The following is a 261,323-nucleotide window of genomic DNA, read 5'->3' on the forward strand; positions in this document are numbered from 1 at the left end:
CCTGGGCTGACCTGGATAAACAGGAGCAGCAGGCCTCAGCTGCGCCCAGGTCTCCTAAGGAATCTCTTGCTTAGTTTGGACACCTCCCCATATAGTGCCAAGCCACTGTTGTCCTTCCTAGCCACACACTTCCCATTTGCTGCAAATCCGGAGCTGGAGAAGGCACAGCTATATATCTGATGTGGATCTTCCTCGCCTGTACTTGAATTTCAGGATCAAAGAAGCTGGCGGTTGTATATGCCACTGAAGTAAAAATAACAAAACTGTTATCAAAGTGTCCTATTGGTGGATTAAACAACGATAATACCATACTACCCTACATAATATTGCACAGAGCAACTCCTGGCAAAACTGGGATTTTTCAGTGTCTAGTCCAAACCAACTTTTTCAAAAACTTGCTTCTGTCAGTAAAAACTTCAATATACAGGTGATTTCAAAACTATTTAATAACTTAGGGGCCGCTGGCCTTAGTGCTTACTTTCAGGCATTAACTATAATTGCTGGCTTATGGTGAGGTCCTAGGGAAATGAGGTGTTCAGAGATAACTTATGGGAGTTATTTCAGACTTTTTTTAATATAATTTTTAAAAATATTATTTTTAGTTTTTGATGGACCTTCATTTTATTCATTTATTTTTATTTATATGTGGTGCTGAGAATTGAACTCAATTCCTCAGCACATGCTAGGCAAGTGCTTTACCATTGAGCCACAAGCCAGCCCCTATTTTACTCTAAATTACCAACATAGGCCTTGGGTTCTCTTTGAATCATTTCCTTTACTCTACCTGGTCTTGTCTCTGACTGTTTGCATTCTAAATATAGGAGGAATGGGGCAGATTGCCTTAGAGCCCAGGCATTTGTGGTTACGCAATGTCAAGTGTTATATCTTACTGAAATTTCACTGCATCTCTCAGGCATTCATAAACACTCTTAAGACCCACCTTTATACTTTTATCGTGCCTGTGGTGCTGGGGATTGAACCCAGGGCCTTGTGTGTGCCAAGCTTACTCTACTGCTGAGACACCCACCCTGCTCTTATGCTCCGTAATACCTCATTATTTGCTATTTCACTAATTTAAATTTATTGAGTATCCACCATATAGTTGGGGATAAAACAGGAGAAGAGAAGCCTGCTACTGTGGCACACATCTATTATAGTGACTGAGGCAGGAGAATTGCAAGTTTGAGGCCAGCTTCAGCAACAGTGAGACCCTGTCTCAAAGTGGTAGTTCACCCCTCGGTTTAATCCCCAGCACTGTAAAAACTGAGTAAAGCAGACCTGGTCATGGTACCAGGGGTTTGGATTTTATACCCTGCACATCAGGAAGCTATTGGGAAACTTTAAGGAGAGTAATAAGATCTGATTTTTGCTTTAACCAAGTTGTTCTGACTGCAACATAGAAAATGAACCAGGATTGAGTGGGAGGGGAAGCACAGAGAGGGCAAGCAGGAAGGATAGTTGGAAAGCAATTGCATCAGCAATTAATCAAAACTGGTTTGGACTGGTCAGGTGCAGTGTTGGTGTCTGTGTTCCCAGTGACTCAGGAAGCTGAGGCAGGAGCATCCCAAGTTCAAGGCCAGCCTCAGCAATTTAGCAAGATTCTGTCTACAATAAAAAAAAAAAGGACTGGGGATGTGGCTTAGTGGGAGAGTGCCTCTGCTTCAATAACCAATACTAGCAAAACAAACATGTATATGTGTGTGTGTTTTTCTAAGCAAACTTTAAAAATGTAAAAGTCATTTTTAACTAGACTGCAAATATGGTCTGTCATAATCTGGACCAGAATATCAGAAATGGAAATGGGAAGTGGTCAGATTTGCAATTTAAGACTGAGCAATGCTGTTTTACCAAGGAAGAAGCTGAAACCCCAAAATCAATATTATTCAGCCAGCAAATTATAGAAGTGGACGTTCCAGAAAAGTTTTGAATCCAGCATCATATGACTAATGGGATACCTGAAGATAGAAAAGCATTTAGGACAAATGGATGAGGCTTTAAGTGGATTCCAGCTGGGCATGGTGGTACAAGTCTAAGATCCTGGTGACTCAGGAGGCTGAGGCAAAAGGATCACAATTTCAAGGCCACCCTTAGCAATTTAGCGAGGCCCTAAGCAACTTAGAACATGTCTCGAAAATAAAACTCAGTTGGTTGAGTGCTTGCCTAGCATGGACAAGGCCCTGGGTTCAATCCCAGCACCACACCTAAGTAAATAAATGTATAAATAATAAAAAGGAATCGGATGTAACAGTAGGAAAACACCATGGGTTAAATCCCTAGGATGATCAAAAGGGGGAAAAAAGGAAGTTCCAGTATTCCCAAAGCCAAGAGCAGAACCTGAGCTGGAGACTTAATCTGCCAAATGTTACTAAAATTTCCTTAACAGGTACTGTAATGAAGGCACTATAGATCAATATAGGTTCACCTATAGCAGAATTTATACTCTCAGGCCAACTGACTTGGGATCTCGTGTTCTTTTTCTCCCTCCACAAACCCAGATTTGTAGTAGTGAATGTAGTATAGTGACATGTACTTTTGTTGTTTTCTTAAAGATTCTGAATATATATGCATTGTGTGTGTGTGTGTGTGTGTGTGTGTGTGTGTGTGTGTGTTTATTTATTTATTTTCCAGTGCTAGGAATTGAACCTGGAGTTCTGCATATGCTAAACCCACACTGAGTTACACCCACCCAGGCACCTTTTGGTCTTTAATTCAGGTACTTTGTTTTATTCTGCTGGGGATTGAATCCTGAGACCTTGCAGGTGCAAGGCAAGCCCTGTAAAACTAAGCTGAATTCATTGCCCAGCAGACCTACTTTCAAAGGAAGGAGAAAGCTGTATTATCTAGAGCTGACTGGAACAGGATCATTAGAAATAGTCTGTTTGCCCAGTAAAAGAACTGTATTTGCTGGGCTGGAGGTATAGTTCAATGGTAGAGCACTTGTCTAGCATGTTCAAGGCCCTGAGTTCCATACTCAATATCCCTGCGTGCCCCCTCCCCCAACACACACACACACACACACACACACACACACACACACGAATGCTATCACCAGAAGTGGCCCTTTGAACCATGGGCCAAAATAAGCCTTTTTTTTTTTTAATATTTATTTTTTAGTTTTCAGCGGACACAACATCTTTGTTTGTATGTGGTGCTGAGGATGGAACCCAGGCCGCACGCATGCCAGGTGAGTGCGCTACCGCTTGAGCCACATCCCCAGCCCCAAAATAAGCCTTTTAAAAAATAATAATAATAATTTAAAAAGATGGTAGCCTCCAGAGAGGTCATGGGTGAGAGATGATTATCTTTTCACTGTATTTCCTTTTATAACTTGAATTTTGTGCCAGCTGTCAGTATTATCTGTTTATCCCAAACCAATGAGACTTTTTATTAAAGAAATTTTCAAATATACACAAAAGTAGAATAGGGTAAGTTCTTGGTTACCTATCTATCGCCTAACCAATCTTGTATGTATCTTCCCCCATCTCCCCTTCCTCTACCTTTAACCCTTAGGGAGGTTTCAGCACTTCTCTCCCTTCCAATTCTAGGGGTTTTCTGCCACTGACTATATCCCAAGCCCTTTTTACTTTTTAGTAAGTCAGGGTCTTAATACATTGCAGAGGCTGGTCTTGGACTTTTGATCTTCTTGCCAAGTCTTTGAAAGAATTTAAGAGTTCTGAGAAACTGCAAAAGTTGATTCTGACAAATTTTGCCATTGTTTTTGTTATTTTCAAGGATTAGAAGAATTTAGCTGTATTTTCTCAACCTTTCTTGCTGTTGTTGGTTGGAATCACTTAAAGCAGATGCCAGAGATCTTACATTACTTATGTATGCTAAGCCCACATTATCACTGAGTTACATGCCCCCCAGCTACCTTTGGGTCTTTAATTCAGGCACTTTAGTTGCTTTATTCTGCTGGGGATTAAACCCCAAGACCTTTCAGGTTCTAGGCAAGCCCTTCATAACATAACACATGTAAAGTCTTATCTGAGGGCTGGGATGTAGCCCAGTGTAGCATTCGCAAAGCCCTGTGTTCAACCCCCAGTTCCAAAAAAGACAAAAAAAAAAAAAAAAAAAAAAAAAAAAAAAGAACCCCACCCCCCCCCAAAAAAATTATAAAGTCTTATCTGAGCTACATTCCCTAACCCAGTGTATATATGTCTTGTTCATCAAATTGAAAACACTGCTTTAAATAAAATAAAACTTTATTTGAGCCAAATATGCAAACCAAGGCTGAGGAATATGAACTCAAGTTAACCTGAGTGACATACATTCTCTGAAGCAGAAAAGGCTGCATAAGTGATTGTTTACAGACAAAGAGCAAGAAGCCTGTAATCCCAGGTACTTGGGAGGCTGAGGTAAGATGGTTAAATTCAAGATCAGTCTGGGCAATTTGGGGGAATATGTCTCAAATCAATCATTTGTGTTCTATAACTGGGCTTGTTATCAATAAGATATGTAAAGTTCTATGTTACTTTTTACACTAAGATACAATCTAAATGTATTTTTTTAAAATAACATTTTTTTTAATATTTATTTTTTATTTATAGGCAGACACAACATCTTTGTTTGTACGTGGTGCTGAGAATCGAACCCGGGCTGCACGCACGCCAGGCGAGCGCGCTACCACTTGAGCCACATCCCCAGCCCCTAAATGTATTTTTAAGTTAATGAGATCCTAATCTGTGTGAAGGTTTTATTGCAAAAACACAAAAGTACTTTGCTACTTTTCTACAAAAGGTTAAAATCTTTCAGTCTTTCTTTAATTCGTGTTTTAGATGTGATATTGTATATGTTAGTTAATATTTTTGTAAACTTGAGCAACAATTTATGTAGGTTTTATAAAATAATGTCTAAAAAGCAAAGATCAGGGGCTGGGGATGTGGCTCAAGCGGTAGTGCGCTTGCCTGGCATGCGTGCGGCCTGGGTTCGATCCTCAGCACCACATACAAACAAAGATGTTGTGTCCGCCGATAAATAAAATAAATATTTAAGAAAAAATAAAAAAAATAAAAAGCAAAGATCAGCTTCAGAACTATAGTACTTAAGGTTTATGAAGAGCCCGAACTTACCTGAGAAAAGGTTCTGTGTCCCATCTCACTACATGTGAAAATGACTATGAAAGAAGTGGGCCAGATTTCAGTACATTTAAAGTTGTGTCCAAACGTTGGTTTTTGTCAAGATTACTTGGATCTCAAACAGGGGATATAATGTATAACTCTGCAAAAATTCAAGGTAGCTATTACATGAACTAAATATGTTTTTACTCTTGATAATTTTATTTTGTAGTTTTCTTATAAATGGTCTAAAGATTGCCTGTTAATGTTTTGCAGAGATTTAAGAACACTGATTTAAGAACACACAACCTGGGTTGATTTAAGATAATGAGTTATCACCTACAGGATAGAGAGATAAACATTAAAGCCCAGTACTCTTAATATAAGGCTGTTGAAATTTATTTGCTGGATGTTTAAGATTAGGTTTTAAAATTAAAAAGGGCCAAGAAAACCAATATTTGGCTCTTGCCCTCTGAGTCAGTCTGAATCCAGGGAGCAGGGGACTTCTCCAAAGAGCTTTGCAACTCTGGGCCACATAACCTCCCCATCAGGGAGATTAATGAGACCACTGGAGAACAGAAAGCCAATCAGTACATTTGCTATGAAGAGGAGGGTCATCAGAGAAGGGAGATATCCCTGATGCTTCCGAGGGAAGCCACATGGTCAAGCAAGACCTGGACCCACCCTAGCGCAAATGGCACTAGTAGAACTGAGAAGCCGCTCTCAAATTTCCCCAGGAATGACTCCCATTAAAAACTCAGCTGACTGTTAACAATAGATAGAAACAAAAGTCAGTTTGACTGCTTCATCTTAAACACTTAGCAAAGACAGTTAAAACCAAAACACAGCCATTCCTGGACATTTTAAATAATAATAATAATAATAATAATAATAATAATAATAATAATATTTTAAGGTATACACTTTATGTTAGCCTCCCAAAGTAAGTAAGACTGGAGGCTACAAAAAATGATTCTCAGACAGAAATGCCTGATAACTATCAAAAGGAACTGCCAGAGTAGTTTTTAGTTTAAGGCCTACAGGTATTTCTAACCTACACAGGTAGGCTTGGTGTTTGCTAGTATGATTATCCAGCCCTGAGTAACAAGATTAAAGGTTTCTCTATTAGACACAGATGTCATACTAGAAAAAAGATTTTGCAAGATCAGATGACATTAAATTATTAAACTGTATCTTAAGAAAAAGGACATCTATAACCCTAAAAGTTAAATGTTGTATTTACATCCCTGACAATTCTGGCAATGTGACAAATATCCTTAAAAATCTACATGCTCAGATAGAAGCCATGTCCTCACCAACTTTGTCATGGAAACAATATCTTAGCTCCTGGTTCTCTGTTACTTCCTGGTGGAAAACACTGTTAGTCTCTGTCTTTTGCATCATATTCATTGACATATTCCTGTGCTGTGGCATTTATTGCTGCATCAATCTGGTTCCAGTACTAATGAATTCTTGTTTCTCTTATAGATCACCCATCACTCAAATGGCCCTCCAGCCTATTACTTCTCAATCTGACTTCTATCATGGACCACTGGATAGACCCTATTTTTAAAGGGGACTCCAAACTGCTTGCCCAACATCATCCCCTTTCAGCCTGAAGAAGCCAGAACGATCTTCACCCCGTTTCCTTACAGCAGTAAGGAGTTCCCAAAATTAGAGGGGGGAATGAAGCCAGATTTAAAATTAGGCAGTCAGTGTAGTTAGGTCTAATATCAAGTGAAATCTAAAATGGAATCTAAAATGGAGGCCATGTTGAGAATGAAAAGTTGAGCAACTCTTGAAATGTTAATAAAGTCCCAAGAAAAGCCCTAGGCCCAAAGTCCATCCCAAAGAAATGTTAATGAACAGCCCCAGCAGATTTGAAGATAGCCCATCCCAAAGAAGTGTTAATGAAGTCCTTCCTGCCCAGATTACTTCTTTGGCCCACCTGTGTCCCACCCCTCGGCCTTCCAACCTACATTCCATCACTGAAAGAACTATAAAAAGGGGAAACACGGATTCCACCTCTTGGGTCCCCTTCTTCCTACAGGTGAAGTCTTTTCTGTTGTCCTTTATTAAACTTCTAATTTCTATTCTGACCTTGCCTCGGTGTGCTTCTCTGGTGTTATTCTTCAACATTGGGGAAGCAAGGACTTGTCACTGGTCAATAGCAGTAACAATGGGATTACAACATGTGCCACCATGCCCGTCTGTATTCTTTACTATAAAAATGAAATTATAAGGGCTGGGGATATAGCTTAGTTAAGAGTGCTTGCCTCGCATGCACAAGGCCTGGGTTCAATCCCCAGCACCACCACCAAAAACAAACAAAGAAATCATAAACCAGGCAGCGGGGGCTGGGGATATGGCTCAGTTGGTAGAGTGCTTGCCTAACATGCACAAGACCCTGGGTTTAATCCCCAGCCCCACAAAAAAAAAAAAAAAAAAAAAAAAGCAAACCCTGCTTTTGGGGCTGGGGATGTGGCTCAAGGGGTAGCGTGCTCGCCTGGCATGCGTGCAGCCCAGGTTCGATCCTCAGCACCACATACAAACAAAGATGTTGTGTCTGCCAAAAATTAAAAAATAAATATTAAAATATTAAAAAAATGAATAAATAAACCAGGCAGCGGCTCAGGAGGCTGAGGCAGTAGGATCCAGTTCAAAGCCAGCCTCAAGGGCTGGGGATGTGGCTCAAGTGGTAGCATGCTCACCTGGAATGTGTGCGGCCCAGGTTCCATCCTCAGCACCATACACAAACAAAGATGTTGTGTCTGACGAAAACTAAAAAAATAAATATTACAATTCTCTCTCTCTTTAAAAAAAAAAAAAAAAAAGCCAACCTCAGCAAACACAATGTGCTGAGCAACTCAGTGAGACCCTGTCTCTAAATTAAAAATACAAAATAGGGCTCAGCGGTTGAGTGCCTCTAAGTTCAATCCCTGGTACCAAAAGAAGAAAAAAAAAAAAAAAAAAAAAGAAAGAAAAAGAAATTACACAGGGTGTCTGAGTTAACAGTATCTCATGTTCATCAGCAATTCTTTCCTACTGACATCCAGAAATGTGCTGTAGGACTATACCACAATTTACCTATTCAACTATGCAAGGCAATTTGGGTTACCAGTTTACCTGTTTTTGTTCATTAGGAATTAAGGTGTTATAAACGTTCTTGAACATTCTTTGGTGGGTATATGCACTTTTACCTCTTAGAGTGGAATTTCTAGGTCGCAGGGTGAGCGTTCTTAGCTTTTTTTTCTGTTTTGTTTTTGAGAGAGAGAGAGAGAGAGAGAGAGAGAGAGAGAGAGAGAATTTTTTTAATATTTATTTTTTAGTTTTTGGCGGACACAACATCTTTGTTTGTATGTGGTGCTGAGGATGGAACCCAGGCCGCACACATGCCAGGCCAGCGCGCTACCAATTGAGCCACATCCCCAGCCCCCGTTCTTAGCTTTAATTAGAATGATGAAATAAGTTTTCCAAAGTGGTTGTACCATAAGGCTGTTTTTCTCATGTGGCCTCCAGAAGAAATACAGTAATCTGTAGCACAATTGGTATCGGGTAATGCATGAACACTAATCGTGTGCCTGATTCTGCTACATGTTTTCACGGTGAAACACAAGGACACAAAATTAGCAATTTTAAGCGCCTTGCCCATAATTTGACTCTTGGAAGGGCTGGCCAAATAGCTTAGGTATCCATCTCGGAACAAATATCATGTTCAATTTTTGGAAAACGGAGTGTTTTTGAAAGCATCCAGGCTGACTTACGACCTGAAACTTATCACTACTGTGAAGGGCCGTCCCCATCATTCGCCCTTCGGCAACCAGCTCGAACCTCTCAGCAGAACAAAGAAAGCTCGCACTAAGCCGCGTGGGTACTCAGCCAGGCCCTGCCCCTCACCTATGCACATGCGCAGCTCCAGCAGTACAGAGTCCGCGGCTCAGGCGCGCGTGACGTAGTGCCGTACGGTCGTGCGTGATGACGTGCGCTCGGTGGCTCATTGGGGAAGATGGCGGCTGCACTTTTGGAGGAGAGGGATTGAGAGGGGAGGAGGAAGGAGGCTGGAGAGTAGAGACGTTCCCAACTGTGAAGAAGAACGCTTCGCTCGCCGTTAGGAGCTCTGCTCAACGCCAGACGGTGAGTGCAGTGGTGGCGCGGGACCGCTCGCCTGCAGTAGGCGGCAGCACTCTCCGCCATTTTCAGGCTTGGCCGTTGCGTGCTTTGGGGGACTGGAGGGGCTCCCGGGGACAGGTTGGAGGAGCTGGGAGGACCAATATCGGGAGGGCTGATTGGGGCAAGTTTGAACCTTTGGGGCGGGGACTGGAGGCTTAAGGCCGGCGAGGAAAGGAGGGCATGGTGAAACTAAGGCCCTGCCTGGGGACCGGTGGCGATGGAGAAGACGTAGGTAAGGCGGGCATGAATAAGACGTGATGTTTGGAGGAGGGAAGCGCGTTTAAAGTGATATTTTGAACGGGACTGGAAGGAGATGGGCCGAGAGTTGAATGGAGTGTGGTTTGAGTCGTTGTTGATGAAGATTCAGGAGAAGTTAATGTGCAGACTATAAAACAGCCGAAGGTTTAGCCTTGATGTTATTGTGGCTTGGATTCGGTGTTTGGTACAGGGATAAGGGCCCCAGCTTGACAGGCAAAGCCCAGCTTCTTCAGAACGTTTATATTCGTGTTTGGTTTGCTTTAGAAAATGCATCCTACGTATGTCTTTTTGGTAACTCCCTCCCTGTCTCTAATTTTAAGTTGCTTTTTGGCAACTTATTTACCCTAATTTAAGATCTTAGAAAGCATTCCTGTTTTTGCATTGTTTTGCATTTGAGACAGGGTTTTTCCCTGTGAAGCCCAGGCTGGTCCCAAAACTCGCGATTCTTAGCATCCCGAGTAGCTGGATTATAAGGCGCCTCTGTACCGGCTAGCCTGTTTTAAACAAACAAGCAAACAAACAAAAAGAATACTAAAATAACTGTTGATACTTGGTTGTAACCCTTGTGGTTAGTGGCTCTTCTGGAATACGGAGAAGGTATGTTGATAGGGCATTCAGTGGTTATATCTGTTTAAATCAAATCAGAGGAGTAGAAAGCTTATGAAGCATGTTTTAAAGTAGTTTCTACACAGATGTCATTAAGCTAACTGTTCAGGAACTTTGGAAGACTGCATAGTAACAAAAAACTATGCTGAAAGTCACGCTTCTTGGAAGCATAGGTTTTACGTACACTCTGGAGTTCTATTTTATGTTTGTGAACGTGGTATTGTGGTAGATCTATTTAATTCAAGCAAAACTGCTATTGACCGTTAGTTGAAAGAAAACGTTCCCCTGATGGCATTTTTCTTTTTCAAATCTTAATTGCATTTGACACCCATCTTTCCCTTTTCTTCTGGCACTGGGGATTGAACGCAGGGGCACTTAACCACTGGGCTACTTCCGCAGCCCTTTTTACATTTTATTTTGCGACAGGGTATAGCTAAGTTGCTTTAAGGCCTCGCTAAGTTGCTGAGGATGTCTTTGAATTTGGGATCCTCCTGCCTCAGTTTCTGGAATGGCTGGGATTACCGGTGCACGCCATCTTGCCTGGCTGGACACCCATCTTTTAAAAGATACTTTTGCACTTTTAACTGGTCTCCTTACTCCATAGAAGATTTGAGTTTGTGCTAGGATTTAAAGTTCCTTATTTAGCCTGTTTTCTAGTAATTTAGGGGAAATTTTAATTTTCTATACTACTGGGAAGAATTTTGGTGGAAAGTTGGCTTAAAACAGTTGTTTTTTTTTTCTTTTTTTTTTTTTTCAGAGAGAGAGAGAGAGAGAGAGAGAGAGAGAATTTTTTTAATATTTATTTTTTAGTATTCGGCGGACACAAGCTGAGGATCGAACCTGGGCCAGACGCATGCCAGGCGAGCCTGCTACCGCTTGAGCCACATCCCCAGCCCCAAAACACAGTTTGTTAAGGAAAAATAAATCGTTATGTGTGAAACTAAAGGTCTAAATTATTTTCTTAAATATTTATCTTTATTTTTAGTTGTAGTTGGACATAATACCTTTGTTTTTAAAATTTATTTATTTTTATGTGGTGCTGAGGATCTAACCAAGGCCTCTCACTTGCTATACAAGCGCTGTACCTCTGAGCCACAATCCCAGCCCAGTTTTCTTCTTTAGTTCTGAAAAATACCAAGTTACCAATTTTGCCATTACAGATTTATCTTGAGCTAAACCTTCAACCATATATATATATACATTTAAAAAATCATTTTTGTAGTTGTAGATACGACATCATGCCATTATTTTTTAACACTGTGCTAAGGATCAAACTCAGTGCCTCAGATACATGCTAGGCAAGCACTTGCCTTTGAGCTGCAGCCCCAGCCCCTAACCATATTTTTATTAATGACTTAAGGTGCTTATTCAGAGCTCTCTTTGATTAGTAATAAGAAGTCCATGTTCTTTTTATGTTACTTTTGGAGGAAAATGTTACTTGATTATTGCCAAGCTCAAACTATTTTATATTTCAGAATAAGAAAGTAAAGTTGTAAATAAAGCTTTATAACTACAACAGATATTTTAAAAAGTTTTTCACTTATGAATGCATTTATCTAATCTTTTTGAGGTTACTTATAAAAATATTTGGAATGTTACAAATATTTTTAGGAAAGATAGTATTACTTAGTTGGGAGTCCCCATGTGAGCAATCTTCATTATAAAAATATTTAACTATCATAAATGTTATTTAAACAAGCATGGGTTCCAAACTTAGTTTTCTACAAAACTTTAAGAATTTCATATGTGTTGAAACTTGCTGATAAGAAATGTTTTGTTGAAACAGTTACAAGTTTCTTTGTTGCTGAAATATATTGTGTGACAAGTTGCCTGATGATAGTTTTAATACTTAGAAGTCTTGTCTTTGGCCAGGTGTGCAGGTGCTTGTCCTAATCCCAGAAGCTGGGGAGGCTGAGGCAGGAGGATTGCAAGTTCAAAGCCAGCCGAGGCCCTCAGCTACTTAAGTGAGACCCTGTCTCATAAATAAAAAGGGATGGGGATATGGCTCAGTATTTGAGTGTCCCTGTACCAAACCCGAAAAGTATTATCTTTTGTTATTTCAGTGGTTTAGATTTAAAAGTTTGCTCTTGAACATGTTTTTTCTTTGGTGACTTTTCTCTCCCCTTTACACACTATTTATACTAATTCTAGACATAGAAGCTCTTTAGCACTTGACCCATAGAACATGATTCTTCTAGCTCATAAGCATTTTAATAACTTTCTAGTAGAGTTAACTGATTTTATAAAGTTTTTGTTATGCCTTATTTTCATAATTTGATTGCTTGTAAATCCCCATTGCTGGGTAGCATTGAAGGAAAGCATCATGGGGGAGGGGTTGTGGCTCAGCGCCAGAGTGCTTGCCTCAAATGCTTAAGGCACTGGGTTCCAGCCTCAGCACCACATAAAAATAAATAAACAAAATAAAACTTTATAAAAAAAAAAAGAAAGAAAGAAAAATCTTTAAAAAAAAAGAAAAAAAGCATCATGGATTTCAGTAGCAGCCAACTACCTACTTTTTTCTGTTATTCCTATGGATCGAACCCAGGGCCTCACTCATGCTAAGTGTGAGATTCACTTGTTAAAATCATTTTCAATTTTTAAACATTAACACAAATATCTTTGAAAACTTATTGACAATTTCTTTAGGTAACATATTCCTTTCTCTGTGTTATGAAAGCCTTTTAAATGTATTTCTTTTTTTTGGGATGTATTTCTAATTAATGTGCTTAATGTGCTTTGACTCTGTTCTTAACTTTGTGAACTTTTTTTGGGGGGGATAGCCAGGGATTTAACCCAGGGGTGCTTTCCACTGAGCTATGTCCCCAACCTTTTTCTTATTTTTTTAAATTTTGACCAGGTTTTTGCTAAGATGGTTAGGGCCTTGCTAAATTGCTGAGGATGGCCTTGAACTTGGAATTCTCCTGCCTCAGCCTCTGAGTCACTGGGATTACAGACATTCGCCTCTGTGCCTGGCCTTCATGAACATTTTGAAGTCAGATATCATAGTGACTTTTATTCTTGTATTTTGTATTTTTTATTTTTAAGGAAGATTGCAGGCTCAGCAACTTAGCAAGTCCCTCAGCTACTTAAGTGAGACCCTGTCATTACAAAAATTGAAGGATGAATGAGTTTTCTATAAAAATTCCCCTTGTGATTCTACTGGGATCCATATTTCAAACTGACCTGGTTTATTTCTGATTTATTGCTGTACTTTGACTTTTGCTTAGGCTAATCCTTGTTAATTGTCTCTTTTCTTTCAGACAATTTATTTATATCCTTTTCATTCTTCAAAATCCAGCTAAATCTCAATGCATTTACTTTTCCTTTATTTTTAACTTGTCTCTTTAGTCTAAGGTCTGTGTAAATGCCTTCTGTAGATCTGTGTTCTTACCAGAGTACTTACCATTTTTAGCTGGTCCTTGAATGGGTTAAATGCAAAACTGTACCTCAGACTGAATTTGTTATTAAAGTCACCTCATCTCTTTTCTGTTTGCTGTCCCACTTAGTAGGATACTTTACTTACTTATTTATTTATTTATTATTGGTTGTTCAAAACATTACAAAGCTCATGAGGATACTTTGTTTTTTAAGACAGGGTCTCACTAAATTGCCCAGTTGTCCTTGAACTTGTGATCTTTTTGTGAGCCTCCAGAGTAGCTGGAGCTTCTCCAGAGTAGCATACACCACCATGCCCAGCCATCGTAAGATACTTTCTTTGGGGGGGGGGGGGGGGACGGACACCTGGGCATTCAACCACTGAGCCACATCCCTAGCCCTATTTCCTATTTTACTTAGAGACATGATCTCACCGAGTTGCTTAGTGCTTCCCCATTGTTGAGACTGGCTTTGAACTCTTGATCCTCCTGCCTTAGCCTCCCCAGCTGGGATTACAGGGGAGCACCACTGCGCCTGGCCTAGTAAGATACTTAAAAAAAAAATATTTATTTTAGTTGTAGTTGAACGTAATACCTTCATTTTATTTATTTATTTTTATGTGCTTCTGAGGATTGAACCCAGTGCCTCACACATGCTAGGTGAGCGTTCCATCGCTGAGCCTCAACTCCAGCCCTAGTAAGATACTTTTAAGAAGCAATTTCTTTTTCTTTTTTTGTATGTGAAATATTATGGTAACTTTCCAATTTTATGTTATGAAAAATTTCAAACATGTATAAAAATGGATGAATAGTACAATGAACACCCATTACCTTATGTTTATATTTAACTGTTAAAATTTAGCTCTTTTGCTTTAATTGTGTATACCACTCCACCCCCACCATTTGAAATTAAATTCAGATATGCTGATTCTTATTTTAATATCTTAGGAAACATTTCTTTGGGCTAATATTATTTCCTATACATTCATGTATTTTTATTTCAAACCACACTCAAACTAAGAACATACATAATCATAATGTCTTTATCAGGTCTGTGGCAATTAGCACTAAATCTGTAGCATCCCTTTTCAGGCTAGGGCTGCTGGGGATTGAACCCAGGGTCTCCAGTATGCTAATCAGGTGGTGATGTATCATTGAGCTACATCTCCAGCTCATATAGCAACATCTTTTTTTGTGTGTGTTTTTAGTTATGGGTCGACACAACTTTGTTTATATTTTTATGTGGTGCTGAGATTGAACCCAGTGCCTCACATGCTAACTGCAACCCCCATCTTTTAAAAATATGTTCCAACTGGGTATGGTGAGTGACACATGCCTTTAATCCTGGGGAATTGGGAGGCTGAGGCAGGAGGATTGCAAGTTTGAGGCAACTTAGTGAGATCTAGTCTCAAAATAAAAAAATAAAAGGGCTGGGGGTGTGGCCCAGTGGTTAAGCACCCCTTGGTTCAATCCCCAGTACCAAATAAAAATTTAAAAATGTTCCACATCAGTGGGGCAAGTGGAGTGCGCTTGTAGTCTCAGCTGCTCAAAAGCTAAGGTAGAATATGACTGAACCTAGGAATTTGTGGGCAGCGTGGTGTGACGATGTTTCTTTAAAAGGGGGGGGGAGGGAGGGGGAGAGGGTCTCTTGAATTTTCCTAGGCAGGCTTGGAACTTGTGATCCTCCTGCCTCAGCCTTATGAGTAGCTGAGATGATGATATAGAAAGGTTTGTTAAATTTAGCTCAGATGTTTTTAGCATTAAAAACTTACAGAGGATGAAGCTCAGTTTTAAAGTGTTTGACTAGCACGTATAAGGTCCTGGATTCAATGCCTAGTACCACAAAAACAAACAAACTTTCCACAAACAGTGAAAACCTTATAGGTAGCTAGATGTGGTGGCTCACACCCGTAATCTCAGCTACTCAGGCCTTTGGCTCAATGGTAGCATGTCCCTCTGTTCGATCCCCAATGCCACAACAAAGGAAAAAAACCTTCACAGGTGATGATATGCAATTTACATTGCATTATATCAGGAAAGATAGAATGTCAGGTTCAAGGTCTAGTGATCCCTTAAAAGGTGGCTAGGACTGCCAGTATTTATAGGGCTAAATTTACTTGGTTAGTGTGGTGGCCATGGCCACCAGTTTTCTTCATTGAACAGGTAGATTTTCCCCTTTGCAATTATACTTGATGTGTAGAGTGATAACAGTGGCATCATACGAATACCCTGTTCCTCACATTTTTAACCTAATGTCTGATGATTGTTGGTTGAGCCATTTATGTCATTGGGGGTTTTCTAATTCTGTTATTTGCATACACTTATTAGCAGGTCTTTTTTTTTTTTTTTTTTTGCAAAGTAGCTTTTGGGCCTGGGGGCATAACTCAGTTGTAGGCTGAAGTCTTAATGCAAAAAAAAGCAAAAACAAAAACACATGAAAGCGGGGAAAGTTTTCTTTTTCTTTGGCAGTGCTCTGGATTCAACTCAGTTCTGCATATACTAGGCAAGTGGTTTATTACTGAGCCATGTCCCCAGATCTCACTCTATATGTGTGTGTTTTTTGTTTTTATTTTATTTTTTGATACTGGATATTGAATCTAGGGGCGCTTTACAACTGAGCTACATCTGCAGTCCTGTTTTATTTTTATTTTTTTGGTACAGGGGATTGAACTCAGGGGTACTCCACCACAGAGCCACATCCCTGGCCCTACTTTGTATTTTATTTTGAGACAGGGTCTCACTGAATTGCTTAGGGCCTCAGAGTTCCTGAGGCTGGCTTTGAACTCCTGATCCTCCTACCTTAGCCTCCCAAGCTGCTCTGTTTTATTTTTTGAGACAGGATCATGCTAAGTTGCTTAGGCTGGCCTTGAAGTTATGATCCTCCTGTCACAGACCTCAAGTCTCTGGAACTACAAGTGTGCACTGCCATGCGTATATTCTTGATATGAAGCCCTTACCACATATATGATTTATGTATATTTTTTCCCATTTTGTAGGTTGCCTTTCACTATGTTGTGTCATTTGATGCACAAGCTTTTCTTTCTTTTTTGAGATTGGCTCTTACTATGTTTCCCAGGCTGGCCTGGAACTTCTGGACTCCAGTGATCCTTCTGACTTAGCCTTTTCAATAGCTGGGACTATAGCATGCACCACTACACCTTGGTGATGCACAGGTTTTTTAAGTTTGACATGCTCACATGTGTATGACCCTTGTTTTTTTAGCTTCATAATGTGTCAAGAAATCATTCCATATCAGTTTTGAACTCCTCCTCCTTTTTAAAAAAATTATAACAGCTTCACCTTTGAGGAACTCCATTTTATCAATGTAACATAGTCTGTCCCCTCAGCTCTTATAATGATTCAGATATAATGTATTTGAAGGTGAAAAGGAGACTTATTGTGCCAACAGGCATAAATGGGCATAAACTCATTTATGTTCTAGAGTTCTAGAGGCTGATCATATATATATAGCTCAGTGGTGGAGCAGGTACTTAGTATGCATGAGACCCAGGGTTCAGTTACTAGCATTTAAAAAGAAAAGTGTTCTTGAGCAAATTTATTTATTTATTATTTTTTTAATATTTATTTTTTAGTTATAGGTGGACACAATATCTGTATTTTATATTTATTTGGTGCTGAGGATTGAACCCAGTACCTCATGAATGCTAGGTGAGCACTGTATCTCTGTGCCACAACCCCAGCTCTTGAGCAGATTTAGACATAGTCACTCAACTATTAATGGAACTCCTCCTGTCTCCCCTGGAGATTTACCACTAGGCTATACTCCAGTCCTTCTTATTTTTGTCTTTTAAGACAGGGTCTTATAAGTTGCTGAGGTTGCCTCAACCTTTGGTTCAAGAACTTTTTTAAAGATTTTTAGGGCTAGGGTGTTTTCAGAGAAGGGGGGACTTCACTTAGGATAAGCAGGGTTCTTGGCATTCAAGATGGGAAAGAATTTCAATATATATCAGTAGAGTCACAGATATAATTTAAAAATCAAGTAATATGCATTCAGGGGAGAATGCAGACTACCTGGAGGGTGAGAGACATATTTGGGGTTCCTGGCATTTCTTTTAAAGTATACTTTATGAGGGCTGGACATGAGAAGGTATGTAGGGATGATATCAGTGTAGTGATCTCAGCATGACTTAACAGTTTTCAGAATCCATTATCTGGTAAGTAGATAACATTGGAAAGTTCTCTAAATTATAGGTATATCAAAATATTGTATCTCTTCTTTGCTTAATCTATTTATTGGTGGACTGATTAACATTGCAAAAGGTAATTAACGATGCTGAGAGCCACAGCCAAGTCGGAATGGCCCCTGACATTTTGCCAGAAGTAATGGTTGAGCGGTGAGTCATTAAGATGATGTTAATTGTTAAGCTGTGTCTAATTGCTGTGACTGGATGATGCTGGATTGAAACCAGCTGTGTATTCAATTGTATATAGACCCCTGCTGTCCACCTCACCTGCTACTTTGGAGTTCTCCCAGGGATTCCTGGGGAGTTCCTGTTCTTTGGTTGGTGAAGTTCCGTTGGAGGGATTTCTGGTTGGTGTGTGGTGTCCCTGAAAGGGCCGCATGGGTGGCTTTCGGGGATTTCAGAAATAAAGTTTGTTCCTGCGTGAGTGGCTCGTGATTTGTGCCCAGCCAGATTGCGGCATTTCTGTGGCATAACATAAGTCAGTGAATATATGGTAACATACATAATATATGGTGAATATATGGTAATATGTGAGTAACAAGCCTGGGAGAGAGACTGGCTTAGGAAATGATAGCCTTGGAAAAGTATGCTGAACTTTAAATTAAAATTGTATTTCCTGGGACTGGGGTTGTGACTCAGTGGAAGAACATTTGCTAGTATGTGCGAGGCACTGGGTTCAATTCTCAGTACCAAATATAAATAAAAGAATAAAATAAAGGTTCATCAACATCTAAAAAAATATTGTAAAAAAATTGTATTTCCTTGTGTTGTCTTTATGACTCCTTTCTACCTGGTTTTTATTTCTTCTATTCTACCTGAAGAGCATGTGCTTATGTAGGAGACCCTGGGTCAATCCCAGCGCCGAAAAAAATGTTACGGTAAAACACACATGCACGACAACTTCTGATCACTGTTCTTTTCAACATATAAAATACACCCCCGCCCCCGTTTTTGGGTACTGGGGATTGAATTTTGGGGCATTGAGCCACATCCCCAGCCCTATTTTGTATTTCATTTAGAGACAGGGTCTCACTGAGTTGCTTAGCACCTTGCTTTTGCTGAGGTTGGCTTTTAACTTATGATCCTCCTGTCTTAGCCTCCAGAGTCTGGGATTACAAGTATGTTGAAAGACCCTCCGACTCCCTGTCCAAGAAAGAACACACGAGACACTGGCTGCAAAAAACATGAGGCAATTTATTGATACACAGGCGCCTGCGGGTGCTCAGCAAAACCTTAGCCGGAGCTTTGGTGAACTGGCACACCGGGCTTTGGGGTACAGGTCTTTTATAGGATAAAGGGGCAGGTTTCGTGCGCGCAGTAAGCAACAGGTTTCTTATTGGTTATTTTGAACCCAGCATATAGATTACCTAAAGGGCAAAGTTGTTCTTCACTTTATGTTATCAGTTCCTATTTGCCTAAGAATGCCCTGGGACCTGGTTTTTTGTTCTTTCCCAACCATCCTGTTCTTTCACAACTGGCTACCCTTAACTGATTATCAGATAAACACCTCCGGTGTTTGTGTGGGTCTTTCAATGTGATACCGTGCCCACTCTTGAGTTCAAAGCCAGCCTCTGCAACTTAGTGAGGCATTAAGCAACTCAGTGAGACCCTGTTTCTAAATAAAATAAAAAATAGGGCTGGAGATGTGGCACAGTGGTTGAGTGCCCCTGGGTTTAATCCCTGGGGACCTCCCAAAAATTAGTAAAAAGAAACTTCTCATTTAAAAATTTTTACATAGTAGTATTTCATCGGTACAGATGTTAGTTGGGGGCTGGGGTTGTGGCTCAGTGGCAGAGCGTTTGCCTTGAATGTGTGAGGTACTGGGTTGGATTCTCAGCACCACATAAAAATAAATAAAGGTATTGTGTCAGGGCTGGGGGATATAGCTCAGTTGATAGAGTGCTTGCCTCACATGCACAAAGCCCTGGTTCAATTCCCAGCACCACACAAAACAAAACAAAAAAGAAAAAGGTATTTTGTCTATCTACAGCTTAAAAAAAAGTAAAAAAGAAAAAAGTTAGATATTGTCTAGGTGCCATGACACATGCCTGTGATCCCAACTACTTGGAAAGATGAGACAGGAGGATAGTAAAGTTGAGGCCAGCCTGGGCAACTTAGATCCTGTCTCAGAATAAGTAAGCCTGGCAATGTTGCTCAGTGGTAGAGCACCCCTGGGTTCAATCCTCATTATCCTGACCCACGGGGGAAAAAAAAACCCAAAGCAAAACCGCATTAGATATTGAAGGTTCTGATGGTTTTACTAAAGATCTTTAACCAGTTAATTGTGGAAATTCTCTGTACACAATCACAGTTATTTTTCAGTAGAAGGAGGAAATTTCTGTTAAGTAGGATGCTAAAAAGAGCTTTAACAAAATTTCAGTTTCATATACAACAGTAGACTCAAACTAATTTTACATCAGGTCAAATACAGTTTTAAAAAAATAAGCTTTATGAGTTCTTGAACTGAATTCAAGTAGTTTCACTGAGACATTTGATTTTTTCTTTTTTTCCCTTGTTTGCATTACTGGGGATTGAACCCAGGGGTGCTCTAGCACTGAGTTTTGTCCCCAGCCTTTTTGTTTTCATTTTTTGGTTTTTACCAATTAATGAATGCTGCTTTGAACACGAGTGTACAAGCTTTTATGTGGATATAATGCTTTTTATTCTCCTGAGAATATTTCTAGGAGTAAAATTGTTGAATCACATGGCAATTCTTTAACATTTGAAGAAATTTCATGCTGTTTTCCCAAGAGGCGGCACCATTTTGCATTCCTACCAGTCTTGTATGAGGGCTCCAATTTGTTTATAAAATCCTGGGTTGAAGGGATGCTCCTGCTTCATCCCCTTGAGTACCTGGGACTACAGATAAGTGTTCCAGTGCACCTGACTTTCATTATGGTTTGTTTGTTTATGTATATGGTTTAGAGATTGAACTTGAGGCTTCCTGCATGCTAGCACGTGTTTATATATGTCTATATGATGTCAAGCTGTACCTCAACATTCATGGTTTTGATTTGTGTTTTCCTGACAACTAATGGTGATGAACATCTTTTTCATATATTTATTGGCATTTGTTTATCTTTTTAGACAAGTAACTTCAGACCTTTTGCCCATTTAAAAAATTGGATTGTCTTGTAATTATTGAGTTGTAAGAGTTTATTCCATATTTTCAAGTCTCTTATCAAATATGATTTCAGATATATTCTGTCATTTATGGATTCTTTTTGCTTGCTTGCTTATTTTTCCTTTTTTTTTTCCGGTGTTGTGTAGTGTAATAAACCCAGGCCCTTGAGCATGCTAGAGTTTAAGCGCTAACACTGAGCTATACTTTTTTCACCTTTTTATTGGTCATTGAAGTATAAAATTATAATTTTTGTAATGTTTGTATTATCTATTTAAGAATTGTTGATTGTGCCTTTGGTGTCATGGAAGGCAGATTTGCTATATTTAATACAGTTTACAATTGATTACACAGTTGATTTTTGCAGTCAGGAATGTGGATTGTTGGTTATGGGTAAAAATACAAGTCCCCCCTCCCACTTTTTTTTCTGGCATTGGGAATCTAACCTAGGGCCTAATAATATAGGCCCATGCAAGGCAAGCACTCTACCATGGACCTATATCCTCAGCCCCTAAATATAAATGTGAATTTGACTTTTTGACTAGAAGGCTATAGTGAGTTTGATTTTGTGGTTAGAAAGCTGTAGGCTTTAGTTTTTGGCTCTAATGAAAGGAATTTTCAATAACCATACTAAACCCTAACTAAGGTCAAGTAAAAAGTAATGACATGATTTAATGGTGAGGTTTTGTTTTACGTTATTTAAAAATATTTGGTTGACATTGCATAAGCGTTTTTTTAAAATATTTTTTCAATTGTTAATGGACTTTATTTTGTTTATTTGTATGTGGTGCAGAGAAGCGAACCCAGTGCTTCACATGTGCTAGGCAAGCACTCTACCACTGAGCCACAATCCCAGCCTGCATTGTTCTTTTGATAGCAAGACAGATTTTTTTTTTTTGGTCACTAACTGGGATTGAACCCAGGGATGCAGTACCACTGAGCTATGTGTCTAGTCCTTTTTATTTTTGAGACAGGGTCTCAGTAAGTTGCTGAGGCTGGCCTCAAATTTGAGATCTGTCTAGTCTTAGCCTCCTGAGTACTTGGGATTATAGATGTGTCACTGTTCCCTTTTAAGACTGTTTTTTTGAAAATAAATAAATAACAGTAACTTCTACCTCAACGCCTGTCCTAAGGAGGGGGGGGTCAAGACCCTAGTCCTTGGAAAAACCCACAGAGCCTTTCCAGGCAGATAAGCCACCCTGCTGAGTTGTTTGTCTGAAAAAAGAAAAAAAAATAATCAAGCTGTGTGTTGGTGGTATTTGTCTGTAATCCCACAAATTTGCAAGACAGGCAGGAGGATTGGAGTTCCAGCCAACCTGGGCAATTTAGTGAGACCCTGTCTCAAAAAAAAAAAAAAAAAAAAAAAAAAAAGATCCAAACCACTCCTGGAACTAAAAGTGATTATAATGGTTTCAGAATACAAGGTAAATATATAAGTCAATTTCTTATATATCAGCAGCAGACAATTGTGGTTTAAAACACAGTACCATCTACATTGACATCAAAAAAGAAAATACTTAAGATGTAAATTTAACAAAATGTGTACAAGAAACTACACAAGAAGATCTAAATAAATGGATAATTTTTAATATACATGGATAGGAAGATTCAGTGTCAAAATGGTAGTGCTTCCTAACTTATCTGTAGATTTTCATCACAAACAGCATCCCTGTAAATTGTGTTGTAGATGTTGATAAACAAAGTTCCTTTATTTAGATAAGCATGGTCAATGCCTACTAAATAGTTAGATACTCACAGGATTCTTAGATATTATACAAATATATGAAGAGTTTTTAGACATAAAGTTGAATGAATAGTACAGTTAACATTATGTACTTTCCTCCTAGAGTCATCATTAGTTACAATTTTGCTGCATTTGCTTTTTCTCTGTATTAGTTAGAGCTGCTATAATGAAATAACACAAACTGAGTAGTTTAAATAAGGGACATTACAAGGAACATCTAGTACAATTTGTCTGATAGTGCTAGAGACTAGGTGTTTGAGGATGGCAGGGACATGTTTTCTCTGAAGGGAGAAAAGAAGGATTAGTTTTAGACTTGTCTAAAAGGATTAGTTTTTGTTAGTTCTTTGACTTGTGTTAGCTTAATTCTATTCTTTATATATATCCCTTTGTACACTGATGATTATGTTTCCCTTTGTACACTATGATTATGTTTCCCTTTGTACACTGATGATTAGGAGCCACCTTAACCTTGTATAACCCCATCTTTTTTCATTGTATTTCAAGGACTCTATTTACAGTTGAGGTTCTAGGAGTTAGTGTGGCAGTCTGGCTGGGCACAAAATAACTGAGACGCCTCAAGGCACTTGTAGATTCAAACAGGAACTCCTTTATTGCCGGAACTCCACTGGCACCACGTGCACTGCCCGGGAACTCCCTCACCCTTCACTGGGCTCCCCAGGAGCTCAATGGGAACTCAGGGAGAACTCCAAAGTAGCCTGTGCCCAAGGCAGCAGGAGCTGCCCTATTGCCAGAGCCGGACAGCAGGAGTCTATATACAATTGAATACACAGCCTGTTTCAATCCAGCATCATCCAGTCACAGCAATTTTACACAGCTTAACTTAATTATCATCATCTTAATGGCTTGCTGGCATCACCTCTCAACCATTACTTCTGGCAAAATGCCAGGGGCCATTCTGACTCAGCTGTGGCTCTCAACAAGTTAGGACTTCAGCATGTGAATTTTGATATGATAAAATTCAACCATAACAATCATTATAAAACTGTCTCTATGTACGCCCACAACCCAAACACACAATAATCTTTAACCATTTGAAATTAAATGCAGGGGCTGGCATTGTGGCTCAGTGGTAGAGCTCTCACCTAGCAAGCGTGAAGCCCTAGGTTTGATCCTCAGCACCATATACAAACAAATAAAGGTATTGTGTCCATATAACTAAAAAATACATATTTAAAAAAAATTAAATGCAAATATAGTGACACACAACCTTAATACTTCAGAATATAGTATCTTATCTAAAAATCTTAACAGTAATTCCTAAATATTATATAATATCTGGTTCACATTCAGAGGGTATTTGATAGTTGATTTATTCAAACCAGGATCTAATCAAAGTTCATGCGTTCATTTAGTTTTGTATTTTTGGTCTTCAATAACTTAGAACAATGTTTTATATATATATATATGTATACACACATATTTTTGAAGAGTTTCAACAATTTGTCTTGCAGATTATTCTTACATATTCTAGATATCCTCGATTGTTTTTAAGTTTTTAAAGTTTTTTTAGTTGTCCATGGACCTTTTATTTATTTATTTATATGCAATGCTGAGAATCAAACTCAGTGCTTCACACATGCTAAGCAAGCGGTCTACCAGTGAACCACAACCTCAGCCCTAAATTGTTCTTTTTAAGAAAAAAAATTTTTTTTAAATTTTATTTTTTTTATGGTGGTGCTGAGGATCAAACCCAGTGCCTCACGCGTGCTAGGCAAGTGCTCTACCACCGAGCCACAACCCCAACCCCCTGTTCTTTTGTCTTTTGTTTTCCCTATAAATTAAAGTTGGGAGACATTTATAGGAAAAAGAAAAGATAAAAGAACAATTTAGGGGCTGGTTGGGACTTTGAATCAGATAAAAATATTTTTGACAAGAATATATCATACCCGGGGACTAGTGGTGTAGCTTAGCATGTGTGAGTCCCTTGGTTTAGTTCCTGACAGCAAAAAATAATTAATTAAATAAGGAATATATGATAAATGATGTGAAGTTATTTGTAGTCTTTCATATCAGGAGGTATACAATGTCAAGTTTTTCCACTATTGATGACTCTTAAATTAGGTATGGTGGTAACAGCTTTCACCACTGTTTCCTTTTCAAATTAGCAAATTGAGGAGTAACTCTTTGAATCATTTGATAATCCTGTCTTGAGCTATCAATTATTTGGTAGGTATTGATGATCTGTTGGGTTTTATTTATTTTGTTTATTTTTGCCTTTCTCGGGTGTCGGAAGTGGTGGAGCACTGGGGGTTGAACAGAGGGGAATTTAGCTATATCCCCAGACAATTTTTTTTTTTTTTAAAGTTTTTGAAACAGGGTCTTGCCAGGTTGCTGAAACCGAACTTGATTTGGTAATCATCAGCCTCCCAATCCCTGGTATTACAAGTGTGTGTCACTGTGCCTGGCTCCCCAGCCCCTTTGTATTTTGAGAGAAGGTCTTGTGATATTGCCCAGTCTGGCATTAGCCTTACTAATAGCTGGGATTACCTTGTATACCATTGGGATCAGCTCAATTCAAAGGCTTTTTAATTCTGTAGTTAGTTTTCCACTAGTTCTAGGACTGTGACTCAAGTGATGCTACTGAAAATATACTCCATGGATATTAGTATCACCTTTGGAATATCTTAGGAATGTATCTTTTCAGGTCTTCCTTTAGATCTGTTAAATAAAGTCTTTAGAGATGAGGACCAGGAATCATAGCTTTAACTACCTCTCAGGTGATTCTTAAGTGCATTAGTTTGAGGTACACTAGTTTGAGAAGAACTGCAGAGATTCCTGCTCCGCCCCACTTTATTTAGTCCATTCTAAACTGGAAGTTTGCTATAAATAATTCACCAATTCCACTTTTGTTTTTAAGAGACCCTTTATTTTTTTATGTTAGTTAGATAATAGATCTTGTCTTTACATCTCTTCTGAGAACAGATTCTTAAAAGAACTTTGAAGATTTTGTTTTTCTTTTTATGTTTTTTCAGCTAGAGATTGAACCCAGCACTTTGTGTCTGTATGTACATGCTCTTCCATTGAGCTACACTGCCGTAGCTTCCTCCCCTTTCTTTAAATAAAAGATCTCTTGCACTTCTTAGTTTCATAGTTATAATATTCATTTTGCTGATGTATCTGGATTCAGAAGCAGAAGCATACCATTCTGTTTTCTGTTTAGTTTATCATTTAAGCCTATCCATCCAAATTCTGGGTATTGGATAATATTTAAATAAATGAATTACTATTGCTTTTCTTGTCTTGCATTTTTTAGACTTGCCCATTGGAGAAGTATTGCAAATAAGTCTTAGTGCTTCTTAGACCTGACTTGGGACTAGTTGAAACTGTCGTTTGCTGTTTTTATCCAACAGTGGTAAAACATAAGTCTTTTTTTTTTTTTTTTTAATTTTTGGATACTGGAGCTTGAAGTCAGGGATACTTCGACCATTGAGCCACATCCCCAGCCCTGGTTTGTATTTTATTTAGAGACAGGGTCTCTCTGAGTTACCTAGTGCCTCCCTTTTGCTGAGGCTGACTTTGAACTTGCTATCCTCCTCCCTCAGCCTCCCTAGTCTCCAGGATTACAGGCGTTTGCCACTGTGCCTGGCAAGTCATGTTTTTTTTTTTTTTGTTTGTTTCTTGAGATGGCATTGGCTGTGTTTTGCCTAGGCTGGTCTTGTACTTGTGGGTTCAAGTGTTCTTTCTGTTTCAGTCTCCCTGAGTAGTTGGGTCTCAGGCCTCCCCCCTCCCTCCCCCTCCCCCTTTCCCTCCCCCTCCTCCTTTCCCTCCCCCTCCCCCTTTCCCTCACCCTCCCCCACCTCTCTCTGTACTGGGGATTGAATTCGGGGGCACTCAACAACTGAGTCATACCTCCAGCCCTATTTTCTGTTTTATTTAGAGACAGAGTCTGACTGAGTTGTTTAGCACCTCTCTTTTGCTGAGGCTGGCTTTGAACTCTGTCTCAGCCTCCTGGAGCCACTGGGATTACAGCTCCTCTCTTGCTCTTGTTCTTACATTTTTTTTTTTTTTTGAGGTGTTGGGGGTCAAACCCAGGAGTGTGTGGTCCCACTGAACTACACACTCAGCCCCATGCCACATCTCCTTTTTTAAAATATTTTTTTAGTTGTAGATTGGCACAATACCTTTATTTATTTGTTCTTATTTACCTACTCAGTGCCTCAGGCCCCTGCATGTCACACCTCTTGATGGACTGATAAGTTTGTTTCACTAATTGTCTCTGTTATGTTTGTTCAAGAGTGTGAACTATATCTCACACATACTCTGTATTTTAATTAGATTATCCTGAAATACTCTTATTGATTTCGTTAAAACCCTTAGCTTATTCCTTGTCATGTAGAAGCACAAACATTATTGCTATTCTGTCAGCAAATATTGTGTCTGTTGGACTCTCCACCATATAATTACTGTTCTTTTCTTTGTAATTAAATTAATAAGTATTGTGGGGGAGTTACTTGGGAACTGTGTTCTTAAACTTTTGCCCACTTATTTTTTATTTTTTTGGTATGAGGGATTGAACCTAGGGACCCTTAGCCACTGAGCCACATCCCCAGCCGTTTTTTGTATTTTGTTTAGAGACAGTGTCTTACTGAGTTGCTTTGGGCCTCACTAAGTTGCTGAGGCTGCTTTTAAACTTGGGATCTTCCTGCCTCAGCCTATAGATGTACAGGCATGCACCATTGTGCTCAGCTGCCCTATAATCTTAACATTAATTGGATGAGCCTTCTTGCAGCAATTTTTCAGTATTCCAAGGATGATTTCTGTAAGCATATATTTTAAAACACGTTTGTAAAAATTTTAATGTATGCTAGGATCTGTGCGAGGCATGGGGAAATACAGATTCAAAACATTCAGTTTCTGCTGATAGGAATTTTATAGTTTCTACAAAAGTCATAGTTTTTACCAGTGTGATACTGCTTTGCTAGGATTTTACATGCTATAGTTAAGGCTTATTTGTAAGCAGTTTTACAAATACATATTTTGCAAAACTGCTTATAAATAAGCCTTAATTTACAAAAATAATTCGGAATTTCGTTATAAGGCTATTCCAACAAAGGGTAGTAGGGATATGTGACAAGGTTAGTTTTAGAAATTTTTTGGGTTTTGTTTTGCAATGCTAGGTATCCAACCCAGGGCCTCATGCATGTCAGTGAAGTGCTTTACAATTGAGTTACTACACCCCTACTCCTGAAAAAGTTCTATTTATTTATTTGGCATTGGGGGTTGAACCCAGGGGTGCTAAATCACTGAGCCACATCCCCAGGCCTTTTTCTTTGTTTTGATACTGGGTCTTGCTAGTTGCTTAGGGCCTCACTGAGTTGCTGAGGCTAGCCTTGGAATTTTTGATCCTCCTGCCTTAGCTTCCTGAGCCACTGGAATTTTAGGTATGTGCCACCATGCCTAGCTGGAAAAGCATTTTAAAAAACAGATGAACAATGGGATGCAGTGGTGTACAGCTATAATACCAAGTTTTTGGGAGGCGGAGGCTGGAGCATTGAAAATTGAGACCAGCCTGTGCAATTTAGTGAGGCACTGTATCAAGATAAAATAAAATTAAATGAAAAAGGGCTGGGGAATGTAGCTGAGTGGTAGGACACTTGCCTAGGATGCCTGAGTCCCTAGGATCAATCCCTGGTATCACACAAGAAAAAAATACAAAATGAAACAACCCAGAAAAATACCATATCCTAACTCACTATAAAAACAATCCATATTTATTGTGACAACTTGGGGAAAAAAGAGAGCAGAAAGATTTTGCCATAATTCTCCACTCTTAATTTTTCACTATATTCCTTTTAATTTTTTGATTTATGCAGACAAGTACACATTTCTTTTTATTTATTTATTTTCTTTTTTTAAAAAATTTTTTTTTAATATTTATTTTTTAGTTTTTGGCTGACACAACATCTTTGTTTGTATGTGGTGCTGAGGATCGAACCCGGGCCGCACGCATGTCAGGCGAGCGCGCTACGGCTTGAGCCACATCCCCAGCCCATATTTATTTATTTTCGATGATAAGATATGCCCACCATGCTGGGCATGGTGGCATATGTCTGTAATCCATATGTCTGTAATCTTGGGAGACTGAGGATCGCAAGTTCAAAGCCAGCCTCAACAATTTAGTGAGACCCTAAGCAACTCAGCAAGACCTGGTATCTAACCAAATATTAAAAAAAGGGTGGAGAATGTGCCTCAGTGGTAATGCATCCCTGGGTTCAATCTCTAGATACCAAAAAAGAAAAAGAAAAAAGAAAAAACAATAATTTATTTGGTATACTATATGAAAATGGAATTCTTCATTAGTGTACAAATGATGAATATTCATGAGAATGTAGAATAAGATACATGTTTGCATATTCTATTTCTAAGTTCCTTAGATTAAAAAATGAAGAAAAATTCATATATCCTTTAATACCAGATACTCAGGAGGCCGAGACAGAAGAATCACAGTTCCAGGCTGTGCCCTGTTTTAAAGAGGACCAGGAATGTAGCTCAGTAGTAGAGCACTTGGCTAGCATACATGAAGCCCAGGTTCTAGGTCTGGTACTGTCCTTCCCAGTTTCAGAGGTTTTAGTGCATAGATGGCCAACTCCTTCCTCAGGGCCTGAATAAGGTAGGACATCATGGCTGAAGAATGTGGTGAAGGAAAGTAGCGCTGGTCATGATACCAGGATACAGAGAGAAAAGAGTTTCTAATTTTTGTTTGTTTGTTTTTTTAAAAATATTTTTAGCTGTAGATGGATACAATATCTTTATTTATTTTTTTATGTGGTGCTGAGAATTGAACCCAGTCCCTCACTCGTGCCAGGCAAGTGCTCTGCCACCGAGCCACAACCCCACCACTAATTTGTAAATAGTTATTTTACAATCTGATTTTTTTCACTTACCATTGTTTAAAAATTTATAAGCATTTTTAATGATTATGTAAAATCAAAATACATAGTGATTTATGATATAGAAATACTGAAGTAATTTATTTATCAGTCTCCAGTGGTTGCTTATGCTCATGAACAGAACTCAAAGACCTTTTTACAAAACAGAAGTTTTTAGGTTGTCTCTGGATCTCTGCTCAGTCTTTGGATGGTTTTTGGTAAGTTTATACATAGGTTAAGGTACTTCTGGAAATCACAGCCAGTTGTAACATGGTATATAAATTTTTGCCATTTAGCAAAAATTTCTTGAATGTTAAATAAAAGATTTTAAGTCATTACCATTCTGTACTTGTGCTCTACAAATTTTAAATATTAAGCTATATTAAAGGTCCCAATCCTGTTCCCTCATTTTAGAGGTTGAGGAAACAAAGAACCAGAGTTGTCAAAAATTTTCTTCAGTGTGGCAGAGAACCAGAGCTTTGAGCTTTTAAGTAAAGCCTTAGATTCCCTCGTTTGCATTTCTTTGTACTCCAGTGATGTTAGGCTGTGTCCCCTTCTTTTGTTGCTTGGGGTTCTGTGGAGGAGTCAGGAGTAGTAAGTAGTAAAGAGTGGTCTAGCCATGTTCTCTATCTTGAACTTAATTCTAGGATAAGACTTGATGAAGGGGTTCTTCTGCTGAAGGAATTTTTTTTTAATATTTATTTTTTAGCTGTAGTTGGTACAGTACCTTTATGAAGGAGTTTTATTTATTTATTTATTTTTTTAAAAGAAAGTGAGAGAGGAGAGAGGGAGAGAGAATTATAATATTTATTTTTTAGTATTTGGCGGACACAACATCTTTGTCTGTATGTGGTGCTGAGGATCGAACCCGGGCCGCACACATGCCAGGCGAGCATGCCAGGCGAGCTTGCTACCGCTTGAGCCACATCCCCAGCCCTATGAAGGAGTTTTAAAAGAGAAAATTCTTGAAGATCTATCCAATTCTATTATTTTTACTTGTGGATAGGAAGTACTGTCAAATCCAGTTAATTCTTGTTATTCATAGCACTAAATTCTATAAGGTCACCATGAACAGTTTTTTTGTAGAAAGGGTTTCCATGTTGCCTACCGTGACCTTGGATTACTGCCCCGCCTCCCCAGTAGCTGGGACCACACAGTGCCACCATGCTTTCTTTTTCTTTCCCTCCCTCTCCCCCTCTCACTCTCCCTTCCTTCCCTTCTTTCTTTTCTTTCTTTCTTGGCCTTGAGCTAAAGGGCACTCAACCACTGAGCCATATCCCAACCCTATTGTGTATTTTATTTAGACACAGGGTCTTTCTGAGTTGCTTAGCTCTGTCGCAGTTGCTGAGGCGGAGACAAGATCCTCCTTTCTCAGCCTCCTGAGCTGCTGGGATTACAGGTGCCCAGCGTCCCCATGCTTTCTTAATGTGAACACTGAATTAGCAAATGTTTCCCTCTTAAGGAAAATAGAGGGTTAGATTGCTGCAAGCTTCTGGTAACAAGAATATATAACCTTGTTGGGCTGGGACTGTGGCTCAGTGGCATAGCGCTTGCCTAGCATGTGTGAGGCACTGGGTTTGATTCTCAGCACTGCATATCAATAAATAAAATAAAGGTTCATTGACAACTAAAAAATATTATAAAATACTACATTGTTTGTGTGTGCTTGTGTTTAAAGATACCTTATTTATTGTATGTTATTGATCCATTAATATCGAACTCATGCTTAACAGCACTTTAACTCATGCCTGAACCAAGCTTATCTAACACATATTTTCTCCATGAAGCACATCACAGCCTTGTTGCTCTTGGTGTAATACTAGACAGTATTTTAGCAGTAGCTGGGAGGGGCATTTTTAAAAGCAAAATCACCAAGAAAAAAAAGATACACATTAGACTGCAAAAAGTATACTTGTTTACAGAAAAAAGACCTGAAACAAGAAGGTGAAATGTTGTCTTGGTTGACCACTGAGTTAGGCTCTGAGCAGCTCAAAATTTTCACTGCTTTAGTAGATATTTGTGAACGTGTGCTTTGTGTGGCAAAATGACTGCTCAAAACCACTGTGAGTGTTGATCTTGGAGTGACAGTTCAATTTTACTAGCAAGTAAAAAAATCTGTGAATTTAGAATCTGTGAATACTTAGGATCCACTGTCACTTGATCATAGAGAAATAATAAGTAATTTTACTGTTAAACTTTTTAAAAATATTTGTTTATTTTTTAGTTGTAGTTGGACACAATACCTTTATTTATTTATTTTTATGTGGTGCTGATGATCAAACCCCGGGCCTTGCACGTGCTAGGCAAGCGCTCTACCGCTGAGCCACAATCCCAGCTCTAAACTTTTTTTTTTTTTAAACATGGAATTAAACAGATGCTTCATAAAATATACAGATGGACCAATAAACATGGAAAGGTGCTCAACCTCCTTTGGAATCAAAGATGTATAACTTATATCTTTAATTATTCTCTACAACAGCGTAACTAAAATTCAGGACTCATAATAGCAATAAAAACTAAAGGATTTTTAGCAGTATTATTTTCATTATTGTGAATGAGAATCACTCCAAAGTCCTTCAGACATAATAAAATATAAATAATGTTATATTCATTGAGGGAATATTATAGAGTGGTTAAAAAAACCTGTATCGGCATGCAATAACACTGGTAGGTCTAACCATTTTTGCTTTTGAACTTCAGGAGTATAAGAAGTGTGCTTTTAAAATTCAAAATCCAGACCTACTTTGAGCCTAATCAGATAAGAGACAAATGACAAAGACCTTATTTCAGATTGGTTCACCAAACCAGTGTACAAAAGAGGGCAGGGTTATACTAAGTGGTAAAACATGGAGCTCATGCTTAGCATGTGTGAGGCTCTGGGTGCACTTTCTATGTGGTTGCAATCTCTATCCCTCTCTCGCCCCCCCATCCCCCCGTCCCCCCCCCCACTCACACACGAACATGAGAAGACAGTGCATGTAGTGATAGGAGTAAAGTGATTAAAAAATGGAAAATAATAAACATTCAGTCTTCTTGGTAAATCAAGAAAACTAAGAAGCAAAAGAAGAGATAATATATGTATATGTTTTAACCTGATAACAATAGAGCAGATTCTTTGACTTTAGCAGTTCCTCTTATTTATGATGGAAACATGGTTTTTCAGAAAAAGCTTTATGTACATAGTTCTATTTGATATTTTAGTAGGATATGGTTGAAAACAATTCAAATGTTTAACAAGAGAATATTAAATATGTTAAATCTAATTTGTGGAATATTTAGGAAGCTGTTTAAAACATTGCAAAGATTTGTACAATATGGAAATTTCCTTAAGCTGTACAAATATACATATAATTCACCATTGCAGATACAGTTAGCTAGTTGTGGCACAATATATTTTTTCTTTTCTTTATTTTCCCTGATAACTTTGTCTTTTAAGTCAATAAACTCATGTTTACTTGCTAGCACTAAAACCTTACACAAAATACACTCAAGTGGCAAGCAGTTATAGTGCAAGGGCTTGTAGGGCAATCCAGATTTACTGAAATACTGATGCTGAGTTATCCAGAATTGCACAACTTTAATTAAAGCATTTAGTTTACATTTGGCCACCTCAAAGGTGTTGTAACATTGATTCATTAGTTTAAGTACTGTGGCTCCCTGTTGAGTAGATCCAGTCTTTACACCCAAACATTTAAGCATTTAAGCAACAATGCATTATTAAATAAATAGCAGTGGTTATTGCAAGTTAGATATTTTGATCAATTACATGATTAAAATTACTTTTTTTTTGTACCCAGGAATTGAACAGGGGCACTTAACCACTGAGCCACACATAGCCTCATTCCCTTTTATATTTTATTTAGAGATAGGTTCTCACTAAGTTGCTTAGGGCTTTGCTAAATTGCTGAGGCTGGTTTGGACTCCCAATCCTCCTGAGCTGTATTACAAGAGTGTGCTGCCATACCTGCCCTTCCATGATATTTCTAATGCTTAGAAAAACCTTTTAGAATGGAAATCTGTTATCTGCTTTATACTTATTGGTGTTATTTCAATAAGAAAGAAAAGAAAACCTGAATAGTCTTTTCCCTCCTTGAGATGATGTCTTTCTGTGTTGCCCAGGTGGCCTCTAAATCCTGTGCTCAAGTGATCCTAACAGAGAATTACAGAACCGTGACTTTTCATTTGATTTGGCAGCCACCCAGTAATGGCATAAGTGGCTTATACTGGAACTGCTGGCCACACCAGCAGCCTCCTAAGTAGCTGGGATAATAGGCATGTGCCACCATACCTGGCCTATGATAAAAATTCATAGGAACTAACAATAAAAGAGATTTTTTTTTTTTGGCCTGAAAAGAGCACTTAAAAAATTTGATAGCTATAAGCATACTAAATAGTGAAAAAAAATTTTTGATAGCTATTACCATACTAAATAGTGAAAGCAAATAAATACAAGAAAAGTTGCAAAAGAATGTGTGACTTTCTTAAGTCATCAGGGAAATACAAAATGAAACCATAATGAGATCATTACTTGGCATGGAATGCTTGCTCAGCATACATAAAGCCCTGGCTTCTATCCCCAGCATGCAAACAAAACAAAACAACAACAACAACAACTAGATACTTTCTTCCCTAAGACTTGGAACAATATAAAAACAAAACAAAACAAAAAAGAAATAAAATTGTCCCTGTTTACATATAATTGTCTTTGTAGAAAAATTGCAAGAAATCTGTAAGAAAGCTTCTAGAATTAATATGTGAGTTTAGCAAGTTGTAGTGAATATGGACAATATGTAAGAATTAATTGCAGCTGGGCATGGTGTTGCATATCTGTAATCCCAGTGATTAGGGAGGCTGAGGCAGGAGGATCACAAGTTCGAGACCAGCCTCAGCAACTTATTGAGGCCCTAAGCAACTTAGGCCCTGTCTTAAAAAATAAAAAGGATTGGGGGGTGTGATGTAGTTACTAAGCACCCCTGGATTCAGTCCCCACTACCGAAACAAAAACCAGAAAAAGAATCTTGAAGTAGTATTCTCTCGAAATAAAACATTTCTGGCTAATGAGTGGCATTTGTGGCCGATTCTTTAGGTATTAACATCATCTCATATGCAACCTGGTATTATTTAAAAAAAAAAAGAATTAATTCCATCTCTGTGTACTGGCAATGAACAGTGGACCTAGAAGTAAGAAAGAAAAAAAACAAAACAAAACAAAACAAAAAAAACGGAACTGCAGATATAGCTCAGTTGTAGAGTGCTTGCCTATATGTACGATGTCCTAGATTTGATTCCTAGTGCCACAAAACAGAAAACTTTAGGTATACATCTGACAAAATGTACAAAGGATTTAAAACATTGATGAAAGAAATAAGAGAAAGCCTAAATAATTGTATAAGTTGTTTCTAAAAATGATGTAATATGTCAGAAAAATGAAGATCACTGAGACACTGTTTTTTCTTTTTCTTTCTTTCTTTTTTTTTTTTGTGGTACCAGGGTTGAATCGAGGGGTGCTTTACCACTGAAACACGTACCAGCCTTTTTATTTCTTGTTTCTTTTTAAATTTTTGATATAGGGTCTCACTAAGTTGCTTAGGGCCTTGCTAAATTGCTGAGGCTGGCTTTGAACTTGGAAAATATCTTTTTAGCTTTGACTTCAACAAAGGTTTGTTTGTTTGTTTTTTAAAATGGTACCTGGGATTGAACCCAGGGATGCTAAATCACTGAGCCTCATCCCCAGCCCTTTTTATGTTTTATTTAGAGAAAGGGTCTCTCTGAGTTCCTTAGAACCTTGCTAAGTTGCTGAGTCTGTCTTTGAACACAAAATCCTCCTGCCTCAGCCTCCTGAGCCCCTGGGATTACAGGCGTGTTCCACTGGCTGAAGATTTTTTTTTTTTTAAAGAGGTAATTAAAAGCAAAAAATAACAAATTGATACATTGGAGTTCATCAAGATTAAAAATATCTGCTCTTCAGGGTTGGCATGGAATGCTTACTTAGTATACATAAAGCCCTGGCTTCTATCCCCAGCATGCAAACAAAACAAAACAAAACAAAACAACAACAACAACAACAAACCAAACCAAACCAAATTAAAAAACTCTCTGCTCTTTAAAAGATACCAAGAAGAAACTGGGCATGGTAGTATAGGCCTGTAAACCCAGCCACTCAAGAGACTTGAGGCAGGAGGATGGCAAGTTCCAGGCCAGTCTCAGCAGTTTAGTGAGACTGTTTCAAAATGAAAAATAAAAAAAGAAATTGGGGATGTGGCTCAGTGGTTAAGCACCCCTGTATTCAATCCTTCGTACATAAGTGGGGGAAGAAAAGATACCAAGAAGAGAATGAAAGAAGTGACAGACTGAGAGAAAATATTTGAAAATCACATACCCGACAAAGGGCAGATTACAGAAAGAAATTAAAAACTCAACGATAAGAAAATAACAGGCCAGTGGCTCATGCCTGTAATCTCAGTGGCTCAGGAGGCAGCGGCAGGAGGATCTCAAGTTCAAACTCAGCCTCAGCAAATTATTGAGGCCCTAAGCAACACAGTAAGACCTTGTCTCTAAAGTACAAAAAAGACTGAGGGTATGGCTTAGTGGTTGACTGCCCATGGGGGTTCCATTCCTGGTACAAAGAAAGCAACTCAGAAATTTGCAGAAGATTTTTGCCAAAAAACATATCCAGAAAGCAAATAAATACAAGAAAAGTTGCAAAAGAATGTGTGACTTTCTTTAGTCATCAGGGAAATACAAAATGAAACCGTAATGAGATCATTACTTGCCTATCAGAAGGCCAAGAAACAAACAATGGTCTCCTCCCCAGAACTGACAATACCAGTTATTAGGTAACTGGAATTTTCAATTCCAGCTTGGCAGATTTCTATAAGATTAAACATGGAATTTATATGACCTAACAGTTTGAATCCTAGATTTTTCCCTGAGAGATTTACCCCAAACATTACTAAGAGATGTACCCAATACATTTATACCAAAATTAATCTCTATGCATGTATGTATTTTGTTTTAAAAATATTTATTTTTCAATTGTAGTTGGACACAATACCTTTATTCAATAATTTAATTAATCAATTAATTATCTAGTTAATTTTTTAAAAATTTGTTTTTTAGTTGTAGATGAACACATGCCTTTATTTTATTTATTTTATATGGTGCTGAGAATTGAATCCAGTGCCTCACACATGCTAAGCAAGCTACAGCCCCAGCCCAATTAATTTATTTTGACTGGAGATTGAACGCAGGGGTGCTTTCCCACTGAGCTGCACCCCAGTTTGTTCTTTTTTTAAAATATTTTTTTAGTTGTAGATGGACACGGTACCTGCATTTAATATGTTTATTTTATGTGGTCCTGGGGATCGAACTCAGGGCTTCACACATGCCAGGCAAGTGTTCTACCACTGAGCCACAACCCCAGCCCCACCCCACCCCAGTTTTTTTTAAAAAAAATTTGAGACAGTACCTCACTAAGTTGCTGAGGCTAGCCTTGTACTTGGCAGTCCTGCCTCAAACTCCCGTGTTGCTGGGATTATAGGTGTGCATCACCATGGGCAGCACACACCAAAATCTATACACTAATGTTTATAGTAATTTTGTTGAAATTGCAAGACAGTGCAAATATTCTAAATGTCCCTGGTAAATAAATAATAAACTGTGATAGCTCCACAGAATTCAGCTATAAAAGAAGGGATTTTGGGGGCAGGGCTACTGGAGATTGAACCCAGATATGTTTTACCACTGATCTATAGCCCCTGCTTTTTTTTTTTTTTTTTTTTTTAATTTTAAAACAGGATCTCACTAAGTTGTGCTAACTTGTTAAAGCTGACATAGTACTTGCTATTCTCTTCCTCAGCCTCCTGAGCTGCTGGGATTACACGTATGTGTCAACCATCTGGCAAGAAAGGAATTATTATTAACAACATTATGCTAAATGAAAAATACGAATCTCAAAAGGCTACAGTATGCTGGGCTTGGTGGTGCATGCGTGTAATCCCAGCGGCTCGGGAGGCTGAGGCAGGAAAATAGAGAGAGTTCAGTGCCAGCCCTAGCAAAAGTGAGATGCTAAAAAACTTAACAATTCCCTGTCTCTAAATAAAATACAAAATAGGGCTGGGGGTGTGGCTCAATGGATGAATATCTCTTGAGTTGAATCCCCAGTGCCCAACAAAACAAAACAAAAGGATGCAGTATGTGATTTTATTTGTATAATATTTGATAAAAGCAAACTTGATGGTGGAGAACAGGTTAGTGGTTGTTAGAGTTTAGGAATAAGTGGTAGGAGATGAATAATGGGGATACTTTTCTGTTGAGTTATACCCCAGCCCTTTTTATTCATTTTTATTTATTTTTATGTATTTATTTATTTATTTATATTAGCTACACATGACATTACAATGATCTTGGCAATTCATACATTTGAATCATTGGGGTATAATTTCTCATTTTTCTGATTGTACAGATTGCAGAATCACACTGGTCATAGAGTCACCTATATACATACAGCGATTATAATGTCTATTCTATTCTGCTGCCCTTCCTGTCCTTTTTATTTTTTGAGAAAGTGTCTTGCCACATTGCTGAGGCTGGTATCAAACCTTGTGATGCTCCTGCCTGGCTTCCCAAGAGTTAAGATTACAGGTGTGTGTCACCACCCTTGGCTTCTGTTCTGTATCTTTATTGTGGTTGTTCCATGATACTGTACAATTATCAAAATATACATGCACCTAGACATGAACTTAAAAGTGAATTTATTACATATAACTTTAAATATTACTCAAGATTATGAACAGGCAAGCTATTATATGCAAGGAATGCTTATAAATAGTCAGGTGCAGGGCTGGGGATATAGCTCAGTTGATAGAATGCTTGCTTCACATGCACAGGGCCCTAGGTTCAATCCCCAGCACCACACACAAAAAAGTCAGATGCAGCTGGGAGGATTCTGAGTTCAAAGTCAGGAGGATCCTGAGTTCAAAGCCAGGCTCAGCAATGGTGAGGCACTTAGCAACTCAGTGAGACCCTGTCTCTAAATAAAATACAAAATGGGGTTGGGGATGTGGCTTGGTAGTTGAGTGCCCTGAGTTCAATTCTTGGTGCACTCCCTCCACCCCCACCCCCAAAAAGTCAGGTGCTATGGCACATAACTGTAAATCTAGCTAGCTACTCAGAAATGCTGAGGTAGGAGTTCACAAGTTCAAGGACAGTTTGACAGTTTACTGAGACAGACTCAAAATAAAAAGGGGTGGGGATGTAGATCAGTGGTAGAGTGTCCCTTGGTTTAAAATACAGGAAAGAAGCAAAGGAAAAAACTCTTTTGAAAAATAAGAAAACAAATGACAAATAATACATGCCTGTATTTCCAGCAACTCAGGAGGCTGAGGCAGGAGAACCACAAGTTCAAAGCTAGCCTTAGCTACTTAGCCAGGCCCTAAGCAACTTATCAGGACTCTGTCTCAAAAACAAACAAGCAGGGCTGGGGATGTGCCTCAAGTGGTAGCGCGCTCGCCTGGCATGTGTGCGGCCTGGGTTCAATCCTCAGCACCACATACAAAAAAAATTAAAGATGTTGTGTCCGCTGAAAAACAAAAAAATAAATATTAAAATCCTCTTTCTCTCTCTCTACCCCCCCTCTTAAAAAAAAACAACAAACAAGCAAACAAAAAACAAAAAAAGGGGGAGGGGCGTTAGGTATGGCTCAATGGCTAAACATATCTTGGTCCAGTTCTCAGTCGAAAAGAAAGAAAAAGAAAGCAAATAAGTTTGTTGTAAAATGGATAAAGATTGAGTAAACACTTTATTAAGAAGATGCACAATGTTACCTGAGCCCATGGAAAGATACCCAATATTGTATGTTTTTAGGGAATTGCAAAATGAAACAACAGGCATCTAAAAGCCTGTAAGGTTGACTAAAATCCGAAGTACTGGCCACACCAAATCCTGTCAGTTATAAAGAGCAACACAAACCTTTACTTACTGCTGGTGAAAATGTAAAATGGTACAGTCATTTTGAAATACAATTTGGCAGTTTTTTTTTTTTTAATTTGGGGGGGGGGACATAACTGAGCATACTCACCATACGGTAGTAACTGTGTTTTTGGTATTTACCTAAAGGAGTTGAAAATAGCCTTCATACAGAAACCAGCACATGAATGTTTATAGCAGCTTGATTCATAACTGCCAGAACTTAGAAATAACCAAAGACCTTTCAGAGCTGTGTGTGGTGCTGCACACCTGTAATACCAAGGTGGAAGGATGGCAAGTTTGAGGCCAGCATTGGCAGCTTATTGGCTCAAAGCAAACGGGCTGGGGTTGCTGCTCAGTGATCGAGTGCTTGCCTAGCATGCAAAAATTCTTTTGTTCAATCTGTGGTATTGCTGAAAAGAGAAAAAGTCCTTTACTAATTTAATGAATGAACAAATTCTGTCATATGCATAACATTGTAAAAGCCTAGAATCCTGGAGGAACCTTAAGAGCATGGGGCTAAGTGAAAGAAGCCAACCTGAAAAGGCTGCATACTGAATAGTTGTAATCCTATGGCTTTTTGGAAAGGGCAAAACTATGGAAACTGAAAAGTAGCCAGGGGTTTGGTGGAGGGAAGGAGGATAAATAGGTAGGGTGCACAGGATTTAGTCTCTCCTCCTCTGACACACAGAAGAATTCTCCGTGGTAGTTGCCTTCATTTTCATCATCATTATCTTCTTTGCCTCCTCTTCTTCCTTTTTTTTTTTTTTTTTCCTCCTTCTTCTTCTCCTTCTCTTCCTATTCCTCTGTGCTGGGGATGGAATCTAGGGCCTCACACACATTAGGCAGGAGGTCTCTCTCTGATCTATACCCCCAGCTCTTTTACACAGGATTTTTAGAGAAGTGAATCTATGATGTATGATATCTTGTATGATATAGTAGATATATAGCATTATATACTTGTTAAAACTCATAGAATGCACACCATGAGTGAACTGTAATGCACATTATGGACACTGGGTGATAAACAATATATCAGTGTTGGTTCATGGATGATAACATGCACTACACTCATGCAGGGATGTCTGTTTTTTTTGGGGAGAGTATATGGGAACTCTACTTTCTGCTCAGTTTTGCTATGAACCTAAAACTGCTCTAAAACATAGTCTTGTTAAAAAAAAAAAAGAAAGAAAAGAATGATAAATTATGTCATTCAGACCTGTTTGCATGACAGACATGTTTCTTGAAAATAAATGAAAGGATTCCATTGCTTCAAGGGAAATAACTGTCAGTATCAACTGTCAGCAGTTATAAAAAAGTGAATTTTCAAGATTAGAGTTTTGGAAAGCTTGTTTCTGTCATTGTAAAGTTGATATTCACAATAATTAATACATTTTATGATGAGACTAGTGGTGGCTTTAGTCAAGATGATCGTATTTTGTAAGAAATGTGCGTAGTGGCACACGACACACCTCTAATCGCAGTGGCTGGGGAGACTGAGGCAGAAGGATCACGAGTTCAAAGCCAGCTTCAGCTAAAGCGAGAGGCTAAATAACTCAGTAGATACTGTTTCTAAATGAAATACAAAATAGAGCTGGGGATGTGGCTCAATCCCAAGCTCAATCCCCAGTACCATAAATGAATGAATGAATGAATGAATAAGATGTGACCACAAGTGACCCCAAGCTCAATCCCTAGTACCATAAATGAATGAATGAATGAATAAGATGTGATCACAATTGAATGATAAGCATAATTCTCTGAAATTAGTAAATAATAAATGCATTATGTTACAAAATCATGAGTGGGTAAAAAATTTCTATTCAAATTATAAGATAAAGTAGTGTATTTTAATGTAACTATAAAAAGTTTATTAATAGGGCTGGGGATGTGGCTCAAGCTGTAGCGCACTTGCCTGGCATGCTTGTGGCCCGGGTTGGATCCTCAGCACCACATACAAACAAAGATGTTGTGTCCGCTGAAAACTAAAAAAAAATAAATATTAAAATTCTCTTTCTCTCTCTCTCTCTCTCTCAAAAAAAAAAAAGTTTATTAATAGAATTTCAGATGATATGATGTAGTTAATGTTTAGTAATTATCACTTGTCAAGTTTTTTTTGGAGTAGCAAAGAGTATCCACAATAACTTTACCACTGAGTCACATCCCTAGCCTTTTTTGTATTTTATGTCAGGACAGGGTCTCACTGAATTACTTAGGGCCTCAATAAGTTGATGAGGCTTGTTTGAACTAGCGATCTGAGCCACTGGGATTACAGGTGTGTACCACCATACCTGGCTTCGTATAGTTTCGTATGTGTCACAAATATTGCCAGTGGTGAAGCCAGTTGCGAGAAGGTAGCTGTTTTTAATTGAACTAGATTTTAAAACATTTCACAAAAATGTGAAAAATAATGCTGATTTAATTGTTTGTAGGGAAGGGAAGATAGTCACTATAAGATATTAAAATGGACTTACTATAAAAATTACAAAATGAATCAGTAACAGTTTTTTTTTTAAACCATTGTTTTTTGAACTCAGTGTCACTTTATCACTGAACTACATCCCCAGGTTTTTTTTTGGTACCGGGATTGAACTCAGGGGTACCCAACCACTGAGCCATATCCCTGGCTCTATTTTGTCTTTTATTTAGAGATGGGATCATGAGTTGGTTAGCACCTTGCTTTTGCTAAGGCTGGCTTTGAACTCTGAATCCTCCTGCCTCAGCTTCCCCAGCTGCTGGGATTACAAGCCTGAATTACTGAGGCTGACCTTGAATTTGAGTCTCTTGCCTGAACTTCCTGAGTCTCTGGGGGTTCCAGGTGTATTCCTCCATGCCCTGCTTATTACAATTTTAATTATTAATATGGCAAATATCTATAAATACCACAGTAAACAAAAATTCAGCAGGGATTTTCAATTTTTAAGGGTGAAGGGAGCCTGGCTAAATATATCTCAGTAGTAGAGCACTTGCCCACCTTTCTGGAGGCCCTGATTTCCAGGCCCCATCTTCACCCCCACTGGTGGGGGGGTGAAGAAAGGGGACCTAAGATGATACAAGTTTAATGACTTGCTCTCATAGGAAAACTCTTTCAGAAGTAACCTAAAGTACTTAATCCAGAGGTTCCCAAATTTTCTTGCACTTTAAAATCACTTGGGAAGTCTTATCTGCTGCCCAGTTCATACCCCTTGTCATTAAATCAGAATGAAAATGGCTTGCTTTATTTACTTATTTATTAGATTGTGATTTGATTGCAACTTGTAGCAAAATTTGGAGACTGCTGGTTTTGACTCAGACTCTCATGTTTGCATTCTTATTCCTGATTTTGGAGGTGACTTTATGGTTTAATTACCTTATTTAGAAAATATTACATAGTTTTTATCTGGTTTTTGCTGAGGCAGATTCAGAAATCCCTTGAGAATTAATTTGTCAGAATTAATTAAATTAATTAATTAATTTGTCAGAATTAATCTCTCAGCTACCTGTCCACCCTTCTTTGCCCAGTTTTTATTGGCTAAAACAGGTGTTAAAATACAATCCAGTTAAGAAAGATAGTGTAAAATGGAAAACCTCTTGCTTTGCATGCTAATGAAAGGGAATAAAACCATACCCAGTAATCCACTGAAAACTGTTGGTGGTACAGATTTCTCTATCACAGAATTGCACTTGAAATACTGAGTTGTTACTTATTTAAGAAGTCTGATTTATTATAAGTTGTGCTTTTGAAATGGCACATTAAAGTCATTGTTAAAGCCCAAGTTCAAAGTAACATGCAGAATATTGACAGTCATTTGATGTACATATTATACAGACTTCCTTCAGTTTTATTTGTACTCGCTTGTGTGTGTGCATATAGTTCTGTAGTTTTATCATATGGATTATATGTTCTGATATGTTTTACTGTATATTTGTGTATCTGTTACCATAGTCTAGTTTAACTGTTCATTACTACAAGAGATCTTCTTTGGTAACCACACCTGTGTACCATTTCTGACTCCTGGTGACCACTAGTCCTTTCCCCATTTCTGCCATTTCTTCATTTCATAAATGTCATATACATGAAAACATATAATATATGACTTTTGCATAGATTCATGTATCTACTGTCATAATCAAGATATAGAATTGTAAGAACTTTTAAATACTTAAACAGCTTCCCTGTTGTCATTTAAAAGACTAAATATTCTACTAATTTTTTCAGCCTCTATATTATTAAATGTTTGTAGTTTGAAGAGAAAAAATATTGATCATTTTGTTACTGGCCTAGTCCTAGTCATGTAGATCCCTCAATGTTCAGTGATATATTAGGCATCGGATTTCTTTTAGGAAAAAAAAATTTAAAAATCTCTTTTAGGTTAGATTCTCAGGCCAGAACCTAATGTACTGGAGATAATCTAAAACAGAGGTTCCCAGGCGGAGGTTCTAAAACTGGGGGCCAGGAATTTAATGTTAGTGTGAATCTCAAAACTTTCATCATTATTTTTTAAAAATATTATTTAGTTGTCAATGGATCTTTATTTTGTTTATTTATATGTGGTGCTGAAAATCGAACCCAGTGCCTCACATAGGCAAGTGCTGTACCACTGAGTGACACCTGCAGTCCAACTTTCATTGTTTTTAAGAGTACTACAGTAATTGTATTTGTTATCCTAGCAAGTTAATAAACTACTAATCTGGGCTGGGGTTGTGGTTCAGTGGCAGAGAGCTTGCCTCTCACATGTGAGGCACTGGGTTCGATCCTCAGCACCACATAAAAATTATATATGTATATAAAGATGTTGTCCTTGTATAACTAAAAAATACTAAAAAAATAAACTACGAATCTGCTTTCAGTTAAAACTCTGTTATCTTAGTTTCAGAAAACAAGCTTGCTTGTGTTGACCAGATGCTTTGATTAGTAGAAATTTTGGATTTGATAACTGGTGTCATAGTTACTATGGGCTAGGCACAGTGCCCATACTAGATAGAGGTTATATGTGGTTTTCTTTGGCTTATTGATGTACAGTGGTAGCAGAAATTAAGAACAGTTCTTTTCTTTCAAATGTGCACTATTCATATATTCTATTTTTTTTTTTTTTTTTATCTTCAAGGTTGCTTGTCAACCCTTTTAATTTCAAGAACCACCAATAAATTTTTGGTTTAAAGAAAAATTGCTACTTTATACTTCTGGCCTGTTTATGATCCTTCAGGGTAAAGGATTTTTGGCTTTGTTTTGTTTTTGAAGCCAGAGCCTCATCTCTAACCTCAGTTTACTTGAAAGCTCATTGTACTAAATTGTATGAAGCAGTTAGTAAGTTGATTTTGGATCACATTTGTGGATTTAGTTGATTTTTAGCTAGGGCATTTTACTATAAGAAATATATACCGTATTCCTGTTTTTAGTTGGAGTGTATTCTAGCTCTAGTATATTTTGAAGTCAGGTATTGTGATGCCTACAGCATTGCTTTGGCTTCTCTGGGTCTTTTATTCAAATAAATTTTAGGACTTTTTTTGGTTATAGTTCTGTAATAATGTCATTGGTATTTTGATGGGAATTACATTGAATCTCTATATTGCTTTTGGCAGTATGGCCATTTTAACAGCATTAATTCTGCCTGTCTGTCAACATGGAAGATCTTTTCATCTTCTTATGTCTTTTTATAGTTTGAATTATCTTTGTTAAGAATACTTTCCTGAGGCTGGGGATGTGGCTCAAGCGGTAGTGCGCTCGCCTGGCATGCGTGCGGCCCGGGTTCGATTCTCAGCACCACATACAAACAAAGATGCTGTGTCCGCCGATAACTAAAAAATAAATATTAAAAATTCTCTCTCCCTCTCTCCCTCTCTCACTCTCTCTTAAAAAAAAAAAAAAATACTTTCCTATTCAATCTACGTTATCCCCAAAGTTGAGGTTTTGTTAGTCCTTGTATGTAGTTTTTGTTACCTTAACTAGATGTTTAGGTTCTATAAATGAGTGAATTGTTTATTTATTTATTTATTTTTAAAGAGAGAGTAAGAGAGGAGAGAGAGAGAGAGAGAGAATTTTTTTTTTTAATATTTATTATTTAGTTATTGGCGGATACAACATCTTTGTTTGTATGTGGTGCTGAGGATCGAACCCAGGCCGCACGCATGCCAGGCGAGCGCGCTACCGCTTGAGCCACATCCCCAGCCCGAGTGAATTGTTTAAAATGTGAAAGTTGTCATGACGTTTTTTGAGGTGGCAGTGGTGCTGTTTTTTGATACTGGGAATTTAACCCAGGGGCACTTTTCCACTGAGCCATATCCCCAGCTCCCCACCCCCCCTTTTGAGATAGGGTCTTGCTAAGTTTCTAAGGCTGGTCTTGAACGTGTGATCCTTCTATCTTAGCTTCCTGAGTTGTTGGGATTACATGCGTGTGCCACTGTGCCTAGCTGTCCTAACTTTTCTTTTAAGAAAAGCATTTACATTTTTGCCTATCCAGTTTTATGTTCAACTGTAAATCATAATATATGACTAAGACTGTAAAAAGGAAAAAAAAAAAGGTACTTTGTGAGTAGTTGGGACTAGAAGCAAAATTATAATGCAGACGTGGACTTGAGCACACGATCATGGATAATTAAGTGTGTTTTCCAATTTGTTCAGTAGATTAGTCATTAGATTGGCAAAAGGAATAAGTATTTCATACAAAAAAGTCTCTGAGTGAAAAGAGTCCTTGAGGTTATCTACAGTAGCCTCAGTTTTACAAATTTGCCACATAACTTAATGGTTTGCATGATGTGGAGCTGAAGCATATAAAGCATATATGAAGCCTGATCACTGTATGGTGAGGTGGTTTGTTTTTGTTTAATTTAGGGGTGACTCTTCATTTGAAATGCAATTGTATTTTTTTCTTTTCTTCATGCCGAATCTATTTCTGGAATACAAGTAGTACTTGGGTATTTAAGGAAAAGTTTTTCTGTATGTTTATGTATTTATTTTTATGTGGTGCTCAGAATCTAACCCAGTGTCTCACACGAGCTAGGCAAGTGCTCTACCACTGAGCTATGATCCCAGCCCTCAAGAAAAAGTTAAAGGCCTTTTTTTCAGTACAGTTTTTTTGGTGGTGGTGGTGGGGTCTGTACTGGGGATTGAATCCAGGAGAACTGAGCCACATCCCCAGCCCTATTTCGTATTTTATATAGAGACAGGGTTTCACTGAGTTCTTAGTGCCTTGCCATCGCTGAAGCTGGCTTTGAACTCATGATCCTCCTGTCTCAGCCTCCTTAGTCACTGGGATTACAGGTGGGCACCACCTTGCCTGGCTCAATGCAAGTTTTACTCAACAAATTGTTTTGCATTTGACCTCAGTCAAATTTGACCTCAGTCAAATTCCTCATATTTGTACAGAAGAGGTTTTAATTGTATCTGTTTGTGTTTTATACCTAGTAACTGTTTTCAAATGTATAAGTGGTCTCTGCCACTCATTTCATATTTATTTTAAGTAGATTGATTGAAAAATAAAAATGATATATGTTATAAAAGGGGGAAAAGCATTAAAAAATGTGCATTTAAAAATGTTTTCATGGGCTGAGGATGTTGCTCAGTGGTAGTGCTTGCCTAACAAGTGCAAGGCCCTGGGTTTGATCCTTAGTACTTGCTGGAAGGAGATTGCTGATATTGAATGAAAGTACTTTTTTCCTGTCCTAGTGTACTAGAAGGAAAACATCACCATGGCCACAGAAATTGGTTCTCCTCCTCGTTTTTTCCACATGCCACGGTTCCAACACCAGGCACCTCGACAACTGTTTTATAAGCGACCTGACTTTGCACAGCAGCAAGCAATGCAGCAGCTTACCTTTGATGGAAAACGAATGAGAAAAGCTGTAAACCGAAAAACCATAGACTACAATCCATCCGTAATTAAGTATTTGGAGGTAAGATAACCAAATTTTGGTTTCTTGAAAGTTGCCCAAATGTAGAGAAGTAAGTATACTTGTATTGCTTGAATTAGTTGGGTGAACTGGAATTTCAGATGAAGCCACATAAAAAGGGCCCCAGTTTACCTCAATTCACTTTTTTAAAAATTGGTGCATGAGTAGTCTTTTGCAAAATTATTTAAGGTAGAACTTCACTTTAGAAATTGACTTTGTTCTTGGACTGGGGTTGTGGCCAAGTGGTAGAGTGTTTGCCTAGCATGCATGAGTCACTGGGTTGCATCCTCAGCACCACATAAATATAAAGATATAATCAATATTGAGTTTGTTCTCAAAGTTCATAACAGATCAAAATAAGGTACTTTAATATTCAGGCCAACCTTAAAGCATTTGTTAAACCTCCAGTGTATATGAAATAATAAGAGACTTCTAGTTGTAAAAAGGACTCTAATTAAGGTTGAGATCCTATTATAGGGTGGAAGCAACTCTGAGATGGTAAATAAAAGCAAGGTAGGGGTCAGGCTAAACTTCTATCAGCCCTACTTTTTTCTTATTAATTCTTTATTTTCCTTAACTTTCTAACATTACTGTTAATATTGATTGGTTTTTGGTCTGCTCTGGATTCTGTTTTAGAAAATAACTTATTTTTTTTTTGGTGGTTCTGGGATTGAACCCATGGCCTCATACATGCTAGGCACGCACTCTGCCACTGAGCTACACCCCCAGCCCTTAGAAAATAACATTTTTTGTTTTCTCCCCATTTAATATACCTTACATTTTGTTAATAATTAATTTCACATTGATAATGAGACCTATACTTATTAACTGATCTGTTTGTTTATTTTAACAGAATAGAATATGGCAAAGAGACCAGAGAGATATGAGGGCAATTCAGCCTGACGCAGGTTATTATAATGATGTAAGTATAAGATAGGTCATATAAGCTGAATAAAAATTTCTTTGCTTTGACATTTAAGCCTAAAAATAGGTGAATTCAAGTTCACAATGTTCTTTTCTTTCTACATTTTTATAATTATACTAAAAGGTTTCTGAAAGGGTAATGTAACACATTTGTATGAATCATGGATTATATTTTGTCTCTATTTAAATATTCCTTTTATTAAAAGACATGATGGATGAACTGTTGATTTGGGATGTAAAGCAGTGTTCAACAAAATATTGAACCAAAAGTCTTGTAATAGGAAAGTTAATTTAAAACTTGGAACTTAAAATTTTAAATTTAGAAATTTTAAACTTTAAACCCAGTGTGAACATGTTTAATGGAGTTGACTTTAAGAAGTAATCAAGAACATCTGATAATCTGTGATGGGATTTGTTTAATAATAACTGGTGTTTACCCCTCCCATATCTCACTTTTCTTCTTTTAATTAACACAAACTATTTATATTACAATGGTGGGTTTTTTTTGAGTACCAGGTATTGAGCTCAGGGGGTGCTCAACCACTGTGTAGCCACATCCCCAGTCCTTTTTTGAACTTTATTTAGAGACAAGGTCTCACTGAGTTGGTTAGTGCCTCCCATTTGCTGAGGCTGGCTTCAAACTCATAATCTTCCTTTTATTACAATAGTTTTTTTTAAAAGTCTTGTAGTCCTGAATTCATCCTTTCCCCTCCCCTCCCACCTCTCCTTTCCCAAAAGTGTTTTACCACTGAGCTGCACCCCCAACTCATTTTATTTTTTAAATTTTGAGACAGGGTCCCCCTAAGTTGCCCAGGCTGCCCTCAGATTTGTGATCCTTTTGCTTCTCGGGCAGTTGGAATTAAATGTGTTCGCCACCAAGCCTGCTCTGAATTTGTTTTTAGATGCTGAAATTACCTTGCCATGGCCTGGTTTCTGCCCTGAGTGTAATCAGGAGCTCTGAAAACACAGTTTTCTTGTTTTGCAGCTGGTTCCACCTATAGGAATGTTAAATAATCCTATGAATGCAGTAACAACAAAATTTGTTCGGACATCAACAAATAAAGTAAAGTGCCCAGTGTTTGTTGTCAGGGTAAGTATTCTGTTGGATATTTATTTATGTTTTGAAAAATTAATCCTGTGTTAGTCTGCGAATGTATTTGACAAAACAAAAATCAAACATTAACTTAAGTGTGGGTCTGGGATAATAATTAGTTTATTTTTCATAAATTTTATCTTGAAATACTTATTTACCCAAAGTGTCCACATTTAGTAAACTGACGTTTCAATTTCAATTGTTTTTCTTCATATTGCAGTTTCCTTAGATATAAAGTTACAGACTTATCCTTCAATAAGAATGCTTTTGTTATGAGAAAAGCAGCACCCCGAGTAAATGAAAAATCCCTAGTTGTTAATAGTTACAAGGAAGGAAAATGCATGAATGTAACTGAAGAATTGTGTGGTACATACTTGTCAGCTCCATGAAGGATTATAGTAGATGCTCAATACACTTTCACTGAAAAAAAAAATTTTTTTTTTTAAATTATTTTGTAGTTGTAGATGGACAGCATACTTTTATTTTATTTGTTTATTTTATGTGGTGCTGAGGATTGAACCCAGTGCCTCACAAGTACAAGGCAAGTGCTCTGCCACTGAGCTATAGCCCCAACAATGAAATTTTAAAATATAGTTTTACAGTCAGTCATGAATTCACAATGCTTAAAAATTTTAAATTTTGAGGGATTTGTAGTAAAACATTTTCTCATCCCCATTTTCCAGGCATTCAGTTAATATTCCTGTAGATGATAGCATAGTAATATTCTTTGTATTTTGATTATTCTATTTCCTAAAAATGTACTTGTTGATTAGCTGTGTTCAGAGTTGTATGATGATTAATAGTCAACATTGAGCAAACAACAATTAAAAAATGAAGTACGGCGGGGGGAGAAGAAAAATGAGTCATGGCAGACATTAATGGCAAATGAAGAGAATTTAAGAGGTGTGCAGATAGGAAGGGGACCTGGGAGGGACTGAAAGATGCTAGTTTGAGCTACATAGAAATTGTTGCAGTTGGTCTTAAGCCTCCTATTTGCTTTAGATACCTAAGGCAATAGAGATATCAGTAAAGAAACATTTTGTGTAAGTAGAACCAACTAGTATATAGTATATATTTTTTTTAATCAAGAGATTTGGTCAGTGGGTTGTACTGTACAGCTAATTTTAATATTCTTTTAAAAAGAAAACACAGAAAACCATTTTGAAATAAAATTCAAGCAGCCTAAAGATATTAAGAAATGAACACTGCAGTTTCTGTATCTAAAGTTTAGTTGTAAGCATTGTTGACTGATAGTAATGGGAAAGTAGGCAGATTTCATTCATAATAATCATAAGTCTTGATTTATGATTTATATAGATAAGCAATAAAACCTCAAATTGTCACATATTTGTGTAATTTACCAAATAATGTTCATTTTATGTATTTTGTCTTGCTATTTTTATAGGTTTACTTGTATTTTTCAAGTCTTTGACATACTTTTTGTTTTGGAAAATAGGATTGTTATTTTGAGATTTTATTTATTTACATTTTGTAAGGAAAATTAGTTTGTAATCCATTGTATAGACCGGGAAAAACAAAACAAAAAGAACACTGTAAATGTTTTGAGTTATGTAGCTCATCACAGATTTGGTTCAGTATGCATATTGTAAATTAAAATATTTGTAATATTAGTTGTGGTTTTAATGGTTTGAGAGTAGATAAGCATAAGACTTGGCACTGTGAATGGCAGAGAGCTTAACCTAATATTTTGAGTATGTTTATTTGCAGAAGACATTTGATACCCTTAACTTGGTACTTACTATTATCTTGTTATTTTAAAAAAATTTTTTTTAAATAAAACACTGATAACTTTCTGTCTGCATTAGTTGGGTAGCAGTTCTAAGACATCAACTCTTTTATTAGTTGTTGAATTTTTTTGGTGACCAACCACCTTATTTATGTTAATCTACTATGTAGCCTAGGAATATGGTGCATTTTATTTTGAAATGCTTTTTAGAGTGCATTGGTGCTTGTAATTTAGTGTGTATGTATGTTTCTTCATAATGTACTTTCCCCCGCATGGTGTTAATACAGGTTCTTTTCTGACAAAATACTTGCTATAAATGGAGCTCCACTAAGTGAAAGTATTGTCAACTTAATATTTTTTTTAATATTTTTTTATTTTTTAATGATTGGCGGACACAACATCTTTGTCTGTATGTGGTGCTGAGGATCGAACCCGGGCAGCACGCATGCCAGGCGAGCGCGCTACCGCTTGAGTCACATCCCCAGCCCCAAAGTCAACTTAATATTGACTACTTGATGTGTTTAAAAAAAAAAAAAAAAAAAAAAAAAAAAACCCTTTGTAAATTAAAAAAAAAATGAGTGAAGTTGCCCATGTGTAACCTGTCATTTTTTTCCTCCTCCACAGTGGACTCCAGAAGGAAGACGGTTGGTCACTGGAGCTTCTAGTGGAGAGTTCACATTGTGGAATGGACTCACTTTCAATTTTGAAACAATATTACAGGTAATACTAATCATCAGTTGGTAGCTCATGCTGTAAGGAATCTGAGATTGGCACTTATTCGCATTGTGAAAGTTTACAGTTGGATTATTTATTGCTGAGTTAATACATGCTCCTGTAAGCCTTTGATCATGTTATTTGAGATAGTATCTTACAGATATTTTCTTTTTTCCCAGGCTCATGATAGCCCAGTGAGGGCCATGACTTGGTCACATAATGACATGTGGATGTTGACAGCAGACCATGGAGGATATGTGAAATATTGGCAGTCGAACATGAACAACGTCAAGATGTTCCAGGCACATAAGGAGGCGATTAGAGAGGCCAGGTTTATACACAATATACCATTTTCTGTAGTCCCTATTGTCATGGTTAAATTATTCTCTAAGTGTATTCTGGGTGCAGAGATGCATGGGCTCTGTCAGATTCTGGGAATCTTTCTGCACCCTATAAACACAATATTTTTCCTTGTTTTCACACATTCACCATTTTGCTGGCACCTTTCTGAAGTAGTGTTGTCCTGGTATCAGCCTTTGCAATATGTTAGAGATGTATTGTCTGCCGCATTTTGCACTGGTTTTCTCTTTTCATTTATGGTTAATAATGTGTATACGTTATTCCTTTTTATTATCTACTGTGTAAGACAAGAATATTTCATTCCAAATAAAGAATTCAGTCTTTAATCATACAACTGAATAAAATCTAAAGCCTTCAGAAAACACCTTCAGAATTCACACAAATTACAAGAAAAAAAGGCTTAAGTGAAGACCTGGTTGGCTTGGCTATGCCATGACTTCAAAAGGAAAGTATAGGACTATAAACCCTCACAGATAACTCTCTGGATGTGGCAAACATTAATGGGTTAATGAATGGGTTCTTCAAGCTTTACAGTTCTAAGCAGACCTTTGTCAAGAAGACTCTAGGACCTTTTCTTCTGATTTCTCTGTTAACATCAGCTATACAAATGTATAATAAGTGGAGTTTAATATTTTCAGTGAGTTGTATGTTTTACATATCAATGAGATATGTATAGTAAAACTGGGGGAAAAAATTACAAAAAGAAGCCTGAAGAATTGCTGCAGCCTCAGAATAAAGTTAAGCAGCATTCTTTAAGGTTTTGCCACCTATGTGTGAGAGGAGGTTGACTCTATGGAAACACTATCCACTGCAGTCACTTGTTTCTATTTTCAGAATCACAAAAATTGTTGGATATATGTGCTTCTGCTTTATAGATTTGACCTTAGTGTCATGCCCATAATTCGAGTTTTCCCAGTTGGTCCTTTCTTTAAGATTCAGAAGTTCAAGGGAATTCTTAGAGTTGAGAAACTGGATGGTCTTTCACTACTGGGAAGTAAAACTGGCTTCCTCTTTTGCAACAGATTCTTTGCCTTTAAACATAAATTTGAATGTCCCTATTTTAAAGTTTTCCTCCAAGGGTACAACATTCATTTGCTAGCTTGGCAGGAAGATGTGAACATTTTTCCACAGCTCTTTTAAATAAACGAGAAACATTGTATGTAGGAATGTTTACAATTTGATCTTTAGTAGCTTGCTCTTAAGTTTATCATTCCACAAAGTGTCTGAGACAGAAACTGATGTGATTTTTTTGAACAGTATTCCTGTGTGATTTAAATGACCATATGCAGGAATATTGTACAAATATATTTGAGTTTCAACACTGAAAACAGCTCCCTTTGTTTTGCTGGTATGGTAGGAAATACGCTAAGAGGAGCATGGGTAGCATTAGGACAATACACTGCTAAAATTGTGTGAATATTGATGATTGAAAACTGAAACAACTACTCAGTTGAAGTCTTCTTTTGATGAGATGCGTGTGTTGTCAACATTCTCTTTAAGGGCTTCTTCACTGGATACTTCCTTTCCTTTTTATAATGCAGCACAGTGTTTTTATTTTTCCCTGTCTGAGAAGCACAGATAATCTGTTAAATGCTGACTTCTTTCCCCTGCTGTGTGTCTTCACGTAACAGTTTCTCACCCACGGATAATAAATTTGCTACATGCTCTGATGACGGCACTGTTAGAATCTGGGACTTTCTTCGTTGCCATGAGGAAAGAATTCTCCGAGGTATGTGTACTAACAGTACTGATTAGAATATTTAAATAGGGAAGGCATTTGTGGTTAAATCATCACAATACCACAATACCAGCTTATATCTCCATTCAAGTTTTTCACATGTACACCATCTTAGTCAGGCTCTTTAAAGAAACCCAAACTCACTTTCTCTACTTCACAAACATTTTATAGATTTTTACTACTAATATCTTTGAATTCTTTCAGCTTTAAATTAAATACAAGAGTCCCCTCTCTATCATTTCTACCATTACTTGCTTGGTTGTGTGTGTGTGTGTTTTTTTTTCCTCCCAGTACTGGAAATCGAATCCAAGGCCTTATACATGCTATTCAAGTATTTTACCATTGATATACATCCCCAGCCCTCCTTGCTTGACTTTATGCCTCTTTTAGGGCTGTATTCCTTTTCTTGTCTTGTACTCAAGATAACTTTCTCAACATACTCACACTGTAGTCTTGTTCTTTCTTTTTCCTTTTCCCTCAGTACTAAGAAGTTAACCCAGGGGCACTCATAGAACTGAACTGCATCCCTTAACCCTTTTTATTTTTTATGTAGCTGGAATTAAAGGCATGCACCACTGTACTTTCATCTCCTGGAAGTCTTCTTGCAAAAATAAATTAGCCCCCAAAAGAGAGGTCTCAACAACTACACTTCTCAGTGTTGATTTATTTAACGGAACATATTTGTATGACATTGCCCATATGTAGATTGGTAAGGATTGCTTATTTACATTTATCGATTCCATAATTACCATAAACCCATATGAATTGCTTTTACCCTATAAAAATATATCTTTTCATCTGGGCCATTTTTCATTACTGTGTTAGTTTATTGGACTTTATAAAGTGAGACTTAAAATATTAACAGTTTGCCAATGCCAAAATATTAGCATTTCATCAACATCATTTATATGAGTTCAGTAGTGTTAAAGTCAGGGAATTATCTGTTACATAAATGCAGTACAAACATCACAACAACAGTATTATCCTTCCAATTAAATCCTGTTAGTTTATTCTTTCCTAAAAAGATAGTATTTTCAATTGTTTAGTTTAAATCTATACTAGCCATATCCATGATTTCAGTGTGCCACAAAAGTAACATCTTCCTCTGATACATAATTGCAGAGTAGGAGAATAGGTGTTAAAGATACTGGGTGTTAGGAAATTCCTATTCAGAGATTTCCCTTTATGTTAAAAGAGGCAGCAGAGTTAGTTGTCTTGATGGATTTATAAGTTTTTTCTTTTTTTAAACAACTTTTCTGAGCTTTATTTGCAACATACGATAATGATTTCTAGATAAGAAAAGGACCTTAGTGATATTTTAGCCCATATTCTGAGCCAGTGTTTTTGATCCCATTTACCTTTACTTTCCTGGCTTTGCATATTTGTATAGATTCATCCACAGGACTGTGTTATTATAGCTAGCATAAGGATATGGAGCCTATCATATGCTCATGTGTATGATAGGTATGTGCCCATCACGTACTCAGCATGAATGTCATTTTATTGTATAACTTGAGAACAAGATGGATTATTTAAAGTCATCTCTTCTGAGTTATATTATGGATGAGCTCCATGACCCAGAAGGTTTAAAGTGACATGTTGATAGTAAAATAGGTTCAGATTCAGAGCTACAATCTTTTGTCACTTAATCCTATCTTAATGCCATACTAATGTATATTTTTTTTACTGTTACTTAACAGTAAGTCTTGGGATGTTATAAAGAAATAAGACAAACAACATTTTCTACGTTTTGAATGTCTTTAGAAGTATAGAGGTAATAATTCTATTTAATATAATTCTGAGGGATCAGAGCAGTTAATTTTATAATGGACTATACTGACAGGTCTGATCTGAAGGTCCTCTGCTTTTACCAAAGCAGAAAATCTATTATATGATAACATTTTTCAGTTCTTTATGCCAGTTAAAAGTTATTCAAATTTGCAGCTGTTTTAAAATAATGCTTAAGAATTTCCCCCTGAAATTTAGAGTATATTGGAAATATTAGCTAGTAATTAAATATTTTCAGATTTTATTTCAGGTAAATTTAGATACAAGTTAAGAGGATACTGAATGATTACCTATTAAAATATTTAGTGTAACTTAAAATATACTAATGTCTATATTAAACGAGTGTTGAGTTTTGTATATAAGGACCCTTCCTTCTTTCCTTCTTTTCTTATTTGGTGTTAGTAGGGATTGAACCCAGGGCCTTGTACATGCTAGGCAAGTTCCCTGGAGCTATTTTGCCAGCCAGCACCCATTTTTTCCTACATGCCTTTAAAAAAAAAATAATAATAATAATTTTTTAGTTGTTAATGGGCCTTTATTTGTTTATTTACCTACTTACTTACTTATTTTATTTATATGTGAGGCTGAGTACCCAGGGCCTCACACATGGTAGGCAAGTGCTATACCAGTGAGCTGCAATCCCAGCACCCCCGAAACCCCACACACATATGCCTTTTTTAGAAAATATCTTACTAAGGCCTTGAATTTGTAGTCCTTCAGCCTTTTGAGTCACAGAGGTTAGGTGTCTACCACCATGTCTGGCAAGGGCTTTTTATTTTAGGTTTTTACTATGGAAATTTCATACATGCAGGGTTTCTGTCCACAAAAAATTATAATGAATCTTTGTGTACTTTTAGGATTCATTTTTTGGCTTATTGATGTCTTGCTTCCTTGAACAAAATATTCTACTGGCTTTATAATCATAATTGTTTGTTGGTACCTCAAGGAGTGAGACAAATACTAAACTAAGTTGATTGTAACATCCAATAGTTCTGATACTAAGTCTGCTGTAGAAGAGTTAGTAGAGTCTAATTATCCATTTTCTTTCTTTCCTCCCATTTGTAAATTTTACAAATCTAAGAGATTTGCTGTCCTCCAATTGGTGGGTTGGGAATCAGAGGGATGGTAGATATATGGTTGTCTCAAGGATGGCATGAAACTATTCAAATAAAGTTAGAGGAAAACTCTACTTAACTTAGCTCTATTTGGATAAAGAAAATTGGATCAAAGTCAAATAGTGACTGGGTGTTCTAACTTTTTGAAGTGTTAGCTGTCCAATATTAAGGGCGATGCTTGTTGTCCACATAGATTTTAGCATCTGGCAGGCAAGCATATCCTTTGCATTGTTCATTTGTACATTAGGCCCTAACTTTTAGGGTTAAGTATTTTAAAAATTCAAGAACACTCAAAGGGAGTTTTGGATTTATATAGTACAACACTTTTTTATCACATATATATCTTTTCTGCATCATCCCTAAAAACCAGTCTTGTACTTAAAAAAAAAAAAAAAGAAACACACACAAAAAAACAATTTCAGTGACATAATATTCACAACCTCATACACCCCCCTCTTGGTTTTAGACAGCTCTGATTTTCAGAATGTTCTTCTCTTATATCAGAAATCAGCTTCTCACAACTTGTCTTGCCTTTGAAATACCCCCCCCAAAAAAAAAGAAAAAGAAAGAAAGAAAGAATGAATCACACAGTCTCTTTTACAAGGAGCAGTACATTAAGCATTTAAATATAGCAGTCATGTCTTCTGTGCTGTATTTCAGCTTTAAGCATACAGTGTTCTTGTATCAGAGCCATGGTTCCCATACTTTTGAGCTCAGTATTTACCATTGCTTTATAGTGTCATTTCTGAGATTGTTCTTACACTTTTTGGAAAAGGAGGAACTTATACAAGAGAGAAGTTATGTTTTCTAAGTTTTACAATGGACATAGTTGTATTGTTGAGAGATTTGCTATGCAAAAGGATTTGTTGGTTGATTTACAGGTTGAAAAAAATAGACATTTATGAAATTGAATACACTGCAGCATGAGAATACCATGTGTATGTCCAGCACTATAGACACATGTGTAAATCACCAGAGTTTGCACATACTTGTCCTTCTCTCCTCCCACCCCCCTCCCCCCATATAAATTAAGGCAGTCAGTTTGTGGACTGGGATTCAGAAACACCAGGAGAATATTAAGACTTTAACACTTTAGGTTACTGATATTTGTGCATTTGTAATAGCATCATTAGACTATATACTTTGAAATTATGAGCATATACTATATGCAAACTCTCTAGAAAGAAGATTTTTTTGTATGGTATGGACCCCCCCACACACACACACTTCTTAAAGTTTTGTAGGTAAAGTAAGAAATATCACTAAGTTTGAAGATGTTGGATAAACATGGGAGAAGAGTTATGTTAGAGGTACACTGTTGCCAACTTAGGGGGGAAGCAGATCACTTCCTGCTAGAAGGTTGAAAATATGGAATCAGAATACTGAAAGAATTTTTTTCCAACTTATTTATTTATTTATTTTTTTAAGAGAGAGAGGGAGGGAGGGAGGGAGGGAGAGAGAGAGAGAGAGAGAGAGAGAGAGAATTTTAATATTTATTTTTTAGTATTCGGCGGACACAACATCTCTGTTTGTATGTGGTGCTGAGGTTCGAACCCAGGCCGCACGCATGGCAGGCGAGCGCGCTACCGCTTGAGCCACATCCTCAGCCCCTTTTTTTTTCAATTTAAAATACTGTTGTATTTAAGGCATTGCATTTTCACTCAACTATAAAGTGCGGTGTTTTACTTCCTTTCTCTGTGCACATATTCCATATTCAAGTAGTGATAGGGCCCTGTAATTTACCATAGCAGCTCAACTTTAAAACTGCCACGGAATGAGAGGCATTATACTCTTAAGAGTTTATACTTTTACCCACTTCCTGTTTATGTGTTGGAATTGGGGGTGGGGGTTTGTTTTCAGTGCTGGGGATTGAACCCAGAGCCTTGCTCTTAGTGTGCTAGGCAAATGTTCTACCACTGACCTACATTCAGTGTTTTAAAAGGAATGTCAGCATGGATTTAGTGTCTCCCTGAGCTGTACTGACAGAATTATGAAGTAAAAATTTTAATGGGGAAGAGAAGGTATGGGGCAGAGGGAACTGATTAAGTCTTCCATTTAATAGTCTTCTATAAACCTGTCCATATAGGTTTAGAACACAGGACATACTTACTACAAAAACATTAAACCACAGTGAACTGTTCAAACTGCAAATGGCCTATAGGTATTTATTTGCTAGTTTATGTAAATACACTGAAGGACTTATTCAGGAGGTAAGGTTTGTTTTCATTTTTGAAATGTAGCACAGAGAAGAAACGAAGCCTGAGTACTCACTTCACAGCTTAAAAAGTCTCTCTGTGCCCCTTCCTGATTATACTTGACTGTGATTTTTACTAAATGGGATAAATTCTGCTACAGAGATCTTTTGGTTCAGCAGTATGTTTTTGAACTATGTAAAGTTACTTTCACACAACCTCCGTGTACTGAGAAACTGTGGTGCTTTTCATTGGAAATAATTTTTATTTATTGAAGTACTTATTTTTATAAGATCTTACAAAACATTCTCTTCAAGGTTAAAAAACAAAAATTCTCTGCTTCCATTAAAGTTTGGGTCATAGCAGAATAACTCCATCCACAGACACGTCGCTTTTTAATATTAAAAGCATTTCAGGTACATCTCATTTAATCATATAGACAACCATGTGGATCCATTTTACATATAGAGACCTGTTTTCTTATCTGTAGTTCCTTATTTTGAGGAAGAGTTTATGTGACTCTTTCTTCTCTGCTCTCCTGAAAAGATTGGATCATATTTGTGGTAGGTTCTCTTATGTAAATAATTACCTGGGTATGTTATCAGGAGAAAGACATAAAATAGCTTCTAAAACCATTTGAGGAAATTGGTGTAGTAGGGTCCTGAAATATTTTGTATGATACATTCATGTTTTTATAGGAATTGTTTTAAATGTTTATGTTGGGCTTTGTTTTTTCCATCTGTGGGCTTATTTAAAATCTGATATATAATATGCCAAAAATGTGTTGAAGAGAAATATGTGGTTTTCTTGGGAAGGCAGAGATGCCTGCTGCTACCATAGGATCCAGTGTTTTAATTAAGAGTTGGGAGCCAGTACCAGATACTGTTTTTTTTTTTTTAATTTATAAATTAGTTAATTTTAATTAGGTTTATATGACAGCAGAATGCATTTTAATTCATGTACACAATTGCAGCACAACTTTTCATTTCTCTGGTTGTACGTCATGTAATATACATATGTGCAGTCATACATTTACCTAGGATAATGATGTTCATTGAATGCCACCATCTTTCCTGCCCCCATGCACCTTCCCCTTTTCTTCCTTCCCTTTCCCCAATTCCTTCATTTTTCCCATGCCCCCCCCCATTTTGATATAAGGATCTTACTTTTGTGATAGCAACAAAATTCTGATTAATAATTGAAGCAGTTTTCAGCAAGAGCCTTTACGTGTTCACATCTATTAAATATCCTGTGGTCATCGTTTTCATTTTGACCAATTAGTTACCTTGTTATAGGTTCCTGATTGTTTTTAAAGTTAAAACTCTGACCTTTGGGAAGACTGATAAAATATATTAGATAATATATAATGTGTGCTGGCTTTTTCATTTTTAATGGGTATAGGAGCCTTTATAAAATATATAATTAGAATATAGTAGGGTAAAAATAAAGGTAAAAATAGAGGAAGTGAAGTAATAAAATGAATGCTGTTTTTTTATTCAGTCACATTTTTCCCTCACTTTAAAAAAAATATTTTTGGTGCCAGAGATTGCACATGCTAGGCTGGCACTCTGTCACTGAGCTACACTTCTAGCCCTTCATGGTTTTTAGTACTGTATCAAAACAAACAAAAATTCAGCAATGCCTAAAAAGTACTTACAGTATGTGGTACTTTCAAAAAAGATGTGCACACACATAAGCGCGTGTGTGCGCACACACACACAAAGACACACACAATAAAAAAGCTCTGAAGAAAATAATAGTCTTTCCATAATGCTCCCTAAGGCACATTAGTGCTTCCATTGAGATCCAGTGGTTTGAAGTAAGTCATGCTAAAGTAGTTCTGTTTTATGGGATAACTGGAGGTGTCAAGGATAAAGTAGCTTGACCATAGCCAATCTTAAACTAATGAATAGATCATGAGGGAGGAATGTGGTTTTGTAGCTGCATAAGTGAAGGGTCATTTCCAAAGTAAGTCTCCACTGGATGTTTCTTTCCTGTGAGGCAAGTATACAGAAAGTGTGGTAAGATTCTTTTCTTGACTATTGTGTGACATTTGTATAAATCTAAATGACTTGCTTTGCATATTTATAACAAGCAAAAATTTACTAGTTTTCAGGATTTGAGAAGATTTCTTAATATTAAATTTAATGAGTAGAAATTTAAAAACATAAAATGTAAAATTTAGGTATAAATGGGGAGTCCTGCATTTCAGTTTCTAACCACAATTTAAGTCTGTCTTATTAGAGAGCATATTAAAACAATACTGGGTTTTAGATAATTGTTGTGGGCTCTTTTCCCCATTTAGTAGAAATAGGTGTTCAGAATAGTAAGGTTCATTTTTGAGGTGAGTTGATGAGAATGGGGAAGGATCTGGAAACCATGAGGAACAGTAAAGGGAAGTTTAGTGTTCAATTTGGTCAAAATAGACTTAAGATTATTTTCAGATTTAAAGGGTTTGTATAGCTCTGGAACATGGAAGGATGCAGAAAATATAGGACATCATGCTTGGATGTAATTGTTTTCCTAGAGAATGAACTGTTTTGTGAGCTATTTGGTCTTCTCTTTGTTGAAATTGTGCCATGATTAGCTTATTGAAGTCATTACCTTTTTGGATGGGTAATTTGAATTAGGCTGTCTATTAACACTAGTTTTGTTTTAGGGACCACCAATACCTGAAAGTCAAGCATGTGGACACATTTATTACAATAGATTAAATGGATAAGATTAATCTCATAAGGAGTTGTGGCCACCTTCTCTTTGTTGAAATATAAGATAACATTTTTAACTCTTATTCTTCAAAATATAGTGAATGTGAGTCTCAAAATTCTAGTCTTTAAAAACTTTAAAATATTTATATTTTAATCATTTATCTTAAATTTATAGCATAATATATTTATACACATTTATATAGCTATCTAACCACCTCTAGAGAAGATGTAGAATATCTTAAGTAACCCAAAGATTCCTTCATGCCTTTTTCCCACTCTTAACATTTTATTAGGTAGTTTCCTTAGACTGAAAGATTTTTTTCATTAAAGTATGGGGCTGGGCTGTAACTCAGTGACATAGTGCTTGCCGTGAACGGGTGGCACTGGATCCAATCTGTAAACCACATAAAAAGAAATAAATGTATTCTGTCCACTACAAACAAGCTGTAAAAAAAATAATAACATTTTTTAGTTTAGTGATTTTTGAATTTAAATCCTGGTTCCTTCTTGAAGTCATATGGCATAGTATGCAGTTTTAAATATCTTTTTTGTAGACTGTGAATGTTAAGTAAGTACTTCAAAGGTTTGGTGTTATTAATACTTCATAATTTTTTTCTAATGGTGGAATCAGATCTTGGTTTTTTTTTTTTAGATGCGGTATTGAACTTGGGGATACTCGACCACTGAGTCACATCCCGAGCCCTATTTTGTATGTTATTTACAGATAGGGTCTCACTGAGTTGATTAGTGCCACTGGGATTAGAGGCGTGTGCCACCATGCCTGGCTAATCACATCATTTTGTTTTCAGAAATTTATATAGATTATATCATGTACTTTATTATTATTATTGTTATTATTTTTGGTACCAGGGATTGAACCTAGAGGTGCTTAACCAGTGAGCCACATCCCACGGATCTGGGATCCCTACAGATTGGATCCAGATTTTATTTAGAGACAGGGTCTCACTGAGTTACTTTAGCACCTTGCTAAGTTTGCTGAGGCTGGCTTTGAACTCATGATCCTCCTGCCTCAGCCTCTCAGCCCCTGGGATTACAGACATGTACCACCATGCCCAGCATGTACATCTTTTTTTCAAGTGTATTATCAGTCTGACTTTTGAGGGTATTATTAGTCTCACAGTTTGAATACTTTAAAAAATTTTTTTAATTTGTTATATATGACAGCAGAATGTATTACAATTCATATTACATATGTAGAGCACAATTTTTCATATCTCTGGTTGTACACAAAGTAGAGTCACACCATTTGTGTCTTCATACATGTACTTAGGGTAATGATATCCATCTCATTCTACCATTTTTCCTATCCCCATGCTTCCTCTCTTCCCCTCCCTCCACTTTGCCCTATCTAGAGTTCATCTAATTCTCCCATATCCCCGCACCCAATCCCATTATGAATTAGTATTTATTAGAGAAACATTCTGCATTTGGTTTTTTGGGATTGGCTAACTTCACTTAGCATGATATTCTCCAACTTCATTTACCTGCAAATGCCATGATTTTATTCTGTTTTAATGCTGGAAAATACTCCATTGTGTACATATACCACATTTTCTTTATTCATTCATCTAAAGGGCATCTGGGTTGGTTCCACAATTTAGCTATTGTGAATTGTGCTGCTATAAACATTGATGTGGCTGTGTCCCTGTAGTATGTCCTTTGGGTTTAGACCAAGGAATGGGATAGCTGGGTCAAAAGGTGGTTCCATTCCCAGTTTTCCAAGGATTACAGTTTGAATACTTTATTTTTCATGCGAATGTAAATTACCAAAGATCTTCTGCGTCAAGATGAAATATTTATTTAAACAGATTTAAGAATATTTATTAGGCATTTTATTTGGTTTATTCAGTTCTAGCAGAGGAATCACTAAGTCAGTTGTTACAAAAGACCTTAATGGAGTTGGACACAGTGGTGCACACTAGTCTCAAATATTTGGGAAGGAGAATTGTAAGTTTGAAGCCAGTCTGGGTGAACTTAGCAACACTCTGTCTCAAAATTTTAAAAAAGTAGCTCGGGTGTAGCTCAGTGATAAAGAATGTGCCTAGCATACATGAGTCTGTGGGTTTCATCCTTAGTACTGCAGAAAACAAGAAACCTTTTAAAATTGATTTGTGGGGTTTTGTGTTGTTTTGATACTGGGAATTGAACGTAGACTGCTTTATCACTAAGCCACATTCGCATCCCTTTTTATTTTATATTTTGAGACAGGTTCTTACTAAGTTGCCAAGGCTGCCTTGAACTTGCAGTCCTCCTGTCTCAGCCTCCTGAGGAGCTGGGATTACAGGCATGAGCCACTGTGTTCTGCCAGAATTGTTTTAAATAGAGTTTTAGATTTTTTTTTTGAGAGAGAGAGGATATTTATTTCTTAGTTTTCGGTGGACACAACATTGTTGTTTGTATGTGGTGCTGAGGATCGAACCCGGGCCGCACGCATGCCAGGCGAGCGCGCTACTGCTTGAGCCACATCCCCAGCCCCTTAAATAGGGTTTTAAAAACAATTAATTAATTAAATTTTTTGATGGGGGAAGTGGTACTGGGAATTAACCTCAGGGGCATTTGGCCACTGAGCCAAATCCCCAGCCCTATTTTGTATTTTTCTTAGAGACAGGGTCTCACTGAGTTGCTAGTGCCTTGCTTTTGCTGAGGCTGGGTTTGAACTTGCAATCCTGCACTGGGATTAGCGGCGTGTACCACCGTGCATGGTTTATTTAATTTTTATGTGGTGCTGAGGATTGAACCTAGTGCTTCCCACATACTGGGCAAGCATTCTACCACTGAGGCACATCACAGCCCTAAATGTAGTTTTTGACTTTTTGTCTTAGACTTTTAAACAGTGAGAAATAAGATTATACTTTAAAATTTTTTTTTCTCTTAGTTTTTGATAGATCTTTATTTTATTTTTATGTGGTGCTGAGAATTGAACTCAGTGCCTCACACATACCAGGCAAATGCGCTACTGCTGAGCCACAGTTCCAGCCCATGATTTTGTGTTTTTTATTTAGGAAGCATGTATTAGAAATTAAACCCAGTGAAATGGGAAGAATTTGAAAGACAGTGTGAAGGAGGAGAGTTGCACTCTTTGATAATAGAAGCAGGCTGAGAACTGTCATTGTTACAAATGGCAAAGTTTATCAGTTTTTTAAATTTAGTCTTTTTAAAAAATATTTTATTAGTTGTAGTTGGTCACAATACCTTTATTTTTATTTGTTTTTATTTTTATGTGGTGCTGAGGATCGAACCCAGCGCCTCACTCGTGCTAGGCGAATGCTCTACCGCTGAGCCACAACCTCATCCCCTAAATCTTGTCTGTAGGGAGAGAATATACGCACCATAATATTGTAGTGTCTCCATCATATATGTGTGAAATAATTCTACATTGCTAAATTTTAAAAATTGAGAGATTTACAGGTGAGATTGGATTTAGTAGAAGACTCGGCTTTCCTGTTAGGTTACTTGTAGTAGCTTAATGCAAGTACAGCTGAAAGAAAGAAACATTTTAAAATGGATCTTATGAATACTAGACCTTAATACCCTAAATTCACCATATAGGATAAGTGAGACCCACCACTTCCTTTTCGCATCGTGTGTTACACAGACGTTACTTGTATAAATATCTTTTGAACAAACTTGTAAACATTTTTTTTTTTCAACTGGTTTTCATTACATCAAAATCAGGGTTTTTTGAACTTAATGAAAGCATCAGAAGATGAGTTTAAATCATTTCTCCTTCTGCTTTTTTAAGTTACCAAGTTTTCATGATCCATAAAAATTTAGTGGTAATGGCAATCTTAACAAGAGACATCAGTTTGTAATATATGCAACTTCAATAAAGGGGAGTGAAGGTGACAGTTTTCTGTCTCAGCCCAAACTCCCATATGTGTCAGTTCTTCAGAAATGAAACGCTGAGGGCAGCATTTGGGATCTTAGACCTGAAGGTCCAAACTCATCTCTCTCAAGGCCTGGGAAGGAAGCATTAGGATCTTGGCGCAACAGGCTCATAATTTTTAACCAGTGCTCCCATACCCTCGGAGTGAAACCTTCCTGTTTTTTGAAAGGTAGGAAATGGTGATTTTTTTCTGTACCTCCACCCCTAGGCTTTTAAAAGCTCATCTTAGAGTTTGCAAAATGTGTTTTTGGCCTTTTTTTTTTTTTTTTTTCCAAGTAGAGAGGCCTTCTTTTGGATTACCCTTCCCTGAACTTCAAAACCTCGAGGGTTGTTTTTTTGTTTTTGTTGCTGGGGATTGAAACCAGATTGTCACTAAGCAAGTGCCCTCCCAGTGAGCTAAGTTCATAGCCCTAAACCTCTAGGTTCCCCCCTGCTGTGTGTGTATATGTGTGTGTGTGTATAAAACAAATAGTTATGAATTGAATATCTTTAAAATGCCTGTGTGTATGATTGATATATTTTTGTAGGAATCATCAAGAAGTATAGTTTATTAGTTTCCTGTGTGCTTGGCTTCATTGATATGAGCCTGTGTAATATCATCTGCTTGTTTGTTTATCTGTCTGTCTGCCTATCTATCTATCTATCTATTTATAAGATGGAATCTCACTGTGTTTCACAGCTGATTTTGAACTCCTAGGCTCAAGCACTCTTGCCTTAGCCTCCTCCAGAAACACAGCTCTGCTCCTAGGTCTAAAATGTGTATTTTTGGCCAAATGCTTGCTTAGTGTCTATAATAGACTAATTTGTATTATAGAAACTTGATATTTGGGCTAAGTTAGCATTTTGGTTTTTGTACCTCTGTCTAGATGTTATTGATACTTATAGAGGTAACATTGAGCCAGGTATACACTGTAATCCCGATGGCTGGGGAGACTGAGTCAGGAGGATTTTGAATTCAAGCAATTTAGCAAGGTCTTAAGCAACTCAGTGAGACCCTGTCTCTAAGTAAAATACGAAAAAGGGCTGGGGATGTGACTCCATGGTTAAACATCCCTGGGTTCAACCCCTGATACCAAAAAGAGAGAGAGAGAGAGAGAGAGAGAGAGAGAGAGGGAGGGAGGGAGGGAGAGAAAGAGAAAGAGAAATAACATTGAAGTGCAGAATGGGAGATTTTGCATGTTTAAAAAATTGGGGTGAGGGCTTAGGTTGTCGCTCAGTGGTGGAGCACTTGCCTCACATTTGAGGCACAGGATTCCATTCTTAGCACTCCATATAAATAAATGAATAAAATAAAGGTCCATCAACACTTTAAAAAAAAAAATCAGGGATTGGGGGTGTTCCTCAGTAATAGAGTGCTTATTTAGTATGTGCAAAGTCTTGTGTGTTTTAGTTCTTAGCAACAATAGCAACAATAAAAATCATTCAATGAAAGACTATCGATACTTCATTTTCTTCTCAAAGCTAACATATTATCCAAATATTTCAGTATTTAAGGTGAGCACTTTAATTTTTTGTCTTAACAATTTACCTTGTGGTTATCAGTAATACTTTTATGCTTCTTCTGAATGATTCATAATGTTTAGTATGGTATTGACATTAAAATCAAAATGGAAGATGAATAGTATATCAGAATCATCCAGATGGCTGGGGTTGAGTTAGAGCTCTCACTAGTACACATGAGGTACTGGGTTTGATCCTCAGCACCACATAAAATAAAGATTGTGTGTCCACCTATAACTAAAAACTGAATATTAAAAAATCATCTAGCGGGGCTGGAGATATGGCTCAAGCGATAGCGCGCTCACCTGGCATGCGTGCGGTCCGGGTTTGATCCTCAGCACCACATACAAACAAAGATGTTGTGTCCGCCGAAATCTAAAGAATAAATGTTAAAAAGACAAATTCTCTCTCTCTCTCTCTTAAAAAAAAAATCATCTAGCATTACCCTCCTTGTGAATTATGAGACGTATATTAATAAGCCATGTTTTTTAAAAACCATGTTTTAGAGTCATTTTGTAAGTCTACAATATGTAGTCTAACTTTATTCTACCATTAGTATTCACTAATGTCAATACCCTTTAGCAAAAGACGACCAGGAATACACTTGAAAAGGTTGATTTTATTACTCATTGCAGCAAATAACATAGACCATAGGAAACCACGGAGTGTTTGAATATTAGGGTTTATAAAGAATCTGTTATAGGATATGGGCTTTTAACTGGGTAATTTGGGGATGGCCTAAGGGAGTAGAGAGTTGGTATTGGGAGCTCTCAGAAAGCAGAGGCTCTATGATTGGGTATCAATAAGCCTTACAGGGTGAGGGCAGACTAGAGTTAGGATAAAGTTGTAATTGGTAAAGAACTAGCTGTTATTTGGTAATTGGAGAGTTCAAATTTTGTGGGTTGTGCGGTTACTTTAAAGTGTTTCTTTATCATGATCTCAGTATGACTACATTTGATTTCAGATGTTCAATGAGATTGTCCAACAGGAGAAAGTGATTAAACTGTAAATGTCAAATCAGTATGTAATAACTATGCGACTTGGCTGTGAACATAAGGTTGGTTTTAAGAGGTTGGAAGCTGTGTTTTTTTCCCTTCTCAAAAATAAATTCATTGGTCTCTTACTAAGTAGATTGGCTAAGATTAGTAGGAGTAACATGTTGGATATATATAGATTGGAATGAACTGCAACAATGCTGACAAAACTGTTCTTACAAAACAGTGAGGTGGCCTACATCCAGTGGAAGCCTTATTTCAGCTGGCTATGAGAAGTTTAGTTGTCAGAATATGAACATGTTCTTCTTAAAAAATAAGATGAATTAGTTTTCCTGCATTAACCTCTGTTCCTCCTAGTGTTTACCCCGCTAAGTTTAATGTCTAAGAATTAGTTTTTAGAGTTGTTTAGCATAAGCTGTAAAGAATTAGCTTTAAGAGTTGTTTCTTTCTTTCTCTCTCTCTATAATACACACACACACACACACACACACACATATATATATAAAATATATTTATATATATATTTTTTAGTTATAGGTGGATACAATATCTTTATTTTTATGTGGGTCTGAGGATCGAGCCCGGTGCCTCATGCATGCGAGGTGAGCGCTCTCCCTCTGAGCCACAATTCCAGCCCCAAGAGTTGTTTCTTTATAGTTGGGTAGAGTCACCTGTTCATTTTCTATGTGGTCTAAAGTAATATAAAATATTATTAAATATTAGAAAAATTTAAATGCCGTCAAGATATGAACTGGCAAATACCTTACAATAATAATTGTAAAATTCTTTATAAACTGTAAGGATAGATGTAGGCAAAGAAAGAAATATTTTCCCCCACTTCTTGGTGCTAGGAATTGTATTCAGGGCCTTCCTTAAATGCACATGCTGGGCGAGCATTCTACCACTGAGCTACACCCCTAACCTGAAAGAACCTTATTTTTACAATTTCATTCTTTATTAATTTATTTATTTGTAGTTGTAGATGGAAAGAATGCCTTGTTTTTGTTGTTACATAGTGCTAAGGATCGAAGTCAGTTCCTCACATGTGGTAGGCACATGCTCTGCTATTGAGCCACAACTCTTGCCTCTACAATTTCACTCCTAAGTTCACTTGTGTGCATCAAAGATCACAGAAGGGATTTTTATGTTTATTTTTATATTCAGATATTTTGTATGTCCTGTGCCCCACGAGTTGCCACTCTTAGGACTGGTGGGAGTGGAGTGGGATATCCATTCCATTCTTCATGAGCAGTGCAAATGACAACTGGAGATAGAAGTATTCAGATTATCACTTGTGTTAATTTCACACAACATGTATTCTAAAATATGCACTGCATAATTGTATTATAGGATAGAAAAGACTATCCCTATGATTAGTGAGATCATTTTGTTTTTGTGACTTTAAAAGTGGTAAATGGGCTAGAGGTTGTGGCTCAATGGTACTGTGCTTGCCTAAAATGTTCAAGACCATGGACTCAGTTCTCAACACTGCGAAGAATAAATTTATTAAAATAAATATGAAAAAGATAAATTTAAAAAGATCACGTATTTTTTTTTTTAAAGAGAGAGTGAGAGAGGAGAGAGAGAGAATTTTAATATTTATTTTTTAGTTATCGGCAGACACAACATCTTTGTTTGTACGTGGTGCTGAGAATCGAACCCGGGCCGCACGCATGCCAGGCGAGCGCGCTACCACTTGAGCCACATCCCCAGCCCAAAAGATCACGTATTTATTGAGCATTTGCTCATGTAAGTCTATTGAAGTCCTAAAACATAGAGTTCATAAGATGAGTTCATTGTCACACACCTGTCATCCCAGCAGCTTGGAAGGCTGAGGCAGGAGGAAGGTGAGTTCAAAGCCAGCTCAGCAACTTAGTGAGACGTTAACCAACTCAGACCCTGTCTCCAAATAAAACAAGGGCCAAGAATGAGGCTCAGTGGTTAAGTGCCTCTAGGTTCAATCCCTGGTACCAAAAACAAAACAAAACAAAAAACATGGATGTCTTTAAAACAAATTTGTTTTCTAGCAAATTTCCTGAGATAGGCTTCTTCCATTTAATCTTTACCTTGGATGATAGATTGGGGCTTTCTTTTTTTTTTTTTTTTTTAAGCACTGAATCCCTTTATGTATGAGAGAGAGAGTATTTATTTAAGTTGTAAGTGGATATAATACCTTTATTTTATTTTTATGTGGTGCTGTATCGAACCCAGTGCCTCACGTGGGCTAGGTGAACACTCTACGCCTCAGCCCCAGCCCCAAAAGCTGGGTAAGTTTTAGAACTAGAAAAGTTTGGTTTGTACGTAAGCATTAATCATGAGTTTTCATTAAAAGACTAGAACACATTTGGGTAGTGTCACATGATTAGGGTATTCAACGTATCTAGTTATGTTAGATGGGCAAGAAGTTAGGCTTCTTAGAGTTGTACCATAGTTTTGTTATTGATTTACAGAGTTTCCCCAAAGGAATAATATTGTTAATGGTTTGTCATTGAAATCCTCCCCACCCCTCCACCCCTGGGTACCAGGGATTGACTCAGGGCACTCAACCACTGAGCCGCATCCCCTGTCTTATTCTGTATTTTATTTAGAGACAGGGTCTCACTGAGTTGCTTAGAGCCTCACTTTTGCTGAGGTTGGCTTTAAACTCGTAATCCTCCTATCTCAGCCTCTCATTGAAATCTTAATAGTTTCTCTTACACTCTTTCTCTCTTTTCTCCTTTCTTATACTAGCAATTGAACCCAGAATTGTTTTACCACTGAGCTACATTCCCAGTCCTTTTTATTTTTTCTTTCGGTCTCCTGCCCCATACTCCTGAGGTGCTGGGTTTACAAGCAGCATGCACCATTGTGCCCAGCTTCATAGTTTCGTTCCTCTGCTCTCCTCTCCTTCTTTCTTAGTTTCTTTTTACAAGTAGTTTTAAAGCTTTTAACAATTTATTTAGAATATAAAAGATTTTAGATTATGAAAACTGCTTTCCTTTAATTCAAGCAGTATAACCTTAAAATAGTGTTGATTTGGAACGAAGTAAGAATGAAAACTTAGCAGATCAAGATTTTTCTCCTAATGACTATTCCACAGTGAAAAATGTGTTGATTTTAGGCTGTATTTTGTTTTTATCTTTTGTGGTATTGAGGTTGAGGCCTCACACATGCTAGACAAACACTCTACCTCTGAGCTACAATATCAGCTTGTTTTAGGCTGTAAACACTGTGTAATTATCACCTAAAGTTTATTTACTAAGCACAGTGCATAATTTTACATGGAAAAGGCATTAATGCATTCCAGACTTACTACAGATTTCAGGATTGGTAGGGAAATTATTACATGATCATTTTTGTCTGTGTCTAAATTACATGTGTTATCCAGAATATATCAGAATACTTTTTCATATAGTCCAGACACATAGGGGTGAGAATATAGTTCATTGATCAAGATCTTGAGTTTGATCCCCAGCACTGCAAAAACAAACAAAACTAAACAAGAAAGGAAAAAAAATAGGTACAAAGTTTTGTAGTATTTTCTTGGTTAAAGTGGGTTGATGATAACAGATTTTGTATTTTGAAGTGAAAACTGTTTGAGCAGAAACCCACTTTGATGACCCCACTGGTCCTATCATCTAGTATAGACTATACATTTACATTTATGTCTTTTTCTTCTCTTTTGTTACTAGATATTAAACCTAAAACCTGTGCATGCTAAGCATGCCCCCTACCACTGAGGTACTCCCACAATCCTTATGTGTTTTTTATATAACTCAACCAGTTTACTATATCTTTTCATAGTCAGAGATGAATGAAGTATATTCCTTCTGGCTTTTTCTTTGTGTACAAAGGGATGGATAAACTAACTGTTATGTTGTTACCATGTTGCTACCTTTAAAATTGAATATAGTGTAACTAATTAATGTTTTCAGTGGCGAAATGGCAAGGGAAAATATCTTAATATTGTGCTTTTATGTTCAAAATTCTAGGTACATAATTTCTGCTTGGCAATTTTTCTTCTTCCTCTGGGATACTTTAGCAGTACTCATCTGAAAGTCAACAGTTGGCTTTGAATCCTAGCTTTTTATTTTTATTTTATTTATTTATTTATTTATTTAAAGAGAGAGTGAGAGATGGAGGGAGAGAGAGGGAGATAATTTTTTTTTTTTTAAATATTTATTCTTTAGTTCTCGGCGGACACAACATCTTTGTTGGTATGTGGTGCTGAGGATCGAACCCGGGCCGCACGCATGCCAGGCGAGCGCGCTACCGCTTGAGCCACATCCCCAGCCCGAATCCTAGCTTTTTAACTGAGCAAATTTTCCGTTTGTCCTCTCATTTATAAAGTAGGCTAATGATACCTACTTTACAGAGCTGTTGTGAAGTTATAAACATGCACAGAAGACATTTACCACAGTGTAGAGTGAAGCAGGTGTGTTTTATATGTCAAGGAAAGGTACAAAAAAGGCAGGACCAATTAAGAAATATATTTATTAATTTAAGAGGAAGCTGGAATTATTAGGAAAAGTGCTGAATGTTTCATTTAAAGGAGGAGGTTATTGAACCAAGAGTTTAGATGACATATGATTATCCTATTTAGTAGTGATTATTAGGTTTACAAGTATCATCCAGAGCTGGCGGTTTGGCTCAGTGGTAGAGCACTTGCCTAGCATGTGCAAGGCCCTGGGTTCCAACCTCAGCACCGCCCAAAGGGGGGAAAAATAGAGATGTCATTGATAAAATTAATTGTATTGTAAGCCACACTTAAATAAATAACATTGTATTGAAATGAACTATGACTTATTTTTTTAATGTTCTTTACGTAAATTCTTATACAATCTCCACTATCATCTGAGAACCACAGGCTTACTGGAAAAATTTCACTCCTAACATTCTCCATGGATCTGTCCCAACGTTCGTTGCTTGCTCACTTGCTTATATATTTGAATTTTTTCTGGGAACCACTAGCTGCTTGTTTTGAGCTCTAGTTAAGTAAACTCACATTTGATGGATTTATTTTATACTGAGTTACACAATAGATTCATAGCACAATATTCTTACCATTGCTTCATTTTTATAGGTTTACAATGTCTTAAAAACATGAAGGCCAAAAATTTTGATATATCTTTGTGGTGTGAGTTGTTTATTTGAACATTTTTCATAGACATTGTAATTTTAAGTTGAATTAAAATCAAATACTCATTGTTACGAATATTTATAAAACTTTGGTTGCATTATATATCCTCATGTAGTCTATTTTTCTTTAGTCTTTGGTTTCCTCCTTTTATCCTTGCCGTTTCTAAAAATGTCTAGTGAAAGAAAAATCATTCTTGAAGCACATGAAAGGTGAGAAGCCTTCAATCTGCTGTAATGCTTTGATTTTATGTTCAGTGTGATGACTGAAGATGAGAAGTTCAGACCAGAAACTGGGAACATCGTGGCCCACATATGTCGACGTCACACTGTTCCCCAAAGCAGAGTGTCATTGCTGCTACATAATATGGTTAGCCAGCATTTTCTCATTGAGAAGAATTGATAGCATGACTATGTGATTCTTCTGTGCAGGCCTGGCTAAAGAAATGTTTACTCTGATCATAGGTATACACAAATGTGTTCTTCAGAATGCAACAACCATGCCATTAAAGTCCACCCTCAGTATGTATTTTACAAAAGTGTTCCCACTGCCTCAATAGATTTATTTTGATCTTTCCCTGTCTTGTTCTGTGATAGGGAAGATGACAGATGATGAATATAAAGTCAGGCTGACTGGAAAACAATTACTGACCTATATGGTGATCTTATTTACAACCTGGCTTCAAATAGCAGCATCATTCCTTGACCAACAAAGGTGAAGACCAGATGAAACACTCAGATGCATTTTTTCCATCAGTCACGCATGTCAACAGTATATTCTATGTGTAACATGGAAGTAAGAATTGGAGAGTTTTAAGGTGGATTCACACTATGTCATCCGAAAGGCTGTGATCAACATTGTTGGGGGATTGGAGGGGTGGAAAGGTAAGGAAAGGATTGGGTTGGACCAACATACAAGTTTTTTTCTTGAGAATTTCTGCTTTTTTTTTTTTTTTTTTTTTATTGGTTCTGGGGTTGAACCCAGGGGCACTCAACCACTGAACATACATCCCCAGCCCTGTTTTGTATTTTATTTAGAGACAGGGTCTCACTGAGTTGCTTAGTGCCTCACCAGTGCTGAGACTGGCTTTGAACTTGGGATCCTCCTGTCTTGGCCTCAAGAGCCACTGGGATTACAGGCTTGTGCCACCACGCCTGGCAGAATTTCTGCCTTTTAACAAAGGTAATTAACGTTGATTTAAAAGTTCACACAATTAAAATAAAAGTCAATATTTTCCCCACCCCTTTCCCAGTCTCACATCCAGAGGTAAGCATCATTCTACTAAGTTTTTTTGGTATCTTTCCAGAATTCCTATGTACATACAAAATTATTTTTAAAAATTATGACAAAAAGGGGATTATACTCACATGTTCTATTTGCTTTTTCTTATTACATGCTATATGTCATGGTCATCTTTTTGTATAATTACTCCCCAGCCTTTTTGATGGTTCAGTAACATTTCTTAGCACAATTTATTTAACCATTCCTCATTAATAGGTATTTAGGATTTGCAAGATATTTTTGCCAAGACCAAAGTTGTGCACTAAACTTCCTTGTAGCGTCGTATTTGTGTTCACATGTAAAATTTTCCTTTAGTGTAGACTTTTGACAATAAATTCAGTGAACCAAAGGGTCTGAACACTTAAAAATTTGGAAGATGAGTTGTTCTCACTGTTCCAGAAATATTAACAATGAAGTTTTAAGAAAAGTACTGTTTTATGGCAATTTTTTAACCTTTTAAAACTCTCATCCTAATTTTAAAAAAATTATAAATAAAAAACATTGTAAAGTCTTGTCTCTGACACCACAGAGGGGTGGAATTTGAAATGTAAAAAATCTGTCAATCCTTTATCTGTCAATTTCCTTATCTTTTATTGTGATTACCATCAGACCTGTAAATGATATACTTCCCTATTTTCTTGTTGCCTGGCATAGTATGTCTGTTTCTTGCTATGCAAGGTGAGGAGTTTAATGGCCTTATACCACCAGCCATGCTTGTAGTTGTTTCAATTTAGGGGGTCACCAATTTTAGGCAGTATTTCACCACTTACCATGAGGTTTCAGAAGGAAACCTGTGCCACTTAGCTTTTTACCACTTTTCTGCTTTATAACTGCCTTTACTTACATACATTGTCAAAGGTTTTAGGATATTTTTATTCTATTCTTCAACTATAATTATCTTATGTTCTTTTTTTATTTTTAAATTTTAATTTGTTATATATGACAGCAGAATGTATTACAATTCATATCACACAGAGCACAATTTTTCATATCTCTGGTTGTACACAAAATAGAGTCATCACCATTTGTATCTTTATACATATACTTAGGGTAACGATATCCATCTCATTCCACCACCTTTCTTACCCCCATGCCCCCTCCCTTTCCCTCCCTGCCCTTTTCCCTATCTAGAGTATGATCTCTCATGCCCCCTCCCCCAAACCACATGGTGAATCAGCATCCTTAAATCAGAAAACATTCAGCATTTGGTATCTTATGTTCTTGAAGAAACAAAAACCAAAAATAAAAGTTTTCTTCTATGAAGGATTCTTTAATCACTGAACAAAGAAGTACAATCAGGTCCTAGAGAGGGAATGATAATCCTGTGGCAGTTGAAACAAAGGTAAAGTCAAGATCAAGTAAGAGTCTGTTTTTCTTAAGTCTTGCTCTATCAGCTATTGAAGATGATGACACAATTTATTTTGATGTAGTTTTTTTTTTCACCTCAATTTCACTAAATCCTTTGTCCTAGAAGATTTTTAGATTTTTTAGATTTTGCAATTTGAATAATTGATTTTTTTTTTTCAAAGGCATCATCAAGTTCTCAAACTTATGGCTTTATTTTGGACTGTTTTCTATACTTCAGTCATTCTGGCATTTCTTGCCTTCCTCCAAGTCCACTCATTTTTGCAGTTCAGTTAAAAAACATTTTCAAAAAGTTTTCTCAAAACTGGTGCTTGGGAAGTCAATTTCAAAATTATTTTGTCTGGAAATGTCTTCAGTGTTTTGCCGTCAAACTTAAACTGGCCTCCTGGTTTCTCTGGGGAGTGAATTCTTGAGTTGAAGTCCTTTTTCCCTCAGAACTTGGAAGGCTTCTGATGGTCTTCCAGCAGTTTGACTGTCAAGAAGTCACATGTGGTCCTAATTTTCCTATGTGAATGTTTAAATGATCTCTTTGTTTCCATGGACAATGACTTTTTTTTTTAAGAGTAGGTCTTAGATGCAAATATTATAAAATATATTTTTCTTGGCATTGTTTAATCTGCAGTCACACCTTTGTTTCATTTTTTTTCATTCATTCTTTGTTTCCCATTTCTCTATGGAGCTCATGGATTCTCAACTAGATTGTTGGGTGTCTAGGTACTGTCTACCCTTTGTTACTTGTGTTACCTTTTCTTCCACATTCAAGAGATTTCTAATTTATCTTCCAGAATACTAATTTAGTTTTCAGTCATGCCCAATCTGTTATTTATCCCTTCTTATGAATTTTTTATATTATCAACTGCATGTTTAATTTCTAAGAACTAATGGTTCTTTGTTTTGTTTGTTTGTAGTAGCCTGTTCTTTTGTTAATGTGCCCCCTTCTGTAACCAGTCTGGCCTCAAAATTGTGATCTTCCTCCTTTAGCCTTTGGAGTAGCTGGGATTACAGTCATGAACAACACCTGGCTTTTTTTTTTTTTTTTTTTTATAATAAGTTTAGCCCTTAATTCTTTGCATAGTGACTTAAGAATGTAGCACAGTGGAAGAGCTCTTGCTTAGCATACATGAGGCCCTGGGTTTGATCTCTAGCACTGGACAGAGGAAGTAGGTAAATTGAAGTGTTTGTGTGTATATTGTTTGGTTTGATGTCCTGTTCCTATTTGTTTTTATCAAGGCAACTGTTTCTTTTTCCTGATCTTTCCCCTACTTGCTATTTTCTCAAATCTCCAGTGATCCAAATATTTGACTAGTAGTTTGTTTTGGTTAATATTTGCATTTATTTTGCAGTTATAGTTGAAAAGTCTACTTATATAAAAGTCTGCTCTTCTGGATGATACATCTCCCAGACACACACACACACACACACACACACACACACGTGTGTGTGTGTGTGTGTGTGTGTGTGTGTGTAGTGAGGATGGGGAAGGGCATCCTTGGAATAAATTGCCAAAGTAAGTGGGTTGTATTCTGAGGCAGAGTGCCCTAGTTTGTTCCAAACTGCATTCTCTTTCACCCTTCCCTTTCTCTCCTCTTCTCTCCTTTCTGTTTTCCTACTTTTTCTTTTTCCATCTTTCAGGGGTATAGTGTGGCATTCCTATAAGCTTCCCCCATCCCACTTATTTTTGCTTTGTTAATAAAGCAGTTGTCTGGCTGTAACTGAGGTCACTTGTTCTATATATAAATGGCTCTCATTTGAGTTGAAAGTTTTTTAAAATTAAAAAAAAAATTTTTTTGGTCAAGGTACATGAATTTTGGAAATAAGGCCATCCTCTGCAAACCTTTGAAAGCAAGAATGAGCCTGATTGTGACTTGATTCCAAAGCACAGTCCCTTTTCACATTTGTGACCTTGAAACACTTCCCTCCTGATGTTGTCTTTCCTTTATTTTTCCATTTCTGAAGAAAAAAATTTAATCATATACTTAAGTTTGAGGTAATCCATGGCATTGGAGTATTTGAAGGTAAGTCATTAACTGAAAGACAGTTTGCTAAACTTAGTACTTTCCTTTGAGGTTTTTTCCCCCTAGAAATGCATTTATATTCTTCAGAAATAGAGAAAATACAAAGAAAATTGTCAGATTTTCATATCCCAAATCAGAAGTATTGGAATCATGTTCTTAGTGGGGGATGGCATTTTAGTCCAGTAGAATCTAGCGTTACATCAAAAGTATTATTAGTCTTTATTTTACGTGTGTATGTATGTGTTTGTGGCACTGGGGATTGAAACCAGTGCCTTGTTCATGCTAGGCAAACCCTCTTTCAATGAACTGCATTGCCAGTGTCCTTCGTTAACTTATTTAAAATATAATAAAGATAACAGTGGCCTCTAATTTTAGGTTTTCCAGCTTTGAGATATAATGGACATTATATCAAGTCTAATGCTTAAGTTGGATGTTGGTAATTAGAACTCATTGTCTTTGATACAGGGGTCACGTTGAAAACTGAAAGTTAAGTCTTACAAAATCTTACTTTGTACAAGTTTTCTCAAGTTGAGCCATTTTCTGCCTGCCTTATTATATTCAAAGTGGTAGCAGTTATTGCTGCCTGGTGAGCTCTTTCAGGGCAGAGGTTAGATCAAAGTGGAAGGTTTTGTTTATCAATTGTTAAGAATGTATGCTGGAGCCAGGTGCAGTGGGGTGGCTTGGGGGTTACTATAGTCCCAGCTACTTAGTAGGCAGAGGTAGGAGGATCGCTTGAGCCCACTTTGAGACTAACTTGGACAACATAGCAAGACTCTGTCTTTAAAAAAAAAAAAAAAAAAAAAGGTACTAGGCATGATCCCAAATGCATCACATATTTCATCTAATTCCCGAAATAATCCAGTAATTGAGTAGTAATCTCCACTTTACACATAAAAGTATTAAAGGTTAGGTAAATTACATGAGAACCAGTAAGTGATACCTGGTTTATTAATAATTATTACATGAACTCTGAACCCTATATCAATTGGACTTAAATTATATTAACATGTTCTTTTCTAGATTCCAGTGGAACTAATTTGATTTGATACTGTACTTGCATTCCTATTGGACAAAGCTAATGTCATCTGGGTTATTCCCTTTCATAGTAGGTTGTGAATGCGAATCAGAATTTTCATGATTCATGTCCTTTTTTTCCCCCATTATTGGTGAGTGAACCCAGGCCTACCCTACCAGTGAGCTACTTTCCCAGCCCTTTTTATTTTTTATTCGAAACAGGATCTCATTAAGTTGCCAAGGGTGGCCTTGAATTTGCCATCCTACCGTCTTAGCCTCCCAAGTCACTGGGATTACACATATGCACTACCAAGTTTGCCTTGTTTACCAGAAGTTTTATCATATTTTGTCAGTTGGGGTTTTTCAGATGCTTTTCTCATGGTTAGACTTGGGTTATGGATCTTTGGGGCAGAAGGTAAAAATATCATTTTCAACACATTGTATCAAGGGTGTATACTACCAGCATGATTTGGTATTCACCTTCACCTGCTTGAGGTAGTGTTTGTCAGATTTCCCTAGCCTAACACTATTTTTCCTTCCTTCTCTGGACTGTACTTTTTGAAATGAAGTTATGATGCACAGCCCACACTTAGCAGGTTGAGAAATCTACCTCCCTCAGGGTATAGTAGTGACATTAAGCTGCATGGGATTTTTATGCATGGGAGATTTGACTCTTTACCCCCACTTATTTATGTAATTTTTTCTTTTTGGTACCAGGTATTGAAACCAGGGGCACTTTACCATAGAACCACATCCCTAGTGCGCTTTTTTTTTTTTTTTTTTTTTTTTTTTTTTACTTTTTTATTTTGAGACAGGGTCTTAGATGCTTAGGGTCTTGCTAAGTTGTTGAAGCTGGCTTTGAACTTGTGATCCTCCTACCTCAACCTCCTGAGCTGCTGGGATTATAGGTGTGTACCACCATGTCTGATTTATGCAGTTATTTAAATCAGTAGGACTTAAGTATGTAGTTATTTTGTTGAGATACACTATTGATATTAAGGAAATTAATTAATATAATCATCTCCCAGTTGAGGTTTTTCTCAGTTATCTGATTTCTTCTTTGAAACAGAAATGAGTGTATTTGTCAAAATTCTGTTAGAGGGTATCTCATCCCAGATTACTCATTTATAGACCCCCCCCCCCAAAAAAAAATCTAGTGATAGCTGTAAATTGCAGTCTCTTAGGAATCATGTGATAGACACTTGCCCCCAATCAAATTTAAGGATTCATGTAACCTTATTCTGATGTAGGTACATTTTTGTCACTGCCATTGTTACCTTTCTTTCAAGATGTGTGTAGCAGTATTAGGTGGAAAAGATTACAGGGAGTCACATTTACCAAAAATGTGCAAATATGCCCAAGAAGATTTTGGCAAAACAAATTCAAAGTACAGTGGATGCTATAAATGGCTATGATTGCCATGGGGTTAATTGAATATTTCTTCTTTGGCTAGGATTATTTGTTACTTTCATTTATATAAACTTTAAACTTAAATGTAGTCATTTTTTGACCAACTCAAAATGAACCTGTCCACCTTTTTAATTTGCTTTCAGGAGGAAGGTTTATCCCAGGAAGTTTTGGTATAGCATTTAAAATTTCCTTCTTGGTTCTGTTTTTTTCTTCCTTATTAGAGGATTCAGTCATGGTTTCTCTTGGCTCAGCTTATCCGCTGACATTAATAACTATTACTAATGTGGCATAGGTACAGTTCTTTCTGGTAATCTTATTGCCAGGCTTCTATCAATCTTATAAATATTTTTTCTTTGGGGTTTCATAATTGTTTAGTTTTTCAAATGGTGATTATATGCTTCTTTTCTTGACTCTGTATGTTATTACCGAGACGTGAGTCATGTCTATAAAAATGTTACTGGACAACATTTGATTATTGAATTATACACATGTGCACATACAAACTCAACCAGTGCATCTCCTTGTATCCTTCCTTCTAAAGAACTTTGTGCTTTTTCCTGAGTGCCTGTGTTTGGGACAAAAATATCTGCCATCTCAGACAAATGGCTGAGTGTCTTATGATATTAGTATTAACATCTAAGAATCAGAAGAGAACAACAGCAGTGAAGTTGACAATATTTATTACATTCCTTCCCTTTAAGCTGCTATCCAAATAGCCTTTAAAATTAAAATGATTTCCACTTTTAAACAACTAACACAGGAAAATTTGTTCTGGCACAAAACACTGCAAAATTGCTTCTTCTTGGTCATTGTAAGTGAAGAATACAGAGGACTGATACATTTTAAATACTGTTAGGCAGTGTTTTGGAAAAGTATTACAGATTTTCTTATTGTATCAATCTGATTGTATTTCTCCATAATCCTGAAGGTTTTTCTAAAAACGGTCTTTAAAATTTACTCAGATGGAAATTGTTCTTTTTCCTGTTTATACCTTCCCCCCATGTTATTGTATAAAGATCTAAGCAGTCCTTCATGTAAGTTTCAGCAACACTTATGCCTGTATGTTCCTTGACTCACATATGTATTTCAGCATACATTCATAAGAATTTGTTCACTTTGATGCTTAAAGTACTTAAATAGTTTTACGGCATTATCTTATGCTTTGTATGCTTAATTTCAGTTTCTAACCTACTTGACAGTTTGTTTAAGGCCAGCCCTTGTCAATTTTCCATGTACAAGGTACAAATCAACAAATCATTTTAACTTCTTATGCAAATTAAATGTGGAATTTAAGTAGGAATATTGGCAAGTTTATAATGCATCTATCTCTTTTTTTTCCATTGAGTTTTCAGTGTTACGTTTGCATATTGCTTGCTTTTCTGACATCTCAAGATTTTTACAACTTGGAAAACACTTCTGTGCTACCTACCCCTCATTTCTAATTTGTTTTCAAAGAAATACACATTACAAGTGTGGTTGAAGGCCCCTTGGTGTTTCTCTCCCTAGTCCCTTCTTTTCTCTTACTCAGAGGTGTCCAGTCCCTGAATTGAGGTTCACCATTGTCAAACATACAGAGCTAGTGTTTCACATTTGCCAAATCAGTCTCCTAATGAACATAGAAGTAATCTGAGAAATGATTAAATTCTCCCACAGAATTATAATATATATTGCAAGCATCAAAGGCTCTCAGACTTGGGGGGGATCAAACTCGTCCATTTAAAAAATTCAGCATTGACCAATCTACTTGATCACCAAAACCCTTCACCCACGATTCTGTGTGCTGTTGTTGCTTGGAACACTTTGAACACTGCCAGAGGTGTACCCATTCTGGAATTGATGTAGCATTGAATTTTGTAGTTTTTCACTAATATAACTTTCTAGATTGGAATGACAGAGATTCTAATAGTAGTCACTCACATTTGATGTTAATTATGAAATCATGATGAAAACCTTTGAAAGGTGAGATCTTTTCAAAAAAAGGTAAAATGCTCATATATCGCACATTTATTGATGGAATAACAAGTTACACTCCTTAATTTTTCAATTCTTGAGTTCTTTGATCTTCTAAACTGTCTTGCTATGGACCTTGGCTTTACTTACCCCTTTGCCTTAAATTTATCTGTTTATGTTTTTGTGGCCAAAAGTAGCCTGAGTTTGCTGTTAATGTTTAACACATTTTCTTAAGTGGCAGTTCTTAAACTGTTAATATTGTACAAGATGATACTTGAATTCTTTGTTTGCTTTTTCCTTCCTGTATTAGAACATCTTGGTGCTTTTTATGAGTTATGTATAAAAGAATTTTTTCTTAACATTTGTTCATATAATGACCTGATCCAGGAAAATAAAATGGGAAAATGGACACTATTTCTGACCTTCAAATAAAACTTATTTATTGGTTTTCAGACTTTTCACCGAGCCTTGGGTCATATGCATTGTCTTAGGGCAGAGTTGTGCCGTATGACAGGTCCTTTAGGATCTGATGAGGCTGTGGAAGAGGGGTGAAATCCTGGGAAAATGAACAGGGACACAGAATTTAAATAGTTTCACAAAAGCCAGGGAACCTCCTCCTCTAAAGGAAGCCTCACAAAACAGCTCTTTCCCTTACTCACCACACTCCACTTTGTGCTTCTGGGATAGGAAATAAAGAGCAGGAAATTTCCACTATCTACAAAAGTAAGTCTAGCACATCTGTTTACCAAAATGCCTAGAACATTTATTGTATTATTCTTATCATTTAAGGGTTAATTAAGGTGAGTGTGTTTTGTTTTCCTTAAATCTTTTAAGCACACAATGAATTTTTCATTAGTTGGGAAGATCATCTTGTTTATACTCTGCACTTCACTTATTTCAGGCATGATTTTGTAGCATATTTTAAAGTGGGGGAGGTTTCTATCTTGTGGAGCAGCCTCAAAAATTTACATTTAAAAAGTAAGTTTCAGTTTTAATTCAGAAAACTTTTAAATTATTAACTATCTTGGGAAAGTTAATGTTCCAGGGCCACATAATCCCACAGATGTTACCCCAGTGTTCAGTCCTTGTTATATTTGGTGACTACATTTCGGAGGTTGGCACTCATACAGGAGCCTAATAAATGTTGGTATCATGCACACTTATTTTGAATTAATGAATGAGTGGAGGAGTACATAAATGAATGTGTGAAAGAATGATTAAGTGGAATAAATGAAATCATTTACTTCCTATTTAACTGTAAACTTTAATGCACAGTTAGTGGCTGCTTTTGCAAGTGATTTGTTCAACACTATCTCTAGCCTGTTAGACACAGTTAATACCCAAACCTGTGTCACATGTCTCCAAGAGATACTAAATTGATAATTATGCTGGTAGGACCCTGAGTAAAAGTTTAGCTAGCTGACTTTCTACAAAAGAAATGGTACAGAATTCATGGACCTCAAGGCTTGACCCCTAAACATAACCCAGTGTGGTCAGATTAATCTAGTTTCTTTTGGTGGACTTAGGTAACAGACACTGGCCTTCATAATCAATCCAGTTACTCTCAGATATTTTAAAAGAAGTAATTCTTGCTTGTATATTTTTAGATTTTTATCCTTGACTAGCTTTGAGAGATGAGAACAAATGTCACACAGTCTCCTCAGTTACAGTTGAGCAAGTTGAAGTTGATTTAGAATTTCAACAACCAGTTGGAACTATTGTGCCACTTCATTTGGATATTACATTTAGTAAGGTGAAGAGAGGATTGAATCAGAAAGAAGAAAACACGTGCCAAATCCTACCACAGGTTAACCCTTCTAGGTTGCAGTGTTCTCATATATAAAAAATTGTAGGGGTGGGTAATTTTAGAAGTCTTTTCTAGATCTGGTATAATTAAAGATAACTTTTGTTGTTGCTAGTTTTCATCGTGTAGCTGAGATAGTGAATTAATATGACTTTGGAAACTTAAAGAGAAACTTTGATTAAGGCTGATAATTGTCTTAAGAGTCCTTTTTGTGAGGATGGGAATATTCTGTTACCTGATCTGTTCATTGTGCTAGCCACTAGTCACATGTAACTTGAGTACTTGACTAGTATGAGTGAGGAACTAAACTTTTAACTTTAAATAATTGCGTGTAGCTAAGAGCTACCACATTGGATCATGCAGGTTAAGTTCCTAAATATTTGTGTTCAAAGGGAATTCCACACATAGATTTATGTCAGTCTAGTTCTTTATATAATGATTGACAATTGGAATTTCTAAATTTAATAAATTTACAATTGTACTCTAGTCTAATCATTGGAATCTTTCTTCAAGGATATCCTCTGTTTACAGTTGCAGTCCAGAATTTATAAGGTGCTATGACCTTTCCCAATCATCCTGGATTCTTTACTTGGTAACCATGTGCCTATATTATTGGCTTCTTAAAAGTTCTGCCATCCTTTTGAGGATTGAGTGTGTACACTATGGCCTACTTGTAGATTATTGTCAGTCTCCTCTTGGGCCAGACTTTGTCCCTGTAATAGGCTTTGTAGTGCTAGAGCAAGTTTAGTGTTGTTCAGAGTCGGACCTTTATTTTATTTTTTACGTTTGATTCTGATAAGTTTTATTAAATTCCATTTTAAAAAATAATCCTTCGTTGGCGAGAAGTTTTTTGTCCTAAAAACTTAAACCATTAGCAAGATATTTTTAGTCTGAGACTGCTCTATCACTAAGCTATAAAAACAGTTACCATCTGAATGAATTCAGCATTGGATATACTCCATTCTTGGACTTTTCATGTTTGGGGTTCACAGTGAGCACTGTTCAAATTTTAGTGTTGAGGCATTCTTCAAGGGTGATGTTTGAAATTGATAGACCATGTATTTGGTACTCAGTCATTTTTTTCTATCAGATATTAACTTACATAAGATCATTTTTTATACGTGACTTGCCAGTTCACAAATATCTTCGAAACTTGATTCAGCTGTATTGACCTGAGGTCTGTCATTGAAAATTCTGCAGCCCTGCTGAGGATCTGAAGCACATCTTCCTGGGACTACAGGTGCTGATTAGCTCTGTATTGCAGAGCAAAGTCAATAATTGATTTTTGAGTAGAGGGAGACCAAAGGCAATTGTCATTAAATAAATAATAAAAGCATATGAAACATAAAGCAGCACAAAAATAGTAGTAAATGCCTTCTTACTCCCTTACTATTTCTTCTCTCTAGTATGTTATTACCATTTAAGTTTTCTGTTATACACATGGGATAAAAATACCTTGGTTTTCTGTCTGTATTATTTTTTTTTTTACAAGACAGGCTTATTGAGATATCATTTACTAAGATACAGAAAATTTCCAGCACCCCGGAAGGTACCTATTTCTGCCTCAGTTTTAATAACCGTATTATATTCATTATGTCAGTTTCCTTTAATTTTCCTTAGTAACCCCTCATTCATATTTAGATTATTTCCAGTCTTGGCGATTCAAACACAGTGCAATAAATATCTTTGAACATAAATTCTGGTATGCTTTTCAGTTACAGCATGAATTTCTACCAGACGACTTATAGGATTTAAGATTTTGGTAGCTACAGCCAAATGGCCTCCCCCCAAATATGTAGCAATTTACTTTCCAACCAGTTACAAATGAGAATACCTCTTACTCTCTCTAACACCAAGGGACACCACACATGATTTTTGGTAATTTGGTAGGGAAAGTACGAACTGGCAAAGTAACTTGCATTCAGTGGTGGTTTTTCTCATATTAAAAAACATACCAAAAGGTTCAGACACAAAACCTGACCTGTGTTATTTATTCTTAAAACCACAATATCACACTAGAGGAAATGTGAATAGAAACACTTTCATGTTTCCACTAGCCCAATATAATTTTCCCTTTTGTTTATCTGCATCTGCAATTTTGTAATCGTGTATTTTTATTACCATCCTCTCAACATATTAATCCATGTGTTGTTGTGCATGTGTTGTTCCATTTGTTTTTAGTGTACTTTTATTTTACTTTTAGTTTGCTTTTTAAAAGTATTTTGTTAGTTATTCATGGATCTTTATTTATTTATATGTGGTGCTGAGAATTGAACCCAGTGCCTCACACATGTTATAGGCAAGTGCTTTACCACTGAGCCACAACCCCAACTTTTAGTTGCTTTTATTTCATGGATTTTATGAGCCTTTTTCTTTGTTTTTCATTTTAATAGATTAATAATTAAATAATAGATTAATTATTTAATATTTGGGTTATGGCAAGTTTTATCTGTCTTTATACTTCCAAAATTTGTTGCCTAGTTTTCACTATTATAAACAAGGCTTCAGATACTATCATATGAAAGTTTTCCCTCCTCCATCCCTCCCTTTTCTGCCACCTCCTCTTTTTCCCTCCTCTTCTTCCTCTTTTTAATACATTTTTTTAGTTGTAGGTGGACACAGTAGCTTTATTTATTTATTTGTCAGTGGACCTTTATTTTATTTATTTTTATGTGGTGCTAAGGATCGAACCCAGTGCCTCACACATGTGAAGCAAGTGCTCTACTACTGAGCTGCAGCCCAGGCACACCCCCCCTTTTTTTTTTTAATAAAAGAGGCCTGATTTTGCTATTTCCTAAGCTGGTCTTGAACTGCTGGACTCAAATGATCTGTGTATCTCAGTCTCCCAAGTAGCTGCAAGTACAGGTGTGAGCCATTACACCTGCATGTATGCAAGTTTTTAAAATTATGTTCTTAGGATGTGTTTCCTACTAGTCTTACTTTTCTTGACCTAAATGTATGTATCAGCATTGGCATGGCATGGTAGCTTTTTATATTTGAAATAATTTTTGTCAGTGCAGAAGAAATTTGTTTCAATTTTTTCCTTCCTGAAGGAAACAGTTACATATCAATTTGCTTCTATGGTAGCTTTTAAACTACTTTTTTTTTTTTTAATTTTAAAAGTTTTTTTAAAAAAGTATAAAGCTTTGACACCTACTTTCCCAAGATAATTTCCTGTTAGTAATTCAGTTTTTGATTAAAATTTTCTCCCAGTAGGTTATGTGTTTTAAAATTTAAAACTTACAAAAATCCCTTATCTGAAATACTTATAAACAGAAGTGTTTCAAATTTCTTTTTCTTCCTTCCTTCCCCCCTCCCTCAAATTTTGGAATGTTTGCATATATATAATTAGATATATTGGGGATAGGTCCTAGGGCTAAACACAAAATTTATTTTTATTTTATACACACTTTATACATATAAGCCTGAAGTTATTTTTATACAATTTTTTTTTGTGTGTGTGTATACCAGGGATTGAACCCAGTGGTGCTCAACCATTGAGCCACATCCCCAGCCCCCCCCTTTTTTAAATTTTGAGACAGGGTCTTGCTAAATTGCTGAGGCTGGCCTTCTACTTGCAGTTGTCCTACCTCAGCCTTCCAAGTGGCTGGGATTACAGGCTTGCACCATCATGCCTGGCTGATTTTAATACTTTTAATAATTTCTCCACACTAAGTTTTGTAGTATGAAGTTTTATGCCTAAGGCATTGTTTGAGATTTTGAAGTTTGGATTAGGAATGTTCAATTTGTACAGTGAAATCTCTTTTCTTACTTTTTTCCCCCAAGCCTTCCTGTTTCCTTCTCTTGGAGGCAGTTAGTAGGAGATTCTTGTGCATACTTTAAGATACATTTTATGCATTTTCGAACAAGTGTTAGTTCTTTGTGTGGACGTGTGACCCTTTTGAAGCCACAAATCTTAGCATGTTGCACATATTTTCTTTCCTTTTTTAATATTTAATATTTTATTTTGTAGTTGGGCACAATACCTTTATTTTATTTATTTATTTTTATGTGGGGCTGAGGATCGAATCCAGGTCCTCACAAGTGCTAGGAGAACGCTCTACCGATGAGCCACAACCCCAACCCTGCACATATTTTCTTAGGTGACTTTATTTGTACTTAATTTTTAAAAATATAGATGATACAGGCACAAGGCTCAGAAATAAAACAGTGAATACAAAGGCTGAAGAATGAATAATCTCTATCCCAATTTTCTATCTGCTAAGTACCATTCTTTAGGAGTCTTTGTGCAGATAGAAGCAAATAGGAAAGTACATGTTGTTGTCATCCCTTTCCCCTTTTGCAACTCTGAAACTGACCTTTTTATGTCTGAAAAGTCAATTAGTCCTTAAGAGCAGAGGCTCTGGAACCTGCTCTCTACACTCAACTCCCTGAATTTATTTTGTAATACATTCAAAATATATTAGAAGATGTGCATATATCCTGAGTGCTTCCCTCTGCATGCAGATTTCTGCTCTGCTACCTATCACCTGTGTGATCAAGAGCCAGTTATTTCATCTGTGTTGTAAAGTATTCATTGTAAAACTATGAGTTAGCGTATTGAAGATTCTTCATTTAGTATAGCACCATATGTAAACATATGTTTTCTAGTATGATTTAAGAATAGTGACCAAAAGTAATATTTGAGAATCAATATGACTTATATCTATGATGTGGATGGGTGTGAGTATATTCAGGGCATTCTTTCCTTGTTTGAATTTTGCCCAAAAAAATTATAGAGAAATTCAGAAAACAAAGCAACCAAAATACATTTTATATGTTATATGTTTTTATAGTTGGATAGTGTCTTAATTTTTGCATATACTTTACACTAAGTAGGTATACTTTCTCTGTGTAATAAAGATATTCCAGAAAAGGCAAAGGTAGAATTGAGTCCTAATAATATATTTTTTACATAGTGCATCATCATTAGAAAGTGCTTTCTCTTGGGGCTGGGATGTGGCTCAAGCTGTAGCACGCAGGCCTGGCATGCGTGCAGCCCGGGTTTGATCCTCAGCATCACATACAAACAAAGATGTTGTGTACACCAAGAACTAAAATATAAATATTAAAAAATTCTCTCTCTCTCTCTTAAAAAAAAAAAAAAGAAAGTGTGTTCTCATACATTTGCCAGAAATTCCAATTTGTTTGGTTAAAATTCATATATAGTGCTGGGCACAGTAGTGGATGCCTATAATCCCAGTGGCTCAGAAGGCTGAGACAGGAGGATTGCGAATTTAAAGCCAGCCTCAGCAAAAGCAGGGTGCTAAGCAACTCAATGAGACCTTATCTCTAAATTTAAAAAAAAAGAGAGCTGGGGATCTAGCTCAGTAGTTGAGTGCCCCTGAGTTCAATCCCAGGTACCCCTTGCCAAAAAAAATGTGTACATAGCTATACACCTTATTCATAAAGTGGGCCATAAAGGTTTTTTTTGTTTTGTTTTGTTTTTATTTATTTATTTTTATGTGGTGCTGAGGATTGAACCCAGTGCCTCACACATGCTAAGGCAAGCTCTCTATCATTGAGCTACAACCCCAGCCCTGCCATAAAGGTTTTAAATTCCCCGATCACATCTTTTCAGTGTTAGATTGGTAATAATATTAAAGATTTTTAAGGCAAGGAAGGGGCCAGAAGGATTGAATTGTGTTTGTTTCAATTTTTCCATCTTTTGTTTTTAATAAAATATCAGGCAACAGCAATACCTGCCGTCCCTTTTCCCATCCTCAGCTTCACCCTCATGGCATGGGAGTTAGAAAATATGTTTCTTGAAGTAGAGCACTTGCCTAGCATTTGTGAGATACTGAGTTCAATCTTCAGCACCATAAGGGAAAAAGAAAAAGTTCATTGAAGAAAATCGAAAGACACAAGGAAAAGGAATCTCTATAATACCATGTTAACAACTGGGTATCTAGTCTTCTTGCTATTTTTCTCTGCACAGATATACACATGCAATCACTTATGTTGTTGAATTGTTTGCCTTTTACAGTAAGAATATACACTAATTTGTTGAAAAATAAATTTAGTATAATGGATTTTTTAATCACTTTATTAAATCATCCATAAGATCATTTGTAATAGGTACATCATATTCCTTAGAGTACATGTGCCATGCTGCAATTATTTCCTTGTAGAAAAATCCCTTTGGACATCCATTATTTCCTGACAATAGAATCTTCCAAACTGTTCTCCGTATGATTAGCCCACCCCTCCGTGCTTGCCAGTGTGGGCTATTGTGTTGGGATAAGCCTAGCCCTATGTGAGACGTGTTTCTCCTTTTCTGAACTGGTATAGATCGCTTCCACTTCCTGGAGACCATCTCTTCCTTCTTCTGTTTCCCTTTGTATCTTTTATTCAAAATTTTTTCCTTCCATCTAAAATTTTCTGAAGCTGTTTCATATGCGTTCTTACTTTTCACCTGCCTCCCGTCCATCTGCTTCATAAATCCCTACTCCCAACTTTTTTTTGGGGGGGGGTGTGTGTGTGTATGTGCACGTGCACATGCATGTGTGTATATGTTTTGCTAGGGATTGAACTTAGGTCTTGGTGTATGCAAGGCAAGTCTCTGCCACTGAGCTACATTTTTAATTTTCAGATAGGCTCTTGCTAAATTGCCCAGGCTGGCTTTGAACTTTTGATTCTCCTGCTTCAGCCTCCTGATTTATAAAATATTAAGACTATACTACACCACGTTTTTTTTTTTTAATAGTTATTTCTTTGTTAATCCTGATTTTCACATTTTATATTTATTTCACATAATATTTTAGTAATTCAATATATTGTGATTACATGTTAATCTACATATAAATTTGGCACAAATAATTTTTCTTCTGTATTTCAATAACTAAGTAAAAAGCTGGAATACTTTTTCCTCTCCTCATTCTATTTACCAAGGAGTTTTGAACTATAACAAATACCACAAAGTAGAAAAACCAAAGTTTGCTATTTGTGGGCTTGAGGGGTGCAACTTCCAAAAGGACTTGGCTCACCTGCCAGCAAGTAGGCTGGGAGATATACTTAGTTTCAGGAGGAGGGGACTGGTTTTTGTTCATCCTGGCATGAGAAGAAAGCTTGATGTATCTCTCAAAAGACTTCCAGACACAGACCAAAAGAGTCTTTTATAGAAAAATTTAGGTTGACTGAGCAATGAGATCAAGACATTTAATAGATTTCTCTACTTAGGTTAAATTACAATGAAGTCCTGCTTTAAATGCACAAGACTGAATAGGTTTTATCCTAACTTGTTTCAACAGGGCATGGTGCTGATGTGAAATGTGTAGACTGGCATCCAACCAAAGGGTTAGTTGTTTCAGGAAGTAAGGATAGTCAACAGCCAATCAAGTTCTGGGATCCCAAGACTGGACAGAGTCTTGCAACACTGTAAGTGATAGGAGCCCCACCTTATTCCCTGAACAGAGGGGAACAAAGCAGCCTATATTCTTTAACTTTTAGCTTTGTCTCCTTATATATTCCTGTAAACGTGGTTTAGATACCAGATGGAGTTGGATCTGTAGACTTTTTAATAATTATGTTTTGCCTCTATAAATCCCTAATGATATATGCTTGATATTTGTTCTGCCACATATGTCTGAATTTAATTTGGTGAGCTTAGCGGGGGAGCAGGAAGAGGAAATCGTTATTACCGTTTTTTTTCTCACTGTCCATCCTCATTAGCGTACCTTTTGGCACTGTATAAAGTTGATGTATGTGCCTCTTAGAGGTCATAGCTCAGCCTTCTCCATATAATCTATTTATACAGAAGGTCCTCCTTACCCCCCCCACCGCCCAATAAAATAAAAGAATAAGCTAACTTTTTGAGCTAACTTGCATTTTTTTTCCCTCTCATGCTTACAATGCAACTGCATAATACAATTTTTTTCTCTTTGAGTTCTTTGTAAATGTTCATAGTTCTATGAATATGTTCACCTTTTTGGCTGAACTCTGCATCCTGTTCCTTCATTTGGGAAGTAATCCACCCCCAAGTGAATTGGTTGGAGCAAGGCTGCCTTATTGCATATTCTAGTGGCAGTGACCAATGCTGCACCTTGTGACTGTTGTCCCTTCAAGTTGTACATTGCACAGGCCTTAAGGCATTGTCTTTAGTTCAAATTAACCTTCACATTATTCAGTGCCTATTTTTATGCTTTGTCTTAATAAGAAGAATGTCATTAACCTTTTAAAATTGAATGACCTTTACTGAATATTGGTTTATGTATTCCAAATGCTTTCCCTGATTCACAGATAAAACGTTTCTGTACAATTGAAGCTCTGCTGCTATTTTATCTGGGTAGTGAGAGCAACACTTTGGTAATGGATATTACTTCTGTTGACCTAATTCTTTCAAGTGTACTTTGATGTTATATTCTTATTACATTACCCCATAATGTTATATGCTTATTACTTCTAGGCCACACCTCTTGCTATCTTGATCCATGGTGCTTTCAACCAAAATGGTCATTATATTGATTGATGCTTGTTTTGAATTCTGACCATTATTTTCTTGGTGCTCTGTTTCTAGTCATGCCCATAAAAACACTGTAATGGAAGTGAAATTAAACCTCAATGGCAATTGGCTACTCACAGCATCACGTGATCATCTCTGTAAACTTTTTGACATCCGAAACCTGAAAGAAGAGCTTCAAGTCTTCCGTGGTCATAAGAAAGAAGCCACAGGTCCGTGACTGTTATGCTTGGTTTATTTATGACTGTTACCTGTAGCATTCACAGACCCAAACAATTTTGTCTTTTCCCTTGTTTCTGTTTACAGCTGTGGCCTGGCATCCTGTGCATGAAGGGCTTTTTGCCAGTGGAGGATCAGATGGTTCTTTGTTATTCTGGCATGTTGGGTGTGTAACATTTATGTATGTATGGAAGGGCTGGGGATGTAGTTCAGTGGTAGAGCTCATGCAGCACCGCAAAAGAAAGAAAAAGAGAGAAGTATCACACACAAAATTATTATATTTTTCATGGTATAAAAGTGGCATTTGGGGCTGGGGCTATAGCTTAGTGGCAGAACCTTTGTTTAGGATGCACAGGTCACTGGGTTCGATCCTCAGCACACATAAAAATAAACAAAATAAAGGTGTTCTGTCCATCGACAACTACAAAAACAATTTTTAGCAACAAAAGTGGCATTTTATTCTGAAGTCAGGGATTTGGTGGTTCAGGACTTTGGACAGGGCACAGCAGGGATGTTCCTCTGCTTCTTTGTGTTTGAAGCCCCAGCTGGGATGACATGAAGGCCGGGCTGTACTTGGGCACTGTGTACTAGAGTACATGGCCTCTCTGTGGTAGAGGCTTCTGGAAGTATGAGCTCTTGGAGAAAGAGTGTATTCAGAGACTCAGGTAGAAAGTGGGTGATCTTTTCTGGTCTCTGAATCATACAGTGTAAATTTTGCCACATTCTGTTGATTATCAGTAAGTCCAGGAAACAGTATATTTCTGTGAAGGAGAGCACTTGAATGTGTGTAAGCACGATAAAGTTTCCTGTTTTTTCTGAGTGTTAGTCTGTCTGCAGTTTTAAATTCTGTAAATCCAGCTTAGAATAAAAAATGTAGCACTTCTACTTTTGGCTGTGGAAGTTGTTAAGACTAAGCATTCTTAGTCTCTTATTGGTAAAATAATTTTGGAAGCATTTACCCCTCTGCTTCTTTTGTCTTTGAATAAAAGAAGGTATTTTTTGATAAGTCAGTACCTCTGAAACATCTAGAATTGACTAGATTTAAAGTAAGAGGCATTGATAGCTTTGTTTTAAGGCTAAAAGAAAATTAGCCTTTCTTCATTAACTTTTGTGAAAAGGACTTCTTTCTTTGTGCTGTTACAGAGTAGAGAAGGAAGTGGGTGGGATGGAGATGGCCCATGAAGGAATGATCTGGAGTCTGGCTTGGCATCCTCTTGGACATATTCTCTGCTCAGGCTCAAATGACCATACTAGGTAAGCTTTATAGAGAAAACAGCAAGGGATTATTGTACTTATAGAATAGTGAGAAATAAATATTACATGTTTATTTTCGTTTATTGATGGATGTACTAATTTGTATTTTAACTTGTTTTTAAAACATTTTTATAGTGTTTTATAAATATTTTTGTTGCAATATGGAGATTGTATATTGTACATGACTTTGATTGTTTGAATCAATTTTTTGCCTTCTTATTAAAGTTTTTGTTTTGCCTTCTTATTAAAAAATTTTTTTCCCATATTTTAAAGTTTGAGAAGGAAAGAATTGTAAAAAATCTGTTGTGTGTACCAAGGAACTGGTAAATACCACACTATTAATTTTCCATAACAACACTGAAACTATGTTCCTTCTTTCTTCCCATTACTTTTTTTTTTTTATTAATTTTTTGATTTGTTTTAGTTAGTTACACATGATAGTAGAATGCATTTATGCATTTTGATATACATAGATGGGATATAATTTCTCATTTTTCTGAGTGTACATGTTGGAGAATCATATTGGTCATGCAGTCATATATATACATAAAGTAATAGTGTCTGTTTCATTCTACTATCTTTCCTATCCCCACATCCCCTCCCTACCTACCCTCCCTTCACTTCCCTCTACCTAATCTAAGGTAACGCAATTTTTCTCTAATGTCCCCTGCCTTATTGTGAATTAATAGCCGCATATTAGAGAAAACATTCGGCCTTTGGTTTTTTGAGATTGGCTTATTTCAGTTATCATGATATTCTCCAACTCCATCCATTTACTGGTGAATGCCATAATTTCACTCTTCTTTAAAGCTGAGTAATATTTCATTGAGTATATATACCTCATTTTCTTTATTCATTTATCTATCGAAGGACACCTAAGTTCCAAAGTTTAGCTGTTGGGAATTGAGCTGCTATAAACATTGACGTGGCTGCATTACTGTAGTATGCTGATTTTAAGTCCTTTGGGCCATTACTTTTATTTTGACAGCAAATTCTGGACTCGAAACCGACCAGGTGATAAAATGCGAGATCGGTATAATCTAAACCTATTACCTGGAATGTCTGAAGATGGAGTAGAATATGGTGAGGCTTGTACATTCATGTTTGAAATGTTGATATTCTGTTATAACAGTGTTAGTATTGGCAATATTATGCAAAACTGACTTTAATAGTTTTATTTATTGGATTATAAATCACCAGAGGCATGATCTATTTTTATAAAGTATTAATTTTTATTGACCACTGCTTTCATACAATCTCTTTTTACAATGAGTATATTATTCTTTGTAGATGACCTTGAACCTAACAGCCTGGCAGTGATTCCAGGGATGGGAATACCAGAACAACTAAAATTAGCTATGGAACAGGAGCAGATGGGTAAGAGTAGTTATAGTAGTTGTGTTCATTTCTTATAAATTTTTTGTGGTCCTTTTTTCTTATCTTCATGACTATTTGTATTGAATGTCACATGATTTATGTTGAGAAATGCTGATAAAAGTGATGCAAACTGCATAGGATTTAAAATCTTCCAAAAATATGTTCATTGATCAGGTGGCCAATTACTTTCATTTAAGGGGCTAACTACTTATCTTTATGGTTATAGGGAAGGATGAATCGAACGAAATTGAAATGACAATTCCAGGTTTAGATTGGGGAATGGAGGAGGTGATGCAAAAGGATCAGAAAAAAGTACCTCAGAAGAAAGTTCCTTATGCAAAACCTATTCCTGCTCAGTTCCAGCAGGTAACTAACTAAAAATGACCCCTTCCTCATTGTGAAATTGTGGTTAGTTTGTTTAATTGACATTGAAAATTAGGTCTCTCTTGGATCATCTCATCTATGGAAGGTGTTTTGTGTACTGTGGACTCTTTTCTTTCACATATTCCTGTATTCCCAAACATAGTTCTCATCTGCTGCCTTGCAGATTTACTTTGTTTACCATGAATCTTCTCTCATTCTTTTTTCATCATCTACTTATTTTACTAAATTGTCAGGAAAAAGAGGTGTGGGTCAGAAAGTATATTGACTGTTTTCTCTATTGTCTGTTTTATCTGTCTTGTGCTTTGCAATGTGTCCTTTTGAAGAGAATGGCAAGCTTTTCTTTTTTGAGAACAGGTCTTGCTAGGTTGTCCAGGTTAGTCTTAAACTCTTGGGCTCAAGCAGTCCTCCTGCCTCAGCCCCCTGAGTGGTGGAACTACAGTTGCAGGCCACAGCACCTAGCTAAGCTTTTCATTCTTACTAACTGGGATCTTTCAGTTTTTATCATCTTGGTAATTTCCATCTAGTAATGCACTGGTCTTATTCCATTCCTGAATCACTAAGAATTTGCATTAGAAATAAGAACAGATTAGCAGGTTGGGTTGAGCAGATGACATCACAGAATGGTTTTCTCATCCTATTATAATTTTCATATTTGAGGTATATTTTAATGCTTCTTTTCCAAGGCCTGGATGCAAAATAAAGTTCCAATCCCTGCTCCAAATGAGGTGCTGAATGACAGAAAAGAGGACATTAAATTGGAAGAGAAGAAAAAAACACAAGCGGAAATTGAGCAAGAAATGGCCACGTTACAGTATACCAATCCACAGCTTTTGGAGGTGTGTGAAGCTATTTATTGGGGTGCTAGGTGATCTAAGAAAGCAGTGACAAATGTTTTTATTGATGTGCTCTTAAAGAAAGGGAAGGGTCTCAGGTGGGTCTGACAAGCTTCGTGATTTCTTACTGCTATATTAGGAAGCTAGTTTCTAAAAGAATCCTTTTTCTTAGACTTTTAAAACCATCAGTGGAGCAGCGAGTACACCCAAGTAAATACACCTTTTTAACAGAAAAGATAAGGCCAAGATGATTTTAATTTGGATTCTTTTATTTATTGTAGGTAAATGAATTTTTCCTTTTTTGTCAACTGGCAGTACAGATGGCTCGTTCTTACTTTCCCACCTATGACAGTTATCAGGATGACAAATAGTAATAAATTATTGGGCTTTTCCTGCTCAAGATAAATATTAATAATCCTAAAAGGAAGTAGTCTGAGGGAGACTGCAGCCTCAATACTGGATAATCATGAGTGGCCTCTTGACATTTGAGTGTTGCAGTAGACTCTGGTTACCACTGGGCCATTAAGAAGTTAAGAAGTTTGTATATTTTGAGGCTTCCTTGATGAAGTACTTGATAGCAGTATTGTCATCTTGGAGGGTTCTGGCTTAATTCTTTTTTCTTTCTTTCTTTCTAGCAACTTAAAATTGAAAGACTTGCGCAGAAACAGGCTGAGCAAATTCAGCCCCCTCCCTCATCTGGCACCCCTCTCCTTGGACCCCAGCCCTTTCCAGGACAAGGTCCAATGTCTCAGATTCCTCAAGGTTTTCAGCAGCCCCATCCATCTCAGCAGATGCCAATGAACATGGCTCAGATGGGGCCTCCAGGTCCACAGGGACAGTTTAGACCCCCTGGACCTCAGGGACAAATGGGACCACAAGGTCCTCCACTGCATCAGGGAGGTGGGGGGCCACAAGGATTCATGGGACCACAAGGGCCCCAGGGCCCACCCCAGGGGCTACCAAGGCCTCAGGACATGCATGGGCCCCAAGGAATGCAGAGGCACCCTGGACCTCATGGCCCTTTGGGACCTCAGGGGCCACCTGGACCACAGGGTAGTTCTGGTCCTCAAGGTCATATGGGTCCTCAGGGTCCACCAGGCCCACAGGGTCACATAGGACCTCAAGGTCCACCTGGTCCCCAGGGCCACTTAGGCCCACAGGGACCTCCTGGTACTCAAGGAATGCAGGGACCACCTGGTCCCAGAGGAATGCAAGGACCTCCGCATCCTCATGGGATACAAGGTGGGCCAGGGTCTCAAGGAATCCAAGGTCCTGTTTCTCAGGGGCCTCTGATGGGATTGAATCCAAGAGGAATGCAGGGGCCTCCAGGTCCCCGAGAGAATCAAGGTCCTGCTCCCCAAGGGATGATGATGGGCCATCCACCTCAAGAGATGAGAGGACCTCACCCTCCAAGTGGACTGCTGGGACATGGCCCTCAGGAAATGAGAGGTCCTCAGGAGATGAGAGGCATGCAGGGGCCTCCACCTCAAGGGTCAATGCTGGGCCCTCCCCAGGAACTTCGAGGTCCTCCAGGCTCACAAGGTCAGCAGGGGCCGCCCCAGGGCTCTTTGGGACCTCCACCCCAGGGTGGCATGCAAGGGCCCCCTGGACCTCAGGGACAGCAGAACCCGGCAAGAGGGCCACATCCATCTCAAGGGCCAATACCATTCCAGCAGCAGAAAACACCTCTGCTAGGTGATGGGCCTCGGGCCCCCTTCAATCAGGTACTATTTATTTCTAACTTGTAGGCATTAACAACACATTGGGGAAATATACTCTGCACTTGAAGCAGTATTGCTGAGAACAGTGAAAAGCAGTCAGAGCTAGGTGTAGCCATTTCTCTGCAAGTGATGGTGGTGTAAAATAATAGCATCCTGGCTAAAGAAGGAAGTAATGTCTGAAGAATTAGGTTATACTAGAGATTTTTAAGAAAAGATCAACTTTGAATTGAATACAGTTTATTGTCCCAGGGAACCCAGAACTATGGCTTTGAGGAAGAGACATGTTATGTTGTACATATCTCAGGTTGTCATGCTCTGCTTTTTGCATTCTTTACTTTGTAGCCCAGTGTTCCATGGGCCTGCAAGCAACCAACCCATGCCTGACCTGTCTTCTTGCTTTTCTTTTAAAGAGAGTGTGGGATATTTATATACTGTAGACTGTGTATTTCACTATTTTTATCTTAGTGAATGCTTTCATAGATCTACAGTTCAGAATGGACCATTCCAAAATGGTGACCCTTTGGATGAAATTCTGTTCAAGTTTTTTGCAGCTCTTTTTCTTATTTTTGGTACAGGGATTGAACCCGGGGCACTTAGTCACTGAACCATATCCCCAGCCCTTTTTTATATTTTATTTAGAGACAGGGTCTCCCTGAGTTTCTTAGGGCCTCACTAAGTTGCTGAGACTGCCTTGAACTCAGAATTCTTCTGCCTCAGCCTCTCGAGCCGCTGGCACCACTACACCCATCTGTTTTCAGCTTTCATATTAAAGTATTTGCAGGGAAGTGTATTTCTGTAAACATTTCCTTGGTCCATTTTCAAGAACTCTTATGTTTTGTTTTGCTTTTTTCTTTTTGGAATAGGGGATTGAACCCAAAGGTATGTTACCATTGAGTTACATGCCCAGCCCTTTTTGGTTTTTTTATTTTAAAACAAGGTTTCACTAAGTTACTGAGGGTGTCATTAAGTTACTGAGGCTGACCTTGAATTTGTGATCTTCCTGTCTCAGCTGGGATTACAAGCATGCACCACTGTGCCTGGCAAGGAGGACTGTTTTTGTCAACCGCATTTTTATTTCTCATTTGCTGATGAGAAATGAGGAGAGTTGTGAGGCGAGTTGCTTGGGGAATATTATAAATCTGCTTGGTGTGAATGGATTCAATACTGTTTGGCTATGTGGGTTCTGAAGCTCTTTGTCTGAAGGCATTATTTGGATACAGACAACTAGGTTTTGTCCCTGAAGTCAGATATGGGAAAAAACTGAGCAAGCTAATGTTGACTCCCTGACTTGTCATTGGAAGCCACTGAATTACCAGGGAGAGAGGATGTTACAGATACACCATGTAGGAAATGTGGCAATTTTTTTTTCTTCAAACATCACTGAGAATCTATAATCTAAAGGTAACCATCAGATTTATTGAACTAGGTAAATAAATAAATTATATGGTATTATTCAGATCTTCCAGAATTTAAAAATGTCATAGCAGGGAAGAATCTGTTGACACTTGAGTTTTTTTTCAGTTTTTTATTAGGCATTTTTCAGAATTTAGGATGAGTTCAATAAAAATCTAAGATTGTCATATGACCTAAATTGCCCTAAAACTTGATGTTTTTAAAATTCATTGAGTATTTGTGTGTGTGTGTGTGTATGTAACATTTACTTTCTAGGTTATTTTCCATTCTTTTTTTTTTTATGGTCAATTAACAGTTTTCATTTAGAAGGATTTTAAAAAATGAAATTTAACTAGTATATTATGACTGAAATTATCAACATGTCAGATTTAAGAGAATAGGCCCAAATTTCTGGAATAGTTCCGTAAGAGTTTTCATTGTCCATATATTAAGATTTTTATATCTGAAAAGCATGGCAATTCTAAAATTTTAGTTGACCTATAGAACTGGTAGAGTGAATCAGAAGATTTGACATTGGTGTAAGTATTTCAAATCTCAGAAGTTGCCTGATCAAAATCTTTGCTTATATTTTTCATATGCTGAAATCTGTTTTTCTTCACTTTGACTAGGCCAATCATTTAAACCAGTTGTTTCCATGGTCTAATTTAGTGGACTTGCTTTCAAGGCTTTTAAGTAGCATCATGAAAGATATTAATTAGAGCTGTCCTGGGCCAAAAGTGGGCAGGCAATGAAGCAGTATACTAATTACTGGCATTCCGTTACTGATGGCCTTTTTTTTTTTTGACAATGAATATTTTTTATTTGTTGATTTTAGATATACTTGACAGTAGAGTATATTTTGACCTATTATATGTACATGGAGTACAACCCATTCCAATTAGGATCCCATTCTTATGATTGTACATGATGTGGAGTTATACTGCTTGTGTATTCATATATGAGCAAAGAAAAGTTATGTCTGATTCATTTTCCTTTCCCTTCATTCCCCTTTATCTAATCCAATGAACAACTATTCTTCCCCTTTTCACCCTCCCTTGTTTGGGGTAAGCATTCACATATCAGAGAGAACATTTGGCTTTTGTTTTTTTAGGGGACTGGCTTATTTCACTTAGCATGATAGTCTCCAGCTCTATCCATTTACTTGCAAATGCCATAATTTCATTCTTTATGGCTGAGTAATATTCTATTGTATGTGTGTGTGTCACATTTTCTTTATCCATCCATCTGATGAAGGACACCTAGGTTGGTTCCATAGTTTAGCTATTGTGAATTGAGCTGCTATAAACATTGATGTGGCTGCATCACTGTAGTATGCTGATTTTAAGTTCTTTGGTATAAACGGAGGAGTGGGATAAATGGGCCAAATTATGGTTCCCTTTCGAGTTTTCTAAGGAATCTCTATACTGCTTTTCATAATGCAATTTACAATCCCACCAGCAATGTGTGAGTGAACCTTTTCCCCCACATCCTCGGCAACATTTATTGTTACTAGTATTTTTTTTTTTTTTTTTTTTTTTTTTGGTGGTGCTGGGGATTGAAGCCAGGGCTTTGTGCGTGCAAGACAGCTTTCTACCAGCTGAGCTATAAGCTATATCCCCAGCCTCTAATGGCCATTTTTAACTGCCAGTGATAGCCCTCCTAGTAGGGCTGCTAGTAGATTGGGACCTGAGAGCAATTTTGCTATTAGTTTTTTTGAAACTGTGCTTTCATAGTAGGTTCAGTCACTAAATGTGTGCTTTTTTTTTTTTTTTTTTAATAAGAAGGAATGACTAGGTGTATTTTTATTTACTTATGTATTTGTTTGTCAAGAGACTTGATCCATGGGGCTGGGGTTGTGGCTCAGTGGTAGAGTGCTTGCCTGGCACCTGTGAGGCACTGGGTTCGATCCTCAGCACCACATAAATTTAAATAAATAAATTGTGTCCATCTACAGCTAAAAAAAATTAAAAAGAGACTAGACCCAAGGTTATTGGGCTAGGCAATCAGATATGGCTAGATACAAATAGAGAATATTAGGACTAGGGACAAGGTGGGATTGAGCTCCAAATCATAAGCAATGAGACTATGAAAATAAGAGCTGCAAGTCTGTATCAAACAGAAGCTGGAGGAACCAAATGAATCCAGCATGATGGATGAAGGTGCTGTACCTAGCATGAGCAGTGGGTGTTGAGCAATGGGGTTGTTGGAGAGCAGAGATAAGAGGTAAGCAAAAGAGAAGCCAGGAAGAATGCCTTTCTAATCTGTGTACTCATAGGGTAGGAGAGCCCAGTCCTGATGTTACTTAGACATTCCTTACTTTCTGTTACGGGTAGGATTCATGGGTATCAAAGCAGAGTTTGGTTGTCCTGGCAGATTGGTAGACCTTTACTTTTGCCAGAAGTTAAGAAGACCTTTTCAGAGTGGTGTATTGTTTTCTAACTTTCCATTAAAGTTCTTACTTGGCCTTACAAATAACAAACAAACAAACAAACAAACAAAAACTGGCTCTAAATAAACCTGTTAGCAGGTTTAAAATACAAGTGCTTTCTTTTATTAAGGCATGAAAAGTATCTTCTTTCTCCCATTTTAGGGACAATTTTATTCTAGTGTCACTAAATATTTAGTGCTGCAGGCTTTGGGGCAACCTAGTATTTTATCTTGTTAAATGATAATGCATTTGAAGCACAAGTCTATGATTTCACACTCCCACTTTGAAAACATCTTTTCAGGAAGGACAAAGTACAGGCCCCCCGCCCCTCATACCAGGCTTAGGACAACAGGGAGCACAAGGTCGCATCCCCCCTCTGAACCCTGGACAAGGACCTGGCCCTAACAAAGGTAAATGTCTACTTGGCTGAATAAGAGATTGTTTTCTACATCCAGTATATACATTTTATAGTTAATAGACGTTTTTGTTTGTAAGTAATTAATAGAATGGTCTTTTGAACTGCTGGGGGAAATAAGGGTATGGCCATTTCAGATAATAGCTGTATCTTATGTTGTTTTTATATGTGTGTTTAGTTAGGCAACAATGCTGGCCAAAGGATCTGAGCTCCTCACCACCAGATGCTGGTGGTGTCACCACTGGACAGGTTTTGGCAGGAGCATGTGTGTTGCAGGCTGGCCTGTCCCCTGCCTGGAGTGGAAGTGGCTCCTGAGCTCATGAAATGCAAGTGCACATTCATCATCCTCAAGAGCTCAACTGTTTCTCTACTTAAATTTTTTTGTCAGGGTAAAGGAGTCAGGATTTTAACAGTGTTTATCACCCCAAATTATGTCTTATGGTGAATTCTTTAACTATTTTTATTGTCCTACACCATTTGAAAAGAAGAAAGCGATGTATTAATGTGTGGTGCCTCAGGTTGTTGATATATAAAGTGAAGGGATGAGAATTGTCAGCAATAGTTGTGGGGCTTATGAGCTGATCCCCAAAACTGAAAGAGGTATGCCAGCACCAATGGCCCTGGTTGGGCTGACCTACTGCATGTTGTACCCTCTCACCCCACCACCTCAGAGCTGGAGGGAAAAATGGGGCAGTGCTATTAAGAGAGTTGGGGTTGGGGATGATACTGAGGAGTGTGGACCAAGAGCAGTTAGCAGACAGAATTTTATCAGATTAAGAGAAGTCTTTGTTGGCATTTGTAGCCCTGGAACTTTGGAAATTTAGAGCTCAGCCTTGAGTTTATGTGAGATTCAGAGGTAGGAAAGGGTGAGGTCAAGGAATTGGAGAGTGTTTATTTCTAACTCATTACATGAAAGTGGTAGTGGAGGATATTCAGGAGAGAGGCGATTCATAGGGAGAGAATGAAAACACTGAGAGCCATCTCTGAGACTTGGGGACCCTAAGTCTAATCCCCCAAATACTGTCATCCACAAACTGAGAGCTGCTTCTCTTCCTTTCCCTACCCTGTGTCTGTCTCCACTTGTCTCCTTCTCCTTGCTCTCCCCTTTCTCTCTACTCTTCCCACCCCCACACCCCCTTTTCCTCCTCTTTCTCTTCCCAGGGACTAAAGGTTGAAGGGAGAGCTGAGAAAGTGGCCCTTCCATCCCCTACTGGATTAACCTCCATTGCCACCCATCGCCAGTGCCACATCCCTTCTTATTTGTAGTGGTGGGTTTCTTTTCTTGGAAGAGCAGGGTACTTTAAACAAGTAGAGGTAATGGGGGGATTAATAATCATAGGTAAGTCCAAATGGAACATTTGCAGCTTTCTCAGACCAGAGGAAGGCCATGTCTAATAAGTTGAGGTAACATCAAGTCAGAGAAGGCCTTAGCTGCAGGAACACACAGAATTGAGTGTCCTATATTCCAGAGGGAAGTGGATCAAAGATATTTGCAAACTGACTGAACAGAGAGCACCTTAGGAAGGGGCTTGCCTCAGCATGGAGAAGACAGCCAAGGGAAAAGAAGGGACAGACTGAGCTAAAGAGAGACTCTTTCTAATGGCATATTTGTATACTGAGATGTTTAAGCTTTTATTCATGTTGAACGGTGAGGAAGAATTGAAATGACCAAGAAAAAGTGAAACGGAGGGAGATTGCAAAGAATTGTGGCTGACTGTGTTACACTGAGAGGGTCATCTTATTGCCAGGGAACACCAGTAAAAAGCATGAGTTGGGCAAGTAGAAGGATTTCATTCTTAAACTTAAGGTTTGAATTGTTTTTCCTATACATATGTTTAAACCTGGGGCCTTATACATGCTAGGCAAGTGCTCAACCAGTAAACTACATCCCCACCTCATAAAAACTTAATTGTTTTAGCAGAGTGCTTGCCTGGCATGGATGAGGCCCTGTGTTTTCTTGCAGGCAAGGAAAAAAAAACACTCTTGTTTCAGAAGCAAGAATCTCTTTGCTACCTCCTTTTAAAAAATGTTTGATTTAAATTGTATGTTGGCAGAAAGTAGGTGTACATTTGCAGTGGCTACTGTAGTTAGCTCAATAGACAGAAAAACAGTTCCTTCAGAATCAGGAGATAGACTAATTTAACCAGTACATATTCATTTCATTGGACTTTCCCTTTTTTATTAAGCTCTGCTCCCCCACTCCTCCCTTGCTGGAAGTCAAACCCAGAGTCTCGCGTGTGCTAGGTAGGTGCTATCTTTAGTGGATTCCCAAACTCTGCCTTCAAAGAATGGTGCTAATATTGTAAATGAGGGACATCTTTGCTAAAATGGGGCGGAAAAGGTGTTCTTGTAAACTCAAACAAGCACAGCAGGGCTGTGTGGTCACCAGGCAGTTATTAGAGGTACCCATGGTTCCATGAACCTCAAAGAGCAATGTGTTGAGATTTCTCATATTAATGAAGGGATCAAATTAAATGAGTCAGGGGTTAAAGGGGTGGCATTTTGGGTGGTAGCAGTGTAGACCTGGAACCTTATAATGACCTTGGTAGCTTTCTGAAGTATAAAGGAAGATTGCTTTTCTCTGATGTGCCCCCTTGAGTGTGGAGCCAGTGACCCTAATGAAATCATTGAAAGAAAGAATAGGTATGGGGAAGGGAAGTTCATTCTCACGCTCCGGAGGCTCTCTCAGATGTTTTCTAGTATATACTAGGAGGTAGATACTGCTGGTCTCATTTGATATTAGTTGTTTGCCTGAGATCAGTCTACTTAGCTACTGAGAGGTGAAGCTGAATTCTGTACCCAAAGCCCATGGTCTTTCCATTATATGGTGCCTCGGGGATACTGTCTTCTAAGTATGCTGAGAACCCAGAGGGAAAACATTCTAATACATCCTGAAACGTCGAGATGCTGCAGGTCAGACCTGTGTTGCCAGGCTTTCTGGATGTCATGGTAATGGTCAGCTTTGTTTCCTTCAGGTGACTCCCGTGGCCCTCCAAACCATCACCTAGGCCCGATGTCAGAGAGGCGGCATGAGCAGAGTGGTGGCCCTGAGCATGGGCCTGAGAGAGGGCCTTTTCGGGGTGGCCAGGACTGCAGGGGTCCCCCTGACAGGCGTGGCCCTCACCCTGACTTCCCCGATGACTTCAGCAGACCTGACGACTTCCACCCTGACAAGCGCTTTGGCCACCGCTTACGTGAATTTGAGGGGCGAGGAGGACCTTTGCCACAGGAAGAGAAATGGAGGCGAGGGGGCCCTGGGCCTCCGTTTCCTCCTGATCACAGGGAATTCAGCGAGGGAGATGGCCGGGGTGCTGCCCGAGGCCCTCCAGGGGCATGGGAAGGCCGCAGACCTGGAGAGGAGCGCTTCCCTCGGGAACCCGAGGACCCACGTTTTCGAGGGCGCAGAGAAGAAAGGTGGGACACATACTGCGCAAGTCCACCGCCTCTTCCCTGGGGCCTTTTATCAGTTCTCTCCACAAAGGTCTCTTTCCTCTTTGACTGGGCGAGAGTACTACACTGGTTACTAACCCTGTCTTCTCTAGGTTTTGCATTTAGGCTTAAACAACATTATGCTTTGTGCTTTTGTTTTTTAAGTCTTTACAGTTTAGAGATCTTTCTCTTTATATATTTTTTAAAATTCTTGTTTAAAAAGAAATGGTGATCAGTATACTATGAGAGAGGGTCTTGGATCTGTATTAAAAATTTCCAGGTTCACATTGATTAAATGATGAAATGGAGCCAGACACCTAAATTGAGATTGTGAAATAGATGCAATTCTTATGTAATTGCCAAGTTAAATGGAACTGAAAAGTAAACTTCCTGTTAAACTTAGATCCGGCTTGAATAACCTTGTAGAACATAAAAGGAATAGAAAAAAAGCAAAACAAAACAAGAATTGGGATAATCTCAAGTAAGACTCAGAATAATCAGTGATGATGTTGAATTTTGCTCTGTGTCAGGCACTGTCACTTCATTTGATTGGTACATGGAATCCATGAGCTAGGTGTTACTTTGAGCATCCTAAACAAGGGATCAGACAGAATCAGGCAGGGCTAGACTTTCTGGGTCTTATAAGTGTGAGGGTTGAGAGTCAGACCCTGTGTCCAGCAATTCTGTCTCTACTGTCCTTCAGGCATTGTCCCTTGTCCTCTTACTCTGTGGCGTTTTGTTTTCTTTTTGTGCACAGTAGCCAGTGGTGCTCTTATCACTGAGCTATATCCCAAGTCCTTTTCATTTTATAAGTTTGAGATGGAGTCTCACTAAGTTGTCCAGGCTGGCCTCAAACTTTTTATCCTCCTTCCTCAGCCTTCTGAGTTGCTGGGATTATAAGTGTACACCACCTTCATGCTTTGGGGATATGTTAGAAAAGAATTACTGATAATAATTTGGCCAGGAAGGGTAAAATAGCAAGGGCTAAGGGAAACAGCTATAAGGTTAAAAAAAAAAAAAAAAATTTTGTGGTGGTGGAGGGTAGACCTGGGATTGAACTGAAGAGCACTTAACCACTGAGCCACATCCGCAGTCTTTTTTTGTATTTTATTTTGAGACAGGGTCTCACTGAGTTGCCTAGGCCCTCGCTAAATTGCTGAGGCTGGCTTTGAACTCGTGATTATACCTGTAATCCCAGTCTCCTGAGCCTCTGGGATTACAGGTGTGCACCACCGCATCTGGCCCTTTTTAAAAATAATATCTAGGTATTCTCTTTGAAATAAGAACTTGGCATCTGCATAACTTCCATGATTTCTTGACTTTCTGATCTTGGGCAGAATTTCACATTATTATTTTTTTGTCTCAATTTATGTCATATTTCCTCTGTCAGTGACAGACCCACAACCTATACCCTTGTGCTGTCACAGCTTTGTGCTGCTCTTCAAACATGCCAGATATGTTCCTACCCCCAGATTTCTCAACTCACTCTTTCCTATTCCAGGAACACACTTCAGATATTTGTGGTTCACTTCAGGTTTCTGCCCACCTTTATATTTCATTGTAACTCATGGCACTGCATGACATTAAGTCATACACACTTTGTCCTCCAATATCTGAGGGGTATTGGTTTCCCCATGCATGCCATTTATATCCTTCCAAATACTTTTAAATCATTTCTAGATTGCTTCTAATACCTAATACAATGTAAGTACTGTGTAAATAGTTGCTGTATATTTATTTAGGGATCAATGACAAGAAAAAGTGGTCTGTAGATATTTAGTATAGACACAATTTTAATTGCAGTATATGATTTGTTTAATCCCAGTTGTGGAATCAGAGGGTGGACTGTATTTCTTTATTGCATGTATCTCCTGTAAGCACACCAACTTCCCACTAAATCCTCAGCACCTAGAGCAGTAGTGGCAGCGTGATGTAGGTGCTCATTGATCATCTTCAATAAATGGACCTGTTTGTTAATCAGGAGAGTGATTTGAGAGGGGTCAGTCCATTAGAATGTATATTTTTCTGCTTTGACTACCATAACAAAATACCACGGGCTGCGTGGCTTACATGGCAGGAATTATTTTCTCACATTTCTGGAGCCTGGAAGTTTTAGATCAAGGTGCAGTAGGGTTGGTTTCTGGTTAGAGTCCTCTTCCTGACTTGGAATCTTACGTATCTTCACATTAGGGGGTTGGGGAGCTCTCACTTTTATCTCTCCTTATGAGGGTTCTATTCCCACTACCAGGGCTCCACACCCATCATTTGATACAAATGTAATTACTTCCAAATACCATCATGCTGGGGATGAGAGCTTCAGCATATGAATTTTCTGGGAACAAATATTTAATCCACAACAGGAGGTATTTTCTGGTAAGGGGAATTAGACCCTCTGGATCCCTTTGTAACTAGGGCAATGGTACAGCAGATGCCTACACATAAGAAGAATCCTACTGAATTTCAAGGAAACAATGCCCCTTACTGTGACTTGTTTTAGCCCACTTACCTCTCCTCATCTTGTCTAGTCACATCCTCACCCTGGTTTATTATCTTTGCCAGTGTCCTAGGCACACCTGCCTTGCTTCAGGAAGCATGATTTGGTAAAGTCAACTCAGGCCAAAAAGGTTATTAAAAACAAAGCTGGAGGGAAAGGTGGAGGGCAAGAGAAAGCTGCTCCCCCGCCTTTTATTTATTTATTTTTTAATTTGAGATGGAGGTGGATCTCAAAAGTTGCTGGGGCTGACCTTGAATTTATAATCCTCCTGCCTCAGCCTCTGGAGTCACTGGGATTATAGGCATGCGCCACAGTGCCTGGCTCTAGAGAAACCTCTTTTAAGCAGAGTGCCAGGGATCAACTGTAGGAGGAGTAATGGAATTAGAAAATCACCTCTGTTAGGAGCAATCAGTGTCATAACTGATATAAGCAAGAATCGGCATTGGGTGTCAAGACCTTTGGGGAAAAGATTGTGGGGAAGCAAGATCACCCCACAGATTACTTATCAATTGCAAAGGAGAAGATGTACCTTTGTAGCAACAAAATCTGGTTGCTACCACACCTTTGCATTATCAACAAGGAGACAAACTGGTATCCTGAGGTCTAAGCAGCCATTGCCAAAAGTGTGTAACCTGGATCTAGTCATGAGAAAATAATCAGCTAGATTCAGATTGTGGGGTGTTCTATAAAACATCTGGACAGACCCTCACAGACCCCTAGGTCATTAAATAGACAAGATATAGGAGACAAAATTAGAGGAGACCAAAGAGACATGACTACTAAAATAACAATGTGTAGTCATAACTGAATTCTACTGAGAAACAATTGGCTCTAATTGATGTTTTGGGGACAACTGGGGAAGTTACATTTGGACCGTATGTTAAATAATATCACATATTACTGAGAATGACAATGATATTATGGTTAGGCAGAAGGAAGTTTCTGCTCTTGAAAGAAATACTGAAGTATTTAGAGTTGAAGCATCATGTTGTTGGCCTCTGATTTTCAGACGGTTTAGAAAACACATTTGTAAGTAGATAATATAAAGCACCAATAGCAAAATGATGAATCTAGGTAAAGGGTCTATGGGTGTTCATTGTACTATTTCAACTTTACTGTTAGTATGGAAACTTTAATAAAAGCAAAAGATAACTGAATGGAAACTCAAGAAAGAGCAGAAGGCATGGTTGAAAGGAGGCCACACATAGGGAGGACAGCACATGCAGACAGGCCTGTGCCCAGCTCCTTCCAGCCCTTTCGGCAGTGACTGTGACCTCTCTTGGTATGCTTGCACACCTTTTTCTGGTTGCAGGTCACTTTCTCTGTTCTCCCCTAGGCTTCCTTATAACCTTTCTGCTTCAGCAGTATTCTCAGCCAACTTAGACTCCCAATTGCAAGGTTCCTGAGAGTAAAAGGAAAGTTGTCCACCCACTAGGGCACCAGATTGCTAGCCAACCAGTTCATGGGCCATCTGAAGGCCAGGTGCCCCCTGCATGCCAGTCAACAGTAGACTGGGGCCACTGGGACAACTCATGTCAGTTGGGCCTGCCCCAGGTGGAGGCTGTGGACAGGTTCCAGAGCACACACTGAACCATGTCCAGACAGTTGGCTAGCATAATCTGTACCCCCTTTTTCCTAATTATATAAGTAACACATGTTCATCATAAAAACACCGATGATCACTAGGCACAGTGGGAGGAGGCTGAGCCCAGGTGTTGGAGACCAACCTAGGCAACATAGTAAGACCCCGTCTCAAAAATGAAAAGCACTTGGGGGGCAATTAAAGAGAGCCCGGGCTGAGCATCCAGACTGTCTTGAATTCATATCATAGCCTTTATTTCCTGTGTGTCCCTAAATGACTTTAGTTCTCTGGGCCTCAGTATGCTCATCAGAAGAACAGAGCCAGAGGAGAGGTGCCGCAGTGGTTGTTGTCAGGAGGAACTGCAACCAAGTAATACGTGGAAGGCACTTGGCATGACATAGGCACCTACGAAGTGCGGATCACTCTTACTATTCCTAAAAGCAACCTGAAGTAACCCCCATTCTGCAGTGTTTTTTTCCTGTCTGCTTTGGCCTCTGATATTAGGATTTGTAAAATGAATATTTTAAAAAAATATGGTTGCAATTTGTTTTTCCTCCCCATTGATGTTGTATATAACACATCTCCAACATATGTAGAGATGGTTGTTCTGTTTTTTCTTTATAGCTTCAGAAGAGGAGCACCCCCAAGACATGAGGGTCGTGCCCCACCCAGAGGAAGGGATGGTTTTCCTGGTCCTGAAGACTTTGGTCCAGAGGAGAATTTTGATGCTTCTGATGAGGCAGCCAGAGCACGAGATCTCAGAGGCCGAGGTCGAGGTGCCCCACGAGGTGAGCAGTGTGGAGGACACCTGGTCTGGAGGGACAGGTGGTTGTGAGCACAGCTGGACAGTCTGTGAGCACAGTATTGTTTGCTCTGCTTTGTAGGAGGTAGGAAAGGTTTACTTCCCACCCCTGACGAGTTCCCTCGCTTTGAAGGAGGACGGAAGCCAGACTCCTGGGATGGAAACCGAGAGCCAGGTGGGGAAGAAGTGCTTGTTGAATGTCTCGAGCTTACACTAAACCAACAGTTCACAAAGTGGGGCCCAGGAGCCCTCCACATCCTGTCTTTTCCAACTTGCATCTCCATGCCTTCCTGTCTTTCCAACATGACATTTTATCTTAGTAGATAGAATGTAGAAGTATTGGGAGAATCCAGCCTTTTTTCTCTTAAGCCAAACAGGAAAGGGACTTGTCTAAATATAAAATAATACCACTCTTTTCACTGAGTTTTCTTGTTTTGGAGAATAAAGTTAAATGAATTGAAAATTGGTTTTAATTGCTAACACTGTAAATATTAGCAAATATAAGTCTTATTAAGGGAATCTGTTTGGGTCCCTCAACAGTTTTTAAGATTGTAGGATGTTCTGAGGCTAAAACATCTGAGAATCACTTACCTGAACTATATTTCCCTTCAGGTGCATTGATTTCTAATCTTGGCCTTTCTTATGTAGTTATGGTGTGACTTACACCTAGCCTATTAAGCATATGTTTCCTGTGTGAAACGAATGGTGGTTCTCAAGTTCCTCTGTGTCCTCCGTGGTATCATTTCCATCGGCTTTTGGTCATAGTTTACTGTAATGTCATTATCAGATTCTTAGCCTCATGGATCTATGTTCTTATTTCAGGACCAGGTCATGAACATTTCCGTGATGCTCCCCGCCCTGATCATCCCCCTCATGACGGTCATTCCCCAGCCAGCAGAGAGCGCTCTTCTTCTCTACAAGGCATGGACATGGCATCCCTGCCACCCCGAAAGCGCCCCTGGCATGATGGGCCAGGCACTTCTGAGCACAGAGAGATGGAGGCCCCAGGGGGCCCTTCTGAGGACCGAGGAGGCAAAGGTAAAGAGAGACTAGTGATTCCAGTTCATGAGTTGCAGTGGGAGGGAGGCCTGGTCTGTGCCTGTCCCATGTACCCCTACTAGGGTACCTTGGGTCTGTTCTCCATTCTGACCTCTGGGGCTAGGCTCTGAGGAGGCATATGCTCCCAAATGTGGTGCAGATGAAGGTTTGCTTGGGTTCACACCACAGATGGATGGAGCAGCCTCTGGTGACTGCAAATTCAATCCTGCAGTCTCTGGTTACTTCTGGGAATCTCTGGTTTGTCACGGTTTCCACTTCAGCTCTTTGCTGAAGGGTCTCCGCACTCTCCCTCTGCCAGACTTGCTTTCTGGAGACTCCTGATCTGATTGGCCTCCACTCATGCCTGCTTGGAGCCCTCATGTGTGTCCTCAGCAGAAGGGGATGAGTTATCCTCTTCCAGCTTCAGTGTTGCTTTTCAGCTTGAGCCAGAGAGGACATCGCTTACGCTCAAATCACAAGACTTGGAGGAACATGGCCTGCAGGAGGTGTTTCCAGGACGGCAACAGATTATCTTTACACCTCAAAACATTGAATCTTTATCTTAATGAAGGTGGTGCTATCTTAAGCCAGGAGCAGTAGTTACAAATGTTAACCACAAGTCTGGCTTCAGGTTGAGCTGGGCAGTGGCATATGTGGTGTGGTTTGGGAAAGACAGCTGCTTAGTGTCCTAACATCATGTGCTTCCTGCCCCAAGTTCACTTGCCTTATGTTTTCAGTCCCCCCATTACAAAGTTCTGCCTCCTTCCTTCCTTTCTTCCTTCCTTCCTCCCTCCCTCCCTCCCCCCCTTCCTTCCTTTCTTCCTCTATTTTTTGGTGCTGGGTTGAACCCAGTGACACTTAGTCTCTGAGCCACATTCCCAGACTTGTTTTGTATTTTATTTAGAGATGGGGTCTCGCTGATTTGTTTTAGCACCTTGCCAAATTGTTGAGGCCAGATTTGAACTTGTGATCCTCCTGCCTCAGCCTTTCGAGCTGCTGGGATTACAGGTGTGCGCCACTGTGTCTGGCTGCCTTTTGTTCTTGACAGTTTTTGGGTCTTCTCAGAGCAAAACTTCAGAAATTACTTATATAGCCAAGTGTAGTGGGGCATGCTGTTAATCCCAGCAGCTTGGGAGGCTGAGAAAGGAGGATCGCAAATTCAAATCCAGCCTCAGCAATTTAGTGAACTTAGTGGAGTCCTAAGCAACTCAGTAAGACCCTGTCTTTAAATAAAATACAAAAAAGGGCTAGGGATGTTCAGTGGTTAAGGCCCCTGGGTTCCACCCCTGGTAACCCCACCCCCACCCACCCAAAATAAAATGAGTCATATATCACCAGATCTTGCCCACTCAAATAGATATCTTGTTACTAGTCTTGGATGAATTCTTGGGCACTCAGGACATCTTTGCATGTTCCCTGACTAAGGACATGTAGCTGGTGTGGAAATGATGTACATGATGGCATCTCTGCCCAACTACCCTCCAGTCAGCCTGTGCTGCTTTGTGAGAAGAGAAGCCATAATATTTGGCCAGCTCCCTTGATCTTGCATCTCAGCTACATTCAGCTTCTATTCAAAATTTCAAGATAAAGTTGGCATTAGTGACCCGAGAGCACATTATGGGAGAGATGGGGACCAAATACTATCATTTCATAAGAAAAGTTTTTTTAAAGACAATTTTAGGGCTGGAGTTGTGGCTCATTGGTAGAGCGCTTATCTGGCATGCATGAATGAGGCCCTGGATTCTGCCTTCAGCACTGCATATAAATAAATAAATAAATAAATAATCCATTGACAACTTAAAAATATATTAAAAAAGAGAGAAAATTTTAATAATACCTAACATTTATGTGTCTGAGTCTGAAACAAACCCATCCCTAAGAGAAATAATTTTGAGAGGCAGTGTTTTCTTTTTGTTTTTCAAGAAATATTCTATTTTACAAACTGTGTAAAAAGAAGCCAAAGCACCAAATATTATGGGACAATCAGAGTCAACGCTGAGTCTAGCTGGAACCTTGTTATTAAGAGCAGCAGTAGTTTGTGTATTTTATTTGCTTCCAGAGTTTAGTCACTGCTTTTGAAACCTTTCCTCAAACACCCCAATGCACAAGAGAGTGAAGATACACTTCCCATAGTTTGGGCACATGGCCCAGTGTAATATAGATTTCACTGGGGTGCTCCACACTTATCTCTTGGCTTCCTGTCATCTGCAGCACAGCTTTCGGGGACCGTGGCCTCGAGCTAGGATGGGATGAAGTAGTGGTCAGGAAGAGGCAGAGTCATACCCATTAGACATTCCTGAAGTAGCCCACTGTCATTATACAGTGAAAGTTTGTGCTAGAGTTATTGATAAGCAATCTCTAATATAAAAAGTCACGTTTGATATCAATGTTTCATTTCAGGCCGAGGAGGCCCGGGACCTTCTCAGAGAGTGCCAAAATCTGGGCGTTCCAGCTCTTTGGATGGAGACCACCATGATGGATACCATAGAGATGAACCTTTTGGGGGTCCTCCAGGCAGTGGCACCCCTTCTCGAGGGGGCCGGAGTGGCAGTAACTGGGGTAGAGGGAGCAACATGAACTCTGGCCCACCAAGGCGAGGCGCTTCAAGGGGTGGTGGAAGGGGTCGGTAGAAGTGGGTACTAGGCCTCTCTGGACAGTATTTAAGAACTTGTGGACTTACCAAGTGAAACACACAAGGAAGCCCGCACTATTGTAGCCCTGAACTCTTCTGGGGTAGCTGAGTCCCAGGAGCCCCTCATGAGGTCTTCAAGATGAAGAGACTGCTGCCAGCTACCCAGAGTAGCTAGACTTGTTTTGTCCTGTCCACCCTCATTGCCCTAACTCCCAAGTTGTTTTTGTGAAGATAAAGCTGGAATCTTTTTTTTTTTTTTTTTTTTTTTTAAAGTGTCACGAGACATGGAACACCTCCACAACTTTAAGTTCATGTCCAATTGGAAATTTGTTTCTATATATGTACAGTTTGTCAGAGAAAAAAACATTAAGTTGTTTTTGTATGAATACAGAATGTGATTTACGCAAGAATTAACAGAAAACCAGTCGTGAAGTGCTTGCCTTAAGGAAATCTTTGGTTTCTATTGTATCTAGTCTGCTGAGGGTCGTACAGTTATTACTGATGTAAATGAGGAGACTTTGAGACTTGAGGGAACAGGTAGGTTATCTAATTTCATGTGTGAACTTGGTGCTTTTTAACATTCTCATCTGAATATTCTTTCATACTGTTTTTATTGTACAGTGAGGAATACTTTAATGTAGTTCAAAAGCCTCAGACATGCTCTGACAGATGGAAAATTATACTCAAGAAAAAAATCTGGCTGTCCAATTATGGGCTCTTGGGTACATCTCCCAGTAACCACACTTTAGATTTGAATTGCTTTGTTTTGATGAGGAAAAACCTGGGTTTAAGTTAGAGGTTAACTACATACATCCTTTTGAAAACTTTAAAGCCATTTCACACACTAAGCTGAAAAGGAAGGGACTGAAATATCTGTTTTGTAAAACCTCAATTCTTCTTCCATTACTAGCTTTGTGGAAATACCAGTGTTTAAAGGAGAGAATAGTTTTTAGAGTAAGCTAAAACGTTCTTGTCAATGGTGAATTCCTGTCATGTATTTAAGAAATGTTTGGTTTAATTTGGATTGAAAGTCAAAAATTCAGTTAGAGAGACCACTTGTTATGCTGGTGATTTTATAGTAAGCTTTTTATTACTAAAAGGGCAGTCTTAACATCATTATATTGCCAGCTTCAGTTTGGCAATGGAGACAGACAAGTGTACTTGGCAGGCTTAGTAGTGCTGGAGCCTCAGTGGTTGTTCAGGAAAGGGACACTGACATAGCTGGATAGCATACAGAAATAGGAACTGGCTGTATTAGTGGGAAAAATGATAAAGGCCAAGTTTTTTCTGTGGCGTGAGAAAAATGTCAAGTACCTACACTGATTTTTGGGTTATTACAACCTAAAGATTCCAAGTAAATAATTCTCATTTTACTTCAAAATTAAAAACATTTACCCTCACCCTACTATTAACACACTATTAGGGGAATCAGCATTGCTTTAGGTCTATGGATATTCTTTATTTGTCCTCCACTTGTATAGCATTAGTAAAAGAAATCATAATCAAATTCCAGGAAGCTAAAAGGATCCAGAGACCAAATCCTCATAGAAATTAGGTTCCCTTCCCTCATGTGGAATTATCAGCATTTAGAGTTTAACTTTATAACTGGTTCCTGGGAAAGCAGATACCCAGATCACATTTTGAGAATGAATTTAGAGAAAAACAGAAATCTCTACATTACACATTTATTAAAATACTCAGAAATATAGTATGTATGGCATTTTAAAACATCATTGTCCAAATAAATACAAGATAAGGTGCTTTGAAAACAAGATTTTCAATGAATTGAGAAAATGCTAGACATTTTCGGTTTTTTGCTGTACTAGGGATCCACCCAGGGTCTTGGGCATGCTGGGCAAGCTTTCTACCACTGAGCTACATCCCCAGTTCTTTTTATTTCATTTTGAGACAGGATTTAGCTAAGTTGTCTAGGCTGACCCTGAATTTGGGATTCTCCTGCCTCAGCCTCCCAAATAGCTGAGATTATAGGCATGTGTTACTGTGTCAGGCTGAAAACAGAATTTTTAAAATCCTGGCTTAAGAACTATAATGGCATCAATATAAAAATATGTCAAACACTAAAATCCTCAGCCATGCATATTCTAGAGAAATTTAAAACTAGAATAGAAATTTAACTAGGGGACTAGAAAGAGCAGTCAATGGCACAAGTCTTTCCCATTATAAAAATAACTTACTCCTGAAAACTTGAATGTACCTTTTTGAGGTAGATAACCCTATTTATTAATAGGGGAGGAGGCAGTATTAGCAAGTACTAAGCAGGGTGATAGCTCACAAGCCCACCTGTGGATGTTGGTCACTTCAGTCAGTATCATATCTTGGGGAAGGGCTCACATTATCAGGACAGAAAAATGTACATTTGGGGACTGGAGGAAGAAGTAGTGCTCTTCTGCTGCTTGACACAATATGTTAGGGCAACACTGGAATCCGGTCCTCCAAAAAACAATTATTTTCAAACTGCGCAAGCCAGGGCAACTTTTTGGTGCATTTGGTGGTTATCAACTTTGGCTGAAATGGAATCATCAGAGGAGCTTTAATGTCAATGCCTGATCCCACCTCCAGAGATTCTGAATGAATTTATTTAAAGTGTTGCTCTTCAAATAATTCTGATGTGCCAGTTAAGTGTAAGAACCATTGGCACAGAACTTTTAAATTCTAAATATATTTTACTAGTTTATAGTTAATGGTAAAACCTGTCGTTTTTCTGGACCCCTGCTTTCTGGCAATAAATTTAGTAGGAAAAAGTAACCACTGAACCTAAGACAAAGGGACTATAGTGATTATATATGAAAAGCATTTTTCACTGTGTTAGAATCACCATGGAAATTGTAAACTACAGACTAGGATTATAGCTCAGAGGTCCAGCACTTGCCTAGCACATGTGAGGCACTGGGTTCTATCCTCAGCACCACATAAAAATAAATAAAAGTACTGTGTACATATACAACTTAAAGGAAGAGACAAACTGTAAATTGCTTTAAAAATGAAATACAATTAGAAGTGATAGCCTGCAGAAATCCATAATTTCCAACAAATATGGGAATTCTGAAAGTAGAATTACCTTCCTGTTCCCAGGATTTGCTATCCCAGTTCTGCACTGAGACCTCTCCAAGGTTTACCGGCATCTTCCTGGATACCAGGCAACTTAGGGCAGAAAATGTCTCTTTTGTTCCCCTACTTTCATATCTAATTCAGGACCAATTTTCCTTTAATGTTACATAAGGCACCAAATTTACAATTTCTCTTAAGACAGTTTACCTCGGTTTTTTCCTTAATTACTTTTTAAAATCCAGTGGTTAAATGTAATGCTTAATCTGATACTCTTCTGAGATTCATTTACACTGAAGACCGAGGGAAAATAATTTCCAAGTCTTAGGTACTGTAGCTCAACATCTACCATTGAATTGAAAAAAAAAGTGACAAAATAAAAAGTTAAGCCTGAGAAAAACCACAAAAACAACTAATGCAAAGAGCCATTCCTTTTTTACTCAGCTCAATCTAAAATCACAGTGCAAAAAGAACTTCTAAGAGCAGCTTCACAGCACCAATTCCACGACAAAACTTCCTTTTCAGAGCACATGCTACCCAAGATAGCACGAAACGGTGAGATCAGGACCACCGGAAACAGCTGGTGTCGCAGTTTGAAACAGCTGCTCAAGGTTTACACTCGCCAGAACCGTCTGGACGACGCCTTCGCCCTGAGCGGCAGGTGTCATCAGGACGTTCTGCGGTGGTATAGTCCGGGAGTGGGCGGGTGCAGTCTTTGGCTCGGCAGGCGCCAGGTTCTGGGGAGGTTCCGCGTCGTTCCCTGACGGCGCAGGTCCAGGGCTCACACCGGCAGCGCGTTAGCTAGGCCTGCGCGGCGGCCCAAGCGACCAAGTGCCAGGCGCAGCGCGGTGCCACCGCCCCACGGCAGCAGGCTAGCCAACCAGGCCAGTAGAGCGGCCACCTGCGCGCAGGCGCCCAGCGCCGTGAGCAGCGTACTGCGCAGACCCATCGCCGCGTACAGCGTGGTTCCCAGCGCGGCCGCGTAGAAAAGCGCGGGCCTGGACGGCGTCTCCTCGCAGCGTAGCAGACGTCCGCACGCCGCCCCGCCTCGCAGTATCGCGCCGCCGGCGAGAGCCAGCACCGAGCCCAACGACCAGAGCAGCGCGAATTTGCGCGCGCGCAGCAGCAGCACTGGCGTGTAGAGTGCCGCCAGACCGAAGCAGAGCGCGGCCAGTAGCAAACAGGCTCCACCCGCAGCCAGCTGCTGCCCGCGCGTCACGCTCGGCAGGCACGCCTGGCTCGCCGCCGCCGGCTCCGTGTGACTTCGCGGCCACGTCCACCGCAGGCCAGCGCGTCCAAGCCACGCTCCCGTCGGTCCGACCCCTGCCGCAGGCTCTTCTGCAGTCTCCGAAGCGAGTAGCTGCTCCGCTTCCGCCGGCCTGCCCGCTTTGCTCTGCGACAGGTAGTCCTGCAGCTGGCGGTGGAGGTCTGCCATCTCCGACGGGACGGCGACGGAGAGGAGGGCTGTCACGCGCTTCCTGCTTTCCTCGTTTGCGGCAGCAGTGGCTTGGCCAGATGGCGGCGGTTGGTGGACTCGGCGGAAGGGGCGGGGCCTGTGGCGCGCGTGGCCGTGCAGGGCAGTCTCTGTGCAGACTGGAGCAGTCTCGAGGTCTGGTCTGCTGGCCCGCCCCGCACCTCTTGCCAGTCGTTCTCTCAGCGCCTGAACCGGTTCTTTGGATTGTAGCCGCTGGACGAGTCCTGGCAGCATTAAAGTTGGAGTGTGTGGCACACAAAGTACCCCTCTGGAAATACTGTCCAGACTGTCAGTGGCTACATGGTCTGCTATACTGTGGTATGGAGGGATCTCGTTTCTTACTGCAGCACGCACATCTAGTTATCTCAAAATAAAGTTTTAAAAACGTTTAAACCCACAGAACTAAGGTCACAGTTGATAAATGAACGGTTAACACCCACCTCGACCTTGCTTGTCTTCTGGTCTTGGTTTGGGCCAGAGGCCTGGCAAGATCCTCGACCTCTCTACATCCCGTGTGCAAGATGTGGTGGTTCCTCTGCCTCATACCTGGTTTGGGTCTTCAGTGCCTCAGTCCCATCTCCTGACTGATCGCTTGCTTGGTCAATCCCCTGTGTTGTGCAGCTTTTCTCATAACATCTTGGAGTGTTCCTTACACCCAGGCCGCACCCTCCGGCCTCCTAGGCCTGCTGCTCTTCGATACCTTCTGCTACTTCTTTTAAACTTAGGTGTACTTTCTGAAAGCAAATACAAAAAAGAAAAAGGGATGCAGAACTCAACAGATCGTTGATGCTCTATTAAGCAATGGAGGGGCACATTTTCTCTCTTTTTTAAATATTTATTTTTTAGTTTTTTTAGGTGGACATAATATCTTTATTTTGTTTTTATGTGGTGCTGAGAATCGAACCCAGTGTCCCATGCATGCTAGGCGAGTGCGCTACCACTTGAGCCACATCCCCAGCCCCAGAGGGGCACATTTTTCAAGGGGAAAATGGCGATGGGATACAACAGGGCGCTGAGTAAATTTTATAGGGTTTAGCAGGGCCAAAAATAGAATTTTGTCTATTCATAAAGTGGTGGACTCATTTAGGACAGGGCGAGTAGGAAGAAGTTGTAGGTAAGGGAAGTTCCCTGGGACCTGTTCTTTTACTGGGGACAGCAAGTAAAAGAACTGGGTTCTTTTACTGGGTCCACCTACGAGTCCCTTCAGAGCTCGCCCCATTTGCCTTTCCTGCATTCCCTCTGGCTAAGGTCTGAACTTCTAGTGTATTCTACCGAATTGACAAAAGCTCCAGTTCATCACAGACCTCACCCCACACACCTGGCAGGGATATTTTCCATATCCCTCACTTTCTGTGTTCACTATTTCCAAGTTGCAATAGTCTTTGTTCACAGCTTTGCCAGCTCCTTGAGGACAGGGTCTGTTGTCATTGTTCTTTTCCTAGGACCTGATAAGGGTGCTACGAAGATGGAATGAATAGACACAACTGTCAATTTTAGTGCAGTAAATGCCTGAAAGGCTTTGAAGATGCTTCCTGAATCCATTGATTGGAAAACCCAACCTAATTTGTAGATGTTTTAAATGGCTGTTGTGAATTTGTGATATGATGCCTGGAGGTCCCCTGCTTTCCCACTCCAGGAGTCCCCAGGGTGGGCCATACTTGTGTGTTTCCCGAGTTTTCTAAGGTAGTAGATTGCGTGTGTAACTTTAGAGTAATGAATTCTATTTGTCTCAGGACATATATGCAGGACAGATAAGTTATCCAGTAGTTTTTTCTTGTATAGATCTTTGGCTTATTTGCTCCCCAAGACCATTCTTTTCCTGCCCTCTCTGTATTGAGCTGGTGAGGAAGGAGAAGGAGAGAGAACTATTTTTTGCCCACTTCAGGACCAACAGCATGCTGAATACAGGCTGTACCACTGAGCTACATCCCCAGATCGTTTTAATTGTGTTTTGCTCAACATATGTATTATCAGCGAGGTATATTTTGAGGTGACATGTTCTAGTTACCTACAAGGGCATTTGGGGCTGTTGCTATGTCCAAAACTCTTGGCATTTAGTTGCAGAGTCCTGGGCACAGCGTCGGGAACTGGGGAAGCTCGCACACCTGGGTGGAGCAAGCGCTAATTCCCTACAAGGGGCGCTGGAGAGCAGCCCAACCAGCCGGCTCCGCTTGCCCTCCAGCACTGCTTTAATCCCGGCTCTCTCCCTGCGAGGTCTCCTTAAACTTCCTGGAAACTGAGGAAACAGACCACCTCGAACAGGAGTGTTGGATGCCTAGCCGAGGGCTCATCCCAGTTTTTCTCTCTATTCGCTGAGGCTTTCTAGTATCTTGCCTAATTCGGAATCCCTGAGCCACTGTCTGGGGTCCTCGGCAGACCTTGAGCACCATCTCCGCCTGGGAGGCACCCTGCGCCCGGGTCGGTCTATTTCAAAGAAAAGGACAAAGCCAAGCTGAGCACTGCGGACTGGCCTCTTGCACCGGCTGCTTGCTTCTGTTTTTCAAAAGCTGCTTGGGGACCTCGCGGCTGCAGCTCTAGATAGCAGCCCAGCTAGGGCTCACAGCCACTGGGGGCGGGCTTTGTGGGTAATGATTTAACTGCGCTTCTTTCCGACCCCTCGGGTGGAGGGGTCCCCAAGCGCATTATCGGTCCCAGGCAGGAAGTGCCTTCACTTGCACTGAGATTTCTCTGAGCGCCCAGGATGCAGGTGGGACCAGGAGCGCTCTCCTCCAAGAGGTCATGGCTGCGTGGTCGTCTGGCTCTCCAGGCCCAGGCCACAGGGGTTGGGGAAGCTTCCTGAGGGGCAAGAGGAGTGCCCTGCTTGACCCAAGCCTGCTAGACAGGGGCTGCTCATCCAGTGCCGCACAAACCCCAGCTTTCCCACTCCGGGAGTCCCGGGGTGGGCCATGCTTGTGTGTTTCTCGAGTTTTCTAAGGTAATAGATTTTGTGTGTGTAACTTCAGAGTGATTAATTCCATTTGTCTCAGCAGTTTGCTGTGTAATCCCAGCGACTCCGGTTGAGGCAGGAGGACTACAAGATCTTACTAGATCTCTTCTGGCGTACTAGCTACAATCGCTCTGACCTCAATATTGTACAATTAATGGTTATGTGAAATCCTGGAGCTTTCTGTGATCTAAGTGGAAACAGAAATTAGGTATAGATTGTTTTCTTGATTGACAATATTATTAAAAATTTCCCCAAAAACTTCATTTTAAATTTTTATCTAAAACTTAACTGTTTTAGAGTTTAACATCTTATATCAAAGTTAAAAAATATATTTAGAATATTTGCCTTATACCTAAAACTCATAACAATTTTATACACTGTTTCCATAAACAAGTGAATCATTTTTAAAATGACTTTTCAAAACTCCTGCTGTGTATTTGTGTTGTTATAGGCATACCAGTTATTGTCATAAATTCTTCTCATGTTAATGGGGAATAATTGGAAACGTTGGTTATACAACAAGGACTTACCTGGAAGGTCATATTTGAGAATGATGTTTTTTTTTGTTTTTTGTTTTTTTTTTCTTTTTTCCAGTGCTGGGGATGGAACCTAGGGCCTCAAGCCTGCCAGTCAAGTACTCCACTACTGAAATACACTCCCCCTCTGACAATGCTGCTCATTTAATCAGATATAACTAGATCCTTTTAAGGAGCTGAGATTGACTTTATGGAGCTAGTGTTTACAAAGCCCTTTTGGGAAAACCAGCCTGGTATCTGGCTTACATCATTTCCACAATTTTGGAATTGTAATGAAGATGACTTTCTGGCAGGCCAGGGACCTGAGGATATTCTGGGAAACTGAAGAAGAGAGGAGTTTTTCCAGAGCTAAGAGTACCTCACCAGGTCTGGTGGCAAGTTCCTAGCTTCTGGCTTTAAGTGGTTACTGAAAGCCCAGTCCAATTTTTTTTTTTTTTTTAATACAAGGATTGAAACCAAGAGCATTTAACCACATCCATATCCCCAGCCCTTCTTATTTATTTATTTTGAGACAGGGTCTCACTAAGTTACTTAGGTCCTTGCTAAGTTACTGAGGCCGGTCTTGAACTTGAAGATCCTCCTGCCCCTGCGTTGCCAATTTGATATCTTTAGGTAAACTTCCTACCAAACAAACTTTGAAGAGGCACACTAATGTGAAGTGGGGGGCGGGATGAGAGATGGAAAATAGAATCCACAGCTTTGTGTTATCCAGACTGGCCTACTGCTTGTGACCCTTCTGCCTCAGACTCCCAAGTATCTGGGGTTATAGGCATGCCCCACCACATGATGCCCATCTGGTAAATGTTCTACCTATGAAAATAACTAGACTAAGTCTAATCAGAACAGTTTTATTTTGTGGACCAGAATAAGAAGAATAATCTGAAGGGCCCCATGGTGCAGACCTATAATCCCAGTGATAAGGGAGGCTGAGGCAGGAGAATCACAAATTCAATCCCTGGTACCAAAATCATCATCATCATCATCATCATCATCTTTCTTTGAGATAATTTTTTATCAAAATGGGGAGAGTGAAGGAAAAATATTGTTTTAATGGAAAACAGTGCATGTAATTCATAGCACATTATGGAAGTTTATTGAATTTCATTGTCTTTGAGCTACTTTGCATCTGTTTGTAAATTGCAGGTAACTGATGGCTATGCAAACTCTGTTTTGTCTGGCAGAGATTTAATTGACTCTACTGCCGACTCCACAGATGGAAGAATACAGTCACACTTATAATTATCCTTTGCTAGAAAAAGCCTTTGCTTCCCTGAGTACACAGCCCTCGTTAATCATATAAACTAGCAGCATAAGGTTGATTTACCCCAAACTTACCTAATCTGTATCATTGCCCTTCAAGACTGATTTGAATCAACAGATTACCAGCTACCAGGTTTCCTCCATCATTTCCTCCCAAAGATAAAAGGGCAAGTGGTTCATTTCTTTTTACAAAAGAATTAAGATGATTTTCAGGATCGTGATCCACCATCTTCTTAGTTATGGCTTGAATCTGGACTGTCCCCCTCAAACAGTCATGTGTTAAAAGTATGCTCCTCAATGCAGGAAGGTTCAGAGGTGGGTTTTAGACAATGATTGGATCATGAGGATTCTGACCTCATCCAGGAGTTAATCAGTTTGATGGATTAATCTGTTGATAGCGAATGGATTACTGGGAAGTGGCACCTAGTTGGAGGAAGTAGGTCACTGGAGGTGTGCCCTGGAAGGGCTCCTGGTCCTCCCACACCCCTCTACTTCTTGGCTGCCATGAACTGAGCAGCTTTCCTCCAGGATGCCCTTCCACCATGATGTTTCTGCCTTGGAGCCAGCTGACCATGGACTGAAACTATAAAACCATGAGTGAAAATAAATCTTTCCTTCTCAAAGTTCTTGTTAGATATTTTGGTCACAACAAAGAAAAGTTGATTAATACATTGAATAAATCTTTTTTCTGACCCCAACAACTTGTCCTGAATTAATTGGGCCCTTTTTAAGCAGTGAGTAAATGGACTTGCAAGAATGGGTTGTTAATTAGAACTGCAATTGAGTTTGCAATTGTTCTTTGGGATTTGCAATTGGAGTTGCAAATTGGAATGGGCGCTTCTACCTTGTCCATATTATCAGTCCTTACCAAATTTTAAATTCTCCCAGTTGCTATCAATAGCTAGTTATAACCATCCAAAAGAATACTCCGGATTTTTCTCCCTGTCACCTGACTTGAACCAAAAACAAAAGCCTGACCACCCAACCCTTTGGTTGCCTGGACCTTTCTCCCAAGACCTGGAGAAGCCCTGTGAATGAAAGTCTGGCAAGCTTGAAGGATTCTCCACCCCAGCACACTCTTGTCAGCTAAATTACTCCCTGGACAAGTGGGCAGAAGGCTTGGGTCGTGTGTACCTTTACATGGAAGGTAACCAAGATGTTACAAGGTCACTTAAAACACCATCATTGAGCTAGAGACTTAGGAAACTTTAAGTGTGCTGCTGCTGGACACCAGCTCTCCTCACTGACCTCCTGGAACCTGTTGAACAGGACACTTCCAAGGTTCAACTCTGGCTTTTTTCATTTTTTTGAGTATTTTTTTATGTTTTAAATTTTAATTTGTTATGTATGACAGCAGAATGTATTACAATTCATATTACACATATAGAGCACAATTTTTCATATCTCTGGTTGAACACAAAGTGGAGTCACACCATTTGTGCCTTCATACGTGTACTTGGGGTAATGATGTCCATCTCATTCCACTGCTGGCTTTTTCCTTTGATACAACCTTTTCTATTAATATTTCCCTTTTTTTCATTTTGGGCATCATCTTTCAATATATCTGACCTTCCAAAAACTAGTTCACCTGGTTGTACAGACACAATGTCAGCAAGCCTCCCTGAGATTTTATTTCTTAGTCTGTCCATCACCCACTCAGATGATTGTCAGTGACAACTGGTAGTTGAAGGGAATGAGCACATTGAACTTAATTTGAGCCCTGCCCTCTTTGAAAGCAGTAGTGGTTGAAAAATTTGTCATTTGTCTTTGTTTCCTGTTGCTATAACAGAATACAAGAAACTTAGTAATTTATAAAAAAAACAGACTTTTTTTTTCTTTTTTTTTTTTTAATCACAGTTCTGAAGGCTGGGAGGTCCCAAACCATAGTGCTTAGCATTTGACAAGGTGAGATCCATCTGCTTAGCGTTTGACAAGGAGAGAAGTGGAAGGTCAAGCAGGTGTATACTAAGAGAGTTGGGGACAAAAGGAACTTGGTGCTTTATGAAAACAACCCTATCTCATGATAAGTAATCCACTCCTGCAGGAACTACATTAGTATCTTCATGAGGAAGGACAACCCCCCCCCCCCAATGACCAAAACACCTCTTTTTAATTTTCCTTTCTGGTGGTATTGGGCATGGAACCCAGGGCTCCATGTGTGCTTGGCAAACACTCTTTCATCCCCAGCCCTTTAAGTTTTTTTCTTTTTACTTTGAGGCAGGGCCTTGCTAAGGCTGGCCTGGAACTTGTGAGCTGCCTGCCTCAGCCTCCCAAGCAGCTGGGATTACAGGTGTGTGTCACTGCCCTGGGCTCAAATACCTCGTAACAGTACACAATTCCATGACATTCTGAATTTTATTACACTGGCAATTACATTTCCACATGAGTTTTGGCAGCAACAGACCCTATCTAAACTATAGAAGCTGGTTATGTTCTTAGAGCTGGTGAACTGGAAAGGTTCAACTTACCCCGTGCTTGCAGACAGAACCGAACTCTACCCTTTATCAAGACCCTTGCTTACTTGTGCTGGGAAAGTCTTTGTTCACTTCTGAGACATTCTTCTTTAGTGAACCTTCTATTTCAATAGATGGAATAAAATCATTTATTTAATTGTCCCTTCTGTTTCACAATGTTAACAATTTAGTTCATGGTATCATAACAGAACACTTTGAAATAATATTGTATCAGTTAAATTGCACTGTCACTTTAAAGCCAATAATTCAAAACTTTGAAAAAAAAGAAATTGAATGATTTATATAATATAAGAAACAAAATTTGGTTTCCAAATTAGAGATGATAAAACTGCTAGAACCATGTGTGGTGGACATTGTCAGGCAGCATTTGCTGAAGAGATGCAGACAGTGGCTGAGCGACCAGTAAAGCCTCATGTAGCCCAGCAGCGAGCCTATTTCTAGAATGGCAGAGGAAAGGGTATGGTAGATTCCTTCCCTAATAAACATTCTCCATTTAGCTGGAGAAAATGATTCAAAACAACAAGTCTTTGGAAATTGTCTTAATGTCATCCAGCAAGTAGAAAAACATTCATTCAAGAAACTCGGTTAAATCTTGGCAGGAAATACATGGCATATGAACCACAATTCACTCTCTCCACTGCCGGTGCCATCTTACAAACTATTACAAATGCTTACTCGATGCAAGAAATGGAGTGCTCTGCTGTATCCATAGACCCCAGCTGTAGGACAGAAGCTCTACTGCAGGTAAACAGCCTGAGAAAAATGAGACCTCAATCCTTAACCCCTCCCACTGTAGCTTCCATACCAAGAGGGGTGAACCAAGAAGACCAGGAACTACCAACATCTCAGTGCCCACTTGTAGAGCAGAAGCATCATTCTGGGATAAGTTTGTCACTGTCCCCAACTTAAGGCCTTTGCAGTAGCACATAGATTTTGCCCAGTGTAGAGTCAGAGGGGACTTTTAAAATTTGAAACAGAGTGTGGAAAATTCCATGCCTAAAGATGTTGTTGAAAATTATAATATTTTATCAATAAATTCAGAGGGTGCTAATAGTTCCACGACACCAGTAGCGGTAAGCAGAATGACAGAATAATCAGAAATGTAATGGAGTGACCTAGAGAAAGTCTATAAGGAGCATCACAGGAAGTCTGTGTACAAACATGAGGCTTCACATAGTCTAGAGAAGTCACAGCAAGATGTAGGGCAGACCTGGAAATATTTCCCAGGCTGCACAGAGACCCATCAGCACAGGGAGGAAGCCCTACTGGCACAAGGGGCTTAAGTTCACCCTCTGACCAAACACTAGTTGAACAATAAGCTACTCTTAGACATCCAGGCTTTAAAATAAAATCATATATGCATCCCTGGGAGTCTGGAAGTGTGAAAATGCCTAAGATGACATTCTTAGGAGTGATCAGGAAATCCAAGCTACTACTCTCTTGTTGCACATAAAGCACGAGGAAAATAACAAGTAAATATCCCAAACTGGTAGCACATCCAAACTACACACTTTAATGGTATTAGGTTTTTATATAATATAATATAATATATTGATATATAATTAATATAATAAGTGGCTTATATTAATTATATATATAATTAATGTATATTTATTATATAAATATAATATTTTATATTATATAAAATATTATATAAATAGGTAGTCAGGCTAAAAGATAAAAGTGAGACAAAAATCTGAGTGTGGACATCAGAAGTGATACACTGCACAATATTAGCTTGTCAACTCACTAACCAAACAAATAAATGACCAAGCAGGTGACAAAAGCAACATCAGGGGCTGGGGTTGTAGCTCAGTGGTGAGAGTGCTTGCCTCGCACGTGTGAGGCACTGGGTTTGATCCTCAGCACCACATTAAAACAAAATAAAGGTATTATGTCCATCTATAACTAAAAAAAATTTAAAAAGCAACATCAGCTCCCAGAAGATGGAAGAAATTCGTTTCCAGAGATGACATACTATAGTATCCCAAAATGTCCAGTTTTTAATAACAACAAAAATAGTGAGACATTCAAAGAAACAGAAAAGTTTGACATATAAAAAATCAGCCAATACAAATCATTTTTTTTTGGTACCAGGGATTGAACTGGACCACTGAGCCACCTCCCCAACCCTATTTTGTATTTTATGTAGAGACAGGTTGCTTAACAGCTCACTGTTGTTGAGGCTGGCTTTGAACTTGCAATTCTCCTGTCTTAGCCTCCTGAGCTGCTAGGATTACAGACGTGTGCCTTTATGCTGAGCACAAACCATTTTTGAAGGGGCTCAGATGCTGGACTTAGTAGACAAATACCTCAATGTAATAATTACAAATATTTTCAATGAACTAAAGGAAATCTTGCTTAAAGAATTAAAGAAAGACTTAATGACGATGTCTTATCCAATAGAAAATATCAATAAAGACACTCCAAAATAAGAAAAATCTGAGATAATTTATTGCTAGTAGGTCTAATATAAAAGAAATACTAAAGGAAGTTCTTAGAAAGCAAATGACATCAGATAGTAAATTTGAATTCACACGAAAAACAAAAGGGTTGATAAAGGTAGATAATCGCAAAAGATAGTAGGGTTGCATCTTTTTCTCCTTTCTTCACTGATTTAAAAATTAATTGCATACAACGTACAAATAATTTTATTTTGGGCTTCCTATATTGAAGGGAGTAAGAAGCAGTGCTAAAAAAAAGTCATTGAAGAAACAGTGGCTGAAAAGCTCATAAATTTGGCAAGATTCATAAACTTAGAGATTTCAAGAAGTTGAGCAAACTCTATAAACAGCATAAATCCACATCAAGACACCTCTAAGTTCAACTTCTGGAAACCAAAGGCAAAACAATCTTGAAAGCAATGAGAGAGAAATAACACATTACTCAGAGGGAAAAACAACTAGAATGACAGCTGATTTCTCATCAGAGACCATGGAGGCCGGAGGAAGTGGCACAACATTTCCCAAGTGATCCAAAAAAAAAAAAAAAAAAAAAAAATGTCAACCCAGAATGGTGTATTCAGCAATAGGTCCTTTAGGAATGAAGGGGAAATCAAGACTCTTCCATGAAAACTTTTAAAAACTAAGAGAAATGTCAGTAGACCTACCCTAAAAGAATGCTGAAGAAAGTTCTCTAAGGGAAATCATGAAAGAAGAAACCTTAGAATGTCAGAAAAGAGGAAAGAAATAATAAGGACAATATGGGCAAATACAATAGGCTTTCCTCTCAAGTTTTCTAAATTATATTTTATCATTGAAATTAGAAATAATTTTTTTTTTTCAGTACTGGAGTTTGAACCCTGGGGTGCTCTACCACTGAGCTATAGCCCCAGCTTTTTGATCAGACCAAACACTCTCTTCCCCATGTTCCAGTTCTTACTTGCCCCACAAAAATTTTCTAATGGAAAATAGAAGGAGGAAGGGCCAAAGCTCTGTGCCTGGCAGGAGTGCGCAGGTTCTCTGTGCCTAGGTTAGCTGGTCGCTGGTCTGGCTAGTAAAGTTCTCCTTTGAAAAGAGCAGGAAACCAACAAGCCATCTAAATGCCTGGCCAGTCATCCTCAAGGACTGGCCCTGTCCAATAGGCCAACGGGTTTTATAATTTCCTAGTGTGTGTAAAATGATATTTGGGATTCTTTGAGGAATGAATGTATGATACGTACTGCTCATTTAGGCAGTTCTTCTCAGGAGTACGAAATTTAAAAAAATGTTTAAATGAGCGTGTCTTTAACAACTATTTACTGAGAGACTATTCTGAATGGAGCCCTGTTCTTGCTCCGAGAATAGAACAGGGAAGAAGGCAGGAGTCTGTTCTTGGGGAGTTTATGTTCTGGTATACAGCGTATTTATAACACGCAGGCAGGTTATTTTAAACAACATGGCAATGCAGTGTCAATCACTGCTTCAATAAATTTTCATATGCCTGCCATGTATCTAGCTCTCTGTTGGGTTCCGTGCTGTGTAGAAGTAAACACCCAGATAAAATTTGACTGAAAAACACCCACCAGTTATGTCTGTAAATGCTGTATATACAAACCGTGGACATAGTGGAACACTGTCTTCTCTTCTCCCCAAACAGCACAAAATCAGGGAGCTCCCAGGGTACTGTATTCACAGCACGATTGTCAACAGGGCCCCTCAAAGCCAGGGCAGCCCCGATGGGTACTGAGGTGGTGGCAAACCACTGCCATTGATAGGGAGAAACAAATACGAAATCGCAAACATAAAATGATTTCAATCCAGTTAAAATAAATATGCGCAGATAAGACTGCAACCAAAGTGTGGTCGATACCCACTTTCAGTGGTAAAACTTGAGAGAATTTTTCTTCTTTCTGCCTTTGGGCGTTTGCTAATACAATGAAAGTTTTCTAGCAGAAGACTATAAAATAATTTGTTTAAAATAAGGTCTGGGGTTGTGGCTCAGGGGTAGAGGGCTTACCCAGCATGTGTGAGACACTGGGTTTGATTCTCAGCACCACATAAAAATAATTAAAGGTCAACAACTAATAAAATATTTTTAAAAAATTAAAAAGATACAGACTGGGCATGGGGGCGCAAACCTGTAATCTCGTGTCTCGGGAGCTGAGGCAGGAGGATCATGAGTTGAAAGCCAGCTTCAACTAAAGCAAGAGGCTAAGTAACTCAGTAGATCCTGTTTCTAAATGAAATACAAAATAGGACTGGGGATGTGGCTCAGTGGTTGAGTGACTCTGAATTCAATCCCTCAATACCCCCCCCCCCAAAAAAAAACCAGATACATAATCCTGAGATTTTCCTCCTCCTTACAAGGAAAGCAATAACTGGCAAGAAGGCATTTGAGTAGCTATCCTTGGTTTCTTCGGGTCCTTAGACACTGGGGGCTGTGGGGCTCATTTTTGGCACATGTCCACATCAGGCTTCCCAGGGGCTTATGAGTTCAGGGCTTCAGGAAATTTTCATTTTAGCAGCTGTCCCTTTGCCAATCCTTGGGAATTCAGAGGACAGCTGCTGCTCCTTTTGTTCTGTGGGCCTGTCTCCCCAGGGGAGGCCAGCCTTTCCTTCCTTCCTTGGCTTCCTCTGTCCTCACCTGACCCCAAGGTGCCTCCGGCCTCCCAGGGAGCTCTGGACCTTGGGCCAAGCCTCCTGCCCCAGAGAGGTGGAACTGGAGTGTATCTGGGTACTCTGATGTGGCTGCACGCTCCCGGCTGCTGCCCAGGCCTCCACGTGGCTGTGCCAAGCAGGCTGGGCAGCTCCTATTGTCCTCAGGGCAGTTACTGGAAGCACTCAAGGAAGGAAGCAGCCAAGGAGGTGGAACAACATCTCAGCCATTGAGGTAGAGAAGCTGTGACGTGCGTGGGGCTTCGGGAGGTCTTTTCCACCAGCTACTCTCTATCCCTCTGTCCCACCCCTGGGTCTCCCTGCCATTCTCTTAGGCCCTCTGAGTGTCCAGGCTGATGTAGCCACATGCCCCGGAGTGGTGTGCCCATCTGGGTTAGCCTCAGACATACCTTCTCAGTCCGGGTATCAGGACATTGGAGGCCAGCTTTCCTTGGCTGCACACTGGGTCTTCTTTGGGGAGACCACATTTGGGGTTGGAGGATTAGAGGGAGGGAGGCCAATCTTTATTTGGGACAGAGGTTAGAGAATCTCTGATGGAAAAGTGGGTTGACTGTCATGGAAAAGAAGCAAAAATGCACTTTGGTGTATGGATAAAATATTCAATGAGAGGCTGGGCATCTGCAACTGAAGAACTCTGTGGTATCTGTGCCCAAGTGGTGTGTGTGTGTGTGTGTGTGTGTGTGTGTGTGTGTGTTTTGAAAGGAATGGAACCCAGGGCGTTGCGCATGCTAGGCAGGTGCTCTACCACTGATCTATTTCCCCACCCACCCCCCAACCTCAGCCCATAACTGTTTTCTTGTTGGAAGGTCAAGGTGCAAAAACACAGCATTCGTGAATATCTGCTGGGGGCAGTTCTTTGTTGCTCTTGTTGTGAATCTGTGAATTGAATCACATCTGTCCCAGAACCTAGATGAGGGTGAAATGGCATTTTCCTCTTCTGAGTTGGAGGCAAGGTCTTCAGGAAATGGTACAATTCCTTGGCCTACCTCTATCCCCAAGTAGATCCGACTCTCACTCAGGGGTTTAGATCTGCCTTAGACTAAAAAGAGCCTCTGGATCTCTTGTGGTGTGTTCTTCACGTGCTTCTATCAGCCCATCATCCCACCAAGGTCTGTCTCAGCTGTTGCATGGTCCAGAGAGAAGAAGGCCATTTCCGCTGGTCAGATGATATGTCTAACACTGGTTTTGAGAGCTCACCACAGGTTTAAAAAGAAACATTTGGTTTTCAAAACAGCAGTGTCCAGCAGTTTGCATAGAGGTGGGGGTGGCACCCACTAGTCATTTGGTCTAAAAAGCCCCAGCAGGGAAAGGCTTCTACTGGGGCTTTTTAAAGTACATTCACTTCATGAATGCACTTTAGCCCCACATGAACTGGCTGACTGATTTAAATATATGTTAAGTGTCTTAGCCATCCCCAGTCCCTGAGAGTGCAATGCCTAAGCTAGATTCAGGGGATAGACCTGGGATAGAAGAGTCACCTCACATCACACGTTACCACTGAGCTATGCCCCCAGCCCATTTTATTTTTATTTTTGGTACCGGGGATTTAAACCAGAGGTGCTTTATCACTGAGCCACATCCCCAGCCCTTTTTATTTTTTATTTTGAGGCAGGGTCTCACCAACTTGCTTAGGGTCTCACTAAGTTGCTGAGGCTGACTTTGAACTTGAGCTCCTCCTGCCTCAGCCTCCTGAGCTGCTAGGATTACAGGTGTGTGCCACCACACTGGGTTAATTATTTATTTATTTTGAGACAGAGTCTCGCTAAATTGCCAGGTGGACCTGAAATTTGCCATTCTTCTGCCCCAGGCTCCAGAGTATCTTGGATTGCAGGCGTGGAGCAGGGAGAGGGAGAAAGATGGTGCGGGATAACTAGGGCAACTGCCTGTTCACAGGGGTGCTTACTTCCCGCAGCACTAGAGGAAATGGCTGAGGGGACCCTGAACTTCTGCCTTCTGGGGGCAGCTTTTGTGCCACTTGATGGCTCCACCTTGACCTTGGACATCTCAGAGACCATCTATCCTTCTCTGAATCACTGCATTAAGCATGTAATCCAAGTTCCTCTCTGAGTGTCCCTTGGCCTGTCCACTCTACCAAACCCTGTTGGGGATATTGCCCACCAGGGATATCCCATGTCCACTTCATTCTCCCCTCCAACCATGTTCCCCATGGCAGGGAGCACAGAATGTAGACCGTAGCAAGGGCTGTTCCTGAGGGTGTGGGGAGCCATTCTCACACTCCCGGTTTGGGTCTGAGGCTTCTGGCTGTGTCGGAACTTTCCCGGCCCTCTCCTGATCAGAGAACCTGACCGTGTGGGGGTGTGACTGACCACTGACCCCGGGGGCCCAATCATTGACCCTGACCTTGGAGTGCGGCCCCCCTTCAACCTTCATTGGATGGAATTTTCCCCTGAATTTCTTGTTCCCCAATAAAAGGCTACTCCCTGGCGTTCTCTCTCTCTCTCTCTCTCTCTCTCTCTCTCCTGCTAGCCCTGAGTAATCCTTGCTGCCCTACCGGGCGGTTAGAGGTGGAAACCAGAGAGGGGAGCCGTCTTGGACCTGATCATAGAAAAAGGTAACTGAGTCTGTGTGTTTTATTTCGATCTCACTAGCTAACTTTTATGCCAAGAACCTCATTAACGAAACCATTGCGCTGGCCGCATGGTGGATGAGGGTGGACAGGCAGTGTCCCTGGCTGCTACTCTCCAGCTGGACTAGTTGAGGCAAGGTGCTCACTCTCATGGGCCTGCTCTGGATGCCAAACCCAGATTCCTCCCTGACCTCTTGTCGGGGCAATGGCACTCTCCTCCTTGGAGATCTTTCCCTCCACCTGTTGTGGCACTTGGGGATCTACCACTCTCCTCCTTACCATCCCTTCCCACCGGCTGCCCTGCTCTAGCTCTCTGTGCTCCCTGGGACCTCTCATCTTTGGAGGGTTGGCACAGATACCCTCAGGGTCTCCAATGAGCTCTCGGGTTCCAATTGCATCTATATCCAACCTTCACATCTAAGCCAGACAGCAGACTTCTCATCTGAGCTCTAGTTTCCCATGGTCCCTTTCCTTTGCCCACCCCTGCTTCCCAAGATCTTCCCTGAGATGCACAGTGGTCTCTCAGCTGTAGCAGCTTAATTACAAGTTAATCCTCCACAGACCTGCCCCCATTGTCCCACTGCCACAAAGTCCAAGAAAGCAAAGACTTCTGCCAGTCATCTCCCACGCCACCAGACAAGGCCTTCCACATACATGGGTCATGCTCACACCCCTGACACCCACCCACCACACCTGCACCCTTCACACCCACACAGGGCCCACCCACACTCAAATCGAACGGACAGGCAAACCCTGTCCATTACAAAATAGACCCTGTATTTAAGCCCGATTCCTAAAGCCACCTGGCCCAAGGTACAAACCTTATCCTTCCTGGATGTGTAAAAATGGCCTTCAATTGGATTGACTCTGCATCACTGTGTCCCTCATGCAATCACCAGGAAGATTCCCTCCACCCTGATATTTTGCTATGAAAAATTTCAAGCACTCATCAAGTTTGAATACTTGGATGCCCACCACCTAGACTCTCCCATTAATACGGTGATAGACTCCCTTTACCATCTCTGTTCATTTATCCACCTGTCTATCCACTCATCCATCCACATTGATTTTTAACATGCATTTCAGGGTCACGGGGTACCATTTCACCCAAACACATCAACAAGTCAATGATAATTGACCAGAGCTCAATATTGTTTCCCATTCTTTCTTTTGAGGTAAAATTTACATTCATTGTGTTATGGTGTGGATATGAGGTGTCCCCCAAGAAACTGATATATTAGTTCAGGAATGTTCAGAGGTGAAATTATTAGATTTAAATTATTAGCCGTAACCTCACCAATGATTAAAAGAGTAATGATTTGAATGGATTCATGAGTGGTAATTCTGTAAGCAGGTAGGCAGATGGGGTGTGGCTGGAGGGTGGGGATGCCCTCAGGAATTATATCTGGTCCCTGGCTCCTCCCTTGTGCTCTTTCTCTCTGCTGCCCAGCAGAGAGACTGGAGTTGACTGTCCATGGACCAAATCTCTGAAACTGTGAGCCCCAAATAAACTTTTCCTTCTCTTAGCTGTTCTTGACAGGTATTTTGGTCACCTTGACCTGGGTGGCCCACACTCCTATTAAGATATAGAACATGATCAGAAATGCCCGTTAATGCCCCTTCCCAGTCAATTCCTGCCTTCTGCCCAACCGGCACTTGGGAGGCAGCTGCCATTCTGATCTTTTTCCCATCACAGTCTAGTTTTGCCTATTCTAGAACTTGGTGTGGATGGTGTACTAAGTTCACTCAGAATGATGTCTTCTGAGGCTCACCCTTGTAGTTACGAGAGTGTGGTGTCTGTCTTCAACCTCTCCAATGAAGCTGCCAACTGCTGTGGCCCTGGTGCTCTGGCCCCCTAGCCTCTCTCTTTTATTTCTCATGCCCCACCCACATCTTATTGTTTTACAGACACTCTCCTTTCTGATCTGAGCACCCCAAGCTCCTTCTTATTTCAGGGCTGCTGACCTTACTGTTCCTTCTGCCCAGATACTTTTCTTGCAGACGGTTGCAGGACTGCTCTTCTTTCAGAGTTCGGCTCAAATGTCACCTCGTCAGAAGCCTTTCCTGGCTCTTACTCTGACACCCCCCGCCCCTGCCCAGTTAAACTCCGGGAGAGCCTAGTCCATATCTTCTTGCTCACTGGTTCTATCACCAGTGCCTACATGGCATAACTACTCCTGAACAAATCATTGGTTGAATGAATGAGTAAATGTATAAGAATGACCCTCTGCTGGGCAATTGCCAGATCCTTCCTGCCAATCTAACTTCAGGCTACACTGGCCTGTTGCTCCCTGAAACCTCCAGTACTTCCAGTTGGGCGGAGCAATGCCCACAGCTGCCACCCAGCTCTAAGTTCACCGCTGGCCCATGGATAAGGGTCCTGGTTTGTTCACAGATAGATCCATGTGTGTCCTCAGTCGATTGCTATTGGAAAGTTCTAACATGCCTGCTCCTCTGCATTGTCAGTTTATCCCTATACAGTAAGATGAACTGAGAGATCTCCAGGCTTTCCGCTTCATTATCTGTCAGATTATAGTTCAAATGAATTGGCTAAGACTATTGCAAAAAGAAAAAAAACGGCACTGGCTTTGAGACAGCAGCTATTTGGGAACAGGTGCTTTCCATGTTTATTTCTTCAGTCAGAGCTGCATTTTATTCTGAACTCCTGGCTCTGAATTCTACTGTTAGTTTATTTGAAAGTTGCTGCTTTGCCTAGTCATTTCTAGATAGTCTTTGGCGGTAGCCAAGATTATCTAGAAGTTATAATGTTTCATCCTGTGAACATATCAGGCTGTCCAGTCCTGGCCTCACAGTGTGATATTTGGGCTGCTTCCAGTTATGAGCTACACTCTACTGCCCAGCTAGAAATATCTGCCTTTAGGGAGAGTGAAGGCATTTTGTTTCGTTTAATAGTTTCCTCAGAAATAGATTCCCTAAATGATTTTATGGCACCAGATCATTTTAATGGGCTCTTATGGTATCTTGTTAGTAGCACTTCATTATGGAAAGGAGTCCCTGGTTCTTGCTCTTTGGATTTTGTTTAAAAACAAAAACCTTTTGCTGAGTTATACCAGATCAGGCAGAATCCCTTTATACTTGGATGAATTGGATATTTCCCGGTGAGGGCACTGGCCTGGCATCTTAGTGTGCCCTGTTAGGCTTACCATGGAAGAGGGACGCCCTGGAGCTTGGCCCTCCTGGAGGCAGTTTTGTGTGGATTTGGGGATCCCTAGGGCCTGTGGGAGAAAGGTGGTGCCCAGAAATGTCTCTCTGGAGCATAAAGGCTGTGAGACGACTCCTCTGTCCTGACAGGGACCGCGGTGAGGACGCTGGGGAGGTGGTCTCCGCGATGCCCTTTCATGACACCGTCCCCTACAAGTGCTTGGGGTTCCTTAGGACCAGGAACAGTGGACTTAGGGAGGTCACCGGCCGGGTGTCCCCCGGTGGAGCTGGAGGGGTGGGGGACTCGTTAGTGTTTATTATAACTTCACTCACTTTAAAAGGAAAACTATGCCCGGAATCCGGGAGGTGGCGAAGGGAGCTCGGGTGGCGGGTGGCGAGGATGTGACCCACGCCCGCGGCTGGCTGCTCTAGGGTGTCCCCCAAGGCCGGTGCTGAAGGGTGGCAGCGTCCACCTCCACTTCCCACCCCGCTTCCCGCTCGCAGCCGCCCCTCCCGTCTCTCCACCCCGCACCCGCACCCCGCAACCTTGCGCTCCCCACCCTTCCACCCCGGCCCCCACCGGCCCTCCGCCGGGTGGAGCCGCTCTTGCCTTTTTTGGGCGTCTCCCTCCTCCGCACCCGCGATCAGCTGCCGGCCGCGGCTGAGCCAGTCCAAGAGGCGACCAGAGGCGACCCGCGGCTCCGCGTGAGCGGCCACCATGACGGGAAGGTAACAGCCCCTCACTCAAGTTCGCGGGCGGGGCCGTGGCGCAGGGAGGGAGAGAGGAGGACTCCTGTCAGTGGGGGACGCGGGCGGGGACTGCGCGGGGACCCCCGGGGGCGCGGGGTCAGGACCCTCGCGCGACCCAGCCTGGGATCTACTCAGGGGCAGGACTCGGTCAACCCTCCTTGGCAGCAGCGCCCCTCTCCGGATTGGGGGGCCGTGGCAACAGGTGGAACCCCCTGCCCACTCAACCGGCGAACCCTGCTGGACAGGACAGTAACCCCATCACTCAGGAAAAATCAGGGTTTGGGGAGGCCAGCGCCCTTGCCCAAGATCACACCAAACTAAAGGGCAAAACATCAAACCTGGCTGTCAGTTTCCACTAACTTCTCAGACCCTGGGTGTGTGGTTCTGGGTGAGCCATTGCTTCTGGAGACTTCCTTCTTCTCCTCTGTAAATCAGGGTGGTAAAAAAAAAAAAGGCTAACAGTAGTAAATTGCATGTAGGGATTTGGCCACAACTGTACTCAAGCCTAAGGTGCATAGGGTGTGGGCAGGGGACTCGCCTAGCCTGCCCTGTCCTCTGCTCTCAGGCCCCTTGTGCCATTTTACAGATGAGGTAACCGAGGTTATAGAAGTTGAGTGACTCTAGAGACTGGTCACATGTTCACCAGTGTCCAGCCAGTGTTGACCTCTACAGTCCATTCTGGAACATGGCTGGGTACAAGTGCATGACTCAGAGCTGGGAGGGAGGGCTGGTCCCTGAGGCCCAGGGCCCCTTTCCAGCCAAACTCTAGCAGGAACATGTTCCTGAGGAGGGGCTCCTGGGCTGAGGAGGGGAGACTTAGCCCCTACAGGGTTTTACTGGGTAAAGGGACTTGGGGAGTGAAAAACAGTGTCCAGGAGTACAGGGTGGTGGCTCCAAATTCAGCCCGGGTACAGCACAGTCCCCTACCCATAGGAGCACACTGCCTCTGGTCACCATTGGGCCTGTGTGTGAGAGTCTCTGGGAAGCCCCCAGAATCCCAAAATAGCGTGTGTCCTCTAACCCAGTGAGACCAGACCTTCAGATGTGTTTGGATTTCCATTCCCTAATCTGCTTCCTGACCTCTGCCAAGGCTGTGGACAAAGCCACCCCCACCCCCCACCCCGGTCCCCACTTAGAAATACTGAGAAACCTTGGCCCAGGCCCATCTGTGAGATGAGATGAGTTGGGAGGGTGGCAGCTGTCATTCCACAGACTGCCTTGTGGTTACTCCTGTGAGCTCATGGGGCCCTGCCTCCCTTTTGCTACAGGGCTCCCTGCCAGCCGCCTAGTTCTTTGCCCTCAGTTTTTGAGGAAAAGGAAGGAGAAAAACAGGGACAGTCTGTAGCAGCTACAGAACCAATGTGGAGGCAGGCGTGGCTAGGGTGCATAAGAGGTCACCTACCTCTCCAACTGGAAAGATCCTAATAAGGCCGAGATGACCTTTCTCATTCAGGAGGAAGTAAGGCCAGAGTGGGGACCAGAGGCACCTTTATTTCCCAGGCAGGTGTCCCCTTAAGCCTGTGTCTCTTGGCCCTCCTTGGAGATGGACACTGTCAGGTCAGCCATCCACAGCCAGCGGGAATCCAGGAAGACAGGGTGTGGTCAGCAGCCCTCCTGCTGCAGGAGTCCAGGAGAAATGCTGGTTATCAAATTATACAGGAATGGTGAACAAACACCTTTCTTGGTCAAAGTAATACTGCTCATCTTAGAGAATTAGGAAAATCCCAGAAAAAATGGTAGATAACAGATACAAAACGAAAGAAGAAAACATCCATGGTTATTCCTCAGAGCTACCCTTCACGGATGCTTTTGGTGACTTTATCCAGGTCTTTTTTTTCTTAGTATTTCTCCCGCTCATTTGTTCTGCTCAGCTGTGAGCCGTCCAAAAGCATAAGTTGACATCTTTCTTTGAAGCCTGCCCTTCTCCCTGCAGTGTTGTGCTAGAACTGGCTTCCTGCCCTTCCACACACAGGGCTTCTGGCCAGGCCAGCTGCTGAGGAATGGACATGAGATTCAGTCTTGGAAGTGGGCGAGAATTCTTCCTGGCCCAGAAGCTGTGAAGGTTTATTTGCACCGTTTCATGCCATGGTGTCCCTCCATGTCCATTTCCCTGGCATGATGCTGGGGCAGTTCCTCATGCTGGATCCTGGGGACCTCACTCACTACCCTAGTGCTGCTTAGAGCCAGGTTGCCTTTTGGAAATGCCTCCTCTGCTCCCATACCTGCCCCAGAATCACAGCAGGTAAGAGCAGAGTGGGGGCAGTGTGGAGCTTCCAAAGTGATCTGGAGTGACATTCGAGGAACTGCCCTATGCAGATACACCCATGGGTACTTTGCCAAGGTAGAGATGAGGCAGTGGATGGTTGAGAGGCCAGCAATCATGGAGGCCCCTCCTGGGTGGCAGAGGGAATACAGCAGGGGAGGCAGAACTGAGCTAGGGAAAGAAGGGTCAGTGAGGCATGGAATATGGTGTGGCTACTGAGGGAGAGGTTGTACCAGACAAGAAAGAGACTTAGCTCAGCCTGCAACACAGTGACTTTGGAACTTAAAACCCAGATTCTCTCTCTCTCTCTCTCTCTTTTTTAAGTCATCTAGATATTTATTTCTAGTTTTTTTTTTTTTTTTTTTTTTTTGGTGTAGGTGGACACAACACAATGCCTTTATTTTTATGAGGTGCTGAGAATGGAACCCGGGACCCGCCTGTGCTAGGCGAGCGCTCTACCGCTGAGCCACAATCCCAGCCCCTATTTCTAGTTTTTAATCAGTGCATTATAATACATAATTGTGGGATTCATTGTGACATACTCATACATGGTACCCAGGCTTTTTGTCACAGCTCAAGGAAGCTTTGACATCTTCACTGTTCCAGAGGGTGGAGGTAGGAGGGTCACTTGCCCAGAGGCCCGGCCATCCCAGACATTCCTCAAAATGAAGCCCCCAAGGTGGCACCCTCTACAGTCTATACTCAGTGGTTTTGCCCCTGCAGAGTGGGTCACCCCTCTCAGGTGAACATCACTCTAAGGCCTCCATGTGCCTGATTGCATGCTTAGCTCCGTGCTCGGCACAGTGCAGAATGTGATCTGTCCCCTTACATCTTCCAATGTTTCCTGCACCCTAATGGACAAGGGGTATGCCCAATGACTCCCTTGGAGAAGGAGTTGGCCAAGGTGGAGCTAGGGGGCAGCCAGAGCCCTCTGGACAGCCCATGGGGTTGTGATGCAGCCAGGGCTTAAGTAAAGTGTGAAGTTGTGACAGTGACATCTTTATAACATCCAGAGGGATTGGCTGTCCCCTCGCTACACCAGAACATTTAAATCTTCCTCAAAAGAAACCATGCATCCCCTGGCTGTCAACCTACCCTCTCCTATCCCCTGGCACCTGCTAATATGCTAACTTGCTGTATGCTAATCTACAGATTTGCCTATTCTAGACATTTCATAGAAATAGAACAATATATTATGGAAACTTTTTTAACCTCATTTTTTTTTTCAATTTAGCATGTTTCCAAGGTCCATCTATGTTGTAGCATGAGTCAGACTTCATTCCTTTTTTAACTGAATGATATTCCATTGTATGGGTGTACCATATTTTTTTTTATCCATTCATCGATGGTGGACATTAGAATTGTTTCCATTTGGGGCTATTATGAATAATGCTGCCACGAGTCCTTTTTTTCCCCTTGTGGTACTGTGGATTGAACCCAGGGTGCTCTGCCACTCAAGTATATTCTTCTATGTTTTTTTGAGACAGGATCTTACTAAGTTATTGAGGTTGGTATCAAACTTGCAGTCCTCCTGCCTCAGCCTCCTGAGTCTCCGGGATTACAGGCTTGAGTCATAGTACCCAGCTGCTGTAAGATTCTTATAAAAGTTTTTGTATGAACATGTCTTTTCTTTCTCCTTTCTTTATTTTTTTAGAAATCTGCTCGTTTCTTGAGCATATACCCAGGATTGGAATTTCTGGTTTATATGGTAACTCTATGTTAAAGCTTTTGAGAAATTGTCAAGCTATTTTCTGAGTTAACTGCATAGTTTTGTATTTATATTTACACAGTTTTACACCAGACATGTATAAGGGTTCCAGTTTCTCAACATCTTCCTTAACACTTATTGTCTGGTTTGGTGGTAATGAAGTGTTTCACATTGTGGTTTTAATTTTCATTCCCTAATGATTAAAAGATGTTGAACATATTTTCATGTGTTTATGGGGCACTAATATATCTTCTTTGGAGAAATGTCTATGAGAATCCTTCGCTCTCTGCTCTATCTTTTCTTTTTCAATACTGGGAATTGAACCCAGGGGCACTTTATCACTGGGCTATATAGCTAGCCCTTTTTATTTTTATTTTTTATTTAGAGATAGGATCTCACTCAGTTGCGTAGGTTGGTTTCAAACTTGCGATCCTCCTGCCTTAGCCTCTGGAGCAGATATGTACCACCATGTCTGGACCTTTGCCTATTTTTAAATTGTGTTGTCTTTTTGTTGTTGAATTATAAGAGTTCTTCATATATTTATATCAACCTAAAAAAATTATCAAAGAGAGATTCTTCCAAAGAACAATGGCATTTATTTGGGAATAACAGAGCATTGCAGTGGGAATATGCATGCCACAGTGAACTATGTGCACATTAAAGAATGTTGAGACAAGGGGGAGTTTTTATTTGTTTGTTTTGTTACTGGAGATTGAAGCCAGGGGCACTTAACCACTGAGCCACATCCCCAGCCTCTTTTTAAAAATATTTACTTAGAGACAGGATCTCACTGAATTGCTTAGGGCCTCACTAAATCGCTGAGGCTGGCTTTGAACTTGCAATCCTCCTGCCTCAGCCTCCTGAGCCCCTGGGATTATAGGTGGGCAGCACTGCACCCAGCAAGGGGGAGTTATTAAAGACAAAAGTGAAGAGGATTACATCATGTATTTTGAAAAAAAAATATATCTCCAGAGAATCCATCTGTTCCTATGCTTTTCTTTGTGGGAAGTTTTTTGATTAATAATTCAGTCTCTTCGCTTGTTACAAGTATATTTGGATTTTCTATTTCTTCTTGAGTCAGTTTTGATACTTTCTGTCCTTCTAGAAATTTGGCTACTTCAGCAAATTGGGATATTGTTGGTATATTGTTCGTAGTATTCTGTTCTGCTCTCTCCTTATTAATAAGGCTTTGAGCTGTTATTTTTCAAGGCCACCATGCAGTTAGGGAGCATGATAAGAAGGGACTAGGGTGAGTTAAATTATCACAGAACTTATTCTTCTTAACTAAGATTCATCTGCCCGCCCCTCTTTCCTCCTTCCTTCCTTCCTTCCTTCCTTCCTTCCTTCCTTCCTTCCTTCCTTTCTTTCTTTCTTTCTTTCTTTCTTTACCAGAAATTGGACCGAAGGGCATTAACTACTGAGTCACATCCCCAGTGCTTTTAATTTTGAGACAGGGTCTCTCTAAGTTGTTTAGGGCCTCACTGAGTTGCTGAGGCTGGCTTTGAACCTGCAATGCTCCTGCCTCAGCCTCCCAAACTGCTGAGCTTATAGGTGTGTGCCACCTTGCCACCAACATCTCCTTTTCTTGACTAGATGCCTCAGGGTTTTTACAAGCCTTTAGTTAATTTGCAGGGCTCTGAAAAAGTAGATTCTGACCATTTTTTGTGAGTTTTTTCATTGTTTTTATAGAAGGATAAACTTCTGGAGGCCCTTAGTCTGCCATTTTTTGCTCTGTCACTCTTACTGCATTTTTGCAACTGTGTCCTCTGGGACCAGAGTCTTGGCTGGGTAGCCCAGAATGGCATCTACCCCTATATCTGCAGTAGACCAGCTACAGAGGGTGCAAGGCTATGCAAAGATCTGAGATTTGGGGTCAGTCAGACTCTAAAGCCTCTCCCAATTGCTAACTTTTTTTGGTCTCCTTTTACAGTACTTCTTTAATTGCTTAATACTTGGTAACCTTGTACTTGAACTTCATTTACATATTAGATTGTACAAAACACGTATGGGTTATAGCTTCTGTGTTAGTCAGCTTTCTGTTACTCTAATAAACACCCAAGATAATCAACTTATAAAGAGAAAAGGTTTATTTTAGCCCATGGTTTCAGAGTTCCTAGTCCATGACTAACTGGACTCTTTAGCTTTGGGCCCGTGATGGTACATCATGGCAAGAGTACTTATAGAGCAAAATCATGGTCAAAATGCAAAAAAAGAAATAGGAAGGGTTGAAGTCTCACTGTCCTCTTTAAAGGCACACCTCTTAAAGGGTCCACCATCTCTTCATAGCACCATGGACTAGGAACAAAGCCTTTAACATGTGGGCCTTCAAGGGACATTTTGTACTCAAACTATGGCAGCTTCCCTCCTGGGTCTCTGTGTGGCCCTAGGCTCCCTCAAATAAGTGTTCCTTCCTTAAATAAAATGGTGGCTCTGGGCTAGAGTTCTGGGATCTAGTGTTCAGGATTTCTGCATTGTAAGGACTGAGCCAGGGTGGTAAGAGAGGTCCAAGACCTGGGCACTGACTCGAAGCTGCTCTAACAAAACTTTCTGCCTAAACTTCCTAAGTCCTTGACTGGTCACAGCAGAGCATGGCTTTTTGGCTCCTCCAAACTCAGCTTCTATATGCCCTTTAGCCCCAGGCACCTTTAAAAAATATTTGTTAAATTGATCAGCATTGGGTAACTTTGGAATTGGAACGCGTTTATAAATGATATTGCACCCAATGCTTGAGGTCAGCTGACTGTGTTTTGAGGTTGACCCCAGAGTGGTTAATGAGTACCTCCCCGTGTTCGGAGGTGATGTGTGTTCCTTGTGGTGTGAGTGGCATCTGGGTGGCAACAGGGACCCTTCAAACTTTTCTCTCACCCCAGTTCAAGCCATTCGCTGTCTGGAATGTTGGCTGCCGTCTCTTTCTTGGGGAAGAAGGAGGAAAATACTATACGTGCTATCTGAACTTACTAGGAAGGGTCTTCAAGGAAATGGAATCAGTGTTAAAATTTTTCTGTGAGTTCTCTGGATCTTTATTTTATTGGGAATCACAGTGACTACTTGGCCAGAAGTGGCCACAGCCCTAGCACTGAACTTGGGTGCTTTCAGTTGGATGGCAAGTAATCCCAGCAATCTCTACAGGTAAAAATTCTTGTGCTTCTGCTCTTCCTGGCAAGCCAGGGGACTGCCTTTCCTCTAAATGTTTAGGGTGTGGACTTCTTTTGGAATGCCTGCTGTTTGTTAGTGGGGTTTAGAGGACTTGGACTGCTCTGATCTAGGTGACCTAAGTGATATTGGTGGCTGCAGGATCTCAGGGATGGGAGCAAGGGAAGAGAGCAACTATCACTCCCTCATTAGTTTCTTAACTGTTTCCTGGACTCTGGAACTGGCCCAGTCTCACACTGCCCACCTCAGCAGGTTCAGGGGGCTCAGGGGTCCTTCCTGTGCAGGTGGCAGCCTGAGACCTGCTGGATACCCTCTCTATCTCACCTCAATGCTGGTTTGGGATCTTCCCAACCCAGTCCCCTCCCCAGCTGGGACCCAACCCAGCCAGCCTCAGCTTTCACCGAGCTGCCCCCGCGGTGCGCGAACAATATCCTTTCTATTTGGAGTTGACTCGGCTGCCCTTTGGAGATCCCAGCGTGTAACCAGAGCTCCTGTCCCGCGGGGGAGGCGCCGCACGCCCGTCCCGTCGCGGTGCCTGGCGGAGGTGGCTGCGCCCTCCCGCCGCGTCTTCGCTCCCAGGCCGGTGGTCCGACGCCACATCCGCCAGGTCGCCTGCGTCCACGACGATTAGGCGGTGGCCCCAAGTCATGGCTGCCCGGCTAGGCGCGCTCGCCGCGTCGGGGCTGTACAGGAGGCGCCAGCACCGGCAGAGCCCGCCATCAGCCACCCCAGGGTAGGTGGCGAGAGGCTGGGCGGGGTCGCCGAGGACAATGGCAGGAAAACTGCAGCCGCTGGCCTTGTCTCGGAAACCCCGCCTGGGCCTTCCGACGGCTGGCCATGGGCCTTGCTCCCCAGGGCTCAGGTACAGGGCTGGGGTTGACCACAGGGCAGGCGGGTGCCACTTCATGAGATTGGGTTTGATGTCATTTGTGATCAACTTTTGGGGGGCAGTGCGCACGGAGGGTGTATGTTAGAAATCAGTTGCCCTATGTCACCGCGCGTTGTTGCTTTCAGACTGGAACGGGTACTTGGAGTCATTGGCATCAAAGTGACAGCGGGGGTCCTCAGAGGAGGAGGTAGGGAGGAATTGTAGGAAAGGAGGCTGAGACCGGGAGGAGGGGCTGGGGAGCCGGGGAGCTTCAGTTACAGACACAGGAAAGCCTGCAGCCCCCAGCGAGGAAAGGTGTCCAGCTAAATGCTACCCAGTGAGAAGAGAGCCACTCAGAGTTCCTTGCCTGCCCATGGCCAAGGAAGGCTTTGACAGAGGGAGATAGAGGACGGAGCCCTTAGATCTGTCTTCCAGGCTTGAAGAGGAAGGGAAGGGGAAAGGTATCAGGTGGGAAGGGGGACTCACAGCCTGCAGATCCAGCATCTGTGGAGTGGGCCACAGGCTGGGCTCACAGCTGCAGCCCCATCAGAGGCCGGGATGAGGAACTGGTGAGCCCTTCTCTCAGGTAGGTAACCTGAGGTTCAGGAAACCAAGTAACTCACCTGAGCATGGCTGAGCAGGTCAGCTCTTGACGACCCTGGGTAAGAACTATGGTGGCAGACCTGTGGATGGCCAGGGCATTGATGGCCCAGAGCTCATGCTGGAGAGTAATTTTTACAACATGAATGCAACACAATAACATGGCCAAGGTGTAAGGAGCGACCTGGGCCTGTAATGAAAATCAGGTCTCAGGAAGGTCTCACACCTCCACACATGTTTACGCACCACTCGATTTTGTTTTTCTTTGGATTTTTCCCTCATGCCTTTGGCCAGTTCCCTGCTCTCGGTGTGACACACTTAAAATGTACTTGATGAGGGACTGGGGTTGTGGCTCCTTGGTAGAGCGCTCGCCTAGCACTTGTGAGGTTCTGGGTTTGATCCTCAGCACCACATAAAAATAAATAAATAAATAACATAAAGGTATTGTGTCTAATGACAGCTGAAAATATATATATATATTTTTAAAATGTACTTGATGAAAAGAAACGAAGGTGGCAGAGTTGCAGAAAAGGCTCAGTAATTTGCGACAGGTTTCATATGGATTTGTAATGATCCTGTGTCACATGTATAGCAAGCACGAACATTTGTAATGCTCCTGTGTCACGTGAAAGGCAAGCATCCCCGTGGCAGAGGGTAAGTGGTGCTGACTTCGTATAAATTCCTGTTTACTGTGTGCAGCCTGGTGACCCCTGACTTGGCCTCTGACCGGCCCCATGGGGGAAGGGCTGGGAGAAGGGCCAGCAGTGCTGCGTGGTTGGAAGCCGTGGGCTCTGGGACTTCTGAGGCTGTGCTGCAGTGGGATTCCCTTCCTCCAGAACCTGGAATAGTTCCTGGGACAGCACAGGTGCTCAGTAAAGACCTAGCTGGAAGAGGGAAGGAGTGCCACTCACTGCCGTGGGCATCACTTCACTGAACCCTCTCAGCAAGCCTTGGATAGAGCTTTCCATTTCACAGATGAAGAAGTTGGGTTCAGAGAGCACTTTGCCGCTGGAAGCATCTGAGGCAGGTTGCAGCCTGGCTGTAGGGGACAAGCCACAGGGCTGACTGATAACCAGGATGATGTGGCCTCAGTAACCCTGGCTCATTGTGACCAGACCTGTTGTGGCTAGTCCCTTTCTCTCCCCAGGCCCTCTCACTATCTTTTAGGCTCTGATTGATGGGAGGCTGGCAGAGAGGAAGGTTGGGGGTTGAGTAAAAAAAACAAGGTCTGGAAAGGAACAGGAGGAGACTTGAGTCCAATTTTGTGTGACCCTCAGCAGGCCACAGGTGTGACCCACTCTCTGTTTCAATCTCCTTATTTGGAATTAGCAACCTCTGCTCTCAAGGACCTGGCCCAGAGAAAGCTCCCGTCACCTCATTCATTGCAGACTGTCAAACACTGTCAAACTCAGGGACATCTTGTGGCAATTTGGCTTGTGTTGGCTGGGGATGATGGTGCATACCTGTAATCCCAGCTACTCAGAAGACTGAGGCAGGAGGATGGCAAGTTCAAGGCCAGCCAAGGCAACTGAGGGAGACTGTCTCCAGATAAAAGTAAAAAGGACTGCGGAGGAGCTCAGTGGTAGAGTGTCCCTAGGCTTAAGCCTCAGTACTGCAAAACAAACAAACACCAAATTTGGCTGTGTCATCTGTCCAGATTGAAAGAGTTGGGGTGTGCAGGGGAGCGGGGAAGGGTGTTCACTCCCCCATCTCTGGGGTTTGTCCCCTGGCAGTGTGCTGTGTGTTGTGTGGCTGGGGGCGGGGTGGCTGTGTCTCCTTGGAGGACAGCTGGGCAGACTTTGTGCTCCCTGTTCTTGGGTGGAATGTGCAGAAGAGGGCGTGGAATGTCTATGTCTCTGACCTTCTGCCCTCTTGCAGGCAGCCTGCAGGCCTGCCCCCCGGAACTGGCCCCATTGGAGGGACTCTGGAACGCTCCGAGTTGTTGGAAAACAACAGTCCCTTTATCCAGCACTTTGCCTGCCCAGCCCTGGCCTCTGTGCTTGACATGCTGGTGCCAGTCTTTCTTTCCTCCAGTGCCACCATGCAGTCACTGGTGCTCTGGTCCATACTTTCAGGTGCAGCAATGGGTGGCTGGGCCTGTCGGGACTGGAGTTGGGTGGTGAGCCGCGAGCCCCTGTCTGTGTTGCACGCACAGTTCCTCTCTTCCTCCCCTGTGGGGGAAGCTCACTTTTTTTTTTTCTGGTGGTGCTGAGTGTCAGTGGTCTGGGCTCATTCAGGTGTCTTTGCAGTGGGCTAGAATGTTCTGTGTTCTCAGGGTGGCATGAGGATGTAGCCATGGAAACTCCCAGAGCGCCCCCGTGGGGTTTCTAGTGACCAAGACTTGGGCTGGGGCATGAGTGGGTTTAGGAGGAGTGGGTTGTGCAGGAGTCTGTGCAAGGGAAGGGAGCAAATCCTCAAGCGGAGAAACTCAGGGACTCAGCTGGGGAACTAGGCACAGACCAGTGAAGGGCCAGCCCCTCTGGTTAGGGGCTGGCTGCTGGGTGTCAGCTTGAAGATGAAGCAAAAGGTAGAAGAACAGGGGCATGATCAGGCTGCTGTTTAGGGCCCTGAACACATGACAGTCGAGTGGCCTAGTGGAGGAGCTAGCTAGGTAAGGAGGGACAACTGCTGCTGCGTAGGGGCACAGCCATCCAGCAGCTACTGGACATGGGAGTTGGACCAGCTCAGCTGGAAGCCAGAGAGGGAGGGGCTGTCCCCAAGGCCAGCACCTGCAGCAGAGACCTGGGGTCTGCAAGGGGTCTTGGAGGGCAAGTGGAAGATGAGCTGTGAGCTCTCTTGGTCAGAGTCCAGAAGTCTGGGTTTTAAGGCAGGATCCAAAAGACTGGGACTGACTTGAATCCTTAATTTGGTTTCATTTCTGGGTCCTGGGAGGGGGACATTCCAGGCCCACAGTCACAGGATTTCCTGTTGATTTCTGACCTCTCCAAGACCCGCGAGGTCATGTTCATAGTCGGGCATTGGACCGTCTCCCCTGTCACCTTGGGTGTGTTCTTCCAGAGAGAAAGCTCAGAGTGTTCTTTAGGAAGGAAGCCAGGCCTGTCCCAACTGAGTCAGTGTACCCAGAGTGGTCAGTCATCCGTCCCCGAGGGACTGGCCTGCCTCATGGAGGGAGCTGGGAGGTCTGGGGAGCTGAGGCTGCTGTGTGCAAAGCTGTCTTTTCATCTTTGCCTGTTCCTGATGTCTGCTACCACGTCCCCATTTCCTTTCCCTCTGGTCTGAACGTGGATACAGCAGGCGTCTCTGATTCCCAAAGCTCAGGATAGAAGTCTGGCCTGCCTGGCAAGTTGCGATTGGCCTTGTGGCCCTGTACCTGCCACACAGGTCCCCGAGCAGAGAAGTCAGGATATCCCTTCCCAGTTCCCAGTCTGTCTCCCTGTGGCAGAAACCTGCTGGGACACTCATGGCCCACAGTGCACCCCAGACCAGACGCAGTCCTCCCCTCCCTCCCCAGGCTCCTCCTGTCTAAGGACCCTTCTTGAACATCCAGGCTGGCCCCCCTAAAGGCCGCACTCCTCACTCAAGCGTTCTTTAATGCCTGGCTGAGGGTGAGTCCTTGGGAGGCAAAAACAGGTTGAAAAACTATCCTTAAAGGCAGTGAGCTCGTGCCGTGCCGTTTCCTGCTACACCCCAGGCGGACATTACCAACTGATGGCATCACTGAAGAAACCCAGTTCCTCTCTGCCCAGCCTTCCAGACAGGCACTAGTAATCCATGGGAGTGGACACTTGAATCTATTTGCTGCCCCTCTAGTTAAAGATGCAGGTGTCAGGAGTTTGGATGGTCATAGGGGGATGATGGGTGGTGTCGGGGCTACATGGTGGCTACACTTTTGAATCTGACTGGCCTCTTGGTCATACCTCAGGGCCTCTGGACTGAGAGTCTGTGTCAGTTCAGTGTAATCCCCTTTATCCACGGGAACACCTTCAGAGACCCCCAGTAGGTGCCTGAAACCATGGGTAATACCAAGCCCCCCCCAAGGCTATTGGCCTATACTGTATACATACACAGGACAGTATGGATCCACTGGACAGAGGAATGACTCACGTCCAGGGTGAGATGAGAAGCAGGGTTGTGTGGGATTTCAACACAAAACCTGGAATGGCACACAATTGAAAACTTATGAATTGTTTCTGGAATCTTCTTTCATTCGGCCTTTTTTTTTTTTCAGTGCTAGGGGTAGAAATCAGGACCTGGTACGTGCTAGGCAAGTGCTCTACCACTGAGCTGCACCTTCAGGCTAGAATTTTCTGTTTTCTACTATTTTCAGACCATGGTTAAAACCACAGACAAGGGAGTCCTCTGTAGTTAGGGTTCCAGTCCTCCCAGAGGGAAGACAACAGATGAGGGGAATCTCCCCCAACCACACCCCCAGAGATCCACACTCTAGACGTCTTCATGATACAAGTTTTCTGTGGGAATGGTTGATTTGAAACTGACTTGTGGTGCAGAGGAAAGAACCTCCAACATCTGACAATTTCCATTCAAATCTGGGCTCTTTGTTTTTTATACCTGCTGTGAGCTTGTATGAGTTACGTAACCTCTCTGAGTCTTAGGCCCATCATCTGGAACAACAGTAGCTATGGAGTTTCCTTGAGGATTAAATAAGAATGAGAATGCAAAGCCTGAGCCGTGGTTATATTCTGCACCTGAGACTAATTCCTTGAGGAAGGGGGTTTCTTTTCGGATGGAGGTTCTGCCGTGGCCCATGGTGGACCTTGGACGATGCTCACTCTCTCTGTGCTCTGTTCCTTGTCAGTAATTACAGACACTACGCTGGCCTCCTGGGGCTGGGGTGGCCTTGTGGGAAATGCACGCTGCAGCCCCGGCCCATGCTGGGGCTTAGCAAGCCTTCACAAGTAGTGAGGGGACGTGTGTGGCCAGCGGAGCTGGGTGGCCCCAGCTGGGCCAGGCGGTCTCAGCCTGGTGGTCCTGGAAGGTGAGCGAGTTTCCAGACCTCAGAGGCTGTTTCAACCGTTTAAGAAGCAGGAGGGCTCGGGAGGCAGCCTTCCCTCCGGGCCTGACCTCCTCCCACACCCTCTCCCCTCCAGCAACATGTCTGACGCCTTGGCCAACGCCGTGTGCCAGCGCTGCCAGGCCCGCTTTGCGCCCGCGGAGCGCATCGTCAACAGCAACGGGGAGCTGTACCATGAGCACTGCTTCGTGTGTGCCCAGTGCTTCCGGCCCTTTCCTGAGGGGCTCTTCTATGAGGTGAGGATGCTCGGGGTCAGTAGGACTCTGCCCACCCCCTGGGAACTGACCAGTGACAGGTCCACATCTTGAGCCGCACCGATGTGGGCCTGTCACCTGTGACATGTGAGGCCACACAGGTGACTTCACAACCTCCTCTGGGCAGAGACCAGCACGCCCTGGTGGCAGGAAGAGGCTGCCCTCGTAGCGCTGGCCCTCTGTTGGGAACAGATGATAAGTAGTGACTCAATGGTGCATCTATTGTGCCCTGGTCGTAAGGAATCCAGGGCAGGAGGTGGGTGACCAGGGCAGGTCATGTCTGAGCAGAGTGGAAGGGTGGGGAGCCAACCGCACATCCATAGGTAGAGCACTCATAATGACACAGCATGTGCAAAGGCCCGTGGTGGTGGGGGGTGCGGGATGTTTGGGGAACAGTAGGAAGGCCATCGGGGAAGCAGAGGGAACAGGAGAATGGCAGGAGATGGAGATGACAGGGAGATGGATCTCCTTTGGTCCTGTAGAGCCATATAGAACCTTAGGCTTCCACTCCGCAAGAGACTGGAGTAGGAATGCAGAGTCACACGGTGTGCCTGATCTTGGAAAATGACCCCTCTGGTTACTGTGTTAGAGGAAACTGTCAGGGGGCCGGGGACAGAAGCTGGAGGCCAGGTGGACCCGGAGCTGGGTTATTACAGTGATCCAGATAAAAGTGAAGGGACCTCAAGTGGCTGTCACCAGCTCATAGGAGCAGGTTGTTAAATCTTTAGTCTTGCAAAACGATTATTAAATAGTCATCATTAAAAAACTGAGTTGTGGAAATGCATAAATGTGAAGAAACATTTTATTAAAAACAAAGGTGGGGCTGGAGCTGGGGCTCAGCGGCAGAGCACTTGCCTGCCAAGTGTGGGGCACTGGGTTCCATCCTGGCACCACATCAAAACAAATAGAGGCCTTGAGTCCATACACAGCTAAAAAAAAATACTTTAAAAAACCCCACAAAGATAACATATATGTAAAACTCCCCGCTTCCTAATTATTTTGTTACATTTTACTATCCTCTATGCTTCCGCGGTTATTTCTATCCTTCCTACCTCCAAGGCAGCCAGTGCCCATGTCTTCCTGACTGGGTCTGTGTCACGTTGGCAGCTGGAAATCACCCTGGGGGGATGTTTTCACCAACACTATGCATCAGCCACCTCCCTCCATGCCACCAAGAGCTGGTTGTTACACACTTACCAGCACACCACTGACGGTGGCAGTGGAGGTGAGGACCAGGGACTGGGGACAGATGCTGGGTAGCTTTTGAGGATCCTAAGGGATCGTGGGTGGATGGATGTGGGTGTGTGATCTGCCTTGCACAGTAGCATTGTTGGGGTGCCTCCTAGCCTCCTGGGGAGTGCTGGCCAGCCGTAGAGGCAACGGGAGGAGTACATGGTGCTGAAGGGGCCATGTGCCTAGAACAAAGCCTGGCATACAGTAGGCGCTCAGACATCACTGCAGGATGAACTTAATCCTCCATTGCCTCCCCAGGTCACTGGGTAAGGCTGCAGTCGAATAGGCACTTATTATAGAAAACGGAAAAGCCAGATTTTTAAACAAGAAAAAAATTGTTCAGGGAGAGGGAGACAGGCAGGCTTTGACATCCTTGGGCCAGTGCCTGGTCCTCGCTGCCAAAAAGTGGCTCCACGGGGGTGTCCACACCCACTGGCTGCAGGACTCAGTTGTGCCTCCATTCCTGCCCTCCCCTCCCTCCCTCAGACCCTCCTGTGTCCCCTTTTTAATTCTCTTCACTCTTTTGTGACCTCTGGATTTCCCATACAGAAAGGACACAGGAAATAGGACAAAGAGATGCATATGATTTGAACTTGACCTCATCTGGTCCCAGCTTAAGCTCCCTCCTGCAGTCTGGCCTGCTCTCGGGACCCACAGGGCCACCATCCTTAACACGCAGCAGGGGCCCTCTGAGAGCTGGCCTTGGGGACTTCTGCGGTGGTTCCTATGGAAGCCCCTTTCTGGGCACCTCTTTGTATCATGAGGTCCCACCCCCTGCTCTGGCTTCTGGAATGCCCTCCTCTCAGTTCCACACCCGTCCGTCCCTGCCATCAGGTCCTGACTCAACAAAGGCAGGGGTACGGGTGTGGAGGAGGCTCGTGGGAATGATGGGTGATTTACTGGTCTTGTCTGTGGCCCATTTGCAGTTTGAGGGCCGGAAATACTGCGAACACGACTTCCAAATGCTGTTTGCCCCGTGCTGCGGATCCTGCGGTGAGTCCACTGCTGCCTGGGGAGTGGGAGGTGGGTGGGTGAGGGCCCTGTGGTAGAGTGCCCACGGGCCTGGCCTGGTGGGTGGGGGGGCTCTTCCCTGCCCACCTTGCCCATCTCTGAGCATTTCCCTTCCAGCCCTCCGCAGACACCGCATTCCTGTGCTGCAGGCAGGGTTCCTTGGACCAGGCTGAGCTTGGAGGAGTGCTGATGTGGACAGGGCCTGGCAGGGGCCACGTCCTGCCCAGCAAGCAGGGACCTCTCTTCTTCCAGGCGAGTTCATCATTGGACGCGTGATCAAGGCCATGAACAGCAACTGGCACCCGGGGTGCTTCCGCTGTGAGCTGTGTGATGTGGAGCTGGCCGACCTGGGCTTTGTGAAGAATGCGGGCAGGTGAGGAGCCACAGGGGGCACAGGCTGAGCCCCAGCACCCTCCAGGCTCCCTGGCCTCTACTGATGTGGCTACCAACTCCCTTTTGTACCTCCAAGGTGGTCAGTACACCCCTAGTTTATAATGAGGAGTGAGGCTGCAGAGACAAGGGGTGAGGGGCAAAGCAGGGCCCCCCCTGGGCTTGGCACTGTTCCTCAAGGACAGCCAGCAGGCAGTGGGGACAACAGCCCTTGAGCAGGAGCCATGAGGTGACGGTGGGTGGATAAGGAGCTTTGAGTTGAGCTGACACCCCCGGGGCCTCCCCTGCATGCGGAACCCAGCTGTCTGCACCCCCAACTAAGACTCATATGACTGAAGGTCACTGGAGAGAAGTCCCCCCAATCAGGACCATACATTCACCAGCACACAGGAAGTTCCCACCTTCAAGAAGCCTTAGGATTCTCTCCACCCTTGTCTTTCTGCTCTGCCCACCTCTACATCCCTCTGTAGAGTGATGGCCTTACCTCCTTCCTCCCTAGGGACGAGTTCTGGGGTGCCCCTACCCACACCTGCGTAGCTGCAGCCCTTTCCAGCGCACCTGCCTGCTCCACCCGGGAGCCCCCACCACCCTAGTGGGCTCCCTGTGGCCACCGTGGGCACTGACAGGTCTCCCAGTGGCTCTCATGGCAACACCCCTCCTTCAGGTGGAAACGCCTCTTCTCCCCGTGAGAACCCATATTCTCATGGTTTCCCCCTCCCTCATTCTCTTCTCCTCTGGGGCTTTGTGCTTGGCCCCTCACGTCTGCCTTTGAAGACAGGCCTGAGACCCTGATGGCCTGTCTGGATAGTTAGCGGCACCACCCCAGACCTCTTCCTACCAGTACTCAGTGGTCCACATGGCTGTTCCCTGGGGGGCCCACCAGGCATCCCAAATGCAATGGGTCCCATCCTGAGTTTCCAGCTGGACCCAGTGGCCCACGCTTGTAATCCTAGTGGCTTGGGAGGCTGAGGCAGGAGGATCGTGAGTTTGAGGCCAGCCTGCACAACTCAGCAAGACCTTGTCTTAAAATAAAAAAGGGCTGGGAATGCAGTGGTGGAGTGCCCCTGGGTTCAATCCCCAGTATGAAACAAAAAGCAAACCACTGAACTCCACTGATGACCAAGTCTGCCTCTCCGTGTCCCCACATCAGAAGAGGCAGCACTGCCCCAGAGACCCCCTAGCTGTCCATCTGACTGCCACACCCTCTCCCATGTAGGTACTTGGTTTTCTGCTGCAGCACCTCCCCTGTCCTTTCCTGATATGGCCTGCAGTGATCTTGTCCATTTGCTGCTTTATGAGGAAAAACATGGCCTCACCTCATTCTTGGTGTCTGCAGGGCGGGCACAGTGCTTGGCGCTCTGCAGGTTGTCTAGGTGAGGGGCTGTAGGGCATTGACGGCACAGTGCAAGAGCTGAAGGACAGCTGTTGACCACTGGGGTCACCAGCCAGGTGTGAGCTTGGAGGGAGTCCTGTCCCCTCCTGAGCCAAGGCTTGCACAGGGCCACTGCCCCATTCACTGGTTGGGAAAATGAGAAGAGGCCAAAAGTGCTTTGAAAAGTGGCATGTGGTAGAAAAGCTGTAATGACAGGGGACAGGGTGGCAGCTGGGGTGCTGAGTAATGAAAGTCCTCGTTTGGATCCTCCTGGCTCAGGCAGGCATGGGTGGAAGGCGTGGGCCACCAGAACCTTGGCAAGGGAGCCCCGGCAGCTGCCCCAGCCTCTGCTTGGCCTTTCTTGGGTGGAAGGGAAGAGAAGTTCTGGGAAGGGCACCACGTTGAACAGACACAGTAGCCTCTGTCAGCTTAAAACTACAATTCAGTTTATGATCAGTACAAACAAGTACAAAAAAGGACATGTTAGGGGGACGTATGCAGGCTACCAAGCGAGACAGCTCAAAGCTGGGCGGGCAGAGGCTGGTTGAGTCCCCTCGGGAGGAAATGGGACTCAGGATGCCGCTGCCAGGTCTGGATTAGCAGGATACACACCGCGCTCCTTTTGCTGAGAGGCTCTAGGGATTGTCAGACCACAGGCAGGTCTCTGTGTAGTTTACAACAGGAGGGATCAGGATGAATGTGTTCTGCAAACACGTTTGCTGGGTGTCACGTGGCAACCAGTCTGAATATACTTACGGCGTTTAGCTACAATTTATAGTCCATTCCCCCCAAATTCAGAAAGGGCTCGTCTGGCAAAGGCACTGCAAAGGGAACTCCTTGTACCGTAGACACTGTCCCTACTCCCTCACTGAGATTCATGGGTGCCTCTTCTCCTGGGTCCCTTGCAGCCTTCCTTCTGGGCCTTTCTACGTGGCCTCCCTGTTGTGCATTTCTGTAAGGAGGGAGGCTGGCAAAGAAAGTGGGGGAAAGAAAGACCCTCAGTGTTCTGGAGTTGTTCCTCTAGGTCCCCTTCCTCTTTCCATGGGTAAACTCACTGGGTGTCTGGGAGCGACTAGGAAGCAGAGCCAACAGTCCCTGCAGAGGGATGGCCTCTCAATCCCCATTGATTCTTCCTTTTTAGGGGTTCTGTGGGGTTAAGACCCAGCTCCAGTCTGGGTGACCTGGAATTTCAAACCTTTGGGAGGGACGAGTAGGGACCTGGTGAAACTTCAAGTGGTTTGCTCAGGGAGATTGGAGAGTGGGCAGCCTTCTCTTTGCTGAGACCAGTGTCACCCACCCCAAGGGGACCCTCCTCCTGCAACAGTCTGTGGCCCACCCAGGGACAGAGCCTCGGGCTCACAGCTCTGACCTGGCGCTCAGCGAGCTCTCGTTGGTTTTCCCTTCAAAGCTGGGGGGCGGACCCGTGAGCCTTTTGCCGCAGAGCAAATTGCACAGGGCGTGACGGAACTTCTCAGCCACGAAGAAGTACATGACAGGGTCGAGGGCCCCATTGAGGCTGGTGAGACAGGAGGTGATACGGTTTCCCAGGGCCAGGACACGCTGGGCGGTGCAGGAGGTCCCGCCGCCCCGGTAGTGCAGCACGTAGATGGAGCGGTGGACGTGGTAGGGCACGAAGCAGATCAGGAAGATGGCCAGCACCATGGCGATCATGCGGACGGCTTTGTTCTTGAGGCGCTTCTCCACGCGGGGGCCCTGTCTCAGGCTGCGGATGATCAGCAGGTAGCAGGTGACCGTTGTGACAAACGGGAAGGTGAAGGCCACGGCGAGGGACGCCAGGGCGTGGTGGGAGGCCTTCTCTCGGTACAGCTGCAGGCAGACGACTGTGTGGTTGGTCTGGACTGTCTGCGGGCTGACCAGCAGTGGAGCCATGGCCACAGCCACTACCACCCACAGGAAGGCACAGGCTAAGTGGGCATAGAGAGGCCTGCGCAGCTTGAGGGACTTGACCGGGTGCACGATGGCCAGGAAGCGGTCAGCGCTGATGCAGGTGAGGAAGTAGATGCTGGCGTACATGTTGAGGTAGAAGAGGAAGCCGGTGAGTCGGCACGGGATTTCCCCAAATGGCCAGTGGTTCCCAGAGAAGTGATAGACGAGGCGGGTGGGCAGGACCAGCACACAGGACAAGTCGGCCACGGCCAGGTGCATCAGGAACACGTTGGCTGGGGTGCCTGACTTGTGGTCCCGGAGGAAAAGCCACAGGGCCAGGGCATTGCCAACAAAAGCCAGGATGAAATCCAGGAGGTAGAAGCAAGCAAACAGCATGTTCTCCAGGGGCGTCTCCTGCCCACATTGCTCAGTGGCCAGAGATGAGTTGTCAGTCAGACTTGGGGAGGCCACCTCGAGGCCATTCATGCTTTGGCTGGGGGCAGAGCAGGGGACAAACATGGAGTGAACAAACAAACAGGCCAGAGAGAGCCCAGGCTAGCGAAGCTTTGCCCTCCAGAAGTCACAAGTAGGACCTCTGAGGACTTCAGAACTTCCCACCCCTGAGAGGAGCATAGCTGCTCTGAGCGGAGCATTACCACCAGGACTGCTGAGAACCCCTGTGTCCATTTGGGGGTGACTAATCATCAAAGGCATTCTGAATTTTAACAAAAGGTCACAGCAAGACTGGGGCTTGACGCTTTCCCACTGAGTAGCTGTGTCCCTGCCGAAATGGCCCGGGGCCAGTGCTGGGTGGACCCAGAAATCTGCAGCTCCTCCCCACATTGTACCCTATGTTCTACTCCCTCAGGGAAGGGAGGGTGCAGTCAGCAACGCAGTGGGGAGATGTGAGCTCCGATGGCATGAGGCTCTGGAGGGCAGGGAGGCTCTGGGGGGCAGGGAAGGGCCCCGTATTTTCTGTTCTCCCTTCAGGTGGCCCTCATTACCACTGACTGGGTGGGCTGTTTCTGAGAGCTGGGTGCTTGAAGCCTGCCAATTCCTTCAGCCTCAGTCTTTCCAAGTGAACGCCACTCACCTTGAGTGCCAGAACCCCGCCCCTGACCTGCCTGATTGGACCTTCTGGGCACCTGCATAGGTGCAGAGAGTAGTGTCACTGCTTTCTGCTCCCCCTGCAGCCCCTGATCACGGTTCCCCCAGCGCCCGACCTTCCGGGGGGCTTCCTCAGGAATGCAGCAGGGGCCATGTCCTGGGAGGAAGCCAGAGGCCTACTCTGTCCACCAGCATCTGCGAGTGGACTCAGCCCACCAGTTCTGTTTTGGACATCCCACTGGGAGGAGGCCTGGATTGAGGAAGACCCTGTGCTTGGACCTCAGGCCAGCAGGATGTGTTTTCCCACCAGGTTGTTCCAACATCAAGAAGTGGGATCTTTTCAGGAGGTCAAGGGCCTAACGGCAGAGAGACTGGCTAGGATTTCCCTGGGAAGATCTGCAGCCCAGAGAGGCCTGGGAGGCTGCCTGAGGACTGTGGTCAGAGCCCTCCCTTGCTAACAAAGTGAAGCCCAGATCCTCATCGGTGCTCCCCACCCCTCCCCAACCGACAGGGAAATCTGCTCTGTCTTGATTTAGTCCACTTAAAAGATCTAAGAGAGAGAAGAAGGGGAGTCCCAAACACCTTGCTTCATTTTCCAGGACTGGGAGCTGGGGATGTGGGCAGCAGAGGGTAGATGATGGGGCCAGAGCAGCCTACAGCCTAGGGTGGGGCAGGAGACTGGACGTGGCTCGGGAGGCCAATGCTGACCCTGACTTCTCATCTCTGGTCTGTCGGAACCCAGAGCTAGGAAGGGGTTGGGAAGCCGGTTGGACCTGGACTGTGCTCTACAGTACATTTGTCACCTGGTTCCTCCAGGAGGTCAGCTCACAGGTATGGCCCCCACCCTCACCCACACGTGGCATGGTCAGGGCCTGCTTCCTCTTGTGTGTGCTGGTTCTAGGAAGTTGGCATCAGGCGCTCCATTTTACAAAGGGGGAAAAACAGGGCTTGGCGTCTGCTTTCTTGCCTGAAGTCACATAGCAGGGGGCAGTGGCCCTGGAGTTGGAAGTTGGATCAGAGAGACCTAAGGCTCCCAGGACACTACCTCTGGAGACCCACGAGGGCTCCGTGGCCAGAGCCAGGAATGTGGCTTGTCTCAGAACTCATTCTGGAGTCGTCTCTGGCTCAGGGTCTCCTTCTTGGGACCTGGCTAAAGGACTGGCCACCTAATTTGGGGGACCAATGTGAAATGACAATGTGTATTCCTTGCTTAAAAAGTTAAGAATTTTAAGACATGACAGCAGAGCATTAAACCACTCAGGGCTCCGAGTGTGTGACTACAGGGCTCACACCCCAGCGCGCTGGGTGGGCTGTGGCATCCAGTTCTGCCTTGCCTTCTGCCAGGTGGCCTTGCCTGTTGATGCTGCCCTTGGCCTGCCACCTAGGCTGGAGACTGGGGATATTCACTCTCAGTGACCGAGACTGTCTGGGTTGTTTCTGTTTTGCTGTGATTTCTCCTTCCATTTCTCTCACTCCCTTGTCCCTTAGCAATTTGAGCCTCAGCCTGGATCTACTGGGTCCTCCGGGCTCACTCTGCTCAGACAGTCACAGAGCATGTGCTACTAAGAGCAGTGTGGAGTATGGCCTGGACCTGGGGCAGTCTGGGCCCCATGGCTGCAGGTCAGATGGGCCTTGGGCCTCCGTGGAGGGGCCATACGGGCAGACACGGCTGGAGGGGGAAGCCATGGGGGCAGTACTGTGGTTGGCAGAGGTAGTTTTCTGTACATTGGTCACCAGTCCCTTCCTGGCCCAAATCTGCTCTTTCTTGTGCTAAGAAAGCCTTGTGGCTGTGGGTGCTGGCTGACTGTCACTGCGGCATGGGCCTGTGGGAAAGTCCCCTGTCCTTTATAAGCTTCCAACAGAGGGGCAAAAACACTGCATTGCAGGTCGCTGTGAGTTCAACTTTGGCCTAGCCATTATCAAGGAGACAGGGACAAGAGATGCCCCATGTTCACCAGCAGGGTGACTCCTGGACACCCTGCCTGCCCGCCCCGTCCTGCTCCTTACCTCTCACAGCTAGTCCAGGAGGAAGGGACAGGAGCTGGGGTGGCAGGTGAGCTGTGGGCGCGGGCGGTGGCGTCGGCGGTGGCCTCTGTGCAGCTGCGGGTGAACGGCTGGCTATTTAAGGAGAGGAAGGGAGCCTGCAGCCCCTCCAGCCCTGAAAGGCTACTTCATTCCTGAGGGGTCCCTTGTGGGGTGGGCTGCTCCTCCGGCTGCCTCCGCTGCAACGGGGCCGTGAATATTCCAGTGTCCCCAGCCTGTGCACCCCCCTCCCAGCTTGGCCACTGAGCGTCACAGAGGCTGAGTGTGTGACTGCCTTGGGAGCCTGGGAGTGGGTGACGGCTGGGGCTGGGTGGGGGGCTCTGACTGAAGCTGACAAGGGGACATTTCAGAAGGGGATGGTTTCCTACTAATGGGGGGGGCAGGGAGGGGCCAGCCACCATGGCAACAGGCCCGCGCTCCCAGGCCTGCGCTGGGTGGGCGGGAGGGGGTGTCCGTGAATGCAGAGGGCGGGAGGCTGAGGAGTCTTGTTGGGCGGAATGAGAGGGGATTCTTTCAGGACACTTGCTGTACGGTCCTTGTGTCCTGCCCTGTATAATTAGGCTGCGTTTGGGCATGTGGAATAAATCATGGCCTTTATGTGGAATCAAGCACAGCTGCAGGCCGCCTCATAATGGGGTGCTGTCTGTCCCGTGGGGACGCAGCTCAGCCCTGCAGGCTCAGCCCTCGCCGGTGTGGATTCTTCCTCAGCACAGAAGGGCCATCAAGAGAGCCACTGCGGCCCACTGACTTCTGGCTCCTAAGACTCCTCTATGGTTTGCTCGAGGCTGGGGCCCGAGCAATTTGGGTATTTGCCAGGATGGCCTCTCCCAAGACTGAATGAACCAAGCTCATTTCTCTCCATCTTTGCAAAAGACCTGGAGAACCAAATCAGCAATCCTGGTTTCAAAGACTTTTAAGTTGTTATTTAAAACTGCATGTGGCTGACACTTGGGGAGTGCCTACCATGTACACTATCTGAAATTTGCCTTTTTGCATAACCCTGTGCATCTGGATTATTGCCCCATTTTGTAGGCAAGGAATCTGAGGCTCAGAGAGGTGAAGTAACCCACTCAATGGCAAATGCCAGAAATTGAAAGAGCCAGGGTTTAAACCCAAGCCTGTGTCACTCCAGAAGCTATGCTTCCTGTGCGTGTTCTGTGTGGTTCTATTTTTTTTTTTTTTTTTTTTTTTTTTTTTTAGTATTGGGGAGTGAATCCAGGGGTGCTTAACCACCAAGCTACATCCCCAGCCATTTTTTGTGTTTTATTTAGAGACAGGGTCTCACTGAGTTACTTAGGGCCTTGCTAAGTTGCTGAGGTTGGCTTTGAACTTGTGATCCTCCTGCCTCAACCTCCTGAGCCACTGGGATTACAGGCGTGTGCACACAAGGCTGTGTGGTTCTCTTTTGCTGCTGTATCTTAATGCTAGAATTCTTAGGTTCCATTTGAATTCTACCTGGAAAAAAAAATTCCAAAGGTCCTCTTTGGATCTGGTGCTGGGATTTGGGTCTATCCTGAACCTGTTTCCCAGCTGGGGTGTCTACAAGAGTAGGGGGCTCCTCTGCCCTGCCTGTGAGCCAGTGGGTAAGCAGGTATCTGAGCCAGGGTAGAGGTCCCTTTCCTGTTGTGCCCTGGATGGGCTGTCTGGAAGAACTGACTCACACTGGATGAAGATGGGGGTGTGTGCTGGGTGCAGTGGAACACGCTGCCATCTTGGCAACTCAGGAGGCTGAGGCAGGAGGATTGCAAGTTCAAGACCAGCCTGGGAAACTTATTCAGTCCCTATCCCAAAATAAAAGATTAAAAGGCCTGGGGGATGTAGCTCAATGTTAAAGTGCCCCTGGGTTTAATCCCTAGTAAAACACACACACACACACACACACACACACACACACACACACAAAGAAAGAAAAGGAAAAAAGAAATGTGGGCGTTTCTGGGTCCCCCCTGACCTGCCCTTCCACTTCCTAATGCCAGGGATTGAACCCAGTGCCTCATACATGCTAGGCAAGTGCTCTTCCACTGAGCCACCCCCCGACACACACCAACAGACTTTTCATTATCCAGGTGACTCCTGATGGAGGCTTGAAGGGCGTTGACCATTGCAGTAGAATTTGGGAAGTTGAGCAAATTTCTACAGCTTTGAAATAGAGCTATTCTATATGGTGGAATGTTGTCCTCCTGCTAAGGAGTAATCTCCAAAATTGGGAGTGGGACTATGGGGAATAGAGACTGACTGTGACAGAGGCAGGGGGAGTGGGCTGGTCACAGTCGGTGGCTGAGTGGGGTGGATCAGCCCTAGGGCAGATGTGGAGGTGGTGTGGGTGGGGGCTGGGGCGTAGGTGTCTGGGTGAGGAAGGGATCCCTGGATCATGTTAATGAAGGCTGCTGCTACAGGCCACATCTGCTGCCCACTGTGGGGTGGGGAGAGCCAAGGGCCCAGGCCAGGCTTGGCCATGTTGTCACAGGGAGATGATGCCCACGGTCCTTCCCTTCTTATATTGCACAATCACTTGTTCCCTCACATATTCAATAAACTGACCTGAGCCACTGCCCCATGCTGGGCACCCAGCACCTGGTGGAGGCACAGCCAGGAGCCAGGCAGATTTTAGTTAGTGAGTGGTTCCCAGGACCTCGCTGGGACATGCCCCCTGGTAAAGTAGGACTCTGGGGCAAGTAAAGAGCAGGGAGCTGCGGGATGGAGTCCAGATCCAAACAGACATGGCGGGCTTGGGGGTCCAGGCTGGGGGCACTGAGTTGACTGCCCACTCTCACCTGGCAGGGAGGTTTTGAATGAGAGTCAATCCCTTATGTAAACTGCCACCCTGTAAAAGGAGCCGACATTGGGGTTGCCATGTGGAGGTTGGAAGGGTGAAGGGGCGTCCCCGTGGATTGGGGGCCTGGGAAGGAGGGTATGGCTGCATCAGGAGCACATTTAGATTGGGGTGGCAGGTGGGGATCAGAAACAAGGGGCGCTGGATTGCCCTCTTTGTCTATCTTTGCCTGAGGACCCTGAATCTAAATTCTTGCCTCCTTTGAGGGAGGGGAAACAGAAACCATGTTGATTTCTCACTCAGTTGAGACCACAGCTGTGGAGTAGCATCAGAAATGACTCTGAGGTCTTCACAAAAAAGACTCTGTGATGACAGTTCCTGGGTTTGGGGCCTCCGTCTGACACAGCCGCATTTGTCTTTGGAGACAGAAGGTGCCTGTACACGTTAGGACCCCTTTTTATCTGGTGGACCCCAAAGGAAAGGACGAGCCTGTTGCATGGTCCTGTGCTCCATGGCCCCTCTGCTGGGCACAGTGGGATTTTGAAGCTAACCTTCTCTGTAGCTCCTGTTGGGACATTTGAGAAATGAAACTGATTTTCCAGCGAATGTCAATTAAATGTCTGTTCTGTTCCATATACTATCCTGGGTTCAGGAAAGGTGGAAACATACCACTTTTAAAAGAAGAAACATGCTAGCCAAAGATAGAAAAACATGAACATTCTGCTGTATGCCTAGTCTTTTTCCTGAGCACAGGAGGCCACTTCTTTTAAAGGGTGCACCTGTGCCGCCCTGGGCCCTCTTTTTAAAGGGTGCACCTGTGCCCCCCTGGGCAGCTTACTTTCCTGCTTTCTGGGATGAGCCTCATTGAAGCCCCAAGGCTCTGGCTGAGGCTGCAGGCAGGGTCCTGGGCTCTCTTCTACAGGTGGCCTGGCCATCCTGGGAGCAGGAGGTATTGACCTGCCCCTAACAATACCCTCACCTCCTACAGGCACCTGTGCCGACCTTGCCACAACCGTGAGAAGGCCAAGGGCCTAGGAAAGTACATCTGTCAGCGGTGCCACCTGGTCATTGATGAGCAGCCCCTCATGTTCAGGAATGACGCCTATCACCCAGATCACTTCAGCTGCACCCACTGTGGGTAGGTGCCTGTCCTGTCCCTGGGTTGGGGGCAGGTGGACAGCCATGGCTGTCAGAGAGCAGGGGTGTTGGGACCCGCACCTAGGGCAGTGCTGAGGTAGGAGAGGTGAACCAGAGGGGCAGAGAGGGTGTCCACACCATGAGGTGAGGAGCTGCAGGAAAGAGGTAGAATAGGGACCAGGAAGTGGCCGGGGCCAGAAGCTCCTCTCTCCAGGACTCTGTTCAGGGGGTAATTGAGACTTGGGGGGGCGAAAGTGGGGGGTTGGCCCCTGGACTGCAGAGACATGGCTGAGACGGAGCAGAGAGGTAGGGGTAGAGAGTGAGGCTGGTGCTGGTGTGGGAGAGGGACGAGGAGTCATTCCCTCAAAGTCTCTTCTGGTCCCTTCCGTGCCTGTCCCAGACACCCAGTCTGCTTTGGAGGAGGAGGGAGGTCTGAGAACAGACCTGCCTCTCAAAGGGCTGATGGGGCAGAACACAGGGACCCTTCTGCCAGGCTTGTGGGGGAATTCTGTGCTCCAGGGCCTGTCTGGGGCTCATACAGGAAGTCTCCAAAAAAAACCCCCAAAGATCAGAGAGTTTCGGCTCAGCCTGAGTGGGGCCTTTCAGGGCACAGAGCCTTTGGGCTAGAGAGGCTGGAGTGACCCTGCCAAAGGTCAGGGGTGACACCTGGAGGAGTCTGTGCTGTCTTCCAGGAAGGAGCTGACTGCCGAGGCCCGGGAGCTGAAGGGTGAGCTCTACTGCCTACCTTGCCATGACAAGATGGGGGTCCCCATCTGCGGGGCCTGCCGCCGGCCCATTGAGGGCCGTGTGGTCAACGCGCTGGGCAAGCAGTGGCACGTGGAGGTGAGACTGGCAGGAGCACGAGGCTTCAGGTTGAGGGGTGCCCCCATTCACAGCCCCCTTCACATCCCAGCCCATGTCGTGCACCGACTCCCGGAGAGGCCCAGCCTCTGGGAGCTGCCCCTCTTGTCCATGGCCAGGGACTGCTGCTGTCCATAGGCGCCGGAGACCTGAGCCCACAGGTCTTGATCAGGCAGCCACGTCCACCTTCCCTCTTCCACCTCCTGCATTTCAGAGGATTCCAGAGTTGGCCAGAGGCACCCCGAGGGGTTATGGTGAGCAAAATCAGCCGTGTGCAGTCTCAAGGAGACGTGGCACTGGTAGGCTGCCCAGGTGTGCACACCGGGGTCACCTGGAGCTCTCGCCTCTGGGCCGAGGGCTTTAGTGTTCTTATAGACACACTTGGAAAGGAGGTTTGTGTTCCCCGGTGGCCTGGCCATCTCTGTGTCCAGAAACTATGTATTGGGTGGCCTCTTTGAGAAGGTCCTATGAGAGACTGTGGGCCATGCTGCCCTGACCCAGGCCCTGGCCTGTGCCCCTGGGGGAGGTGCATCCTCACCTATGAAATGGCTACAAACTGCCTCTCAGTGACCCTGTGTCTGTGGAGGACACCCCAGAGGCACCCTGCGGAGAGCGGGGCAGCTCCCACCCGTGAGAGGCCACCACACCGCAGCACCTTGCCAGCTCCTGGCTTCTTGGGCTGAGGTTGCCCGGGGAACCCCAGGCTGGGAGAGGACGGTGACGAGGGATGTCACCGTGTTCAAGGAGGACCAAGGAGTCGCCCGCCCCTCTGCCCTTCCCTCTGCCTCCTGGGGTCACTGCTCTAGCCCTGACACCTCCCCAGCCACCCTCTCTCCTCCCAGCACTTTGTCTGTGCCAAGTGTGAGAAGCCATTCCTGGGCCACCGGCACTATGAGAAGAAGGGCCTGGCCTACTGCGAGACCCACTACAACCAGGTAGGCGGCCGGGCGAGCCCGCAGCACACGGGTCTGGGTGGACGGCTGGGGGTCGCAGGGGGTCCGGGTGGACAGCTGGGGGTTGCAGGGGGTCTGGGTGGACAGCTGGGGGTTGCAGGGGGTCTGGGTGGACAGCTGGGGGTCTCAGGGGATCTGGGTGGATGGCTGGGGGTCGCAGGGGGTCCAGGTGGACAGCTGGGGGTCGCAGGGGGTCTGGGTGGACAGCTGGGGGTCGCAGGGGGTCTGGGTGGATGGCTGGGGGTCGCAGGGGGTCTGGGTGGATGGCTGGGGGTCTCAGTGGGTCTGGGTGGACGGCTGGGGGTTGCAAGGGGTCTGGGTGGATGGCTGGGGGTCATAAGGTGTCTAGGTGGATGGCTGGGGGTTGCAGGGGGTCTGGGTGGATGGCTGGGGGTCTCAGGGGATCTGGGTAGACGGCTGGGGGTCTCAGGGGTTCTGGATGGATGGGGGTCACAGGGGGTCTGGGTGGACGGCTGGGGGTTGCAGGGGGTCTGGGTAGATGGCTGGGGGTCTCAGGGGATCTGGATGGCTGGATGGGGGTCACAGGGGGTCTGGGTGGACGGCTGGGGGTCTCAGGGGCCTGAGGGAGGAGAGGCTGTGGGCTGTTGTGTGAGCAGGAGAGGCTGTGGGCAGTGCCCTGGGAGCCCGCGGAGGGGCTGAGGCCAGGCCTGAATCCCAGCTTAGGGACTTGAGACAGGCAGCTTTCTCCGCTCGATGTCCTCATTTGAAAACTGTGCCCTCGTGGCCGGTACCTGTTGTGAGGACCCAGCCAGATAACAGTGTGCCGTACCAGGCACATGGGGTGACAGCCAGCCTCCTCTTCCTTAGCCACTGCTCTGGTGAATAGGTGGAGGTGGCCCACAGCCCTCCGGGTCACCAGCAGGAGCGACAGCACTCTTGGGGAGCAATGCCTTAACTTTGTTCCTTCCAAGGGATGGATGTAGTGGGCCCCATGCCCCACCCCAGCCTGAGGCTGTGCCTGGTGGGAAGGCTTTAGGGGATGCCTGAGAGTGGCCACATTGGGGGGCCTCAGGCTGGGGTCTGCAGCCCGCACTGATACCCTGCTCTGTCCACAGCTCTTTGGGGACGTCTGCTACAACTGCAGCCATGTGATCGAGGGTGATGGTGAGGCCCCTCTGACCCCGAGTCCCTCCCACCCCCCACCCTGCTCTCCCTCCAGGCGGTGGGTTCTGCAGCTGCTGGCCCAGCTGGCTCTGGCTTTTCACAGCTGGGCCTGCAGCTGACCTGCTAAGCCCCCTTCTGCCCTCACAGTGGTGTCTGCCCTCAACAAGGCCTGGTGTGTGAACTGCTTCTCCTGCTCCACCTGCCACAGCAAGCTCACCCTGAAGTGAGTCAGCCCACTGCCTCCCACCTGCAGGGGCGTGTGGTGGGGGCTCTCTGGAGGTCCTTTCCTTTTCTTATCCAGCCTTCCCTGCACACTGTGGTGGTCAGGCCCCGGGATGTTCCGGGCAGCCCAGGCAGATGGGGACAGGTCCCGGAACTCCAGGGTATGGTGAGGGAGGGAGTAACACATCCACAAAGACTCTGAACTCTTGGGAGAGTAGGCATTCTAGCTCAGGGGACAGCATATGAAAGTCAAATGTGTCAGGGAAGCCTGGATGGGGCTGTGAGGAGTCCAGTGATTTGGAGCCCAGGCTTCCATGGGAAGTAGGCAGCCATAGAGGGTTTTGGAGGGTCCGAAAAATCTGAGAAGCCTCCAGGAGAGAAGGAGGTCCCATCTCCTTATCCCCATGTGCCCTGTGGCCAGAAGCAGGCCCTTGCTGCCTCTGGCTCATTATCTGGGTTCAGAGTCAGTGGGGCATGGATTGCTGACTTCATCCCCAGGAACAAGTTTGTGGAGTTCGACATGAAGCCCGTGTGTAAGAAATGCTACGAGAAGTTCCCGCTGGAGCTGAAGAAGCGGCTGAAGAAGCTCTCAGATTTGACCTCCCGCAAGGCCCAGCCCAAGTCCGTGGATGTTAACTCTGCCTAAAGGGTCCCTGGTTGCCTGGCCTCCAAGCCTTGCATCCAGCTCTACCCACTGCCTGGGCACAGCCTGGCCTTAGCATGAAGTCAGCTACCCAAGGGGTTCTCCTGGCCGCCCCCCACTTCTCCGCTCTTTCCTTCTCTCAGCCCTGTGCCCTGCCTTCTGCCCTCTCCCCACTCACCAGGGCCTCCCTTCCCATCCCGTCTGTGTGCTCCAGCACCTCCCCCCTTGGCCATCCCTCTCCTTCCTCTTCTGTGCCGAGGCCTGATCCGCACCTGACAGCCGCTTCCACCTGTGCCCCTGACCTGTCCTGCTCTGCAGGGGTCTTCTTGGCACTCACTCTGCTATGGAGCCTCAGCCCGAGTGGCACGTGGAGCACCCACGGCCATCAGGTCCAGGCAGGTGGAGGCTTCTGGGGCTGGGGACACCACTCTTCAATCCCACAGTCACTCACTCAATCACGAAGGGTCCCTCTGTTCATCCTGGGCCATGCCCACCCACAAACCGGCTGGAGGGACGTGGCTCCACCCTCCCCTACTCCAGGACCCTCTCTGACATCTTGTCTCGGCCGCCCTCCTCAAGCTGTGGTTCCCCTCTCCTCAAACCCAGGATCTATGCTGAGCCTCTGGGCATGGCCTGGGGCCAGGAGGTGGTGGAGTGAGGGGCGGCTCTCTCCCACTTCCAGGGCGGACCCATCCTCCGTGGCCAGCCTAGACCTGGCCGTGGGGCTCACCTTTGCACAATGAAGGCTTATTCACGTGCCCACCGTGGCCTGTGTGGTTTGTGGCGTCAGGGGTGAAGGGAGTGGGGTCTCTGCTCATGTGGACCCCCTGCTGCTGGGGTTACTAAACACCAGACAGGCAGGCAGAAGAGGTCAGGGGCAACCCAGCCCTGTCTCAGGCCAAGCAGACAGACAGAAGGCCAGCCAGGAACCGTCAGGCAGGTCAGGGTGTCAGGTGGTCTATGGAGGCTGGGCTGAGGGGTCTCTGAGATAGGTGGGGGTGACCCAGGCCTCCAAGCCTTGCATCCAGCTCTACCCATTGCCTGGGCACAGCCTGGCCTTAGCACGAAGTCAGCTACCCAAGAGAATGCTGGCCCCACATGGCCTCCACCCCAGCCCCCTATGGCCTCCACCCCAGCCCCCCTGGAAACAGTGCACACGTCCCTGTGTCTTACCGTGGGGGAGGAGGAAAGCGCAGGGGGTCCTGGAAGGAGGAATCTCAGTGAATACCCTGTGTCCAGTCTGAGGACAGGAAGGAAGGGCCGGCAGGAGGCAGAAGGAGGGAAGAAGGAGAAAGTGCACATGAGGTCATTCCTGGGGAATGCAGCTGTCACCGGGGTTTCCTGGAGAAGTTGCAATGCTCTTTGCTTTTACTGGAAGAGACGCTGTGTGTGTGTGGGGGGGTCAGTGCCTCCCAAGCCTGCTGTCCACCTGTCACTCGGCCTGTTACCTCACTGACACGCTTCCACGGCTCCATGAAATTTTATTAAATGTTCAGGGGGAGGGGTTCTCTCAGTCATCTTGCTTGAGTCTGGAGCCAGAGACGACCTCTGGCCTCCATGGTCAGCACTCAGGAGACAGGCACCTTAGGGAAGTGGGGTATATGCAGGGGGCAGGCCCTGAGTTTATACCCTGAGGGATCCTAAATTGGGCAGGTGGCTGTTAAGTGCTGGCCAGTGATGGGGCCCGGGGGCCTCTTTGTTTGTTCACAGCACTCAGGAGCTGTTGCACGTACGATGTCAGCAGGTCGTCCATCTTGTAGCCCTGAATGGGGACAGGTTTGGGTCAGAGGCTGTGGGCACGGGGAGGGCAGCTGGGGTCTTGGATGCAGGGATCTGGTGGCATCCAGCATCTCTGCTGCAGCCACACGGTGGGGAAGAAAGGGCCCAGCTGTTGGGGTCCCCTCTGTCCTGTTGGGCCTGATTTCCCTCCATGCCTCCCCCAGTGGGCCCGACGGCACGGATCCCTGCTATGAGGTCTTGCCGCAGTGGCTGCCGACTGCTGGCCCTCGGGATGCACCTCATCTCCCTGCGGGCCTCTGTTGGCCCAGCGTAGCCCTGAGCACCTGATCCCTCATGAGGTGAGGGCGGGAAGACCAGTCCTTGGTGCCCGCAGGTGCTGTCTATCTGGGTGGACAACAGGGCCTGGGCTCACCAGAGAGGTCTCACACAGCAAGCGCGTCCCCCGGCCCAGGCTCCCCAGTGCCATGTGGAAGTAGGTGCTACCACTGCTCCAGCTGGAGATCTTAGTGAAGGGGTAGGTGGTGAGCAGGTCCTGTGGGCAGAGAGGCAGGTGGGCTGGGACCACAGCCCGTGGGTTGTGCATACCTGAGTGTGCGTGCGTGCATGTGTGTGTATTGGGGGACAGGAGGGCACGCATGGCACATCAGACTGGTGACTGCAGCCCCACCTGCACAGGGGTCCTAGGACCCTGGTGACCCCCAGCCCTGCCCCAGGACCTGCTGTTCTACCTTGGTCTTGGGGTGGATGAGCAGGACCCCGTGTCGGTTGATGGCGATGAGGACGATGTCTGGATAGGACGGCTCTGAGGTTTGCTGGAGAGGGAGAGGCACAATGGTCATAGCCCAACTCAGAGGCCAGGTGTCCACTTTCTAGGTGCTCACCTGGGGCACAGGCAGGTACACAGGTGTGCACACGCACACACACACGTTTCTGTCATACCTGGCAGTCAACCCCACCTGATGGGTGCTTGGGGTCAGACTGCGTGGGGCTTGTGTGGGGCGAGGCTTACCTTCACCTCAAAGAAGGCGGACCCAAAGGTGGGCCACCGGCAGATCCACTTCAGGAAGGCCACCTTGGCCTCCTGCACGGTCTTGTCTTTGTGCTTATCACATTCCACGAGGAGGCTCTGGGGGAAGACAGGGCCAGTCAGGGCCTGAGTGGGGCTGTCCTGGCCAGAGGGGATTTTTCCTTCTGGGCCTAGATGCCCCAGAGGCCTCTGAGGCCCTGGCCAGAGTGGCGCCCATCTGCCTGAGGGCCAGTCTAGGTGGAAGATGGAGCGGCTCTGTGGATGGGGGGTTGGGAAAGGCGTGGTGATCAGCCCCCCTCCCATGCCCAGCAGTGTGCCCACTGCATGGGGGGGCAGAACCGGACACCAGGTGGGGTCCCTGGTAGGGCTGGCAGCCTGAGGACCCCCTCCACAACCCATCAAGCACCTTTTTCCACTCCTCGGAGGACATCAGGCGAGTGAGGTTCTCGGGCACCAGTTCCCTCAGGATCTTGGGTATACTAGCCAGCTGGGACCGGTCATTATCAAACTGGGCCTTGTAGATGAGGCCCGCCAGGTGGACAGCATCTTCCCGGGAACACTTGTGGAACCCACGCAGGTACTTGGGCAGCTCCTGAGTAGTGGACATGCTGGGCCTCAGGCTGCTGGCTTATCTCCCACCTTCATGAGCAGGTGGGGGGGCTGGGGTGTTAGCCTGCCCCCATCTGGGAGAGACTGAGTAGGTCAAAGCTGAGGCCCTTGGTAATTTTGGGTCATGGGAGTCACCCTTGAGGCAGGGCACAGCTGACATCCTGCCGTGGTGGCCACGGTGCTCTACCCACATAGAGTTGGTCTGTCAGGGCACCGGCCAGTACTCCACAAGCTCTGGGACCTTCTCTCCTCACCCGCTCCAATCCCGCTGCAGGTAACAGTGCAGTTACTGTTCCCGGATGCTGCTGTGCTCTGCTCCTGGCTCCAGAGTCCTCATGGGCTGGACCTGCCCACTTCATGGGACACTGGCTGGTGCCCTGGGGCAAGGCAGCCCTGCCCTGGCCTCAGCCTCCCCGACTCTCAGGGAGGACGTGGGATGGAATGGGAGTGGAGCCAATGGCCGCGGGTGGGCAGGGGCTGGGTCGGGGAAGCCTGCCAGGTACCTGATGGTAGTGGAGTATGGTGTCTGCATTCATGTCCTTCCCTGGGGCCACGTTGATCCACAATTTCCGCATGAAGTACACCTGGTAGGGGAGTGTCACGGGGGCCCCTGGACGAGGGGCAGTAGTGGGCACCAAGCTTGTTCCAGCAGGTTCCACAGCCCACTCCCATGGCCCAAACAGGGCCGTGCACCCCATTCCCTGCATCAGCACAGGTTTCCCCCCCACTTTGCTCCTGCTGCCATCTCCTTTGGAAAGTCTCACAATTTTTCCTCCCTGGCCTCCAACTCTTCCTCATCTTTCAAGAGTAGTGTGGGGACCACCTCCTCCAAGAATGTTCCTGGACCTCCCCTTGGGGTTGGGGCCTGTCCACTACAGCCAACTCTGTGTCCAGGGGCATATAGGACAACGAGTGAATGAAGGAATGACCCCAGGGCCATGCAGAAGTGCTGGAACAAGGCAGATAATCCCACACTCTCCCCTCCATCCCAGCTAGTCCCCCCGCCCCTGAGACCCCCTAACCTTCTTTCTGGGGCTTGTTCTTCTTTACCCAGTCAGACATATGCCTCAAGGAGTCGAAAAAGAAGTCTCCTTCTTTCTGGCTGATGACCTGGGGTTGGGCAGGGACAGAGGGCAGGAAGGTAGTGTGGCTTCCAGGGAGACCCTGTGGGACTGGGGTCCAGTGGCCATCTACTTCGGCCTGGTAAGCTGGGTACACTGTTGGGGTTGGAGTCACCCAGGCCCGGGGTGTGTGAGGCCAGGGCTTTAGCCCCAAGACCCATCTTCTTTCATCCTAACAGCCCAGCTGTGCAGTAATGGGCCTGGCCCAGCACAGCCATGCCGAGAGGCTGAAGTCCACCCCGCCCCACAGGACCCCTGCCTGCCCTCCCCTGGCCTGCCAGGCCAGCACACCTTGTCTGAGATCTTGATGAAGAGGCTGCAGCCTTCCCAGGAGGCCAGCTGTAACCTGGTGGCGATGCTCTCACACACGTCTCGCACCCGAGTGTTGGCGCCCACCTCCAGCATCTGGGCAGAGAGATGGCAGGTGAGGGCCCCAGGCCGACGGGAAGCCTCCCCACGCAGCTGTCTCAGGGCAAGGCACAGCCTGGGATCACCCTTCATGGCTGGTGCTTTTGCTCCTTCATGAAACTCAGGCTGGGTGTGCGCTGGGCTGAGAGTGCCAGGCCTCCCTCCCAGACAGCCATCTGGAGGGTCACATTGCTTAGTCACAGCACTCACTGTCTGGGGACCCAGGGGGCCCAGCCTTTGAACTTGCTGTGAGAGTCCTGCAGTCAGACCATGGGAAGTTTCCATTCTAGGGACTTAGCTGTCCCCAAGGCCATAGAGACCAACTTGCCAACAGGGTGTGAAGATGGTACCATCTGCCTTGGCTGCTCAGTCCCCGGGGCCCGCCTCCCTTTGCTGCCTCTTGCCAAGGGTCTCTTTGTCACAGCTGGGTCCTGATGGACTCCCAGTGCCCTCCATTCTCCTGAGCTGCCATGGCAGGCTCTGTCCACGAGGCACATCCAAAGCTGGCACCTGCTCACCATTGCCCCAGGGACCGACCCTAAGCCCTGGGCCTCAAACTTGCTGCCCACACTTCTGCTCACCAATTTTCTGTGTTCTTGACCTGGTGTCCGCAACTTAGTATTTTGGACAGTCCCTACTTCCAATTGCACAAACAGCCTCCCCCATGACCCCCTGCCCTCTGTATCTGTCCTCTTGGATTCTGTACCCCTGTGTTCCACACCCAGGCGGGGCCTGCAACCCAGGTGGGGCCTGCAACCCGGGTGGACGGTGTGGGAGGGTGAAGGTGAAACCATCTGCTCTGGACTGGACAAGGCTCAGCTTGGGTGGCCAAGGAGCCTGCACAGTGGCGCGGATGCCCCACAGTCTCCTGAAGCCTGAGGCTGGTGGTACCAGGGTGGGGTTCTAACCTCGTCGGTGTCATTGGGGAAGTAGATCTTGTGGCATATTCGGGAGACATTCTGCTCTGCGGCCTCCACCTCCACCTGATGCGGGGGCTGCTTCCGAGGTCCTGTCCTGAGAGAGACAGTGCACGCTGCAGATGCTGTCCCCAGGCCCACCTTGCCCCTGCCCCAGCCACCAGCCTCCACTTGGACCCTAAGCCAGGCTCCAGAAACAGCCCCTGTGGTGACTTCTATGGGGGTTCAGGGGGTGTAGTGGGTTCCTTAGCCCAAGGGGCTACATCTGCTAGGTGAGCTCAGAGAGGGCCATGATGGAAATAGGCCTGGGGTCACCTCCCAGATGGACACACATGAAGAAAGAGGAGCCCGTGCCAGGAGGAAGCAATGTGGGCAAGGCCAGATGTGTCCTTATTCTCATTCAAAAGTGCATCAGGGAGGGGCTGAGGACGCTCAGCAGGGTCTCTCTGAGAGTGCCCACCTCCCTCCATGACAGCAGCTGTCATTGACATGTGGTCACTCACAGTCAACTCCCCCCACTCCATGGCCACAGGAGGCCAAGCCAAGTGGAGGCAGGTGGTGTGCAGGAGACTCAGGACAATCTAGGAAGGACTTCTGACTGTGGGAAGAACGAGGAAGGGAGGGGTCCCTGATTTCAGCTACCCTGGGATGGGTGGGAACATCTAGGTCACCTCTGGCCAGTGTCTCTGTGTCCTGGTGGGCAGTGGTGGAGCAGGTGAGCTACAGATAAGATAGCTATGACAGTCCTTTCTGACTGCCCAGACCTCACTGTGACCTTTAGGGGCCTCAGCCTCTGTCCCCTTTCCCACTGGCTTGGGGCCTCGTCCTGTCTGTCCAGACTGACACCAGCTTTTGGAGAGGATTCTCGGTCCACCCTGCTGATGGGTCTCCCTGCTGACTGTGCTCCTCCTGGAGGGCTGGGCCAGGTCCCTCTGCGCCCTGGCTCGCTGTCCCAGAGTTGATGCTCTGGGGTCTGGAGGTGACCGGCTCACCTCAGGACCTTTTGGATGCGGCGGCTGCAGTCAGGGGCCAGCAGCTTCTTCCTCCGAGTGTCTAGAAACTTCTGAGCATGGGGCAGCAGGGCCTTGCCAGGTGGGAAGAGGCCTGTGCAGAGCCACAAGAGCTGCCAGCCGCGCTCCTCGCTGTACCTGGGGAGAGGCAAGTGGCCATCAGCAGGAAGGGCTCCCTCCTGGGTCCCAGGCCAGGCAGGCAGCTTGGGTAGCAGAAATGTAAGACCCGCCTGGGTCTGGAGGTCTGGGGGCCTGGCCAAGGGGAGGACTCAGGGGGACACCAGCAAGGATACTACCTGATTTCATAGGCCTTTCACAGCCTAGAGACGGAAAGGGGTACCATGGTGCCCATTTTGTGGACAGTGAGGTTCAGAGAGGCTGTGGCCTGCTCAGGTCACAGAGAGAAAGGGTGGAGCAGGCAGGGCACAAGGTGGGACTGTGCCCTCCTGTGCTGACCCCCCGTTGAGATACCAGGAGAGCAGAGCTGGGACCTAGGAGGCTGGATGAAGGCTGAGGGAGCCAGCGCCTTCCACCCGGCCACCCCCGGCAGACCTGTTGGAGTTCTGGGTCAGCTGCTTCAGGATCTGGCAGTAGACCTCGTCCTGCAGGGCTGAGTCCTGCAGGGGCAGTGAGAAGATCTGATCTGTGAGCTCCAGGGTGGGCCAGGCCTGCCGGGAGGGGTAGTCCCCCATGTACTTGAGGATGGGTACAGATGTCAAGGAGAACAGCGCTGGGGGGTGGCCCTGAGCTGACCCCCTGACCAGGGCTAGCCACTGACCCCTGGTCCCACACTGACCCTCAACCCTGGCCCCACACGGAGCCCTAAGCATCCCTTTGGTGAGGTGACGTCTGGCCCCACCCATGGGGCTAGGAGGGGACACACAGGTGCACATGGCATGTGGTGAGGGCCGGTGGCTGGGGAAGGATATCATGGAAGATCTGGCAGGCGGCGTCCCGCAGGTCAGCTCTATCATGGACGCGCTTGAGCAGGGGCTGCCGCAGTGGCTCCGGGGAATAGGCCCACAGGTGGCCCCGGGCGCGGGCCAGGGGCATCATGGCTCTGCTGACCGTTTCCTTCTCTGGGGCCCTGTCAGGGACGGAGGCTGGAGCCAGGGCCTGCCGTGAGGCCTTCCCTGCCCAGTGCTCCCTCCCTGTCCCCATCCAACCTCCCGGCTTCCCCTTGCCTGGGGAGGCCAGCAGGTGGGCACCTGAAGAACTCGTAGGAGAACTCCTCCAGGGTGTGCAGCTTCTCCTCGGGCTGCGCCTCCGGCAGGGGCTCTGAGGGCTGCTTTTCCTGGGCCGCCAGCTTCCGCTTCTCTGGTGACATGGCCAGCAAGCTCTGTAGGGGGAACAGGCTGTGGGCATCTAGGAGACACTGCCCATGAAGCCCTTCCCATCATCGTCTCCTGGCCTGGTTGCCTCAGTGACTTGGGAGGGGTCAGACCTTAGAGCTGGTTGGACCTGGGTCTACCCTTCTGCTTCTCTTGCTTTGGGACCCCAGCACAGTGACTCAACCTCTCTGAGCCCGGTTTCCCCCGAGTCCTCAGAGGAGGATTAGTGCCATTGGTGTAGAGCCCAGCCCATCCTGCTCTCAGGGTGTGGCCACTTGGGTTCTCTCAGATTCCCTGGCTCTGTTCTAGGGTACCTCTCCTTAGGGACATCCCTCACTTTGGCCTTGTTTGCCTGGTCCACCCGCAACCGCAGGCCTCAGCACAAACATCTCTCCCTCAGGGATGCCCTCCAGACAGGACACCCCTCCCCTCTGTTATCTGTTTCCATAACAACCAGTGCTGCTTCTTGGTAGCACCTGTGTATTTGCCATCAGTTTGTCCAAAAGTCTGGAGTCTCCCTGAGGGTGTTGAGGTCAACCTTGTATTTCCAGCACAGGGCACACAATTGGCACTCAATGTATGTATGCTAGAATGCCTGCCTGCTCCTGGCTTCCTGTGAGGCTCCTCTTAGGGATTGGGATAGGGTGGATTTCGGGGCAGAGGAAGACTTGGGTACCCTGGGTTCACAATTTAAATGAGGCTGGGGAAGGATAAGTTTGTCCCCAGGACACACCCATGGTAGGAGACAGAGAGGGAGTGCCCATTTATTGAGCACCTACTAAGTGCCGACTGCTGGGCTGTGTTCTGCATAAATATTGTGCCAGCTTTATGATCACCCCTGGGGATGGAAAGGGCTGGCAGAGCTGCCCTGGTGCCCAGGTGGCCCTCCTGGTCCTCTGTCAGGGTATGGGTGACTTAGCGAGGCCCCCAGGCAGACATCTCTGAGCCATGTCTGCAGCTTCCCAGGTGAGCAGAGGTGAGCATGTGACCCACCAGCAGCTGGGACGAGGGCTTGTTGAGCGTTGGGATGGTGTAGAGGCAGGCGGTGGGCACCAGCCCCGTCTTGCCAGTCCTGTCGTTCTGGCCCAGGGTCCAGCTCTCAGAGGCAAGCAGGGCCTGCTTCTTGGTCAGGATTATCAAGTCCCCCTTTTTGAAGGACAGGAGGGTGACATCATCTGCCGGTCACACACACACACACACACACACACACACACACAGGAACAAAAAGAGCAACAGGGTAACACATCTGGGATATTTCTCACTGCTATGCACCGCCCTTCCTCTGCATCCCAGCGGTCCATCCCTTCTGAAGCCCCTGTACTATGTGTACCACTGTATTGCTTATGAATGCCTGGCTGACCAGTCTGGGCTGGGCAGAGGCCCTGGGGCCTTGTCCCACCTCTGCCTTCACATGGCCACAGCTCAGCTCTCTCTGGAGTGCCACAGAAAAGTTGTGGCCAGGAACTAGACTCTCACCTCCCTGAGCTGTGTGACCCTGGGCAAGATACCTCCCTCTCTGAGTTTCTAATTCTGTGTCTGTAAAATGGGATAATAAGGTGGCTGTGGGATGGTGTTCAAAGCCGCCAGGAGAGGGCCAGCCTCGCCAGTGTTTCTGCCCACAAAACCAGCCTTGGAGGGTCGGAGGCCATCTCCTTGAACCCCCTCAACTTGTGCAAGAGGAAACAGAGACTAAGAGAAGGTTGGGACCCTCCCTTCTTCCCTCTGTTTGTGTTCCCAGGCCTTGCTCTGTGCCTGGTGGCTGCTGTGACATGGACATGGGTGAGCCACCTCCCCATTGGCCCCCGAGTGGCCCCTCACTGTGCCTCCCCGACCAGCGGGCACCTGTGGCCTTCCTGTCCTGCAGGGCCATGGCGAACACGGACCTCTCCTTCAGGCCCTCCAGAAACAGGGCCACCAGCTCAGCGATGGCCACACAGCTGGGGGACACAAACTCGTACTCTTCGTGCAGTGTGGAGAGCAGCAGTCTCTGCCCTCCCTTGGCCTCCCTAGGGGATGAAGGGGACGGTGTGACCAGAGGACTTCTCCCCGTTTCAGCCCCTCAACAGCCGAGAGGTGACCCTCCAGGGTGACGGATGAGGAGACAGTGGCTGCCCGAGGGCCACTGGCAGGGCTGGGGTCTGAGCCCAGGTTGGCCCAAGTTCCAGAAACCACCGTGAGCTGGCAGAGCTCAGGGCCCTTCAGGTCTCTGAGGCTGTGTGGGGTTGGCTCTGGGAAGACCACCAGGTGGCCAGTATGCAGGGACACCACCAAGAGTGTTAGTGCTGGAGAGAGCCACTCGCTCTGGGGGACCCTGGCGAGCTACCCAGCCTCTGTGTGCCTCAGTTTACCCAATAGGTGGAACAGGTAGTGCTGCAAGGACTTCACGGCATATAGGAAAGTGCCCAGTCAATCTTGGAGAGTGGTGGCCAGTGTGCACCTGGGGCAGCCCATTGGTCACAGTTATAATGGGGTGCTTTAACCCAGGGGTACTCTGGTAGGACAAGGGCAGGACTTCCCGAAGGGCTTGGAAGAGTTCCCACAGAAGGCAGACATGGGGTGGGGGTTTGGGAGGATGCAACTAGCACTGCCCGGTACCCTGCCCAGGTCCCATCCCTTGCTCGTCTCTGAGATGACCTATGTCCTCTGTGAGCAATTCTCTCCCACGGAAAGGGAGGGAGCCCGCCACATGAAGCTTTCCAAAGGAGCGCAGGCCTACGTGACCTTTCCAGGTGGGTCTGAGAAGCACAGTTGGAGGACTTCACCAGCAATGTGGCCTGATCTGGGGGTGGCTCCCAAATCCAGTGGCCACTAGACATGCTGATCATCATCCATCCCAGTGACAACACACTGCCCCTGCCCCCCATCTTTCCAGAGCCCCCAGGGACTGAGGTTGAGAAGGGAGAGATTTCAGGGCCTCTTCCCTTGGGGGCTCCCACCTGTTGGTGACCAGACCCATGATCTCTGGGAAGGAGAGTTCCAGGAGCGTCCTCTCCCGCTGACCCAGGAAGTACAGCCCCTTCCAGTTAACAGCCAAGATCAGCTGTGTCTTGGGGAGGCGGGGACCTGGCCAGAGGAGACCACAGAGTGAAGGCCATGCTTGCCCCAAGGGTGTGCAATCCATATACCCACCTCCCTCCTATCAGGGACTGTTACCAGAGAGCGTGGTGATTTCAAAGAGCCGGGAGAAGAGGAGTGGCCACTGCAGGAGGGCAGTGTCCACCACCTGCTCCTGCACAGCCAACGTCGTGGCTCGGGTCTGGGTGTACGGGGCCTGTAGGAGATGGCAGGCATTATCTCCATTCTCCCTGCCTCCTCTAGCTGATCCCTCCCCAGTACTAAGGTGATTATTTGATGGGTCATTCTGCAAAACCTCTACCTAAAGGAAGCCAGGGCTTGGTCAGGGATACTGGGGGTGGAGGGTTGGCCCAATTCTATTAGAACCTCTGGGAAAGAACCCTTCAGGAGGTGGTCTCGGGAAGTAAGAGGCCTTCCCCTCATTAGAGTCAGATGTCAGAGGCTACAGCCCATGTTGGGTGGAGACAGCTCTCGGCATAGGTGGGGCATGCATGCCCAGGTGCCCAGGGCCCCAGCTTGGGCTTGCTTTTATCTGTAGATCTGTGTCCTGCTTCATGCATGAGGGGTCCTTCCTGTGTAGCCAGGTCCTGGGCACTTTTGTTTTTCTTTTCTGGACTTCTGTGTATTTGGGGGCCTCTTGCAGGGACCTCCATCTTTATCTTCTCCTCTAGTTCCTCCCTCCTTTAGCATGCCTCTCCCCGCCCCCCACCCTGTTCTCTTCCCATCTTTACTGCTCTGTGCCCCTAACTGGCTCTGAGGTCCTGCTAACCTTTCTTTTTCAGTGTTTGTCAGATCAATGGGTATTTCTCTTGTTGCTACTTTAAGAAGTGGATGGGTAATATTTGTATACTGGCTTTGGGAATATAAATGGGTACATCATATCTGAAGGGTGACTTGGCCATATTCAATGTGTATGTCCAGTATTTACAATGTCCATTCACTCTGGCCAAGGAGTTCTCGTGTGCCTGGGGGCAGGAAGAGGGGAGCTCTGAGGACAGCCCTGGTGCTAAGGCAAGGTCATGGTCAACTGTCAGCCATGGATGCTCTCCTGTGCCAACAGGCCAGGGCCCAAACAGGCACTGCAGTACAAACCAGGGCTAGACCAAGATAAAATGGGGAAGGAGGAGGGTGAGTGGCAGGGGCCATGATAAGGCGTTGAACTGCATGAGCCTGTTTAAACATTGCATCTGGACTAAACTCTCAGGTTTAAACGTCCTGTTTGGCAGTGGGTTGGGGATCACGGGGAGGGAATCCATTACCTTGGCACACCTAGTCCCCCCCACCCCCTGCCACCACTGAGCCCTGGGGTGCAGGCTGACCTTGGTGTGGGCATCAGTGACAAGGCTAGCCCACTTCTCTGGGGGCTTAGTCTTGTACAGCTTGGAGGGGACACAGCCGGGCAGCAGCTCCTGGACAGCTCTACCCCTCAGGGAAGCACCAAGCTGCACGTAGCAGTGCCGGGCCAGCAGCTCCACCAGCTCTTCTTCCTGCATAGCCAGGGGTCAGACATGGAGCTGAGGGGAAGCAAGTGAGCCCACCCTCTCCTGTGATGCACCCACCCCGTGACCAGCTCTTGCCTCAGCACAGTGGAGCTGACCAGCAGATGAGGCAGGACAAGAGAGTGGGAGCAGCCACCTAGTCCTGCCATGTCCTCTAGGCAGGACCAGCTCCGTCCCTGTGGCCCCCCTGCTGTGCCCCAGCTGGGCCTCAGCTGCTCCTGTTGGCAGCGGGTAATCCCAGCGACCCTGGCAGAAATGGGTTCAGGGCCCTTTCCCTGTCTTCCCTTTCCACAGGAGGCTGCCCTTCAGGGCTTCTGCAAAGACTCAGCCAGGTCAAGGTCCTGTGTAAGGCACTTGCATGGCCCAGCAGGGGAGGGACCCAGGTGGTCCTTCTATCTGAAAAACCAAAATCTTATAGAAATGGCCCTGCCATTCCCTGACCATGACCCTTCTAGAAAGGACTCTGCGATTTCCGTGCCTGCCGCTGGTCCTCTTGATTTGGCACAGGGAGGTTTGCACCTGCTGTTCCCATAACTTCAGTCACACCCTCCCTCATCTTCCACCAACCTCCATCACTACAACTACCCTATGCAAAGAGCCGTTGGCGCTCTGCATATTCCAGATGTGGGCCCAAGGTTTGGGGAGGTGACAGGACTCCCCAAGTTCACACTGTCCCAGAGATGCAGACTGGGACTTGAACTCAGCCGCCTGAGCTCTAAGGTCCTGTTCATGTTCCTGACCACCAGGTCCTGGCTACTCCATAAACAGGTACTGCCAGAGGTCAGGAAGGCCTGGGGCTTAAAGGCCCCAGATGCCTGAGCAAACCTGTGGCCCAAGGGAGGAGGAAATGGAGACAGGAAGGGATCGTTGTATCCAGTGGAGGCCCCAGGACTTGCTCCCCTGCGACCACCTTCCTGCCTCTGCCCTCTGCCTCCTGCCCACCACTTTCTACACAGCCTCTGATCCCGGCTGGGGGCCTACTCTGTGGAGGATCTTCTGATGGTTTTAACTTGGGCCAGCCCTGGATCCTTCCTCAGGTCCCCTCACCTTCTCAAAGCTGTACTCGCCAGACCAGACTCCGTGGAGGACTTGCCGGTAAATGAGCTCGGTGCTGACAGGGTCCTCCTGGGAGTCGTGCCAGGGGGTGAAGAATTCCTTCCGGAAGTAGATGCGCCAGGGTGACTGGCGTTGGCTCACGCCCTTCTCCTGGGCCAGTTGCTCACACTGGGCCACAGCATCCATCACGTGGTCACGTCCACTGCCCAGGGACCAGAACTGAGGACAGAAGCCGGGGCAGTAAAGGTTAGCAGCTGCTGTGTGTCTCGCCCCATGAGGACACCCACCCTCAGCACAGCATGTGGAAGACGGGGACCAGAACTCTCAGGGCCCACTGTGGGCTGAGTGGGCGCTGCTGAGTCCACTTGGACACCTGAAGGACCTCTCTATAAGGCCTGTCCATTGGTCCCCCAAATACCTGTCTGCTGGCCCCTCCCAAAGGAAGCAAAGATGGATGCTGGTGTGATTTGGGCCATGACACATTGGTTGGCCGACTGGTGTCTGTTCAAGTCGGAGGGTGAGGGCTGTGGGTGTTCAGGTGGGCTGGGCCCTGTCTGCTGCAGGAGGCTGCTGTGAGTGTCGGGGGGGAGTGACAAGGTGAGCAGCTGCTGGGCTGGGTGAGGACAGCTGCCTGTTGTCAGCTGCCTGGTGTGTGTGTGTGTGTGTGTGTGTGTGTGTGTGTGTGCGCGCATACACACCCCCTTGTGAATGTGTCTGGCAGCTAGGAGCAGGGGCAGGAGCCAGGTTGGTGTGAAGACCCCAGCTTTAGGACACTCTGGTCCAGGTATGGGAGGGAGGCCAGCAGCAGAGGGGCAGCTGGTGTTTACCTTGTCATACACAGCGACCTGCAGGGAGAAGCCCAGGTGATCTCGGAGGCCCTTCTTTTGGGCAATGTGCTGGCAGATTTCCCGTGATGTGGAGGCCGAATCCACCATGACGGCCAGGCTCTCCCCAGTCACCAAGATGACTTGGATGGGGATGTGCTTCTTGGACTTGACAGCCTGGGGACAGATGAGGACTCAGGCCCTCTTGCCTCGGGGAGCCTGAGCTCAGCTGTCCTGGAGCTCCCAGAGCCTTGGACTGGAGGTAAGTCCATCACCTTGCCCCATCTCCCTTCTCTCCTGACTGTCCCCCCTCCCCTGCCCATCGCTGTGGGTTCCTGAGAACAGGACCTTCAGGGTCGGCCATGTCTCAGCATGCAGTTAACAAAATTTAGGTTCGTGGCTCCCGCCAAGGGCAAAAACAACATTGCCTGTACATCTGGTGATTTGTGGGCATCTCCAAGTTTGCCTCAGTAGCCCTGTGGGCACAGCCTGTAGGCCATAATGGTCCACTTCTAGGTGAGAACCCTGTGCTTGGAAGGGTTAAGTGACTCAGATTCAGAAGGTGAGTCCTCCAGAACATTTCCAGGTTCTCGGATCCTGTGCATCTCACTGTGCACGCTAACAGCTACAAGTTCACCTACAATTCCAGGACGCATGAGAGAGTGTCCCTGTGGACTTGGGAGGTCGGTGAGAACAGGGAGGAGGTATGGCTAGAGGTGACCCACAGGCCCCAGCATAGGACACTGCAGGGTCACATGGGTGAGCACCTTCCAGGCATGGGCTGGGACCAGAGATGCAGGCAGAGCCGGTGCTGGGGATGCCACCTCCACCCTGGCTCACCAGAGTGATCCTTTCTGAGGGTACCTCAAGAACTCGTAGGTGTTCCAGCTGCCAGAACAAGTAGAGAGGGGTACCCACTCCCAACAGCAATGCCATCAAGGATGACAACCTTGACATGACCATGACTTTCATGAAAGTGCAAATGCCCAGGGAGGAGTAACTCAAAACAATTATCAGCCATTTACAAGGCCATGCCAATGAGTGTGTCAGATTTATTTCCCCATCAATTAATAGGCCATAAGAGAATGTTTATAGCAGTGTAATTCCCAATAGCCAAGTTACAGAACCAGCCTAGGTGCCCGTCAACTGTTGAATGGATAAATAAAATGTGTTGTATATACACAATGGTGTTTTACCAACCATAAAGAAGAAGGAAAATATGGCATCTGCTGGTAAATGAATGGAACTGGAGAACATCACACTAAGTGAAATAAACCAGACTCAGAAAATCAAGGGTCAAATATTCTAATAGGGAGAAGCTAGAGAGGAAAAAGGAATAAAAAAGGGATCTGATGAGATTAGAAGAAAAAACAGTAGAAGGGGACTGAAGGGGAGGGAGGAGAGAGGAGAAAGGGGAGGTACTGGGGAATGAAATCAGCCAGACCATGCTATGACCATGGATGATTGATTACACCACAGTGAATCCCACTTTTATGTATAATTATAATGCACTAATTAAAAAAAAATAGAAGGGAGGCCAGCAGAGTCAAGAGCACATCAGGGGAAGGAAGGAGGGGAAGAAAAGGGGAATGAAGTTGATTAAGTTATGTTATGTGCATGAATGGATGTGTCACAATGAATCTCACTATTGCATATAATTATAATGCACCATTTTAAAAATGACTATGGATTTAGAGAGGCTGAGGGCAGCTTTGAAGCTTGGGCTATGCTAGCAGAGGCTGAGCTCCACAGGGGTTCACAGGGACCCTGAAGGTGCCCTGGAGGAGGTGGAAGAATGCTGTGGACAAAGTCACCCCGCAGCCATGCCACAGGAACCAAAGGAGCTGCATCTCCCTATGCTGCCCACCTCTCACCCTTCCAGTCCTACCTGAAGCTCCAGCCAGGTGGGAGGCTCTGCCCGCACCCCATTGGCGTAGGTACGCCGCAGGCGCTCAGCACAGAAGGGCCCATAGCCTGCTGGCCCTTGACCAATGAAGTTCAGCAGATACTGGGGGGTGAAGAAGGGAGAAGGGAGGAGACATTCAGAAGGCAGCTCAATGTTGACTTTCTACAGATTTTTTAAATTATCATCCTCAGTTTAGAAAGATGTGTTCTGATGGGCACTCTCCATTCATCATGAAGAGGAATAGAAATGGATAGATACCTGAGGAGCAGTTTGGCAGTTTACATCAGCAGAAAAAAATAGTGGAGAAAATTAAAAGAAAAAATGTAGGAGAGTCTACATCCAAAATGCACTGGACAACAACAACAACAACAAAAAAAAATGTGTGGAGGGCTGGGGATATAGCTCAGTTGGTACAGTGCTTGCCTTGCATGCATAAGCCCCTGGGCTCAAACCCCAGCACCACAAACACACACACACACAAAAAAAGTGTTGAAAATCTTTTTGTCCCATGGAGGTGAGTGGGGAAATACTACCTGAAAGGGTTTACTGGTGTCACAGTGGCTTAAGTGGTCAGAACCAATGCCCAGGGTGAACATGGTTCCTGATGTCCCCACAGGGACACAGAGTGAGTGTTTTCCGTTTGACTGCAAGTATGACACTGTAACACCACAGAGGCCAAAAGAAAATACTAATGGAAGCCAGGTGGGGTGGCACACGCCTGTAATCCAGTGGCTCAGGAGGCTGAGGCAGGAGGATTGCAAGTTCAAAGCCAGCCTTAGCAACGGCAAGGCACTAATCAACTCAGTGAGACCCTGCCTCTAAATAAAATACAAAATAGGGCTGGGGATGTGGCTTAGTGGTCGAATGTCCCTGAGTTCAAATCCTTGGGAACCCCCCACCTCTGGGTGTGAGAATGACTTTATTTTCAGTTCTGATTGCCTGTATTCCACATATTACTTTTATCTCAGAACCAAAAGGTTTATGGAGACAGTGAAGTCTGGGGCCCTCTAATATCTGCAGGCTTCTGCCAACCAACATCCACATTCAATTCTAAGGAGTAGAAGCAGGTGCTGTGGCCATTATCAGGCAGGGGCTCACTCCCCGGACAACCGTCTGGAAGTCGAGTTGTCCTGGTGCCTGAGCCACGGGTCAATGGCTTTGCAGACCCTGGATAGGGATGGGAAAGAGCCAGGTGGAGTGCCCTCTGGTATAGACAAGGAGACTGAGGACCAGAGGAGAGCTGCCCATTGGCCTGAGGGTTCGGGAAACCCTGGCCCAGAGTCTACTTATGCTGCTGCTGTAACCTGCCCCCCGCCCCCCCAACCCTGCCCTTGGCCCTCCGCACCTTCATGAACCTCTCTGAGGGTGGGAAGCAGCCCAGACAGAGGCTGAGCAGGATCCAGCCCCGGGCGGTGCTGCTCTTCCTGGAGTTTCCAGAGAGCTGTTTGCAGATCTGGCAGTAAATCTCATCCCTGAAAGACACAGACCCTGGGAGGGCAGGCTGGGTATTTGTTCGGGGGGAGGGGAGAGACAGGAGCCTGGGCACAGGGTCTCTCTGCACCTCTGGGTGAGGTCTCCTGCTCAGGGCATCCCTCCAGCACTGGAGGCCTCCCTCCCACTGATATTTTCCCCTGTCCCACTCCCTTCAGACCCCTCTGCCTGGTTCATGGAGGCCCCAGTTCTCAGCCCTCCCTCCCAGACACCTTGCCCCTCAGGCCTTTGCTCTGACTTACCCCCTCTGCTTTACCCCTGCATGACTGCTCTCAGCCTCCTCTGCCCTGCTTCTTGTATAACCCGATCGGCTCCTTTCCCCCAGCTTCAGTTATTTCAGACATTGATTTCTCCTTCTACCCTAAGGCCTTATCTCCTTTGCACTTAGCCTGGCCCAGCGGGGCATTAAGAGCACTTTTTCTTGGTATCCTCGCTGGATGTGAGCCTACCCACTTTTGAGGCTATACTCTCCTGGTGGGTTTCCTGGTTCTCTCATGCTCTCTGCCATGGTTTGGATAAATGCCCTCCAAAGGCCAAAGTGTTGAAGGCTTGGTCACCAGCCTGTGGTGCTATTGGGAGATGGGGGCCCTTTAAGAGGTGGTGCCTCGTGGGAGGAAGTGAGGTCATTGGGGGTGTGCTCTTGAAAGGGATTTGGGGACTTTCAATCCTTCCTCTCTTTCTTTTTGCTTTTTGGCTGCCATGAGATGAGTACCTCTCTCCACCAAGTGCTCTGCCTCACCATTGACCCCAAATGACAGGGTCAAGTGATTTCAGAAACTTCAGAAATCATGAGCCAAAATAAATGTTTCTCCCTTATGAGTTGGTTATCTCAGGTATTTTGTTACAGTAATGGAAAACTGACTAACACACTCACCAAATAAAGGGTGAATTCTTCAAGGATAGAGGTGTGTTTTCTTCATCTCTGATCCCCAACCCTCAGGCAAAGGCCCCACCCTGAGCAGGAACTCAGTAAGTATATATTAAATGCATGATAGATATGGAATGCAGCATTTGCTTTGTCTTAGAATTTGGTTATAACCCCAGAGCCAAGGACTAATGGATGTTAATATCCAACATTCTAGAGACAATCTTGTAGAATTTGCTAAAACATGGCAGAACCAGTCTAGCATGCCACCTCCAGCCTACATAAGGGAAGGTGAGAAATTTGAAAGGTGACTTCTCATGGAGGAGACAGATCTATGGCTCATTTCCACTACTTACAAGTGATGAGAGTGAGGGAGACTCCAGAAGAACTATCAGCAGGGATGGAGCTGTTTTCCAGAGATGAGACCTATCCCACTTCCCATCTGAGGCAGAGCTTCAGAAGCTCACTGCCCACCCCTAGTGCACTGTAATGGAGCACAGTGAAAAAATTCTTTCTAGGTCTGGGGATATGGCTCAAACGGTAACATGCTCCCCTGGCATTCGCGCAGTGCTGGGTTCGATCCTCAGCACCACATAAAAATAAAATAAAGATGTTGTGTCCACCGAAAACTGAAGAATAAATATTAAAAAATTCTCTCTTTAAAAAAAAATTCTTGCTAGATTTTGACTTGCTTCCTTCAACTTGAGGACCTCTGTGAACAAAGAGACTAAAGGCTGCTTCCTTCAGGAGATTCGAGCCCATCTCGATTGGCAAGGTGAAGAAAGAATAGTCAGGGACTGGGAACTGCGTCTGTATTATTTGGCAGGGCATGCATGAGCTTCCTGTTGACCAGAAGGATGCCATGAGCTCAACTTTAGGCAGCTCACTATTCCAGAAATTCCTAGCAGTAAATGACTGTGGGATGTTCTACCTGCAGCTAGAGTCAACAGGAACCCTTAAAGGAAAGTTTCAGCACAAGGTGGATATCAGGACTACATGGGTCCATCTGTAGGAGTTATCTGAATAACCCGTCATGCACCCATTTGGACATAGCTTTTATGTGTCTGCCATATTGGAAGGTATGGTGGCTGGTAAGGATTATCAAGGGGAAACTACCAACAGAACCAACTAATTAGAAGAATTTTCCAGTCAATGATGTCAATGCAGACAGCTAAAACATGGATAGAAGTTATCTGTAGTCTTACTGGCTAGAAGAATCAGAGAACAGAATTTGAGGTCCCCAGAGCAACTTGAAAGTGAGAAAGAAAATCCTGGAATGAAGAAAACCACAGAAGGAGAATCTCAATTTTGTATATAAAGTTTTTCTAAACTCTGGCTGACACCTTCTCATGAATGGTGGAGTATATCCTAGCAGGCTAGCTGAGGCTAAAATAACTTAACAAGGATTTCATCTGCTGCTCACCATGGGGATGACACAATTTCAATCCAGCCAAATTAACTGCTGCCAAAACAAAACAAAAAAATCAACACTCTTTGAAAGAATATAACAGAATTCAGTCTCTAAATGTATCATCCAGTACTAAACTGAAGGGGAAACAGGAAAACATGACCATCATCAAGAGAAAAAGAATGGCAATGGACACAGACTCAATTATGACCTCTATGTTACATTTTCAGAAAAGGCTTAAAAACTCTGATAACTATTCTCAGTGATGTGAACGAAACTACACTCATCATGAATGAACAAATAGGAAACCTTGGTAAAGAAATAGGAATGTAAAAAATAATCAAGGGCTGGGGTTGTGGCTCAGCGGTAGAGTACTTTCCTAGCACATGCAAGGTGCTGGGTTCGATCCTCAGCACCACATAAAAATAAATAAATAAAATAAAAGTATTGTGTTCAACCACAACTAAAAAATATTTTTTAAAAAATCAAGAAAACTATAATAATATAATATAACTTAAAATAGAACACTCGAAGTAAAAAACCTCTTGAATGGTTTAATGGTGTATTGGAGAAGACAGAGATCAGTGAATTTAGAGATTAATCAACAGAAATTGCCCAATCTAAAGAACAGAGAGAAAAGAAGAAAGAAGGAGAATACAAAAAGATCCTCAGGAACTTGAGGGACAGTAGCAAAAGCCTTATATAAGTTTAATTAGAATTTGATGTGGATAGGGGAAAGGAGAGGAGAAGAGAGGGAGGAAAAGAGAAAGATAATTTTTGAAGAAATTATGGTTAAATCTCCTCAAATTTGGTTAAAAATAATAACTTAAGGTAAGCAAACCTCTAAAATACAATCCCTTAAATCAGTATACATATTTATATGAAAACATAATTCCTATAAAGCAAATTACATATGAAGTAAATTTGCATAAATACACACACACACACACACACACACACACCATCCTGCATTAAAGTCTGTTCTAAAATGAATCCACAGCTCATGATTAATCTGTTTTCCTAAAATGAGGTTTGTTCCTTGGTTTTCTTAATGAACAAGTAGAGAACCCTCAGTGGCTGTAACATCTGCTGCACTGAGAGCCAGCCTGCAGGCCCTGGGCCAAGGTGCAAGGAGAGAAGCAGTTATTTGGGGGCAGAGGATGAGGCTGTGACCATGATTTGAGGACAAGTGAGGGGACCTGATGCTCTGAACAGGGATGAGGTGGGAGTGGGGACTGACCTGAGGCCAGGTCGCAGAATGGCGTAGCCCACAATGAAGTGCACCTTCTCCAGGTTGGACATGGGTCGTTCTGAGATGGGGCCATCAAGATCAAATGGCTCCTCTCCGATGTTCAACTGGCTGGCCACCTTGAAGCCCAAAGATGGCCATTAGGATAGCTGTGATTCTCCCCATTTGCCAAGGAGGAAACCGGCATGTGAGGATGGAAGCCATCGCTTGGGAACCCTGCAGCAGGCTGGTGGCAGAGCTGGGAGAGGACTGAGTCCCCTGGCCCTGGGCTTACCTGGCCCGTGATCCTGGAAGACCGCTTCAACTTCATGGAGGAGATGCCTTTGGTTCCTCTGTCCTTTTGGCTCAGTTTCTGTGGAAAAAGTTACAGAGGAGTGCACACTTGAGCAGTCCCTTGGTGCTGCTAATCCTACAGCCATTTACAGTGGACAAGTGTCCCCCTCAGCCATTTCTTGGCCAATTCATAAAATTGATGGGGAAGGATTTGCTCCCAGCCTTTAAGTTTTTTTGGTCTCCTTAGGCAGGGTCTGCAGCTTGTCATGATGGCATCATGAAAGCTAATAGTAGGAGTCAGCTTGGGTCGGGATCAGGCCAGCTCCAGGAGTGGGCACCATCTCTGGCTGGGGTAAAGCTGGGGTTTGGCACAGGAAATGAATGTGAAATACATGGGCTAAAAGCTCTGTGAGGGCAGGCAGAGCTTGTTTGGCCCCACTCTGTGAGTGGCCCACAATGCAGGTATTAAATGAACACATGTGGAAAGGAAAACCTGAGCTCCAACCTCTGGGAAATGAGATCTGTGTCCCTCTGTGTCCGCCCTTCAGAAGAGCAATAAGGCTCGACTGCCTCTAAAGAGTCCTTTCCTTGAGGGTTCATCAGCTTCCCAGGTGAATTCCAATTATTACTACCCCTCAGCATCCCTGCCCTGTGTTCCTCCCCACCCCACAAGGTATAGGACTTCGAAGATCAGACATTGCATCTTCTTGCTTTCCTTCTTGAATTACTCATCTTGGGGGAAGCCATATTGTAAGGATGCTCAGGTAGGTCTGTGGAGAGGCCCACATGGCACGGAACTGAAGCATCCTGCCAAGAGTCATGTGAGTGCAACATCTTGGGAATGGACTCTTCAACCTCAGTCAAGCTTTCAGATGACTCCAGCCCATATTGACAGCGTGATGGCAACCTCATGAGAGACTCTGAGTCAGAAATGACCAGGTAAGCTTCTCCTGACCCTCAGAAATAGTGTGAAATAATAAATACATACTGTTTTATGCTGCTATGTTTTGGGGGTAATTTGTTACACAGAATTAGATATCTAATATGCTCTGTAGAACTTATGTCTCCAGAGGTCAGGGAGTTAGGGCTTGAGCCTGGGATGGTTTGGCTATGCAATTGGGGCTGCAGAATCCCTTAGATTTCTATGTAGTTAGTCTATATGGGGACCTCCCAGGTATCAGTCTTCTGGCATATGGGGGACTCTTGGATTCCTATGGCTGGTGAACTCCCGAGTGCTGTTATTGTTGTTTAATTCCTTTGGACTGTTCTTGGTTAGTTCCACTAAGTTACCTTGTGAAACTGGGCCTTAGAAAGGGAAGGATAGAACATGGGTCAAGAAGTTGGTCTCTAAATTCAGCAGAATGGTTTCTAAGTAAGCTCCCACACATGTGTTCACTGTGATTTTTGTGGAAAGTTATTTTACTTCTATTTCTTTAGCTTGAAATAAACATAAGGATCCCTACCTTGTAAGGTTAGCCCAACTGAAAATTAAATTAAGAGAAGCCACTGGCACACAGCAGGTTATTAATAACATTTCTTGTTATTATTATTGTTGTGTGCATTTGAGTTAGGCTCAAGTCAAACTGATATTCAGAGTCCAGGGGGCCCTCTCCACTAAAGATTGTGTGATTCAAATAGGGAGTGATCCTCAGTTCACAAGTTCTTGAGTGCAATTCAAAACTGAAAATACCTGGGTGCTTGGGGACTGGGCACATGATTGATGTTGCTGAGGGGGCTCCAGGTCCAGCTTTCTGAGGTCTGATACCTGGGGGATACCTGCCTACCATCCTCACACCATGCACCTGTGCAGATCCATGCTGTGGTCCCCTGGGTCCGTTCTCCTTGTCCAGTGTGTTGTGGATCTGCTGCATCACTGGGCTGCCACTCAGACTGTTCTTGGCATACAGCACTGGCTCTGGAAGGTCACCCATGAACCTCAGTATGATGTTCCACACGGCCAGGGCAGCCTAGGGGAGCAAAACAGAGGGTTGGGTTGGAACTCAGTCTCAGTATTGTGGCCCACAGTGTCCCAGGCCCCTTCCTTATTCCCTCTGAACCACAACTCAAACTCTGGAGTCTGGGAGTGGTATGAGCCACCAGAAACCAAGGAACCATGGTTACCAAGTAGTCTGTGTCATCCTCGTGGTAGAGTAGTGGGTATCGTAGGGGCCCCTGGATGTGTGTGTGGGTGGCTGATTTCTGGAAGTAAGTCACAGCAAACTTGGGAAAGGTGTACGCAGCCAGGCCATCCACATCCTCCTCTGGCTCTTTCAACATGGGGACTGTATCCAGGTCAATCTCGGGTAGTTTATTCTGGGTCTTCACTTCCAGATCCTGGGGCCAGTGAGGAAAGATGGATCATTTTAGATAACAACCAAGCTGTTGACTAGTTACCCAGTGGGATGAGCAGTGCTAGGGGATAGGGAGCTTTAGAGAGGTCCATCTTGCTATCTGCCAGTAAAGTTATATCCAATAAGGTTACCTAAGATTATATAAGATCAATATAACCTTTAATAAGGTTTAGTAACCTTACTGAACTCTAATTTGTATAATTTGTCTCTAGCTTCTTTGAGATTTTTCTAAGATAAGCACTTTATTCTGCAGATGAGAGTGTTATTCCTTCCTGATCTGTATCTGTTATTTATTTTTCTTGTCCTATTGCATTGTTTAGTTTCTCCAATACAATGTTTAACAGTGGTGATGATAGTGGACCTTCTTGGATTGAAGAATGCCTCTGTCCATCCAGAGGAATCCCTGCTCCTAGGCCATTTTCCATGATAGCCTGGCCCCGCCAGGCTCTGTGACTTGGTTGGCATCTTCTTGCCCACTTACCCAGCCCCCTAGTGTCTAAGATCTTCACCGATAGAATAGGCCACCATATGCATAACCTTGAGCATCCTGCTCTGCAGACACAGGACCTCTATACTCCTACTTCCAGCCCTCCTCCATACCTCCCTCAGGCCCAACAGGACAGGGACAGGGCTTCCCCTGAGGAGGTGATCCCAGCCCCCACCCCACCCCTGACTACACAGAGTGAAGGTACAGGAGGAGGGCTGAGGTTTTGAATACCAACAGAGGGAAAGTACCTAGGTCACTGGGTCTTGGGACCCAGAGCAGGGTATAGTGAGGGTCTATAGAACAGCCCTGGGACACTGCCCTTCCTACCCTCTTCCATATCCCCACCACTATCAGCCTCAGACATCACATCCTCCCGTTTCAGGGTTGGTCCTCTCTGCATTTCAGCTTCCCCAGTCACATTCTACAAAGCAACAGCCTCCAAGGCTCCACATACGGGTGGGAGGTGCTGCCTGATTGAAAGCTCCCTAACATTCATTTACACAGAAGAGGCTCCATGATGTCTTGTAGGGGAGAAAGCTGCCTAGCTCCAAAGGGTTGACCACAGAAATGCATGCTGGTTCTCCTTTTCTGCACATTCACCCAGGGCTGCAGAACTTCCTTGGCCACCCACCCTGGCAGCTTCTTCAAAGGAGCCAAGGGGTTGATTGAGATCAGGGGCTGGGCAGATGCTCCCATTTCCCTCTGGGGTTGTCTTACCTCAAAACCAGTTGGGGCCTGGCCTTCCTGGCCCCCAATCATGGATGGAAGGAAGCCAAACACCTTCTCCACCATTTCTGTGTCAGTGACAGTATCATAGATGGACTTGCGCTTCTTGGGAGGGAAAACATTTTCACTCTTCTGCTCTTTGACCGGGATGACCAGAGGTCCCTGCATACACAGGAATTGGGGAGAAGGTGACTTGCAGGCCCCGTTGGGCTCAGGGGACCCAGTTCTGCCTGCCCTCATAGGCCAAGTAACTTTTAGAAGCCAAGTAAAATTTGTCGTGCAGTTATTCATCCAAATCAATACATTTTGCCCCCAAATAACAAATTTTAATAGTTAGGGTAAGTGGAGATCAACCAACCAGAGCTTTTCACTTCCCAATGATAATCAGAGGTCTAGGGATTTACAGTTGCTGGCTTGACCTCCAAGGTACCACCTGAAACTCCAGGGAGTCCACATCTCAGCAGCAAAACCACTACTCAGGCCCATGGGGGGGGGTCCCCTCATTCAAAGGGCATCGAGAGTCTACCAGGGCGGTTCCTAGGGCCTATACAAACACACAAGTTTATATATCCACGCCAGGGACACTCGAGCTCAGGAGCATGCTCCTGACTTGTCTGAGGGTCTCTTCTTTCACGTGCCCTGTTCATTGTAATGGTAGTTTGTACAGCAGACCCAATTTCCATCTGAGGGCAAAAGGAAATGTCATCCACTCTGCTTTATCACAAAAAGACCCAAGCAAGAAGGAATGAGGCTGAGTCTTAGATACCCTATGGAAGAAAGAGGATTACGCAAGGGCGAGATTTCAAAAGGCAGGAGCATGCATCTTGGAGCTGCTCTGCTGGTCCTTTTTCTTCAAGCCTTCCAGAAACTCAACAGCTCCCCTTGGTGTTTCTCTGTCCCCTGAACTGTCATGCACAATCTTATTACCAGGGATCTTTGGACAGTGACCCTTCCACAGCTCATCTGGCTCAGGTTTCCCATGTCTTTTAGGGAAATTATCACCTGTAAAGAAAGGTCCCCAAGGCTAAAGGGAAGAGACCAAGGAGCTTCACTTCCAGGTTCTAGGAATAAGGCCATTATCTGGTTGATCTGATGCCTGTCCTCTATTATACCTTGTGAGCCTCTGATTGAGTCTTCCCAGAAGATGTGAAGAACTCTGCCGCCCTAACTTTGGACAAGGAGAAGAAAGGGATGTCTCTTGTCCTTTCTAAATTGCAACCCAGAAGATGACTCCTAATTTGCTTCTTGTATTCTTGCTGAGTTCTTGAATAATTAGAACAGATTTAAACATCTTGACTTGAGTGAAGACTTTCCAAAGGAGCTTCTAGTGACAGCTCTATGTTGCCATCCATTTTTCCCATTTGCCCCATTTGCCAAACACGTGGACCGTAGCCAGTGCCACCTGCCCAAGAAGCTGGGTGACTACCTACCTTGGCTTTCCGCCTCTGGAAGCTCCGCCGGGCAGCCATGCCCCTGGCATGTGCCTGAATGGTCACTATAGCTTTCCTCTTGGCCTGAATTTGCTGACGCACCAGGTAGCCCCTGCAGCGGGCCTGCAGCTGCACCATCCTCTGCCGCGTGGCCTGGAACTGCCTCATCAGCACGTGGCTTCGGGCAATGGCCTGCAGGCGCTCAAAGCCCACCAGGATCTGTGGAGGCAAGAGAGAGGAGAGTTCATAACCAGAAGGCCCCATGGAGGAAACAGATAGCAGCATTTCCCAGACCTTGCAAGTTTGCTTTGTAGTCACCTGCTTTTTGTTATAGGGCTGGTGTGAAACTTATACACACCAATGAGAATCAGCCTACGAAGTGAGTGTTTTGTTTGTAAGTATTTAGAAGAGAGCCTGCCATGCAAATAAGTGCTAAAAAAGCATTTGCTAAATAGCATAAATAATAAAGTGGCCTCTTGAGGGTCATAAATGGAGTTGGCATGGATTTCACAAAGGCAATTAGAATCCAGTCTTGATTTTCATTCATACCTGCCAGCCAATTCCAGCCACATTATTGGATGTAGGCTAACACACCTGTATAGGCCTGTGACTGGCTCCATGAAGCTAATGCCCTAGGGAGTCTTTAAAATAGAAGGAAAGTAAGATATGAATAAACACCCACTTTTATGCTACAAAAATTTCCTCAACCATAGCAGTCCCTGAGCCCCTGGGATGAGCTTCTAAAGACGAATCAGCTCAAGGGCTTGGAAATCACACAGATTCACGTCTGAAAACCAGCTTGCTAACTGCATGCTCTTAGGGAATATACTTAACTCCTCCATGTCTCAGGCCCTTGATTTACAGAGTTGGTCCAATATTAAATGAAAAGTTGAATGTAAAGCAACAGGTCCCAAGTGGCCTTTCCATGCATATCAGCTACCACCGTACTCTTTGTGAACATGGAATGCAGGCAGACCTGAGGGCAGTTTTGCTGATGGGATCATTTTATGTCACAACCACAATTATGGCCATGACAAAGACAAATGATCAAGAGAGGTTCAACAGGGCATGGGCATGGCCACTCTGCTTCATAGATTGAGCAGATACTCATTAGCAAGTGCCTGTGGTTAGGAGAAAAATAAGGAGTACTTGAAATGGAATAATCAATCCATTTCCTTATTTTGTTGCTTGAAAGCTGGGAAAAAGATAGTTGCTATCTCAATTCAGAACCGAATGCCTCAGACCAGCTCAGGGGATGCCTGATATTCTACAGGAAAATATTGTGGAGCCCACAAACATGGGGCTTGTGACTATGCTACAAGGAGAGCCTGGGGGGTGCTGATGTCTGGTTGTTCTAAATCTATACTCCATGTCTGTTAGGGATGGGACACTTCCTGTTTGAGATCTCTCATGCAGAGAAACAAACTTTTAAATTTTGCCTTTTATTGGACGGTTAGTGATCTACAGCTCCTGACGGCCCGACCTCCTGAGCTTTCTCACCAGCTTGAAATTCTTCCTGCAGCAGTAGCCTCGCCATTCTGCCTGGAGGGTCACAGCTGCCCGCCTCTGCTGCAGGAACTCCTTCCTAAAAGGGGAAATGCAAGCCAGAGGTGTGTGACAATCCCAGGCATCTTTAAAGCCTTTGTAGAGTGAGGACTGATTTGGAAGGGGAGATGGACAACAAGATGTTAGGGAACAGGAATCCATGCAGTACTTTCTCAAACGCCTTTATAGACCAAAAAATGCTCAGCCAGGTTAGGAAAATGACACTTATGTCAACAACCCAAATTTCTGAATGAAGACAGTCCAACTTTTAAAGTAATCAAGAAATCCTTCCTTGTCCCTCCCCCACCCAAGACATATGAAATCATAAAACCCATCTCAACATTTTATTCCTTGCCAAGACCGCCCCCCCCACACACCACCATCACCTACTCTGGTCACTAGCCCAGGATGAGACACAGAAAGGAGAATCTGAAAGTTGGTCTCTAAGGGAGACAGAGATGTCCTCAGGCGAACTTGGATCATATAGATCTTTTATTTCACACTTAATGAATTCTCTTATCCATTCTATTACCTTTTTTTAGAGACTTCCTTAAGTTTAGAACTGTAGATTTCAATCATACTAAAAACCATCTGAAGAACTTCAATATTTATCTGCCTGGGTCCTACCCAGTCTAACTAAGTCAAAAGCTTTGCTGATTTGTCTAGAATATGTGTATTTCACTCATATGTGCCTGTGCGTGAACATACACACACATGCACACACATAGTTGGCCCTCTGTCTACACAAGTTCTGCATCTACAGATTCAGCCACTCACAGATTTTAAAAAAATTGGGAACAAATTGTGTCTGTATTGAACTTGTACACACATTTTCTTCTCGTCATTGTTCCTTAAGCAATACAGGATAACAACTATTTACACGGAATTTACACTATGATAGGTATTTGTAAGTCACTTAGAAATGATTTAAATTATATAGGAAGATGTACATATGTGATGTTCAAATATTTTTCCATTTTATATAAGACACTTGATATTAGCCATCATTTAAAAAAATGCTTCCATGGGCAGTTGTGAACATACCAGGAACAAATTGGAAAACAAAGGGTCTCAGTAAAGAAATAAAAGATATAAAATAAATTTCCAAGTGGAAATTTTAGAACTGAAAATACAAAAACTTAAAAAACCCTGCTGTGTGACAGAATGGAGATAGCAGAGGATGGATTAGTGAGTGTAAACGTAGAACATTAGAAATTAGCCAGGCATGGTGATGCACACCTGTAATCCCAGCAGCTTGGGAGGCTGAGGCAGGAGCATCGTGAGTTCAAAGCCAGCCTCAGCAATGGCGAGGCACTAAGCAACTCAGTGAGACCCTGTCTCTAAATAAAACACAAAATAGTGCTGGGGATGTGGCTCAGTGGTTGAGGCCCCTGAGTTCAATCCCTGGTACAAAAAAAAAAAAAAAAAAAAAAAGCTAGAAATTACAGAAAGAAAATAGATGAAAAGATTATGAACAGGGCTCCAGGAATATGTGGAACTATAACAAAAGATCTAATATTTTGTGTCATCAGGGTCATGAAAAGAAAGGAGAAGGAGGTGGTGCTAAAAAGCAACTGAAGAAATGATAAAAAAAAACTGGAAAGCTCATGAATTTGGCAGGAGATAATAACTTATAGATTTAAGAAGATAAGAAAACTCAAATAAACCTACATCAAGCTGTATCTAAGTCAAACTTCTGAAAACTAAAGGGGCGGGGAAAGACTTGAAAATATGGAAAGTGACAACACATCACTTAAAAGGGAAAAACACAGTTCAAAGGACAGCCGATTTCTCAACAAAGACCATGGAGGTCAGGAGGAAATGACACATCTCCCAAGTGCTGAAAGAAAATAGCTGCCAACCTAGAATTTTATATCCAGGAATAAAGAAAGAATCAAGATATTCTCAGATGAAGAATAAAAATTTAAAACCAAGAGAATTATCTGTAGATGTACCTTAAAATAATGGCTGGGAAAGTTCTCTACACAGAAAAGAAATGATAAAAAAAGAAATCCTTGAATGTCAGGAAGGATGAAAGAAATAATAAGCAATAATATGAGCAAATATAATAAGGTTTCCTTTGCAGTTTTCTAAAAGTATATTTTGATAATTGAAGCAAAATTCATAACCTTGTCTGATATAGTTCTAGAGGACAGATTTGTGGAAATTGTATTATAAATGGGAGAGGGCAAATGGACATCAAGAGAGAAACAGGTTATATACTTAACTTGAAGTATTGAAATGATGGTACCAATCAAGGACACACATATCCTAAAGAAATCACTTAAGAGGCTGAGGCAAGAGGATCACAAGTTTGAGGCCAGCTAGAACAACTTAATAAGACCCTGTCTCAAAATAAAAAATAAAAGGAATGGACTGTATCTAAGTGGTAGAGTGCCACTGAGTCCAATCCCTAGTATATAAAAGAAGGCAATACATACCAAAAAAAATGGAATTATAAAAAATGCTTAAGTAAGTCATAGAAAGGCAAGAAAAAGAAAACAGAAAATAAAAACAAATAGAACAAATAGAAAGCAAAAATATAAAATGGGAGACACAGCTATCACATGCATAATTACATTAAATGTGAAAAGACTAAATACTTTAATTGCAAGACAGAGATTGGCAGAATAGATATAAAGTCATGACCCAATTACATACTGTTTATAAGAGACTCCCTTAAAATATACTGAATAGTTAGGCAAAAAGCAAAAAAGATAAAAAATAAATATCATGGAAATAGTAATCAAAATAAGATAGGAATAGCCATATTACTATCAGGTAAAGTTGACTTCAGAGCAAAAACCAAAACAAAGCAAACAAAACCAGAGACACAGAAGGATGTTACATGGTGATAAAAAGTAAATCTACCAAGAAGACATAGCAATCTCAAGTCCATATGCATCTAATAACAGAACTATAAAATGAAACCAAAGCTGATAGAAGTGAAATTTAAAAGGTAAATCCATGCTTACAGTTGGAGATTTCAACACCATCCTCTTAACAATTGACAAGTAAACAAAAATCAATAAGAATCTAGAGTTAGACATCACTACAGACCAACAAGATTTGATCTACATATTTAGAACACTTCACCCAACAATTCTGCCCAAAAAGAGTGGAATCTGTGTTTTTATAAACACCCTCAGAACAGCTACCAAGATATATCACATCCTAGGCCATGTTGGAAGTCTCAACAAATTAAATAAAATTTAACTTATATACAATTGTATCCCTGACTACAGTGGAATCAAACTTGAAATCAGTAACAGTAAGATAACAAGAACATCTCCAAACACTTGGAAATTAAGCAACATATTTTGAAATAATCTATGATCTCAAGAGAAAGTTTTTAAATGAACTGAATGAATATAAAATTATAACCTCAAAGCAACTGAAAAACCCATAAGTTGCTAGTGAGAAAGTAAACTGGTACAGCCCCCTTCTTCAAAAACAGTTTGGTGGTTTCATTAAAAACAAAACATGTTACTAACATTTGACCCAGCTATTAATTCTTGGGCATTTATTCCAGAGAAATGGAAATTTAGGTTCATACAAAATCCCTTCCCCCATTTTCTCATGCCTGGGTTTCCAGCTCATGATCATGCAGTGGGGCTTACAAATCCCTTGGAGTGGTGGAGGTGGGGTGAAGCAGGGGCCTTGCTGATGTGCTAACCCTAAAGTGAAGTTCAAGTGGAGTCATGTGTTGCTGAATGACAGGTGTGTTCTGAGAAATGTGCTATTAAGTGATTTTGTCTAGATAGACTAGATAGTTGATCCTTGAACAACTTGGGGTTAGGAAGGCTGGCCCCCCTGCACAATTGAAAATCCAAGTATAACTTGCGACTCCCCACATTAGCACAAGAGGTGGCTATAATTTTTAAACATATGATGAGTATACAGTTAATTTTACGCAGTTATAATTTAATCCTGTAATCTTATGTTTACAATTCTCTCTTTTTTTAAGTTGTAGATGAACATGATACCTTTATTTTATTGATTTGTTTTTATGTGGTGTTGAGTATTGAACCCGGGGCCTCACGCATGCTAGGCAAGTGCTCTACCACTGAGCTGCAACACAGCCCCAACATGTCTCTTGATGGTGAATGGCAATATGTATGAACTGAGTTTATTTTTGTATGTTTTGATATTTGTGTGTGTGTGTGTGGTACCAGGGATTGAACCCAGGGGGTGCTTAACCACAGAGCAACATCCCTAGCCCTTTTAAATTTTTTTAAAATTTTGAGACAGGGTCTTGCTAAGTTGTTGCTTAGGGCCTTGTTAAGTTGCTAAGGCTAGCCTTGAACTTGTGATCCTCCTGCCTCAGCCTTCCAAACCACTGGGATTATAGGCATGCAACACCGTGCCTGGAATGTTTTGATGATTTTTAATGTTTTATAACAGATTTTTGTATTTTAGATATTAGTAAGTGATAAAAGACTATTATCTACATATTTTTATGTACTCATATATTTTCCTTAATTTTTTGATATTATCTATGATCTGTCTATGAACTATGTGGTTCATATTTGAGTTCTTTCAGATCGTCATAAATCTCCAAAACACCAAATCTGCATGTCAGTGGACACACGTAATTCAAACCATGTTGGTCGGGGATCAACTGTATTTACTGAGACCAAGATGGCTGTGAAATTACCAAGTGATACAAACTTATGGACCAGTGACATAAATGCAAAATGTTATTATATGATGCATGGCAGTACTGATCAGGAAGAGAACAGTGAGAAAATTTTACCCCCTCTAAAACTAAACCACCTCATAAGCTAAGCCCATATGCTCTTTAAGATGATCAAAGCAGAACATCAAAATGTAGTTGAGAGCAGAACAGATATGTGGTCTGGTCCCATCTCTAATTTACAGAGTGGTTTTTGTTTCTTCCAAATATTTCAATAACCTTTTAGAATTCTCTGGCCCCCACAGGCTGCAGTGTCGCTGGTCAGGGGACCTTGTATCTCAGTTTCCCTTTTAGGCATGCCTGAGAGACATGGTGAGCAGGCATGTGGGCTGGGTGGGGGCTTGGGTGGGGCAAGCACCTGTATTTGTAGCCTCGCATGACTCTCTGGATTCTGATCGCGGCTTCATCCAGCGCCTGGCTCCTCTGTATCTCCAGCAGGGTGTCCTGGTGATCCTGGGGACAGGAGCAATGCCTTTATGTAGCTGTCCCATCCTCTCTCCCATAGTCCCTGCCTGGGTCAGTGACTCTCAGATTTCTCTCAGGAAGGCAAACTGGAGAAGGGGCCCTTAACTTGCTCTTGAGGTAGTTCAGGGAAGGAGCTGAAACTATCCCTTTTCCAAGAACTTCCTATTTTAACTGTTTCTTCTTGCTAAACTCAATCTGGAAACTCTGATTTCTGCTTCGGAGACTTCAGGGGAGGAGGAACAAAATTCCCCTGAAGCGTTTTATTTCTCCAAATTTGCATGGTGTTTGCATTCAACAGCATAACAGACCCATGCTTGTTTCAACATGAAAATGTTCCCCCACAACCCATGAGCATGAGATGATGAGCCTTGGGCATGACTTTCTGCAGCCTGCTTCCTCCTGGATCCCTGCACCCTGGGATGAGAGGCATGAGCCAGCCGTCTCAGCCCTGGGGAGGCAGGGATTGCTCTCATGGGACACAGAGCAACACAACCTTTGCTAAGTGGGGAAAAGAGGCAGAGGACTTGATGGCCCTTCCTGCCTCCCTCAGTCTAATATCAGGCAGTGCTGAGCTTCTCTGTGTGCCATGGCAGGCTATGGGATACAAAGATGGACGTGAACTCAGCTGTGGTTTCAAGGGATAGCCAGAAAAGGAAGGAAAGGAAGGGTGGGTGCTCTTCGCCACTCCTCAACCATCTGCCCACACTGACCTCACCAACATGCCCATGTATGGCCCTCGCTATCCAGTCTACCCTCCTGGGCAGTGCCCTAGGGTGTTTCTTTTGCTAGTTTTGCCTCCATATCTCTCTGTCTGAGTCCCAGACTCAGCATGGGCCTTATCAATGCATAGACAGATGGATAGACAAACTGACTGGAGGTCTGGGGCCAGGAGGTTGCTCTGAGAATAGATGAGGGTGGGTGGGCAGGCAGGGGTGGTGAGAATGGGGTGGGGGCTCAGGTGAGCTGGCAGGCTTCAGCCTGGCTCTGATCTCTTCCTCTTCCTCCTCACTGTGCTCACCCCCCGCCCCCCAAGTCTTAGGAGGCTAGTTAGTGATGTACTAGTTCCTTAGGGTCTCACCTTCAGGAAAATTTTGGTCTTTCCCACTCTCCATTCTTTGTCTGTCCCCAGACACATCTCGGTGATGCACAAGGTCATCTGGCGAAACTTGTCTTGAAGCTGCACAGGAAAAACAGGGGGTGGCTCAGTGCCCTTTGGAACAGAGACCAGGGGGAGCTTGAGGGGGCTTCCTGCAGGGTTTCCAAGGGATCCTGCCTCCTTCCTCCTCTCACAGGCTTCCTGTTGAATGGCTGTGCTGCTGGGCCCAGGCAACAGGCATCTCAGATCAAGGGGTGAGCAAGGGAAGCCCTCAGGGTTCAGGACTCAGAGGCTACCTGCTTTACTACTGTTGTACAGTTGGCCTCAGAGCACTCCAACCTTTAGGATGGTTGGGGATTCCAGAAAGAATAAGAGGGACTTCCTGCCCCCAAGAGCTCCTAGCCACACCTCAGCTCCCTAACATTCTGCCAACAGCAGAGTGTAATCGTAATAAAACTGCGAATATCTCTTCTGCAGCCACCAGGGTCAGCCAGTGTGAGCCACCTCCCTTGCTTTCACAGAGATTAAAAGATGATGAGGGAAGGGCAGACAGGGGTCATGTCAAGGCTGGGGTCCAGAGGGCATCCTGGGCACCAGGAGAGCAGTAAGAGGACACCACCCCTGTTGGAACTTGGAAGCTGAAGGAATGCTGGACGCAGCGCAGGACTGGACAGCGGAGGCGCAGGGTTGCACTGATCTAGTGGCTGTGCACTCACTGGCTTGCGCTGAGCGCTGGGCAGCAGCACGCAGAATCTCTTCGAAAATTCCTCAAACGTATAGCGGATGGGGAAGCCAGACTTGCGGATGTGCACGGTCTCCATCATGCCGGAGTAGCGCAGCTGCTGGATACACAGCTCCCGGTCGAAGAGCTGCGGGGTCAAGATGCAGAGCACAGAGGGAGCAAAGGGCCCTACGCTTCCCCACCACTCCACCACCTGGCATGCAGGCCTACAGTCAGAAAGATCAGCTGGCCCAGACACCCATTTGGCTGTCCCCCAAAGTTGGGAAGAACTCAATAAATGTTTGAACTACAGTGACATTTTGAAGAAAATCGGAGAAGGGGCTGAAAAGTGCATCACATGTTTCCAAGGAGATGAAATCAGTAACATAGAAACTGCTGCTCCTGTAAGAACGTCACACTTCTGTCATTCTCAAGATACACAAAGTACTGTGACTAGAAAAGGTATTTGCATGTGCCCCATTGAAAATGTTTTCAAGTGCCCCTGTGAGCACTGCACGCATCTTGGCTTCCCACAGTGTGGAACGGTGGAGTGAAGAAACAAATCTGGTAGTTGGGGACAGAGATCCTTCTAGTCAATTTATAAACTTCCCTCCCTGAGATGGGCAAAGGAGAACCAGAGGGAGCATTGGCCATAGGGAGCTCTGTCGTCCTCTGTTAGGAGGCTGGTGGGGCAGGCAGAGAGGAATTTGGTCATGATATTTTCCCCCAGGTGTCAGGTAGCCCTAAGACTGCCATAGCGTGGCCTCCAGAGAGCCCCCCCCTTAATCTGGGGCACTTGGGAAACACCCTCTAATTGGGCAAGTCCATCATCAGAATTATCACCTCACCTGAAAGCATGCAGGATCACAGAGCCACCTCTATGTAGGGTTTAAGCCCCACAGCAATGAGGCTTGGGTGACTAGTTACCAGCTATTATTGGATATTTCCTGGGGGCCTTGCGTTCCTTGGTTAATCTTTAGAGCAGCTCTATGTGGTAGGGGTAATTGGCTTCTATCTAAATAAAAATGAGGCATCTGCTGCACAGGGTCATACTCCTAACTGGCTGAACCAGGGTTCAGACCCAGAGCCTGCCCTGACCCTCAGCCACCCACAAAACCTGGCCTCAGACTTAGGTTCACCCACTTGTCCTGCAGCTCCAAAGCTGGGTAGTGTGGGCTTGGAAGAGGACCCCCTGGGAGCACGGGCTTTTCTGAAGCAATTAAGGAAAAAGAGCAGTTTGCTAACATCTGCCAGTTGTAACTGTTAGGAAGACATACCCGAGATTTCATGGGACAACCTCAATTTCATATAACTTCATTCTTTTCAAAAGGTACTTCTTTTAAATATTTGTTTTTATTCCCTCATGAGATGCCTTAGCGTTATTTTACATCCTTTCAAATGGCATCTCCCAGTTTGGGGAGTCCTTGTATTTATAGCCTCTGAATGGATGGACTAGGGACTCCCAGGTTTCCAGCCCCTCACCACACAAATCCTTGATAAAGGTACTGCAGGTCTCAGCCACCAGAACTGGCTAAAATCCTAGGACTGGCTGCTGCCACTTACTGAGTGCCCCAACATCATGTGCAACCCTCACTGTACCTCTGCAGGCAAGAGTCTGACTTCATGGGTGAGAAAACCAACGCTCAGAGAAGCCAAAGCCTGGTGAAGCGCACACAGCAGATGAACAGCACTATGTTTGGGTGCTCCAAATTCCTGCTTACCAGCGGCTTCTTGTACTCGTTGGGTTTGATGCAGCGGATGAAATAGGGCTGGCAGTTGGTCAGTATTTTCATCAGCTGATCCAGGGACTGTTTGAACTGAGATGCCAAGGTGGAGGGCCGCTTGGTGGAGTCTGTACCCTGCGGGTGTAAACACAGGGCATGAATTGGGCACGGGGAACTGCAGCCCAGAGCATGGCTGACCCTCTGCACCAGGAGGGCTACTGCCAAGGGCCAGTGCACTCACTCAGTCATTCATTCATCTGTCCAGCACAGGCCTCCCAAGCACCCACTGTACATAGGCTTCTAGTTGGGCACCCACTGTTGATTTAAATGGTTTTCTCTGTGCACATCATTCTGACCCTGTGGCCCTTGGAGGAAAGAGACCCAGGAGGCCTGGGAGGTGCTGGAAACCCACCTTGAAGAACTGATTCCTAGTCTTTGCCTGACGGATGGTGCCGTGGCCCAGCTTGGTTTCTGCAGACTCTAGATTGAATATCTCTCTCAGGAACTTGTTTTTGGAGGAGTAAACCAGGGTAAGAATATCTGCACTCAGCATATCTCGGTTCTTCTCCAGGAAGCCTGCGGGGACATCAGGGCCCACTCACCAGACCAGTTAGGCCATCTCCTGCACCCCACAGGGAAGATGAACATGCTCAGAGGGACATCACCCCCATCCCCAATGACCCCACTGAAATCCTGCATGGTCCCCACCATCTCTACCCAGTTTCAAGTCACTTGTATGCTCCAAACTCTCAACAATCCAGGCTCCCATCCCCACTCTAACCCACCCCCACCCTGTCACTTAAGACAATACAAGTCTGCCTTTGGGGTCCAACCTGAAGACTGAGCCTCCCAAAATGGGAGAGATGCAGAGTGTTATGGACTGAATTGTGTCATCCCAAATTCAAAAGTTGAGGTCTTAACCCCCAGGATGTTAGAATGTGCATGGATCTCCTGGATTTGGAAATAGGGCCTTAAAGAGGAGATTCAAATAAAAAATAAGATCATCATGGTGGGCCCAATATCCAGTATGAGTAGTGTCATTATAAGAAGAGGAGATAAGACATGCAGAGAGAGAGAAGACAGTGTGAAGATGCAGGAAGGAAACAGCCATCAACAAGCCAAGGAGAGAAGCCTCAGGAGAAGTCAACCCTGCTCACATCTTGGTATTAGACTTCTAGTTTCCAGATCTGTCTCAAGTAGGGACACTCCAAGGGAGTGCTGAAGACAAACTGCTTCTAGGGAGGCTGAACCCAGAGTGGGAGACAGGAAGGGAGCCTATTTCCCCTCCTCTGCCTGCAGGTGCCTGTGTGGGAACAGCACTTGGCAGGGGGCTATACCAGGTGATGGGGCAGGGTGGCACAAGGGTCCCTGCAGAGCTGGGAGTGACAGAAAGGAACATTCACTGAAAGGCTCAAAGGAAGCTTCAGGCCACCTTGAAAGGAGGTGTTCTGGGACCTTTCTGGAGCCCAAAGCCAGATTCTGGAGGGAATCAGGAAGGGGCCACCCCACCTTCCTATTTCTCCATCAGAAACACTCCCCTGAGCTCCCTGCACCTCTCTCTTCTATGTAAAATACCTGCTTTTCCTGTCACTGTGTCTCTCCAATGGAAAAATAGACAAATACTGGAATTGTATCTGCAGTTAAACAGACCAGAGAACCTCCTCATTTCTGCAGCAGAGTGACACTCCAGTTCTTCTGCTTTCCTGACCCCAGCTGCTCGGAGGCCACCTTTCTCATTTTTCTAAACACACTGATCAGTTGACCACCTCAAGTCTTTTCTTCTCCACTCAAAACCATGGCTCACCCTACCTCAATGTGTGACAAATTAACTAAAAATAGATCAGAGACCCAAAAACTAAAACTGAAAACCACTTACAAAAATATGTAGGGGTAAATATTCATGATCTTGGATCTGACAGTGAACTCTTAGACATGACACAGCAATGAAAAAAAAAATAGACAATTTGGACTTTAAAATGAGAAATTTTGCACTCTAAAGGACCCCATCAAGAAAGTGAAAAGACTATGTGAAGAACAAAATAATATTTACAAATCATATATCTGATAAGGTACTTGTATCTGTAATATATAAAGAACTCTTCCATGGGTTTGGGATTGTGGCTCAGTGGTAGAGCACTCGCTTAGCACATGTGAAGCCCTGGGTTCGATCCTCAGCACTACATAAAAATAAAGGTATTGTGTCCAACTAAAAATAATTTTTTTTTAAAAAAAAGAACTCTTGCCAGGTGTGATAGCTCATATCTATAATCCAAGCAACTCAGGAGGCTGAGGTAGGAAGATTATAAGTTTTTAAGATTATAAGTAATTTAATGAGGCTGTAAGGAACTTAGTGAGACTCTTCTCAAAATAAAATCAAAATAAAAAGTAAAAACGGCTGGGGATATAACGCAATGGTAAAGTGCTCCTGGGTTCAATCCCAAGTACAAAAACAAACAAATCCTATTGCAATTCAGTAGCAAAAAGACAAAAAATCCAATTGAAACATGAGCAATGAATTTGGATAAACATTTCTCCCAAGAAGATATACAAATAGCCAACAAATGCATGAAAAGATGCACAACATCATTACCCAACAGGGAAATTCAAGTCAAAATCACACTGAGGGGCTGGGGATGTGGCTCAAGTGGTAGTGTGCTCAAATGGCATGCGCGAGGCACTGGGTTCGATTCTCAGCACCACATAAAAATAAAAATAAAGGTATTTTTTAAAAATGGTCAAGATGGTAAATTTAAAAAAAATCACACTGAGATACCACTTCTAACTCCCTGGGATAGCTAAAATAAAAAAGACAGATACCAACATGTGTTGGCGAGGATGCAGAAAATTTGGAATCCTTATCTGTCACTGGTGTAAAGTAGTGTAACCAATTTGGAAGAGAGTTTGACAGGTCCTCAAAAAAATCTAACAAAGGGCTGGGGTTGTGGCTCAGTGGTAGAGCATTGCCCTGCATGTGTGAGGTACTGAGTTCAATTCTCAGTGCCACATATAAATAAATAAATAAAATAAAGGTCCTTCAACAACTAAAAGCAAAATTTAAAAAAAAAATTAACAGAGAGTTACCATATGTCTCATCAGTTCCACTGCTGAGTATATACCCAGGAGAAATGAAAACATACATCCACACAAAAACTTGGACATGAATATTCACAGCTGCATTATGCAGAAGAGCCAAAAAAATGGAAACGATTCAAATATCCATTAATAGATGAAGAGACAAACAAAATAGAGTATGTTCATACAACAGAGTGTTATTCTGGAATAAAAAGAAAATGAAGTACTGATACAAGTGTCAACATAGATGAACTTTGAAAACATGTTGACAAGTGAAAGAAATCGGCCACAAAAGGCCACACTGTATATGATTCTGTTTACAGGAAATGTCCAGAGTAGGTGAATCTCGATGGACAGAAATCAGTTGTTGCCTGGGGTGGGGGTGGCGGTGTCAGGAGCGACAGCTAATGGGGAGTTGTCTTTGGAAGTGATAATAAAAATGCTCTAAAGTTGTGGCAATCATTGCACAACTCTGGGAATCTACTTAAAATATATTGAGATGTCCACTTTCAATGGGTGAATAATTAGGGTATGTGAATTATGTCTCAGCAGAGCCACTACCAAAACACAAAACGTCACCAAATGCCTGGTTCCATTCCACTTCCTTTCTCTAGGCAAATCCATGCTTTGAACCCTGCCATTCCATTACTGGATTGGCGAAAGCACCCGTTCTCTCAGTCTCCTTTCTATGATCTCTGCTCCGGATCTGAGAGTGCGTGAGGGGAGGTCACCCACCTTCGGCCTGGTAGTAAACCTCTCCAGCAAAGTGAGCAATGCCAAACCGGGCATCGTGGATATTCTTGGGTTTCAGGAAGGCTTTGTTGTTGGCGTGGACACTGTTCAGTTTTTGCAGCATGGTGATATCTGTACCCTGGAAGAACCCGGATGCTCTCTGAGCTGAGGTCCCAGAGTCCAGCCAAGCGGTGGTCAGCTTGGCCCACCCACAGGGCTCAGGGGCTCCCTCGTGGGACAAAGTAGGCTGGGTTCAGAATGACAGATGGGACATTAATCCCCAGGGGTTGGTGACTTGTCATGGTGAGTGAGGGCCCAGCCAGGAGCAGAGGCTGCATCTGCCACCCCCTACCACCAGCCCTCCTGCTCTATCCCCTGGGCAATTGTCCAGGTGCCCTAGCAGCCAGGAAAAACTTTCTTCAGGTGGGCCTGAGCTTGGCCTTCAAGGAAGGGAGGGTCTGGTTAGTCTGAGGCTTGTCCACTTATTCCTGGCAGAGGTCTCAGCCACCCAGGGAACAGGTGGGCCTCACAAATGGATCTTCCCAACCTCAAAGAAGAGACCCACGAGCCAGGGCTCCGCCCCCAAGGCCCAGAAACACACCTGTGGGAGGCGGCTCTCTTCATCTAGAAGGGAGATGACGCTCATGGGCTTGAGGGCCAGCAGGTCCAGGGTGGGCCGGTTGTCGGTATAGTGGATGTAGTCCCAGGAGATGTTCTCTGAGCGGTACTCCTCCTGCTCCATGGTGAAAACGTGCTGCACAAAGAACTGCTGCAGGTGCTCATTGGCGAAGTTGATGCAGAGTTGCTCAAAACTGTAGAGGCAATGCCACCACCCAGGGCGGGGCAGGGTCAGTGGGTCCCTGTTATACGTGGAGGGAGCCCTGGGATCACCAGCCATCTGCACACAGCCACATACTTATGGTGTACATTCACATGCACACCTCTTGCTCCTGTCTGCCTCCATTACCGTCACCTCCTCCATCCCGTGGCAGTCAAAGAGAAAAAAGAAGGCCCATCATAGCATGGAGTCCTAGGGTCACCTACAGAGTCCTTGGAAGGTCTGCCTAACTTCTCACTGAGACTCTCCTTATGGGGCCAAGTACTCACAAGAAGCTCCAGATTCATAGTAGGCAAGTGGCCTTGGTATTGAGATGAGCTTCCAGAATCCAGTGCTATCTATTAGGACCCTCTGGATCAACCAGATATATTCTTGTCCCCTGCAATTCTCCACCCCACCAATCCTCCAAAGTGCTCTACCTGCTGGTTCCCTGCCTTGGGAAATGACTCCTCCATTTACCATCCCTGACTCAAGTCAGAAATCAAGAAGTTACTCTTGATTCTGGCCCTCTCCCCAGTTCCTACCAATTGCCAAAGCCTGGTCCATGCTAGCTGCAACACAGCATTTTGAAATGTTTACTTCTTTTTGTCCCCACTGATGCTGTCTCAGTTCAGGTCACCTCCAGTACTCCTCTGGAGCCCCGTGGTGGCCTCAAATCTAACCATGCTCTTCCTTGGCTTCAAATCCTCCCGGCTTCCCATGTTTTCAGGATCCAGACAGTGACCACAGTAGAAAGCTTTGACCACCGTTCCAGCTTTGCTGGGGTCACTCTCTGGCCACCTGGACTTTTCACAGCTCCCTGGATGTTCCTGGTTCTTTCCTATCACTGAGTCGCCACACATTTGGCGCCCCCTCCTCTCTGTCTCTGGGTCTCTTAGGTGTCTCTTAAATCAGGATGGGTCACCTATTTAAATAAGACCTCCTCATGCCTGAGGCTGCTTGTTCAACATCTGTTAACCACCAGGTAAGCAGGAACAGGACCACCATGTCCCCCATGCCCAGCACACATAGAAAGCATGATGGAGTAGACCAGGGGACCCAGGTCCTTACAGCATCTCCTTCCCAAGTCTTGAGACTGCAGCCGTGTCACAAACCAAGCTAGTGGCCACCAGTGACCATCCTTCAAGGCAGGATCACCACATACATGGCTAGATCCCCAGGACCAACAAGTCATCCACCTCTAAGGTGTCCCTGGTGTGCTTGATCTGTTTACCTGTGTCCCGCTCCCCAGAGGCCAGAACCCAATTTACACTTGAATTTACTGTGCCTTAAAAGTTCCATGGCACTAGGCATAGTTTTGGCAGCCCTGTCACCTCTCACCTGACTGCAGTGGTGGAAACTCTGCCCTGTCCCCTCGCTTAGCTGGGAGGCTGAAGTCCCAGAGTGTTTGCACTTGGAATGGCTCATGTCTGGTTCTCAAGGTGGGGCATCCAAATCCCTCCCAAGTTAGGCTCCATTTACAGACACAGTCTTGGACAGGAGCACATCAAGGTTAGGCCAGCCCCTACTTCTAGGAACCATTGACCTGGGCTCTGTCCTGCCAAGCCCTTTAAATGAATCAGGCTCAGGTAATCTGGACTTCATCCAGAATACTTCCTGCCTGTTCGTCCCACATCCCTCGTTTCCTGCATCTGACTAACTCCCACCTGTGATGATGCTCTGCGATATTACCTGCCCATCATGATGCCCTAGAATATCACCTGCCCAGGTTTGGCTCTTCTGCCTGGCTCCCTTGGCCATCTTGTGTACCTCACCCCATCCTTCACTGTAGTCATGTTGAGTAACAATGTTCTTACCTGCCCTGGTCATAGATCTTTTTTTTTTTTTTTTTTAATATTTTATTTACATTTTAGTTTTCAGCAGACACAACATCTTTTTGTATATGGTGCTGAGGATGGAACCCGGGCCACACCCATGCCAGGGGAGCGCGCTACTGCTTGAGCCACATCCCCAGTGCCCTGGTCCTAGATCTTTAGCTTCTAGATGTGCAGGGATGCCAGCTCAGAGGTGTCTTGCCTCATTCCCCCAACCCCCAACTCAAAAGTCAGGGATGGTCCACACACGCCTCTAGTTGAATCAATGCTATTGATTTCGACCTTCACCATGACCTCATGTGACAAAACATTCTGGTTCATGAAGCAAGCAGATGGCCCAAGAAGATAACTATGTGATCTTCTCTGGACACATTGGGGATTCTGGGGGCTATGCATATGGGCCATCTCATGCAGAAAGACGGCCTGCTCGCAGGCTCACCCTGGCATTGTGAGGGGGAGAGAGAGGCCCTGCTTGGAGCCCAGTGGCAAGGGGGTTAGGTGGGATGGGAGTTGGGAATGGCAACCTCTGGCTTTCTTAGAGAGAAGCTGCTTTTCTTCTGTTTTCTGATAGCAGGTGGACTGAGATCTTCATACCTATTGTTCTGGAAATTTTCAAAGCCAAATATGTCCAGGAGGCCGATAGCTCTCCGCACATTTTTGGGGTCCTGGGCAGGTGGCGGGAAGATTGCAGCATTGATCTTCTTGACAATCCACAGGAAGAGGTGTCCATAGATGCCCTGAGGAGACATGGGGTGAAGCCTCTGCGCTCCAAGGCACAGAGGGAGGCTAACCTTTCTCCAAGTTCACCCCAAAAGGCTGCATGAAAATTGGATGTCACAGAACTACTGGGGGAGGTTACCCCAAGAAATCAAGCCCAGAGAGGCTGGGAAGCCCATGTTACATTCCTAGGTGGGTGACTGGCAGAATGAGGACCTATTCATCAGTCTCTGTTCTTTCTTGTTTTTCACCAATAGGGCCAGAGGCAAGCCCTATTCCCACATCTCTGTACCTTGACAAAGGCATCCCTCCGATCTGCAGCCTGGGCGATGTTCAGGGGCCTGGTGACATATTCCCCACGGATTAGAATGGTGTGCTTGATCAGACAGTCCCGGAGCGCCTGGTACTGCACCTGGGAAAGCAGGTACAGCTGCATTGCACCTGTGGAGCAGCAGGGCCTGGACCCAGACTCCCACCTGCTCCCACTGTTTCTTGTTCCCCCTTGTGACCGAACACCCTATGACCAGGGCCTGAGGGGAGGCAATGCCTGTGACCAGGGTCAGGCCAGACTGGGGCCACAGCCAGGGTCCTGGGAGAGCTAGAGTGCAGACAGTTAAGGAAAGAGATTGGATAGTACCTGAGCATGCTGGTCTCCTGGGGTTTGGTAAAGGGATCTCTGGGAAAGGGCCTGCTATGGGGAGGGCTCTGAGGCCAGGCTTCAGATACCCAGACCTAAAAAGCAAGGGGAGTCTGGATGCACCACGCAGGGAACACTGAGCCGGCAAAACTCAAAGCTCCCATGTGCCTGCTGTGGTTTGAATGTGGCCTCTGAAAGTTCAGGTGCTGGGAACTTAATCCCCCAATTCATACGTTAATGGTAGTGAGAGGTGGGAACTAGGGGGGCAAATGGATCCTGAGGCTGCTGCCTCATAAATGGATTAATCGATTTGTGGATTAATAGATTACTGGGTTACCTAGGGAGTGGCTTTGTTATAAAAACAAGCTCTCTCTGGCACAGTTGCTCTGTCTTGCCATCTGAGGCCACCAGTACATATGTAGCAGGTGGCCCTTGTCAGACCCAAGCAGATGCTGGTACTGCTCTTATCCCAGGCTCCAGAACTTTTTTTAAAAAAATATTTTATTTACATTTTAGTTTTAGGCAGAGACAACATCTTTGTTTGTATGGGGTGCTGAGGATCGATCCCGGGCCGCACACATGCCAGGGGAGCGCACTACCGCTTGAGCCACATCCCCAGCCCCTCCAGAACTTAATTAACATAATTAAGAGAGATTAATTAACATAATTCTTAATTAACATAATTCTTCATAAGTTACCCAGTCTCAGGTATTCTGCTACAGGAACCAAAAATGGACTAATATCCTTAAGCCAAATAAAGGTGATTAATGTGAACGCTTTCCCCCCATCCCCTCTAATCATATTGATTTCTCACAGAATAGTCCATGGGGTGTGATATAGAGAGTTCCCACTACAAAAATACATCCCCATCTAGAACCTGCCACCTTTCCTCTGGGTCAAGGCTCCTTTTGGTCCCTGGAATAATGTGAAGGGCTAATGGTATGAGTCACATGACCCATTGGCACAAGCCACTTTCCCAGAACAGCACAACTCCTGGAGAAGTCCTGGGGGACAGGGCATAGAACAGAGACATTCTGATGGGTGTGGGATTGGGTGCTTGAGGGTGGAGTTAGGGATGACTGTGGTATGGAGTGAGGATGTTGCATGGTGGGCCACTGGAGGGCAGGAGGGGACACTGGACACAGGAAGAAGTACAAATTAAAGCTACACTAGTCATTTCACTGCCTTGTTAGTGATTGGCTCAAATGGTCCCCTCCCTAATACCCACCCTCAGGCATCTCAGTGTGCAGAAGGGCACAGAGATAGAGCTCAGAGCCTGGGAGAGGGAAGGGAGGTAGGGGTGGGGCTCCTGGGCAGGGTTATGAGAATCAGGCATCAGGGGGTCTATGGGCCCAAGCCCCCCAGTCTCTCTCAAAACTGGAAAATAGCAAACATAGTAGCCTACTACCTCCAGCAAGTTCATCATGACGGGAAAGGCGGGTGTCTCCATCACATCAGAGGAGTCCAGGTTCTCGAAGACTGCAGCTAGAGAGAGAGAGAGAGGTAGCAACCCCAGGGTGGAAAAGTGGTGGGACAGAGGGCAGCCCCAAATCTGTACCTTGCAGCAACTGTTCCTGGAGATGGGGCCACTACCTTTCTCGGGGCCCTCTCATGAAGGGAGTGAATGTACCTGGTGACCACCTGTCATTAGCACCTTAGCTTCGAATGAATGTAGGGAACTGTCCTTCCTTCTGTCTGATGAGATTAGGGTTCTGGGTGAAAGGGAAGTTAGAAGAATCTTGGGGTTTTTTTTGGACTAAGTTGGGATACCCAGTTGGCACGGGCACAGGCAGGGCCTGACTGGGATCTGTTACAGGAGAATGAGCCACCAGCTACCTTCAATCCACTCTATTGTCCCTAGACACCTGGACATTCATTTTGTTCATTCAATCTAATGAAGCAAGCATTAATGGAGTACTGACTGTAAACAATAGTCTCCTGACCACCTATCTACTTCAAGTTCTTTCTCTCTGAGCCACTATCCTCCTGACAAGCTGGGGTGGGGATGCTGTTTATTTATCTTTCTTTTTAAGGGTTAAAAAAACATATTTATTAAAAAAAATTGAGTCAGTAAGATAGGACAAAAGGTAGATACAGTATCTATTGTTGTACTCTCTTTTCTGTTGATGCATATATATGTCTATTGTTACTTTTTTAATTAAAAAAATTGTTAGATACAACATACAGATAAAAGTGCGTCAAACAAAAAAGTTATGTTGTTGCAAGGTTCATGCTGTAAAATAACTAAAGCCAAATGCGGACCCTCCTCCCAACACCGACATTTTCTACGTCTCTTCTCCTTGTAAAGGGGTGTTCCTGTCCCCTGGAGGTCATACTTGCCCAACTTTCATGGAAATTTTTTCCTTGCTTCTTCTCATTTCCTACACGGGGTCCCTAGTGTTCCGTCTAGGCGTGATCTCAGTGCCTGTTTTCTGTTTATTTTCATAGCATCATGTTTCTGACACTCTTCCACCTCCTAATGCCCACTTCTGGTCAGCATGCACTTCCCCTGGCAGAAATGCCCAGTGGAGTTGATAGATGACAGGCCACCCTAGCGACCACTGGCCTGCAGTCGGCTTTCTGGTATGATATGAGGTTGTGGCCCCAGCTCAGGTTTTCCGTGTGGACACCACTGCTCTGAATCAGTTTCCCCCCAAGCCTGTCCTTTCCCCACTGCTCTGTGAATTGATGTCTTTGGTTAGTTCTAGAACCAGTCACAACCCCTTCAAATATTGCTCTCTTTCTCATTAGGATTCCAGCGAAAGGTTTGCTACATCTTCTCACTTTGTCCTCTATGCTTCCTACCTTTCCATCTTTCTGCCTTTCCATGCCTTATAGTTACAGTTTCTTCTGACTTTTCTTTTAACTCACACCTTCCTCCAGTTGCTAAATCTATCTACTAAGTTCTTAATTTTGATGTTGTTGGTTTTGGTACTGAGGACTGAACCCAGGCACTTGACCCAGGGGTCACTTGACCCCTGAGCTATATGCCCAGGTCATTTATCTATCTATCTATCTATCTATCTATCTATCTATCTATCTATCTATCTATCTATCTAATTTGGGGGAGTTACCCAGGGTTTAACTCAGGGGCTATTGCCCACTGAGCCACATCTCCAGCCTTATTTTGTATTTGATTTAGAGACAGGGTCTCACTGAGTTACCTAGGGCCTTGCTAAGTTGCTGAGGCTGGCTTTGAACTTATGATCCTCCTGCCTCAGCCTCCCGAGCCACTGGGATTACAGGTGTGTGCCATCACACATGGCCTTTTTTATTTTTGAGACAGGTCTCACTGAGATGCTGAGATGCTTGCTAAATTGCTGAGGCTGGCCTCAAACTTGCCACCTTCCTGCCTCAGCCTCCTGAATTCCTGGGTTTCCTGTGTGGCTCCTTTTAAAATATGTGATGTCATTTTCTAGAGTGTCCAGTTCCCTGTCTAAATTTTCCTACTCAGATTTTTCTTTTCTTGAACACAGCAAGCAGAGTAGATCTCTTACTGTTGTTCAATTATTCCAATATCTGAAATCTTTGTGAAATTTCTGTCACTTGTTATTTCTGCTGGCACTTGCTCATGGTACCTGTTTTCTTGTTCCTATTTCTGGGCACATGCTGCATGTTGTATTTGAAATATTATTAGAAGAAATCATTAGTAATCTATGTTGCTGTTATTTTCCTCCAGAGAGGATTGTCAGTAACTTTGGTTAGGTGCTTGGCAGTACTAACAGGTCAGGATACCTCAATTCCAAGACCATCTTTTTTTATATATATAATTTTTTTAGTTGTTGGTGGACCTATATTTTATTTATTTATATGTGCTGCTGAGAATTGAACCCAGTGTCTCACACACACTAGGCAAGCACTCTACCACTGAGCCACAACCCCAGGCCCCTAGACCATCTTGATGCTTATGAACTAGCTTGCAATTTTGTGTGTAGATTTCTCTACATTGGTTCATCTTTGCCCTGAATGTGTAGTCCTTTGGGGTTCCAGCTAAAACTGGGGGGGGTAACTGACCAGAGTCTCTACTTTTGGGGTTTCCTAAGCTTTGATGTCTTCTCCTAGGAGACATTCAAAACTGCAGCTACATTTTCCATGTGTATTTTTTCAGGACTGGGTTGGACCCTGTGACTTGTGGGCCCTTCTGGTGCAAATCCCCAGCGACTTCTTCCTCTTACTGTCCCAGGCACCCCACTCTTCCTCCATGGGGATGCAACTGGGGTAGAAATGGCCTTACCCATAAACTCCACATTGCCCAAGTGGAGAATGGCTGCCAACAGCTTGCTGATGTCCCAGTTCTCAGAGTCGGAGAAGAGAAGGATCTTCATGGCTGAGCGAACGTGGGCATAGTCCTTGGCATCATTGAGCCCCTCATAGGAGGTACAATTTCCCTGTAAAACAGGACAGACATCTCAGCTAATGGGGCTGCCCCATGTCCCGATTCCTCCATCCAGAGGCCAGCAAGACCTGACAACCCAGAGACTCAGCCAAAGGCCACAAAAGTCATACTTCATTGTCTGTGGTAGGATCTTAAAGGGTCACATCCAGGCATAACCTCAGAAAAATAGAGAAAAGTATTCCCAGAGGCATGGGTACAGCATGCCTGCCTTGCCACCAGCACTGGAACTTGGCCACAGTGTGACCTAGGGCCAGGTGTTCTCTTCTCCCTATTTGTCATCTGTCCATGCTCAGCCTTGGCCTGTCTGCCTCTGTGCAATACTGTGGGCTCATCCCTTTAACAGACACTTCCCAAGGCTCACCATACTCCAGACCCTGTGTTACTTGCTGGGAATTCAGAAATAGTGAGCTCCAGTTCCACTTCAGGTGCTGTGCATCTAGGAGGGACAGGCAGGCAGCAAGTGACCATGCCATGGGCTGTTACTGACGCTGGGACCAAAGGAACCAGGGCCAGCCCCATTGAGAGGTGGGGAAAGGCGTGCAGGAGGAGGAGCCCGAGCTTATTGAGGTTCTCATCTTCCAAACAGCCCCGGGTGGAGATGGCAGGAGCAAGGCTGCCAAGTGGCAGGCAGTGGCAGGGACTGCCAAGAGGCAGGGATGAGAGTTGAGAGGGGAGAGTGGGCCGAGGGTCAGATCCTGAAGGGACCTAGAAACCATGTCAAGGAGCGTGGGCTTCTACCAAATCATTATCCTCAGAGATCAAATTTGCACCATAAGAAGATTCCTTTGGCCACAGGTAGATGACAAATGGGAGATCAAGACTGATCATGGGGACGGGGGTGGGGAAAATACTGCCATGGTCCAGGTAAGGGCTGATGAAGATTTTGAGGCAGTGACCACAGGAGAGTGGGTCATGCAGAAGAGAGATCCAAGGGGTGGAGTGCATCCACTCTCTTGTCAACCCATGTGAGCATGTGTCTGCTTGTGCAGTGCCATCCCAGGGGACAGGGATACAGTGGTGAGCAAGGCACCTACTTTCTGGGAGCTGATGTTCTGGGGGTGCCTACCAGGATGGGAGCAGGAGGCATGTGGATGACTCTCCAGAATTCACTGTGCCGGGAATCTTTTGGTTTGCAGGGACCAAGTGAAGATGAGGTTTGTGGGGAAAGGCCACAGGATCAGCTAGGGACCCCTGAGGTAAAGCTGGCAGAAGGGTAGGAGGAGGCATGTTGTCAAGAGCAGGTCACTGGCAGTCCAAAAGTGGATTCCAAACACAGAAGGAGCTGGAGCCCTGCCTCAGAGGCCCAGCTGGAGTTGGGGGATTTCTGTAGCTATAGAAATTCAAGGGTTGAGCAGACCCTGACCCTTCTCTCTGATTGCCACTGAGGAGTGGGATTGGCGGATGGGCTCACCATGGTCAGGTAGTGGTACTCAGAGGGCATCCCCAGGCCCAGCAGCTTCTTCTCCTCCGCACTCATCCCCATGAGCATGCAGTAGAAGATGTGGTAGTTCCGCTCCTCTGCAGCCTGAGAAGGTGTCCCCAAAAGACATGTCAGAAGTCCCCTGAGACCACCAGCCTGCCCACTGTCCCAGCTTCAATTCCAAGGTCCCCCAGCCAGGTGTGGCTCTGCCACTGATACAAAGGCTGGCCTGGCCTGGCTGCCATCTTTGTCCTGGGACTCCAGAGCTCATTCATCCCCTGCCGGAGCTTCCTGCTTCTTGACTGCTTCTCTGCGGCCCTGAAGCCACCTGTGCCCAACATCAAGCAGGACTCTCAAAATCCCACACACTTTGCAATCACTTTTGTGACCCACCTGACAGCCACAGCTCATTTGGGCCTTGTATTTCTTTAAACACTATTTATAAATGTACCCCTTTGTAAATATTTAATCCATCTGAAGTATACAGTGCTATGAGTTGAGAGTTTCCATTCTGCTTCCTCCAGCTTGATCCTTTTCTCTCCCTCCTCAGAAGCCCTTGAGAGTCTGTGTTCCTTCTAGATATTAAACGCATTTACTTATATCTATAAGTAGTTCTTTTACTTTATGTAAATATATATTTATTGTTCTTCAACTTCCTTTTTATTCATCTGTTTCTTGGTGATCCTTATACATCAATATACACAGCCCTCCCCCTCCTTTGCAATTCTGCCCACCTTTCTACAGTGCAATATGCCATATTTTTAATTTAATTTTATTACTTTGGTGCTAGAGATGGGTCCCAAGACCTTGCACATGCTAAGTACATGCTCTATTAGTAAGCAGTACCTGCAGCCTATGCCATATTTTACTCGGTTTTTTATTATGGACAGGGCTTGTTTTTAAGCTTCCTTTAGAAGTTTCTTGCTCTTGGGTGACAAGTTCTACAAATTCACCAACCACTGTGTGAAGAAGGAGGGGCTTCTGGGAAGGGCAGGTCTTGGAGTCAGAGAGGCTCTACCATGTGCTAGCTTTTTGAACATGGCAAGCTACATAATCTATCTGGACTCAGTTTTTTCATCTGTACTATGGAGATAAAGAGCCCCATATCTCGTAGTTGTTGTGAAGAGCAAATGAGAGATGCAGGGGAAATGACCTCCTTCTCCAGCTTCTCATGTGTCAAAGTATTTATCCACCCTCACACATGGCCCAGCCACTTTTGTTGGTAGTGTTTCCCCTGCTGGAACTTCATGTTTGTGTGTGTGTGTGTGTGTGTGTGTGTGTGTGTTAATGTGTGCATGTTCACACGCACACCCATAGACATTTGGGGTTATGTCATTATATGAGAGTGTGCACACACACATACAAGGCTGCACTGATTCTGTGTGATAGGTGTCACACATTGGCATCCCTGCCATTCAGAATCAGCTGTATGATTCTTGGATCACTGCAACATGAAATTGCATGACCTCTTGCTGAAGAGTGAGAATTTCAAGATGGCAACAGCAGAGTATTGAACCAAGTGTGAGCCTTTCTGGGCACAGAGCCCTGGGTGATAGCCAGTATTTTCTGATCATTGAGGCCTTCTGGACACTGTCAACCAGCTAACCCCAACATGCCTGAAAATGCCCCCCATCCTTAGCTGAGCACTAGCCCGGCCTCAGAATTAATTTTAATGTGGTGAGGCACCATGGCACCAAAGAATGAAGGAAATTATATGGTTGAAAAATTCAAAAATTCCAATGAATGATAGAAAACCCTATCACTGGTTTTGCTGGGATATTCAAGGGGCCCATGGGGTCTGGGAAGCTTCCCCTGCTCAGGAATGGGGGTGGTGAGAGTGAGGAAGGTCACCCTCCTGGAGGGCTCCAGGGATGATGGCAGAGCCTCACCTGCCGGCAGACCCGGGACTTCTCCAGGAGGAACTGCTCAATGCGTGCACCCTCGATCACCCCGCTGGCGTTGAAGTAGATGTCTATGTACTTCCCAAAGCGGCTGGAGTTGTCGTTGCGGATGGTCTTGGCGTTTCCAAAGGCTAAAGGTGAGTGGGTGACGTCCATGATGAGGGTAGAAAAAGAAAATTTAGAGGGGTCATCTGGGTAGGCGTTCGAGAAGCTGTCTGGGTAGGCCTCTCAGAGGAGGTGCCAGTCCAGAACTGAAGGAGGGTTACCTCAGACAGCCATCACTCAGAGGAAGGGGAAGAGCAGGAAGGGCTTGGAGGCCAGAAGGCACCTGTGTGCCTGCAGAGCAGAGGACACAGGAGAAAAGCAGTGGCAAGAGGCCAGAGTCAGTGGGATTAAGACTGAATGCCAGGCTCAGAATTTGGGAATTACTCCTGCAGGTGCTGGAGGAAGCAGGAAGTCTTCTGAGGGAGGGTGGTGAGAAGCAGATTGGTATTTCAGAAAGATGGCGCAGGCTGTAAGGTAGATGCAGAGGGCAAGCTTTCAAGGAGAGGGACATGAGCCGACCTGGCCAGAGGACAGATGAGGTAGTCATTTGGGTTGTAGCATGATCCAAAGTGTCTTTTGTAGAGCTATTACTGCAAGCTCTTTGGATATGTCCCACAGTAACAAAGATACTTGGCTTTATGTTCTGCTCCATAATGTGCAAGTTGTTAGAATCAAAATGGAGTCACTCATATCAAACCCTAAACAAAAATAAATAATAAAGCTGGGAGACCAAAGAGGGAGGGCTACCGGGATGACCAGAACATGCCTATGATGAAAACTATTACAAAAAGTCCCTGAAGGGCTCCTAACCATATATATTTGTCACTAGAATTTTGCCAAGGGATTTCCTAACTTCATCTTGCAACGTGAATCAAAAGCACAGCTGTTAGAATGCACGCACACCTGCTTGACACCGTCTCCACTAAGAATGGGTGTCCATTCCTAAGATAGTCCCCTGTAACCAATGTTTTCTGTTTTAAAACAAATTCCATGTACTTCTTTCTTTTGCCTTTAAAAGCTTCCCCTTGCCTTAACTTCCTTGGATATGTGTATGGTCTCCACATGTCCTGGATTATAACACTCTGCCACTAGTGGATAGACTCAGTATTCCTTGGAGACTCTCTTGTTATTTAGGTTGATGACATACATCTGTATCAGCACACACAAAATTAAAACAAAATATTTGGTGCAATTCTTAACAAGAGCAATGGCCTGGGTATTTTCTATTCTGTGGTAGTTTGTTTGTTCTGAAAGACTGATTTCATGTCCCACTAGTGAGTTGGATACAATTTGAAAATATCACCATCTGATGAAGAAGAGTGTTCCTTGGTGAACTGGTGAAATCGGTTTAGGAATCACTTCCCCTAACCCTTTCTCTCTCTGAATCCTAAGGTATAGCAAAGCCTCTGAAAAGTGTCAGTTATGAACCTTATTTAATGTATTGGAACCAGAGTGACCCTCACCAGATACTGGTAAGATATCTCCTCAAGAAAGAATCCGATATAGAAATATTTTGTAAAAGTTGGCAAGCTGATTTTAACTTGTATATGGAAAGTTAAAGGACCTAGACCAGCCCAGTTTGAAAAACAAAACAAAATTGGAGGACATGGCTGGGGATATAGCTCAGTTGGTAGATAGCTTGTCTCACATGCAAAAGTCCTGGGTTCAATCCCCAGCACCACCACTACCAAAAAAAAAAAAAAAAAAAAAAAAAAAAATTGGGGGACACAGGCTACCTGACTGCAAAACTTCCCATAAAGTTACAGAAATCAAGACAGTGTGGTTTTGGTGAAAGTTTAGACAGAAAGTAATAGAACAAACAGAGAAACGGGAATAGACCCAGATATGTATGGTCAATTGATTTTAAACAAAGGTGCAAAGGCAAGTCAATGGAGAAAGCTGGTTTTCAACAAATAGAGCTGGAACACTTCGATATCCACACACCAAGAGAGGGGGGGGGGAGAAGAGAGGGGGAAGAGAAGGAGAGAGGCTACTTATACCTTGCAACATTGGAAAAAAATTAGCTCAAACTGGATCATAAGCCTACTTCTAAGACTTAAAAGTATAAACACCTAGAAAAAAAGCTAAGAGAATCTCCTGGGTTTAGGTAAAGATTCCTTAGACTCCCACACCAAAAGCATAATCCATAAAAGAACAAAATGATAAATGAAACTTCATCAAAATTTAAAACATCTGTCCCACTAATGACAACATTAAGAGAATGAAAAGATAAAATACACGTTAATAAGGAAATAAACCAATTTAAAAATAGTCCAAAGATTTGAACAGATACTTCACCAGAGAAGATACACAGAAGGGAATTAAGGCCATACAAAGGTGCTCAACGTCCTTTGTCACTGGAAACTGGGAGTTACAGCCACAGTGGGTACTACACAACACATATCAGAGTGATGATCTCCTTGATGGTGCCAGGTGTCAGCAAGGACAGAACAACTTGAACTCTCATACTCTGCTGGTGGGAAGTCAAAATGGTACAGCCATTTTGACCGTTTCTGATCAAGTTGAATGACTCACTCACTATTGGAGCCAACAATTTCACTCTTGCATATTTATCCAAGAGAAAAAAATGTTCACACAAAAACCCATATAGTGAGTGATTATAGAAGCTCTATTCATAATTTCTAAAACCTATAAACCACCTAGGTATCCATCAATTGGTGAACAATTACAAAGTGTCGGTAACTCCATAGATGGAATTCTACTCAGCATTAAAGAGGAATGAGTTATGGATAGAGGAAAATAACATAAAAGAATCCCAAATGTGGGCTGGGGTTGAGGCTCAGCGGTAGAGCTCTCACCTCGCACGTGAAAGACCCTGGGTTCGATCCTCAGAACCACATACAAAAATGAACAAGTGAAATAAAGGTGTTGTGTCAACTAAAAAATAAATATTAAAAAAAATCCCAAATGCATTACATTAATGAGAATCACCAGTGTACACTAGTGTAATCACCCAAAGTTGACAGATTGAGTGATTTCATGCCTATGCTATTCCAGAAAAGACAAAACTTCAGGGGCATAAAAACCAAATCCGTGGTTTCCAGGGGCCGGGGCTGGAAAGATAGATTAACTACAAAGGGATACAAGGACAATTTTGGAGAGTAATGGAAATATTCTATATAATTATGATGGGTGGGTTATGGGAATGAGTGTGTCTATTAAAAATCATGAATCTGTACATTAAAAAAAGGTGATATTTTGGGGCTGAGGTGGTAGCACAGTGATAAAGTACTTGCCTCATATGTGTGAGGCACTGGGTTCAATCCTCAGCACCACATAAACATAAATAAAGATACTGTGTGTCCATCTACAACTAAATAAACATTTTTAATTTTTTTAAAAAGCTTTGTGGGCCTGCTGCAAAATCAAACTGTGGGGCCTCTCGCTAAAAGTGAGAATTTCAAAAGGGTGGCAGCAGAACATTAAACCAAGCTTGAACTTCTCACCCTATTCTCCTTCTTTTCCTCTTTCCTGAAGTACTTCCTCTGAAGTCTCCAATCAGCATCACCATCTGAAGCTTTGCCCTGCTCACTCCTACTTCCTCCCATTTTCTCGGGCTACCCCCTCAATAAACCCCTTGCAATGCTAACTGTATGCAGTCCAGTAGTTGCTTCTCAGGGGACCTAAACAGACACAGCTGATTATTTCTTACCCTCTCTCTTCCCATGTCAGCCCCTGCAGGAAGTCTCCCATCTAAGGGGCTGGGAGAGGAGGGCAATTCCACAGGGTGACCACTTACCTTCCAGGATGGGATTGGCTTCCAGGACCTGCTGCTCAATCCAGGAATGCTGGCCACTGACAGTGGCCAGGAACTGCAAGATGAGCTTGGTGGTCTCCGTCTTTCCAGCCCCAGACTCACCACTGCCAAGGGAACGTGCAAGGACATGAGTCCATAGAAAAACCATTTTTTGAACACTTCTCAACTCTCCTTCAAATCCCCGCAAAGCCTGCTTTCTGGTCCAGTTGAACAGGGACACCTTTTGCCCATGCAGAGATCTCACAGCATGGCCCCTTCCTGAGGCTCTCAGATTATCAGTGTTGAAGAAGTTATTGATGTGTTTGTCTTTTTTCATTGCTTAGCTGCAAACTCCTTGGCACAGTCAGATCTGGCTCATTCCAGAGCTACCTGGTGCAGTACCCCATAAATACAGATGAATGAACAAGACCTTTTTATTTTTGATTTTGAAACGAGATCTTGTTAGATTGCTGAGTTTGGCCTTGAGACCATCCTCCTGCCTCAGCCTCCCAAGTCGCTGGGATTACAGATATGTGCCACTGTGCCCAGCTCCACCTGTACTAGTTGAAGTAAATTCCAGACAAATATTATTTCCTCTGAAAGTATAACCTTTTGAAAAACCCATGATCAAGGTGTTCACATTTGCTAGGCCAACAAAGCAGAGTCAAACCAACAATCTCCAGTCATAGTCACGGACCCCTGTGAGCACCTGCCACAAACATGAACTCATCAAATAACCTGCAGTTCCACAAAGGAAGAGAATTTAAGGGGACTTGCTCACAGTTCGGCAGAGCGGGAGTATGTGGGGGTTTGTGTGCTAGTTACTATGGTTTGAATATTCCCTCCAAAACTCATTTTGGGAAAAAAAAAAAAAAACAACTCTTATTGTTTGTTTGTTTTTTGAAATTGGCTCTTGCTGGTCTCAAACTCCAGGGCTCAGCTGATTCTCCTGCTTGGCCTCCCAGGTAGCTGGGACTACAAGAGCATGCCACTGTGCCCAGCTCCTTGTTGAACTTTAATTGCCACAGTGATAGTAAAGAAGCAGGGGATTAGGTGAAAGATGTATTAGTGCTATTGTTTCAGAAGTGAGCTCTTGATGAAAGGATAAGTTTGGCCCCACTCACCCTCTGTGCACTTTCTTTCCAAGTTACGACATATGCCGCGTTTCTCATGTAGCACAAGGTCCTCACCAGATGTGCCCCTCTACCTTGAACTTCCCAGCTTCCAGAACCATGAGCCAAATGCACTTCCACTATTTATAATTCACCCAGTCTTGTAATCTATTATTGCAGCAGAAAATGGACGAAGACACCAGGGCGAGAGAGCCCAGTTTGACTTAAAATGATGTTCTGTTCATTACAGCGTGCTGGGTACCAAGGAACTCTTTCCTCTTCTCAGCCCACACCCAGTCAGTACTGCTGCCCTCCAGGTAAAAGCCGGCCCTGTGAGCTTCCTGGCCAACCGTCATGCAGTCTAGCTCAGCTCAGGAGGCCTCCTGCAGCAAGTAGGTTATCCTATCTTGGGAGACAGATTGGGAAAGATCTCTGTCTTCTCCATTTCCCTGCTGTATGCTGCTGAGAAACCATCTCAATCTCTCCCTAACAGTAAAATAAGAATATCTTCTTCAGAGGGTGACTGATGACATTAAATATGATCACCTATGCTATAGAACATCATTCATGTCTCTGGTTGAAACAATGTCCCTGCTCAGAGAGGCTGTGCCTGGTCTCCCTTACACCTGAAGCAGCATGCCCTAGAATGTGAGCTCCACAAGGCAGGGGTTTTACCTGCAGCCGTTACCCATGTCAGACCTGTGAGGGGCGCGTGGCTAGGACATGATAAAATCTCAAATGAACTAATGGACCAAAAATGAATAAATGAATGACTACTGGCACATGAGTCCAGATGCTCTGGAGCCCAATTCCTGCTTCACCTCCCTTTCCCTCTTCTGCTCCCTTTCCTTTGGCAGCAGGAGGACCTGTGGTCACAGGAAGAGAGAGGCCAGGCCTCTCAAGTCCTTGTCTGGCCTGGCCTGCCCTAAGATTTTATTTTTGAGTGAGATCTCACCAGTTTGAGCCCTGCTCTCCCAAGGGCCTATCTGGGCCCCATTTCTAAAGCAGCCATTCCACCTTTCTTCCTTGCCTCCAGAAACATTTATTGAAGGCTGGAAACACCCAGGCCCTGGTGATCCAGTGAAAAACCAGGTTCTGAAAGAAGGATGCTTTGGAGGGACATATCCTGGGGGAAGGGCAGCAGGGGACAGTTCCAGGTGATCTGTGTGCCCTCCAGAGGGGTATTTGCAGCTGAATAAGAAGAGCCCCTGTGCAAATTAAAAGCCAGCCTCAGCAACTTAACTAGGCCTTAAGCAACTTAAAGAGACCCTGCCTTAAAATTTAAAAAGGGCAAGGGATATGGCTCAATGGTTAAGCAATCCCCAGTGCAAAAAAAAAAAAAAAAATCACACCAGCCTCAAAGGCATGTTGGTCACACATGCTTTAGGGAAAGGGGTTGCTCCTTCCTTTGCAGGATGTTTGGGCAATGGCTGACCCCTCTGGTCCCCAGAAATGTGGGCACCTGAGCCCCACCTGATGACACAGCACTGGTCCTTCTTGTTCTTCTTCATGCTGAAGTAGCAGCTGTTGGCAATGGCGAAGACATGCGGGGGCAGCTCCCCGACGTGGCGGCCATAGTAGAGTTGCACCTGCTCCAGGGTGTACAGGGGCAGCATCTGGAAGGGGTTCACGGCTACCAGGATGGAGCCTGTGTATGTCTAGGGAAGGGAGCGGGAGGTGGTTAGTGTCTCTGCCCTAGAGAAGAGCTACTTGGCCCTGGCCTCGGCCTTGGGTGCCACCCTTTGAGGGTTACCAGGACTGCTGACTCTGCTGGAAAATAGGGTTTGATTCTGGGCAGGGAGGAAAGACTCACACTCTGAGGTGCTCAGGGAAGCTGGGGTGTCCACCAGGAAGGTTACATGTTCAGCACCCTGCCTGGTGCTTATGAGGGACTTGAGAAAATGGGCTGAACGTATGAAATGAGGTTCTACCTGCTTCCTGCAGGAGCCTCTGTAAAGGCTGGTCAACGGCTGTGGCCCTCACTGATCCCAACTGCACCTTCTGTGGACTCCAGGTCTCAGGGACAAGCCCCAGTCCTGGGACCAGAGCCCAGGACCACCTGTTCACTGGGAGCCCTCAACTAGGTCCAGCTGCCCTTATGGGGGTGGGGCAGGGAAACCTCCACCATAAGACACAGAATTATCTTCTGCCTTCACGGTGAAGAGGGCCCGATCAAGGATGCCTGCATGAGAACTTTGCAAAGGATGAGGTGCAGTTCAGGTTATCTTCTTGTTGTTCTCAGCCTCAGGGGCTCTGATCCACATTATTCAGACAGAGCACTCCCTCCTCAACTGGTGGGTGGGGGCACCGGCGTCCTGGATGTCACTCTCAGGAGGACTGGAATGCTCCGTCAGGTTACCCTGTTTGTGACATGCCTAGGAGTTGAGAGGTGGGAACAGGAAGCTGTGCTCATCCCATTGTCTTTCAGTGTCTACCTGACCTGTCAGAGCAGGTCCTCACTCAGCCACAGAGGAAAGGGCAGCACTCGGAGCACCTACTGTGTGCCAGGTACTGTGTGCTCTCAGCACACATCAGCTTCCTCTCCTGAAGGGTCTGATCCCTGCTTCTTTTGTGTTAGAAACAGAGGTTGAGAAAGGCTGGATACCCAGCCTCCTCATGCAGTGAGGACACGGGGAGTGGTGCCTAGCTCCAGATCCCCTGGACCGTCCTAGTCTCGCCCCCATGAAAGGTTCCCAGATGGACACAGGGTAGGGGGACTCACATAGATCTTGTGCTGCTGATAGCGGATCAGGAGGTTGTGCACCATGCCTGCCTCGTTCAGGTCCCCCAGGCGGATCATGTCGTCCACACCCTCAACAGAGTTGGGGTGCATGGGGCTAAGAACACCAAAGTCCTCTGCTTGAATCCAGTGTTCCTGGAATGGTGGACACAGACTCCCTTGATGGGCAGCCTCCACATGGACCAGTCCCCTAGTACCCTACTTCTCCACCTTGCCAGGCACAAGGTGACTCATGTGATGAGCACAGATGAGCTGACCTGGGGCTGATGGCCAGGCTCTGGCCAAGGTCAGTCTGTGGCTTAGGTCAAGGGACACCTGCAACAAAATCAGGCCCAACTGTGGCTTTGGTCAGCATGTGTCAGGGGCCTGGGGTCCATGTGTAGCTGGGCTGGGGCCAAACCTTAGGCTGGGTGGAGGAACTGGTAGCTACAAGTTAGATTTGAGGTCAACTTACAGCTGGAGCCTCACCATTGTTGGAATAAGTACAAATAAAAGTGTTTTTTAAAAAATCATAAATAGGGCTGGGGGTGTGGCTCAAGCGGCAGCGCGCTCGCCTGGCATGCGTGCAGCCCGGGTTCTATCCTCAGCACCACATACAAATGAGGATGTTGTGCCCACCAAAAACTAAAAAATAAAATATTAAAAAATTCTCTCTCACTCTCTCTCTCTCTGTCTCTCACTGTCTCTTAAAAAAATCATAAATGGATGTTGAATTTTGTCAAATGCTTTTTCCTGTATCTATTAACACGAATATATGTTTTTTTCTTTGTCTACTGATTTGGTGACTTACACTGATTTATTTTCAAAATGTTGCATGAATTTTGTATTTCCAGGGTAAACCCCATTTAGTTATGATGCATTTTCTTTTTACATATTGGCTAATATAGAGGGATTGCTAATTTTTAAAAGGACTTATTTGTGTATATGTGCTATTTGGGATTGAAGCCAGGGGTGCTCTACCACTGAGCTACATCCCCAGCCCTTTTCTTCATTTTTAATTTTGAGACAGGGTCTTGCTAAATTGCTCAGGCTGATCTTGAGTTTGGGATCCTCCTCCTGCCTCAATCTCCTGAGTCACTGGGAATTTAGGAGTGTGCCATAACACTGAGCAGTGAAAGTGTTTTTGAAAAACCATACAGCATTATGCAAGTAGGAGGTTCCACATGGCTCCACATAGCTTCCGTAATCTGGAGCTTCTAGGCACCAGTCTAGAAGTTTCTCCTTTAGGCCATGTCTGCAGGAGCTGCACCCTGGAGCCTGCCTGAGCGGGGCAGTTGGTCAGCCTGAAGAGTGAGGTGACCAGCTGGATGCTTGCCTTGCAACCCTAGCCTCACCTCTCTACCCCTTTGGCCCCTGCCTCCTCCAGGTGGGTGAGCTTCAGGTCTGGCCTCCCTAAGGAGCCAACTCTCACCTCTGCATTTCTGCCCTTTCCCCCCCTCTCCATAGGTTTCTGGCCCACCTTTCCCTCCAACTCCCCTTCACTCTGAACACCAGCTTTCACCTCTCCCCCTCCTGCCCCTGCCCTTCCCCCTCCCTCCTGCTCCCCCAATTCTCCTCGATTCCCCAGAATGCAACTCTTGAAACATCTCCAAGAGGAACACATAATGTTCTCCAGGGCAGGACTCCACGGTGGTCTGTCCTGCCACAGAGATCTTGGGCTTCTGAACCCTCAATGCTGGGGAGCAGCCGAGGCAGAGGGCTCCAGGGCCCTGGTGGGATGGGCACAGGGGAAAGCCCCCCAACACTGACCTTGCCCTCGTCATCCTCGACCAAGACCTTGCCTGGCTTGGTTTCTTTGATGATGCCCCCAATGGCCACTTCAGCCTTGTTGGTAGAGGCAGGCTCCAGCCACACATGGTCACCCTGGAGGGCAGAGAGGAGGCAGTGGTCTGATCCCTGTTTCTCTTCCCTTTCCCACTGGAGACTTACCTGTCCTGGGGCTGGCTGTCCTTTCAACCTGGAGCTCCTAGGTGGCTCTGTCTCTCCTCTCTTTCTCCCTTCCTCCCTCTCCCTCCCTCTCTCCCACTCCACCCTCCTCTTCCCCTTCCCCTTCTCTTCCCTCTCTCTCCCTTTCCTTTCTTCTCTCCCCCACTTTCTCTCCATCCCTCCCTCTCTTACCTCTTTTCCCTTCCTCTCTTCCTTTCCCTCTCCGGTCTCCTCTGAGCATGTGTCATCCATACTGCTCACTAGGCAGGTACCAAACACTGTCTATTCAGCTTCTTGCTTTGTCTCTACCCTGCCTGGGACAGTAAGTCCACCAAAGACAGGAGCTCCCCCACAGTGACCATCATAGAGAAAGACAACAAATAACCAAATTCAGCCACTATTTATGAAAATAGTGAGGTAGGGTGGTTTAGAGCAAATGAAAACGACAACAGGAGTTGAACTTCTCACTTGCATCCTCTCGGAAATCTGCAGCAAGCAACTAGGAGAATGAGAAACAGAAACAAAACACCATTTTCCGTGAAAGTAGGAGATGGATGAGCCATTGAGCAGGCGGGAGAGCATTCTGGTACAAGATGAAGAACGAAGCTGAAAAAAGGGCCCCAGCTGCAGATTCCAGAAAGAGCTGGAAAAGTTCATTTCTCCAAGTCCAACACATTCTAATGCAGCATGTCTCGCTGTATCAGCAGAGAAAGGGCAAGAAGTGGTAATAGGAGCTTCCCCGGCGTGACTTGGCTCTAAGAAACGAGATGCCATATTTGCAGGAAGCAGTCTGTCTGCGAAGTGGGAAAGGGAAGCTTTGCCCTGTGAAGAGCCTGACAGTACCCAAATCCACTGGCAGGGAGAGGGGCAGACTAAAAAGTCAATGCTAGCCTGCAACATGGCATCAACCACACCTGAACTTGCTGATCCAAGAAAGTTCATCCCACTCCAAGGAGAATAAACCCAAAGGAGCCAGCACAGGCCTAATACAAAGATACTGAAATCCAAGGGAGGAAAAGAGCATTCAAAGAAGAAGAAAAACAAAAACAAAAATCCCCAAAACAAAGCCTGTCAGAGCAGTAGAAAGTAAAAGCCAAGTATTTCACCATCGTTTATTAAAAATATACCAAAGTGCACCTCAGAGGCCAAAGAACTCAGGAACTAGATAGCAAGACAACTGAGACTGAAGAGGTATGAGTTGGCAGAGTTCGAGAAAGAAATGAAGGGTAAGAAATAAATTAACTGGACATAAAAGGAAAAAACAACAGGGACTATGCACTGTTAGGGTTTGGATGTGAGATGTCCCCCAAAAGCTCACGTGTGAGACAATGCAAGAAGGTTCAGGGGAGAAATGATTGGGTTATAAGAGTCTTAACCCAATCAGTGAATTGATCTCCTGATAGGGATTAACTGAGTGGTAACTCAAGTGGGAGGGTGTGGCTGGAGGAGGTGGGGTTTGGGGCGTGGCTTTGGGTATACATTTGTATCTGGAGCGTAAAGCCACTCTCTCTGCTTCCTGATCTTCAGGTGAGCTGCGTCCCTCAGCCACACTCTTCCGCCTTGATGTAATGCCTCACCTTGAGCCCTAAACAAACCTTTCCTCCTCTACAGTCTTTCAGTCGCAGCAGCAAAAAAAAAAGCTGACTAAAACATGTACCGACAGCAAAATTAGGACAAGAATCCTAAAGATAGGAAAGAAAAGAGTGAGCAAAATGACAAGGAAATTTTTAGAAAATAGAATTAGGAAGAAAAGGATAGATACACAGAAGATGGGAAAAAATACAGAGTGTCCAAAGAAGAAAGCTAGAAAGGGAAGAAAAAAGCAGCAAAGTTATTCAAGATGCAATTCAAGATAACTTTTCAGAAATTAAAGAAACCTTGAATTTGTAAACAGAAGACAGATTCCAGGTACCAGAAATGCAGGGGAGAGAGATCTGGTACCAGGGGGAAAAAGTGACCTGGTCCAAGAAAAATAAAAATCAAATCTAGAACAGATTAAGTGCAATTCCTATTAAAATACCAATGACATTTTGTTGACAGAACAAGAAAAAGCAATCCTGAAATTTGTATGGAAACACACACACACACACACACACACACACACACACAGAGCTGAAGTCTGCTGGGGTTTCTGTTTGCGACTAAAAGGCTCAGGGGTCACTCCAAACTGGACTGCACAAACTAACCACACAAGAGACACAAATACCTTTTTCTTTGGGGTAGCTGTGACAGCTCCTCTGACCTTAAGGGTCCGTAGAAAGAGAGAGAGTGAGAGCTCGCTCTGACCCCTTTTACTGAGGAGAAGCTATTCAAATGAGGCGAGGGGTCAGGTTTCAGGGGGCTGAGTCTTTCTTCATAATGTCCACTGTCAGCAGGTTGACTGACACCTGGGTAGGCCACACCCAAGGGCACAGTAAGAGAAGGGGACACACACAAGGCACTTCCATGGAAGATTCTATCTTAAACAGGGCAAGGGGTTATATTACAAAGGAACAGGTGAGCGTAGCTTCACCCATGGGGCTGTAGCAAGACACCCATGCACGAGACACCGACCCTGGAACCCAAGAAGGGTGGGGAAAGCTCTGCCACATTTCTTAGACTGAGCGCCTCAGCACCCAGCTGGGGAGTGTGACCCAGTCACGTGCAAGGATGGTCTCCCATAGAAGTCATCTTTACCAAAAAGAACAAAGCAATAGGCAATACACTGTCAAAATATATGATACAGCTGTAGTACAGAGAGGTTGCAGAGTCAGAGTAAGCCCAGGAGAGCTGAGGAGTAGGGGTGAGGATCTAAGTCCTTTTGTACCTAGAGGGAAGCCAATGATAGATAACACTGAAAACCCAAATATCAAGTATCATCATAACCTCTTTACAGACACAGATGGAAAATTTGAAGGGATCGACTAGAAGGGTTGGTGGTGGTCACTTCTAGGGAAGAGGAAGTGGGGCACTGACTCTTGTAAGCTGTGTGTCTATACAACTTTATAAAAATAAAAGTTAGCTAGGCTCGGTGGCACATGCCTGTAATCCCAGCAACCAGGGAGGCTAAGGCAGGAGAATTGGGAATTGGAGGCCAGCCTAAGCAACTTAGCAAGGCCCTGTCTAAAAATTTAAAAATAAAATAAAAAGGGCTGGGACTGTAGCTCAGTGGTAGAGTGCCTCTGGGTTTAATCCCTAGAATGGCAAACAACAACAACATTAATAAAATAACTAAATTATGTGAGCTGCGTCCCTCAGCCACATTCTTCCACTTATAGCAAGGAGCATTTATTACAGGATGCAGAAGACAGCAGGAAAATACACTGTATCAAGTTAGTTAAGTTACATAGGAACCCTCAGAGACTGAGGACAAGCTCTCTTCGGACCAGGCTGAAATTTCAGTGTAAATGGGCACTGTGCAGTGAAAACAGCTGGCCAGTCACCAAAGTTGAGAAGATTTAAAGTCAAAGATATATGAAGAGCTTCTCACAGCAAAATTGACATTAACCAGAGATGAAAAAAAAAAAAGAGAAACTATCTCCAGGGTAGGCCCAGTGATGAGGTGTCTGCCCAACAGGACCTGGAAGAAGAACTAACAGAACTGGAGTATGGATTATGCAAAGTAAGGAGCAAATGGGTTTGCCATTTGGCTAGAGGTGCCCTGGGAAATAAATGGGAAGCCAAGTGGCAGAAAACAGAACTTCTTCCTGAACTCTGTGATGTCTGTTCAAAAGCAACTGAATCCTGGCAAGAATGGGCAAGAAGGGGGAAAAGCAGGAGCTGTCAACTGCAAAGGAAGTGGAAGTGCATGTTGAGGTTCAAGGAATAGAGGCTGAGTTACAGAGCAGGGACCTCCGTAGCCTGTGTTGCTTTCTGTTTGCAGCTCAGCGTGCAGAGGAAGAGGGGGCACCAGTCAGAGACAGAGATGACTACACTCCTGAGCACCTAGCTCTCAGATGCCTTCACGCTGACAACACCCAAGATGGGCAGCTCTTTGGCTCACTCGTTGGCATGGGCAGCCCACCTACCATGCTTCTCTTCTCCTAGTAGGAGAGATGGGCTGGAGGTGGCTTGGTGCCTTGTAGTGGAGTCGTCAAGGACTCTCCAGCAGCGATACCTGGGGTGTCAGCCCCAGTGCAGTTCCATCAATAGATTTGATGCTCCTGCCATCGGCAGGGACTGATGGTTGGTGTCCTATTTCTCCTAGAAGTGCCCCCCTACCTGGGTGCTCATTCATGAGATCTCTTCCCTATCTGATAAGGAATGGGTTGCCTGCACTGTGTTGTCTGTCATTTAGGCCCCCTAGCCTGTCATATTTTCTTACGGCAGCCTGATCAAACTAATAGAAAGTGACTTTGAAGTCAGACAGGCCTGGTTTTTAACCCCTACCCAGTATCACTTGGATTTTTAATGACCCTCAAGTGTTCATGTGTTGGAAGCTTAGATCCCAGTTTGGTGCTACTGGGAAGCAGTGGGAACCTAGTGGGGGATTCTGCCTTTTATTTAGCAATCACTTGGGCCTCTGAAGGATTCATTGATAAATAAAGATGACAACCCTCCCCTCAAAGAACTTGCAATCTTAAAAGACAGAGGGAACCTGCAGTTGTGATTGTGAATAGTACAGCCCCAGAAGGTATCTTCCCAAACTCTGCTTCCGTGCCACTTTGGAGACATTCCAGCTATTGCCTGCCACGGCACTTTCCTTAGTGAAATAGGTTTGGCTTTGCCTTGTGTTCTGACTTAGATCTGGAACGTCCCCCCAAGTTCATGTGTTAAAAGCATGGTCTCCAATGCAGCAAGGTTCAGAGGTGGGTCTTTCAGGCAGTGACTGAATCCTGAGAGCTTTGACGACCCTAGCAGATTAATAATCCACTGATAGGTAGATAGTCTGCAAGGAGGTCGCACTTATTTGAAGGAAGCAGGTCACTGGGGGTGTGCCCCGGAAGGGGGGAAGTAGGTCACTAGGGGTTTATCTTCTCCCAGGTCCCTTTCCTATCTCTCTCTTTCTCTCCCTCTCTCCTCCTTCTCCTCTCCCTTTCCTGGCTACCATCAGCTAAGCAGCTTTCTCCGCCATGCCTTTCTGCCTTGGATCCAGCTGAACCTCCGAACCTGTGAGCCAAAATAACCCTTTCCTCCTCTAAGCTGTTCTTGTGAGACATTTTGATCACAGAAATGAAAAGCTGATGAAGACGATGTGTTTATCCTGATTTGAACTTTACATAATGTATATATACAGGTATCAAAAACCACATGGTACCTTGTAAATATGTACAATTTTTGTTTTTATACATCAGTTAAAAATAAATTTTAAAATATCATGTTCTAGTACAGTGCCAAGTCTAATGTTTGCAATGCAGTAACCAAAAACCCTTGCAAAGTTTTAGACTGCAGGAATAAATGGATGAATCACAGACGAAAACAGCCTCATCTCCAGTCTGTAAAATTTAAAAACAATAACCACCAACCCTCGCAGCCCATTCAGAAGGTCAGAAGCTGCCAGGGCCCAGTCCTAGGAGCCTTGGGGCTCTTGCTTGGTGATGCACCCCCTCCCAGCAGTGTGGATCCAGCACCTGGGGAGAATGGCTACTGTGTGTGGGAGAACAGTGTGTGCATTTTTTTTTTTTAATCAGAAAGGACTTTGCAGCACTATTCTGGGCTTTGTGGGGCAGAGGCAGAGATGTGAATCTGGGGAGCAGGGAAAGATGCCCAGGTTGGTTTGGGGGCCCCAGCCTCCCAGCTTCTTCTTGCCATATACACTCCATTCCAGTGATCTGAAGGCCTTTCCCAACCTCTTATAAGGGAAGTTTCTCACTGTCTGTTGATTCAAGAGTAAATGAAAAGTTTCCCTGTTTCCTGAAGGCAGAGTCATCTCTTGGCCACTGAAACACAGATATTTGCTAAAAGGAACATGATGCAGAGCCCAAAGTGGTGACTTGACCCAGGGTCTGATTCCCAACCTGTTCCCTGTTCCATAGTCACCTGTTTTCTCTGGGTGAGATCTTAGAGTGCCCTAATGAGACAACAAATTTGAAATCCCTTTTTTAAGCCCTACATGTAAGAGGGATTACTATGCACGTGGCTAGAAGCTTTCTAAAGTAAACTATTGTCTTTCAATAATAGATTCTATCTTGTTCCTCAAACTCCCTTATCGGTGGTACTTTCTGTCTAGGTCTCTTTGCCTTTCTTCTTCATTCTGTGGAAATGGTTCAGCTCAGCCTTGGGTAACTTCCACAAATAATCCCTCGATTGAATAAATGCAATTCTTACCAGCCTGAACACCGACATCCTGGGTCAACAGCTCCACACAGCCTGTATGTAGAGAGAAAGCAGAAGGTCAGTGTGTCATATTCCCCGAATGTGGAGCTCCCAGAACGCAGGATCTGTGCATGGTCATCAACCAGTTCCTAAGTGTCTGGATCATTAAATGGCTCTGAACAAAATGGATACATGAGTCCCATCCCATCCCAGGTGCAAAATGATGCTCTTTCAGCCTCTATTGTCTTGCCCCTTTATTGAACAACTATTTTGTATTCAGCTGTGGACTTGACAGGGAGTGGGGTGGTGCCCTGTCATCCAGAGCACAAATGTGTCTGGTTGGATATCCATGACAACCAGTCATCACCACACCTCCTGGGAAGTGCTCAGCTAAGCGGCCACCGGAGCAACACGCATGTCACATATGTGTAAGCCTCAGAGCACTCCAGAAGGTGGGTGTCTCCCCATTTTTCACCTGGGACTCAACGAGGAAGGATGGCTCAGTTAATGAGCACACAGCTGGGAACCGAACTCAGATCTGCTTCATTTCACAAATGTCCTGGCACCTGGCTGCTCCTGATGCTTTGGGAGCCCATGGGCAGGTCTGATTAGCAGCCAGCAGGTGGAGGAGGTACCCAGAGCCTCAATCTGCCTGATCTGAAGAAGGTGGCCATCACCCATGACCCTGCCTTGAGCACTGGCACCTTCCCTTCCTCACACTGGCAGTGTGCGTGCGGCAGGAGCTGGCTCTGTGGTGTTCATTGCCTTGTTTCCTGCACCTACCACAGCCTGCCCCACACTTAGTCAATATATGTCCCATGAAGAGGCACATGAGGCCCCTGGATATTATTTTGATGGTGGCTTTGAGAATGCACAGCAGCGGGGCCAGCTCTGAGAGCAGATGCCTTTATCCGCATATTACAGGAACATAGAGGCTAAGAAATGCTGAGACTTTATCAAAGCTGTCCAGCTGATATTATGGTTTGGATCTAGAAATGTACCCCCCAAAACCTCATGGTCTCCATGCAGCAAGGTTCAGACATGGGACTTTTAGACAGCAATCGGGACTGTAACCTCATTACTGTGTTAATCCAAAATGGATTAATAATTTGAACGAACTAGTGGGTAATAATTTTAGGTAGGTAAAACATGACTGGAGGAGGTAGGTCGATGGGGATGTGGCCTTGGAATATATATCTGTCTCTTACCCTGCCCCACTCCTGTTCCAAGGTGCCATGAGCCAAGCAGCTTTCTCCCCCACTCCAACCGACACCCTTCTGCCATGATGTTCAGCCTCATCTCAGACCCAGAGCAATGAAGTTGACTGACCAAGGACTGAACCTCTGAAACCATGAACCAAAATAAACTGTCCCTCCACTAAGTTGTTCTTATCAGGTATTTTGGTCACAATGAAAAGCTGCGTAATACATTGGTAAGTGAAGAAACAGTCTTCTCCCCAACTTTGAAATCCAGCCTCTTTACCCTACATCCTCTGCTTGGGAAGTGTAAAAGTCAGTGTTAAAATGCAGAGAAAATTTCATACTGCTTAAGGGAAACATTCATCGACAAGACATACCAATAATAAATTTATATGCCCCAAACAATGGAGCATCTATGTTCATCCAACAAACTCTTCTCAAGTTCAAGAGTCAAATAGACCACCACACAATAATTCTGGGTGACTTTAACACACCTCTTTCACCACTGGATAGATCAGCCAAACAAAAGCTGAAAAAAAGAAACTATAGAATTCAATAAAACAATCAATAACTTAGACTTAACTGACATATATAGAATATTTCATCCTTCAATGAATGAAGACACTTTCTTCTCAGAAGCACATGGATCCTTCTCTAAAATAGACTATATATTGTGCCACAAAGCAACTCTTAGCAAATATAAAAAAGTAGAGATTCTACCCTGCATTCTATCAGATCATAATGGAATGAAATTAGAAATCAATAATAAAATAAAAATAAAAGCTATTCTACACCTGGAGATTAAATGCTACTGAATGAACAATGGATTGCAAAAGACATCAAGGAGGAGATTAAAAAATTCTTAGAGGTGAATGAAAACACTGATACAACACATCAATCTCTGGGACACTATGAAGGCCATACTAAGAGGAAAGTTTATTGCATGGAGTTTATCCCCTAAAAAAAGAAAAAGTCAACAAATAAATGGCCTAACATTACATCTCAAAGCCCTAGAAAAAGAAGAACAAATCAACACCAAAAGCAGTAGAAGACAGGAAATAGTTAAAATCAGAGCTGAAATCAATAAAATTCAAAGAAAATAAATAGTTGAAAAAATTGACAAAACAAAAAGTTGATTCTTTGAAAAAATAAATAAAATTGACAAACCCTTAGCCATGCTAACAAAGAGGAGAGAGAAAACTCAAATTACTAACATACATGATGATAAAGGAAATATCACAACAGACACTACAGGAATACAGAAGATATTTAGAAATTATTTTCAAAACTTGTACTCCAATAAAATAGAAAATATCAAAGGCATTGACAAATTTCTAGAGTCATATGATTTGCCCAGATTGAACCAGGATGATATACATAATTTTAAACAGATCAATTTCAAGCTGTGAAATAGAAGACACCATTGGGAGACTATCAACCAAGAAAAGCCCAGGACCAGATGGACACACAGCCGAGTTCTATAAGACCTTTAAAGAAGAACTAATACCAATACTCTTCAATTTATTTCAGGAAAAAGAAAAATAGGGAGCACTTCCAAGCTCATTCTATGAGGCCAATATTACCCTGATTCCAAAACCAGGTAAAGATGCCTCAAAGAAAGAAAACTTCAGACCATATCTCTAGTGAACATAGGTACAAAAATTCTCAATAAAATTCTGGCAAATCAAATACAAAAACATATCAAAAAGATTGTGCACCATGATCAAGTGGGATTCATCCCAGGGATGCAAGGTTGGTTCAACATATGGAAATCAATTAATGTAATTCATCACATTAACAGACTTAAAGATAAGAATCATATGATCATCTCGATAGATGCAGAAAAAGCATTTGACAAAATATAGCGCCCTTTCATGTTTGAAATACTAGAAAAACTAGGGATAACAGGAACATATCTCAACATTATAAAACCTATCTATGCTAAGCCCTATGCCAACATCATTCTAAATGGAGAAAAATTGGAAACATTTCCTCTAAAAACTGGAACAAGACAGGGATGCCCTCTTTCACCACTTCTATTTAACATAGTTCTTGAAACACTGGCCAGAACAATTAGACAGAGGAAAGAAATTAAAGGAATACTGATAGGAAAAGAACTCAAATTAGCACTATTTGCTGATGATATGATTCTATACCTAGAAGACCCCAAAAATTCCACCAGAAAACTTCTAGAACTAGTAAAGGAATTCAGCAAAGTAGAAGGATAAAAAATCAACACCCATAAATCAAAGGCATTTCTGTATATCAGTGACAAATCCTCTGAAAGAAAAATTTAAAAAAAACCCAAGAAAATAAAATAAAATACTTGGGAATCAATTTAACAAAAGAGGTGAAAGACCACCACAATGAAAACTACAGAATACTAAAGAAAGAAATTAAAGAAAACCTTAGAAGATGGAAAGATCTCCCTTGTTCGTGGATAGGCAGAATTACTATTGTCAAAATGACCATACTACCCAAAGCACTATACAGATTTAATGCAATTCCAATCAAAATCCCAATGACATTCCTCATAGAAATAGAAAAAGCAGTCATGAAATTCATCTGGAAAAATAAGAGACCCAGAATAGCTAAAGCCATCCTTAGCAAGAAGAGTGAAGCAGGTAGCATCACAATACCAGACCTTAAACTATATACAGAGCAACAGTAACAAAACCAGCATGGTATTGGCACCAAAACAGGCTGGTAGACCAATGGTACAGAATAGAGGACACAGAGTCTAACCCATATAATTACAGTTACATTATACAAAGGCGCCAAAAACATACATTGGAGAAAAGATAGCCTCTTCAACAAATGGTGCTGGGAAAACTGGAACAAAATGAAACTAAACCCCTATCTCTCACCATGCACAAAACACAACTCAAAGTGGAACAAGGACCTAGGAATTAAACCAGAGACCCTGAATCTAATAGAAGGAAAAGTAGGCCGAAATCTCCATCATATCCGATTAGGCTCCAACTTCCTTAACAAGACTCCTATAGCACAAGAATTAAAATCAAGAATTAATAAATGGGATAGATTCAAACTAAAAAGCTTCTCTCAGCAAAAGAAACAATCAGTGAGGTGAAAAAAGAGCCTACAGCTTGGAAGCAAATTTTTACCCCTCACACATCAGATAGAGCATAATCTCTAGGGTATATAAAGAACTCAAAAAGCTAAACTCCAAAAAAACCCACAAATAATCCAATCAATAAATGGGCCAAGGAATTGAACAGACACTTCTCAGAAGGTGATATTCAATCAATCAACAAATATATAAAAAAAAGCTCAACATCTCTAGCAATTAGAGAAATGCAAATCAAAACTACTCTAAGATTTCATTTCACTCCTGTCAAATGGCAGCTATTTTGCATACAAACAACAATAAGTGTTGGCGAGGATGTGGGGAAAAAGGTACACTCATACATTGCTGGTGGGACTGCAAATTGGTGCAGCCAATATGGAAAGCAGTATGGAGATTCCTTGGAAAATTGGGAATGGAACCACCTTTTGACCCAGCTATCCCTCTCCTTGGTCTATACCCAAAGGACTTAAAAACAGCATACTATAGGGACACAGCCACATCAATGTTTATAGCAGCACAATTCACAATAGCTAAACTGTGGAGCCAACCTAGATGCCCTTCAGGAGATGAATGGATAAAGAAATTGTGGCATATACACACAATGGAATATTACTCATCAATTCAATAGAATAAAATCATGGCTTTTGCAGGTAAATGAATGGAATTAGAGAAGATAATGCTCAGTGAAGTGAGCCAATACCAAAAAACCAAATGCCATAATTTTTTTCCTGATATAAGGAGGCTGATTCATAGTGGGGCTGGGAGGGGGAACATGGGAGGAATAGACATACTACAGATAGGGCAAAGAAGAGGTAGGGGAGGAAGTGGGCAAGGGGGTAAAAAATGATGGTGGAATGAGATGGACATCATTAACCTAAGTACATGTGTGAAAAAGACACGAATGGTGTCAATATACTTTGTATACAAGCAGAGAGATGAAAAAGCATGCTTTACATATGTAACATGAACTGTAATGCATTCTGCTGTCATATATAATAAATTAGAATAAACAATTAAAAAAACACACAGGTAGAGACAAACAAATAAACAAGGCAGAGAAAAGCTGGGTATGTGCCTCACACTGTAATCCCATCCACATGGCTGAGGTAGGAGGACTGCAAGTTTAAGGTCAGCCCCAGCAACTTAGTGAGACTCTCAACAACTTTGTGAGACCCTGTCTCAAAATAAAAATAAAAAGGGCTGGGGATGTGGTAGCCCGTGGGTTCAATCCCCCTTACGAAAAGGAAAAAAATGTCGAGAGAATCTTAGCTGAACCCTGGCTCCTAGAGAGCTCTTCTAAGGGGAGTCTGGTCCCTGTTTCCACCTCATATGTCCCAGGGAAGTGTAGAATGAAAGACATAGAGGGGCATGGTCTTGCCTCTGGCTGCCCATTGTTTCCTGCTCCTGGCTTCTCCACACCAGAAACTTTAAGCAGAAACTTAAGCTTCCCATAGTTCCCAGTTCAGTTGCTGTTCTCCCTCCTCACCAACCACATAGCATCTGACCTCCAAACACCAGGCTCTGCCTCCCAAGTGCCCCATGCTGGTCCTGCCAGATTCCCAGGGCGTGGCCTGTCACATACTCCAGACTGCTGCTCTTCTGCTCTTCAGTGCCCTCTACTCTCCAGCAATTCCTCCTGGTCTTCCTGTGACACAGAGCAGCAGAACTGCTGACCTTACCCCCTCCCCAGTGCCAGCTTACCCCCGAGCAGCTGCTCCCTCATTGCATTGCTACCCCCAGGCCCTTCCATTTCTCCTCTGTCAGCCTGTTCCTAGCTTCATCTCTATCCCCAGTTAGCCTGCACCCTGCCTTAAATCTCTTTGGGGAAAAAGTGGTCCTATGATACCCATCAATGGGATACAAAAATAAAATACAATGAGCACACGTGATGTGGATCCCCTGTCCTGAGAATAGTGGTTCTTCCCTTTAACTGACTCTTCTCTCACCTTGTAAGCTCCCAAATCCAGAGCTGAGCACGGCCGGGGACTGGGTCCCACACCACTGAAGACAGCAGTCAGGGTGCTCTCGTGGGCTGTACTTCCTCTTGACCTTCAGAAATGCCCAAGGGTCCTTCCTTGGACATTCATTAGCTCTTTTGGTAAAAAATAAAATAAAATAAGAATTCTACTTCAATAATTTCCCCCATTTGGGGAAGTGTGGAAAGACACAGAGGGGCATGGCCGTGCCTCTGGCTGCCCATTGTTTCCTGCTCCTGGCTTCTCCACACTAAGCAGAAACTTGAAGCCCAGCCACCTCCAGATCCACCAAGGCCCCATTTCTCTGGATTTCTCCAGTGGATGTGCCATGGGCACAAGGTGACTCCAGTGCTTCATCTTCTCAGTCCCCACGCCCATGCCTGCATTCTCTATCTCAATGAATGACATTAGCAACTACTGAAGATTGTTCTCATATCTTAATCATCATGTAATGCCTCTCTAAGCTTCCCGGGTAAACTTGCTTCTTTTTCATCTCTTCAAAAATCCATCCTTCAGAGTTAGAGAATATCATGCTAAGCGAAGTAAGCCAATCTCAAGAAACCAAAGGCTGAAGGTTTCTAATAAGTAGATGCTGATCTATAATGTGGGGGGCATGGTATGAGAGGAGGAACTTTGGATGGGCCAAAGGGGAAGGAAGGGAGGGGAGGGGGCATGGGGGTAGGAAAGATGGTGGAATGAGATGGACATCATTACTCTAGGTACATGTATAATTACATGAATGGTTGTACTTTGTGTACCCAGAGAAGTGAAAAATTTGTGTACGATGAATTGAAGAGCATTCTGTTGTCATGTGTAACTGATTAGAATAAATAAACAAACAAATCCATCCTCATCCCATTATCCAGTGATTTTTTAAAAATACTTTTAGTTGTAGATGGACACAATACCTTTCTTTTGTTTATTTTTTTTTATGTGGTGCTGGGGATCGAACCTAGGGTCTCACATGTGCCCGGCAAATGCTCTACGCTGAGCCACAACCCCAGTCCTACCCAGTGATCTTTAAAAGATGCAAAAATGGACCACATTATGCCTCTCCATGCTAAGAGTGTGCCGTAGCTTTATGGCATTCAAGAATCCTCAGCATAATAGCCTGCCTGCCTTCTGAGTCTGTCTTCTATCTTACCTCTTCCCCCTCCCCAGGATGCACTGAATTTCTTGAAGTTCCTGAAACACCTCACGCTCTCTCTTACCTCACTGTTTCTGATCATGATCTGAGTTTGGAGCACACACATGCACCCATGTACACACACATGCACCATCATCCTCACACAGAGGAGCTGCCATTTTCTGCCTGCTTTTATATGTCATTGTGTATATCTCCCCCATACCTGTGAGTAGGGAAGAAGATGTCAAAAGACCTGAAAGCTGGACTGTGCCTTACTCATGGTCGTGATTCAAAACAAGCTTGCTGAATGATGGATGGATGAGTGGATGGATAGATGGGTTGGTGGATAGAATAGAGGGATGGATGGGTGGATGAATAGATGGATAGATGGATGGTAGGTGGGTTGGTTGGTGGATGGGTAAATGGATAGATGAATGAGTGGATTAATGGATGGATGGGAGGTTAGATGGATGCATGGATGGTCTGGAAGTCTGGTGGGTAGATGAATGTATGGATGTATGGATGGATGGTTAGATGGATAGGTGCTTCCCCTTAGGATCCCAGGAAGGCAGGTGAAGCACTGGTCCTAAGGGGAAGCACTGGTATATTTGAAAGTTTTTGCCTTTTAAGTGTGATATCCTTCTTCCTATCCCAAGTCCCCTTCTCAAGCCCTAAGAGGTCTAAGTGACGGGAGTCAGTGTCCCACCTAACCTCAGGAACAAGAATGGGTTGACCATCCCCCGAGGGGAGAAGGGTAAGCTGCTGTTCCTCAAAGCCCTCCACAGAGCTGCTAGCAGTGTGAAGCAACACCACTAGCACATGTTTCCAGGGTGACACTTAACTGGAAGATACGAGGAGTAGGGAAGAAGACGTCAAAAGACAAGTAGAGAGGTAGAGTTGTGGGGAAGAACAGAGCGTGGCTGGGCTAGGAGGGGGCTGTCAGGGGTCTGTGTGCTAGAAGGACAGGGTACCAGGTGGTGTGCAGATTCTTTGCCTCGATTCTCTCATTTATGCTGCATAAGAGCCCTGTACTTTCCTTGGAGATATCTCACCTCAAAGATGAGGAGCCTGAAGTCCAAGAATCTATGTCTCTTACCTATGGGATCCCAGCCTGAAAGGGGTACCTACACTGGGGGACTGACAATGCTTTGCTCACCAAAGGGGTACATGTGTTCTTTGGGCAGAAAGGGCATGTGAAACGGAGTGAGGGATGAGCAAACTTTGGAAGTTATTCTATGCCAGCTGGCTACCCACTCCCCACAGCACCAGAGCTAAGGGTTCTAGGCCTGGAAGCCTCACCCAAGCAGAGCAAAGGCTGGCATAGTCTGGAAGGGCCACCACCAGGGGGAAGTCAGCACAGACCAGCAGGTGACAGTGATGTGGCCAAACCCCCTGTATTCAGAGCTGACCCAGGCTAGTCAGTGACCCCACCTGGGTCTCAGAGAGGGTGATTGTAAATGGTCAGCCTTGGAGAAAGGGCAGACCATGAAACAAAGGGCTGAGTTACACTCCAATCATTAGAAGACCATTTATTGGGCAGTTACTGAGCCACAAGTTGCATATACAATGTTTCCTTCAATGACATAATAATTATGTGTGGTATATAATTATTTTCTATATTCTTCCATATTTCGAAAAATTAAGGTTTGGCAAAACTAAGAAATTCACCCAAGGCCCTGTAGGCCTGCACCTTCCAATATAGTAACCATTAATGACATGTGTCTATTTAAATTTTAGTTAAAATTCAGCCCCTTACTTTTACTGGCTGCGCTTCAAGTGCTTAATAGCCCTATGCAGCTAATGGGTATGGTTTGGGGGAGTAGAGAATATTCCTATCATCATGGAAATTCGTTGCAATGGTTAGGGTTAGGGTTAGGGTTACATTATGGTTTGTCCCCTCCAAAATGCATGTTGAAATTTCACCCTTGTTGTGAGGTATTAAGAGGGTAGGAACTCAATCTGTCGATAGTGTTTGCAGGTAGAGCCTCTGGGAGGTGGTTAAGTAAGATCATCAAGGTAGAGGCCCCATGATTGAATCCCTGTGGCATTATAAGAAGAGGAAAAGACCAGAGAACATACACACACTTCCTGTCTCTTGCCATTTGAAGCCCTATACCACCTCAGGACTCTGCCAGAGAGAAGGCCGCCACCAGATGCAACCCCCCAACCTTGGACCAGAACCATGAGCCACAATAAACCTCTTTCTTTCGTAACTTACCCAATCTGTGGTATTGTATTGTTAATAACAAGAAACGGACAAAGATAGAATAGAGCATGTCCTGTCATTTCCCTAAACCCACATGTGATTCCTACCAACGATACCAGGCTGGACCTGTCCTATCTTTTCTCTTCATCTTTGTGGATGCCATTTCCGTCACCTGGAACATCCCCTGCTCTCCCCCACCACCACTAAGCCGTACTTTCTTTTATAGGCTGCTTAGGCCCCTTCCCCTCTTCTGCCTGTCCTCAGCTCCATGATTGTTTTCTTCCTCTGACCTCTGATGCCCCGAATACTGTGCTCCTGGTATGCACTGGTCATTTTTCCTCTATATAGTCTCACATCACAGCTGGTGGTGAAGGAACATGATTTAAGCAGCTTGATTAACTTTGAAGAGATATCCAAGAGTCTAGAATGACATCAGATCAGAAATCTTGACTTCATCCCCAGCTTCACTTCTGCACTACTACTCCGTTCACTCCCTGTGCTCTGCTGAGCCCTGGGTGGTTGCAGGGGATGCAAAAATCCCCAGGAGACCCAGCCGATGCCCTCAAGGAGCTCATAGTCCAGTGACTTTGGGAAAGTCATTTTGCCAAACAACCTCAATGTCCTTTTCTGTGAAATGTAACATCATTCCTGCCCTTTCTCCTTGAACGGCTTGTTATGTGAACTGAATAAGCATGGAGAAAAGAGAGCCATTGTAAGACACATCAAATGCAGAGCTCTGTAAATGCACAGAGGCAACAGGGTGATGCCTCTCTCTGTTGTGCCCGCTCTCTGCAGGGGCCCACACTGAGAGAAGAGGGCACAGGAGGCCCGAAGGCAATTCCTATGAAGTAGATCTCTGAGAAGCGTCACATGAGTGGCAGGTGGTTAGGTATCCAGCAGGTCCAGAGAAATGGGAAAGGCTTTGTACCCAAAGAGCTGTTGAGTCGAGTGATTCTTAATGAGAGTTTGCTGGGGCGGGGCTGGGTGCAGGGAGGTTCCAGTCATACTGAATTTTCAAATAAAATCCTGAACTAGCCTGTCGGTCAGAAGTACAGGTGACAGACTTCAGGAGTCTCATGGATTAGAATGAAATTCAAGTCCATAGTTGTGAAGTGGACCTAAATGGGTGGCTTTGTCATGGGGAACACCTGTGCCCAATTTAGGGGACTTAGCATAGGGGCCCACACCTGCCAGCTGCCCGATGTAAGCCAGTCCTTCCTGACCCTGTATCTCAAATCTCTCCTCTGTGAAATGGCTGGTAGCTCAAGGAAGAGGGCCTCAGTGAGCCTGTCTGTCCACTGGCTGTCCCTCTCCTCAGCCACCTAATTCCCTCAATAACCCGACACCCCATCTGAGAAAGCTTTGAGACCAGGCAGACCTCGTCTTGCCTCACCTTAGGGCCCTGGCCTCTCAGAGGTGGGCACCTTAACTCTCACGGTCCTCAGTCTCTGTGTCCATAAAATGGAAACCAGGCCACCAGAGCTGAGAGGACGCAGTGAGTCATCACCTATGGCACAGCTGGGGCCTGGTCATCAGTACCTGGGCTGTCCTTGTCCCTTGATTCTGTGGTGAGGTCTTCCAGCTGTGAGGAGGCTGTGAGCTGGGGCAGCCCAGCACCGGCCATTCCCCCTGCACCAGTGCCTGCTGTCCTTTAGCAGAGGGCCAGTACAGCTTCGCCTCTTCTCCCTCCTCCTCCTTCTCCTCTTCCTCCTCCTCTTTGGCCTCCCAGGGTTAGCCATGCAGCTCAGTGGACCAGAGTCCCCTGAATAAAGTTTCTGGTTTCCAGCCCTCTACCCCACAGACCTGCCCCACCCTGCTTCCATTCTGGGCCTCGGAACCCAGCTCCTGACTAGTGACCCTCCTCCAGGGTGCTGAGGAGCTGAGCCCCTCCTGCCTTTCCCCCAGCTGGAAGTCCACACCAGGAGAGGATGGAGGGCTTACCTTGTCAGGACTGGGGTCAGTGCACTCCCTGGCCCTCCACCCTGCGCAACCTGAAAGAGCCGGGAAAGGAGAGTGCCCGCGTTCCAGGGGTGTCATAGAGTAAGGATAAAGGAAGAGGCGGAAGGGCCCCAAGAGGAAATGGCCGAGCACTCTGGGCTCACGTAATTTATTACAGGACTTTGTCCTCTGTCTCTTGGCACTTCCACTCCCACACGCCTCCTGCAGCCCCAGCCTGCGCAGGGCCTCACAATGATCTGTTCTTCAGCAAAGCAATGGATGCTGGCTTCCCTGGAGGCCATCTGGACCTGCACTCTGCATCCCTGCTTCTGGACCCCAAATCCAGAAGGGGGCCAGTCAGGGGATAATCCAGGGGGATCAGCATCTCTCCAGGTGTCATGAGAATGCCAAGTAAGCACAGGGTAAGGGTTATGTTCCCAAGCATCCAAGCGCTAATTGTATTATACTATAAAATATATTTTGTATTATAATACAAAATATAATAATAATATAGATATATATATTTTGTATTATAGTATAAAATATATTTTGTCTTTGGCCCTGGATAACATAGCAGAGCTCCTAAGACCTTTAGAATTTCCCGAGTGGGAGGACAGCCTTTAGTTACTCACATTGAGCCTCTTTGATAACACTTGAGATTATGATAATGAGGTGACTTAGGTTGGGGTCCCTAGAGAGTCTCAGGGTGGAGACAGTCACCAGAAAGACCACGTGAGTGCAATTGGAACTGTCAGTCTCACCTATTGACCTCTGAGGAGGTAAAATTCTTGAACAAGATTTATTAGCTTCGAGATAGCTGAACACAAGGAGATCCTGGGAAGGTGCCACCCGGAGAGGGCATGGGACTCTGTCCCCTCCCCCACACCTTGCCTCCACATCTCTTCACTTAGTTGTCCATTTGTAGTTTGGTAGAATCCTTTGTAATAACTGGTCAATATAAGTAAGCATTTGCCTGAGTTCTGTGAGCCCAGGCCTAATGGAAACCAAGGAGGAGGAGGAAGATTTACAGCCTGTTGATCAGGAGTACAAGTGAGAGATGATCTGCTACTTGTGATTGACATCTGAAGTGGGGCCTTTCTTGTGGGGCCAAGAGCCCTCAACTTGTGGGATGTGACTCTAAGTCCTGATAGATATTGTCAGAGTTAAATGGAATTGCAAGATAGCCAGTTGGAGTCTACTGGAGAACTGATTGGACACGTGGTCCTGTAAGTGTTCTTGGTTCGTGTTCAAGGGTACACACACAAGGAAATGCCTAGGGCGATCGGGAAGTCTTACAACAGAGCTAAAGGCTGGGGACCAGGAGGGTGCTTGGGAGCAGACAGCAGACAGTGGCTGGGACTTGCATGAAGGGGTATTTGGACTATGAGAGAAATACGGTCACTCTTGAAGGGAAGTGTCAGGCATTGTGCTCTGGGAGGGGCCAGAAGGATGGGTAGGCAGTCTCTGGGAGTGGCTATCCAGAGAAGGGGAGCCCTTTGAAAGCAGATGGATAGTAGGGGCATGGGAGATCCTGCCCAGCCACACTCCTTTCCTTGGCTGAAGAAAGGCCTCATAATTGGCCAGTCAGGTTCCTTTTCTTTCCCAAGATCTGGGTGGGAGGCTTGGGCCCTGGAGGTAGAGATATAGGAATGAGCTGTCATCTTTTAGATAGAGTTCAGGTCAAGCTAGGTCAGTTCCCAGGACTTTTCTGGGAACACTGATGAAGAGGTGCTGGGAAAGAAAATGGCAAAATAGTCAAGCCACAAAGTTGGAGACCAAGTGGGCCCAGAGAGAGGCAGAGACCTCCTACCATAGACCCACTGCCCAGGAACTTCCGGTGCTCCTACAGGTGGGCTCTATGGAGCCTCCAAATTGCCTCGACTAAATGCTTCTTCTATTGAGATGACTCAAAGGCATTCCAACCAAACAGCTCATGACAAGGACTGGGAATCAGGAGCTGGCTTCAAAGTCCACGGGGAGGCTATGTGCTCTGATCCTTTCCTGAAAAAACAGCTTAGGCAATGTTACCATCGTGATCCACCAATCAGAGGTGTTATCTATAGCAAAACTAGTGGGCGTCTAACAGTATGTGGCTTAGCTACGTGACCTCTAAAATTGGTGGTAAAAGCAAGTAACTAAAAGTTTTCCCTTGGATTTACTTTTTTGGGCTCCATACTGCACGTGGTTTCTCTGGTTTCCCACAGTTATGTGGCTGTTCCTAACAGGGAGCCCCTTTCTCTTTGACTCAAGACTGATTCTCCATGACCCTCTCTCACTGCCCTCAGGCAAGAAAACAGCCAACAGACACCTGTGTAGCACAAAATGTTTATAAGGTGCTTCTGACCACAGCCTGCCTTGTGCAATGTCTGATAAGAATTCATTTTAGAGACCTACAAACTGTCTCCCTCTTTTTAATTTTATTTATTTTTTGTTATATTCAAAATTTTAACACAAGTAGTTTCTTATACTGTCCTAAACTTTTACCACCCGTCTTTACCACAGTGTGCTTGTTGGTCACGTTGGTCATACAGGAGCTCTGTCATCTGTGTACCCATCCTCCCTGGATGGGTGCATATTAGGATGTGTACAGTTCTTTGCTGTCCTATACAACACTGCAATGAACGAATCTGTGCTCACAGCTTTGTCTGCATTTTGTCATAACAGGAAGATCCACAAGGGAACTTATTGAAACAAGGGGCATTTTGTTGCTAATTTGTTCCAAACAGCATGCAAGTCCTTCCTCCTAGCCCAGGAGTGTAATTGCAAGGGCTGAACTAACTGCTGTGTAAGTTGACAGGGTACAAAGTGGGAGGGACATCCTGAGGGACAGTTCTCCTGGTACCTGAGCTTTCCATAGCTGAGGGATCTCAAGTCCTGGCCAGAACCAGGTGTGGTGGTGGACACCTATAATCCCAGCAACTCAGGAAGCTGAGGCAGGAGGATCATGGCCAGTCTGGACAACAGTGAGATTATCTCAGAATAAAAACAAAATAAAAAGGTCTGGGGATGTAGCTCAGTGGTAGAGTGCTTACCTAGCATGGCCAATCCCCAATAACAGAGAGAGAGAAAATGTTTGGAGGGGGACCAGGGTCAGGCAGGGCAGGTTCTTCCCAGTCACACCAGTGACAAGGCTCTCTCCCAGCCTAATGCTACTTCCACAGTTCTCCCCATGATGTGAATGTTCTGCTAACCTTTAGAAATATGAGTCTGAACTGAGCCAAAACGCATCAGGGAGAAAAACTGTGGCTTGATCCATTTCTGTCTAATTGGCAAAACCCTTTGCAGCAGGATCACGGCAACTAAAACAGAGCAGAGTGAGCTGTTTCTTTCAGCTCTAACAACACATCACAGAGTCACCTGAAATCACTTGCTTCTCAGTGGCCCTAATCTTCCCATCTATACAAGCCCAGTTATACATTAACCCTATAAAACAAACAGCACGGCTCTCAGCATAGATCTCCGTAACTGAACTACTTACTCTTCAGAGTATTCTTAAATTCTTTGTCTCAAAAAGAACTAGCTGTTCACGAATGCATTCTTTGTACCGGGGCTCTTTGCATGTGCCATCTCCCTCAATCCTCATCAAAACTTGTCTTCATTTCATAGTAAGAGAGTTAAAGTCAAAGAGGTTAAAAAAACTGGCATGGGTCACATGACCAAAAGTGCAAAGATGAGATGAGAACCAAGGTCGGCCTGGGTCGACTCATTGCTTATTGCACTGTCACACCACACCAACCCTCACCTGAGCCTCAACTCCCCGATCCTCCATGACCAATGATGGAGGAGACATTCCACTGTAGAGACTTTCAGAGAAGGTGTTTCCCCAACTTGCTTGTCCTGGTCCAGAGACGGAAGGGTGTTTCCCATTTTGTTTCCTTGGTCTCCGAGATATAAGGGCAAGGACTAGCTGGGAAGAGATGAGCTAATGCTCCCCTGAAATCACAGTTACACACAGTACAGGAGTGTCAGTCGCAGGGTACCGTCTACCCAGATAGTTCAGGGTTTCTCAACACTGGCATTTGGGAGGAGGTTGTTCTTTGTCAGTGAGATGGAGGAGCTCTCCTGTGCACTGTGGGATATTTAGCGACTTCCTTGGTGTCAGGGGCTAGAAGGAAGTTCTCCTTCAAAGAATAGCCTGACACTTACAAGAAACAGCCCTCTGGGAGACATCCTGCAGCCATCTGTCTTCCTGAGACATCCTGCGGTTATCTCACCTTGTGCAGACATCCAGCAACTGCCGATAAGAGAGCTTCCCTATCCCCAGTATATAAATACCCCTGTGTGGGACAATAAAAATTTGCAGCTTGATCAGAACTCCTGTCTTGCTGTCATCCCTCGTGTCTCTTGTCCCTTCATTCCTCCCCGCCTAGGTTCGTGGCCCTCGATGATGTGTCCTGCCGGTCGGGACACCTTGGCTTCTTCCTTACTAAGTGTCCTACCCAGTGGTGACACATAAAAATGTCTCCAGATGTTATTGCCAAATGTCCCCTGACAAAGGTTCTCTTAAATGGAAATTAATGTATAGGTGATATACCCAAGTGCAATCGAGGGTGGAAGAAGAGGAGGCCAGCCAAGTCCAGAATAACTGTCCTCCTAAAAGAGGTGACCATGCCCTTGCTGGTTTCCTAAATGGCCGGAAGAAATGGCCAAGAGGGAAAGTGCAGGGAAGGGGGTTTGGGGTCTGTGTTTCTTAGAAGATCTCAATTCCAACGTACCGAGGAAACGACTCAGGCAAGCTGAGGATTTCATCCTCCTGGGTCAGCAGCTCTGAGAGTCATTCTTGCGCTGGGTGGACCTGGGATTCAAAGTCCTAATGGGCCAGGTACATCCATGGTCTCAGCCCTGGAGGAAAGAGCTCATTTCCTGACGGTGCTTTATTACCACAAAATCTTCTGAGGGACCCACCCAGAGGTTTGTCCAAGGGAGCAGGAGAGGAAAGGGAGGGGCACAGAATGAAAGGGTGGCTTTCTCCAGAGAGCTTTGGACACCTAGTGAATAATTCTGTCTTGGGCCCTTACATGTAAGCCAAGACTACTAGTCATAAACAGGGGACCTTTGCCCCGTGACCAGGATCAACAGCATCCTGATGACTAATCGTATTGCCCTGGGGACATTAAGGTATTTTGAAAAGAAACTTGATTATGTGGCCACTTAATAAGCTAGTTAGATGATGCTGATTAAGATATCAGATGGTGGTAGTGATGATGACAACAGCAACAACAATAACAGTCACCTAGCTCTTGGAAGAGGGTGGCAGTGAGAAGGTTAGATTCACTTCTGAGAGTCCCATTTCTGACAAAAGAGGCCCTAGGATGGAATTCTTACCCTTGCCTGGAATGCTCAGTGTGGACCAAGATCAGCATCCTTTTACTTCTGGTTCAACAGCTGTGATATTTTCCCAGCCTCATTCACCATTGGGAGTGGATATGAAATGAGGATAAGGGACATAGTTCTGTTTTAGTCTGTTTTCTGTTTCTGTAACTGAATATCTGAGGCTGGGTAATTTATAAGAGAAAAAGTTTATCTTGGCTCACAGTTCTAGAGACTGGGATGTCCAACTGGCATAGTGATGGCGTCTGACAGGAGCTTCATAACATGGTGGAAAGCAAGAGGGCAAGCAAGGGCTTGGCATTTGGCTCAGGGGTAGAGTGCTTACCTCGTATGCATGAGGTCCCGGGTTCTGTCCCTAGCACAGCCACAAAAAAAAAAAAGGAAGGTCAGCAAGCCAGCATATGCAGAAGATTCAAACAATGAAGGATGGCCTTGCTTTCTAATAACTTGAAGTGGCAGGAAAGACATTAATCCCTTCTATGGCCCCACCTCCCACTGTCACTACAATGGCAAATTTTAATGTGAGTTTCAGAGGGGCAAAGTGTATTCAAAACAAGCAAACATATTACTTCCAGTCCTGTGCCAGTTCTCTCCTCCCACCGACTGGTGGCTGCAGAGAGCCCAGCAGTGGGTCCTGAGTCTCTTGGGGAAGGTGGAGCCAGAGTACAACAAGGGGTAGACTTCCTGACTGAGGGCAAGCAGCAGAGTGCCACCTCCACCCTGCTGTGGACACGGGGACCTACTGACAGAAAACAAGAAATAAAATTTTATTGTGTTAAGACACTGAAACTTGTTATTGTTCTAGTAACAGCAATATAACTACATGGTGGCTGGTTAACCTACGGAGATTAAAATACACGTTCAGCTTTTTGTGACTGTGAAAAAATACCCGAGAAAATCAATTTAAAGGAGGGAAGTTTTTTTTTTTTTTTTTTTGGCTCATGGTTTCTGAGGTTTCAGTCCATGGTCGCTTGGCCTGGTTGCTTTTAGGTCTGTAGGGAGGTAGCACACTGGGACAGAGGTGTACTGTGGAGGAAACCCGCTCAACTTACGGCAGCCAGGAACCTGGGCCGGGTCGGGGGACAGACAGACAGACAGACATGGAGACAGAGGTTGATTTTATAACAAATCCATCAAATCATGGATCCATAAATGGATTGATTTATTCACAAGGTCAGAGCCCTCATGACCCAGTCGCCTCCCCAAGGTTCCAAATCTGGACACTGCTGCGCTGGGGACCAAGCCGTCAACACATGATTTCAGAAAATAACAAGAAAATAAAAATAATAAAATAAAAAAATAACACAAAATGATCGTGATGATTTCAGATCCAAATCATAACAAAATCCAATTCTTCTTCTATCCAAATCTGCCTCTGTCCTTCAAACCCTGGCTCAAACACTTCTCCCAGAAATCTGCCTTTACTCCTAGTTCCCTCCAGCCTCAGCCCCCTTTTAATCTTTAAGGTCCATGTTGCCCAGGTCACATATTTCACTTCTCAGCATGTACTTCATTCAGATTAGGACTTCCGGGTGGATTCTAAGTTTCCTAAGACAGGAATCTCTATGGTTTGGGGATGAGCTACATCCAAACCATACCCTCCAAGGGTATGAGTTGGAGGCTTCGTTCCCAGTATGGTGGTGACGAGCTAGTAGGAGGTTGTTAGGTCCCTGGAGGTGGATGCCACGGGACCTTGGTTAGGTCTCGTGAGAGCATTGTTATAAAAATGTAAGACTGGCCATTTCCTGTATTTTGTGGTGTCCTATCTTGCCGTGTGATCTCTCACTCTTGCTCTATCACTCCATCTGCCATGAGGCCCTCACTAGTGCCAGGCTGATGCCTTTGAACCCCCAAAACTGTAAAATAAGTAAAACCGTTTTCTTTAAAAAGTACTCAATCTCAGGTATTTTATTATAGCAAAGAAAAAATAGACTAATACAAGAATTTTGTATCAGATTCTTTGTATCCTCACAGTGCCTAAAGATAATGATAATGACTAACTCATATTGTGTCCTAAGAATCACTACTCATGTATATAAATGCATTTTAGTTCCCATCACAACTATATGAAATAAATGGCACTGTTATTCCCACTGACAGAGAGGAAGTTGAAACAGAGAGGTTAAGTAACTGGTGTGCCCAAGGTCACACAGCTATAATAACAGAGCCAGATCTCCGCCCCCGCCCCCCACACACAAGGTTTTAAAATTTATTTTATTTTTAAAAATTTGTTCTAATTAGTTATACATTGATAGTAGAATGCATTTTGACACGTAGTACACAAATGGAGCATAATTTCTCATTCCTCTGGCTGTACATGGAGCTGAGTCACACCAGTAGTGTAATCATACAGTTATATAAAGTAATAATGTCTGTTTCATTCAACTGTTCTTCCCATCCCCACCGCCCCACCCCTCCCCTCAGTCCCCTCTGCACAATCCAAAGTTTCTTCATTCTTCCCTATTCCCACCAGCAGCTGCTTATCAGAGAAAACATTAGGCCTTTGGTTTGGGGGAGGATTGGCTTATTTCACTTAGCATGATATTCTCTAGTTCCATCCATTTACCTGCAAATGCCATCATTTCATTCTTCTTTAAGACTGAGTAATATTCCATTGTGTATATATAACACATTTTCTTTGTCCATTCATCTGTTGAAGGGCATCTAGGTTGGTTCCATAGTTTAGCTATTGTGAATGGAGCTGCTGTAAACATTGATGTGGCTGTGTCTCTGTATTGTGCTGATTTTAAGTCCTTTGGGTATAGACCAAGGAGTGGGATAGCTGGGTTAAATGGTGGTTCCATGCCCAGTTTTCTGAGGAACCAGAGCCAGGATTTGAATCCATAAAATTGCATAATGAATGAGTTTCCAGTGATCACACATGTTTTTTGTGGCAGCACTGAGGATTGAAGCCAGGACAGCTCTACCTTAACTAGCCACATCCTCAGACCTGCTCTATTGCACACGATTCTGGGTAGCAGGAGTCAGGGAAGACTCACATGCAGTCCCTGTACTTTGTGCCCATACATACAGAGTACATGGGAAGAATTTCCTAGGGAATCCTCTGCTTGCCTGTTTGTTGGATTGTTTTTTAAGCAGAGAATTCTACATCTTTCCCATTTTTGTGGGCTGAACTTATTTACTTGCAAAGAATAGAATATGGAAAGAGAATAAAAATAGTAGCTTTTACAAGAGAAATCTAGAAAACATCACCAGGTATTTAAGCTAAATGCTACGGGCTAAGTTAATATATTGAAGTCCTAACTTCCAAGACCTCAGAAGGTGACTGCATTTGGACGTTAGACCTTTAAAGAGGCCATTAAGGCAAAAATGAGTTTATGAGAATGGACTCAAATCCAATTTCACTGATGTCCTTATAAAAAGAGATTAGGACACAGACACGTGCAAAGAGAAGACCATGTGAGAGAAGAAATGGCGCTCTACACACCAAGGAGAGGCCTCAGAAGAAACCAACCCTACCCACACCCTGATCTTGAATTTCTGTTCTCCAGAACAGTGAGAAAATAAATTTCCGTTGTTGCAGCCACCCAGTCTGTAGCATTTCTTATGACAGCACTGCAGACTAACATAACCAAATGATTTATGTCACCTGTGATAGGTCATACTCATATTCTGTAACAAGAAGAGCACTGACCCCTGTGGTCTTTTCCCCAAAAACTCATTGTCCCAGTCTAATCAAGAGAAAAACATCACACAGAACCAAATTGAGGAACATTCTATAAAAATCTGAGCAGTACTCCTCAGAACTGTCAAGATCATGAAAACCAGGGGAAATTTGAGAAACTGTCATGAAGAAGAAGAGACTAAGGAGACATGACAACTAAATCCAGTGTGAGATCTTAGAAAGGGTCCTGGGACATATCAAGGATTTTAAGTAGAAAAACTGCTGAAATTTAAATAGATTATAGAATTTTCTTATGAATATACACTAATGTTGGTTTCTTGGTTTTGACAAATGTAATATAATGATACATGGTAAGGTAAGAAGTCAATATAAGGAGAAACTAGGTGAGTTACATTTGGAAATTGTAATATCTTAGAAGATTTTCTGTAAATCTAAAATCATTCCAAAATACAAGCGTATTAAAAAGCAAAAAAAAATCTTTTTGAATCCCAGTTTTTCAATTGTTTTGCGCTTACAGGAGTAAGAATTGTTGATTCCTATGATAATTTTATGTTTAACTTTTTGAGGGATCACCAAACTGTATTTCTCAGTGCTTGTGCCATTTAACACTTTTTTTAACCAACCAATGTATGGAAATCCCATTTTTCCATGTCTTTACCAACACTTGTCCGCTTTTATTATTTTGCTTGTGGATATTCTAGTTGGTATGAAATAGTGTCCCTTTGTGGTTTTGATTCGTATTTACCTAATCACTAATGATGCTGACAACAGTTTCTTGTGCTTATTGGCTATTCATTCATCTGCTTTTTGAGAAATGTCTACTCAAGTCCTTTGACCATTTCTGAATTAGGTTTTCCTCCTCTCCCTTTTTAAAATACATCATAATCTTATATTATCTTTAGCAATGGAGGAAAGTTAAGCCGGAAGTCCATGAGAACAGAGTTGACTCACCATGGAGGCCAAAAGCTGTGGGAGAACCCAGAAATGCTCTATGGATAGAGATTTCCTTTGTCCTGACACCCTGTGGACACTTCAAAGGAATTCCAGACTCAACTGAATTGCAAGGAGGAGGATACTGAATATGATTTTCCTGGCTCACCTCAACCCCTGTCCTGAGCTAGCCCCTATCCTGAGCTAGCCCTGTCCTGAGCTAGCCCGTATCTTGAGCTAGCACCTGGGCGAAGACAATGCACTTTCTTGTGGGTCAGTTCATCAGAGGGGAGAAACCACAACTGGGCTGCCAAACATCCTCCTCTCTCATGCTTCTGTGATCTGTTACTCTCTGATTACATCTCCCTCTGTTCTTTGGCCACCATATTTTTACTTTTGAGAAGATAATGCTGAGCAAGGCAAGTCCTTGTCACTCTGCTTTAGTCAGCATTTTCATCCGTGTGACCAAAACATCTCACAAGAACAACATAGTGGAGGGAAAGTTTATTTGGGGCTCATGGTTTTCGAGGTCTCAGCACATACACCACCCACTCCATTACTCTGGGCCTGAGGTGAAACAGAAACATCATGGCAGAAGAAAGCAGTTCAGGATATGGTAATCAGGAAGCAGAAAGAGAACTTGCTCACCAGGGACAAAATATAAACCCAAATTGCCTCCCGGTGACCTACCTTCTCCAACTGTAACCTACCTGCCCATAGTTGCCACCAGTTAATCCATACCAGTAGATTAATACACTGATTATGTTAAGGCTCCTTGTAACCCAAATAATTTACCTCTAAACTTTCTTGTATTGTCTCACACATGAGCTTTTGGAGAACACCTCATATCTAAACCATAACATAAAGGTCTTAGTCTGAGTCTTAATTCTGACTTGATTTGGAAGACATGCTTACATTTTTTCTTCCTTCCTTTTCTTATGCTTTTATTTCTTCTTTTTCTGTATCCATTTGAATTTCAGGGAACTGGAGTTGCTCTCATCCTCATCTGAAATGGAATCCTATAGTAACTTTTTTTTTAAAGTCTCTATAAACCTCTAGGCTTTCTTTTTTAATCTTTTATTTGTTTTAATTAGTTATACAGGACAGTAGAATGCATTTATGCACTTTGATATATCACACACAGATGGGATATAATTTCTCATTTTTCTCAGTGTTCATGTTGCAGAATCACATTGGTCATGCAGTCACACATATACATACAATAATAATGTCTGTTTCATTCTACTATCTCTCCTGTCCCCACCCACATTTTCTTTATTCATTTATCTATTGAGGGACACCTAGGTTGGTTCCATAGTCTAGCTATTGTGAATTGAGCTGCTATAAACATTGATGTGGCTGTGTCACTATAGTATGATGATTTTAAGTTCTCTGGGTATAAACCAAGGAGAGGAATAGCTGGGTCAAATGGTGGTTCCATTCCCAATTTTCTGAGGAATCTCCATACTGCTTTCCAAGTGGTTGCACCAATATGCAGTCCCAACCAGCAATGTATGAGAGTATCTTTCTCCCCCACATCCTCATTAACATTTATTGTTACCCGTGTTCTTGATGATTGCCATTCTGACTGGAGTGAGATGAAATCTTAGAGTAGTTTTGATTTGCATTTCTCTAATTGCTAGAGATGTTTAACTTCTATAAGCTCACATTATTTTCATGTCCCTTATTCTCTTGAATGATGACATAAGACCTTTATGTGCTGCTCTGAACTGTTCTAACTTTTGGTTGCCTTCGGTGAAGAAAGAATATTCTTTGTCTCTTGTTCAGTGAGCATACCATTTGCAATGCCAACACTACATAACTTTTTGCCTTTGTTCCCCAATGGTTACAAAATTCATTAGTTGACATGTAAACCAGAAATCCCCTGGCATGTTCATTGTCTGATACACCTGGCTTTCCCCACTTAGTCCACTCAGACCTGGCTTACAGCCTTCTAATGCAGTCTCATCTTCCTGGATAAGCCTAGAAGGAGGTTTTTCATAGAAATGCTCCAGGTGTTTGAGCTGCTGCAGACAAGTGTTGACTGGCAATCTCTGCTCAGGGTGCCACTATTGCTCTTGTTTAGGTAACTTCCGCAACCACTGTAATGCCAGATTCATGGGACCCCAATAGACCTCCAGGAGCCAAATCTGATGCAATCACACAAGAGTCTTTATTGCAAGCTTGAGCCTGGACTCACAACAGTTCTCAAAGCAGCAGTTCCAGGGAGTGAGTCCCGGTCCTTTGTCCAGTGAGATTTTATAGGTTTTTTGGGGGGTACTCTATGCGGCACAACATCACACAGCAAATCATTCCATACCGTGGGAAAGTCAAACAATAACTCCTTTTTTTCTTCTGTTTATTTTCCTTGTATCAATAGGTTAAGAATAAAATTTTCCCAGGTACTGATTTATGGATACTATTCATAAGTAAAACCAAAAAGTTCAGTTTCACAAACAGTAACATTCAGTGATCTTTTTTTTTTTTTTTTTAGAGAGAGAGAGAGAGAACTTTTTTTTAATATTTATTTTTTAGTTTTCGGCAGACACAACATCTTTGTTTGTATGTGGTGCTGAGGATCGAACCCAGGCTGCACGCATGCCAGGCGAGCGCGCTACCGCTTGAGCCACATCCCCAGCCCTGATCTTTTTAAATAAAATTTTAATCCTTATTTTAAGCTAAGGGCAATAATTTAGTGCAGTAAGCTAAATTCACACAAAATCTGTATACTCTGAACTACAAAAGTGGTTTTTGTAGCTACATACAGTTTTAGTCAACTACACATTTCCACAAGTACTTACAAATATGTTAAAATAACATTACCCCAAATGCTTATCCTATCATTAGCTCATTAAACATTGCCATTCCTGCTACTGAAAGTAGATGATTGGGAAAATGAGTTCTAAAACTTAAAAAGTAATCTAAATCCCAAAAGGTTTTAAATCAAAAAAGTCTTTCAACATGGAAGCATCAACATGAAACTTTAAGTTTCTAAAAAATAAAAAAATAAAAAATCACTCTTTAGAAAATATTAAAACAAATTATCATTTAAGACACATAAACATTCTTACAAAAACTTGCAGTTTCAAATAT

At 43.9% G+C, this 261,323-nt stretch overlaps 6 protein-coding genes across 10 annotated transcripts in view; 3 read left to right on the forward strand and 3 right to left on the reverse strand.

Annotated features, from left to right (window-relative positions):
* Positions 1 to 7,158, forward strand: part of Polr2d (RNA polymerase II subunit D) — a 21,978-nt gene extending 14,820 nt beyond the window's left edge. Inside the window, exons 4-5 of the mRNA XM_076866039.2 lie at positions 1 to 3,184; positions 6,543 to 7,158. The exon at positions 1 to 3,184 is cut by the window's left edge and continues 3,435 nt beyond it. The gene's annotated coding sequence lies outside the window, so the exon portion shown is untranslated. The remainder of the gene's footprint in view (positions 3,185 to 6,542) is intronic.
* A 1,887-nt stretch (positions 7,159 to 9,045) lies between these two features.
* Positions 9,046 to 114,861, forward strand: Wdr33 (WD repeat domain 33). Of its 2 annotated transcripts, XM_076865430.2 has the most exons (22): positions 9,046 to 9,188; positions 47,034 to 47,260; positions 48,111 to 48,179; positions 49,167 to 49,271; positions 51,646 to 51,741; positions 51,915 to 52,066; positions 53,727 to 53,824; positions 91,244 to 91,370; positions 92,509 to 92,663; positions 92,758 to 92,836; positions 93,814 to 93,924; positions 94,913 to 95,007; positions 95,215 to 95,301; positions 95,528 to 95,667; positions 96,369 to 96,521; positions 97,154 to 98,242; positions 102,361 to 102,469; positions 105,450 to 105,888; positions 110,604 to 110,767; positions 110,864 to 110,956; positions 111,604 to 111,819; positions 114,220 to 114,861. In XM_076865430.2, exons 2-22 carry the CDS (start codon positions 47,057 to 47,059, stop codon positions 114,447 to 114,449), a joined length of 4,011 nt encoding a protein of 1,336 aa, XP_076721545.1. In that variant the 5' UTR covers positions 9,046 to 9,188; positions 47,034 to 47,056; the 3' UTR covers positions 114,450 to 114,861. The 2 variants fall into 2 exon arrangements, with proteins under 2 accessions (XP_076721545.1, XP_076721546.1); XM_076865431.2 differs by lacking the exons at positions 105,450 to 105,888; positions 110,604 to 110,767; positions 110,864 to 110,956; positions 111,604 to 111,819; positions 114,220 to 114,861 and adding an exon at positions 104,661 to 105,122.
* A 1,261-nt stretch (positions 114,862 to 116,122) lies between these two features.
* Sft2d3 (SFT2 domain containing 3) lies at positions 116,123 to 119,006 on the reverse strand. The gene has a single exon (XM_076865432.2). The coding sequence runs from the start codon at positions 118,950 to 118,952 to the stop codon at positions 118,299 to 118,301; it is 654 nt and encodes a 217-aa protein (XP_076721547.1). The 5' UTR covers positions 118,953 to 119,006; the 3' UTR covers positions 116,123 to 118,298.
* A 12,321-nt stretch (positions 119,007 to 131,327) lies between these two features.
* Lims2 (LIM zinc finger domain containing 2) lies at positions 131,328 to 169,157 on the forward strand. 3 transcript variants are annotated; one of them, XM_076865636.2, is made up of 10 exons: positions 131,328 to 131,518; positions 151,465 to 151,624; positions 153,802 to 153,868; positions 154,139 to 154,259; positions 164,447 to 164,596; positions 165,288 to 165,438; positions 166,299 to 166,391; positions 167,486 to 167,534; positions 167,682 to 167,757; positions 168,255 to 169,157. In XM_076865636.2, exons 2-10 carry the CDS (start codon positions 151,469 to 151,471, stop codon positions 168,400 to 168,402), a joined length of 1,011 nt encoding a protein of 336 aa, XP_076721751.1. In that variant the 5' UTR covers positions 131,328 to 131,518; positions 151,465 to 151,468; the 3' UTR covers positions 168,403 to 169,157. The 3 variants fall into 3 exon arrangements, with proteins under 3 accessions (XP_076721751.1, XP_076721750.1, XP_076721749.1); XM_076865635.2 differs by lacking the exon at positions 131,328 to 131,518 and adding an exon at positions 137,413 to 137,782; XM_076865634.2 differs by lacking the exon at positions 131,328 to 131,518 and adding an exon at positions 145,571 to 145,660.
* On the reverse strand, positions 157,005 to 158,021 carry Gpr17 (G protein-coupled receptor 17). Its single transcript, XM_076866312.2, has one exon. It carries the CDS (start codon positions 158,019 to 158,021, stop codon positions 157,005 to 157,007), a length of 1,017 nt encoding a protein of 338 aa, XP_076722427.2.
* A 902-nt stretch (positions 169,158 to 170,059) lies between the features above and the next one.
* Positions 170,060 to 236,820, reverse strand: Myo7b (myosin VIIB). 2 transcript variants are annotated; one of them, XM_076865912.2, is made up of 47 exons: positions 236,803 to 236,820; positions 230,380 to 230,493; positions 228,613 to 228,765; positions 227,364 to 227,548; positions 224,782 to 224,903; positions 220,965 to 221,107; positions 219,067 to 219,180; positions 217,494 to 217,647; positions 214,668 to 214,744; positions 212,915 to 213,034; positions 212,500 to 212,642; positions 209,855 to 210,065; positions 209,257 to 209,392; positions 205,862 to 206,025; positions 205,447 to 205,584; positions 203,721 to 203,873; positions 202,987 to 203,085; positions 201,802 to 201,896; positions 196,703 to 196,787; positions 195,203 to 195,421; positions 193,764 to 193,934; positions 192,330 to 192,542; positions 192,011 to 192,175; positions 190,210 to 190,287; positions 189,927 to 190,054; positions 186,268 to 186,394; positions 184,905 to 185,024; positions 183,020 to 183,193; positions 182,184 to 182,411; positions 180,957 to 181,124; positions 179,716 to 179,833; positions 179,499 to 179,625; positions 178,405 to 178,568; positions 177,556 to 177,737; positions 176,440 to 176,570; positions 176,161 to 176,318; positions 175,784 to 175,937; positions 175,214 to 175,369; positions 174,213 to 174,318; positions 173,188 to 173,301; positions 172,798 to 172,885; positions 172,279 to 172,385; positions 171,573 to 171,758; positions 171,149 to 171,265; positions 170,868 to 170,951; positions 170,552 to 170,671; positions 170,060 to 170,161 (listed from the first exon to the last, which is right to left on the reverse strand). In XM_076865912.2, exons 1-47 carry the CDS (start codon positions 236,818 to 236,820, stop codon positions 170,060 to 170,062), a joined length of 6,429 nt encoding a protein of 2,142 aa, XP_076722027.2. The 2 variants fall into 2 exon arrangements, with proteins under 2 accessions (XP_076722027.2, XP_076722028.2); XM_076865913.2 differs by lacking the exon at positions 190,210 to 190,287.
* Positions 236,821 to 261,323: the final 24,503 nt, after the last annotated feature.

Source organism: Callospermophilus lateralis, chromosome 9 (genome assembly GCF_048772815.1).
Source record: "Callospermophilus lateralis isolate mCalLat2 chromosome 9, mCalLat2.hap1, whole genome shotgun sequence".
Classification (NCBI taxonomy): Eukaryota; Metazoa; Chordata; class Mammalia; order Rodentia; family Sciuridae; genus Callospermophilus; species Callospermophilus lateralis.

What these genes read in the sequence shown, in the direction of transcription:
- Wdr33 (XM_076865430.2), top strand. Translation starts at nt 47,057, where the DNA reads ATGGCCACAGAAATTGGTTCTCCTCCTCGTTTTTTCCACATGCCACGG. An exon ending in GCCCAGTGTTTGTTGTCAGG is followed by an intron (nt 49,272 to 51,645) that starts GTAAGTATTCTG and finishes CCTCCTCCACAG; the next exon opens with TGGACTCCAGAAGGAAGACG. An exon ending in CTCGGGCCCCCTTCAATCAG is followed by an intron (nt 98,243 to 102,360) that starts GTACTATTTATT and finishes ACATCTTTTCAG; the next exon opens with GAAGGACAAAGTACAGGCCC.
- Sft2d3 (XM_076865432.2), bottom strand. Translation starts at nt 118,952, where the DNA reads ATGGCAGACCTCCACCGCCAGCTGCAGGACTACCTGTCGCAGAGCAAA.
- Lims2 (XM_076865634.2), top strand. Translation starts at nt 145,575, where the DNA reads ATGGCTGCCCGGCTAGGCGCGCTCGCCGCGTCGGGGCTGTACAGGAGG. An exon ending in CTGAGGGGCTCTTCTATGAG is followed by an intron (nt 151,625 to 153,801) that starts GTGAGGATGCTC and finishes GCCCATTTGCAG; the next exon opens with TTTGAGGGCCGGAAATACTG. An exon ending in CCCGTGCTGCGGATCCTGCG is followed by an intron (nt 153,869 to 154,138) that starts GTGAGTCCACTG and finishes CTCTTCTTCCAG; the next exon opens with GCGAGTTCATCATTGGACGC.
- Gpr17 (XM_076866312.2), bottom strand. Translation starts at nt 158,021, where the DNA reads ATGAATGGCCTCGAGGTGGCCTCCCCAAGTCTGACTGACAACTCATCT.
- Myo7b (XM_076865912.2), bottom strand. An exon ending in CACAGCATGGATCTGCACAG is followed by an intron (nt 190,288 to 192,010) that starts GTGCATGGTGTG and finishes CTTTTTCCACAG; the next exon opens with AAACTGAGCCAAAAGGACAG. An exon ending in CGCATCCAAAAGGTCCTGAG is followed by an intron (nt 174,319 to 175,213) that starts GTGAGCCGGTCA and finishes TGTCTCTCTCAG; the next exon opens with GACAGGACCTCGGAAGCAGC.